Source organism: Peromyscus eremicus, chromosome 1 (assembly GCF_949786415.1).
Source record: "Peromyscus eremicus chromosome 1, PerEre_H2_v1, whole genome shotgun sequence".
NCBI classification, from domain to species: Eukaryota; Metazoa; Chordata; class Mammalia; order Rodentia; family Cricetidae; genus Peromyscus; species Peromyscus eremicus.
The window spans coordinates 72,094,548-72,379,905 of NC_081416.1; the positions used below are offsets into that span (position 1 = coordinate 72,094,548).

General features: G+C 42.8%; 3 protein-coding genes and 3 long non-coding RNA genes across 12 annotated transcripts; 3 read left to right on the forward strand and 3 right to left on the reverse strand.

Moving 5' to 3' along the window:
- Positions 1–10,291: 10,291 nt before the first annotated feature.
- Positions 10,292–25,660, forward strand: Nsmce4a (NSE4 homolog A, SMC5-SMC6 complex component). The gene is made up of 11 exons (XM_059265725.1): positions 10,292–10,615; positions 11,602–11,679; positions 14,801–14,931; positions 17,410–17,561; positions 19,259–19,358; positions 20,103–20,193; positions 21,783–21,877; positions 23,265–23,313; positions 24,382–24,473; positions 24,553–24,639; positions 25,499–25,660. Exons 1-10 carry the CDS (start codon positions 10,333–10,335, stop codon positions 24,625–24,627), a joined length of 1,146 nt encoding a protein of 381 aa, XP_059121708.1. The 5' UTR covers positions 10,292–10,332; the 3' UTR covers positions 24,628–24,639; positions 25,499–25,660.
- A 1,860-nt stretch (positions 25,661–27,520) lies between these two features.
- LOC131913244 (uncharacterized) lies at positions 27,521–35,260 on the reverse strand. The gene is made up of 3 exons (XM_059265787.1): positions 34,862–35,260; positions 30,070–30,145; positions 27,521–28,823 (listed from the first exon to the last, which is right to left on the reverse strand). Exons 1-3 carry the CDS (start codon positions 35,071–35,073, stop codon positions 28,017–28,019), a joined length of 1,095 nt encoding a protein of 364 aa, XP_059121770.1. The 5' UTR covers positions 35,074–35,260; the 3' UTR covers positions 27,521–28,016.
- Positions 35,261–36,447: 1,187 nt separating this feature from the next.
- On the reverse strand, positions 36,448–44,493 carry LOC131913254 (uncharacterized). 2 transcript variants are annotated; one of them, XR_009379847.1, is made up of 3 exons: positions 44,362–44,493; positions 42,376–42,478; positions 36,448–37,548 (listed from the first exon to the last, which is right to left on the reverse strand). It is a non-coding gene; the product is annotated as an uncharacterized LOC131913254 (long non-coding RNA). The 2 variants fall into 2 exon arrangements; XR_009379848.1 differs by lacking the exon at positions 36,448–37,548 and adding an exon at positions 37,748–37,973.
- On the forward strand, positions 43,994–172,762 carry Ate1 (arginyltransferase 1). Of its 6 annotated transcripts, none has more exons than XM_059265776.1 (13): positions 43,996–44,194; positions 48,927–48,990; positions 51,864–51,926; positions 60,362–60,465; positions 62,181–62,435; positions 68,175–68,401; positions 71,204–71,332; positions 72,130–72,258; positions 89,251–89,283; positions 105,373–105,554; positions 108,935–109,034; positions 146,583–146,703; positions 171,870–172,762. In XM_059265776.1, exons 1-13 carry the CDS (start codon positions 44,110–44,112, stop codon positions 172,046–172,048), a joined length of 1,671 nt encoding a protein of 556 aa, XP_059121759.1. In that variant the 5' UTR covers positions 43,996–44,109; the 3' UTR covers positions 172,049–172,762. The 6 variants fall into 6 exon arrangements, with proteins under 6 accessions (XP_059121743.1, XP_059121759.1, XP_059121735.1 ...); XM_059265769.1 differs by lacking the exon at positions 43,996–44,194 and adding an exon at positions 44,552–44,722; XM_059265760.1 differs by lacking the exon at positions 71,204–71,332 and having other exon boundaries at positions 43,994–44,194.
- Positions 80,839–84,318, reverse strand: LOC131913261 (uncharacterized). Its single transcript, XR_009379851.1, has 2 exons — positions 84,214–84,318; positions 80,839–81,238 (listed from the first exon to the last, which is right to left on the reverse strand). It is a non-coding gene; the product is annotated as an uncharacterized LOC131913261 (long non-coding RNA).
- Positions 172,763–193,104: 20,342 nt separating the features above from the next.
- On the forward strand, positions 193,105–196,218 carry LOC131899214 (uncharacterized). The gene is made up of 3 exons (XR_009376071.1): positions 193,105–193,199; positions 194,216–194,295; positions 196,110–196,218. It is a non-coding gene; the product is annotated as an uncharacterized LOC131899214 (long non-coding RNA).
- The last annotated feature ends 89,140 nt before the right edge of the window (positions 196,219–285,358 follow it).

The following is a 285,358-nucleotide window of genomic DNA, read 5'->3' on the forward strand; positions in this document are numbered from 1 at the left end:
TGTCTACTCCTAGAAACATCTGTAGGTGAAGTTTTTCTGTGTCCTGGCAGTCATTCCCAAATAACCACAAGAGACTTAATATTAATTATAAATGATCAGCTGATAGCTTAGGCTTGTTTCTAGATAGTTTTTTAAAACTTAAATTAACACATTTCTATTAATCTATGTGCTGCCCCAAGGCTCATTTCCATCATCTATGAACTTTCCATGTTGCTTCTTCCATGTCTGGCTTGTGACTCCTCAGACTCCACCCTTCTTCTTCCCAGCATTCTCTCTGCCCCTAGAATCCTGCCTAGCTATTGGCCAGTCAGCTCTTTATTAACCAATGAAGTAATGCATATTTACAGTGTACAGAAAGATTATTCCACAGCAATCACCAATCTACTTCATAAAAGGATGATGGACATTGAAGAACTTCCATAAGGAGTTCGCTTTCATTGTGGCAAAGCTTGATATTTGGGCAAGAAACTTCCCTTGCCTCGACTGCTGACAGTATACTATATAAGCAAGACACAAAAGAAAAAGCCTACTGAACTTTGCCAAGACAAGGTGGGATAGTCCTTCAAAATTTCTGCTTCATAGAAAAGTCTTCCAGATACACTAAGCCTGTAGGCTGAAGATGGATTCCCTAATGTTGCAGAGGAAACTTGAGTGATTGTCCAGGCAGTTAGATGTCTTTGTCATTTCTATAGTTTTGGAAGTTGCTTGCTCTGCACTTCCTGTTTATTTCAGGTAATATTATCTCCTTGGATCCCCGATAGAGCTGAAGATGAGACAGCTATAGTTATAGTGTTCCTTGTTATCAAATTCAGAAAAGAAACTTACATAAGAGATATAAACTTTAAGGGATTGAGAAACATAGAAGCTTGGATTGTTTACCTAGGAAAAAGTTTTGAGGTCTGAAAAGATAATTTGGGGTTGATAATACAAGTGAGGATAGAAAGTAAATTAGGTACACAGATAGACTCACCAAAATAGGATCAATAATAGAGCATTTTTTTCTGAATTTGCCAAATGCAAATAGACTGGATATTGCAAATGTAATTCTTACTTGATAATAGTTCTTATTTTATATAGTCTTACTATATAAACTTTTCTTTTTATTTAGACAAAAGGGGAAATGTTGCAGAATATTTGTTTAACTGTGCAAAGATGTGTTGCATTTATTTTTGTTGCAGAATATTTATTTAACTATGTAAAGATGTGTTGCATTTGTTTAGTTATATAAACATGTGTTGCTGTTTTACCTTACCTGCCTAAGACACCTGATTGATCTAATAGAAAGCTGAGTGGCTAATAGTGAGAGAGGAGGGGGGAGGGTATATAGGTGGGACTTCTGGGCAGGGAGGGTAAGTAGGAGGAGGAATTTAGGCTCAGGAGAAGAAAGAAAAAGAAAATGCCAACTACAGAAGATAGTCTTATACAGTATGTCAAACTGGCCTGAAACTTACTGTGCACCCCAGGCTGGCCTTCAGGTGATCCTCCTGCCTCAGCCTCTTCAATGCTGGATTTACAGGTGTGAGCATGCTTGGCTTTCTCTTGCTAATTATCTGCCTTATTTTCCAGAGCTTAAAGTATACCTGGAATATGTATCTAGTGAATATTGTTTGAAAAGCTATTTCAAGAAGCTTTTTAAAGAATAGTTCCTTTAAATTCTTTGGGGTTTATTATTCTTGTTATTGTGTGTCTCTGTGTGAGAAAGAGTGTGAGGTAGAATAAGATAGAAAAGGCCAATTAGAAGTACTAATTTATTGATTTATTTAGTGAAATCACTGCATGCACCTTCACCTTGTTACCTGGAACAGAACAACCTGGACAAGGCCCAAAGGAATTAAAAATTCCCAGCCCCAAGATGCCCATTGCCCTTAGCAACTGAACTATAAAATCTTACACCTGTCACCTGTAACATAGGTCTTGGAAAAACAAAAGACCCTGAGCTAACTGCCACACATGCTTCTGGAGAAAGCCCTGCTAACTTGCTTACTTCGCCTTGTGGTTTTAAAGTATAAAATGAGAATGTAACTGGACTTGGGACCAGAGACCTTCAGGAGCTAGCCTGATTCCAGTCCACCTGTGAATAAATGCATCTCTCTTTCACTGTCATGAGGACTGGAAGTCCATATTCCAGAGAGATTCCCACAATAAGTGTGCATGCGTGAGTGTGGAAATCAGAGGACAACTCTGCAGAGTTGACTCTCCTTTACATGAGTTCCCAAGATTGAACTCAGGTCACTAATCTTGTGTGTCGAGCACCTTTATTGGCTGAGCCATAATGCTGGCCCCTCCTTTACATTTTTTTTTTCATTGAACTAGCCTAAATTTTTCTTACTTAACAAAGCTTCGTATTTATTTTGCTTTGTGATTTTGCTTGTGCCCTTATTCTTTCGCAATGACTCTCTGGTGCTAAGGAAAGCACACATGATCCTGTCACGGACTGCATTTAACACACATGGCACCACTGTAGATGTGGCTGATGTGCCTTTTTATTTTAGTTGATCTCACAAAGTCTTTAGGTCTCATAGAACAAACCTCTTGAGCTTGGCCTGGGAACATACCATATGAAGATTTTTGGTGCTCTCCTGACCTTCTTGCTATGAAGTTAAATAATCCTACTTCTAGGAGTTCACTACCTAGTTTTGCTAGAGGCTTGCTGGGGAACAATCTTTTTGTATACTGTGAATATGTATTACTCTCATTGGTTAATAAAGAGCTGACTGGTCAAGAGCTAGGCAGGAAAAGATTAGGTGGGACTTGTGGACAAAAAGAGAGCACAGGGTAGAAGAGGGCAGATTCGCCAGCCAGATGAGGAGAGAAGCAAGATGAACATGCTGTGCTGAATAAAGGTGTCACCACATGGTAGAGCGTAGATTTAAAAAAAAATGGGTTAATTTAAGTTGAAAGAGCTAGTTAGTAACAAGCCTAAGCTATTGACTGAGCATTTATAATTAATAATAAATCTCTGTGTGGTTATTGGGGAGCCGGTGGTCCTGATGAAAAAACTCTGCCTATAGAAGCTACATTGTGGGAAATTCTATAAAGGTATGTCAAATACCACTATTCTGGATACCTTGAGCAACTGTTCTCAGAAGAGGCTTCCTTCAGAGTATTCTATATCCAGTCAATTCATCAACTAATTGAAGGGGTAAAATAAAGACTTTTTTCATTTATTTATTTGGCCTTTTTGAGATAGGGTCTCTATTATGTAGCTCTAGCTGTCCTGGAATTTGCTATATAGACCAGGCTAGCTCTGACTCGCAGAGATCCGCCTGCCTCTGCATCCAGAGTGCCGGGATTAAAGATGTGCACCACCACACCTCACACAAAAAGGCATTTTTCTTGACTCTTAAAACTTTGTCAACTGCCGGGCGGTGGTGGCGCACGCCTTTAATCCCAGCACTCGGGAGGCAGAGCCAGGTGGATCGCTGTGAGTTCGAGGCCAGACTGGACTGCCAAGTGAGTTCCAGGAAAGGCACAAAGCTACACAGAGAAACCCTGTCTCGAAAAAAAACAAAAACAAAAACAAACCAAAAAAAAAAAAAAACCCAAAAAAAAAACCTTTGTCAACTGGGCGGTGGTGGTGCACACCTTTAATCCCAGGAGGCAGAGCCAGGCAAATCTCTGTGAGTTCGAGTCCAGCCTGGTCTACAAAGTGAGATCCAAGACAGGCTCCAAAGCTACACAGAGAAACCCTGTCTCAGAAGAACAAAACAAAACAAAACAAACAAACAAACAAAAAAACCAAAAAAACTTTGTTTTTGAAAGTTGGGAGTGGTGACACAAATCTGCAATTCCAGCCCTTGGGGAAACTGAGGCAGAAGAGCTGCAGTGTTCAAAGTAAACCCAGGCTGTGTATCCAGACCTTGCCTCAATCCCAGTCCAAACACATCTATACTTACACACACCATCACCACTTCCACCATCCAACTTGGCCTTCTTTGTATCTCTTCTTTAAAAAAAAAAAAAAAATTAAAAGTACCCTAGGAAAGCCAGGGAATTAATCAAACACAGAACCTGAAGGGAGTAACCTTCACAGAGGATGCTGATAAAGGGAGGCCCAATGGAGACAGTTATGCAGCAAGACTGGAGTGACATCCAAGCCGAGGTGAGCAGTCTGGGGGCTCCTGGGATGCAGATCTCCAAAACACAAATAAGGGTTTCAGGAGAAGAGGGAAATGGGTGGAGAGCTTGGAAAAAGCTTGCCACTGTGTTGATTTAAACAGTGCAATAAAAGCAATCAGCAACTATAGAAGAAAACAAAATCACAAGAAAATATAATCATTGAGTAGAATGATCACTTTCTCCACACAAAACCAAACAACAACAAAAACCAACACTCACAGGAACCCAACAAAAAAACATTCTTCAGTGAAATTTGAGAAGCAACCTGCAGAGAAAGGGCAGGTGACTCTCTTGTGGTCACAGAACAGCCTTAGGGTGTTGGGGTGGAGTGTGTGATGCAAATTCAGGTATGAAAGAATTTATACCCCCAAATGTTGAAAGTGCTTTAAGCAGATGGTCTCTCTGAGCTGCCTCCCCTGAAGAAAGATGCCTGGTGTGAAGCTCAGTTGCTTCCTCTGCCTGGTCTTGCTCCTCCCTACTCACCAGCACTGCCCAACAAACCTACTTTCTGGACTGTGTTATGGTCTGCTTCTGGCAGCACCTGCCTCTTGTGCTCGAGTTTTGATGTGGGCTCCTCAACAGAGGCATAGGTGGGATTTGGGAGCTAGACTACTAGCCACCTGGACACTGGACACGATCTGAATTTGGAGAAGCTAACAGTGCAGTGTTAAATGCTTTCACAGTGGGAGCTTACGTGGTACTCTGGGAAGGAAACATGTTAGCAGGGATGTATCAGATGTTAGAGGTGTGAAAAAAAAATGGTGACCACAAGGTTATTGCCAAGCTTGATTAGGGCTTTGAAAAAAAATAATAAAAGCTAAGGGATTCATCAGCAACTGCCGATAAATATGAAAGGCCAAGAGCCCTGCACAGCAGAGATTGTTACCCACAGGAAGATTAGGTAAAAAAAGAACTAAATAGATGATAGTAGAAACCAGACTTCTCACTGTTGAGAAAGAATTTATAAATATAAAAAGAGGATGTATCAGTTAGTGAAGAACCAAAGCACCCCCATTTCAAGCAAGCTCCTCACCCCAGCTTGAAACAGGCCTGAGTTTCAAAATTCTCAGAGCTGCTGACAAAGGTCCCTGGACAAAGTCAGGATGTTTAAAGAGCCATCTGGTAGCAACTGATTAACCATAGGATTCCCCAGTGGCGGAGATGATCAAAAGTACAAAGTCAGGATGTTTGAAGGACTATCTGGTAACAATTGATTAACCACAGAGTGCCCCAATGCTGGAGGTAGTCTATAAAGTTTGACAAACAACCGGTTAAAACTACAGAGTAAGATAACACAGAAATTCTGAAAAGCCCCTAAAACTTGAGCCAACCAGAATTGTACCCGTACTAGCACCCCTAAATGATGTAACCTTATGTTTTTTTGCCTTTAAAACCTGAGCTTGCAGAGGGGCGGGCACCTCCTCCAGCCTCTACTGTGTTGGATGGCTTGACAAGGTCCCTGCCACAGCTTGAACTGCTTCAATAAACCTTGCTTTTGCATTTCGGTGAGTTCGAGTCTCTGGTGGTCTCTTGGGGGGGGGGGGTCTTGCACCCAGGGCACAACAGTTAGGGCTCTGTAGAGACCCATAACCAGACATCTGTATAGATATGAATGAGATTTATTATATGCCTTGTCTCGGGCAGTAGGGAAAGAAAAAAAAAGAAAAAAAAGAAAGAAAAAAAGAAAAAAGAAACCTCAACATGTGGTCTGGAGAATGAATTTAGTCTGTGTCTCAAAGCCAATGAACCAGGGAAGTTGATGGTGTATTTCCTAGTCCAAGGTCAAGAGAGAGAAACGGATGATAAAGAGGTCAGGGAAGTACAGGTCCATGACCTAGAACCAAGAGTCCAATGTCTGAGGGCAGAGATAGATTGCCCTGCTCAAGGCAAGAGAGAAAGTTCTTTGTCTGTGCCTTTTTGTTCCACTGGATCAGGTCCTCCTGAACTGCATGGGACCCACCCATGTTTCTGAGGGCAGATCTTCTTTACTAATCTGAAAACTACCCTAAACTCACCTACAAATAATGTTTCTGCTGAAAGGACCAAGCAGAAGCCATAACAGGCTGCTTAGTCTTCTCTCAGAGATCAGGCCTCAATTTCAGTTTCCTGAGATTTGAGCAAGCAGTGTCTGGGAGGGCCATGAACAAAAGACAGTCCTTGTAGTAGCTCCCTTTCTGCACGTACTCTGACTGCTCAAAGTTCAGCCAGTTGTTTGCTGTCTGTGACCCCTCACCAACTTAGAGCATGAGTCAAGGACAGAGCCTGGGCCACTGAGTCAGCCCCAACAGTCAGTACGTGCTAGGCCAGCCAGCCCCCATGGCAGCTCAAGGACAAAACCTGGAATTTGTCCAGGCCTGCTCAAAAATGGTAATTGTAACCCCCAACTAACCCTAGCCAATTAAAAGTTACTAACGTGATTGCCACTTGCACAAACCAATCCTGAGTCTGTTCCTATGTAGTCTGTAGATCCCCAAACCCCCTTTGCTTTAAACCCGCCCCCCATTGCTACTTGGGGTCTTTCCTGCTCTGCTGCTGTGTCAGACAGACAGACGGAGAGTTTTGAGTTAACTCATAATAAAAAGACTTTTGTTTTTGTGTCAGATTTGGTCTCTTGGTAATCTTTGGGGGGACTCTGGGTACAACACCTGCCAGTATTCTGGACATCCCTTATATAAGTTGTCATGTAAATAAATGGCATAAAATTCATCACCACAGAGTAGAGAAATCTCTCCTGGAGTGCGGGATTAGAACCAGAGACATTGCTATAAGCTTGAGTTTTATTTCTTAAAAACGATTTGTTATGTGTACACGTGTATGTCTGGTGATCTTATGTATATGTGCTGGAGCCCAAAGAGGGTGTTAGATTTTCTAGAACTGGAGTTATCAGCAGCTGTGAGCCACTATATGGATGTGGAGAACTGAACCTTTTATGCCCAGATCATGACCCCAAAGAGACCACCGAAGACTTTGGATGTCCAGAATGCAACAGCAAGGTTTATTGTATAGATACAAGTCTAGACAGGGAACTCATTCCTATACCCAATATAGTGAAGCAGGGAGGAGTTGCTCTTTCTTTGTGAGACTAGCTTTTTTTTTTTTTTTTTTTTTTTTGGTTTTTTGAGACAGAGTTTCTCTGTGTAGTTTTGCGCCTTTCCTGGAACTCACTTGGTAGCCCAGGCTGGCCTCGAACTCACAGAGATCCGCCTGGCTCTGCCTCCTGAGTGCTGGGATTAAAGGTGTGCGCCGCCGCCGCTGCTGCCGCCGCCGCCGCCGCCACCACCACCACCACCACTACCACCACCCGGCGAGACTAGCTTTTTAAAGGCAAAAACCGCAAGCCCTTCAGGGCAGTTGGGGGCGGGGGCTGGGGGTTTTGCATGGGTGCAACTCGGATTGGTTTAGTTTTATCTCTGTTCTCTTTTAATTGGGTGAGGGTATGTAACCTTTGAATTTACTGGTTGGGGGTTACAATTATCATTTTGGGGGCAGTCCAGCACAAGTCCCAGGCTTTGTCCTTGAGCTGCCATGGGGCTGGCTGGCCTAGCACGTACTGACCGTGGGGGCTGGCTCAGTGGTCTAGGCTCTGTCCTTGACTCATGCACATAACTCTAAGTTGGTGAGGGGTCCCAGACAGTAAACGTCTGGCTGAACTTTGAGCAGTCAGACTACGTGCAGAAAGGGAGCTACTGCAAGGACTATGTCTTTTGTTCATGGCCCTCCCAGAGACTACTTGCTCAGTCTCAGGAAACTGAAATTGAGGCCTGATCTCTGAGAGAAGACTGAGCAGCCTGTTACGGCGTCTGCTTGGTCCTTTCAAACCCAGGTCCTCTGTAAGAGCAGTAAGTGCTCTTAACTGCTGAGCCATCTTTCCAGCTCCAAGTTTTACTTCATCTCACTAGTCTATATTAATATGAAGAATAATAGATTTCACCAATCACATTCACCTTCTTCTTCCCCCATCCTCTTGATTCCAATGCAAATTTGTGTTTTAAATTAACCTAGCAATATAAACTATAAACACATGTATTTATATAGGTGTAAGGGTGTTTATGCATAATTTCCTAGCTCTTTTTCTTTGGAAGCTCTAGAAGCAATGATATTTCAGTAGCAATGAGCACACTAGGCTTTGGATCTTGGTTTCAAAATCCACTCAGCCCTTGGGAGGTAGTTAGATTCAGGAGGATCAAGAGCTCAGCATTATCTTTAGCTGCACAGTTTGAGGCCAGTCTGAGCTGCAGGAAACCCTATGTTGAGAGGAAGGGAGGGAGGGAAGGAGGAAGGGAGGCAGAGAGAACATGACCTCAGGATTCCTAATGTGGCATAAAAGCTGGTACTTGGTAGTGTGGCTATATAATCCCAGTGCAGTAGAGGTAGAGACAGGAAAATCCCTAGGACTTGTAGTTGTTTTTTGTTTTTTTACTCTTAGTCTTTTGCTCTTTGGGGGGCCTGCCACTCAGCTCCCAAATAAACCACACAAGGAGACTTTTTTTTTTTTTGGTTTTCAAGACAGGGTTTCTCTGTGTAACAGCCCTAACTGTTCTGGAACTAGTTCTGTAGACCAGGCTGGCCTCAAACTCACAGAGATCCACCTGCCTCTGCTTCCTCAGGGCTAGGATTAAAGGCAAATGCCATCACCACCTGGCCTACATGGAGACTTCTTTCTTATAAATGTCCAGCCTTAGCTTGGCTTGTTTCTAGCCAGCTTTTCTATTTATTTATTTATTTATTTATTTATTTATTTATTTATTTATTTATTTATTATGTATACAGAAGAGGGTGCCAGATCTCATTACAGATGGTTATGAGCCACCATGTGGGTGCTGGGAATTGAACTCAGGACCTCTGGAAGAGCAGTCGGTGCTCTTAACCTCTCAGCCATCTCCCCAGCCCCTCTAGCCAGCTTTTCTTAACTTAAATTATCCTGTCTACCTTTTGTCTCTGGACTTTTTCCTTTTCTTACTTCTGTAATCTTACTTTCACTCCTAATCTGTGGCTGGCTATGTGGCTGGGTATCTAGCCCCTTCTTTTCTTGCTCCTTTATCTCTCTTGCTTCCCAATCTCTCTTTTTCTCCTATTTATTCTCTCTGCCTGCCAGCCCCTCCTATCCTTTCTCCTGCCTCATTATTGGCCGTTCCGCTCTTTACTAGACCAACCAGGTGTTGTAGACAGGCAAAGTGAAACACAGCTTCACAGAATTAAACAAATGCAACATAAAAGAATGCAATACATCTTTGTCTAATTAAGCAAATGTTCCACAGCCTAAACAAATGTAATACATCTTAATATTCTACAACAAGGACTTGCTGGCTAGCTAAGTCTTGTCAAAACTATGAGTTCAAGGTTCAGCTAGAAATACTTATGGTAAAACTATGTGGAGAGTGGGGCTAGAGAGATGATTCAGAGGTTAAGAGCTCTTGTTGCTCTTGCGGAGGACTAGGGTTCCGTTGCTACCATCCACAAGGCAGCTCACATCCTCCTTAACTCCAGGGGAGGTCTGGATGTCCTATTCTGACATCTGAGGGCACTGAATGCATTTGGTACACGACATTCATGAGAACAAAGCACTTATACACATAAAACAAATCTAAAAAAATGTGGAGAGTGATAGAGGAAGACCTCTGAAGCCAACCTTTGGTCTGCACTTGCAGATGCACACTTATGCATGTGCACCTATGCACAGTGCATGAACACAATTATGTGGAGTGAAATGCATACACATATCTTTGAAACCACATTGAATATGATTATCTTCCTCAGACCTGTTATAGGGTATTTGTAGTTGGAGAATCAGCTGTGAACATGTCGCTGTGATGCAGATATTTAGAAGGATGGTTAACAGTTTACTATGAGACAGATAGTCACGGAACTCTGTTGTGTCCTCCCCAAGGTCAGAGTCGCCAAAGGAACTCTGGAAAGATGCATGGCTACGTGGGGTGGGCACTGGGATCAGGGAGCCAAGGTCCTAAGTTTCTGGCTTGCACTGTGCAGTAAATGATGATAGCCACAGCAACGTCAAGGGACCTCAAAGAGAGCCGCTGCCAGGCACAAACACAGCCAGCCCCGCCTCCGACCTCCCACCAGAGGGGTCGCTGTGCGCTCGCGCGCAAGCCGGGGAGCTGCGTTGCGCCGGGAGCCGGCGCTCGAGCCCAGCGGGGGGTTTCAGTTTCTGGCGCGAACTTCCGCCGCTCCGAAGTTGCAAGGCGAATTGGCGCGATGTCTGGGGATAGTAGCGGCCGCCGGTCCGAGGGCCGGGGCCGGGGTCGCGACCCGCACCGGGATCGCACCCGCTCCCGTTCCCGCTCGCGGTCCCCGCTGGCCCGCCGCGGTGCCGCGCCAGAGCGCAGGGAGGCAGCGGAGCGCCCAAGCTTGGAGGACACCGAGCCGTCTGATTCCGGGGACGAGATGATAGACCCGGCCTGCTTGGAGGCCGAGTACGACCAGGGCCTGTGCCGCCAGATCCGCCATCAGTACCGCGCTCTCATCAACTCCGTCCAACGTAAGGTGGCGCTTTGGGGCTGCGCGGGCCGGCGGCGTTCCGTGGCCCGGGAGGGCGGCGGGAGGTGTGGGCGCAGGCCGGTCCGCGCGGGCTTGTGGCTGCGCGCCTTCGTTTGTTTACTCAGTGTACCCTACACGACCTTGGCGCCGGGCAGGCAGGTGCCCTGTTGCTGGTTGGAAACGCGGGAGGTCAGATCTGGTGGTGACTTGCTTGAGCTCAGCCGGGCAGTAGGGAAGACAAGCAGAATAAGCCCCAGGTGCTTTTTGTTATTGTTGAATCCAGAGTGGGCGCCTGAGCTACGGAGTCCCTCGGGATTGTTAAAATATACGTTTCCTTACCCATCTCGGATTCACTGTATCAGAAATACGGGGTAGGACCATGCGTTTGTTGCGTGGTTCTTCAGGTGACCCTGTTGCTTGCTAAATTTGACAACCGCTTCTTAATCCATCCCCTGTATGGGGGAGCGGAAAAGTCGGCCCGTTTGATTAAGGTTAAAGGGAGCAAGTCTTTCCTGTTAAAAGTTCAAGTTGGAGGGCTCGGGAGATGACTGAATAGGCGAGTGCTTCTCCTGGAAGCGTGATGACCTGAGTTAGAGCCCCAGAACCCACCCAAAAATGTCGAGCTAGTGGTGCAAACGTGTATCCTCAGCTCCGGGGAAGCAGAGCCCCTGGGTCCCCCTGTCAGCTCGCCCAGCTTACTTGGCTAGTTCCAGGTTAGTGAGACCCTGTCTGAAAAGGCAACGGTGATGGCGAGCTGAGGGAAAGACACCGAAGTTGTCCTCCTGGCCTTGTGAACAAAACACAATAGTTCAAGTCGCTTGAAACAGTAAGCATTACCTCTTTTCTGTACAACTTGGTTACAAAGATAAGAAATATTTACCCAGGAAGTAGGGGTGGGACTTGGCTTCACTGCTGTAAGTGACAATTGTCAGCTACTGGTTAGTGAAGGGTGAGCACAATTCCCTAAGTTTGTATTTTTTTAAATAGAAAACCGGGAGGACATACTGAATGCTGGTGACAAATTAACAGAGGTCCTTGAAGAGGCCAACACTCTGTTCAATGAAGGTAATTGGTGATTTTTTTAAATATGTTGTCATAGCTTGTACTCACTGAATTACTTTTATAGAAACAAATTATTGTCATTCCACAATTCCCCTTTAGTGCACCCAACAGGTCCAGAACCTTTTCCATTTTAGCGACAATATTACTTTCACTGTGTATTTACTGATTGGCTCAGCATATACTTAAGGGTTCTTCATGACTTTCTGGGAGTTGGGGAGGAGTCATACAATCTGTATTAAGAAGCCTTTTCCATGAGTTGGGTCCGGCACTCTGGAGGTGGTGGCACACGCCTTGAATCTCAGCACTTTCAGAAGACAGAGGCAGGCGGATCCCAGTGAGTTCGAGGCCAGCCAGGGCTACACGGAGAAACCCTGTCTCAGAAACCAAAACCAAAGAACAAGAAAAGAAGTCTCTTCCTATGATTCTTTTGCTGATCCGAATTTGAGAGCTTTATATGTGTGTTCCGTTTACTGAGTAGATGAATTAGAGAAGAATGCAGCTAGCCTCAGACATCCTGGTTCTGTTCCCGGCCTTCTCATCTCTGCTCTCTTAGCTGTTCATCCACCTGTAACCTAGTGGAGGTGGTCATGTCCACAATACATTCATTGTATGTGGTGGGAGGCAGTTGGGGGGAAGCATGCTCTTTAGAGTGTTGCAGTCTGGCTCCTGGGAGTTGTTTTTTTGTTTGTTTGTTGTCAATTCCGAGCGTATGTGGATTTGTGCACACCAGTGCCGTTTCTGTGGTGGCCAGAGAGGGCAGCAGATTCTCCCCTGGAGCTGGAGTTACAGGGAGGGTGTGGGGGTTATGATTTGCCTGACAGGGATGTTGGGAACCAAGCTCAGGGGCTCTGGAAGAGCAGTACTCTGTGTGTTAGCTGCTGAACCTCCTCTCCAGCCCGTGAACGTGGAGTTTTCGACTACAATCTTGATTTGAACTACAAGCAGTGGCGTGGTTGTAGTGGTAACCGCTTTGGCCGTTGTCCAGTGATGGAGGTGGGCGTGCCCCAGGACGGCTACGCAGACCATGCCCTCTTCAGCCCCCTCTCACTGCCCTGGGAACAGAAAGGGGCAACTGCAGTGACGTAGGATTGTCTTGTTCCCTGTAACCACCATTCTTCACGTTCCTGAGGCCCATTTACTTCTGGTTGCCTGGTCTGCCTGGTTGTTTCAGTGTTACCTCAGTGTGTGGTGCCTTCTTCCTTGCTCTGGCCGTGGCCTCCCTTACAGTTCCCCTTCTGGAGGTGTGGTCTCCACACGGAATCACCTCCAGAACTTCTCCCTGGAGTAGACCCCTTCTCCACTGGTAAGCTTTCTCTTCCGCCCCTAGCCTTGACTCACAGTTCCCTCCTGGTGATTGCTATTTACTCCCCTGCTGTCTACTGTCCGTCTGACTGACTTCATCCACATGTCACCTCCCTCGGTTACTGCCCATGTTTAAAGCAGAAGACAAAATTATTCACTTAACTGGGCCTCAAGGCTTTCTCTGCTTGGCATCCGTGGCTGTGACACCTGTTTTAATTCTGTAGCGAACTTGCTCTCGGCTAGACAGGATGTTTGCGCTTTCCTAGCGGTGGCCGCTGGGGATGTTGGGCAAGAGGTGTGTAGATGAGAGTCCAGCAGCCAGCATCTGCTTCCCCTTTCTCTTACTGCCACTTCTGCCGTGACTATTTGTTTCTTTTTCTTTTTCTTTTTCTTTTTTTTTCTTTTTTGGTTTTTGGAGACAGGGTTTCTCTGTGTAGTTTTGGTGCCTGTCCTCGAACTCACTCTGTAGACCAGGCTGGCCTCGAACTCACAGAGATCCACCTGCCTCTGTCTCCAGAGTGCTGGGATTAAAGGCGTGCGCCATGACTGCCCAGCTTTGTAGTGACTCTTGAAGTGATTAGAATCTTGCCTTCTTTGAAGAAACGTGATGGATAAAAACAGAAGCCAGAGTCAGCAAGTTTCGTAGACGTATGTTTGCTATTTTTGTGAGGATTATTAAGGAACTCAGTGCCTCAAATGAAAGTGGTCTTGAGGGGCATGCTGGGCATTTCTGTTTGAATCTGTCAGGGTTGGTTTATCTTGATTTACATGAGAGTTTTTCTAGACGACTATTTGAAATTCTCAGAGACCCATAGGATAGGGGCTGTTAAACCCAGCACCCTTAGCTCTTCTGTGTTCTTCAGTTGAACAATTTTTCACCACCGTAGACTTTGTATCATCTCTCTCCACCTGTAGTGGACATTCCATTTGAGTTACATCAGTTCAGATGAGGGTGGTGATTAGAAAATGTTAGTCACCGGGCAGTGGTGGTGCATGCCTTTAATCCCAAGCAAAGGCAGGTGGATCTCTAAGTCTGAGGACAGCCAGGGCTACCCAGGGAAACCCTGTCTCAAAACAACAACAACAACAACAACAACAACAAAGAATGTGTTAGTCAAAGAGATATGTGTTATGCACGACAGAAGTTTTGTTATACTGGAGTTAATAAGAGATTGTGGTTCAAGCCGGGCGGCGGTGGCGCACGCCTTTAATCCCAGCACTCGGGAGGCAGAGCCAGGCGGATCTCTGTGAGTTCGAGGCCAGCCTGGACTACCAAGTGAGTCCCAGGAAAGGCGCAAAGCTACACAGAGAAACCCTGCCTTGAAAAACCAAAAAAAAAAAAGAGATTGTGGTTCGTGGGGGCTGGAGAGATGGCTCAGCAGTTAAAAGCACTGGCTGCTCTTGCCGAAGACCTGGGTTGGCAGAAGATGTGACGGCTCATGACTGTCCGTAACTCCAGTTCCAGGGGACATGTTGACCACTTCTGATCCCCATGGGCATCAGGCTCACACATGCTGCGAGTACATACATGTAGGCAAAACACTCATATACATAAATACATCTAAAAGAAATAAAAATTAAGATTCTGGTTCAGTGACCAGTAATATGAAAACTAGAGAGTAAGCTTTAAGGAAGACTGGTTAGCAGTGATTGAGATTTTAGTAAGATGGGGAGGGAACTGGTTTTTAGAAGTCCATGGGTCTGCTTCCAGCCTACTGAGGCTTATTTTGGCCCAGTGGAAGGGTACTAATAGGTGCTTGGAAATTTGGGGGAATATCTGTGGATTGTGTGTGTTTCTTAACATGTATTTCTTGCTCTACAGTCTCACGAGCAAGAGAAGCAGTTCTAGATGCCCAGTTTCTTGTTCTGGCTTCAGACCTGGGCAAAGAGAAAGCCAAACAGCTGCGCTCTGACCTGAGCTCATTTGATATGTTAAGATACGTGGAAACTCTAGTAAGTTCCAAGCTGCGGAAGTTTAATTAAATGCTTCTTGAAAACATCTTCTTATGCAATTATCTACCTGCTTATATCACTTTGCAGATGGGTTTTACTTTGTTTCCTTTTTATTCTTTTTTTTTTTTTTTTTTTTTGGTCTCAGAGTCCTCCAAGGAGGTTTTAGGAAATGAACAGATCAAAGTTGAGCTGTGTGGAGGGATCTAGGGTGGGGGCTTTGAGCCATTTGAAACCTCGTGGCTCCCTCTTCTAAGACTCCGGGTGCTCTGGTTGTTTATTAATGGCCACTTCCTCAGTTACTTCAGAAGTGTCTGGGTCATTCTGGGTCATCTGTCCTAGGCTGGACCAGAGCTCACACTGCAGAGGTGGGGCTTGGGGGCGCTCAGGGTAGATGTGGGTTGGAGATGAATTAAGCCTTGTTGTGTGGACATACTCTGTCTTGGAAAAGATTTTAGAACCATATAAATAGGATGGTGGTTTTGTATTTAATTTAGTTTTAAATTTACCCACCTTTGCCTCTTAACAAGCTTGAATAGTTGGTACCTGAAATTTTTTTTTTTTTTTTAGATTTATTTATTATATATACAGAAGAGGGTGCCAGATCTCATTACAAATGGTTGTGAGCCACCATGTGGTTGCTGGGAATTGAACTCAGGACCTCTGGAAGAGCAGTCAGTGCTCTTAACCTCTGAGCCATCTCTCCAGCCCGGTACCTGAAATTTTAAAACTTTTCTGATGGATGTGTCAAAAAAAAAAAAAAAAAAAAGAATAGAGTCTCTGGTTTTTTTGTTTGTTTATTTTTGAGACAGGGTCTCTATGTAGTTCTGGCTGTGCTGGAACTCACTGTGTAAACCAGACAGACCTGGAACTCACAGAGATCTGCCTGCCTCTGTCTTCTGCATGCTGGGATTAAAGGCATGTGTTACCACACCCAGCTAAACACTGAATTTTAGACAGTGTTTTTATGCTTAAATGGTTATTAGGATGCCTTAAGCGGTGTGTGCTAGGACACACCTGTAATCCCAGCTACTTGGGAACCTGAAGCAGGAGGATTGCAAGACTGAGTTATAATAGAGAGGCCCTCTCTTAAAATAAAAATTGCAGAAAAAGGGGCGTGGGGGTGTAGTTTAATAGTATAGCTCTTGCCTAGCATGCATAAGCCCTTGATTTAATACCCAATATTAAGATTTAATGTTTTCTTAAAATAAAAATGGTGAAGTACAGTGTATTTTGGAAATTCTGACTAGTGTGCACATGATAAGTATTTTTAAAATAAAAAATAGGTTATGCTTTAACCTTTAAATAACGTCACAATAAGTTAGTCTTAAAGCCGTCTGGCTGGGGAAGCCTTTCCAGTATAACATCCCAAATCCGACACTAAGGAAAAGACTGGGTGTGGTGGCCCTCGCCTCTAATCCCAGCTCTCCAAGGGTGGCAGAGACAGGTGGATCTCTGAGTTCCAGCCAGCCTCGCATCTAGTTCCAGGCCAGCCAGGCCTACATAGTAAGGCCCTTTGGACTGGATGGCAGAAGAGTGGAGGAGAGCCAGTTGCCCCCTCTGAGCAGATGCTTGCTGTTTTTTTCCCTTCAAAGTCTGGTTGCTTTGAGGGCTTTCTAGTTATTGTTTATATATACTACTGCTACTTTAACTTAAGAACTTTTAGGCATATCACAGCCTCATACAATAAACATCTTCTTTCCTAAGAAACAAATATAATACCCACTCCACCTGGCTGTAATAATACACTTCTGTAAAAGAGAGACAAGAGAATTGTTTGACTCGTTGCCAAGTCTCCTCAGGAAAAGAGACTGTTAGAAATCTCTTCTTGTGTGTTACTGCTCTCTGGGTATACTGAGATCCCTTCTAGGAAGTTGGCCAGTCACTGGGATCTCAGAGCCAGCTGAACTTCCGGTTCCGTACTGGAGTGTTTCGTGTGGGGTCTTCAGTTTCCCTGCTAGTATAGTTTTGCTCCCGATGGAGCTGCTTGTGCTCCAGTAGGCCCCTATGAGCTTAATGCCTGCCATTCTCAAGCCCCTTAGGCTGGGATGGAAAGGAATGGGTTTCTCGGCCTCAGCACCAGTGATAATTTGGGCTGGGTACATCTCTGTATTGAATGCTTCTACTGTGCACTGTAGGACAGTTTCTCTGGCTTCTACCCACTAGGTGCCACAGCATGTCAGTTACTGACTCGAAAATGTTTTGTATTGCCAAAAGACCCCCTAGGGGCAAATCGCCCTGGTTGAGAACTGTTAAGCTAAATCATCTCGCTGTCTTCACCAAATGTTCTTCTAAGTATATTGAGGAATATTTTCTTACAATGAAAGGTACTTTTGAATAGGAATTTATATGTAAAATTATCTTTGTAATAAGAAGTTGAGCCAGTATGAAAATAGGCTCTCCCTCTGGCCTGTTTATTAAATTTGGTGAATGGTTGCCTATAGTTTAACTGATTCTTTTTCTTCATTTTTTTTTCTGTAGCTGACACATATGGGTGTAAATCCACTAGAAGCTGAAGAATTCATCCGTGATGAAGATAGAACTGATTTGGAATTAATTGTCTATGATTCCTGGAAAATATCAGGCAAAACAGCAGAAAACACCTTTAATAAAACCCATACATTCCACTTTCTGTAAGATTATTTTCAAAATCCAACAGACCAGCCATTTGTAAACCTTAAGTTGTTTTTTATTGTAGGGACAAAGATAGTTAAGTAGTAAAAGAGGTCACAGTCATGAAGCCATTGTTCAGGGACTGGCTCCCCTTGGACAGATGGCTGTAAACGTAAACGTAACTGGAATCAACGGGTCTCTGTCCCCCTTAGCAGGGAGGCCGTGGGGCAGGACCCTACCATGGTGCTCTCTGCTTGTTTGCTGCCTAGCTCAGGGGTTGGAGGTCTGCGGCGTGTTTCTGGTTCTGTTTATTACCCCTGAGTTTGTTACCGTGCTGGAGGATGAAGGCTCCTACTGGGGGTATGTTGACATTATGGCAGTTTATGTCAGGGCCATTTATTCCAGCATCCTTTGCATGATCACTCACTTGCCCAGCTCATTGTCTCAATTTAGGAAATGACGGTGGCTAATCTAGTCCCGCCTCTGGCAAAACCAGGGATGGCTCTTGCTGCTGCTTTAAAGACAGCCTTCAAGTGCCTAGCCTTTCTTTCCTGGTAGGTCTTTTCCCTGGGGTAGCTGTCCAGTGTGTTCGAGTCCTTCCTTCCCAAAGCTCCGGGCTACTGGTCTCAAATTCCTTTAAGCCTGAGATTGGTAGAGTCTGTGTTAGACAGCTTTGGAGCTTGGGTTGTAGCAGGGCTGTGTCCTGGCCCAGGCATCTATAACATGCCTTCTGGCAACTCACATGTCCAGAACTATTGTATAAAGACCACCCTTTTCTTAATGATGTGATAAAATCCAAGTCTGTTTTTTGTTTAGTGCTAATAGGTCTTGAGTCCTGGCGTATCAAGGGAAAGTCTTAGCCTTTGGCATCATCCAGCTCAGTTTCTAGCCATATGCAGTGTTTACAACTCTGTCTGCATACTGTGTTCCCTCACCCACTGATGTCCTTCCCCTCATATTTCTGGTGAACTCTACTTACCCCTTGGTCCCAACCTGGATGCCTCCAGTAACTTTTCCAGAGGGAATACCAGTAAATGATCAGTTTTCCCAACCAGATCTCTTCTGTGTTTGGGTAGATATTTCTGCCGAAAGGCTCTCATAGCAGTATATTATAGGAGCTATCACATTGAGATGATATGCAGATTAATCTCATCCCATCTATATGATATCCTTTCATCTCAAGTATAACGAGCAAATGGAACTAGATTCTAGGGGCCTTGAACTCTGCATGATACATATATTACTGCAGCTTAAGGCTGTATTAGGGTTAGTTTTTGTTGTTGTTGGTTGGGTTTTTTTGTTTGTTTGTTTTTGTTGAGACTAGAGCCTTAAAAGAAAAGACCCCATCATGATAGGGGTGCTCAGTAGTCCTCAGCTGTGAACTGCTACTCAGACATACCCAGACCCATGTACTCACCTTTCTGATCTTAAAAGTCGCCTTTGTGTGACAGGTAAGAGGCTAGTTGGAAAGATTCCACAGGTGCATTCAGTGGCTTTACTGCTGCCCAGAGCACCAGGAAAGCATGAGAGAGTATCTGATTGACAAAGCGCAAGGAGTTCTTGTAGGAACACAGATGGAGCAGAGAAGATTGTCACAGTCTAAGTCTCCTCACTGATGCCTGGTCTGAATTTGACTATGCTACACCAACTGCTTTAGTCATTGGAATGGGGTTGTTTATAAAGGAAACAGTAAAGACATGAAAGCCTATTTCCTTAGGTTGGGTTCAATACATGGAGAATTCCCTGTGCCAAAGCCGCGAACTGATCGTCCGAGACAACCTCGCATGATAGAAGAGCAGCGGGCTATGCCTGCTCAGGTTTGCTTTTCAGATACTGCTTTTTAGACTAACCTATGCTTAAATACATGCAGTTGGGCGTGGTGGTGCAGAGCTTTAAGGCAGGTGAGGCTTTGGGAGTTGGAGGCCAGCGTGACTTACATAGCAAGTTCTAGGCCAGGCCAGCCAGAGCTACATAATAGCACTCTGACTCCACTTAAAAAAAAAGTTATAATTATCTAAGTGTTAGGGTCTAGAATCAGGTTCTAGTCATTTAGATATTTTATTTAAAATGTCTCAGTGTTTTGTTGGATTGAGCACTTTTAACTCATTTTCTGTGGTTTTAATCAGTTCTCCTAAACCTTAGTGCCCTCAGCATGTAGGGCTGGGTCATTCTTATTGTGAGGGAATTGTCCTGGGCGTTGGAAGTCAGCCCTCTGCTGACTAGATGCTAATGGCACCGCCCACCCCAGCTATAACCAAGAATGTCTCCAATATTGGCAGGTGTCCCCTATGGGTGGGTCAAGATCAAGTCCAGTCAAGAGCTACTGTGTTGTGACTTTGTGTTTTAAGACAGCTGAGGTAGCAGTTTGGTAATGTCACCCTTCTATAATAAGAATATAAGAATATTACTCAAGTGAGATAACTTTTTTTAAACTAAATTTTAAGACATGTTAAAAGCTAGCAGGCCCAAGTGAAACTCTGAAGTTGGGATGTGCAGCAGAGAGAGAAAGGTTAGTAACTGACGTGAGGGTGAGTGAGTGTGACGATGGCTTTCGTTCCCAGTTGAAATGCATGGAAGAGTCTCATCAAGAAGCAACTGAAAAAGAAGTAGAGAGGATCTTGGGATTGTTGCAGACATACTTTAGAGAAGATCGTGAGTATGGCACCACATTAAAAGGTGCAGCCATTGTGTCTATCGGGTGGGCCACTTTCTATAAGGTTATTTTATTTAGAAGGTATTTCAGTGGCATATATTTGAGTTAATTGTGATTCTCCTCCTCCTCCTTTCTTTTAAAGTAGTGTATTGCCCAGGCTGGGCTGGAGCTAGCTCAGTATACTCTTGGCTGGCTTAAACTCATGGCAGTCTCCCTGCCTTAGCCTCCAGAGTGCTAGAATTACAGGCATAAGACACAACATCTCATTTCGACTCTATTTTTGTCATATGTATTTAATGAACCTTTTCTCCTAATACCTCACATGAGGATGTTGATAAAGTAACTTATTTTTTTAAACCATTCTTTTTTTTTAAATTATTTATTATTTTATTTTATGTATATGGTTGTTTTGTCCGCCTATGTGTCTGTATACGACATACCTGCCTGGTGCCTCAGGAGGCCAGAGAGGGTATTGGATCTTCTGGAGCTGGAGTTACAGGCGGTTGTGAGCAGCCACATGGGTGTTGGGAATCCAACCCTGGTCCTTTAGAAGAGCAACAGTGACTTTTAACTGCTACGCCATCTTTCTAGCCCCTAAGTTTTTTTTTTAGGCAGATTTATGTGTATGAGTGATTGTGGGCTTATATGTAAGTGTACCAGGTGCATGCAGTACCCTCAGAGGCCAGAAGAGGGTGTCAGGTCCTCTAGAACTGTAGACTGCGTCTTATGAGTGCTGGAACCAAACCTTGGTCCTCTTTAAGAGTAGTCAGTGTTCATTTTTTTTTTGTTTTTTGTTTTTTGTTTTTTGAGACAGGGTTTCTCTTTGTAGTTTTGGTGCCTATCCTGGATTTCACTCTGTAGACCAGGCTGGCCTCGAACTCACAGATACCCATCCGCCTGGCTCTGCCTCCCGAGTGCTGGGATTAAAGGCGTGCGCCACCACCGCCCGGCGCAGCCAGTGTTCTTAATCTCTGAGCCATGTCTCCAGCCCCCATAAAGTAAAAGTATCATCTACCTCCCTCCTGTTTCCATGAGGGTCACTTGTCAAACATGAGGTGCCTGTTTTCATAGTTTTTTGTTTATATCATGTAAATATGAATGCTGTTGTTTTTTGGTTTGGAGGTTACTTTCATTTTCCTTTTTTTTCCCAAGCTAATCATGATAGGCACTTTCTGCACTATGACTTTTCACTGTAGACATTCTTCTATATCATCCAGTTTTTCCTTATTTTCAGGGATTCCCATGGTATGGCTCTATCATAAATAAAGTTAATAATCCTTATCACTGGAAAGGCTCTTTGTTGCATTTTCCTGTTGTACAAACTGCTGAGGTGAAAGTCTCTGTGTAACTGGCATGTTTAGGCCATCATTCCTGAGGAGGGCTCTTTGGAAGGCAGCCAGGTCAGTGAGCATCTCCATTTTAATAGAAATGCCAAACTGACCTTCACAAGAGTTTACTCCCCACAGCAGGAGGCTTGTGTGTTCCTTCTTGTCTCTGGTGAATGTTAGGGCATAGAGCTTGTTGTGAAACAAAAATAATTTTTTGTGTTTTGAAGATTATTATTTTTTCTTTTTTTTTTCTTCTATAGCTGATACTCCAATGTCCTTTTTTGATTTTGTGGTTGATCCACATTCTTTCCCCCGTACAGTGGAAAACATCTTTCATGTTTCCTTCATTATACGGGTAAGGTTTTAGATTTCTCTAACATCTTTTACATGTTTTAAAAATGATACACAGCTGATAAAGGTATTTGTCCATTATAGCAGAACATGGATTGGTATGTTAGGTAAACTAAAATTTATGGCTTGCCTTTAGTTTTTAAAAATCACAAGCTGATAAAGGTATTTGTCCATTATAACAGAACATTAATTGGTATGTTAGGTGAACTAAAATTTATGGCTTGCCTTTAGTTTTTAAAAATATGAATCTGAAATGCTCCAAAACTTGAAACATGAGAACATAGTTGGAAAATTTCACAACTACTGCATATGATTGGTCACAACTGAAAAGCAGGCCCATTAAAAATAGAGTATAAAGTGACCTTCTGGCAGTGTGAGGTATATATGGAGCATAAATGAATTTCATGTTTAGATTAGCTCCCATCTCCAAGACACCGCATTGTATCTATGCAAATAGTCCCAAATTCGAAACACTTCTAGTTCCAAGTATAATGGTATAGCTATATGGAACTATTACAGTATGGTACATTTCCTGAGGTTTTCGTGTTATATAAAAATAAGCTTATTCTCAAGACACAGGCCCTGAAGAAGCAGAAGGAGACAGTCCTAGCAGTCACCCTCACATCTCTCATGTGATAACATAGAAAGCAGTCAAGTAAATGTGACCAAACAGCTGGGGAATATGAATAAAGGGTCTATGGGAGGGCTTTATAGTAGTTTTGTAGCTGATTAAATGTGAAAAAATTTAAAACTAGTCAAACAAAACCCTATCAGTGTACCATAGATGTTTGAATTAAGACTTACATCATGTTGCATTCCTAAACATGGAAGATGAATTTGGCTTTTTAAATTTAGACAGAAGCTTATATTTATCCAAGTACTTTCCCAAACAACAAAGGCATGTTTGCCAGTGGTCCCAAGGATAGAACTGTGTGTAATAAAATGTGGAAGGTATATGACAGGATATGCATAAAACATTAAAGAACAAGACAGTTGTTCCTTAGAGTTTCTAGGATTGAGGGCTGATGAGTTGGCACAGTGGGTAAAAACTCTTGCCAAGTCTCACCTGAGTTTGATCCCCAGGATGCACACGGTGGAATGAGAGAACCAGCTTTTACAAGTTGTGCTCTGACTTCCATCTGTGTACCATAGTGCCACTCCATTCCAAAAAAGAATCAATGTAGTAATAATAGTAAAGTCAATGTGGAATCTGTCCAGTAAAAGTTCATTCGAAACCTGAGCAATACTCTTTTTTGAAGAAAGATGTGAGAAAAGTTTTGTCTGTAAGTTTGGGTAAATTTTGGGTGTCCGAAGTACAGATTTTTCTAACTGATTAAGTTTTTTCATGCATTAGATTTTGGTGTTTGTTTCAAACCATGTTTTTGTTTTAGGATGGTTTTGCAAGAATAAGACTTGACCAAGACCGACTACCAATAATAGGTAAATTACACTATGTTCATAAAAGTTAGTTTTAAAAAATATTAAGAGTTTATGAAATGTATTTTATTCGAGTAAATGTAAGTGGGGTTTTTTTGTTTTGTTTTGTTTTGTTTTTTGAGATAGTCTTGCTCCATGGCCCAGGCTAGCCTGGAATTTGCTATGTAGTCCAGGCTGGCCTTAAACTCTCAGTCTTCCTGCCTCAGTCTTCTTAGTGCTGGAAATACAACAAGCTTCTGTTTTGTTTTGGTTTTGATTTCTTTTTGGAGACACGCTCTCTCAATATAGAGCTCTGGCTGTTTAGGAACTTGATCTGTAGACCAGGCTGACCTTTAACTCACAGAGATCCACCTGCCTCTGTCTTCTGAGTTCAGGGATTAAAGGTTTGTGCTGCCATGCCTGTTTTTGTTGTTATTTTAAACCATAGGAATTCTGTGACGGAGACAGTCTGACCATGTATCCCTGGCTAACCTGGAATTCTCTATGTAGAACATGCTAGCTTTGAGCCCAAAGAGCGCCACTTGTCTCCATCTCCTAGGTATTGGGATTAAAAGCAGGTGCCACCATGCCTAATAAGTTCCCAATTTTAATAAGATTTATATGAACAAAAATTCAAATAGTGTACCTTTCCTGGTTAACTGAAAATATGAGCGTGGTTTAAAACTGATGGATTAATTGATATCATTAATTCACTATCTGATGTAAACAAAGTGATAAACTGTGCTAGATTTTAGTAGTGTTTGTAATTGGAGTCTTGTGTGTGGTTTCCTTCTTTCCAACCACTCGTCCGTGATGCCAGCGCCCTCCCTTGAGCTTCTGGGCTATTTCATGCTTACCTGTTAGTCTTGCCCCTCTAAAGTCGTGGGTGGAGCCTTTAGGACTTTGATTGCAGTTACTTGATACATGTTCTCAGTTTCATATGGGGCTCACTAGGGTTTAGCTGAATGGCTAGTGCACAGGTACGCATGGCATTCTGGGAAGTACATACAAGTCTCTTCTCAGGACAAACTTCACTCCTATAAAGTTACCTGTTCTGATTGATGATGTTTGGAAACTTTGTCTTTCAAACAGAGCCAGTGATTAACGAAGAAAATGAGGGAATTGAACAAAACACGCAAATTAGGAGTCAAGGCATTATAGCCCTGAGTTACCGTGACTGGGAGGTAAGGCCCTGCAGTGCAGTTCTGACTGTGACTTCGTCTGCTATAAACTCACTGCCTGAATGTTCCTGTTTCCGACCAGGAGATTGTGAAGACCTTTGAGATTTCTGAGCCTGTGATCTCTCTGAGTCAGAGCCAGCAGCGACTAAGTGCCTGATGCCAGCTGAAGGTAACATTTCCTACACGACAGCCACACAGTTGTGTTAAAATTTTATTAGGCAACCCAAGCTATAGTAGTTCCTCATTCCCGTGAAGTTTGGGGTTTGCCTCCCTCTAGTGTCCCATTCCTAGAACTGTAACTGGTAAGGAAGGCAGGAGGTAGGCTGCCGGTGGCTGTCCCTCAGGATTCCTTACTTTGGTGTTCTTAAGGTCTGTAGATGAAAGAGCAGTGCAGGAGAACTCTATCAGTCTGTTTTCACCTAACCGTGGATGAATGGTATGGAATCCTCCCCGGCGTTGTTCGCTGCTCTGTTAGATGTCTTTATTTAATGAACACAAAGCAGAAAAGGAAGATAAGGCTCCAGTGACCTTAGAGGGATGCTCATAAACGGACATTTCTGAAATGAATAATGCTAGGGAAAAAAACATTTCTTACAGAGGGGAAGATTTTTGAAATCGTAGTGAATGATGTGGTATTCTGTACTGGAGATGATAGTGGGTGGAAATGACCTTGAATCTGTTGGCCCTGCCCCTCAATTTAAAACCTTGTGGAGTCATTTCATTTTAGTACACGTTTATTTTATCTGTAAGTCTGTCTATAAAAGGACTTAATAGTTTTTTAGCTTCAATTTTCTCTCATTTTGAGAACTAAAATGAGCTTTTAAAGTACTTTATATAACCTCAGTGTATATTCTTTTGTTTCAAGATAGCTTACCTCTGTCAGACTATCTTGAAGGAAAGGGAACTGTCTGAGCACAGTGGCTTAACCGGGTCCTACTCACTGACAAGGGGCTAGTCACTAGATTGCATGTATGTATATACTGTGTCAGCCGTTAACCAGCTATCTTTTATTTCATTTTATTTTTTAGAACTGAAGGCAATAATGAAATCCTGAAAGGAAAGCAGCATATATTGTATATATGTATGATTAAATGTTTTTAAAGATGAAGATTGTTTTCAGTAAAATGTAGCTTTTGATAGTTAATGGATTTGTCATGGTTGTCTTTGATTAAAGAAAATTCACTGCCATATTCACAAATAATTGTCTTTATTGTCTCTTGGGGGGGGTATGGTTCTTTTTCTAGTCCTGTTCCAATAAAAGTTTTAATTAGATTGTCAGTGCCTCATAGATTATCATAGTGTTTTTTGTTTTGTTTTGTTTTGTTTTGTAATGTTTTAGTTATAAAATTAGCTGGCCAAGCCAACAGATAGGTTGTGCCAAATGAAATTGGATTTTTGTAGGTTAAAAATGGTCAAATATTTTTTGATGTGACTTGGCCTATGCTTTATACTTAAGACACCGTTATATCCTCTGGCAAGTCAGATTGGACTGTGCCCCTGGCAGCACCAAGTGTGGGCTCATCCTCCTGCATGTCCCTCTGCCCTGCTCATCCATGTTGGGCCTTCTAGTTGGCCCTGGATGCTTTCTGGGTTCCCTCTCCCTAGCTTTCTATTTTTAACTTTTCTCTTCTTGCAGGCACTTTTTCAGGAAAGGTCTGGATTCAAGGTCTTCTTTCCTATGTCCCAGGAGACAGCCCTATCAGTCATCTCTTCTACTTTGTCTGGTGTTTATCCTTCACCATGCTTCTCTCTTTAAAACAATCAATACAAAGTCCTGTGATTGCCATCTTACCTCTTTAAATAAGAATCGCTTGGCGGGGGTGGGGAGTGGGGGTGGGTGGGTGGGATAGTGCACGCCTTTAATCCCAGCACTCAGGAGGCAGAGGTGGTGGGTCTCTGTGAGTTGAGACCAGCCTGGTTTACAGAGTGAGTTCCAGGATAGCCAGAGCTGTTATACAGAGAAACCCTGTTCCAAAATAAATAAATAAATAAATAAATAAATAAACCCCAAAAAAACCCAAAAACCCACAACAACAACAACCCTTGGCGGCTGGTGAGATGGTTCAGGGAATGAATGTTCCATACCCATGTAAAGGAAGGAGAGAATCAGCTCTACAACTCTGACCTCCACATGTATGCAGTGTGACATGCCCCTTCCCGTGATATACACACACAGTAATACATAAGAATTTAATACAAACCATTTGGAAATCTGTTTCAAAACCCTGGTGGAGTAGCCCCTTTCCCACTAATCTTCTGAGTCTTTCTTTCTATGCCACTTTTACCAGTTGCTTTCCAAATTAATTCCAATGGATAATGCTGTATTTGATGTGAATTTTTACCCCTGAAATCTACATTCTTAGAGTTTCTCTCTCCCTGGCTCCCTCCCACTCTTCTACTCCTTTGCTTTATACCATAATGCATTTATACTATAAGGGAAGAGTCTCAGAATTTTGTGTTTAAAGAGGCTAGAGCTATGTTAAGTGATTATTGGCCATTTAAAAAACATGTAATAAAACAATTTCTCAAATCTTAAAATCTTTGTACCAATACTTTTACCATATTTCACAGGCAAGTTCATTCTGTAAACTCCTCCCCTTCCCTCATCCTTAGCCAGTCACTACTTTCCTTGTAGTCTTTTTGTCCATCTTGCTCAGGCTCTGCCCAGACATCTATGAAGACAAAACATCCATTGTTTTGTCTGTTCAAACCTCTTGCCAGTTCCTAGTGACTATCTCTGCCTTCAAGATTTTATTTATTTTTATGTATGTGTGTATATGAGGCATGTGTGTGTTAAGGGCACGTGTGTACCACAGTAGACATCCGGTGGTTAGAGGGTAACCTTGGGTTCCCGTCCTCTCCAGCCACCTTGTTTGAGTCAGGGTTTCTTTTGTTTGCTGCTGTACTGTGTACTACTTACTGTCCATGAGTTTCTGTGGACTTGGTTTCCACCTTCTATCTTGCTATAAGAGTACTGGGATTAGACATATGAACCCATGTCTGGTTTTTACATGAGTTCTGGGGATCTGAACTCAGGTCGTCAGGCTTGCATAAAAAGCACTTTAGCCTGCTGAAACGTCTCCCCTACCCTGCCTTCAGGATTTTAAGTGTAAACTCTAATGTTTAGAACCTTGTAGGATGGTTGGCCCTTTATTTTCAGGATTGTTTCCTCTTCTCTAAACACTAGCAATCCTTTCCTTCTGTCAGAACAGCTTTGCTGAGAGTTCATCCACAATCCAACTCATCCAATTAGGACATGATTCAGTGCCTTAAAATCAATGGGGCATGCTACCATCATCAAAAAATACTATAGAGCACCCCTCCCCAGTCCTATGCCATTAGCTGCCATTCTGTCCTCATTTAATGTTCTTACTCCTTAGCCCTGACCAGTGAGTACCATAAGAATGGAATTGAACAACCTGTGGCCTCAATACCGTGCTTTTCCAGTATGTATGTCTAGAGCTGCCATTTTCCCCTTAGATGTCTGTTTTCCATGATTTCATTGTACTAATTACTATAAAATATTCTAAGAAAGAAATACGATAATCAAGGAAATAATTTAAGGTTTTTTTTCTTTTCTAGTTGACTTTTCAGAAATGGTGGCATACTCAAGAGCTCTCTTTGGAGTGGTTTTTGCACTTTATCCACTTTCGACTTTTCCATCAGAATAGTCACCTCTATAAGTTTTTCCTGGGAAGGCTGGAAGATAGGATAAGCTGTGACCTTTTCAAACTCTTTCTTTTCCTCCTTCTTCCCTCGTGATTTGAAGAGAGGACGACCATGGCTGGGGAACTTTTGAGTCTTCTTTTCATCATTCTTCTGGTCTGTGAGTTCTCTCGCTCGAATCATTCGGTCTTTATGTCGCTTCATCTGCTCCTTTGCCCATGCTACTTTGGGCTTTTGGGGTACAGCTTTGTATGTTTTCTGGATATTTTTATTCTTTTTATCTTCTTGTATTAATGGTTTTGGGGAAAGTGTTTCACTTGGAATTCTCTCAGGGAGTAGTCTATATTTGTTGTCTCTGAGGCCTCTAGCCCTCTCAGCTCTGAGTATGTGTTTTTCTATGTGATTTATTTCTCTCTCAGATACTAGATAGTCCCATTTTTTTTCATTGTCTGGTGTTTTTCTTCTTGACTTCTTCTCTTCCTCTGGGTTAATGTTCCATTCTGAATCTGGTATATAATTCCATGCTTCTTTAATCATTTCTTGATGTTGTTGATAGTAGTAGGAATCTGCTTTAGCAAACCGCAAGTCAAAAGACATGGTCTTAAGTTTATCAATTGTTTCACTCTCCTGTTGTAACTCCTGGACTAACAGTTTTCTCGCTCGTGAAGAATGGGTGCCACCTAAACGCTTGTGAGAGGGAGTAATCAGAACTTTTTAAGTTGGATGTCCTTTATTTTAGTTCCATAGTACAGCTCTCAATGTCTGGCACTCCTATACCACACCCAGTTTGGGTCTGACTTTCTCCCCCTTTAAGCCTCCTACCCTCCTACCCCCCACACCCAGACCATGTTCTGTCCTAGGGGAGGACTCTGACTTAGACTTCCTTGTGAAAATGAAAGCACCCAGCAGCTCCCTCTTCCCACCATCAGAGCCACCACCCCTCTATCCCAGACTCCACCTTCCTGCTTTTATCCTGGAAACATTCTTGTCTATCAGAAGCGAATTCTTCACCTGTGCCTGTTGAGCTTTAAGGGTTTCCCTTCTGTATCATCAGAACTGCCTACTGGGTCACTTAGATCAGCATAAAGTACCCCTCAGCACAAATGGTCTTCAAACAAGAGAGACTCTTCCTTACTTCATTCATATCCTCGGCTTTTACCCCTCTGCTATCTCATTTGCTGAATATCCCTGTATTTTTGTCCCCCTACCTTAGGGCTCCCTTATTAGCCTTACTAGTCTTACCAGCCTTACTCGTCTGTCTGTAAGGTAGAGCATGATCTCGATGAGCCTTTCTTATATGGATGCCTTCCCGTGTACGGGTCAAGCACTGATTTAGAGTAGGAGAGCTGAACGATTTATAAGCCACATTGAGAAGATAATTCCCTGCTCTCACCTTTCAACTTCAGGCCTAGTTTGTTTGCTTGTTTACTGTTTTTTGTTTGTTTGCTTATTTTTTGAGACAGGGTTTCTCTGTGTAGCCCTGACTGTCCTTGAACTCACTCTGTAGACCAGGCTGGTCTCAACTCAAATATCCACCTGCCTCTGATTCCCAAGTGCTAGGATTAAAGGTGTGTGCCACCACTACCTGGGAGACTTGGTTTATTTGATCTCTCTACTTGCTTCTTTCTCCAGTTTCTACCTTTTGAATCTTATCACTTCCAGCTTCATTCATGTTTTCCTTTAATTCTCCTGCCTCCACCACAGGGTGCTAGCCCAATTGTTATCTGAGTCCACATATTTGTCCTGTCTTCCCAAGCCCATCAAACTAATGACTGTAGCCAGAGTGTCCAGCCAGCACTGCTCAGAGAACCAAATGTGGAACTAAGCATGAGTCAGGACATTCTCCCCTAAAGTGCTGGGGCCCTTTTTACCTCCAGTAAACTTTATGATTTTATCACAGAATCCAAAGTTCATGGCAAATGGATTTCCTCACCTTTATTTTCTTTTCTAGTGGGGAATAGGAACCTACTGCAATCCGAGGGTCTTCAGAACACTTAGCCCAGGCCAATCTAGGAGAAGAGAAATGATACTGGGATTGGAGAAAGATATCAGGAAACAAGCTCTGGAATGAACTGCAGAAGGGAGGTGATTTGGGACCTGCTTTTCATAGGTAGCAGAAGGCCCTTCTCTCTGCCAACAGGTGTATGTTTAACTTCGGTCTTCACCAGAATGAAGGCCTGCTTGTACTTTTGATTAAAGTCTACAGGAGCCATATTTGTTTGGGGTTGTAACCATCAGAAACAACTTTAACACTGGAAAGACTGAGTTGCTGTTACTGTTTCAAATACCACAAACCTCTGTAAGTAGGTAAAAAAAAATAAGTTTTGACATGAAAAATTTCAAATATAACTTTTTTTTTTTTTTTTTTTTTTTTTAAAAGATTTATTTATTTACTATGTATACAGCATGTATGACTGCAGGCCAGAAGAGGGCACCAGATCTCATTACAGATGGTTGTGAGCCACCATGTGGTTGCTGGGAATTGAACTCAGGACCTCCAGAAGAGCAGTCAGTCCTCTTAACCTCTGAGCCATCTCTCCAGCCCCCTCAAATATAACTTTTAAGTGAAGTTACATATAAATATATATTAGATTTTCCACAATAGATACTTAACTATAATAGTTCATTTTTCTGTTTTGTTTTTTTTGTTTTTCGAGACAGGGTTTCTCTGTGTAGCTTTTTGCCTTTCCTGGAATTCACTCTGTAGCCCAGGCTGGCCTCGAACTCACAGAGATCCGCCTGCTTCTGCCTCCCGAGGGCTGGGATTAAAGGTGTTCGGCACCACTGCCTGGCCTAGTTCATTTTTCTTATCACTTAAAATTGATTATTTACTTTGGTTGTGAATCTTGCCTTTAATGGCTGAGCCACCTCTCTAGCCCTCTCTTTTTCTTTCTTTCTTTCTTTCTCTTTCTTTCTTTCTTTCTCTCTCTCTCTCTTTCTTTCTTTCTTTCTTTCTTTCTTTCTTTCTTTCTTTCTTTCTTTCTTTCTGCCTGTCTCTCTGTCTCTCTCTCTCAACAGTTTGTAAAGACACAGCTCCTTTAAGAGGCACCTTCCTGGCTTGGTGCCAGCAGCAAACATGGGTGTGGCTCTTTTAAGAGGCCCTGCTACAGAACACTTACATGGGGTTTATGAGCAGGGGGCCGTATGCTACTCGGTGGCATTGTGGACCCAACAACTTTTGAGAGCTGGGGTGGTAAACACCCCCCCATACCTCTGCCATGAGGCTAAGTTCTCAGGGAACCAAGCGGGGAGGAGCCAGGTGCCAACCACCAAGCACTACCGCCATACACTAAGCTGAGCAGTGCCAGTGACTAACATAGCAGTTTAAGATTGGTTTCATGTGATGAAAAAACAACATATATGTTCAGTAAAGATAGATCTAGATGGAAAAAACCTCTAAATGGGTTACAGTGTATTTAAAAATGTACGTAGACTTGGGAGAGAAAAGGGAATGGTATGGACAGTCACAGAAAAAAATAGTTTAAAAATAATAAAGTTTTGTGCCTGTGGTGTGTCGCCTTGCACAGCCTTAGTGCAGTGGGAAGGAGCTTGGACCTGCCTAGGCTCAGTGTGCTGGGCTCTGCTGATTCCCCCATGGGAGACCTCGATTTGGGAGATGTGGGGATGCGGGGTGGCTTGGGAAAGAGGGCTGGGGGGGGGTAGGAGGAGGGAGGAGGGGGTATCTGTGGATGGTATGTGGAGTGAGTAGAAAATTTCTTAAAGAAAAATGAAAAAAAAAAGACAGCTAGAAAAAAAATTTTGATTTGTAAAAAAAAAAATAAAGTCTTTAAAGAAAGAATAAAGTAATATAAAGGATAAAACCCATGCAAAGATGGAAAATATACGGTGAGTTTGGATCCTGTATGTTACTGTGTTGTCTTTGAATTTTCTGATTGCTGATGAAGGAATGACAGCTACTAAGACACTGGATTATAAAAACTGCTGGATTAAACCAACCTATATGTTTAAAAATATCTTTACGTCAAAATGGAAGTCAAAAAGTGTGTTGCTTTGGGGGAGAGGTTATGTTTTTATTTCCACAGGAAATGAAAGGCTAGGGTTCATTCAATGTTAAGGATGATCAGGTTCAATTGAGGAAGACTCCCTGAAAATCCCGACTGCAAATATAAAGAAATAGAAGAACCTTAAGACATGCGATATATATTTCACCTGCTCAAACATAAAAAATCATTTTTGGCTAATTTGTATACAACACACACACAGTTTATACATGTGTGTTATATACATGTTTATTAATACACCCATGTATGTTACTTTTAAAAGTTTATGTATTTTCAGGACAAGGGGACCAGATACCAATGAAAATGGATGGCCCAGGTGATCCAGTATCTCAAAATGCCTCTGTTACAGTTTCCTCAGAATTCTGCATCCAAAACAGATTCAAGGCTGCTGGATGAGATGGACCAGCCTCACAGAATACTCCAGCCAAAACTTAATCATTATCCTGATTTCCTCAAGTTTCCCTCAAAGATGCCAGTTCCTCCAAATAACAGGAAGCAATCTATAAAAAAATGACACCCACATTTTCAAAAGATGGGTTATGGATGTTTGTTATCATTTAAGGGCGGTTGGTTACAAGTTGTTATTGGTCACAGTCAGGAAAAAAGAAGTTAAATTCAAAGATCTGTTTCTAAAGGAAAGAAAAGGGGGATATGATACAGGAGTGATAGAAAAAAAGGGTAGATTATTGAATCTACTTTAATTCAAAAAGCAACCATTAATCTCAAAATATTTTACATTGGTATGGATTTTAGTTTATTGATACAAATTTAAAGTTAATTTTGTTATATTGTATATATGCTTGTTTGGGGTATTGAATTTAGCAGCTCATTTAAAATGTAATTTATAATTAAATACAGATTAATAGTCATTTATAATAGTCAAAATTACAGTCTGGTATTTCTTTCAAGGTCATACACAGATATATTAGTCTTCAAACACTTCAGAGATCTACAGAATATGGCACTTAACATGTTTAATAACCTAAGGCTTTTCATGATAGTGAGACACATCTGACCTCAACAGCACCAATCTACTTCAAAGAAGATGATGGGCATCGAAGAACCTCTGTATGGAGTTTACTTTCTTTATAGCAAAGGTAGCCATTTGCGCAAAGAAGCTTCCTTTGCCTCAGTTGCTGACAGGATACTGTCCAAACAGGACCAGTAGGATGCAAAAAAAAGTGACTGCCAAACTTTGCCAAGACAAGGTAGGACAGTCCTTCAAAATTCCCTGCTTCTCAGAAATGTCTGTCAGATATACTAGGCCTGTAGGCCAAGATTGGATGCCCCAATGTTACAGAGGAACTTTGGGTGACTGTCCAAGCAGCCAGATGTCCCTGTGATTAGGTAGCATTACACCCTTCTGGAGTCTTTTGAGGGAGTTAAAGGCTAAATAATTAAACTTATAATTTTCCTTAGTTATAAAAAAGTGAATTAGGTATAAAACTTTAGATTCACAGAGATTAGATAATAGAATATTTTCTCTAATTTTGTCAAATACAAGTGGACTGGCTACTGTAACTAGTTCTTACTTGATAACTTTTTGTTATATATAATTTTACTATGTTAAAGTTAAAACTTCCTTTATTTAGACAAAAAGGGGGAAATTCTGTGGAATAATTCTTCCATACACTGTGAAAATGTGTCGTTTTCAGTATTAATAAAAAGCTGAATGGCTGATAGCTAGGCAAGATTTTCAAGGCAGAGAGAATTCTGGGAAGAAGAAGGGCAGAGTTTGAAGAATTGCAAGCTAGATGTGGAAGAAGCAACATGGGAAGTTCATAGATGAGGCAAACGAGCCTCGGGGCAGCACATAGTTGAATAGAAATGTGTTAATTCAAGTTGTAAGAGTTGGCTGGAGACAAGCCTAAGCTATCGACCAATCAGCTTTTTATCAACAATGAGAGCAACACATTTTCACAGTGTATAGAAGGATTATTCCACAGCACAGGTTCTCACTATGTAGTCCTCTAACTTATAGAAACCTGCCCACCTCTGCCTCTACTATGCCTGGGTCTAAAATTTACATTTTAAATAGATTTTTAAAAAAATATTTATTTATTTATTATGTATACAGTGTTCTGCCTGCATGCCAGATCTCATTACAGATGGTTGTGAGCCACCACATGGTTGCTGGGAATTGAACTCAGGACCTCTAGAATAGCAGCCAGTGCTCTTAACCACTGAGCCATCTCTCCAGCTTAAATAGATTTTAAAACAATTGGAAGACAAGTTTTAAAACTTAATGAAGAAAAATATGACAGGAAAATTGTTCTTTAGGATGGAGTAAAGTCACATTAACCTGATTAGTAAGCAAATTAGTGCTGTTTGTCAACTTAAGTGATAAAACACTGTTTTATCAGCAATAAAAGGTTTTTATAACAGAACTGAACAAAACCTGTCTTTAATTTCATTTCTGCTACTTCTTTAAGAGTTTATGTTTCCATAGCAACATTTATTGAATTTACACTAGGTAATGTTACAGAAGCCTACATGGAATTATTTAATCTTCTATACAATCTTAGGAGGTTCATATTCATTATTCCCTATATGTGGCAAAGAGAATGGAAACCATGAAAGTTAATGACTCATTAGTGGTCCTAGTGTTAGTTTCTTAGGCAGTTGAGTCCTATGGGACTCCATCTGTTCCCAGATACAGACATATATTCTTTTGCCTATATCCCAAATGGGGGGAACACTTACTGTTCCTCTGCACTCAGACCAAACCACTCTGAGTCTGCTACCATGGGCGGCTGTGAGATGACAGTTCTCGGTGGTCCATTCTGCGGTGGTAGTCTTGCAATGCATGTTCTCCTCAAAGCCTCTGTGTTCACTTGTGCTGGCTCTGCACTCTGATGCTCTTTCTCCACGGTGTTCTTGCCTTCAGCCATCGTCCTGCTATTTGCCAGCTCCATGAACAGTATCTTTGCTCTTCATTCTTCCTCCCAGCCCCTTCTGCCCTGAGCTCTGATTTTTCATTCTCTATTCTGCAAAGAACTGGTTTCTAACCACGGAATTTCTGCCCTCAATTCAGATTTTCAACTACCTACTGTTGATCCTTGAGGGTGATTTCCAAGGCAACACAAAGCAGTCACCACTTCCTGTGTGTCATCACTATCACAGAAGGAGCCTACTATGAGGTGGGATATGACGATATAGTCTGTTGGCAGGAAATGGACTTCCCTTTGTGTGAGCTGTCAGCAACTAGAAGGAACCATTTCTTAAGACATAGGAATTCAACTACAGTATATGTAGTAAAAAACAGTTTCTAATAGCACCAAGGGTATCTTTTCAATTTTTGTGCTTTAGAACATAAACTGTACAAACTCCATGTGAATGGAACCAATAGAAATACTTGGTGATCGTACATATCTGTGTTGTTGGAGGCTAGATGTATATGCTGATGGTCCAGTCATATGGTGTCATATATTAGCTGGTATATCACTCAGCTAAATACTGCTTAGATAGAGGTTTTATTGTATCTTTAGTCACAGTATTTAACTTATACTGATAACTGACCAGCATTTAAAGACAAGGAAGCAGAAAATAACTCAGTGTTAAAATACAAATTAATTAAAATCATACTCAATTCATGACATTTTATGTGTGGAAATTATTCACCCCAACAAAATTATCCTGTAGTCCATTGAGATATTTCTAGCTCTTAGAAATACAATGTGAAAAGGAGAGTTTGTAATCAATTACAACCTTGCTTTTTATTTAGTAGAAATCTGTCCCTCTCAAAATATGCTGTCTACAAACAAGTACTTGAAACTGCAGGCTCCCAATAAGACATCAGAAGCAAAGCTATGAAAGTAGATATGTGTATCTTAAGTTTAAAAAAAATCATGCTGGGCAGTGGTGGCTCAGGCCTTTAATCTGCACGCTGGAGACAGAGGCAGGTGAAACTCTGGGAGTTCAAGGCCAGCCCGGTCTACAAAGCGAGTTCCAGAATAGCCAAGGACTGTTACACAGAGAAACCCTGTCTGGGACCCTTCCCCGCCAAAACAAACAAACAAACAAAAAACCAAAAAAACCAAAAAAAAAAAATCAACATACTTCAAATATTAGATCATAAAAGTTATTATTTAAATTTCAAAATATATTTTAATATTTATTTGCTCTCTAAACCTAACATGATCATTTATCATTCTTTTCTTTCTTTCGGTTTTTTTTTTTTTTTTTTTTTTTTTTTTTGGTTTTTCGAGACAGGGTTTCTCTGTGTAGCTTTGCGCCTTTCCTGGAACTCACTTGGTAGCCCAGGCTGGCCTCGAACTCACAGAGATCCACCTGGCTCTGCCTCCCGAGTGCTGGGATTAAAGGCGTGCGCCACCACCGCCCGACTTTCTTTCATTTTTTTGAGACAGGGTTTTTCTGTGTAGCTTTGCACCTTTCCTGAAACTCTCACGCTGTAGCCCAGATTGGCCTCGAACTCAAAGAGATCCGCCTGCTTCTGCCTTCGGAGTGCTGGGACTAAAGGCATGCGCCACCGCCCGGCCATTTATCATTTTAAACTTTATAGAAAACCATGTCACTCAGATCAGTCATGCGCTACTAGCCAAAAACTACACACCCAGAACCTGATCACACTGTATTATCACACCTGAAACTTACTAGCCAGGTACTGTATAAGTGCTAAAAGGCATCATCTTGTGAAAACAGAATCGAGGCTTTTTTTTTCCCCCCTTTTTTTGAGACAGGGTTTTTCTGTGTAGTTTTGGTGCCTGTCCTGGATCTTGTGCTGTAGACCAGGCTGGCCTCTTTGTTTTGTTCTTAATTTTATGGAAAACTACCTAGTTTGTTACTGTGGATTTAAAAAAATAAACTTTTTTTATTTAATAGACAGGGTTTTACTATGCAGCCCTAGCTGGCTTGAAACTCTTTGTAGTCCTGGAACTCTTGCCTCCACACCTAGTCCTGTGGATTTGTGTGTGTGTGTGTGTGTGTGTGTGTGTGTGTGTGTGTGTGTGTAGATGTTCAAGTTCCCTGCTCCTAGTTTGACAAAAGTTTTCTTCATGAACGAGTTCTTTATTACTGATACTGTCATATGATTTCTCTTTCTTTACCTGTTGATATTTGGTGTTTTTGTAATGTTGAGTCACCTTTGTGTACCTGAAATCAACCTCATCTGCTAATGGTCATTTTTTAAAAGCTTGTTGGACATGATTACTAATATTCTGTTGATTTTTGCATGAATGTTCATTAGAAATAATGGTCTATAGTTTTCCTAGCATGATGCTAGCATTTTGAAATTGGTTAGAACACATTTCATCTGCTTTTCTCTTCTGTAATAACCTGCAGGGAACTGGTATTTTTTCCTTAAATATTTGGTAGAACTCACTAGTGAACTCATTTGGGCCTTGTGTTAGCTCTTCATAGTTGTGAGAAACCTGAAATAAACATGAACAATGGGAGTTGGGGCATTTCATATTTAAACTAAGACAGGCACAGAGTTTTCTATCCCCAAAGGTCATTAATTATCGACTCAATATAGGCCTATTCCTATTTTGTCTTTTAGGATTTTTGGTCAATTACTTTTGTCTTAGTTAGGTTTCCATTACTGAGTTAAATACTATGACCAAAAGCATCTTGGAGAGGAAAGGTTTATTTTATTATACAGTTTTCAAGTCAAACTCCATTACTGAAGGGAGTCAGGACATGAACTCGAGGCAGGAACCTGGAGGTAGGAACTGATGCAGAGGCCATGGAGAAGTGCTGCTTACTGGCTTGCTCAGCATGCTTTCTTATACACCTCAGGACCACCTGTCCAGGGATGGCACCATTCACAGTTGGCTGGGCATTCCCACGTCAATCACTATATTAAGAAAAGACAATACAGAACTGTCTACAGGCAAATCTTATGGAGGCATTTTCTCAACTGGGAGTCCCTCTTCCTAGATGACTGGCATGTGTCAAGTTGACATAAATCTAGCTAGGGCAGTATTTTTTTTTAAGAAATTAATCTGTTTCCTCTAATCTGTCATATTTAGGCACAAATATGTATTAATAATCTTTTATTACCTCATTAATGTCCATGGGATCAGCAGGAATTTTTTAATTCTTCTCTTCTGGGGATCAACCCTGGGGCCTTGTGTTTCTTGCCCTTCCTTACCTATGATACTGGTATTTTCTTTTTCTTTCTTTCTTTCTTTCTTTTCTTTTCTCTTTCTCTCTCTCTCTCTCTCTCTCTCTCTCTCTCTCTCTCTCTCTCTCTCTCTCTTTCTTTCTTTATCTACTTATTTAAAAAGGTTTATTATGTATAGTGTTCTGCCTGCATGTATGCCTGCACTCCAGAAGAGGGCACCAGATCTCATTATAGGTGGTTGTGAGCCACCATATGGTTGCTGGGAATTGAACTCAGGACCTCTGTAAGATCAGCCAGTGCTCTTAACCTCTGAGCCATCTCTCCAGCCCCTCTATTTTTAACTTACTGACCTTTACCCACTTTTTTGTTTCACTGTTTTTTCTCTCTTGATTTCTTTAATTTTACTGATTTCTGCTCTTAATTTTTAATCTCTCCTAGTTTTGGATTTAATTTTCTCTTTAATTTCCTAAGGCAGAAATGTAAATTATGGATTTAAAATTTTCTTTTGTAATGTATTCATTTAATGCTTTAAATTTTGAAATGTGGCTGATTGCATCTCACAAATTCTAAGTTGTAGTTTAATATTTTGAAATTTTTATTGAGAGTTGACTCAAGCTTGTTAGCTTGCTTTCTTTGAGACAAGGTAGCCTTGGCTTTCTTGGAACTTGCTGTTTGACATAACAGCATAGGCTCAAACTCACAGACATCCTCCTGCTTCAGTCTCTTGAGTGTTGGGACTGCAGGTGTGCATCTCCTCTTTAAGTGTTATTTACAAGTGTTAGTTTGGAGTTTTCTAGAAATCTAGTATAATTTCACTGCACATATTGTATATAATTTTTGCTCTTTCAAATTTAAAGTACTTTTTTATAACCCAGAATGTAGTCTATTTTAGTATGCTGTGTGACCTTAAAAAGAATGTATTCATTCTGCTTTCGTTGGATGAATAATTTATAGGTGTCAATTAAATCCAGTTGATTGATTATACTGTTCAATCCAACTACTGATTTTCTTTTTTCTTTTCTTTTTTTTTTTTAAGACAGGGTTTCTCTGTGTAGCTTTGGAGCCTGTCCTGGATCTCACTTTGTAGACCAGGCTGGACTCGAACTCACAAAGATTTGCCTGGCTCTGCCTCCCAAGTGCTGGGATTAAAGGTGTGCGCCACCACCGCCTGGCTGATTTTCTTTAAATTTCTTCAACCAGTTCTCTTCTGGACCTGTCAGCTACTGAGAGGGAAATACATCTCCAACAATAAAAGTGGATTCACATATTTCTCCTTGCAGTTCTATCAGTATATACTTCATATACTTTGCCACTCTGTTGTTATGTGCACATATATTTAAGGCTGTTATACCTTGAATAATTTGCCATTTTATCATTATGTAATATTCCTCTTTATCCCTAATTTGTATTGCTATTGGATCTTGTCTACAAAACTGATTTAGTGGTTTAAAGTTTCTCAAGGCATGATGTTTTTATTCATCATTTTCATCCATCTATTTTTGTTTAAAGTGAGTTTCTTGTGGATAACATTTATTATTATTTTGACAAGGTCTCACTATGTAGACCAGACAGGCCTCTCAATGCGTTTTCCTCCTGCCTCTACTTGCTAGCTGATAGGAGTCCATGTATGTACCATATCCATGGGTTTATTTTTTTGTGGGGCTGGGTAGTATACCCAGGATTGGATTTAGAGCCTCTTACATCCTAGGTAAGCACCCTGTCATGGAGCTGTGCCTGTCCAGGGACAGTTTGTTTTTTCAATTGCTGTATTTTGGTCACTGGTATTTAAAGTAATTATTGGTTAGACTATTGTCATATTTATTAGTTTTCTATAAGATTTTCATTTTATTTTTTTTAAGGTAGCCTTTCCCTATGTAGCACTGACAAGCTTTGAACTTTCAATATAGGTCAGGCAGGCCTTGAATTCACAAAGAATTATCTGCCTTGGCCTCCTGAGTACTGGGATTAAAGGCATGTCACCATACACATATATAAGTTTGCACATATATAAGTTTGTTTTATCATCTTTCTTTCCTTGCATTTTTTTTTTTTTTGTTTTGTTTTTTTGAGACAGGGTTTCTCTGTGTAGCTTTGCGCCTTTCCTGTAACTCACTTGGTAGTCCAGGCTGGCCTCGAACTCACAGAGATCCGCCTGGCTCTGCCTCCCGAGTGCTGGGATTAAAGGCGTGCGCCACCACCGCCCGGCCTCTTTTCTTGCATTTTTAAGTTTAGTTAATTATTTAATGATTCCATTTTCTTTTTAGCATATTTTCTATACTTCTTTTCTCTTTTTAAAAATGGTTGCCTGGCTGGGTGGCGGTGGCATAGGCCGGGCATCAGTGGCACATGCCTTTAATCCCAGCACTCGGGAGGCAGAGGCAGCGGATCACTGAGTTCGAGGCCAGCCTGGTCTACAGAGCTAGCCCAGGATAGGCTCCAAAGCTACAGAGAAACCCTGTCTCGAAAAACCAAATAGATAGATAGATAGATAGATAGATAGATAGATAGATAGATAGATAAGTGGTTGCCCTTGGGTTTGTAGTGAATGTTTACAATGGATCCAAGCTCTCTTTCAGATACAATACACTACTGTATGGGTTCTACAGTACCTTGTGATAGAGCATCTGCAGCCCTAGCCCACATCCTTAGAAGCCTACTGCCATTCATTTCCAAAGCTGGAATTATCACATTACTTATCCATAAACTATAATTACGGAATACAAGTTGCTATTATTTCAAATCAATCATTATGTTTGAGCAATTCAGATTTAAAAACAAATTATTTTACATCTATTTTTCTTTGCCTAGGGCTCTTCCTTTCTTTAGAACATCTGAATCAGACTTGCATTGTTTTCCTTTTCCTGAAGAATTTACATTTTATGCAAAGCAGGCAGACCAGAAACACATTTCTTCATGGGAAAGTCTGGATTTTTCTTTTGTTTTTGAAGTGTAAGTTCTCTAGATACAGAATTCTAGGTTTTCTTTTTCTTAGACTACTTAGAATATTTCATTCTTGTTTCCATGGTTTCTGAAGAGAATTCAGATATACAGAATATAGGTGGCTTTTTTTTTTCCACTTTATTATTTCATTATTTTCTTTGATTTCCTGCAGGTTGAGTATGATAAACCTCTGGGTTGTGTTGACAAAAAAATCATTTCATTTTATGTGTGTTTGTGTACACATAGCGGTACATTTTTACCACTGTGCAAGTGTGGAGATCAGGGAGTAACTAGTGGGAGTCAGTTCTCTCCTTCTCCCCGTGTGGCTCCAGGGATGAAATCTGTGGAGGATGAGACTTGGCAGTAAATGCCTGTACCTTCTGAGCCATCTCACCAGCCCTATGTGTAGCTTTTTGGAGGCATTTTCCTGCTTGGTATTTGGTAACTGTATTTGGAAAATTCAGATTTAAATAAAACTAAAAATTTTGTCGCCCAGTGATATAAGCTATATATAGGTGCTCAGTAGCCACATGTAGCTAGTATGTACCAGACTGAAGATCCAGGCAGGGCAGGCTGGGACAAGAAGCAATTTCATCACCTGACTCAGAATGACACCTAACTGAAAACTTCTGAGTTGTTTATTTTAGAATATTATATGCTTTTGGACATATTGGAATATTATATAATTTTAGACAGTAATTGACTATGGATAACTGAAATAAGAAAAAACAAAGTGACGCCAGTACTGGGCATGGTGGGTCACACCTTTGATTGCAGCACTTAAGAAGTAGAGGCAGGCAGAGCTGGTTGAGGCTAGTCTGGCCTAGTTCCAGGACAGCCAGAACTACGTAGTAAGGCCCTATCTCAAAAGGGGAAAAAAAGTGAAACCAAGGGCTAGAGAGACGGTCCGGCAGTTAGGAGCTCTGGCAGGGCCCTGGGACCAATTTCCAGTATCTATAAGGTGGAGCACAGCTGTCTGTAATTCTGGTTCCAGGGGGTCCGATGCCCTCTTGTGGATTCTTATGGCATCAGACATGAACTAGTGGCACACACAGGCACGCATGCACGCACGCAAGCAAAAGCACTCATACACATAAATAAACAATTATTTTTTAAAAAAGTGAACTGATTTCTGGGGTGTGGGATGGGGGAGCTACTATTTAAGAAAGGATCCAAAAGCCGTTCTTCCTACCTTCTGTGCAGGGCATGACGTGCTGCCTTTTTCAGTCCATTCACACGTGCTTGCTTTTATTCAAATCAGAGCTTCTCTGGGAACAGCTGGGCAAGAGTTAAACCTGCCATTAACACAAAACAAAACAAAACAGATGAAGCTTTTCATGAACATATGGGCATTGAGCTGCAACAAGTTATCTCCAATGTTTACCCTAATACACTGCAAGGTCATCTCTTAGGTTCTTTAACAACTCTATGAGATACAAATGATGCTCAGCAATGTTAAGTTACCAGGCTAGGAACTATAAAACTTAACTAGACACATCTCCAACACAGACAACCTTAGGCCCTAATGCTTAGGGTCAAAAAACAATGAAACTTGGGGCGGTGGTAGCGCACGCCTTTAATCCCAGCACTCGGCAGAGCCAGGTGGATCTCTTTGAGTTCGAGGCCAGCCTGGTCTACAGAGCGAGATCCAGGACAGGCACCAAAACTACACAGAGAAACCCTGTCTTAAAAAAAAAAAAAAAAAAGAAAAAAAAAGAAAAAAAATCAAAAAACAAAACTAAAAAACAAACAAAATCCACTGATACTTAAAAGTCTATATATTTAATATTAATATACATTTAGTATATATTTAATATCAGGTGCGGTGGTACACACCTACAATTTCAGCACAGTGGACCCTGGCGCAGGGGTATACAGAGTTCTAGTCCATCCTTAGCTCCATTAACAGTCGAAAAAGTTTATTCACAAGCAGGAGAGATGGCTCAGTGGCGGGAGGCGGAGGAGGACTTGGTTCCCAGCACCATGTATGGTAGGTAGCTCAGAACTGTCTGCCAGGCATTGTTCCAGAGGGTGCAATGCCTTCTGCCCATCTCTGGCACTGGATGAAGGTGGCACACATATCTGATATTTGCAGGCAAGACAGGCACAAACAATTTTTAAAAGTTTGTTTCATGATTTTACTTTCTAGACACTGCAAACGGGAATTAATATTATTGTAGACTGGAAATATGATGCCAGACAAGACTTAAACTGTGTACCCAGAGGGAAAGGCTAAGGAACATTACCACGGCAGAAATATGCATTCGTTTTTATACTTTGCCTCACACCCTGATTCCCTAAAACATGCTCCTTACAACTGGTTGAAAATTGGAGGAGACCCATGGGATGAATTCTGCCTATATAAATGTTTGGCCTATAGAGTAAGAAATTCTTTTTCAGTGATATTTAAATATTTTGTGCATAAACCACCACCTGGATTTCTACCTTCCCTTGAAAAGGTATGTGGCACTTCATCGTTAGCTCATTAGCTCCTGCTAAGAGGTGTTTCAATTCTAGTACCCTCATGGTCGGTCTCGGAGTGTTTCTGCTCTTCTACCTATAGCATTTAAAGCAGCTGGTTTGGGAAAAAAAAACCTCCAGCTCATCCTTTTCAGGTGTTCAGGCGGAGCGGTTGTGAGAGGGTAACTTTCCACCCGAGACCTGGGGGAATCCCTCTCTGGAACCTCAGTTTCCATATCTCTAGAACGGGCTGATAACTGGCGGAAGTGCTAAGGATTGTTGATCGAGCAAGGAAACTACTGGGCACAGACCCGGCCGGGTCCAGAGGCCCGTCCTGGGAGCGGGCGGAGGCGCGAACCCGGCACCCGCCGCACTCCGGTCCCTCCCGCCGGGGCTCCCGCGCCCTGCCGAGGTCGGGCCCCGGCTCCGAGAGGCGTGGCCGGCCCTCAAGCCCTCAGCGGCGGCCATGGCCTCGGTGGTGGAGTACAAGGGCCTGAAGGCCGGCTACTACTGCGGCTACTGCGAGTCCCCGGAGGGCAAGGCGTCGTGTGGTGAGTGTCCCGCCGTCCGGGGGGCCGTGACCGCCTTCCGCCAGGCTCTTGCTACGTCCCGGCAGGTCCCTGGCGCGGGGTGGAGGCCGTTGATCACCCGACTCCAGCATCCCCGGTCCCGTTCGTCTCTCCCTAGCCTGCCCTCCTTCCCGTCTCGGTCTTCCCACCTCAGCGTCTCAGATGATAGCCGCCCCTCGCAGAGGAGGAACGGAAATAGCGGACAACTGCCCTCAGTCAATATGGCGCGGGCGGCGTCAGTCACGAAGGTTGCCCGGTCTTTCCGGCCCGCGAGCGTTCGAGCGGCTTCGCGCGATCTGCCGAGGCGCGCGCACGGCATTGTGGGGTGGTGGAGGCGACGGCGGCGGCGGCGACGGAGGCTGCTGCGCGGGACTGGGTGGCGCTGAGCCGGCGGGGCCGAGGCGATGGCTTCCTGGAGCGCGCCTTCTCCCAGCCTCGTAGAGTATTTTGAGGACCGGTCCTTGTTCCACTGTGGCTATTGCAAGAATAAGTCGGGCAGTCTCTCCCATGGTGAGCGAGCGGGGCCGGCGGGCGTGGGAAGCCCGCAGCCGCGGCTTTGCGGGGGTCTGCGTGGTGACGCTCGAGGGACTCGGGCGGCCGCAGCCTGTGGAGCATCGGGAAGAACCCCGGGTGTGCTCCGCCCTCGCTCCGGGCAGCGGACAGCTGCTGGCCTCTGCGAGACGGAAAGGGAGGCAGGGAGATGGGGAGGCATCCCCGTGTCCCCCCCCATGGGGGCGGGAGAGCCGGGGCCTCCAGCTGCCTGTGTGGAGGGGGCGTGTGCGTGCACACCTGCGCACTGTCATCTTTGGATAAGTGTGCCTGGGAGAACACGCTGGGAACCAGGGTCTCTCTTTGCCCCCATCTGCTGGATATATATTTTATTTTTAATCAGGGACTCATAACCCTGCCATTCTGTCAACCCACCTCGAAGAACACAGTAGCGTCAACACACGGTGTTCTGTCAGGATTCGGGTTTCGTTCCTTTTCTTAATTTTTTGGTTTTTTTCGAGACAGGGTTTCTCTGTATCCCTGGCTGTCCTGGAAGAACTCACCCTGTAGTCCAGGCTGGCCTCGAACTCGCCGCCTGCTTCTTTCCCCCTTTTCCCCCCAAGTGCTGGGATCAAAGGGTGTGCGCCACCACCGCCTGGCTAGGAGTCAGGTTTCTTAAGGAAGATTTGTTTGTAAACTGAACACCGTACTTAATGTCTCATGTGTCATGATTGGCAAACACGGAATGTAGGAGGAACGATTTAGATAATCCAACAGGTGGAAAACGAGATAATGGTGAAAAATATAAATTTAGGTTAGACGTTTGTGCATTTTGAAAGACTGGTGATTTAGTCGAGTATGGTATGCTGGTTTACAGATTCATTAAAAGTGTTTATTAGGTAGCCAGGCAGTGGTGGCTCACGCCTTTAGCTCCAGCACTCGGGAGGCAGAAGCAGGCGTGTTTCTACCTAAGTTTGAGGCCATCCTGGTCTACAAATCGAGTCCCAGGACAGCCCGGGCTACCTGTCTTGGGAATCAGCAACAACAAAAGTGTTTATTGGGGAACAGTGTGTTATTAGGTGAGCTGTGGTCTTGGGTAGACAGTTACACAATCATTAGAAGTACCGTTATGAAAGACCAGTTAAGTGGAAAAATGCTTACAGCATAGGGTTAAGTAAAAATAAACAGGATGCAGATGTATTTACGTGACAGCTGAGAGGATTAAGGCCCAAAGAGAAGCACCTCAAATAGTAACAGTGGCCTCCTTTGAGTGATAGTTGGACTATTCTTTTTCAGACTTTTTATGTTCTGACTATAATATCTGTAGGACAATATTACAGTAAATAAGACTGAAATTGATACTTTAATAGGGAGACCTTATCACCTCCTCACCCCCAGTAATTGGCCAATATAAACGTTTTGTGTTTCAAGATTTGTGGGAGAAAAGTCTTTTCATCTAGAGAAATAATTATAAATTTCTAACATTTCAGTTTTAATATTCACTGTAGGGTGCCCTTCTGTTGGGTGACTGATATTCCTGTTATAGACCTGACTGGCCTCAAACTGCAGAGGATTAATTTGAGGTTTAGATGAGTAAATTGTTGGTATTAGAGAGTGACTGCCATTTGAAAGTTAATAGTTTGTTTTCTATTGTTGTGATAAACACTATGACCAAATGCAGTTTGGGGTGTGTTGTTGGTTGTTTTTGCTCTTTTGAGGGGCCTGCTACCCAGCTCCCAAATAAATCACTCACAGAGACTTATTCTTATAAATGCCCGGCCTTAGCTTGGCTTGTTTCTTGCCAGCTTTTCTTAAATTATCCTATCTACGTTTTGCTTCTGGGCTTTTTCCTTTTCTTCTGTTTATCTTACTTTTACTCTTACTCCTTTACTGGCTGTGTGGCTGGCTGGCTAGGTGGCTGGCCCGTAGTGTCCTCCTCTCCTTGTTCTCTTGCTCTTTCTTCTTTTCCCTTGCTCTTTTTTCTATTTATTCTCCTTGCCTGCCAGCCCTGCCTATCTTTTCTCCTGCCTCTGGGCGCTTGAGCTCTTTATTAGACCATCAGGTGTTTTAGACAGGCACAGTAACACAGCTTCACAGAGTTAAACAGATGCATCATAAAAGAATGCAAGACATCTTTGCATCATTAAAACAAATGCTCTACAAATCTTTTTTTTCCAGAGCTGAGGACCAAACCCAGGGCCTTGTGCTTGCTAAGCAAGCGCTCTACCACTAAGCTAAATCCCCAAACCCAAATGTAACACATCTTAAAATAATATTCTACATCAGGGGCAGAAAGGGTTTATTTATCTTTTTGTGGGTTTTTTTTTTTTTTTTTTTTGAGACAGGGTTTCTCTCTGTAGTTTTGGTGCCTGCCTTGGATCTCACTCTGTAGACTAGGCTGACCTTGAACTCACAGAGATCCATCTGACTCTGCCTCCCGAGTGCTGGGATTAAAGGCATGTACCACCGCTGCCTGGCAGGTTTATTTATTTTACAGCTTAAAATCCATCCTGAAGGGAAGTCAGGGCAGGAAGTGGAGGCAGGTACCTCGAGGCAGGAACATGGTGGCAGGAATGAAGCATAGGTCATGGAAGAACTGGTTTACTGACATTTCTATTGGACTCTGAGACCATTTCTCCCCATCTGCATGCCATTCTATAAAGTATGCTCCTATACATATCTCTGATATAATTTCCTTAATTTACAAAAGGAAGAAAAAAATCCTTGTCTTTTTAAACTTTAGGTATACCCTTTATGTGTTAATTCTCCTCATCTTTGTTTTCTCTCCATAGTTTCATAGTTATTTCATAGTTATTCCACAATATTGCTAATGTCAGATTCCCTGTCATCATCTTTTTGTACCCTTGGGATTTGAGTTACTGTCCGTTACTTAACCTAGAATGAGTATTTCTATGTATGTTTTTATTGATCAAGCCTGTGCTGTACATATTATGCATAACAATTATTAGAACTGACATACTTTTGTGCTGGTTAGGTTTTTTTTTTTGTTTGTTTGTTTTTTTTGTCAGCTTTCTACAAGCTAGAGTCATCTGGGAAGAAGAAACCAACTGAGGAAATGCCTCCATCAGATTGACCTGTACGCAAGTCTGCTGTGGCATTTTCTTGATTAGTGATTGATGTAGGAGGGCCAAGGTCACTGTGGCTGATGCCACCTCTGGGCAGGTGGTACTAGAGTGTACAAGAAAGAAAGCAGTCTAAGCAAGCCAGTAAGCAGAGTTCTTCCATGACCTCTGCTTCAGTTCCTGTCTCCAGACTCCTGCCTCCAGCTTGCCGCCTTGAGGCACTGCCTTCAGATTCCTCCCTCCAGTTCCTGCCCTGACTCCCTTCATGATGGATTGTCAACTGTAAGATGAAATCAGCCCTTTCTGCCCCAGACTGCGTTTGGTCATGCTATTTATCACGGTAATAGAGAGTAAACAAATGACAGATAGGTGAGAGCAGTGTGTTAGCTCATTGGAGATACCAAGGAAAGTTGGTGTGATGAAGTCCAGTTCCAATGAGGATCTAGATTTCTGTCTGAGAGACTGTTTATTAATCTTCAGTTAAATGGAATTTGAATCACTTTTGATGTATTTGATTCTTTAGTTAGAATAGATTTTGTTTTGAGACAGGGTTTCTCTTATGTAGCCAAGGCTGGCCTTGAACTCATAGAGATGTAACTGCCTCTGTGTCTTTGAGTGCTGGGATCAAAGGCAGGTGCCACTACACCTGACTTTTTTTTTTTTCTGGACACAGCGTCTTATGTTACCCAGGCTGGCTTCAAATTTATTATGTAGTTGAGACTGGTCTTAAACTCTCTTGGTCCATCTGCCTCCACCTGCCTTTACTTCCTAAATTCAGGGATTACAGGTTTGTGTCACCATTCTTATCTTAAGAATAATATATCTTATTTTTGTTTGTGTTGTATGTATAATGTTCAGTGTGAAGTACATACAAATTTTTCATTACTCCAGTATGAATGTTCTAGAATTTTAGTCTAAATTTGCCATTTTTATTTTTATTAATTTTTTTATATAGGACCTTACTAGGTAGCCCTGGCTGGCCTGGAATGCAGAGATCCACAAGACTCACCTGTTTCTGCCTCTGGAGTACTGGAATTAAAGGTGTACCTTAGCACAACTGATCTAATTTACCTTTTTTTTTTAAAAGAGCACTTAGAATTCTAAAAAGACAGTGCAAATTAACATGGTACTTGCTTTTTCAGGCATGTGGGCACATTCCATGACAGTGCAGGATTATCAGGATCTTATAGACCGAGGATGGAGAAGGTAAAGCTCTTTAACACAGATCCTTTCTGCTATTGCTCAGTTGTATCTCATAACTGCACAGTGAGAATCGCCTTCAGAATACCTTAAGTTGTAAGGAAGTTTAAGAAAATGTTTATTATATTCTTTTGTGTAGTTGATTTTCTCAGAAATTAGCAAAGTTTAAAAAATTACACATAAAGCAAAGTACATTATAATGAACCTTGTGTGCTTATTACTAACCTTTGACAGTTACTGGAGTTATTCTAGTCTTTCACTAATTTCCCATGCTGTCCCTCCTCTGCAAAACAGTTGACAGCAGATTCCATGCTAATTATTATTGTAGAAAGCATATTGGTACAGATATAGCTAAGAAGAAATAGTTTTCCTTAGCCAGGTGGTGGTGGCACACACCTTTAATCCTAGCACTCGAGAGGCAGAGGCAGGTGGGTCTCAGTGAGTTCGAGGCCAGCCTGGTCTACAAAGTAAGTTCCAAGACAGTCAGGACTGTTATACAGAGAAACCCTGTCTCGAAAAACCAAAAAAAAAAAAAAAAAAAAAAAGTTTTCCTTTAAACTTATCTACCATACTTTTATCATCTTAAAAAATTAATACGAATTTTTTGCTGAGTGTGGTGTCTCATGCTTGTAATTTCAGCGCTAGGAAGCAGAGATCAGAGGTAGGTGGATATGTGTGAGTTTGAGACTAGTGTGGTCTACATAGTGAGCTCCAGGCTAGCCAGGGCCTGCATGGTGAGACCCTGTCTCAAAAAAGCGAAAACAAAAACAAAAATTAATAGAATTTTTTGGCACTCATTTAAAAAATTGTTTTCAAAAGATTTTATTACTGTGTGTGTGTGTGTGTGTGTGTGAGAGGGAGAGGGAGAGGGAGAGGGAGAGGGAGAGGGAGAGAGAGAGAGAGAGAGAGAGAGAGAAGAGAGCTCGAGCATAAGCACGAGTGCAAGCACAAGCTGGTGATCCTGTGCATGCTTGGCAGCAAGTGCCTTTACCTGGTGACCTGTTTGGCTGGCTTACTGAGCTTTGATTATTGTCTAGATTCACTTCTTTCTGTTTCTGTATGTTGTTTGGGTGTACATGTATGTAGGGGCTGACTTGAGAAGTTTTCCTTGATTGCTCATCACCTTATGTATTGTAGCAGGTCTCTCACTATGTCCAGAGTTAGTGACATTTTGGATAGTTGGGCTAGCTAGCTTGTTCCAGAGATTCCCTATCTATGCCTCCTGCAAGCCCACATTACAGATGGCTGCTTGGCTTTTGGGGATCTGAACTCCAACCTTACACTTACACAGCAAGAGCTTTTATTGCTGAGCCATCTTCCCAGTTCCTAGATTGTCTTTTAAAAAATTCCTTTTTTATGTTTACTTATTTGTGTTTGGGAATGGGCTTGTGTGTGCTACAATGTATATGGAGGTCAGAGGACAACATATGGGATGTTGGTCTTTCCTTCTACCATGTGGGTTCTGGGGATTAGATCAGGTCATCAGGCTAGGCAGCAAATGTTTTCATCCATGGAGCTATCTCACTGACCCAAGATTGTCTTAAACACACATATGCACACAGACACATATGCACACACATACATACACCCAGTTGATTAATTGATTCTGTAATTGTTCAAATGTTGTGTTTCTTGGTAGGATTTTTTTGTTTTGTTTTGAGACAGTGTATACTATGTACCCCTGACTAGTCTGGAATTTTCTGTGTAGACATGGGTCTACTTCCTGAGTACTGGGATTAAAGGTATACACCACTGAGCCTGGCTGGATAGTTATTTTTAAGTAACTTATAGGAAAGTTTTTTATATAAATGTAAACAATATGAAGCATTAAGTACTGAATGCCAGTATTCTCTAAAGCTGGGATTGAGCGTGCCAATTAAAATGTTAACACTTATTAAATTTAATGTGCGTCTCAAAATGTAGATGAAGTTCAGATGTTGTAGGATTTTGGATGACATGACAAGGATCCTTGTTAAGGTAAGAATGAGCCATTCAGTGATTTTATATGAGAGTAATGTGAGGAAATTTGTTTTAGAAAGGTTCATTTATAAGTCAGAGAGGTATTTGAGAGGACACTCATGGAGGCAGGAAGACAGAATTTCAGAGAAGAAACAAGGGCTTCTGTCTTAACGTTAGTAGAAATGAAGAGAGGACAAATTTAAGATATATTTTACACATAGAAATCTTTCTGGTAGGATATGGAGGTGAGTCAGCGTCATGATGTCTTCAGCATACAATGTGGTAACAATAGTCTAAAATGACCCTCAGGTTCCTGGCTTGAGAAATGAATCAGTGGTTCTACCACCCAATAGGCCTACAGTGCCTATAAATGAGGCTTGTTTTATGGTACTTTATGCTAGCACTTGTGTGTGTCACCCTGAGCAAGGTCCGTCTGTCCCACAGCGTCATGGGCATTTCTTTAATTTAAAAATATTTTTAAAAATATATGTATAGGTATGTGTCTGAATGATGCAATGTACATGTGAATGCAGGTACCTGCAGAGGCCAGAGGTGTTGGAGCCTTTGGAGCTGGAATAAAGGGGTTTTGAGTGCTGGGAACTGAACTCAGATCCTCTGCAAAAGCAGTACATGCTCATAGCCACTGAGCCAGTGCTCCAGCCTCATCACACACGGCTTTATTACTGTCCCTGTGGTACTGATACAGTAGCAGATGAAGACATTGAAGGAGTTGCAGGTGCTGCTGAGAATGTAATTGAGAGGATTGACTTTGTAATACATCTGTTAAGGTTTAGGAAGGAAACAGTTGGTTTTTTATGCTATTGATTAGATTTTTACCCTTCTTTTAGAGTTTTTCTAATCTATTTTGGTACATGTGAAAAGTATATAAGAAATTAACAAGCTATTTTTATAACTTTTAGAAGTGGGACATATGTGTACAAGCCTGTCATGAATCAAACCTGCTGTCCTCAGTATACGATAAGGTAAGGATCTGCAATACAAAGATTGTGTGTATTCAAAGTAGAATCTTAGTCTTTTAAAATATTACTTCTACTTTAGTAAGATATTATAAGGGAAAGTAAAGTAAAAGAATTGTCTTTTCTACGTACTGATTTGAAATCCACATATTAATAAATAGATTCTAATATTGTTTAATTAGTCCTCGTATAAAGATGTTATGAAAGAAATACTTTCTTTGTTAGCTTGTGGATACAAATTATCTTTTTTTTTTTTGAGACAGGATTTCTCTGTGTAGCCCCAGCTGTCTCTGGAACTAGCTCTATAGACCAGGCTGGCCCCAGGATTCACTTGCCTCTGCCTCCTGAGTGCTGGAATTAAAGGTGTGCGCTACCACTGTCTGGCAGAGTCTAGTTTTTTTTTTTTTAAATGGAAAAAGTAAACTAATTTTTGCTTTGAAAGTGGCTGTCAGTTGCAGATAGCTTCTTGGTTAAGGGTGGGAGCTCATGTCCACTTTTCTTTCTCAGTGCTGGGGCCCTGTCTCAGTAAGAGTTTCTGTTGCTGCAATGAAACAGCATGACTAAAAGCAAGCTGGGGAGAGCAGGGTTTATTTGGCTTATACTTCCAGATCATAGTCTCTCAATGGAGGAAGTCAGGACAGGAACTTAAGCATTAAGTGTTGGAACCTGGTGGCAGGAGCTGATGCCGAGGCCATAGATGGGTGCTGATTACTGCCTTGCTCCCCATAGCTTGTCCAGCCTGCTTCCTTATAGAAATCAGGACCACCAGCCCAGGGATAGCATCACCCACAATAGGTTGGGACTTTCCCCATCAATCACTAATTAAGAAAATGCCCTACAGCTGGATCTTATGGAGGCATTTTCTTAATTGAGGTTCCCTCCTTTCAGATAACACTAGTTTGTGTCAAGTTGACATAAAACTATCCAGCACAATTAACCCCTTGTCAAGTTGACACATAAACACATTATTGTTAAGCCACAACTTTTCTTATTTATCCCCAAGGTTACACATTAATAAAGACATCACAATATAAAATATTTTAGTAACTTAAGCCTCATAGTCTTACAAATTTAAACAGTTTAAAAGTTGTGTCTTTAAAACTATCCAGTCTACTTTAAAATCCATATTCTCTGTAAAAACCCAAAATATCTTTTTTAAAAAAAGTTCAGTCTTTCAACTGTGGACACTTGTAAAATCAAAAAAAATTAAGTCCATTCTTAAAGAGGGAAGAACCAGGGCACTGACTGTCACTAACAGAACAAAGCAAAATCAAACTCCAAAAGTGTAAATGACTCAATGTCCAATATATGGGATTCACTCACAATCTTCTGGGCTCCTCTAAAGGGCCTGGCTCACTTCTCCAGCTCTTGTGTACTGCAGTGTACAGTTTGTCTTCCAGGCTCTGGCAGGCTCCACTCCACCACTGCTGCTGTTCTTGGTGGTCATCCCATGGCACTGGCATCTCCAAAATGCTGGGGTCTTCTGCTGCAACTGGGCTGCACTTTCTCTGATAGCTTCTTCTAGGTTCTCTTATGGTGCCAAGCCTCAGCTTATCTTCATGACCCCTTCAGTCCTGGGTCTTCAGCTGCCCTCAGGCTGCACCTTCACTCCTCCTGGCCGCTCACAGTGCCAAGCCTCAGCTGTTCTCCATGATTCCTTTGTGCCTTCAAAACCAGTACTACCTGGGTGACTCTAAATGCTACCAAGTTTGGCTGCCTCTGGAACGCAGCTTGTGTGCTGACTCTGATAAAACTCTTTTCATCTCAGTGATGCTGTTCTCTTATTAATCACCACTAATATTTCGGCTCTAGTTGACCAGTATCAAGTATCCCAGAAAAGCAAAGGTTTCACCTTAGTAGTTCTGATATCTTTGTAATCACAGCTGATTTCTTCAGCCTCAGCTAAGCAGAACCACAGAATTTTTTTTTCTTTTCTTTTTTTTTTAATCTTCTCTCTCTCTTTTTTTCTGGAACTTGCTCTGTAGACAGGCTGGCCTCAAACTCAGAGATCTGCCTGCCTCTGCCACCTGAGTGCTGGGATTAAAGGCGTGTGACAACCCCGACTGGCAAGAGCCACAGAATCTTAATTTAAAATAACCAATGGTAGAGTCTTTAAACTTCCCTCTGAAACTTTACAAGCTAGACCTCCATTTCTGCACTGCCCTCAACATTCTTACCTTCCAGGCTCCTACAGGACAGCTCACCAAGCACTGAACACTCACTGGCTTTTCTTGACCACAGTTCCAGTCTCTGCAGTTCTCTAAAACAGCGTGGTCAGTTCTGTCACGGTAATACCCCATAGACTCTGTGTGGCTTGAACCTGTGCAGGCCCTGTGTGTGCTGCCACAGCCTCTGAATTCATATGTGTATTAGTCCTGTTGTAGCTGGAAGACACTGTTTCCTTGGAATCATACATCCCCTTTGGCTCTTAGACTCTTTCTGCCCCCTTTTTGGCATAGTTCCTGAGCTCTCAGGAGAGGGGTTTAATGAAGGCATCCCATTTAGGACTGAATGTCCCCAAATTTCTCAGTCTGTGCATTGTCCAATTGTGGATCTTACAGAGTCCAGCCTTCTGCAGGTCAGACAGACTGGAGTGAGATGCAGAGTTGGTGAGAAAAAACACACAGACTTGTTTTTGAGGGATAAAAGTTCCTTTTCTTGTTTCTTTATTTTTCAGACACCCTTTTTATATTACCCACCATTACAGAGAGGAGTATTTTTCTCATAACCAAAAGTCACATAGTTACTACATAATCACTGTAAAAACATATTTTTCTGGAACAAGTCAACCCCAATACATTTCTAAACTACATATTTATGCATTTTCTGAGAAACATACACTCAGTTAAATATTCTTCTTTTAGACTTCTCACATACCAGGAGCCTTTCAGCCATAACTATTTACATAGGCAGTAGTTTTTGTAATTGCCAGGAAAACAGGTTACTTATTTCATTTGTCATATTTTAGAGTTATGCCTAACTAACTAACCATCCAATTCTGTTTTCTAGTTACATGAAGTCAATTATTTAAAGCTTTGTTTCAGCTATGATATACACTGAAACCCATGAACACATTTCCCAACATCAAAAAGAACTTGAGCTAGCCTAACTCTTGGGACTTGATTGTTTTCCTTAATCATTAACCTAAACCATACTCTATAAGCTCCTCAAGTGAAACTCCTAAGTCCTAGCTGTGTGATACTTCCTTGTTCCTATTTTCTATCCTCTGCAGCCTCTGCTTTATCAGGGGTGGGGACAACAATGTATCCTACCTTTACCTATATTAATTTTCCCACTAAACTAATCTCTATCAAATCCCTTACTATATTTATTAGAAATCCTTAATCATCAAAATTCTATTTAAACTAACACTATTGTATAAAACCATTACTTCAGTTAAACAGTACAGCCTAAGAGGAAATCATCCTCATAATAATCCACAGGTAAAAATGCCCAGTAGAACGGGATATTTCCATGAAATAATCACACTTTGTTAAAAAAGGCAGTGGCAATCCTCTCGTACCCATTCACACCATGCCAGATGCCAGAGAAAAATGGCAGTAGCAAACATGTAAAGGCCAGCACTAGCAGGAGACATTCTGGAGCCGAAGGCCTCGGGGCCTTGCTTCCTGGTGGGCTGACTTCCTGAAGCTCAGGTGCTACCTGCTGTTCCTCTGACATGGCCACTGGCAGGGTCTCTGTCTTAGTTATCACAGATTGCAAGAGGAAGCCTCTCTGATGCTGTCTGAATGAGACACTGATTTATGGGTATAGCAGAATGTTGTTAAGAGTCATTTTATGGATATATGTCCTTTTAGCAAGACCAAAATTATTTGATTTTCCCCTAGCCACATGGCCACATGGCCACATGAGCAGTGTCAGGCATTCCATCTCATGGAGTGGGTCTTCTATCCAATCAGAGTGGTTGGTTACTTCCACAGTGTCTGTGCCACAATTTCGCCAGCATAGCTTGCGGGCAGGTCGCTGTTGTAGGTCTCAGGGTTTGTAGCTGGATTGATGACTACCGTTCTCCTCTGGTAGCATGCAGTGCACCTTCCAGAACCATGAACACTGGTTAGTAAGTGTGAAGGCTCTAGTTAGGCACCAGCTCAACTTCTTTGTGTTCAGTGAGATATGATAGTGTTGTCTTTAGCAACAGGGCTTTGTGGACAGTGACCAATCACCTTGGCAATAGCCTGGGATATTTGAGGGCTTCCATGGGGCCCATTTGGTCAATGACTCAACTAGATGTGACCTGTTCCCTGACTGGAGATGTCTCATTGGGGCACTGTCTCTCTCCCATTATTTGGTGACTCCATTTATATTTCTTTCATATGTATATATTTCTCCCTCTCTCCCTCTTTCCCTCTCCCCCTCTTCCTCTCTCTCCCTCTCTCTCTCTCTCTGAGAAGCTTCTAGAGTTGGAGGTTTCCATATGACCCCTCAAATGGCCTTTAGTGTTAGTTGTTCCCCCACATTCCCTCTCTTACCCTTCTCATCCATCCTCCTTGTGGTGGTATTGTGTTCCCCACAATATTGTGCACCCTAATAAACTTATCTGGGGTCAGAGACAGAACAGCCACTAGATACAAAGGCTAGAAAATGATGGCACTCACACCTTTAATCCTAGCACTCCAGAGGTAGAAATCCCTCTGGATCTCTGTACGTTCAAGGCCACATTGGAAACGGCCAGGCATGGTGACTGACATATGCCTTTAATCCCAGAAAGCGAGCCTTTAATCCCAGGGAGGGGTGGTAGAAAGCAGAAAGGTATATAAGGCGTGAGGACCAGAAACTAGAAGCATTTGGTTGGTTAAGCATTTGGCTGGTTAAGCTTTTAGGCTTTCAAGCAGCAGTTCAGCTGAGATTCATTCTGGATGAGGACTCAGAGGCCTCCAGTCTGAGGAAACAAGACCAGCTGAGAAGTTGGCCAGGTGAGGTTAGCTGTGGTTTGTTCTGTTTCTCTGACCATTCAGCATTTCATCCCAATAACTGGCCCCGGGTTTGATTTTATTAATAATACTCTTTAAGATTCCTGCTACACCTCCTCCCCATTTCCTCTTATTCAATTTCCCCACTGTCTCTCCATGACTGCATAATCTAGTTCTCTTTCCTTGGGGGCCCTCTTCTTCCCTCTATAGTTCCTCTCTTGATTCCTAACCTCTGTGGTTATATGGATTATAGCATGCCTATCAAAGGCTTAAAAGCTAACCTTCATGTATAAAAGAAAACACACACAGGGTTTCTCTGTGAAACAGCTCTGGCTGTCCTGGAACTCACTCTGTAGACCAGGATGACCTCAAACTCAGAGATCCACCTGTCTCTGCCTCCCAAGGGCTGGAATTAAAGGTGTACCTGGCATACAACTTTTTGTTTGTTGGTTTGTTTGTTTTTGTTTTTCAAGACAGAGTTTCTCTTTGTAGTCCTGGCTGTCCTGGACCAGTCTAGCCTCGAACTGAGAGATTGGCCTGCCTGTGCCTCCTGAGTGCTGTGATTAAAGGTGTGCATTACCACGCCCAGTGGCATTCTTTTTGTTATTCTCTTGTCTGAAATGTATTCTTTGAAGTCTTTTATGTCCTCAGTGCTCTGATACTTCAAGTTTGGTCACATGCCTGTTTTTACTCATCACATGCAGATATGAGAGGATATGAGAAGCCCTTTTCTGAGTTCCTCTCATTGTATCCTTCAGATTGGAAGCATTTGCTTGCAATCCTTTCTTAATAGGTTTTTTTTTTTTTTCTTTTTTCTCTCTAGTGCTTCTTTTCAAATCTTGAGCCTTCTAGATTGGTTGTCTGTGGGAGTCCTCTTTCCCTCTCAGCCTGTGACCACCAGGTCGAGAGGGGAAAGAGGCAGAAGGGGCGACAGAAAGCTTTGTGCGAGACCCATGAGCACAGATGGAGGGAGGGAGCCGTCTTTACTCAACTTTGTTCCAGAGTATAAGGAATATATAGGATTGGGGAGCCTGGGGACAAACCCTAATTGTCAGTAAGTGGCACGCTGCTATCATGATGCTTAGTAGGTGGCAAGTAGGTTCCTATAGCAGAGCTCCTAGCACAAGTCTTAGAGGGATCTGTGCCAAGGGTCAAGTTAAAGTTTAGAGACAGCTTTTAGATAATAAGGTCAGTCCTCTTGGCCCAGGAGAGACATTCTCCAGATGAGGGCAGGTAGAGAGCAGGAAGCCTTGCTGGGGAGGGAGTGAGTTTCTGTGTTGCTGGGCTTAGAGAGAAAGCTGCTAGGCTATGGCAGACTTCAACCTCTAACCAGCCAGCAATGTATTCCAACAGTTCTCTACTTTTTCTTTTTAGTTTTTCATCTCTTTATTGAATCTTTTGGGAAATTTCCTTTATTTTTTTTAAACTTTGCTACTTAAAATTTTTCCCATCAGACTTTACTGAAAACAGTTTTTTTCCCCCTTGGCTTTTCTCTCTCTCTCTCTCTTTTATTTTTTTTTGGGGGGTGCTGTTATATTTCTAACAATTTTAGAAAAAGAAGAGATTTCTCCAAGGAAGTTTTCAAGTTTTTCTTCTTCTTGTATAGTCTTCTGTGTGCCTTTTTCAGTTTGTTTGGCACCTGTCTTTGTAGTAGATACTTGGCTCAAGTGTCTGGTGACCCCAGCTTTTCAGTGTCTCAGTAGAAATTTCTTGCATCTAAAGAATGGGTCATTTTTTTCTATACGTTTTAGGTAAATTGCTTTGGGTTGGCTGTTGTGTTGGAGATTCTGTGAAGTAAGTATTTTTAGGTCTGACCACTTGTTTGAGAGAAAGCGTACAATGCTCATGGTCAAGGGTTAGATGGAGCTGTCAGCATTCAATGTGTAGACTTCTTTCTGCTCCTGCTTTAAGTGTATGCTACATGGAGAAGGCCCTGTCTTTGCTCTTCTCTGAAAGCTGAATTGTGTAAACAATCAACTATGTGGAGTTGAGAGGAGGTCATGGGACTCTCTTGAAAACAGATTTTGAAGGTGTCTTTGTTGGTTGAGCGGCGGCCATGCCGACGGAGGAGAGTGCTGGATGTATCGGAGATGGAAGAGTCACGAGCCATGGTTACCTTTCTAGAGCCTTATTGGGAGACAGAGGGAGAGAGGGAGGGAGGGAGAAGGAGAAGTGGGGGAGGGGGAGGGAGAGGAAGAGAAAGACCGCGCGGAGGAGGGAGAATATGGAAGGAGAGGCGATACAGAAAAGAGAGGACACGCCCGCTTTTTAGGCTGGGACGCCGTCGCAGGCTAGTGACATAATTAAGGACATAATCCTTACAGTCTTCCTAGTGTTAGATTCAGCTTCACTTACACTTTCAGAGGTCACATGTCAATAATATCTAGATTGTTAGGGATAATATAGAGCAGTGGTCTCAGACTTCCTAATGCTGTGACCCTTTAATATAGTTCCTTATGTTGTGGTGACCCCCAGCCATAAAATTATTTTCATTGCTACTTTATACCTGTAATTTTGCTCCTGCTTTTTTGTTTGTTTTTTGTTTTGTTTGTTTTTTTTAAAGATTTATTTTTTATTATTGTGAATGCAGTGTTCTGTCTGCTCATATCCCTGCAGGCCAGAAGAGGGTGCCAGATCTCATTAGAGATGGTTGTAAGCCACCATGTGGTTACTGGGAATTGAACTCAGGACCTTTGGAAGAGCAAGCAGTGCTCTTAACCTCTGAGCCATCTCTCCAGCCCCTTGTTTTGTTTTTTTTGTTTTTTTCAAGACATGGTTTCTCTGTGTAGTTTTGGTGCTTGTCCTGGATCTTGCTCTGTAGACCAGGCTGGCCTTAAACTCACAGACATCCATATGGCTCTGTCTCCTGAGTGCTGGGACTAAAGGCGTGTGCCACTGCCGCCCAGCTTGCTCCTGTTTGATAAGCATTTTGAATCCCTGGTAATGGGATTCTCTGCCAATGCAATGAGCCAAATCAAGCTGAATTGATGAGACCAGGTTCAATATGAGCAAAGCACTCCCGGGTGATCTCTAGGGAAGGAAGGAAGAGAAATCACATGGCAAGTTATGGACTGGAGCTTAAATAATTTGTAGGCGAGGTCTTGAGCAGCTCTCTGGGGGAGGAGCCTCCACTTGGCCGGCTTTCTGAGGAGCAGGATTTGGAGGGGGGCGGGGCTGAGGTGGAACTTCCAAGGGAACATTGTTATGAATCAGTTTTGGTTACCCAAGTCAGTTACTACTTACATGTCTGTTTCCCACCTTCCAGCATTTCTTGCCTTCTCTGTGTTTTCCTCTGGTTTATGTGTTTTTCTCCTCTTTTTTGTCGTCTTTCTTCCTTTTTTTAAAAAATCTCTTTACTGTAGTTACAGTGAGTTTTGGAGTCGGATTAGAGGCTGCTTTAAATCAAACCTTTTACAAAAAACTTAAGGCATGAAATTTGCTGCATTCTACAATGCACTATTATAAACTGACTTTATTAAAAGCTTTAAAAATATTTGCTTGCTTTTCTAGGTGTCATCCTTTACAGTTTCAGCCATCAAAATCTCACAAGAAAGTTTTGAAAAAAATGCTGAAATTTCTGGCTAAAGGGGAGATTTCGAAAGACAGTTGTGAGGGTAAGAAGAGATCTGGTCTGGAAACTATTTAAACTAATGCATCTCTCCAAGGCTCCCACTCTGACATGCCTAACTCTGGTCAGGTAGGGGAAGGAGTCGGTTAGAACATAATCCTATACTAATATCACAAGCTGTGACACTAGTGACACTGCTGTTTATCTCACTAGAGGCTCCAAATGTAGGAAATATATACTAGGAGAGTCTGCCTCTGAGAGAAAACTGAGGGTCATTGTGAAGATGTGATTTCTTTGAATTGAAATATTTGTTCTTCAGATGCTTTGACAACCCATCTGACTTGCTTCTGCTGATGTCCTTGTGATGTAAATAGAGGAGCTGATGCTCAAATGATTGTATACAGAATTAAACAGTTACTTTGCTGAAGAAAGACCAGGCAGGAGCGATGACTCAGCAGGTCAAAGTACTGTTGTACTGCCTGATTTGGATCCCTGGAATCCAGGCAAAAGGCAAGAGGAAGTGTCGTACCGCTGTAATCCCAGCTTTCCTAGTGGAGATGGAAGCTGGAGATGAGAGAATTGCCTCAAGCTTGCAGGCCAGGACACAGGCCTGGGGTACACAGCATGGAAGAAAAAAATGAGACCCTCCTTTACAATCAAAGTAGAAGGCAATGAGTGACTCCTACATGACACATGCATACATGCATACATGTGCACCCATACACACACACACACACACACACACATGTTTTTTTTTTTACTAAATAGTATTTTATAGAATTGTCTCTTAGTTATCTGATCAATTTTAAATTATCAATGGCTTCCCTATACGTAAAAGATTATAAGTACCATTTAATTCATTTTACTTTTCAATGTTTTAACTTTTAAACCTTTGAAGTTTTCCTATAAGTGATCCCTAATTCGGGGAATGTAAGACATGGTAGTGTAATTCTCTGAGCTCTTTCTCACTGCTGCCATAGGAAGCGCCTAACCCTGGGAACTCCCTACCCTCGTCCCAGCTTATTTATTCATTCCACAAGTAGGTTTTGAATGCCTGTGGGTGTCACGGTCACTGTCTTAAGTGCTGGTGAGATAATGGTTGGTTTTGGCTCAGCAGGTAAGTTCTTTGGCTTCATGCACTGTCCTGAGTAGATAACTTGGAGCAGGGTTGGCTTAGCTGGGGTCAACAAAGAGGCCAGAAGGCTAGGTTTTAGAGGTTAAATGCTATTTAGAGCCTTGGAAATAGTTCTGGTGTAGCTCTGATGGAATATCAAATGAACATCATTGTAAGAAATGTTTTGAAAAAAAATGTTTTGAAATTTTTTTGGTGTCTAGAAATCACAGTCCATATTTAAATTAATGATTGCCTATGTTTTCATGTGGCCTGTAACGTTTGGCTCTTTGTTTAACTTATCGGCTTCTCAATTGTGTCTAAAACTGCTATCGTAGGAGGTGACGTCGTCAACAGGCCAAGGAGAAAGGGGTGAAATCTTAGGTCACCATTTTCTTTAAGTAAGACAAAATTAGCTAGATCAGTTGGGTAGCCATCACTGTGAGCTTGACCACAGCTGGCCCAATACTGGAGGTACATTCTCCTGCTAGAGTGACATGTCTCAGGTGTGGTAGCTCCCTTGCTTTGGAAGGCAGGAGAGTGGGTTTGGCAGATGCATTACAGTAACAGGGTTACTTACAGTTATATTAATCTTGAATGTGTCAAATAATATAGCTGATGATGGGCTTTCATTGTTTTCTCATTTGTAGATGAGCCCATGGATTCTACAATGGAGGATGCTGTTGCTGGTGACTTTGCATTAATAAACAAGTTGGATATAAAGTGTGATCTTAAAACACTCAGCAGTGATCTAAAAGGAAGCATAGAGAGTGAAGAGAAGAAGAAAGAAAAAAGTTTAAAGAAAGAAGGATCTAAAGAATTAATTCATCCACAAGCTATAGAGGAGAAATTGGGCTCTGGTGAACCATCGCATTCAATCAAAGTTCATATTGGTCCTAAGCCAGGTAGTGTATATTTTGTATCAGTTGATAGTTATGCCTGGAGACTGATTAGATTTTCTTGTGTTGTTTAGGGGGAGGGGACTTGGGCAAGGATTTTGTTTGTTTTCATTTCTCAATATAGGGTTTCTCTGTGTAGCCCTAGCTGTCCTTGAACTTGCTCTGTAGGCCAGGCTGTCCTTGAACTCAGAGATCCGCCTGCCTCTGCCTCCCAAATGCTGGAATTAAAGGTGTGCACCACACCTGCTTTGGGGAAATTTTTTTTTTTAAGATTTATTTATTTATTTATTTATTATGTATACAGTGTTCTGCCCACATGTATGCCTGCATGCCAGAAGAGGGCACCAAATCTCTTACAGATGGTTGTGAGCTACCATGTGGTTGCTGGGAATTGAGCTCAGGACCTCTGGAAAAGCAGTCAGTGCTCTTAACCTCTGAGCCATCTCTCCAGCCCTGGGGAAAATTTTTAATCAGATTAATTAATTATTTATTGGAGGACAAGTAAGGTTACTTCAGGGATGGTTGAGTGTTTTTTTCAGTAAATATATAATGTCTAGGATCCTCAGTTTTTATTAGTGATATAGGGCACATGGTACCTAAATGAATTTAGTAATTGCTATTTGAATGGTGCATTGCTTATTTCCTGGTTGGGATTTTCCATGAAGAAACTCTCATCTATTTATTTCATAAAATTTCAATTCTTGATTCTTTTAATTACCATTTTTCATAATAATATGTAACAATGACCAGTTAGACTTCTTTGATATCATGAACTCATGAATTGAAACATTTTCTTTATTGCCTTCTGCTTTTCTTGCAACAGCTCTTAAAGCTTGGCATCTGCATTCTTTTACAATCCTTGTAGTCTGACAGCTTCCTTACTGTCTGATACAATGCTCCTGGGTCATCTTGTACCCACCCTTCAACAGGTTGCACAGCTGGAGATCATAAACTAGCCTACAAATCTATATTATTACACTTAGCTTAGTCTTTGCCTTAGTCTAGGTCTTTTCAGTGTATAGAATTAGGGATCATGATTTAATAGTGATCCATCTTTGTAAATTTGTGACTGGAGTGTTCTACATTTTACTACTTATTTTTGTTTTGATTTTATAATTGTGTCTTCTTTTTTCCATACACAGAAACTTTGGTTCCTAAGGCTATTGTTAGATTGGAAATCACATGACTACTTATTTGTTTATCCCATAGTATAGCAGTTTTAGAGTATTAATAACTACCTCAGGGATGGGGAGATGGCTCCATTGATAAAGTTTTTGGATACCTAGGGTCTAATTTAAAAAGCCAACCATGGCTGAGTATGCCTATAATACTTGGAGGAGGCAGAGACACACAGATTGCTAGGGCTTGCTGGTCAGCTAGTTTTGTTGAGTCAGTGAGCAGGTTCAGTGAGAGATGCTATATCAAAAATGTGATGGAAAGCTGGTTGTGGTGGTGTTTACCTTTAATCCCAGTACCTGGGAGGTAGAGCTCTGAGTTCAAGGCCAGTCTGGTCTACATAGAGAGTTCCAGGTTAGTTAGGGCTACGTAGTGAGACCCTGTCTCAACAATTAACAAAAGGAAAAATGTGATGGTGAGCAGCTGAAGAAAACACCTAACGTTGACTCCTGGCTTTTGTGGACACACAAATATGAATACACAGCTTCCAGGAATAAGACTACTGAAACATTAAAACTACCTTTTCACTGTTTTCCCTCCTCCCTCAGTATATTTCTTATTAAAAATGTGAATTAAAAAATTGAGAATCTTAAAGGCATGAGTTTGAGGCCAGCCTGGTCTACAGAGCAAGATGCAGGACAGGTGCCAAAACTACACAGAGAAACGCTGCCTTTTTTTGGTTTTTCAAGACAGGGTTTCTCTGTGTAGCTTTGAGCCTTTCCTGGAACTCACTTTGTAGACCAGGCTGGCCTCAGACTCACAGAGATCCACCTGGCTCTGCCTCCCAAGTGCTGGGATTAAAGGTGTGCTCCACCACCGCCCGGCTTAAAAAAAAAAAAAAAAAAGAATCTTAAGGCTAGGATCTATGGAACCTGAAGTTTGTTTGTTTAGCAATGGCTACAGGTATGTTCTCTTGGAATTCATTAGAACTTATGCAGGTTTGCTCTGCTATTCATATCATTTGAAGTAGTGTTTAATGCCTAAAGTGTTGAATCTCTGTGGGCATGTGGTTGGTGTGGTGTACTGATTTTACATTGACGGTCTGTTTCCATTTGTTGATCTAGAACAGCAGTTCTCAACAGTGGGTCAAGCCTTCTCTGGGATTGAACAAAGGATCACCAAAGACCATTGGAAAACACAGATTCATAATAGTAGCAAAATTACCTTTTTGAAGTAGCAATGAAAATAATTTTTTTGGTTGGAGATCACCACACCATGAAGAACTTTTATGAAAGGGTTGTAGTGATAAGAAAGTTAAGAACCACTGATTTAGAAGATCTGTGTACTCTAACTGAGCTGAAACCCTGACTTCTTATTTATTGTATGTCATGATCTGGCAGTATAAAAGAGTAGAGAGAAACAATTAGGATGATTTCTTAATCCTATGAATGAATTAGTGTGAAGATGACATAGATGGTCATTCATAATAAAACAAAACAAAAACCCTAAAAATTGGTTTTCAGCTTATTCCCTTTTCCCATTTCTATTCTTTGAGGATTTTTACACTGCATTTTGATCATGTTCACCTCTCCCCTCCTTCCAGATTTATGCCTCCTTCCCAGCTCACTCAACTATCCCTCTCCCTTTTTTTTTTTTTTTTTTTGGTTTTTCGAGACAGGGTTTCTCTGTGTAGCTTTGTGCCTCTCCTGGGACTCACTTGGTAGTCCAGGCTGGCCTCGAACTCACAGAGATCCACCTGGCTCTGCCTCCCGAGTGCTGGGATTAAAGGCGTGCGCCACCACCGCCCGGCACCCTCTCCCTTTTTAAACCCACCAAGTCCAATTTGTGCTGTGCATATGTTCTTGGATATGTGGCTTTCACTGCAGGGTGATCAACCCAACAGGTCCACATACCTTAACAGTGACTTTCCCTCTCCCAGCAGCTATCAATTGCTCCTTAGCTTAGGATGGGACTTTGTGTCCACCTCCCTTCTCTATGCTGGGAATTCTTGTCTGGCCTGAGCTTGCGTAGGTCATGCATGTGCTGTCTCATCTACTGTGAATTCGTGTGTATAATTGCCCCACTGTGTCTGGAAAATAGTTTTCTTATAGTCATCCACAGCCACTGGCTATTATAGTGTGTAGCCAGAAGTTTTCCTGTGTCTTGCAGCTGCTTGGTCCCAAATAAACACACAGAGGCTTATAGCAATTTCAGATTGTTTGGTCTATGGCTCAGGCTTCTTGCTAGCTAGCTCTTTCATCTTAAATGAACCCATTTCTATTAATCTGTGTATTGCCATGTGACCATGGCGTTACCTATTAGCTGGCATGTTGCTCCTTGGGTGGCGGGCTGGCATCTGCTCTGACTCCACCCTTCATCTCTGTCTTCAGTTTGAATGTACTGCCTAACCTTATTCTGCCTTGCCATTGGCCAAACAGCTTTATTTATCAATCAGTGAGAGCAACACATGTTCACAGCATACAGAAAGATATTCCACAGTAATAGTGTTTCTATCCACTTCTTCCACAAGGAGCTATAGGCCTAAGGAGAAGACAGTGTGCTATAGACTTCTCCTTTAGGGCTGAGCGTTCCACTGTCTCTTATTCTATATACCTTGACAGCTGTGGGTTCTCCCTCTCCCCTTTTTCAGACATGGTCTATTGCAGCCTGGAAAACCAGAGGAGTTATATTTGAAGGTCACATTCTATTTCTTAAGTAAATGATAAGAAATAGAGTCATCCGAACAACTCACATGCAATAAATCTCAATATCTTAATTGGTGGGTTGTAACTTGCAGCTGCAAAGAAAGAACCAGTCATTGTTACCTATCTAGAGAGATAGTCTTAAAGCATTTTAAAAGAGTTCTAAAACTAAACTACTGAGGAGTCTAAGAAAAATAAAATTAAGTACTACATTCTACACTTCTAAACAATTTAAACTAACATTTTGTGGTTAACAGTCAAAAATGCTGGGCTCTCCTGGGCCTGGGAGTTTACAGAGAGAGAAGTGTTGAGACCCAGGATTACCTTAAATCTCTTAATATGAGCTCACTTGGCACTCTCCAAGGCACAGTGACATTAAATGTGTTTTAAATCTTAAAAGTATATTTTCTGTCCTGCATGTAACTTTAGGCCTTAAGAAAAGGAAACTTGCAACTCTTTTGCAGGGTTATGAAGTCAGATTATTCTCTGTAGCACCGGCCATTTGGAAAATCTTCCCCTGTGATATATCTGTACGAAAGCCGTCGTCTCTAGACCTCAGTTAATTGCTCCCTGTCACCCATGCAATTTCAGGACCCAAAATAAAAAAGTTAGTTGGCTGAACTTTGAGTCTTCAGGTTACATACCCGTATCAATAAACTAAGGTTAGGAATTTGTGCAGAGAGTTATTCCTTGTCCTAGGTTATCAGCCAGACCTAGCAAGAGAAACTGGCATAGCAATTAGTTTGCTTTGTACCTTTAATCTTGGTTCAACAAATCAGACAGCTGGCTATTATGTCCTTGTGAACTGGACTGTCTTTCCTGGGAATACTTTATCTTAAAAACCATTAGCAAGACTCCTGGTCTAATCTAAAGCTGCTTTCACCTAATAGTGTACAGCTATCTTGGCAGCTAGGGAAATTTAACTATTTTCCTATGCCAACCTGAGCTGTGATCTAAAACAGCTTCCAGTGAATTTATAATCCCTGACTTAAGCTAACATTATTGATATCAAGTAGACAGTGCAGTTTAAGGAGGAGTCATCTTCTAGACAATCCACAGATAGAAATCCCCAGATGGAGCGGTATGCATACTTGAGGAAAGCACACTATAATACAGGCAGTGGGGGGTTCCCTATAGCCGCTAGGGAAAAATTGAAATAGCACATGTGAAATTACAAACAGAACCAATCGATAATTCTGGACTCTGTTGCCTCATGGCCTTGCCTGAACGAGGTTTCCCATCAGAGTGTTTTTTTCTCCTGGTGGGCTGACATCTTGAATATCAGTTGCCATCTGCTTCTGTTATGGCTATCGGCAATGGTCCGACTATGTAGTTCTGGTTAGAACCCTCTTTGAAGATGGGGCTGGTCTAGAACATATCCACAGCCTCAGCCTCCCAAGTGCTGGACTTAAAGGGGTGAAAAACCACACCAGATAGTTTTACAGAGCTGTCAGTTAATACATGATCTTTTAATTAGAACAAAATTCATTAACCGGAACTGTGAGCTCTAACTGGAGACATAAATATGTTAAAATGAGCAAAGATTCTTCTTAATTAAAAGAAACAAACCCACCACCCACCCAGTGTTTATTCTAGATTAAAAAATGTTCCTAGAAATATGGGCCAGAGAGGCAGAAGTAGAAATGTGATGATTTCTACTTGCAGAAGTAGAAAAATGGGCAGATATTTAAATTGGATGGATGGATGGATCGAGGACGGACAAATGAATTCCTTTCAATAATAGAACTGCCTTGAGAAGTTTGTATGACTATGTGCCTTCTTTGACTGCTCCTGTCTCTAGAATTTTAATGATCCTGTGAAGCTTCAATGTGAACTCTTTGGACTTAACTCTGTATAATCTATAAGACTTGAAAAAACATTTCTAGAGTCAAATGTCATTAGTCTAATATTTTGACATTCATTTTAGGTAAAGGAGCTGATTTGAGTAAGCCTCCATGTCGAAAAGCAAAGGAAATGCGGAAAGAAAGGAAAAGGTTAAAACTCATGCAGCAAAACGCAGCTGGAGCCTTTGAGGGTTTCCAGGCTCAAGGTCAGCCAGCGTCTTTGCTACCAAAGGCTAAATCCAATCAGCCCAAGTCACTTGAAGATTTAATTTTTGAGTCTTTACCAGAGAATGCATCACACAAGTTAGAGGTACTTGGAGGGTTTTTGTGGCCGTTTGTGTTTTGTTTTGTGTTGGGTATTTATTTTCTTTGAACTCATGCCTACAAGTTGTTATTTTACTATTTAGCATTTATTTTCTATTTAAGAAAATTCTTTAAGAGCTTTTGAAAATATTTTAGGAAACTATTATTAAAATTGTTTTTAAAATTCAATTGTAGCATGTTATTAAGCAGGGTACTATGACTTTCTGTGTTACTTGATTGTAGTTAAGTAGTTCACAAAAACAAAAGTATTTAAAAATTAATTTAAAATTAATTCAATTTTAGAAATTAAAATGGTAAAAGATAGTTTAGATCATAATAAGTAAATCAGTTTTATTATAATATTTTAATCTAGGTCTTGATCAAGGTAGCACCAGTGTCACATATACAAATCTGTACTAACTTATACTACTGTCTTAGTTAGGGTCACTATTGCTGTGACAAAACACCATGACCAAAAAGCAAGTTGGAGAGGAAAGGGTTTATTTATTTGGCTTACACTTCCATATTGCTATTCTTAATTGAAGGAAGTCAAGATAAAAACTCAAAGCAGGGCAGGAACCCAGAGGCAGGAGCTTATACAGAGGCAATGGAGGGGTACTTCTACTGGCGTGCTCCCCATGGCTTGCTCAGCCAGCTTTTTTGTAGAACTCCAGGGCGGCACCACCTGCAATGGGCTGGACCCTCCCTCACCAATCATTCATTAAGAAAATGCCCTACAGGTAGATCTTTAGAAGCCATTTCTCAGTTGGGGTTCCCTTCTCTCAAATAACTTTGCTTGTGTCAAATTTGACATAAAATTAGTCAGCATAACTACCGAATCCTTTCTCATTAAGAAATCCTAGCCAGCCTGGTCTACAGAGTGAGTTCCAGGACAGCCAGGGCTGTTACACAGAGAAACCCTATCTTGAAAAGCCAAACCAAAACAGACAAACAAAAATAAATCCTACCCAATTTAGCTAATTTTTTTTTTTGTGCTAAATTCCCATTTTTCCAAACTGTTTCATATTTCAGCAACAAATTGAAAATTTTTTTTGAAGTTTTATTTATTATATATACAGTGTTCTGCCTGCATGCCAGAAGAGGGCACTAGATCTCATTCTAAATGGTTGTAAGGCACCCTGTGGTTGCTGGGAATTGAACTCAGAACTTCTGGAAGAGCAGCCAGTGCTCTTAACTTCTGAGCCATCTCTCCATCTCCTAAAATTTATTTGTTTTTATATGCATTGGTGTTTTGCCTGCATGTATGTCTGTGTGAGGGTTTTGGATCCCCTGGAACTGGAGTTTCAGACAGTTGTGAGCTGCCATGTGGGTGCTGGGAATTGAACCCAGGTTCTCTGGAAGAGCAGGCAACACTTTTAACCACTGAACCATTTCTCCAGCCTTCACATTGGAATTTTCAGTATTAATTACATATAATAGAATTAATTTCTAAAACATTAACCATAATAATTTAAAAATATTCTTATGCTTAATTGAATTTGTCCAATCAAGCTTAATATTATCCAAGGATATTGATGCTAACCTTGATGGGGCTGAAGAGATGGTTCAGTGCGGAAGAGTGAAGACCTAAGTTCAAATCTCTAGCACCCATGGAAAAAGCATGGCAGTGTATGCCTATAACTCCAGTTTTGTGGGGTTTACGCAGGCAGATCCCCAGAGCTTGTTGGCTAGCCAATCTGCCTAGCTAAAATGGTGAGCTTCTGGGTCAGTGAGAGGCATTAAGATGTAGAACAGTGGACCACATTCATCCTGCCAAACATAGACATGTGTACACATATACTCCTGTGCATGCACTACACACACACAGACACACAGGAATTTTAAAAGGTTCACTATATATGTATTAGACAAATTTTAACAGCTTTGACCATTACACCTGCTTGTTACTTTGATATAGGTATTGAGTTTCCTCCTTCCAGAATTGTAGAGAATTGACTATACTACTTAAAATACTTTAAGAAGAGGTTTTTATCCTTTGATCCTAAGTAGTTTATTCAGAGAATCAACTACACCTCAAACAGCAGTTCTGTAGGTATCAGCGTTTACATTTTTAATATTGTAGTACCCAGGGTGTGAGGAATTTGTTATCTGCTGGGTGTCACACTTCCCTGTGCCAACATGAAGTACCTAGTTATGCCCTTATTGTATTGCATTTAATGCATCTTAACTGTTAGTAATTAATAAGGTAAATGTTAGCTAGTCCTGCGCACAGTTACCATTTTTAACTTTTCCTCATTTAAGGCCCAGAGAGCTTTGCTTACTTGTCCAAGATGTTGACATTGTACAGCATAAAGGAAACATAAGAGTCTGCATTTAACTCCACAGTGAAGTGGATATGCTTTGTGAAAGTTGCTTTTCATAGTTCCAGGGTTAGTTGTAGGTTTAGAGTTAATGAGGAGTGAAGGTGGCCAAAGGTAGTTACAGTTTTTAGTGTTTCTGACTGACTGACTTTTAGTAAGTTGTGGACCACCAAAATTAAAGAGTAGTTGTGTTATTAGTGCTAAGAAGGATCTGTCAGTTCACAGTAGTAATAGATGTTTTTAATTCCTCAGAGATAAGGCTTAAATATACAGGGCTTAAATACACTCTTTTGCTTTCTTTAAGTAGACTGTATATTGCTGCAATAACTTTTTCTTCATTTACTAAATTGATTTTTGTGTTAAAATATGTGTTTATGCTTTAATGTTTGTTGAAACATGGTTTTTGATGGGGAGTTTCTGTGACTGCATGTTCTGTAGAAGTGAATCAACGAATGAATTAATGAACTGTTTTCTAACTCCTTCTGAAGGTGAGGGTGGTGAGATCTTCTCCACCAAGTCCTCAGTTCAAAGCCACATTTCAGGAGTCTTACCAGGTCTATAAGCGTTACCAGATGGTTATTCACAAGGATCCACCTGATAAACCAACTGTGAGCCAGGTCAGCAGGCCAAGTATGAGATCTTGGTTTAATTGTACTATATTTTTGTTTATATCCAATTTGTAGCATATCTGCACAAAGATAAGATTGAGTGAGTGGACAGTCTGTAAATGTGAAATCACTATTGTCATGTTAAGTGCCAATTATACATAATTTCAAAGTGGAAAGTCACATGCAAAGTTGCCTTTATTCAAAGCTGCTGTGTATAGATACATTTATCTATAAATCAATGGTGGAGCTTCGAGTTAATACCCATGAGAAGAAAGTGTACTTGGCCTGGTGTGTTGCTATGCTTCATCCATGTTAGAACATTCTAGAAAGAGTTCATAGCAGCTCAGTTATTCCTTATTAACGGATTACCCATATATAACAGAGATGTGTAGGAAAAGGTCTTGAATAGACATCCTTGTCCACTTATAATTTTATATAGCAGATGATTTAAAAAGTATGGGGTGAAAAAAGCCTAAAATACTTAATTAAGTAGAGGTGGCAGAAGTACTGGCTAAGACCAGTTAGAAACAGTAGTGACTACTGTATGTGACAGCACAGCTGGTTGATAGAGAAAAATCAAAGGAGAAACAAATTGGCTCTTGGGAGTTTAAGATTTTCATGAATGTTGGTAGAAAGTTGGCACTCAGGCCTAGTGCCACTTAGCTCCATTCCTGCTGTTTTATGACAAATCCTGGCTGAACTTTGGAAGTGGTTTGTGGAGATCTTCCTCTAGCCTCACCTTCAGAAGCGTGTCAACAGGTAGAGTTGGTTCAATAGCATTGGCTCATATTTTCCTTGCTCTGAAGGTGAGGCTAGTACCTGCCTCCTTTGAGGACCCAGAGTTCAAGGCATCCTTCAACCAGTCCTTTTCTTTATATGCCAAGTATCAAGTGGCCATACACCAGGATTCACCTATTGAGTGTGGAAAGACTGAGGTACTGTCTCTTAAACATTTTTCCCTGCATTGACATGATTGTAAAGAAATACAGTGTATCTTAGCTGTTAAGTAGTGCTGATGACTATGAGTGTTTGTTACAGATCTTTTGTGGGAAGGATTCAGACCTAACATTTTAAGTCCTTCAATGAAAAATAATTGTAAATTCAAGAGGTTTTCTTACATAGCTTTCTCACCAGAAGCCTGAATACAGCATTGTTAAGGGTTTGTCCTCCAGCCTAAGTCAGCAGACATTTACTGCCTATACCATGAAGTGAAAGAACCAAACTTGTAGCTGGAAGTTTCTCTGGTCTCTGCGGTCGGGTTGAATCTCTCCCACCCGCCTCCTTCAGCTGCTTGGTCTCAAGTAAAGACACAGAGGCTTATGTTATTTACAAACTATATGGCCTATGGCTCAGGCTTCTCCCTAGCTAGCTCTTACAACTTAACTCAGCTCATTTCTGTTAATCTGTGCATTGCCATGTGGCTTTGTGGCTTACTGGTACTTTCACATCTTGCTTCTCCTGGCAGCAGCTTGCAGTGTCTGCCCCACTCTCCTTTCCTTCTCCTCTCTCTCCAGTTCGAATGTACCACCTCACCCTATTCTGCCTCACCATTGGCCAAACAGCTTTATTTATCAACCAATCAGAGCAACACATATTCACAGAGTTTAGAAAGATAGTCCACAGCACAAACCTGTTGAGATTAGTGTATAGAGCATCATCTAACAAGCACTTGTCGGGGGCCTCCATTTCTCAGCTGTGGATATTAAATGAATGAGAGTCTACAGTTGTAACAGTGGGGTGGTGATGTGTTGGAATAAAGGCACCGACAGGTGCAGAAGTGACCTTGAGCCAAGCATGGCAGATGAGTAGGAGTATGTCTGGACTGAAAGAGAGAAGAGTGTTCCTGGTAACAGTTGGAGCATGAGCAACAGTGTGGGGACTGAACTACATGGTGTACTTAAGGAATCACTGCTTAGCTTAGTATGGTTAAAGCATTGGCCGTGTGTCAGGTGACAGAGAATGGATGAGCTGGGCAGATTTAGTTAGGAGCCAGACTTCTTTTAAAAGTTGTTTTTGGAAGTACTAAACACCTAACTGCCATTTCCCATTTTCAGCAATTCTCAGCATGCTGCCATCTTGATTTTTGTCTCCCTCTTTGTGCTCTTTGCTATTTTGTTGGATTATTTTGTTCCAGATCCATTGTGCCATTTTGTCTTTCAGTACTTTAATATGTGTCTTGACTTACTAAAAAAGTTTGATAATGACCTAAGACAATCTAGGAAGAATTAAAAATATGTATAGAATAGTTTAGTTACTGAGAAAAATCAATTTGGTAGGCAACGAAAACCAACGTTGCACTGACTTTTTTTCTTGTGGTGCTGGGTATTGAACTTTGTACATGATACGCAAGCATTCTACCACTGAGCTACAACTTAGCCCTTGAAGTGATAATTTTCTTTTTAAACAAGAGAATTTTATTTGTATATATAATTCAAAACTAGCTTTATTCCTTCTGGGAATACCAGCTCTGTGTCTTGAACTCATTGTCTTCCACCTCCAGTTTTCTCTACAGTTGTTTAATCTCAGGCTGACTTCATGGCAGTAGAGATGGATGCTGTTACTGTAGGGTGCCTCATTCTAACAGTCTAGACCTCAGCCTTTAAAAACCAACATGAGTCTTTCACAGTGGCTTCAGTGAAGAATCTGAAAGCATGTCCTGCCTGGCTCCTTGAGGTATATTCTTATCCCAGAGTCAGTCACAGAAGCTGGGGCAATGAAGAATTTAAAATTTCTGGTGGAAGATGCTCTTTACCTGAACCACAAGTCTTACAGAGGTGGGAGTAATTGGTAGCATGCTGGATCATTGAAGATCCTGCCTGGTGTGAAGTCACCACGGTGGTGAACATACAGAGGATGTCTCTATTCAAGAGTGGGGAGTTTTAAGGCAGAGCCCAGAAGGCTTGATAGATTTTACCTGCATTTTTCATTTCTGTACATCTCTGTCATTTTGTTCCTCTGATGCTTTTAATTGTTTTCTTTTGTAATACATGATTAGTTTCTTATATAACATTTAAAATCCTTTTTAGATTTTTTTTATTAAATTTTTGAGTCATAAAAATATCTTGAAAGTACCTAATCTAGAACTTACCCTATAGATTTTACTTTACAGGGTCTACTTCAGATTTATACTAACTTCATTCCTTGTAGATACAACGAAAGTGTTACTTCTGGGTAGCTCTAGTTTCTCTTGTCTGTTCCCTTTTTGTGCTGTCATGTTACTGTTAACATGTTTTATGTATGTTGTAAATCAGTTATATTTTATATAATTTTGTGTATTGGGGCTGGAGAGATAGCTAAGTGGTTAAGAGTAAGTGGTCTTCCAGAGGACCCAAGTTTGGTTCGTAGCACCCATATTAAGGCAGTTCACAAGGGACCAGAGCTTTAGCTACAGAGGATCCAACAACCTCTTCTGACCTCCTCAGGCATGCATACATGGCAAATTTTCATGCACATAATTAAAAATAAGAATAATAAACCTTTAAAAGTGTTTATGTCTTTTATAAGCTGAGAAAAGGGATAAGAATAACTAAATATTGGGGTGGAGAAATGGCTTAGCAATTAAAAGCACTTGCTTCTTTTCCAGAAGACCTAGGTTTGATTCCTAGCACCCCTGTGGTAGCTCACAAACATATTTATTTATTTATTTGCCTGCTGATTTATTTATTTATTTATTTAGGTTCTTCGAGACAGGGTTTCTCTGTGTAGTTTTGGTACCTGTCCTGGATCTTGCTCTGTAGACCAGACGGCCTCAAACTCACAGAGATCCACCTGGCTCTGCCTCCCGAGTGCTGGGATTAAAGGTGTGGGCCACCACCGCCCGGCCTTCACAAACATCTTTAACTCTAGTCCAAGGGGGATTTGATACCCTTTTTTGGCCTCTGCAGGCTCTACATGCGTGTGGTACAGAGACATAAATGCAGATAAAACACCCATAGACTTAAAAATAAATAAATGTTTAAAAAGAATAGCTGTTTATGTTTTGTTTTATTAAACTTACTTGCTTCTTCAGCTTTTATTTGTTCCTGTGGATTTAAGACCTCCTAGGCTGGTGTCACTTCTTAACTCTAGCACAGTTTGACCCCTGTCCAGCTCCATTCTAGCTGTACTATCACTGCATTCATTTTCTATATGTTCCTGCTCCAACAAACCAAGTATGCACATCAGTGAGGCAAAGAAAGGCGAGTATGCCCTAGTGTTTGAGAGTCTGTGTCATCTTGTTAGAAGCTCAGCCTCCTCGGTCACAGTGGCTTCAGTAGCATTCTCTCTCTCTTCCCTTGATCTTTCCCAGCATTTGCTTCTGTTGACCTCACATGCAGCTCTTCTGCTCTCCTGGTGGTTTTGTTTTCAGCAGCACTTGGTGTGTGTTTCTCTGTAGTCAGGTGTAATTCAGTCTGGATTTCTTGGCTGGGGCAGTTTTTGAGGGCTGGTCTGAGAAGGGTCTTTTGGTTGTTTCCCTTCCTGCTTCTCTTGGGAAAGCCCCTGGTCCACAGTTGAGCTGTTGCTCGGAAGGAACTTCTGGCTTCCTCTTAATTGCTTCCCACCATAATCTCCACTGTTGTCAAGAGTATTTGTGCTTGAACTCCCCCATACATAATTCATCTCACATATAGCCAGTTCCTTTGGGCGAGTAAAGCGTCTCCCTTCTTTATGCTTTTGCTCAACACTCATTTACCATGTGCAGAAGTGTTCTGGGTTTTTTGTGTGTTTCTTTTTTGTGACATTCCTGTGTCATTTATCTTCAGGGCACTGTACACAGTTCAAACCTTTGGTCTTCTCCTAAGATAAATAAGTTGGAACTCCTGACTCCCAGGACCTTCCCACTTACCCCATGCTAGCTCTGTGTAAGGAGGTGGTTTCTGCTGTGCATATGATCCTTCACCTGCTTCATTCCCATCCTAGGAGTCCTTCTGCACATGCCTCATAGGTGTTTTCTGTCGTGTGTGTGTGTGTGTGTGTGTGTGTGTGTGTGTGTGTGTGTTGGGGGGGTGCTGGCCGCCAAGAGAAAGGGACTTGAGCATGCCGCTTTGTTCTTCCAGTTGTGAAGTCTGTTTTACATGGGGCTTGGGGGGACAACTAATTTTGACATGAGCTCCAAGAGAAATTCCCCCTGTGTATGATTTTAATTTTCTCCATGAGCAAATAGCTAGTGTTCCTGTGTTTCATGAGACAAAAAGAAAAGTCAGAAGTGTTATTTTTTTTGAAAAAATTTTCTTTTCCTAGCTTGTTTTAAGAGACTATAGTAACACATTGTAGTGTGTAGTTTTGTTAATTGTAATGGGAGAACTATTTTTCTGTTTTTGCTTTTCTGTTGTAAGAAATTTAAACTAACAATCTGTCATCAGTGTACAAAATCCATTTGGGCTGTGTCATTAATCATAAAATAATCCTTTAAATTCCGTAAGGTTTTTTTTTTGAGAAATTTGAAAAAAAGATAAATATTAGATATTCTTGATAGCAAGTCAGTTTTTTTTTCCAGCATCTTTAGGAAAGTGTCATGTAATTGCACATAGAAAAATTATATAGGATTTACAAATTATTCCAGTATGTATTTCCAGTATGATTTTCATTCAGGCAGGTGTCAGATTTTCAGAAAATAATATTTATAAACCAGATAGATGATTTGTGAGCTGCCTTGTGTATAATACAGGATAAAGGCAACATTTAAGAATATTTGCTTTCTAAAAGCCAATAGTTTTATATAAATATAAATGTCATTTTTTGCTGAAAATTTGATGTTGAATTCTAGAAAAATGCTATTATTTAATAAAAATTATTACGCACCAGTTGTTTCTTAAAATAATTACTGTGATTTCTAGCTTTTAATTATCTAAAAAGCTATAGTCATAGCCTTGGTGGCCTCAGATTTTGTACTCCATGATTGTTTTCCAGATTTTATTATGAGCTTTGTCCAACACAGAAAGCTGAAAGACTGCTGTCTTCATACTTATCTATGTATCCATCCTCTAAGTTGAACCATGTTAGTTTTTCCTTTGCTTTATCCTTTACAGTGTGAAGCATTTTAATTTACACATGTGACATTTCACTCCTAAATTCTTAAGCATGCATTTTCAAAAAGGGAGACATGTTTCTGTATGGCACAATATAATAAACCTAATAAAATTTACTTTCATTATTAGGTGTAATGGTGTGCATGACTGTAATTCCAGTACTTGGGAGGCAGAGGCAGGAGGATTGCCTTGAGTTTGAGGCTAGTCTGGTCTAGTGCTCTTAACTGCTGAGCCTCTTCACCACCCCCCAATATGTTACTTTTTAAAAATTTGATGACTTAGACCAAAAAAAAAAAAAAAAAAGTCTGAGCATTGGCTGCTCTTGCAAAGGACCTGGGTTTGATTCCTAGCACCCACGTGGTGGCTCTTAACTGTCTGTAACTCCAGTTCTAGGGGATCTAATCCCCTCTTTTGGCCTCCATTGTTACCAGGCACCCATGTGGTACACAGACTTAGATGCAGGCAAAAATGCTCAAACACATAAGAAAATAAAATAAAAATTTAAAAAGTGTCTAAGCCACTAAAAGCTCATTTTAAAAATTAACTTGTAGACCTCGCTATGACAGAAATATAAGGACCTCTACTTTGGGGAAATTATTTATATTTAAGTACATGTGACCGGGCAGCCAGTGTGTGTTCCTTTCTGAATGTCAGAGACAGGAGAGGAGCCGGTGGGGTGTTGATTTGCTGCCTCCCTCCGGCCACCAGGTGGTGGTCTAGGCCTGAAACACCTTTGCTCTTCCCTTGGACTCAGTGCTCTCCCAGTGTGATGGGCAGCTTAGTGTTTGCAACCCAAGAAGTGTTGAAAATGCGGTTTCTCTTTGTTAGACTTCATTGCTTTGATTCAAGTGCAAGCACAAGTGGTTCATCACGTGGGTATGTTTTAAATGTCTTAATGTCATTTAATACAGAGACGCACGCTTTCGGCTTCCTTTTCTCTTGGTAGTTCTACTCTATTGTATTTAGAAAATCATTCAATGTATCAGAGTTATGCAGAGACCAATCACATGTAGTCAGTCATGTACTACTTCATAGATACTGTACTCTACCTTAGAATTAGCTGAATTTGTATGGTGGCGGGATCTGAGTGTTTTGAATTGGGGGAGGTACTTGGGGATTGAACCTAGGGTCTGATGCTTGGCATGTACTCTACCATTGAAACATACTCATGGCCTCTAAACAAAAATTTAAAACCTGAGTTAACTTGAAGTGGAAGTCTTAGGTAATTTAATTAAAAATTGCTTTTTATGAGCAATTTCAGAGTTAGGACTCAGTAGTATATGGTAGTCAGTCAAAAACTTCGTAAGAATTTGGAATTTGCTACTGATAGTAGTTAAATTACCAAAGGGTTTAATTCATTTACTTAAATTCATTGGTGCAAAAGTACTGTTGAATTTCCAGCATAATGTTGTTAGTATTTTTTTGGAGGGGGGGGAATGAGGAAGGGGAATTCAAGCTAGTTCAGGGAAAATTTTTTGCATACAATTTCTGTTGCTTAAAATTTCCTAAACATTGTCTCAGATCACTAGTCAGTATCATATATAACATTAGAGATAAGAGGATCTCTGTATCTAGTTTAACTTACTTTCCTTCCTTCCTTTTTTTTTTTTTTTTTAAATTTATTTATTTATTGTGTATATAGTGTTCTGCCTGCATGTGTCCCTGCAGGTCAGAAGAGGGCACCAGATCTCATTACAGGTGGTTGTGAGCCACCATGTGGTTGCTGGGAATTGAACTCAGGACTTCTGGAAGAGCATTCAATGCTCTCAACTGCTAAGCTATCTCTCCAGCTCTCTATTTTTTTCCTTTTTGAGACAGGGTTTCTCTTGTGTAGCCGTGGCTGGCGTGGAACTCATTCTGTAGACCAGGCTGGCCTCAAACTCACAGAGATCGACTGCCTTTGCCTCCCAAATGCTGGGATTAAAGGCGTGTGCCACTACTGCCCCAGTGAACTTTTGTTCTATATAATAGAGGCTTAAAGAATTTTTCCAAAGAAACACAAGTGTTTAGTGCAGGGCAACATGTAGGAAAGTTAGCACTTTTACGTCAGACCATGGGCTGCATATTGGAGGGCTGAAGTCAGCCTAAATAATTAATATAGAACAACTAACATCAGTGAAAGAAGTATTGAAATAGATTTTCCAAAGAACTGAAACATTCTACGTTCTCTGAGAATTTAAAATGACAACTTTCCCACAGTGTATTTTGTTCTTGTCTGTTCTCAAACAGAACACCTACCCGGACTTGCCTGTTGATTCTGGCTTTTGTATGCCCTCGGGAATATTATTTTGCTCTTGTTATATTTTAGCATCCCTGTGCCTCCACCATTGTCTTCCCCACAGGGTTACTGTGGGGAAGTGCTCATGGAGGTCAGAAGAGGGTATCAGAGCCCCTGAAATTGGAGTTATACATGGTTGTGAACTACCATGTGGGTACTGGGAATTGAATCCAGGTCCTCTGCAAGAACCTCTTCAGGCCCTGATGGTAATTCTTGATGAACCATGTTGTCTGAAAGTAAATGTGTTCAATGAAAAATTGTTTGGGTTGATGAGATGAGTGATAACAGTTATAATTCCATCTGTTTGGGTTAGAATATTGATGAGCTGAGAAACACCAAGGGTGAGGTGTAAACTGATTGGTTTTCTGCCTTAAACCTTAGTCTTCCACTCATTTCCCATGTGGCTCTAAGCTGTTTTTTGTTTTGTTTTGTTTTTGGAGACAAAGTTTCTCTGTTTCTCTGTATAGCTTTGGAGCCTTTCCTGGAACACACTCTGTAGCCCAGGCTGGCCTTGAACTCACAGAGCTCCGCCTGCCTCTGCCTCTCCAGTGCTGGGATTAAAGGCGTGCACCACCACCGCCTGGCTCTTCAGCTGTTTTTACTTTTAAGTTCCCTATTGGTGCAATGTGAAGGGAGTAGTATAACAGTGTTTATTGTGAGGAGTAAAATAAGGTCATCCTTGTAAAGGCGTTTGACCCAGGGTGTGGACGGATGATGACATACTAATCTGTACTATAAGGAGCTGTAAGGAGTCATCAGGATGTCACAAATACCAAGACCACTGTTTTCTTCCTGAGTACTTCATAATTTGGCAACCTCTGATTTCTTTCTCTCCAGCTGTTTCTTAAAAATAGTCTGCTCTGCTGCTTAGACATTTGCCAAGAGCTCATTGGCCTTTGCAGTAAGGTCAGGAGCAAATAAATGAGATGTCTGTCAGTTCAGTCAGTATTGGCAAGTAGAATTACTTTCTTATTGTTTTGTTTTTCCATTTATATTAATATATTCATTTGAATTGAAAAGTCACATGTTTTATTTGGTTACTTATTTTATTGCAATATTGAGAATTGAGCCTCATGCACTTTAGCTAAACCCTCCAGCCCTAGTTTTGAGTTTTAGTATTAATTTATTCTAAAGGGGGGGGGAAATATGATTTGTCAACAGGTAATCTTAAGAAATTTTTATGCTATTTTGACTCATCCTGTTATACCACATGAAACATGTAAAGAGCACCATTTGTGAGCTTTATATGTGTATTTCTTTTCTTTCCTTGAATCTGGAGGAGGAGGAAACATAGGCATCTCTAGGTTTCCGCAGGAGGCAGAACTTGCTTAGACTTGGGCCAGTCCTTTCCATTTGATAAATTGGCTATATTAGGTCACTAAAGTCAGTCACATACTTTGTGCTTGTTATTCTAACTTAGAAAAATGTTTGCCAGAGCCTGAAGAAAGGCACAGTACCCAGCAGTGTTCCTGGGACTCAGAAGGCCAAGCTTTGTCCATTGGATGAGCCTCAGAGTTGACAGCTTTTAAGAAACGTTGAAGAGAGAATTTAGTTGTTGTCAAATTGTAAACTATTCAGGAAGAAAAAGGAAAATTTGAATGATGTCAAAAGCTCTTGACAGTTGTCTTCCTATAATAAATAGAAATTGCTTTTAATTTTCTGAGCCAGTGTTGAAATTTACCTACAATGAGTTAAGCACATTTTAGTGAGTGCAAAGCTCGTACAATAGGAATACTCTTGCTGTGAGTGCCATTTGTCTTTAGGCTTTCTATTTAGGTCTGCTTTTCCCATTAAATCTGAGGAACTATATAGTGAACAGTACTACCTACTGATGCTTAGTCTAAACAAGGAACACTTGTGGTTTTGCTGTAGCAGTTCATTGTGTATACCAAATAATTTTAGGTAACTGCTTGCATGACTTAAAAGTAGTTGATTTTCCTCTAGTTGGTAGTTACAAAAGTAAAGAAATAATACTTACCCAGAGAATAATTCTGCCTAAATATGTCTGAATACAGAATATTTGTGCTGGTTTATAAGTTTTGGTGCATATATTTCTGGGCTCTTTGTTACAGTCATTCTAGAAACAGCTCAAAACTTTACATTTAGAGTAACTCCCATATTTCTTTCTCCTGGGTTGTAGAAGAATGTGATTCTTTTATTCACCAAATCATATGAATGTTTTAATTCCTTGTATGTTTGTGACACTATGGTAGAAAGATACCTCAATGAATAAGGCATAGTCTTGCACATTCTAGCTAAGAAATAAAAAAAAATGAACTAGTGTTCAAATAGTTTAAAATAGTGTTGCAATAAATGCTGCTACACAATTGTCTCTGCCATGTTTCTTTGGAGTCCTTAACATAAGGCGATAGATATATTTCTTGTGTGCTCCTTTTGTTATCTTTTTTTTTTTTTTTTTTTTGACAGGATTTCTTTGTGTAGTCCTGATTGTCCTGGAACTTGTTCTGTAGATCAGGCTGGCCTTGAACTCAGAGATCTGCTTGCCTCTGCCTCCTGAGTGCTAAGATTAAGGCATGTGCCACTATGTGTGGCTCTGTATTTCTAGTTTTTTTGTGAAACGTCCATACTAATTTCCACAGAGACTAGACTAGTTTTCATTCCTCGCAGCGTAGAAAGACTACTCCAGTGAAAGCTTTAAAATGTTGGCGAAAGAAACTGAAGAAAGTACTGTGAGCCAGAAAGACCTCCTATGTTCATGAGTTGGAAGAATTAAAATAGTGGAAGTACTTGTATTAACCAAAAGCAGTCTACAGATTGATTGCAATCACCATCAGAATTCCAGTGCCATTGTTCATAGAAATAGGGAAAAAAAAATCTTCAGATTCGTTTGGAAGCATAAAAATAGCCAAAGCAGTCCTGAGAAGAGAGACCACTGATGGTTTCAAGTTATATTACAAAGGCCCAGTAAGTAAACAGCATGGTACTGGCCCACACAGAGCTTAAGTTGTTCTCTGGGACAGAACGAAAGGTCCACACACACCAGCCCAAGCTAACATCCTCGGATTTTTGACAAAGATATGAAAGTAGACGTTGGAGAAATGACAGCTTTGTTAACAGATGTTGCTGGGGAAATTGGATATTCCAAATAGAAGAATGAAATTAGATTGTGGCCTCTCACCCTTCACAACAATCAACTTCAAATGGATCAGAGACTTCAGTGTAAGACTTGGAACTCTGAAACTGTTAGAGGAAATTGTAGAGAAAACTCTTCAAGACAGAGAAATTGGTGAGGACTTTCTGAACAGAATCCTACTTGCCTGAGAAATAAGGCCAACAGTTGACAAATGGGACCTCAGGATAAAAAGCTTCTGTATAGGAAAGGAAGTAGTTAATTGAATGAAGAAGCATCTCATAGAATGGGAGAAAATCTTTGTCAGAGATTCATCTGACAGAGAATTAATATCTAGAATATAAAAAAAACAAACCTCTAAACAGTATGGAAACAAACAGTCTAATCAAAACATGGGCTAAGGAGCTGGCAGTTTGTGAAAAAAACAAATACAAATGGCCAATAAACATGAAAAAATGTTTCAACCTCACTATCCATCAGAGGGATGCAAATCAAAACTATATTGAGATAGCAACTTACTCCAGTCAGACTGTCAGTCATTAAGAAAATAAATAACAACAAATGCTAATTTTGATTTGTAGGTTTTGTGGTGTTTTCTGCTTATTCTCAATTTATATTATTCTGATTTTTGGAAGGTATCCCATTTTTCAAGGTCGATTTGATTTCTGTGTCTGATTATGCATGTGTGTGTAGAGGACAGCTGTTGGTGTAGGGTATCTTCATTCACACTCCAGCATGCTTTTGAAATAGGATCTCTCATCTGTGGTTTTAATGATTTTTTTTTCTTTTGGAGCCTCTCTAGGAGAAATTTAGAAGTAATTTTCCTCTTAAAAATTAACACAAATCTGACAGGTGTGGTGGCACATGTCTTTAATCCCAACACTTAGGAGGCACAGACAGGTGAATCTCTGTAAGTTCAAGGCCAGCCTGATCTACAAAGCAAGTTCCAGCACAGCCAGGGCTGTTATACAAAGAAACCCTGTCTTGAACAACCAAAAAAAAAAAAAAAAAAAAAAGCAAAACCAACAACGACAAAAAACCCGTAAATCATAGCTGGATAACATGAAATTTAAAGCAGGCACAAGCCCTTTATCATGTAACTTTTTGAACAATGTCTTAAATGAAAGTCAAGCTTTTTGTAAATGTGGGAATAAGAAGAGTCTTAGACTGTCAGTATTCCTTGTAATTCTGGAAGGCAAAGGTGAGGCTAGGCAGCTTTGGCTTGCAGCATTACCAAGCATATTTGGATCTCAAGTCATGGAAGTGTCTTTGGAGTCTAGCATTCATGGGGCACCAGCGTGGGAAAGTGGCTTGGCTGAAATTGGTTTACAAATTAAAAAGAAAAAAAGGCACAATGGTTTAAGTGACTCAGATGAACATGTAGAGCTAATGAGATCCCAGACTACAGAACTCATAGTTCACTATTCTTTTCACCAGTAAAGAGTTTCATTGCCTTTTTTGGGGGGTGGAGTGGGGAATTGAGACAGGGTTTGTCTGTGTAGCCACGACTGACCTGAAATTGCTCTGTAGACTAGGTTGGCCTCAACCTCAGAGATCTGCCTGCCTTTGCCTTCCGAGTGCTGGGACTAAAGGAATCATTGTCATCTTTTAAGATTCCTTGAGGCCTGATGTTATGTTCAAAGTTCTGGTTAGAATGTAGTATATACATGATTAACCTTTCAACCTAATAAATCTGTGACATGAATTTAGGGAATATTTTTTTTTATATTTTTATTCTTTTAATAATTAAACATCTATTAGTTCTCATCTTAGTTTTGACTCACAGTTATGTACAGATTTAATTCTCATTCTCTTGAGAGACTTTAAAAATGGTTCTGGTTGTGTCTTTAGATTGCTCCTGAAGCTTTAAATTTTTTGCAGTGTAGTATGAAACTTGGTTCCTGTGTTGACTTAAATTTCTAAGAATTGTATGTTTATAAGAGCCACATTTGTAACATAAAACTCAATTTTATTTTCCCTGAAAACAGCCAGTTTAAGACAGTATGAATGTAAATTGTAGGGCATTGGAAAGGAGTATAAAATGTGACTTAACACAATGTAGAATTGTAGCTGAAGTAAGACTTCCAAATTCCTAAGAGAACTGAGAATTTTACCATGAGGTTGATTCAGCTTAGCAATTGCAAAATGCTAAATAAAGATTTTATTACGTTGTCTGAAGTAGAGACATTATAGACCATGTAATAAGGAAAAGGTCAAGGAAATGGGAGCAAAAGAGATGCCTTGCTAACACAAGGAGATTCTGGGTAATTGATATGAACAGTTACAGGACTGGAATTCCATTTTGATGGAGATAGCTGACTACTGTTCTTTGTTTTACAAAAAATTGTTGTCTTCTAATTAATTAATTAGGTTTTTTTGAGCCAGGGTCTCACTATCTAGCTCTTGCTGTCCTGAACTCACTGTGTAGACCAGGCTGGCCTCAAACCCACAGAGATCCATCTGCTTTTGCCTCCCAAGAGCTGGGATTGAAGGCATGTGCCACTATACCTGGCTGAGGAAAAAAAAAAGTTTTTAATGCAGTTTATCTTTGTAAAAATTGCATTTTGGTATTCAACATTAACCATGTTTCCTTACTAAACAGATGGCATTTCAAGAACATTAAAAGATTTATCTGTTGAGTATTTTTAATACAAAGATAAAATAATTGATAGTAATTTTACTGGATTTCTGACAAAATTAGAAGTATGTACCCCTCTATTCTTCTTTCCTCTCATTCAAAACAATCAAGTCTCAGGAAAAATGGAACTTTCTAAGTATAACTTATAGCTTGGAGAACAGTTTGCGTGTAGAATGCTGCTTAGGAAAACTTAGTATAAGCATTAGTTGCCTCTCTGAAACTGTTAGAAGGTGTTGTGAGACAGGCTACCAGTGATGGATAGCATAGTGGGTACCAAGATCAGAAATCAGAATGCCTCCTTGTAAGCCATTGCTAGGAAACACAGATGTTGACCTAAATGTTTTCTTACTTTACTTTTAGAAGTTTAAAGGATTTTTAAATTGGCAGTGATACATGATATGTTGAATTTTAAATATAGACCATAATCTTTATGATTATGATTTTAATATACATATGATCTTAAAATACAAGATGTGGGGCGGGAACAATGACTTAGTGGTTAGGAGAGTATACTATTCTTCTAGAGGCCCTGAGTTTGGTTCCCAGCACCAATTTGGGGTTGCTCACAGCCTTTCGTAACTCTAGCTCTAGGGGAGACACACACACACACACACACACACACACACACACACCTAATTACAGAATAAAATAAATTAGAAAAAATTGCCAGACATACATAGTAACACACTCCTTTAATCCCAGCACTCAGGAGGCAGAGGCAGTTGGATCTCTGTGAGTTGGAGGCCAGTCTAGTCTACAAAGAGAGTTTCAGGACAGCCAGGGCTGTTACACAGAGAAACCTTGTCTCAAAAAAGGATGATTAAAATTTTTTACACATTTTATTAAGTGAATCAAATTAACTATTATTAACTTAAAATCTACCTGCCTGTTTTCAGTTAGATTAAGATTTTTTTCAGAAAGATTCTTTAAAATGGATAGATAAGGAATATAGATAAATAAGGAAGGTGACTATTTTTGCATCCTATTATTTCTGGAGTGATGAAGTATATTCCTATCTGTAAGTCAATAAGAAACTTTGTAAAACATGGTAAAAATGTTTATTTTCTCAATAGGCTTAAATATCTTGAGTAAGATCTTATTAACTACACCCATTGTTTCTTATTTATTAGCATGAATGTACCCATGTTAGAAATGGTGGCATTGTAGTATCAATATGTGTTACTTACTGTGGCAATAGTAATTTTTTTAAACTGAACTTAAATTTTAGTAGCTTTAATTTCACAACAGAATTGAACATAGTCATTTTCTTGCCTTGTCATCATGCTGCTGTTGGTTGAAAGGGACCTGTTTCTGCTGTCAGTCTTAGTGGACGTACAAAGTACATTTTACCAATCATTTTTCAAGGTGTTAGCATTTGTACTGAGAGCATAACCTGTACAATCTTGTTAGGGCTTCTTTTTTTTTTTTTTTTTTTTTTTTTTTTTTGGTTTTTCGAGACAGGGTTTCTCTGTGTAGCTTTGTGCCTTTCCTGGAACTCGCTTTGGAGACCAGGCTGGCCTCGAACTCACAGAGATCCGACTGGCTCTGCCTCCCGAGTGCTGGGATTAAAGGCGTGCGCCACCACCGCCCGGCATTGTTAGGGCTTCTTTAACTGACTGAAGTGGAACAAAACAACTGCCTTCACCTTCACACTGATGCAGAGGAAGCATTTTTGAAATGCTTTCCATGTCCTAGGAATAGTATGTATGTGCCTTGTGATTTGTTACTCTGTTCTTACTGCTTTATGGTTGGAAACTTACGTATTTCATATTTTGGCAGTTCAAACATGATGAGCATTTCAAATTTCTTTTTTTTTTTTTTTTTCTTTTTTTTTTTTTTTTTTTTGGTTTTTCGAGACAGGGTTTCTCTGTGTAGCTTTGTGCCTCTCCTGGAACTCACTTGGTAGCCCAGGCTGGCCTTGAACTCACAGAGATCCGCCTGGCTCTGCCTCCGAGTGCTGGGATTAAAGGCATGCGCCACCACCGCCCGGCTCAAATTTCTTATTTTGAAAACCTGGCATCACTAATATTAACTGTACTTATTACAAATACACATGCTAGGGTGTGTGTTTGTGGTGTGTGTGTGTGTGTGTATGTAAATTGTTGGACTTCAGGAAGGCATTAGCTTCCTTAGACGGCATTCTTGTTTGTTATTTAAAGTGATTGCTCTCTTGATTGATGCATCAGTTGCTACTATACTTGGTGTGGGCTGCTTAACAAATCTAAAAGTATATGTATAGCATAGTTGACATGTACATATAGGAGTAAAGCATAGAAACCTTATAATATCAAAGTTCTGGCATAAAAATAAAAACTTGCTGTTCCCTATTGTTTTCCATTGTTAAACTGATCTATTATCTCAGTTGTACTTTCTGCTTTGGGAAAGAGGAGTGTTTATTGACATGGTTTGAGCTATTGCAATAGACCTCAAGACCATAAAATCTGCATTACTATAAAATTAATTGTGCCCTGTCAGCATTATGAAGGCAGCATTTTGATTTACCTTGTACTTTCAGAAAAGTTCTAACAATAGAATTGTGTTGGATATTAAAGAAAAAAAACTTTACAGTCTCTATACTTTAATGCATCTTGCAGTTTAGAGCCTAGATGATACTAGTAGCTTTGACATGCCCTGTGTTACTTTAGGAGTGTATTTTATAGTTTGGGGAGGGTGTAGCTGATACTTTTTAAAAACTGGATTAAGGGAAGTTTCTTATAGAAAACTAAACTTTGAGTGGAACTAATCATCTATGAAGGAATCCTCTGTCTTTATCTCTTATACTCATTAGTTTAGTAGGAATAGTCTTGTTTTGTTCAACTTCCATTACTTACCTCTACACCTTTCTCCAGTGATGTAGAAGGAAATCCTAGGTGTTATATACTTTTACTGCTATTTCAGTCCCTTCCTCTTCCAGTTTTGAAGCTCAAACCCAAGACCTCCTGCAGGATGGGCATCGAACTATATCCCTAGCTCCTCTCTGTGTATCTCAGAGAGAGTAGAAATTCTTTGTATTCCCTGTGAGTACAAATTAGCTTTGTTATAGAGAAGTTCACCAGTGCTTGGAAACAGGCCTGTCACTACAGCTTACTGTTGTTAATATGAATTTAGAAAGATGAATTTATATTACTTGGATATTTGATTATCACAGTGATTCTCAAAGGGGATTCTATAAATATATCTATGAACACATGAATTTCCTGTCATCTATATGTATGGACATATGACACTTTGTATTGTCAATAGTTCCTGCCCCTCCCTCCAGAATTGTTTGTTTAAATACTGAGAGATAAGCAACATGTAATAGTAATTTAGTGTTCTGTTATCCTACGTGTAAGTCATTAATGAAAGAGAGGTGAAAGAACATAATAGGGAGTAGGAGAAAGAGAGGAGAACAAAAAGGAAAAGAGGAATATGGCGTGAAGAGAGATGATAGAGGAAACGTGGCAGTGAGATGCCACATGCGGGCATGCCACACTCTCACTCCACTGGGTCTTGGAGTGGGTCTTGAGTTCTACCTATTCTTGGCATTAACTAAACCTTGCTCTACATTTAGGATCAGAAAGATGGTTGACTCCTTTCTTACTGACTCTTTTTGTTTGGTTGGTTTATGCTCAGAGATTGTGAGATAAAACTTAAAAATGTAACTATTTTAGGACTAATTGTGCTGTATTTGCTTTTACACAAATATTTACCGTTGTTTTTGTAAACTAGTTCAAATAGTTGAGTACTTTTTATGGGCTAAGTTGAACTGTGTGCTCTGGATAAATTGTACATTATAGAAAACATTAACTTTGTATAGACTTTGGCTTCAGATGTTCTCACTGGAAAATTATGTAATATTTTTCTTTGTGTGTTCTTTCTTACTGCTCCTTTCCTGGATGAAATTGATCCTATTCAAACTGGACTCTGCAGTTCACAAGATTCCTTTGCAGCTCACCATTGGAGGTAAGAGATGCTCTCAGATCTTTGTGTTAGCATCACCAGTAGAGTGGCTCTGCTTGGTCTTTCGTCAGGCATTTATCTGATAATTTCAGAGTGATTGTTCTAAAGCAATACAGTTTTTCAGTAATAGTAATGGGATGAACACAGCCATTGTTTTGGTAACAGCTATTCACCTCTGTAATAGCCACTGCCCCTTTAGGTACATTTACTTTCTCAGTATAGAGAGGAGTCAGCCCTAGATTGTATCTCTGTGACCCCTGTGCTGCTTCATCCCTGCTTAGATCTCTGCCATGCTTCAGCAGAGCTGTGTAGGCCAAAGTGGTCATCAAAGGAGGCTTCACCTGGGTCAGAGACTGGAGGAGCAGAAGACCTGCCTTGCACTGAGCATTTGCTTGGATCCAGGCGTTGTTCTCAGTGCTTCCTTTCCTTCCCATTTAGTCTTCATCCTGGTTCTCTTTGGAACTCAACCGGGGATAAATTGTGAGGTTAGAACAGTTACTAGATGTTCAGAGGACCAGAATCCTACCTGTGGTTGCAGAGGAGCTTGGAGATGATTGTGGAGACTTAGAAAGGGCAGAGCGGAAAAAGCAGAGCGCTTTGCAGAGAGGCTGGACTTGAGGCCAAGCCAGTGCTTTACCTACTAGCCACAGGATACTAACAGTCAGAACTCCCCTGAGGCAACAGATTTGTGAACAGAATTGTGCTGTTCATATCCTGTAATATTTCGTATTCTCCTCTTAAGCTGGACTCCCTTTATGCTCCAGTCTTAGTTTTGTTCTTGTTTTTGTTCTTTTGCTTACCCTTGTCTTTCTCTTTGCTTCTGTCGTTTGTGTCACTTTAAGAGCCCCTCTTTCTCAGTTCTTAGCCTCAAATCATGCTCCTTTTCAGAGCTGAACCATAGCTATATATATATATATATATATATATATATATATATAATTATGGAACTCCCATTGTAGACTAGACCAGGCTGCCTTGAACTTACAGAGATCCACGTGCCTCTGCCTCCTGAGTGCTGGGATTAAAGGTGAGCACCACTATGCCCAGCCATAGCCTTATATTCTTTATGAGACCATCTCTGATCTCCTTACACATTGAGAGTTGTTCCTTTTTTAATGGTTTTTATAATGTTGTTTTCATTTGATTATTGAAACTATTCTTCTTAATGATGAGTGATGGCCTGTGACCAGTTTGAATCATCACTAGGGGAAATGGACCAGACCAGAGAAGCTGGTACTAACCAGGTTTGGTCACATTTTCTAACCCTTCGGTCTTCAAATGGAGGCAAAGTAAACTGTGAAAGGATGCTGTGCTGTGAGTTGAGAGGGACATGGGTGACCCATGGGCAAGTCATTTAATCCTTCTAGGCTGCAGCTTTTAAATCTGAAGAAGAAAGTAACACTAACTAGGTTATTATAATCAAATGAAGTGAATTGTGGCCAACACTGAGCATAGAACAGGATTGAAAGCTTTGTCTTTTCACCCTTGAATGCTATCAGTTGTAGAAAGAGCTTGCAGTTTACTAACTACTCTGGTTAAACATTGGGGCTGAGTGTATGGAGTCTGTAATCTTTGGTGAAAAGTAGAAAGGAAGAACATCATGATCAAAATTGAGTGATTGTATTTTCTGTTAGTTTTCTTCACTCAGTGAAGTTGTTTTGAAGTTGTGCTGCATCTTGGCCAAGTTGATTTTTAAAACAGTTTTTATTATTAGGCTTATTGATACATAGGACAAAGATAAAATAATTAAATATGGTCACCCTCCCCCCTTCTCTTATAGGAAATACGGTGAGGGTTTCTGTTGTTCTTCCTTTAACTTGGAATCCACAAGTGCTGCCGGATGGTTTGCTGGATGGCAGCCATCCCCAAATCTCCTGCAGTAGCTCAGAGCTCAGCTCCATTTCACTCCACACTGCCTAAGAGGCAAAGCAGAGCCCAGGCAGGAGAATGTGGGAGCCTCTACATGTGTCATTTTACTGTGAAGCTTATGTTTTAGCCAGAGCTAGGTGTGTCACCTTCCACATTTTAAGAACAGAAAAAATCTTTTCAGTAGGCAGTAAAATGTGGGAGACTTGCAGTTGACAAACTGACTTTGAGCTTCACTTTGTCCATAGTAAGTCTCATGAATGAACCAGGTCCCTTTGTTGTAAGTTCTGGCCGTTTAACTGCCACATGAATCTAATGAAATTGTCAGGTTATAGTAATTACGTCAGTAATCTGATACGTTGTCACTTGAATGGACCATGTGTGGAGAGTCAGTTACTTCTCTCTCTGGGGTTGACCCTTTTTCATTCCTGAAGACTAATAGCGCTCATTAAGCTTTATGGGAAAGGAGCTTTTATCACTTGTCAAGTCAGGCAGCATATTTCTATTATATTTCTAAATTTGTGTGGCTGTGTGTAACTGCTGATGTACACTTTCCTGCTAGGTTTAGTGGGACTTCTGCCTTATAGCATTTTTATTGACATTTCTGAGTCTGAGTTACATTTTGTGTGGCACCACTTACAGATGTCTTCAATTAAATCAGGTAAATAAACGGGATTTTGTATTAGAGGTCAAAAGCTTCCTGACATTCTCTTTAGAATCACATTTTGCCAGCCAGCCCAGTAGGCCGTGGTCCACTGTCATGTTTAGAAAGCAGAGAGGTAGCTGCAGCACAAGGTAACACACATGAGGTCATGTGTCAGTGTGGGGACTTGGGCTTCTCTTCAGGTGTGTCCTTCTGTTAGGAGTTATAATAATTACTTACTGAGAAGCTAGCATCTGTAATAGCCAGGATTGCGCTTATCACATTCCTTATATTAATTCTCACAGAATATATACCTCTTACGATGAAAACTGAGCCCAGAGAGGTAGATCAGACTAGCTAGGTGCTGAGAACCACAGCTGACAGTATGGGACAAGGTGGGAAGGAGGAGATAGGATGACACTGCTGGGAGATGCTCACAGTCAAGACTCTCACTTGAAGGAAGCTAGTAATCAGAGATGGAGTTAGTGAGCTTCAGAACAGGATTTAGGAACCTTTGCAGTATGGGCCTCTTGGGCTTTGCTGTGAGCAGTGGCACTGACCATGGTTGGAAGCTCAGCTGCATCTCTGCCTCTGCCCACTAGATGCCAGTAGCACCCTCTTTATCACCGTGCTAAGCACAGAGCTGCAGATGACAGACTTTGCCCAATGTCTCTAAGAGCCAGAATTGTTCCTCTTGAAAATCATTATGGGATGTGTGTAGGGAGAGTTAATGAGCCAATAGTGAAGAAAAGATACAGTGGTAAATGTTTTCAGCTCAATGAAAGATAAGAAAAAGTAGGAAAAGTGAAATAAAAAGGTAAACAGGACAAATATAAAAAAACTATAAGATGAATGGCAAGATGGCTCGCTTAAATCCTTTTAATTATTGCAATAAATATAAAAGCCTAAATCAAACTTGTCTGTATGGGAACTTTTACCTTTGCATTGTTCCAGGCTATCCTGTGACTATATATGGCTACTGTATTATATTTGATTTTTTCAGATTTTCGTTTTCGTTAAATCCCAATAGCCATACTTGGCCAGTGGTCATACTGTTATACAGTGTAGGGCCACATACTCCTGTTAAAGTTAGAGATTGTCAGACTAGATAAAAGAATACAAGCAAGCTCTACCCTTAAATATGAAGATGTGGATGACTTGGAGGTAAAAGGCTGCAGTAAGATGGTCCCATGAATATTTACCATAGTAATATTTGATGGGCTGTAGTAACATTTGATGGGCTGTCTTTAAATCACATAGAATAGTCTTCAGGATGGAAACTGAGGGCAAAAGCATGCTTTATAATTAAAAAAAGTCAAGTTATTCTAAAATGTGAACCATTCCAAATAAAAGCCTCAAAATAAAAATAAAAACTAGGGGTTGGGGATTTAGCTCAGTGGTAGAGCGCTTGCTAGAAGGCCCTGGGTTTGGTCCTCAGCTCTGGGGGGAAAAAAAAACCAAAAACCTAATAGAAATGGGAGAAATAGTCAAATTCAGTGACAGATAAAGATTTTAGGACAATTTCTTGATACTTTGAGAGAAAATTTAGACAAAATTACAAGTAGTCTAGAAGACTTGTACATTGTGGTCACAACTTAATGGATGTCTGTCAGTACTATACCGTTGAGTGACAAAAAGCCACATTGAAGTCAAGCAAGTCATAAACTATAGATAGTATGGCTCATTGGTAAAGCAGTCCCTGCTCTAACTGACTTCCCAGCTGCTCCTGTTGTTTTTGATTTTCCCAGTACTGGAGATTGGACCCAGGGCATGGAATAGCCCAGGCAAGTAATCCACTACTGAGCTACATCCCCTTCATTGCCCAGTTTTAAAATTGTAAGTTAGCATACAAAGTGATGGGTTTCATTGTGACATTTAAATAGGTGTATTTTTCAAGTACATAAGCATAGTCACCAAAGCAGAGCATATTCTGGACTATTTTACAAAGTTCACTAAATTGAAAAGGATTGAAACTGTAATTAAATTGGTATCAAGAAATGGCCACATGCTTATAGCACTTTAAAAATAACAGGAGAGCTTTGTGAAAAGTGGGTAAGAGACTTGCTGTTGTGCTTCTCCAGAGGACATATGTCTAGAAAACATAAGAGAAACTGTCCATTGATATTCACCGGAAATAAAAGTTAAAACCACAGTGAAAAATCACCATGAACTCACTTAATGGCTGGAATCAAAAGATAGAGATTGGCACACTGTGGAGAAATCCGAACTCTCTTAACTTCTCTGATCAGAAGGTGAAATATAGAACCATGGTCTGGCTATTTTTCAAAACATTACAGATACTACTATATGATCTAGAAACCCATTCTTTATAATTATGCCTAAGTGAAATAAAAATATTTATCTTCATAGGAAATCATGCATAAATGGTTACAGCAGCATTAGTTATCATAGCCAGAAGCTAGAAAAAATTCAAACATCTGTCAGCTAGTGAATGAATACAGTGGAATAGTAGTCAGCAATAAAAAAGAGCTTGGATGACTCTTGAGGAGACTGTAATAGACGACATAAGTCAGACACAGACTTTATTGTGTTCTTTTTATGTGACTTACCCAACAAAGGGAAATTGATAGTCAGAAAGCAGGTCAGTGATTGTCTGATATTGGTAACATATGTGGAAAACTGACTGCGGATGGGCTTGGGAATTTTACAGGTTATAAAAAAAAGTGCTAAGATGCCTGAGAAATGGCCCAATGAGAAAGAGCACTAGCTGTTTAGTTCTCAACACTCAAACCATTTGTTGCTCTAGCTTCAAGGGATGCAACACCCTCTCCTGGCTTCTGTGGACAATTGTCTTCATATTCACATATCCATGCAGGTACTGACACACGCACAAACACACACACACACACACACACACACACACACACACAATTTTAAAAAAATGTCTTAAGTTCTAAACTCAGATTGTGGTTATAGTTTCAGTTTCATAAATTTTTTGAAAATTATAGAATTTTATGCTTAAAGTGACTAGTATTATGATATACAAAGGTATCTCAGTAGAAGTAGATGTATTATTTTATCTTTGAATTCTCAAAGAATTGTAGAAAGATCATCTGACATGGCTGGGCATGGTGGCACAGGCATGTAATCCTAGCAATTGCAAGTGGAGATAGGAGGATCAGAAGTTCAAAGGCATCTCCTGGTAAGCAGTGAGTTCAAGACCAGCCTGTGCTACATGAAAACAGAGAAAAAGGAAATCTCACTCAGTTTGATATCCTCCCCATTACTGTATCCTTCAGTGTGGAATATTAGCTACAGTTTTATTGTTCATCAAGATAGTAGTATATATTGAAATTGATATACTTTAATTAATATTTTAGCACTGTTTTATTAATGCTCATAATATCAGATCACAAGCCATGAATACTCTCAAAAGCTTTTAAACAGTTTTTTAAGATTTTGTTTTTGAATGGGGAACTGTTTGGCTTTTTGCAAAAGACTTAAGAAAGTACTCTGAGAAGACACAAGAACCTCACTGTCTCTTCAGTCAGCATACTATTGTGAGGTAGCTTCTGTATTGGGGTATTTATTATCAATGGTCAGAATTTTTTAAAAGGGAATAGGGATACAGAGACCTGGCTCTTATAGAGAGGGAGAGAATTCAAAGAAGGTCTGGAGAGATGAGGGGGATGGAGGCCAAGATGTTAGGCTGGAGGGGTTCAGATAATTTTCCTAAGTGTGGAGGACACTGAAAGTCAGATATGCTGAGAGCTGGCATGAGCTGGAATGCTGTGGGGATGAGGTTAGGAAGAGGGTTGAGCCTGGGAGTTGATGGGAGCTTTTACCTGTTTATTAAGTGCTTGGGCCCAGTTTATTTAAAGAAGTAAGCCAGGTAGAAGGAGGTACCCTACAAAAGCATAGTTGTTTGTAGGTGATGGTAAGCAGTCTTTTGGTGGTACTGAAAAATCAGAAGAGGAAGACTAGGCTGTAGCTTGAACCACTGGGCCAAAACAGAGGAATAGGGTTTTGTTGCTTGTAGCTGTATATGTTAGGAAAGAGTCCTGTATTTTCAGACTGTGATCCATACACCTGTATGGGAAGTTGAGTGGTATTGCTCAAAGGCACCAATTAGAAACCTGGACAGAATTATCAGGATTGTCATTTGAGTACTGTCTCCTTCCCTTGGATTTAAGGCCTGTTGGGCAGTTCTGGTTCAGACAGAGCTGCTAGTAAGTACAAAGGGGTTAACTGAAGACATCATTCCTTGTCTTGAGTTCACTTTGCTGAGTACAATGTAAGCACATTGCATGTGTGGCCAGATAATACTCCCAAAGCTTATTGATCAGGAGGGGATGTACTTCAGTTAGGTTTTGGACATCACATGATTATTGAGACTATAAGTAGAAAATGTGTATTGCTTAGTGTAATGACAATTACTGAAGTCTTTTCCTGGAAAGAACCTCAGGAGACTAAAATATAAAAGTTGATTTTGAGAATAAAGGAAACACACTTAAAGTAGAAATTCAAACACTAAATAGAAAAATGCCACAAATTTCTCTTGTTCAAGTTTTTTCTGCACAAACTTGAGTTAGTTTGGGGATCTTGAAAATTCAAGATATGTTCTTGTTGGACTAGCTAGTATTCATCATCACTCCCAAGACCTTTTTAAACTGTGTTCAAAATTAGGGTCATCCTCCCTGACAGTTTTCATTGCCTATTAGTTGTGCATGAATGCTTCAGAAAAGGCTTGAATAGTAAATCCTGGGGTGGATTAGTTTCCATGGGGACATCAGTCTTGTTTGATCTTGGCATTCATTGAGTTCTCAGTCTGGGATGTCACCATGGAATATGTTTTCCTATAAGAAGGACTGGAGAAGCAGGAGTTGCCAATTGAACAGCATTAACCAAAGCTCACACTGCAATTCAAGGTGTGTATTGTAGAACTCAGTAAATACTGTAGTCAGAGTTCGGAATTCTGTTACTTTTTGTAAGCCATTTGAAGGTGCCTTACTTTGTAAAGTCTTTTTATTGGGAGAGTTAGGATTTAAAATACACAAAAATCAGATTAAGGCAAAGTATTTAGCATTAGCAATTTAATTTTTAAAAACTATTAATTCTAAGGTAAAAATACTTTTTTCTTTCTCACTTTGGTACATTTATTAAAACCATTTATGATAAGTCCTTCATCATTTACCTAAGCTTTGTAAAGTTCAGTTAATTTATGTCTATTTGTGATACTACATTGCTTTTGGTGTTAAGTTATAGATGAGTAAACCTTTTTTGCTTTTTTTTTGAGCATTTGAATTCCTAAGAAATACATTTGTTTACTCTTCCTTTGATTTTGCAAATTGCTGAAATGTCTTAGTTCTTTGTAATAAATAGCACATGTGAATCCATTGTAACTGTTAGCATGGTGTACCACAGAAGCTGTGTCCACTGGAAAAAGTACTGACCTGAGATGGAAGTCCAGCTTTTGTTCCTTCCCAGCATGTCCCTAAATTGGCTTAGTGACCTTGGACAAATCTCTCAGCACCTTGTTTTCCTTAGCTGTGTAAGAATGTCCAGAGGAAGAGTTCTCAGGACCGAGCAGGTTAAGCAGTGTGTGAGCAGATCTGTTGCTTCTTTTCAGGCTCAGGCATTATAAACATACACATCAAGTTCACTCCCTGCACCTACAGCTTCCTGTTCTCTATACTCGGCTCTAGGCTTGGCTCTGTCTTTTTCGCTATTCTTTTATGATCTGGCACAAATTGCTACTTTACTCTAGAATAAGCCTACTCAGTTTTTTTCTACAAAACAAAAGTCTTCCATCTCCTTGCATATTCAGATGTATATATCTTATTTTTAAATATGGTTTCTTTTATCCTTATTAATAAAACAGTGACTTGTTTTTCTTTTAGTAAAGTAATTTCTCTTTCATAAAGAGAACTGGGCAGCTAGAAGTCTTTTGAGAACTGTTTGTTACATACAGGCATTGTGGCCAATAGGAGAAGGCATAAATACAAACGCCATCACTTCTTGAACATCCCTTTACACTTGTTGAAGTGGCAAAGATGAGCATGCTTACGTGACCCAGTCAGTGATGCAGTAGTTGTTTAGAGTATATCGGTAAGAAGAAAGGGGATGTGAACTATATGCTCATTAGTGATTTATTTTTTACTATTAGTTAGAGACTGTGGGATTCCAATGAGGGCCCATTCTGTTTCTTGATCTATATTTAAAATTTAAAATTATTAAAGGGTTTATATAATACCTAAAATGTCAGTTGTTTAGCACCAGAAATTATTAGGGAATTGCAAATCTAAACCATGAAGTATCACTTGGTACCCAGTAGGTTAACTTTTAACAAAAACTAAGAAATAGTGTTGGTGTGGGTGTGAGAAGTTGCAGCCTTTGTGTATTATTGGCAGACATATAAAATGGTGTAGTTACAGTGGAGGAACGTTCTTTAAAAACTAAATTGAGCTCAGTGGGTGGCGAACATTTTTGGCCTAAGCACTGTGGAGGCAAGGGCAGGTGGATCTTGGTGAGTTTGAGGCCAGCCTAGTTTTCAGAACAGCCAGGGCCACATAGTGAGAGGCTGTTTTTAAAAATAAACAACAAACTCAAAGCAAAACCAAAAAGATGACCTGTGCTGTAGCAGTTCCACAGGAAAGAAGGGTAAGTGTAGCAGTGATTGTAGCAGCTGTTCATAGCAGCCACAAGGTAGATCAACCAGATGTCCATTGATACATGAATGACTAGGAAAGTTACACCGACATGCAGAAGACTGTTCACCTTTCAAAAAGAGGGCAGTTCTCACACATTGGAGGGAACTCAAAGACACTATGCAGATCACAAAAGGACAAATACTGTAATATTCTCTTTAAGGAGGCACTTATCATAGATCATCAAGACATACCACTTTACTCAGTTTTCTACTTAAAAACATTTAAAATGCTATATTTTATGTGTATTTTACTGTAATTAAAACAATAGTTTAAAATAATTAAACATGCCAGTATTATAGTTCAGTTTAGCTGAATACAAATTTACATTTAAAACATTTTAAGCATTCTATATGACTAATGTTAATGTGTAGGTGTATGTGCACGTGTCTGTATGCATATGTGGATCCCAGAGGACAACCTCTCAAGTGTTGTTCCTCAGGAGCCATCCACTTTACTTTTTGAGACAGTCTCTCACTTGGCCTAGAATGTGCATGGTAAGCTAGCCTGGCTAGCCAGTGAGCCCAGGGCCTAGCTCTACACCCCAAAGCCTGGGATTATAACCCTGTGCCACCATGCCTGGCTTTTCCATGTGGGCCTGGGCTGTAACTTAGGTCCTCATGCTTGTGTAGCAAACCCTCTGTAACTGCAATTGCTCCAGCCCAGTGCTAGCTACTTTGATGCAAGCTAAGGTGTAGTTTTAGAAGTTCAGTTAAACTGTTCTCATTAGAAATAAAGCCATAGCCGGGTGGTGGTGGCGGCGCACGTCTCTAATCCCAGCACTCACGAGGCAGAGGCAGGTGGATCTCTGTGAGTTGGAGGCCAGCCTGGTCTATATAGTGAGCTAAAAACAAAGAAATATATCTGATTCTATTTAAATCCAGCCATACTGCTTACAAATTTGAGAAGATATTACTTTTTCCTTAAACTAAGAATTTCATGCCAGTTGATTTTTCCAGAGTCACCGTAATTATGTGTATTTGGATTTTTACAATTTGTTTCTGAGCTGTTAGTTTCTATAAGGAGCTTGTTTTCTGTGAATTTGAAGACTTTGACTTATTACCTGCTTATCTCAATAAATCAGTTTCACAGAGCTCATACTTGAGTATAATTTGATATCACCTGTAAGTGGGAAATATTTTACATAGAAATAGAAGGAAAAGCTTTTCTGATTATGGACAGACATGTAGAAAACTTTTAGTTCTGTAACTAGCCATACATCAAACACAGTGGTTTCAGGTCACAAAGAACTGTTTTATTAATTGATTAAACTTACAAGTACACAAATAAAAATACTAAAAACCCAGGTTCTCCATTTTCAGTTGTTCAAAAGAAAATTAATTCTTCATCACCCATCCAACATGACATCAGATCCAACTCTTGGTTCAGTAGTGAGAATACAGTCCTGGTCCTGGAAATGGAAACACAGACCCAGGAAAGAGAAGGACATGCAGCAAAGAAGGAGCAGTGATAGATAGCACTGCCTGGGAACCAGCGTGGGGTGTAAGAACAAGTATGCTTGGCTGAGTGCTTCTCATGTGTCCTCCATCCAGTGAGCTTACTCAAGCTTCTCTGGAGATGACCTCTAGGGCTCTTAACTGTAATTTTTAAAAAGATAAAATAGTGTTCTCACCTAGACAGTGTAAATACATGTCTTATTTAATCGACTTGTTATTTGATACAAAACCAGTAAACATTAAAACTGATTCAAAGATCATTTGCAGATATAATTTAATGAAATAAAAGATTGAGATTAGATTGCTAGGTAGATTAAAACAACTACTAATTATCATATAGGGTGGTATACTAACATTTGGAATTACTCATTCCCTTCTAAGAACTCCACAGGTTAACCTCTGTCCCTACAGAGTTGTAAAATAAGATACTCACAAGAAAACCAACTGTAGATGTTTGTGCCTAGAGGAACCATTTGGGAGAGGTGGTTTGGGGCTGCTTTGGAAGGGAGGGGAACTCAGGTTCTGTTCTCTGAAGTCTTTCTCCCTCCCCATCCTTACCTTCTTTTGAAAATACTCTCAACTGACTTTCTCTTTGCTAGTTACTCTGAGCCTAGCAGAGTTTGTTTGGAGCATCACTGAGGCACAGGAAGGCAGGTTGGTGAGGAGACAGGTGTACTTTGTTAGAATAAATAAGCACCCATTTGGAGAACAGTTTGGCTGGAAGTGAGAATTGGCCTATTAATATTCATGTCACCTCTCCATGGCGCTTTGGAAATGGATACGCACTGCATAGCTCATTAATCACTAAAGTTAGGCCATCTTTCCCCTGAATTCAAGGTGAATTTTCTTTTGTATAGCAGAGGGGAGCTTTATTATTTTTTTCCTGTTATCAGCTAAATCCTTGAAATGGAGGAAACTTGTGAAAATTTTCTGATTAATTCCTTTACAGATCCTAAGCTGCAAACTGCAAACTTGGAAAGAAACATTAAGTATTGCTAAACCCCTCACTGACTGATTTATGAGCAAATTAAAGGTAGCTGCTGTATACATGACTTTGCTTTTAAGTGACCTAACTGTAATTCTGTAAACGCTTTGGGAATGTGCCATTCAGAGTGAGCAAAAACTGGCCTAAGCTTGCTTGTTTGTCTTCTTTTATTTGTATCTTACCTTTGTTTCTCAAAACTTAAATAGAAGGAAAGCACCGGTATGAATCCTGTTTGTGTTACTTTTTTAAATTTTGTACCTTATAGTTCATAGGCTCCTCCTCATATTTTGAAGATACAGGATGTGGTTCATGCATTGATGCATGTGTCAGAGGGTCCTCAAGACCAGTGCTTTTTTCATAGTGCCTTCCTGACTCTCACTCTCATGAGTGTACAGTCTGTTTTCCAGATGATCCATGATGGCAGCAGATTAAATTCAGAGGCTGACATGAGTATCAGGTGATCTTCTAACACAGATTTAAAAAAATCCAGAACTATGCAGCTTTCCATATATATTGTTTTTTGATTTTGGAAAGTGCAGTGTTTTATGTTTTCTTTTTTTGTTGTTGTTTTTAACCACAGAATGAATCAAATATATTGAATTTATTGTTAATTTTAAATGAATTATTAGATCTATTTCTTAAATTTCACTTTTGTTTTCTAATTGATAAATATCTGTATATATATTCCATTAGACATGAACTCTTGGGTGTTCTCTGTACTTTTCTGAATATAAGGGGGTTTGAGGCCATGAAGTTTGAGACCTGTCAATTTACATGATGTTTTTTGGCTTTAAGGCAAATAGCCCTTCACTTTCTTTTTTCCCAAATAGTGTGCTTTCCTATGTAATATGTAGTTTTTTTCTCCCACTGTGCTTGTGACAGCTGAGTAATGTTGACAAAGGGCCTTAACTAATGAGATTTAAGACATGTGATAGCTATATATTAATGAAGTGGGATTTCAAGTCAGTAAGCACTGGTGACTTGGGGTGCTTCTCTAGCAAGGGCTCCTGAGCTTCCTGGAAAAAAACGTGGGGAGGGGGGTGCTATTCTAAGACTTAGCTCTTTCTGACCCGGTTGACATGATGGTGGAAGAGGAGAGTATTGTCTAAACTTTTGATGTTGTGACAGGATGATGTCACCTACAGAGTTCATACTAGAGAAACATGCAATTGAATTACAAAAACAAACAACTCCTGACCTCCCTTATGCATATCTATGTTCCCTTGACTCAGGGCAGAGTATCTATGTAAATTTGGTATTTTTCTGCGTGGGAGATTTCCCTCTGTTCTTTTATTATTTTTCAATGATACATAGTGGTATGGATGCACAGGTTATAGATGACTTTTATTTTGATGCTTTAAATAGTCCAGCAATGAATTGGCTCTTTCAGTTAACTCCCATGCCTCTTTGAGTGCGGATCAGTTGTTTGAGTAATACCTCTCTGACACTGAGATCCAGTAAGTTCATTTTGTATAGTTCCTGCCCAGTCCTAAAGTCAGCCACCTCTCCTCCTAGCACTGGTTCCTTTGATTGCAGAAAATGTACCAAGATCTTGGCAGTACAGTGTGCTCATTTCTCTTGAGGTGTTTCTTTCAGGCCCTCTCAGCTGACCGAAAAAGAAATGTGTGTGTATAGTAACTCATGAGTGTGTGCATACTTACAGTATGCACATTTCTGTGTGTAACCATCTGTGTTTACAGCGAGCCAAGCGTGAGTTCTCACATTTTCAACTAAAATCCATCATCACTTGGATCACTCTAATCACAGCAGTGAGAACCTTACCATATGCTGTCTGTTTGCTTGTTATAAATATAGCGGTGTCAGAACTGCTAACCTGTCCTCACATGGGAAGCAGTTTTATCAGAGTACAGTATTTATATTACTTCCTTTTGTTCATCCATTAGACCCCTTTCATTTCCAGATTTACTTATTTCACCTTTTTCTCTGTCCAACTCTTTTTGTAAGACTGTTCCATGCATTTATACTGCAGTTATATTTATTGTTAAAGTCTCTATGTTTTCACAAGACCTAAATGATTTGCAAAATTTTTCATAATTACATTTACTCTTTTATTTAAAGTGCTGAGTTTTAGCTGGGCGGTGGATGCTCACACCTTTAATCCCAACACTTGGGAGGCAGAGGCAGACAGATCTCTGTAAGTTTGAAGCCAGCCTGTTCTACAGAGTGAGTTCTAGGACAGCCAAGGCTACAGAGAGAAACCCTGTCTCGGAAAACCAAAATAAACAAACAAATAAATAATAAAGTGCTTACTTTTGATAAAAAGGCATAGTGTAGTGTCTTTGCGGTTATAATGTCATACTGAACAGTCTCATCACCTAAAGGACCTGTGTTTCATCTATTAATCCCTAGTCTAGACTTCTCAAACTCCTCATAGTATGAAATAAACTGTGCATACTTTTGCCTTTTTTTTTTTAAACTTTTGCCTGTTATACAGTGTAATTGTAACTATATAGGATGCAGACTTTCAGACTGGCATTTTTTACTTAGCAATATGCATTTTAAGTGCGCGCTCTTTCTCTCTCTCTTTCACCCTCTCCCCCCTTTTCCTCCTGCGCGCTCGCGCTCGCTCTCTCTCTCTCTCTCTCTCTCTCTCTCTCTCTCTCTCTCTCTCATGTGGATTTCCTTTATTAATCAATAATAATACATTATATGGATGGACCAGTTTATCCATTTATATATTGAAGGATGTCTGGGTTGCACTGATTTTGGCCAGTTAGGAATACATGTATAAACATCTTGTGAGGTTTTGTCTTTAGGTAAGTTTTCAAACCAAATGGGTAAGTACAGAGTGTGATTGCTGCTTTTTTATGCTCAGAGTATGTTTAGTTTTGTGAGAAGTCCCTGAAGTGCCTATAACTGTTTTGCCTTCCCAACATCAGAGAATGACTTCCTCTTGCCCTGTATCTCTCCTGACGTTTGATGTCCAGCCAGTGTGGTTCGGTGTTCTGATATGTAGGACTGCTTCATGTTCCATGTGTAGATCTGTGGTGATGGTGAGCATTGTCCCTTGTGATTAGATGCTGTCTTTCTGATAAAGCATGTGTTCAGATCTTTTGTCCATTTTTAATTTGGTTGTTTAGTTTCTTATGGTTGAATCTTAAGGCTTTGCACATTTTATTAAGTATGTCCTGTAATATATGTCCTGTGGTGTGACTTTGTTTTCTTAACAACATTTCTTATAGAGCAGAAGTTTTAAATGAATTTAATAAAGTGTGTACAACTATTTTTTTCATGTATTTTGTTTTTGATGCTATATCTGAAACCTCATTAACAAAGCCATGATCACCCAGATTTTCTCTCCCAAATGCCTTTGTCTAGAAGTTTTCTAGTACTGAATTTGACATTTGGGTCTGTGATCCACTTTGAGCTCACTATAATGAAAGGTGTAAGGTTTGTCTTGGTGCTTGGTTTACATGTGGATGTCCAACTGTTGAGCACTGCTGTTTGTGGAGACTTACCTTTCTTTATTGAATTGCCTTTACTCTTTGTTCAAGGTTACTGTGTTTGTTGGATTTGTTTAGTCTGGTTTGTCTATTTATTGTTCTGTCAAGACAATCACAATGTCTTCATTCCTCAGTAGAGTCGGGTGTCCTGAGCCTTTTGTCTCACGTCCAACTTCAGAATGAACTTATCGATACTCATAAAACAGCTTGTTGCAGTGGTGATTGGGATTGTACTGTCTGGGCAGCAACTGGAAAATAACTGGCATTTTTTTACTGACATGTCATCTATGAAAGACAGTTGATTTTTCTGTTCTTCTTCACTCTGAATTAATCCCCCCATCTCTTTTCTCCTCCTCGTCTTCCCTCCCCCCTCTTCCACCTCTCCTTCCCTTCCCACCCCGTCTCCCTCAGGACTTGCACATGGTAGGCAAGCACCCTACCACTGGTCTACTTCCACAGCTCCCTTCAGTCCCTTCCCCTGCCTTACTATATTAGCTGGGATTTCAAATCTGATACTGAATAGAGTCAGCTGAATTCATAATCATAAGTGGGGAAGGACAGGAAACCACCTGGTTTCTTGATGTTAACTGTGCTGTTAGCAGTGGTTTCTGTGTGTTATTAAAGAGCTGAAGAAATCTCTTCCTTGTCACTTGTTAGCAGATTTGGTCAGCTGTTGAAATGTGCCATGTATTTCCTGCACTGATTAATGTATCGCATTATTTTCTTTTTGTAGTCCTGTGGAGGACGTGGATCACATTAATTGCCTTCCTTTCTTTCTTTTGCCCCTTCTTTCATTCTTTTCCTCTCCTTCCTGTTCTCTTCATTCCTTCTTCCTCCTTCATTCCTGTCTATCCTTCCCTTTTTTTTAAAAAAAAGTGATTTTTTTCATGCCAAAACAACAATGCAAAATTTTAAATGTATTAACCTGAACAAGATTACTTAGATTAAGAGCTCTTTTTAATGTAAAGAATATGCTCCCTGTTGATGTGTCTGTGCTTCTTTTTCGTAGGCAGAGCACCCTGCTAATGGACCGGAGTGCGGTTATGGCTCCTTTCACCAGCAGTACTGGCTCGATGGGAAGATCATTGCTGTGGGTGTGATAGACATCCTCCCATACTGTGTGTCTTCAGTGTATCTGTACTATGATCCTGATTATTCATTTCTGTCTTTGGGTGTCTATTCAGCATTAAGGTAAGACTGCTTTGTACAGTTATAATTAGTTTCATAGAGGTTCAGTTAATTACTCAATTTGTTTATATTTCATTATGTAATAGGAATCTATTTTTGATAGTGTGTTATAATAATTTGCTGCTACAGTAGTCCTGAAAAACAAAAGCAAAACAGTTTCCAAACCTCCTTCTTTTAGTTGTACTGCACACATATAGATAAGCAGGAATAAGAACAGAAACAGATATTCGGGAGAAGAGACTCCCACAGAAACCTTCCCACCATTAAAGACATTAGTGCTGTGTGACATGTATCTGCAGCTAAGGCCACAAATGGGAAATCATTTTCTAACAAGGGTCACAGATACCAGCAGATAGTCTGGAACTTCCCACTGCGGACAACCACATGCTTCATGACACTGTTGCACTCAGTAGCAGAGCAAATATGTAAGTGGTCTCCTAAGACTGCCTGATGACACCATACCTTCTTAGTCTGTAGATACACAACATCTATATTTTCATAAAACCATGTAAGTGTCTGATGATATGACTGTCAGAATGGGGCCCTTTTCTTAAACAACTCTGTTTCTTCAGCACATGCACATTCCTTCCTTCCTTCCTTCACATCACATTAGCTGTATCTTTAACACTCAGAGAATATATATGCTACGATAACAATATAGATAATGTTACATTTATGGAGCATAAAGAATTCTGACAGGGGAGCTTAGAAAATATATACACGAAACAATAATCATCTCCAAACATGTGCTTTCTTTTTGAAAAATATATTTATTATTATTTTGTGTGTATGGTGGGGGTGGAAGGAATGGACATATCATGGCCTTTTTAGAGTTAGTTCTATCCTAGCACTTTTCTATGAGTCCTGGAGATGAAGATCTGGACATCAGTCTTACCCAGAAAGCATTTTACTTGCTAAGCCATCTCACAGGAGTCCACAATGATTTCTTATACTCTAGAATTTATAGAAACATTAAAAGCTAGAAAATTAACATCAAACATTGGCATCATTTCTAAAGCTGTTACTTTTTTGAGAAAGGTTTCTGTTATTCTCTCCCCCAACCATCTCCCCCACCACCGTGTGTGTGTGTGTGTGTGTGTGTGTGTGTGTGTGTGTGTGTGTGCATACATGTTACATGCAAATTCCTGTAGAGGCCAGAAGAGGGCCAGCAGGATTCCCTGGAGCTGGAGTTACAGTTACAGTGGCTGTTAACAGATAGATGTGGGTGCTGGCAACTGAATTCCTGTCCTCTGAAAGAGCAAGAAGCGCTTTTAACTGTTGAGCTATCTCTCTAACCTCCTAAAACTGTTACTTTTAAATATTAATATAAATTTCCCATTTGTGGCCATAGCTGCAGATACATGTCACACAGCACTAATGTCTTTAATGGTGGGAAGGTTTCTGTGGGAGTCTCTTCTCCCGAATATCTGTTTCTGTTCTTATTCCTACTTATCTATATGTGTGCAGTACAACTAAAAGAAGGAGGTTTGGAAACTGTTTTGCTTTTGTTTTTTAGGTAGCTTGAGTCTCTTTTTCCCTCTGTGTTTTTCTCACTGTGTTCTCTAGTATTTGTGTCTTATAGTCACATTCTTACATCATTAGGAAGTGTACTGCCAGATTATCTTAGTTTTTGTATATGTATTATTTTCCTGAATTATCAAGTAGAAGCCTTGATGCTTTTTTTTAAGTTATCAATTTGAATTTTACAAATTGGGCTGATAATCATTTTTTGCCTATGTCTCAGTGCCCATCTTGACATTTCCTGCCTGACTTTTCTCTTAATGCATCAATAACAAATTTACAATTATGCAGTGTTTGTAACTGATGTCTGACAATCCTTTTTCCTATGTGTTTAATTGTGCTTTATATAAAATAATTTAAAGGCTAGAATATCTTAGATAGAGGTTTTAAGAGGTGGTCAGATTGAGGCTGCATTTTGGAGATAGATCCCAGTAATTTGTTGGAGCATCGGACATGGGTGTGAAGAAATGGCTGAGGATGGCTCATGGATTTGAGTCAGTAGTGGTGCAGTAATCCAAAATAGGCAGGTCCAAGAAAACAAATGCCACTGTGGCTAGCCAGGCTGTGGTCAAGAGCTACTGAGTGTGGGTGTGTGTGTGTCTGTGGGGGGGCTCTTGCATTTGCTTGAATCTTTACTCAGTTTGAATCTTGAAAGTAGATTAGTTCTAGGAACAGTAACATTTATTCTTTTATAGAAACATTTTAGTTTTTGGATTTTCTTTCAAAGATTTAAATTTGTATTGGAAAAATGAATAGAGTAGTCCTTTAAACATGGACTTTCTCAACTGGATAAGGTGGCATATGCCTGCAATCTCAGCACTCAGAAGCTGAGCTAGGAGGAAGAGAGTTTGAGGCCAGCCTGGGCTATATAGCAAGTTCTGGGATAGGCTACACTACATAAAAAAGCCTCTAACAGAACAAAACAAAACCTCTTGAATTTTATGTATTGCTGCTATTAAAAAGAAGAAAGAAAAAAAAAAAAACAGGGAAGAAAACTCTCAAAGGACAAAACCAACATTCTTCCTGCTTTAGAAATTTAAATTTATTAAAACTCATATACAGCCTGCCTATTCAGCTGGACAAGTAGGGGAAATTTTGTGTCAAGATTTATCTTAATACAAATTACAACCACTTCATACACAAGCATTTCAGTGAAGATTCAGCTTCTTTGTTTCAGCAGCCCTCATCCCTGCTAATAAATAGAAAAGCATGGAGGGAGAATGTGATATTGTCCCTCTCATTTTAGGGAAACTGTGTATATAAACTGTGTTCCTAGCTACATAGTAAGTTGTGAATCAGGTACAATCTAAAGGGTTTGTGAAAATGCATATATAATTTTTCCTGATGTGTATTGTATTGGCTATTAAGTTTTAAAAAATTTGTTGTGCTATTAAAACAGCCCAGATTCCTTGAATATTCTAGAACATATTGAGTATTATAGATAGCTTTGTTTTCATGTTATGTTGGCTATAGGTCAGCTTTTTTGCCCAATAAAGTATAAAATTTGATCTTAGGTGTATTTCCTCAAAATAATTTAGAAATTTTGGAGGCCTCTCTTTAGAAATAATTATCGTGTGTTTTAAAAATCATTTTTCTTGCCGAGCATGGTGGTGCATGCCTTTAATCCCAGCACTAGGGAGAGGGAGATGAATCTCTTGAGTTTGAAGCCAGCCTGGACTATAGAGTGAGTTCCAGGACTCACAGGGCTACACAGAGAAATTCTGTCTTGAAAACAAACACACAAATCATTTTTCTTTTAAGAATTGGGTATTTTGATACTTTCCATTAGATTTTATTGAATTACATAGATTTTTGAAAATTGAAACCAGAATTAACTGTACTTTTTTTTTGTTTTTTGGCAGAGAAATTGCTTTTACTAGACAACTGCATGAGAAAACATCGCAACTCAGCTATTATTATATGGGTTTCTACATTCATTCCTGTCCCAAGATGAGATACAAGGTAATGTCAGCTTCATGCCTGTGCCTGTTTTCATTACAGAACATAAATTTTCAGTAAAATGTGTATCTTGGGGCAGAGGATTTGGAGTGTGTAGAGGCGGGAATGGGTTATTATGGAGACTTTTTGCTTTTTCATAAGTTCTTTCTGAAGTGAGAGTCACAGCCTTCTTGTGCTGACAGGGATCTCTTAGTATGCGATTTAAGTACATTTTGCAATTTCCTTTTAAAAACCAGTTGTCAGAGTCTCTAGTGAAGGCTGTTGATATTTCCTAAGTGCTGATACAGAACTGCAGAGGAGCAGACTTCTGCCACTGTGCCCGGCATTTCTGTCTGCTTCACTGTGTGGTGTTTACCTCTGTGATGTGTGGAGATGGGGGCGTTCTCACTCTTAAAATATCTAATGCAGGTGATGCTGAGGGAGTAGTAGCCTAAAACTGGGTCATAGAGTGGTTGATAGATGCCCTACGAGGATGTGGGGTTTTCTTCCAGAGTGAAGGAGTAAGGAAGGAGGGGCTCAAATGAGGAGTAGGTGTGATAAAGATGCACAGAGTTCAGGGAGAGATGCTTGTAAGTAAGGGGTCAGAATGCCAAACCCGTGAGGCCTTCATAGGAGAAAGAACAGCTAGACACATAAAAGACCGGTCCTGGCTAAAAGTAGGATTTGTTTGTTCGTTTTTAACAAAGTGAAACAGCTTATAAACATGCAAAAATAAAAACTGTTCACTGGGATCCCTGTGTGCCCACTACCCTGCTGTTACTCATCCATCTTCTCTTACCTGTTCTTTTACTCCACTCCCACCTTCCTCTCCTTTTGAATTATTTTGGAACATAATAAGGATATCCCTTTTGGAAGACAGGGTCTAATATAGCCATAGCTGGCCTGGAATTTGGTATGTAAACCAGGCTGGCCTCAAACTCTGATCTGCCTGCCTCTGCCTCCCAAGTGCTGGGATTAAAGATGTGAGCTACCATGTCAGCTGTATCTTTTTTTAATTGAAGAGTCCAGGACTGCTTTTTCCCTGCCCCGTCTTGTATTTTGAGGAACTGGTAATCCAAGACTTTGCACATGCTAAGTAAGTGTCCATTAGTTTTACTTGGGCCTTCTATATGTAAATGTTTTAGTGGATATTTCTAAAGCATAAAAACACTTTGAAAATGATTATAATCTTATCATCACACCTGAAGAGTATTGACAGTGTTTCTTTTTATTTTACTTTATTTTAATTTTATTTTATGTGCATTGTTGTTTTTCCTACATATATGTCTGTGTGAGGGTGCCGAATCACCTGGAACTGGAGTTATAGACAGTCATGAACTGCCATGTGGGTGCTGGGAATTGAACCCTGTTGCTCGAAATCTAAATGGTCTTATAATAAAAACCCGGAGCCAGATATTGGGGTAAATGCAGAAATATCAGAGAGACAAAGGAACAAGCCACTAAAGAAACTTCTCACCACTACTGAATCCTCAGGCTGGATGGAAGATGAGATTCTGTCTCCATGAATCCTCTGACTGAAAGCCTGAGCCCTCAGCCAAAAAAGCTCCAGCCGAAATGGCTTTAGTTCCTGTCTCCTCACACCTTATATACCTTTCTCTGCCTAGCCATATCACTTCCTTCCTAGTGAGGGAATTAATGGTGTGTGTGCTTCCCAAATACTGGTAGCAAAAGCATGAGATCTCAAATGCTGGGATTAAAGATGTGTGACTCCCAAGTACTGGGAATAAAGGTGTGTGCCACCACTACCTGGCTCTGTTTTTCTTCTAGACTGAATCTCATGTAGTCCAGGTTGGCTTTGAACTTAGAGATCCAAATGGATCTCTGCCTCCCAAGTGCTAAGTCTGTGCCACCACTGCCTGGCCTCTATGTTTAATCTAGTGCTGGCTCTGTCCTCCGATCTTCAGGTAATTTTACTAGGGTACAACAAAATGTCATCACAAACTCAGTCCTTTGGAAGAGCAGCCAGTGCTCTTAACCCCTGAACCATCTCTCCAGCCCTGACAGTGTTTCTAAATATCTTCTGATATCTGGTATAGTTGGTGGTCCTACTTTCTTGTTTTATAATCTGTTTCACCATCAATTTATTTGACTTAGGACCCAAAGAAGGGTCATATATTCATTTAATTTATATATCTTAAATCTCTTTAATTTATAAGTTTGTTCTTTCACTTTTTTTTCCTTCCTGTCCTTTGTAAGAGTAATTCACTGGACTTAGTCATTGTGATCGTGACTTTAAAGCTTTGAGGTTGAGTATTGAAGTAGCTGGTGGTTCCATTGTCAGCAGTCATGGTCTCTAGAAGTGTGACTAGCTACATTCAGTTTTCTCAGCACTCATTTCTCTGTTTAGGAATCACTTTCTCCTGCAGTCTGTACTTGATGCTAAAACTAGATTTGAAATAAAAGTAAAATCTTAAAATAAACCCCAAACCAAACTCTAAATTGTCATTTTTTTTTTTTAATTGAGCAAAGGTAACATGAAGACTAGTTTTTACACATGGGAATTTCTTCCTAGCATTTTTGGTATGTTTTTGAAATCATGAATCCTGAGGGAAGTCTTTTGAAAAGTCAGGAAATTGGGGGAAAGTATGTAATTCTTCCATAAAAGTTAAAGCTGAAAAACAACATTAAAATGTTACTGGTTTGAGAGCCAGGCATGGTGGTGTATGGCTTCAATCCCAGCACTTGGGATCTTTGTGAGTTCGAGGCCAGCCTGTTCTACAGAGCGTGTTCAGCCAGGGCTACATAAAGAAACTATGTCTTGAAAAAACAAACAAACAAAACAAAGCGAACAATTGTGACTGGTTTGAGTAATCCTGTGTCAGATGGAAGGAAGATCTGGAGACATGGCTGAGGGAGCTGAATGCTGATAGGACATTGAAGGAATTATGGTGGAGGAAGCTGGGGTCTGATCAGAGTCCTGCTTATGGTTGCTGCTGTTAAAGTAGGGCATGGAGCTGTTTGCTGTTAACAGTCTCAGTTTAGTGGTATAACTATAATGAGAATTTTAAAACGTGTAGAGCTAGTTAGGTGTGATGATACACATCTGTAATCCCAGCACTTGAGAGTTCAAGGCAAGAAAAATACTATCAGTTTGAGGCCAGCCTGGGCTACACAGTGAATATGTTCCAGGCCATCTAGGGCTACATAGCAAGATAATGCCTCAAAAGACAAAATAAAAAGAAAAATGAGGACCGGGGAGAGAGTTCAGCAGATAAAGACACTTAACTCTCTCATGCTGTCTTAGAGTTCAGTCCTTAGGACCCACATAGTAGAAGGAAAGAACATGCTCCTGCAAGTTGTCCTCTGACCTCCACACGCACACCATGGCAAATGTGTACATATATATTACATACATATATACACAAGTTGTCCTCTGACCTCCACACGCACACCATGGCAAATGTGTACATATATATTACACACATATATACACAAGTTGTCCTCTGACCTCTACATGCATACCACATGCATGCCATGGCAAATGTGTACACACACACACACACACACACACACACACACACACACATAGTAGATAAAAGTATTTAAAAAAAGAAAGAAAAGTGTATATACCAAGTTTCTGAGTAATGTTTCAAGAAGTAATAAGTTTTGGAAGCAAATAACTTAATAAATTGGCAACTTGAGTTTGTGATTCTGTGTAGTACTGCTGATCTACTAATAGTTCTCATAATAGTACCAAAGGAGGTTTGCTGGCAGTCTCCATTATTTCAATATTTGTAAATAGTATTAAACTAAGTATTTGTTACTTATTAAATGCTTTTAAAGGTATCTGTAATGGTGAGTGAAAATATAACTTGGAGTTCTAGGAATTTTCCATCTCCATAGCCTCCAAATCAGTATCTTTAGAATTTGGACACATCATCAAAACTGTAAAATACAACAGATGACAAGAGGATGACTTGGAAATCAGAAAACGTTTGACTTTTTGTCCAGTTAATTTATGTCCTCATTTTATCTTCTAGGGAGAGATGTTTTGTCATGAAATTGTATCATTAGTGACTTTGTAGATCTCTGTGAGATGATAGAGTTTTTAATATTTAAGCCAGCATTTGCCTGGAATCACTGTTTTTGAGCACTTGGGTTTTTAAGAACATACTGCTTTTAATTTTTATATTGTTTCTTAAGGGCTAGAGCGATTGCTCAGTGGGTAAAGCTCTTGCTGCATGAGCATGAGGACTTGACTTTGGTACCCCAGCACCTATGTAAAGAGCTAGATGTGGTGGCACATGTCTGTAACCCAGTGCTGGAGCACAGGATAGAGAGAGAGGGTTTGCTGGCTAGCCAGTCTAACCAGACCCATGAGCTCCAGGTTCAAAGAGAGACTGCATCTCAAAAAATAAGGTAGAGATAGAGGAAAGCACTCGAATTCATCTCTGTCCCCTACACAGCCATGCACTAAGGAAATTTAGGGCTTGTATGTATTTACAAGGCAGTGCATAAAGCAGTATCAAGTGCCCTTAAGATACATTAACGCTTCGTTTGGATTTTCTTGTACAGATTTGTTCAAATTAGGTTAACAGCCTTTACTATATATATTTGTTATATAAAATATATTACATGTACAAAAGTAGGTCTAATATTGACAAAACAGCTTATTTTACCTGCATTGTATTATTGAGTAAGAAACTGTCATAAAGTCATGCTTAAATGACGATTCTTTCTTTTCCATGTAGAGATGACTGGAGGTTCTCATTATCACTGCCTTTTCCCTCCCCATCAGAGCTAGTGTCCACTTGCCTTCCCTAGATGAGACTGGCCTGGTGACTGACTTTCACTGGCTAATGGATACCATAAAAAATTATTGTTTAGGATTTCTGGGCTATAGTCTTAGAGGGCTGTCATTTTTCACTTCTGTCTTTGAAGCCCAGTGTCATGTAAAAGATCCAACTGCTCGACTGTAAAGAGAGTCCTGAAGCTGTCTTGGATATTTTAGTGCAATTGTGTGATTAAATCCAAGAGACAAGCAGCAAAAGCACCAACTGAGCTCCAGTCTGCTCAGAGTCCTGAGTTATGAATTACTGTTTTAGGCTGCTGAGTGTTGCGGTCGTTTGCTACTCAGCAGTAGATGACAGAAGCATGGTATGGATATGGAAGTCTTACTTCATCCTGTGTTGATTGTGCAGGCTCATGTCCTAGAATGAGCTGATCTGGGCAGTTGTTGTGGTGGCTCAAAGTGAGAGGTTTTACAGAGCCACTGAATTTCTCTGTGGTTATACAGAAATGCTGTGAGCATTATAAGAGTTCATCTTAGAAGGTTTTTATAGAATACTCTTACTGAGCCTACAAGTTGTCTTCCCGTGTCAACAGATTTTGCTTTTGTTTGAGTTGCTAATGATGACCACTCAAGATAAAATCACCATGTTTTTATTTTCATAGTTGTATAAACAACGCATGTTATAGTAAGTTCTCCTCTCTGCTTACGGTTTCTCAGTTTACAACATTTAGATTACCTAAGATGGTTTTGGTTAAAGATTTATTTTTAATGTGTTTTACTTGCATGTATATCTGTGCACCACTTGTGTGCCTGATGCATGAGGAGACCAGAGAGCGCATTGGATCTCCTGGAACTGGAGTTACAGACAGTTGTGAGTTGCCACGTGGGTGCTGGGAATCGAACCTAGGTCTTCTGGAAGAGCAGCCAGTGCTCTTAACCACTGACTCATCTCTGTAGCCCCTGTATTTTATTTTTAGTGGTGCCATTGGTATAAATGTGTTCCTGTGTTCATAGGTTTGTCTTTGTAACTTCTAGTTTTACGGAGTAAGCCTTTACTAAAAAACAAATGATTTCATTTATTTATTTGTTTATTTATTTATCTGTCTCTCTTTCCTTCCTTCCTTCCTTCCTTCCTTCCTTCCTTCCTTCCTTCTCCATCTTTGGTGTGTTATTCTCTCAAATTTCTATATTAATTCACATCTCAATATTTAATCCTTATTTGTCTATATACTTTTTCTTTTCTATATGTGCTACAAAGGATTTTTTTTACTTAAGAAAATTTTACTTTGCTAAAACTTACAAAGCATTTCCAATGCTTTCCAAATGTTCACTATTTACATATAAAGATTACTTTATATTCTCCTTTTTACCTGCTTCAATACATTTAAAAACCAACTACTTGATTACTTTTGAAAGTAGAAATTGGAGTTTACTGAAGTGTTGTTAGGTGTAATTTAAAATACTTTGCTCCCATGTTATCGCTCAGTGCCACTGAGAGGCTGTTGTGTATTCTGAAAGGGGTGTTTTGATGAAGTCCTTTAAGCAGACCTGTATGCAGGCCAGAGTAAACAGTGATTTCAAGCAGTCTGCTCTGGTGTCATGACATGGCCAGACATCAGTGGAAACATCAGAAAGGGTTCTGAAATAGCAGAAAAGAAACAAAGAGCTAATTCATCTTTGAGCAATCCTTACACTGAATGCCTCAGCTGGACTGTGGGCAGACAGAACCTCTGGAATTCTGTAGGACTTTGCCCACAAGAAGGATTTTGGCATTACTGGTACAAAAGTACCTATAAAAATGTTAATTGGCATCAGCAGAGCTGTGTTAGCAAAATCGTGTGCTACTGAAACCCCTGAGCTTCAAAGTTTCTTGACCAAACAGACCAGCAAATGTTATTTTACTATAGTCTAGCAGCCCAGGGTCTTGCATGTGGGTACATGTGGTAGTGACTTTCCTATTGCTGGGCTGAAAGGAATACAAATGATCTCATCAGTTACCCACAGCACAGAACAAAATACTGGATTCTTTTGATTCAGCATCTGTTTTTTTGATGTCAACTGTCCAATGGATTAGACATAGCCAGTAAAATAAACCACCACAGAATAATTTTAGTAAGGGATTTTGATGCCTCCTAGAGGCAGTGGGAGGTAAAAGAATCTGCTCTCATCACCAAATAATGTTTCTAAAATTGTCTCAAGCAAAGACATGTGGCACATTGGAACCAAAAGTAGTTCCTTGAGGGTCATCTGTTCTAAGCTTCTCATTATATATGAGAAAATTAAAGGTGGTTGACTTTCCCAATGTTTGCATTAACTCACATTTAATTTTAGTGACATAAAGGAGCATCTAAACTAAAGAATTAGATTCAGGGGCTAGAGAGATAACTCTGGTTAAAAGTTTTTGTTGCTCTTGTGAAGGACCTGAGCATGGTTCCCCGGCATCCACATACCTGTAACTCCGCTCAAAGGAATGAGAGCCCATTCTGGCCTCCTCAGAACAGACAAATGCACACATTCAAAAATAAAGATAGATTGTTGTCAAAAAGAATTGGAGTTCATATAAATAGTATTATTTAATCATATTTTTTATAAATTGTGTGTGTGTGTGTGTGTGTGTGTGTGTGTGTGTGTGTGTGTGTGTGTGTTTCATTTTGAAATATCCTAGCTGGGTGGTGGTGGTGCATGCCTTTAATCCTAGCACTCGGGAGGCAGAGGCAGATGGACCTCTGTGAGTTCAATTCCATCCTTGTCTACAGAGAGAGTACCAGAACCAATTCCAAAGCTACATAGAGAAACCCTATCTTGAAAAACAAAAAACAAAATTCCCTAAAATGCTTAAGTTGTTTATTTAGTTTTAAATTCTTACAATTGTTTGTGTGAGTGCACATGCATGTTAGAGCACATGAGAGATCAGAGAACAACTTCTAGAAGTTTGTTCTCTCTTTCCTTCATGGGGATTTTAAGGCTGTAATCCAGGTTGTCAGGCCTTGTAATGTGTCTTTACCCACTGAGCCATCTTGTTGGCCCTTGTTTGCTTATTAAAGTTAAATATTAACTGGGGGGGGGGATATTAGTCCTTTTAACCACAGGCCATATTATTTATCTTTATCCTTTTATCATCTCTTTGCAGTGAAATAGAATGTTTAAGGGTAGTGCATAATTCTTAACCTTTGAAAAAAAATCAGTAATGTGGAACCTTGGAAAAATACTAGTACCTGAACTTTATCCTGACCTAGTAAAGAAGAGTGCTTGCTTTCCTCTCTGTGATCCAGTTCCTGGCAACCAGTCACTTTTTCCTTTGCCTAAAAACTTCCTGCCTCTGTACTTCTCACTCTCCCTTACATTAGAAATGGCTTTCTCTCCTGTGCCAGGACGGCGCTTTCTTTCTAAACTCAACTCATGCCACCAGAAAACCATCCTCTGTTTCTCCCTTGCCCCGTTCCTAGCAATCCTGTTCATGTTAAAGCTAGAAGTACATCTCTGCTTCTCAGAATTCAAGTTTAAGTTTGTTACCTGGAGCTCCCTTGAGCCCTGTCTTACAGATACCTGCTTTGTCCATGTTTATGGAGGACCTGCTCTGTGCAAAAGATCATGACAGATGTCAGGGCAAAGGAAGATGATCAGACAGGTCCTGCTTGTTCCTCCTCAGGCATCTTATCAGTTGTGGTCACTCGTGTTCAGCAAATTTATTGGCAGATTGAAAGTAGTCAGAAGTTTTTTGGGTGTTTTTTTTTTTTGTTGTTGTTGTTTTTTGTTTTTTGGTTTTTTTGGCATGCACTGTGTAGGAAAGGCAGATGAGTGTCTGTGAAAATAAAACTGAGAAGTAAAAGAAGTCGTGAGTACTGCAGACAAAGCAGGCGGTTCTAATGGAAATAGGAAAATTTCAGAGTCTCAACTCGAGTATAGCTTGTATTTTCTGTGACTCGTTTTCATTTCTACTTCTACTTTATCAGTTTTTTATTTTTGGCAAGACAGGATCTCACTGTGTAGCCCTGGCTGGCCTGTAACTTGCTATTTAGACAAATAGACTGGTTTCAATTAAAAAAAAAACAAAACTGCCTGCCTCTGCTTCTTCAGTGCTGAGATTAAAATGTGCATCACTGTGCCCTGCCTATAGTTAATTTTGTTAAAAGAAGACTTGTTATTGGAGTGATATACACACACACACACACACACACACACACACACACACACACACACACGAGATACACACACAACACACACATATTCAGAAAATACATCAATCGTAAGGATCTAACTTAATACACTTTGACATGGCAAACATCTAGGTGTAACCTAAAATAAGAAACAGTATGACTAGCACATAAGGCTCCACTGATTACTATACCTCTTCCAAAGATTACCACTGCTTTCTGACCTTATTCTAGTTTAGCCTGTTTCTATACTTTATGTAAATGGAAGAATATGTAATATTTTGAATGGCTTTTATCCAACTGTTGTGTCTGTGAGATTTATCCATCTGGTTGTATGTAATGGTAGGTTGTCTTCAATAGGTGACTGTAGTATTATATTTAATGAATATATTGTATTTCATATTTCGTTTCTGTGGTGGATAGACTGCTTCTCTTTTTTGACGAATGCAAATGCAGCTGTGAACATTGACTTACATGTCTTTGGTGACCATCTCTATGTATTCTAGTGAGTATAGACCAAGATTGCCAGGTCACAAGATATGTATATACTTGTTTATTTCATATTGCCTATTTTTTTTGAAGAGGCTATACAAATTTATAACCCTATTCCCAACATCCTTTTAATATATGTATAATGTTGTGGTTTCATCTTGCATTTTGCTGTGTATGGTCAATGTTGAACACCTTGTTATATGATTGTTGGCTTTTTGTCATGTGCCCAGGTTTTATGCCCACCCCTCTCACACTATTGGAAGTCTCACAAACACCCCAAACTAAACAACCACAGCATGTATGCAGAGGACCTGGAGCAGACCCATGCAGGCTCCATGATTGCCTCTTCAGTTTCTGTGAGACTCTATGAGGCCTGCTTAGTTGATTCTGTGGACCATGTTCTCCTGGTGTCCTCGACCCCTCTGACTTCTACAGTCCTTTTTCCCCCTTTTTCCCTGAGTGCCACCTAATGTTTGGCTATGGGTGTCTGCATCTGCTCCTATCAACTTCTGGAGGAAGTCTCCCTGATGATGACTGCTGGGCTAGGCATCAATCTATGAGTCTAGGAGAGTATCATTAGGAATCATTTCATTGTTGTTGTTTTTGGTTTTGGTGTTTGTTTGTTTTTTTTTGGTCATTTGTGTTTGGTTTTACCCTAAGTCTCTGAGCCATCCAGCTTCTGGTTCTTGGCCATCCAGGCAGTGTCTGGCATGGGCTCACTCCTGTGGCTTGGGCCTCAAGTTAGACCAATAATTGGCTGGCCATTCTCACAAGCTCTGAACCACCATTGCCCCAGCATATCTTGCAGGCAGGAGAGGTGTGAGTTGAAGGTTTGTGGCTGCGTTGGTGTTCCAGTCCCACTACTGGGAGCCTTGCCAGGTTATCAAAGATGTTCAGGCTCTGTATCCTCCATTACTAGGAGTCCTAGCTAGGATCACACTCATTGGTTCCAGGAAGTTTCCACTGTACTAGGTTTCCACACCACTCTCTAATGTTCCCCCTATTCCTTCCAGTTGTCTCTCCCTCCATCCCTCCATCCTTCCCTCCTTCCCTCCATCCTTCCTTCCTTCCCTTCCCCACCTGATCTCTCCCGTTCCCATGCCTACCTGCCCACAGTCCACCTGAAAAATTTATTCTATTTCCCCTTCCTAGGGACATGAGATTCCTGTGTTCCTCCTAGAGCCCTCTTTGTTGTTTAGCCTCTCTGGATCTGTGGATTGTAGTGTGATTATCCTTTACTTAACAACTAATATCCACAATGAGTACATATCATGTTTGCCTTTCTGAGTCTGGGTTGCCTCACTCAGGATGATTTTTTTCTAGTTCCTTCCATTTGCCTGCAAATTTCATGATGCCATTTTTTTTTTTCTAACAGCTGAGTAATACTCCATCGTGTATCTACATTTTCTTTATCCATTCTTTGGTTGAGGGACATCTGGGTCGTTCCCAGTTTCTGATGTAGGTATTCTTTATACATCATGGATAAGAATCATTTGTTGGATAAATGCTGTATGGATAACAACATTTACTCATTGCTTGCTTTTCCTTTCTCTTTATTGTATATTTTAAGGAGCAGAATTTCTTAATCCTAATTATGAAAGTTGCTACTTTTGTGTCTGTATTATAATATTTTTGCCTCCCCTATTGCCATGGAAATGCCTTATGTAGTACAGCCTGTTTTTTATGGTTCTTGCTTCTGAATCGTGTTTTTGAAAGACCATCTGTGACCTACATATTAAAATAATGGTGGTATCTAAATTTATTGATTTAGAGGTATCCATTATATTAGGTGACAAAGTACAACAGCATCATTGTATGATGCCATGTATAATAAACATGGCATGTCTGTTTCCATTTTTCGTTTTAAAAATTAAAAACAAAATCCAAAACAAAAATTTAAAAAACACAAGTGATTTATTTCTGAAATTTCTGGAGTCTGGGAAGTCTGAGATCCAGGCACTGGTAGTTTCTGTGTCTGGTGAGAGCCGTTCTCTCTGCTTTCAAGATGGCACCGTGAACTCTGTCTCATGTAGAAGGGACAGAAGGACACAGGGAACCAATGCTGTGCCTAAGGGAAGAACAAAAGGGACCTAAGCTAGTTTCCTTCCTTTAAAAAACCACCAGTCCATTCATCAGGATGGAGTCCCTCTGACTCAGTCACTTCTTAAAGCTCACCTCCTAATACTACCTCCTTGAGGAATGAATTTCAACATGAATTTTGGAGACAGACATTTGGACCTCAACAGCATCTAATTGTGTATGACTCACTGTAAGTAAAACCCTTGAAATATTAACTAGAATATAGCATAAAGAACTTCTGGGGAGTATAATAGTAAACTTTGTATAATTGTATAATATAACCTTATAGTGTAAGCATTTTATCAAAATAACATTAACATGCTCTAACATATTAGTTAGAGAAGGGGAGTGAAGTGAACTGAAAAGAGACCCACTCTGCATCCCTCTTTCTACTTGGAGTAGTGCTTTTCTTTTGGGAGTGCCTGTAGTGTCTACAGATGTTATTGATGACCACAGCTGAGATGGTTAGAGAAGAATGTGTATTACTTGCTTCGAATGAGTTAGAAGTCAGTGGAGCTGTGAACCTTTCTGCAGTGCACAGGATAGCCCAAATAGCAGGGAATTACCTGACCCAAAATGTCTGAAGTACCAAGGTTCAAGGACCTTGTTTAAAATGTTGTTGGCTTGCCATTCAAATCCATAGGCTGGCCTCTCATTTGTGATCCTGTTTTAGCCTTCCGAGTTTTAGCACTAAAAGTTTGTACCTGTCACATCTACATTAACACATTCAAATGCCTTATTAGCAAACTTTGAGCAGCAATAATCATCTTGGCTGTGCTGCAGAAAATCAGAATGCTAGTGCTGAGAAGCAAGGTGCCCACCGCTAGGACCTTCACAAATTTCTACCAGGCTCCCGACTCCTGAGTCATGATATTTAAAAATGACTTGTGTGGTATGTGGCAATCATTTTGCTAGAAAGCTGTGTTTTGGCTGGTCCTCTGAAGTCCAAGTCCCTTTGTTTGGTTTTAGGGTTCCCTTTTCTCCTGGTCTTCCCTGTTTGCCTGGAGGCATGTCATTGTCGTGCAGGAGTGCCTCCTCCCACTCAGTCTGCCAGCAGTGCGCTACAGTTACTTTACGGTTCATCTGTGACCCGTTTCATTTACGGTAATTTGTCCATTTTGTAGCCCTCTCCGTTCATTCAGATGTGTGCTATGTCCACGTGTCTTTTCTGAGGAAAATTGCCAAAGAAAATGCTGCCTTTGACTCTGTATCGGCATACTTAGTACTGTGTGATCCTGCCATCTTATCTGTGGTTGTTGGCCTAGAGATGGGGTGCCTGACCCAAAATCTCAGCTAGCTGTTCTAGAGTAGATTAGTATCATGTAAGGCTTAGTAGTAAAACTTTGGCTCCTGAAGAGGAGATGAGCAAACCTATCAGATCCTTTTCTTTAAGGGTAAGGCTAGGATTGGACTGTGGAGAGGAGTCATAGTTACAGTGAGGACATTCATAATGAGAAACAGCAAACCAAAAACAGATTAGGTTTTCTAACTATGGAGCAGCAAAATTGGACATTGTAGAACATGCTTGTTCTAAGACACATTATCTAGAGAGGAGAGACCTTGAGTTTCTTTTATCTGGTTTTCAAAGAGGTCAGTGACTCAAAAGGTACATTATCTAGAGAGGAGAGACCTTAAGTTTCTTTTATCTGGTTTTCCAAGAGGTCACTGACTCAAAAGCTATCAAGATGAGAGAACTCGAGATGGCAGGGGAAGCAAAAGCTGAGAGTTAGTAGAGATGAAAACACAGATTGGAGCCTCTGCTGCTGAGGGCACATAAATAACTGCTTGCCAATTCTTGACTATGAGCTTGAATCCATGAAGCTTTCATCTAGCCTAGTTTCCTCTTGCTAGATAGCCTAGAACTCTCTAGGGGCCTGACTCAGTGTAGTTAGTATTTCTGCCTTTGTCTCTATAAGTATGTGGACCGTTTCCATATTAGTATGAGTTTCTTGGGAGGATCATGAGTGAATTTATGTCCTCTAAGCAGAAGGCCACTATAACAACCTGGTCTACCAGCAGCATGTGTGCATTAAGGGAAGAGCAGCTAAGGCAGGTTTCCCAGCATGCTACTCACTTGTGACCAGTACCACTTAATCTGCCCAAGGTCAAGATGAATAGTGGAGGAAAGAGCTTGGTGAAGCAGTGAAAATTCTACTCCCCACCCCAGGTATTGTGTCACAAAATTGGTAGCATGCAAGCTCTTCTGCTGTGTCCCAAGAGAACAAAAACTGACCCAGGAAAGACATCCTTGGAGTTAAGGGGCATGCCAAATGAGCTGCTCTTTAATTTGGATTCTTTATTTTCCCAGAAATGGAGTCTTGGCTATCCAGACTTGACTATTTGACAGATATTTTCTCAGAGTGAATGATAAGAGCTTGTGACTTCAAAGAAAAAAATTGCTTTTATTATAATGGAGTACAAAACGTCTATAGCTGTGACTGTAGAATGTACCTTGTGAATAAACTTTAAATAAGTGTTTAGACTTAAAGGTGTACACTACAACATGCTTCCAGAGTGTTCTCATAATCATTCACCCAGTTTGTTTCCCCGAATGCATTTGTTAAAATCAGAGAAATCATTGTTGGGACCTGAGTGTTAACTAAAGTCCATACCCCATTTAGATTTCACCAGTTTCTACACTAATAGCCCTCTCCATCCTAGATCCATTCCACTAGCTGTTTTTAGTTGTCTGTCCAGTCTTTTGTCTGTGATAGTTTCTTAGTCTTTCTTGCTTTGTTTTTGACATTGGAAATTGAGCAGTACTGGCAGATACTCAGGAGAAGGTATCCTAATCTTGAGTTGTGGGTCTTCTGGTTAAACTGAGTTGGTGGGCTTTTATGAAATAATGCCACAGAGATACAGTTAGTTCCCTTCTTATAGCACATCAGAACTACCTGAACTAATGTAATTAAATAGGTCTAGTGAGTCAGTATTGGCAAGCAGTACACAAGCCTTCAGTCTGCATCTGGATACATCTGACTGAGATTTGCAAGTGACCACATATACTTGTGTCCACATGTTTACACAGTTGAGCCTTCGGTGCTAATTTGCCTTAACTTTCTGGTTGCACATCCCCCAGGCCACCTCTTGAACTCATGTTGTGCTTGAGTTAGAAGCTACTGTTACTGTTCTCAGTTACACTGCTCTGAATGGTTTGTATAGGGGGATGAGTGTGATTTGTATTTGTGGCCCTCTCTGTCTGGACTCCTTGTCACAATCAAACCCTGATTCTGGAAAGGGCTTTGAAAAATCACTGTCTTACTTTGATTTTGGAAACATGGAAATGATATCTGCTTTGTACATCTTTAAATTCACAATGATGATACTTTTTTCTCTTTTCTTTATGTCTTAAAGAGACATACTTTACATTTATAAAAGTTTGTAGAAGTATAGGTCCTCATGAGTAGCACAGAATAAACAGATCTACGAGTTCCCATTGTCTTCTGGAAATTGAAGTTTCTCCTTCTGGAATCATATTCATTTATAACAGTGGCCAGCAAGCATTTTCTGTAAAAATCAGATTGTATTTGAGGTTTTTGTGGATTGCCATTATATCAAAAGCAGCCGTGACTATATGTTAATAGGAGAGCATGCCTGTGTCCCAGTAATACTTTTATGAACTTTGAAATGATGTCATGATTTTCATGTCATAGAACATTTTTCTTTTCATTTCTTTTCAACAATTAAAACATATAAAAGCTATTCCTAGGTTGTGGGCCCTACATAAGTAACCAAATATGGACCAGGGCACACAGTTTGCTAACCCTTCTTTTATAGTATGCTGGCAACCTACTTTGTTCTACTCCCTTGCTAATCAAGGCCTTGCATGTCTAAATCAAGATCGTTGTATTCTACATTGTATGGTGCATTTTAGCATTAATTTGAAAATATAAAACCAAAGTATATAGACAGTTTGCTATGTGAAATTCAGTAATGAAATTGTACAGTGTTTCTAGAACAAACATCATTACCTTGAGATACAAGTTATAAAGTGAGATTATAATTATAGATTGAATTTTTACTATATGAAATAGTAAACCTTGAACTATCTATCCCTTGGTGTTTCATAAGTTAAATATTGGTTAGTCAGCATTTCTATTTTTCTTAAGATTTATTTTTATTTATGAATATGTGTCTGTGACTATGTGAATGTAGGTGCCTACAGAGGCTGATAGAGGATGTCAGATCCCCTGCAGCTGAAGTTACAGGCAGTTGTGATTCACCATGTGTAGCTAGAAGTGTCTTCGATCCTGCTTGGGCCCTGCAGTCCCGTGGCCTGCTTATAAAATAATCACACAGAGGCTTAATATTATTTATAACTGCTTGGCCATTAGCTCAGGCTAACTACTGACTAGCTCTTACACTTAAACTCAGCCCATTTCTGTTCATCTATGTCGCCACGTGTTCTGTGGTTTTACCTGTGTGTCATTACATGCTGCTCCCTGGATGGCAGGCTGGTGTCTCCTGACTCAGCCTTCCTCTTCCCAGAATTCTCCTCTCTGCTTATCCCGCCTATACTTCGTGCCTGGCTACTGGCCAATCAGCATTTTATTTATCAATCAATCAAAGCAACACATTTTCACAGAATACAGAACATCCCACAGCAACCATGCAGGTGTTGGGAACCAAACTTTGGATCCTCTGGAAGAGCAGCAAGTGCTCTTAACTGCTGAGCCTCTCTCTAGCCCCTAGCCTGCCTGCCTGCCTGCCTTCTTTCCTCCCCTCCCCTCCCCTCCCCTCCCCTCCCCTCCCCTCCCCTCCCCTCCCCTCCTCTCTCCTTCCCTCCTCTCTCCTTCCTTCCTTCCTTCCTTCCTTCCTTCCTTCCTTCCTCTTTAACATTTTTTTTTGTTGATTCTTTGGGAATTTCACATCATGCACCCCAATTCCACTCATTTCCCAGTTCCCCCCATATCTGCCCTTCACCCTTGTAGTGTCCTCCCCCAAAAGAAAACTTTAAAAAAAATCAAATCAAACCAAACAAATGAACAATAACAACAACAAAACAAAACAAAAGACACTTTTCCCTCCTCCGTCTTTCCCACCTCTCCAACACCTCTCCAATCGTCTTAGTGGCATTGGTAGCTTTGATGTGCCACATAGTATTCCCTTTTGTCTAATCAGCTTTACTTGCACATACATTGCTGGTTCATTGCTGGTATACCATATATCACTGAACCCTCATTGAAGTTCCTCTTGGCCACGCCCTGAGTCATATAGATCCTTGCACACTCCAGCAGGTCATAGATGTGGTAGATGTTAGGATGGGCCAACCCAAGGCCCTGGAGGTGGGCCTGGATGGTAGCTGAGCTGACCAGTCCTGGCCACTGGGCTGCCCTCCTCAGGCAGAGGGTAGAGCCAGCTCTCCTATGCCCATGCCATCAAGGCCAGTTCTCCCATGCCCATGATGAGGGGTGGGGCTATCTCTCCCAAGTTGAAGAAGTGGGACGATCTCTCTTGCTGCAGTGTCCAGTGAGAGGCAGGGTCAGCTTTCTGAGGGCCAGAGAAGGGTGGGGCCAGCACAGCTTGGCCCTCTGATTTCATCCCACATGGTTCCTCTGGCCCCCTAGGGTAACACGAGCCACAGACATCAACACAGACCCAGACACAGGTGGCGGCCTAGACCTCAGGCATCTGCATGGCCTTCAGTGGTAACAGGAGCAACAGATATCAACATTGACCCTGGCTGCGGTAGGGCCACAGACCCAGACATGGCCAGCAGCAGCAGCTCGAACCTCAACAACACCATGGCCCTGTGTGGTAACACAGGCCGCTCAGACCTGTATGGCCCCAGCTGCAGCATGGCTCTCAGACTTCAACAAGGCTACAGGTTGTGACCCAGACCCCTGAGCTTCCATGTGGCCTTTGGTGGCAACCTGGGCCATGAAGGTTAACATAGATTCCAGCTGCAGTAGGACTATGGACCTAGACATGGCCTTTGGCAGCAGCCCAAGCCTGGGGACCATGGCCCCAGGTAGCAGCCCAGGCCACTCAGATCAGTATGGCACAGCTATAGCATGGCTCTTGGACACCACATGAATTCAGGTGGTAGGCCAAACCCCGGACATCCCCACAGTCTTTGGTGGTAACAGGAGCCAAGGACATCAACTCAGACCCTGGCTATAGTACATCTTCACCACACATTTGTTCATCATAATGACACCCACCTGCCTGAGCTGAAAGGCACCAGGTGAGCCCGAGTATGTCTTCTCACCAGCCCAGGCCTTGAGGACACAGGCTGGCCTGTGGGGTGGCTAGCACCCGCCTGAGCCTAAAGGCATCATATGGGTCCTGCCTTTTTAATAACCCTTCAGACACTTAATTTAAGATTATTAAAAATGTTAAGGATTCCAAAGTATATTTTGTTAGTATGAAATAGTTGTTAGGAGTCATTTAAATGCTTTTAAAATGCAGGCACCTTGCAAAAGCAAATATTTAATTCAACTGATGATTACTGAGGTGTGGTGAGTGAAGACCCTGGTGTTGATGACTTGAATATAAGCATTTCTTCAGCATACTTTTGGAGAAGAGAAACAGTCAAAAAGTATCTGGCAAGGTCAAATATGTTGAGTTCTGGAAAGGACAGAGATAGGAGGGAAAGAGAGTGAGAGGAACAAACATACCTAGGACAAGGTATAGGTACCAAGGACATGGCTTCCTTCCTGTAACTAGGTCTTACTTCTGAAAGCATATACCATCTCCTAGTAATGCCATCAAGTTTTGAATCCACTAGTGGGTTGATCCATTGGTTAGGAGAGTCCTCAAAGTTCCATCACTCTCAATAATTGCAATCTACTAGCTTGGGACCAAACTTGGAACACATGAGCCTTTATGGGGTACACTTCATACCCAAACCATGGCAGAAATTTAGTACTCTGAGAACACAGAGTAGAAAGAAGTTGTGTGTGTTTGAATTTGCCCCTGCCAATATGAAACTTTCAGAGCTACAGAAAAGATGAAAGAACAGCAGTACACTGAACACATGGTTTGTATGTTTTACGAAAGTGAGTTTGAGAGATTGTGTTTTACTCCAAGTACTTGAGCATGGATCACATAAGCATACTTTTCTGTTAACCAAAGTACTGTTACCACTTTGAAGAAATGTAATATGCTTAGAGTAATGCAGACAGGGCTGATATCCCACAGTCAGACTTCCTAATCATCATGGTGTCTTTTATTTTTCTTCAATCCTGGATCCAGTCAAAATTTGCAGATTTCTTTTCATTTTATGCCCCCCCCCCCCCCCCGCAGTGCTGGGGATTAAACCCAGAGCTGTGTATATTCTAGGCAACTGCTCTACCACTGAGCTACACTCCCAAATCCCTTGCCCATGTTTTATAGATTTTTTTTTAGAAGGTGCTTTATATGGAATTGTAACTTTGCTTTTATGTTTCACAGCATTGACATTTTTTAAGTCTGTGTCCTGTGCTTGAATTAGTCTCACTTATCCTGGTTAATCTTACTCTAGTAGTAGATTGCTGTGGAATGTCTTCCTTTACTCTGTGAATATGTGTTGCTCTGATTGGTTGATAAATAAAGCTGCATTGGCCTATGGCAGGGCAGGATGGAGCAAGGCAGGAAAATCCAAGGGAGATAGTGAAAGGAGAAAGGAGAGGCAGGAGAGATGCCATCCTGCTGTCCAGGGAGCAGCACGTAATGGCACACAGGTAAAGCCACAGAACATATGGCAACATATAGATGAATAGAAATGGGCTGAGTTTAGTTATAAGAGCTAGCTAGCAAGAAGCTTGAGCCATAGGCCATGGCCATACAGTTCGTGATTAATATAAGCCTCTGTGTGTTTATTTGGGTCTGAGCTGCTGCGGGACCTTGGGGCTAGGCGAGACTGGAGAAACCTTCCAGCTTCAGCAGATAACAGCATTTTCATGTAATTATAGACAATTTTATATCAAAAAATGCTTCAGCTTTTTGTGTGTTTTGTATATTTGTGTGTTCATGTGCAGCTCTGTGTGTGTGTGTGTGTGTGTGTGTGTGTGTGTGTGTGTGTGTCTGTCTGTCTGTGTGTGTAGCTGGGAATTGGACCAGGGCCTGATGTGTTCTGGCAAGTATTTAACACTGAACTATATTTCTAGTCCAATAATCTTACTGAGATTAACCACCTTTGACAATAATTTACTCAAGTGATGCTTTATCAGACTCAGGACCTCACCTCAGGAGTCCTTTCCTGTCCCTTTATTCCAGGGTTAGTGATGTTTAATTAGATCACTTGGTTAAAGTGGTACCTTCCAGATTTTCCACTGGAATGTTGCCTTTTCCCAAAAGCAGTTATACATTTGTGGGCTCATACTTGGAGACCAAGTATCTTTTTTTTTTTTTTTTTTTTGGTTTTTTTTTTTTTTGGTTTTTTTTTTTTTTGGTTTTTCGAGACAGGGTTTCTCTGTGTAGCTTTGCGCCTTTCCTGGAACTCACTTGGTAGCCCAGGCTGGCCTCGAACTCACAGCGATCCGCCTGGCTCTGCGTCCTGAGTGCTGGGATTAAAGGCGTAGGCCACCACTGCCCGGCGAGACCAAGTATCTTATTCTTTACTGTCGGGGTGTACCGTGGTGCACCCTGTAGCGTGGGTCAGTTGAAGAAAGAAGGCACGCCCAAGATGAATTTTTAGGCCTATGTGGTAGCAGAAAGATCCAGACTGATAGGTTTGAACCCTGAACAGTTGTACCAAGCCATATTTGTTGAAAGTTACACAAAGTATTTCCTCATACCAAGGTCCCTAATCTTAATTTACATGTCTTACTGAAGGAGAGTATCACATGCCTCCGTGACTCTAGTCCTTTATTATGTATCATGTGTAAGACACAATAATACAAGAGCCTTAGGTGTGCCTGATGTCTTGTGACCAAAGTCAGGGATGGCTGAAAAGCCCCTTCAGTTAAACGATCACTGTTTTCCACAAGGATTATTTAAGGTCAGTGTACTTCTAAAATACAGCTGTTCGTTCTAATATCTACCCCATACAGTGATTCTGCTAAATTCCTACAGCATTTTACAACCTTTTACCCAGGGGTAAAATCCTTTTCAATTTCTGAACACTAGTCTATAATCTCCATAATTTGTGAACATTTAACATGTATTTCTGCATTCTTAAATCAAATGCCATTGAAGTTCTAATATACATTCTCACAGAATTTAAGCATTTTAATTTTCCATTTTACCAGAGGTATACAGAGTAAAGATGTATTTCCCGAAGACAGAGAGCTCAAACCTTAATTTCATGCCTTATTGTATGTATAACCATTCTGAGCCTCTATCTGTAAATGAAGACAGTACCTACCCCTCTATAGAGGGTCCTCAAGAGAATTAATGTGATAGCATGTGGCTAGCAGGCTGTATAGTGACGGGTTCATAGTAGGTAGTGCTAGTGGATACTAGCTTTTTATTTTTACTAATATAAAAATATTTAATTATATATGCTCACCAAGATTTTGTAAATGTTATAGAAAGAAAAATTAAACACTTTTTTATTTAGTGCCTTCATATTCTATACTTGTACTCCATTGACTCATTCTAGATTTTAGATTTTTGTTTTTATTTGTCTTCTCTTAAGGCTAGATCTTTAGTAGAAGTGCTTTGGAAAACTTGATTCTGTCTTGTGTGTTTCTTTGTAGCTGTGGTGTAAGTGCTTCCTGCTGTTTCTGCAGAAAGAAGCCACTCCAGTGATCATAGATCACTCTGTTCTCCAAGATTAAGTAGCTGGATGCAAGCGTAGCTTATTTGGTGATAGATCTTCAGATCCATAGCTCACAAACACACAGTCAGATCTGAGGATTGTTAAGATGCTTTTAATAAATAGTCTCTGAAGATAAAAAGAAGTCAGCAAGCATGGAAGCTATCATAAACTACTAGGGCTATGTTGGAAACACTCACAAGACAGCTTAAATTGGCTCCCACTGGCCAGAATGTATACAGATTGAGTATCAAAAAGGGGTAACTGCAGTGGATTCCAACACATTGAGCATCTTTAGATCTATGATTTCATGATGATACAAAAGCGTTGCTGGAGTGTGCTTGGTACCAATTTGAGTTACTTAGTTACTGCATCACCAAAACCAGTAGATTAAGAGCTGATAGGTCTTTGACCTGTATATCAGCAGCTTCCAAACATATTTAACATCCCAAACTTCTAAATTCAAATCTGTAATCATCTTTCTGAAAAATAGCGTGGTTTCAGGCTCTGTGTAATAGTAACTTGTCAGAATTACACTTTCTCACATCTGGAAGTTGTAGATTTCAGATTCAGTTGTATCCATGCTTGCCCCACAAATGTGATAAATGATAATTATTCTGTTTTGATTTCTGCAAGCTCTTATTGGATGGAAAGGTGATGATTGGCTCTTTAAGTTTTAGGAAAATGTATTTTGGTGTGTGAAGTCCAAGGTGGATATCATAGACAGGGTAGTCATTGAAATTTTACCTTTATATGCATATATTTAAGAACTAAGCCCTAAATGATACTTAGAAACCACATATACAAATATTTAAAATAGGATTCAAAGACTTTTTTGTGTTTAATATGTGTATGGTTTTGTAATGGGTTAATATAATAAATATAATTCTAACGTTTCTGGAGACAGAGAGACTCTGCTCTTAAAAATTTCAAACACTGAATTCTACCTGTGCTGTCAGGGTTGCTAATTGAGTTTAGATGTATGGGTCCTAAGCTGTATAATTATATACAGTATTTACTGAAGTTTACTAAAATCTAAGTCTCCTGAAGTTTGTATCACAGTTTATGCTTTCACATTTATTTAACTAAAATTCAGTGAAAACTACTTGATTTGCTCATCTTACAAATAAAAGTGACTATGGAATGAATAGTTAATTGATCATTAGAAAGGAAGGTCATCTATGAGGTATCTTTTGAATGTGCTAAATACAGACAATGAAATGTGAAAGTTGTTGCCGTCCCAAGCTCACAGAATGCTAGTGTCATCCAAAGGGATAGCATGTCAGTTCTGTCAGGACCCCTTGTGCTGCACAGTTGAGGGAAAGAAGGTTATCCTAAAACCGAAATTATTTCAGTCATTCGGGATGAATTTTCCATCAGGTGGGGAGAAAAAAGAATGATTAGCAAAGATCACCCCCCTGGGATGAATACAAGTTAAGACAGCCTGCTTCTCATTTTCCTCAGTTATGCAGTAAGTAGGCCTTTAAGGTTTGGGGCACTGGGGAAAAAAATAACAGTTACACTCAGAGATAGTTTACTGACTTTATTAAAGCTATATATTTGTTGGGAACTCAAAAAAAGTTTTGCTTGACTTGAGACTTACAGATTTTTAAAAGAATGTGGAAAAGTAAAACCAGGAATCTGTTCCTATGGAACCATTCCGGAAGTGTCGCTACCTGGCCAGTCTTCCTAAGCACACGCTGAGGGCCATGCTGACACGGTGTAAGTGTTTTATTTCCTTGATGTTTTCTGGAGAATCTGAGCAGAAACAGAATATCCTGACTACGTTTCCAGTCTTGGTTTCACTAATAATTAGCCTTTTCTGGCTTACTTAATTTTTCTCTTCCCACCTCTTCTTTTTCAAAATATTAAAATGAAACAGAATACTAACTTAGGAAGATGTGAGGCCCATCTATTTTTAAGATTCTCTTTAAGAAATATAATTGAACACAATTCATCTTAATTTAATAAGAATTTCAGTAAGTATTTATTGAAAACTTGATCCATAAAAGCCTTTTTAGGCACAAGAAATGCAAAAATTGATATATTTTAGGAAATAGTACATTGGGGTTTGGGGAAAAAAGGATGATGTTGTAGGCAAAACAGCGTATTATAGACAGAACCTCAACAGACTGTTGAGTTGTACAATGTACTTTGTAGAAATTTAGATGATATTCCCACAACAGTGGCCCCTACCCTCTGTGTCTGATTTAGGCTTCCCTCTTGTTCTGCTTTGGTTTTTCTGGGTAGCAATGTCATACTTCAATTACAAAGTATAAGTTTATGTTTCTATGTGGTGATTGCCATAAATTTTGTCTTCCCCTTGATCACAAGGCCATTGAGACCCCAAACTGGCAGAGTTCACCAGGGCATGTCCAAGACATTAGGGTGAAGTCTAGTAACTGGTCGGCATTTAACCATGGATCCATTAAGTGTGAGAATGACAAGGCAGACACTGTTCAGCCTGGGGTTTGGGCAGTTGGTATTTGTAGAGTACTGTCTGCAGAAGCAAACAGCTGCCATCTTGAGGAGTTCAGTTGTGCCTATTCACAACAGATAATCCCACCTCGGCTTGTTGAGTGTTTACATCCCTTCATTGAGGGGTGGGGGGGGGGCTCGTGAGAACCTAATCTGAGTGTCCTGCCAACTGTTGTGCGCACCTCTGCCCTCCTTGCATGTGGCTTCAAGGAGAGTGTGCTGAGTTTTAATGTCAAATTTGACACAAGCTAGAATCATATAAAAGGAGTGAACCTCAGTTGAGGAAGTGTTTCCATAAGATCTGGCTGTAGGGTATTTTCTTTGTTTTTTGTTTGTTTGTTTTAAAATAAATTTATTAATTTACACCTTGCCACAGTTCCCCCTCCCTCCTCTCCTCCAAGTCAACACACACACACACACACACACACACACACACACACACACACAGCCCCTCTGTTCCCATCCCCAATCCACTCCTCCTCCATTCCTGTTTAGGAAAGGGCAGGTCTCCCATGAATATCAACAAAACATGGCATATCAAGTTGCAGTAAGACTAAGCATCTCCCCATGTGTTAAGACTGGGCAAGGCGGCCCAGTATGAGGAGTAGGGTCCCAAAAGCCAGTAAAAGAGTTGAGAGACAGCCCCTGTTCCTGATGTTGGGAGTCCCACAAAAGGACCAAGCTACACAACTGTGACATACACAGAGGGCCTAGGTTAGTCCCATGCAGGCTCCCTGGTTGTCAGTTCAGTCTCTGTGAGCCTCAGTGAACCCAGGTTAGTTGATTCTGTGAATTTTCTTGTGATGTCCTTGACCATTCTGGCTCCTACAATCCTTTCTTACCCCCACTCCCCTCAGGATTCCCAAAATTCCACCTAATGTTTGGCTGTGGGTCTGCATCTGTTTTCATCAGTTGCTGGATGACACTACTCTGATGATAATTGGGGTAGGCACCAATCTGGTCACAGGAGATGGCCAATTCAGGCTACATGTCTACTGTTGCTAGGAATCTTAGCTGGGGTCATCCTTATAAATTCCTGGCAGATTCCCTTGTGTGTAGTCAGACGTATCTCTCTCACCTGCCTGTTCCCAAATACTTGGCAGGTATTTCCAAATAATTGACTGGAAGGCTTAATATTACTTATAAATGCTCAGCTAATAGCTCAGGCTTTTTTCTAACTAGCTCTTACATTTTAAGTTAGCCTATATTCCTTATTTATGCTCTGCCATGTGGCGGTACCTTTATTAGCATAGCACGTTTATCTCCTGCCCCTCTGCGTCTGGCTGGTGACTCCTCACTCTGCCCTTCTCTTTCCTATCATCCTTAGTTTGGTCACCCTGCCTATACTTCCTGCCTGGCTACTGGCCAATCAGCATTTTATTAAACCAATTTGAGTGACAGATCTTTACAGTGTACAAGAGGATTATTCCACAGCATTTGTGCCAGGTTTTTACCTGACCCTGAAATGCTCCCTATTTTCAGTAGTCTCTTTCAATATTCTCCCCCTTGCCCACTCCGCAACCTAGTTGGGTGTTTTTTAGATTAGTGATCAATGAGGAGAGCCTAGCCTATGGTACATGGTGCTCTCTCTGGGCTGGTGGTTCTACGTTCTATATGAAAGCAGGCTGAGCAAGCCATGATGACTAACTAAGAATGTCTTACCTAGTCTTGGCCAAATTTGGCAGTCACCTTGTTTTGTGTCCTGCTCATCCAGTTTGGACAGCATGCTGTCAGCAATCAAGACAAGGACAGTTTCTTGCTCAGTGGTTAACTTTGCCACAATGAAAACCAACTCCATATGGAGGTTCTTTGATGCCCAATATCCTTTTTTGAAGTAAATTGGTGCTGCCAGGAGGGGACATATCTCACTGTCACGAAAAAGCCTTATGTTATTAAAACATCTTAAATGCCATATTCTGTAGGTCTCTGAAGTGTTTGAAGACCATTTATCTAAAATATATCTCTGACCTTAAAAACATACCTAACAGGCCCATGAATTTAATTGTTATAGATGACTAACTACTAACCTTCATTTTTTTTAATTATCCTAAACAGTTTGTAATAATAGCTTTCAAGGACTAGAACTTTATATTACATTTTTTTTTTCTTTCGAGACAGGGTTTCTCCGTGTAGCTTTGCGCCTTTCCTGGAACTCACTTGGTAGCCCAGGCTGGCCTCGAACTCACAGAGATCCGCCTGGCTCTGCCTCCCGAGTGCTGGGATTAAAGGCGTGTGCCACCACCGCCCGGCTATATTACATTTTTAAATGAGCCACATAGGCACAATACCTTAAACAAGAGTAGAAACATATATATAGTATAACAAAAATAACCTTAAATTTGTATCAATATACAAAAATCCATACCACTATAAAACATTTGAGATTAATAGTTGCTTTTTAGTTTAAAAGTAGATTCAATAATCTACCCTTTTATCTTATCATTCCTATATCCCCCTTTTTTATGTTTTTAGAAAAAGATCCCCAAATCTAACCTCCTTTGTTTAGTTTTCCTCTCTGACCATGACCAATAACAACTTGCAACCAACCCCCTAAACAATGACAAACATCCATAACCCACAAAACAACCAAAAACCATCTACCCCACCTCTCGGGAATGTGGGCATCGTGTTCTCTAGACTGCTTCCTGTTTTCTGTGGGTGATGGCATCTTTTGGGGACCCTGAGAAAATTGGGATAATGTTCAAGTCCTGGGAGAGCTAGCTGTATCATTTGTTGTCCAATCTCTGCATACTGGGAAAGTAGAAGGCTTATCTGAAGTCCTGGCTGGAGTAGTCTATGAGGCTGGACCATTTCAGCTAGCCACTTTAAAGTTGTTGTGGATACCCATTGTTGAAGAAACTGCAATAGAAGCATTCTGAGAGGCTGGATCACTTAGGCTACTTGTCTTCATTGATGGCTGGTCCTTTTTTTTTTTTTTCTGAAAACGCAAACTTTTAAAGGTAACTTACATATCTGCAGTCACACAAGTATGGAATGTGTGGTGTGCACAAATCAGCTAAAGATGATTTTCTGCTCTATGTTTGAGCAGGTTAAAAGGCATCTTTCAACTTTATAAGTTTGTTTGGGCTATATAATCAAACTGTAATATAAATCTCCATCTGTGCCCTATGAAATGATGGCATGTAATAATAAGTCATGAGGACTCTGTAGCTAGCAGGATTTATCATGTCTCATCCAGTCTCAGAGCTGTTTCTGTAGTAGAGGAATCAGCATATATATCACCTGTCTTGTAGTTTTTCTTGGTTTCTTCCTTCATGTCTGTAGCCAAGATTTTCAGGAGATCTCCTTCAGTCAAATCTGACCTTTATTAATTTTAAAGGAATCTATAGCTTTTTGTTTTCTGTGGAAACAAAAGCATAACCTGTCTCACAAGGCAACACATTTTCTGACTTACATTCTAAAGTTAAGACATCCATAAAATATATAGGTTGGTTTACTTCAGTAGTTTTTCCACAATCCACTCTCTCAGCAGCATTTGTCATTCGCTCATTAGCATTCAAAAAATTGAAAGTTAGCCGGGCGGTGGTGGCGCACGCCTCTAATCCCAGCACTCGGGAGGCAGAGGCAGGAGGATCTCTGTGAGTTCGAGGCCAGCCTGGTCTACCAAGTGAGTTCCAGGAAAAGGCGCAAAGCTACACAGAGAAACCCTGTCTCGAAAAACCAAAAAAAAAAAAAAAAAAATTGAAAGTTAACAATGCATCCAGACACCCTTTGTGTTTCCCATCCTTATGTGGCTCATTCTTTTTATATTACTTTACTCTTTCTTTAAACATTTTATTATTTTAAACTATTTTTTACTATGGCTGTCTATACCCATTTTTCTTTTTCTTTTTTAAGCACATTTCAAGCATACTATACCTGTTCAGAGGTTTTCTCTGTCTGGACTTGGCTCTCTCTATGTTTGCAGCATTAGTCTGAGCACATGAGCCAGACCTTAAACTGCTAGGCTATCATTGCCAAATGGCTAGTTTATCACATGGCACTGGAGGCTGGCTCCACCTCTTCCAGTCAGCAGGCAACCTTGGGAGCCATGCCTAATCATCCTAGCTCTGGGAAACTGGTGTTTGTGGTGCTGCTGCTGCAGGCAGGTGTTTGTGCCCAGGGCTGTGTGAAGCCAGAGAACTTTGAGAACTTTTCTCAGCTTTTCAGGCCCTCTGTGGATTTATGTTCCGCACATTGGGCACCAGTTGTAACAAGCTTTCTTGTCAGACTTTCTTGAACCGCTGCCCCCAAAATAACACAGAGACATATTATTAATTATGAAAGCTTGGCCTTTAGCTTAGGCTTGTTCCCAACTAGCTCTTAAAACTTAAATTAGGGCTGGAGAGATGGCTCAGAGGTTAAGAGCACCGACTGCTCTTCCAGAGGTCTTGAGTTCAATTCCCAGCACCCACATGGTGGCTCACAACCATCTGTAATGAGATCTGGCGCCCTCTTCTGTGTACATAATAAATAAATAAATCTTTAAAAAAAAAAAAAACTTAAATTAACCTGTTTCTTTTGATCTATGTTCTGTCACATGACTTTTTATGTCTCCTTCATTCTGTATGTCTGATTCCTCAGTGTCTCACTTGTGTCTCCCATGTGCCTAGATTCTTCTCCAGTTCCTCTCTCTTTCCAGAAATCCCGCCTATTCTCTCCTGCCTAGCTATTGGCTATTTAGCTCTTTATTAAACCAACCACAGCAATGCATCATCACACAGTTCCCCAGAGAATTGAACCTTGGTTTGTTGTTGGTACCTTAGGAGGGCTAGACATTGTTTATGTCTCCATGGAAGGGATTTTAGTGACAGTAGTGAAGTGGGAGAATCCAAAAAGGTCTTAGTAAAGAAAAAGTACACTTGCCCTTGGGCTAGTGTGTCCCAGGTGAGAGGCTAGTTGGAAACCTTATCTAATGCCATGTGCTCAGATGCATCCCTGATTTATGTGAGGAGCTCTGACTGGAGGTCTGGATTCGTATGTACCCTGTGGATGTTCCTTAGGGAATATGTGTGACTTCCTTAGGGAACATGTGAACAATACGAATTACTTTATAGACATCTAGGCAGATTGTGTTGTGATAAAATTGAGGCTCTTCAGTTTGTGGTGGGTTTTCATCTTGTATAATTCCTTACCAGCTTTAAGTAATATCACAGTTCTCACATAAACACCTTCAAGCACTTTACTTTAAAAAGAAATTGTCCCACTTTGCTGTGGATACTGGGGAGCCAGTAAAGGGCTGCAGGCAAGGATCCACACGGCCTGGCCCTGTTGGTTGCAGTGGGAGAATGGACTTGATGAGAACTTGAAAGTCTCCTTACTGCCGGCCACGTGACAGTGGCTTCTTTGAGGTAGTGGAGACCAAGGGCCACTGGGAGCTATTTCTGAGGCCTGAAAAAGCAGATAAACACCTGAATGAACTCTTTTCCCCAGCATGGTGAATCAGTTCCCCACCCTGGCCCCTCTTGTGTATCTTTAACAGAAAATAAAGCTTTGAATTTTACTTTTTTCTCTGAATATTATTTTCTTTGTCCTGATTCATTCATTTTTTTTCTTATCCTTTTCAACTTGTGACCCTTCAGTTAAAATTAAATTTGCACTGTAAGTTGACTCTCTGAATCTTTTCTTCACAAGCTTCCTTTGTATTTTCCAGAAGAAAAAGGATTAACTCAGGGTTTCCAAAGTAAAAGCAAAGATTGTGATTAAAACTGAATTAGAATCTTTATTCTCTATTATTTGCCAATAGCAAAATAAATAGCCCAGTCTTAAAGCAGCTTTAAAGTTAGTCCTGGAGCCTTTGAGAACCCTTGGATTTTAATTAAAGAACCACAAAATACCATTACTTTCTGTTTGTCAGGGAAAAAAATATGTATTTTTAAAATTTCAAAGCTTAGTCTAGCAGCACATGGAGTCCATCTGTTGGTGTTCAGAATTGGGGTGCACAAATGGATTCAGATGTTTAGGCCTTTTGTCTGTACTGGCCCCAGCACACTCACCAGCTGAGTGTGGCACAACCACAGTTCTTGAGAACAGAGCAGCTCGAGTTACGTCTAAAGCACTCTCTTGGGGACTGATAAAGTCAATCTCTGTTTATGTAACAAAGTCAGGAGCAAGGGTCTGCTGCAGTGCTCTGAGGATGGGTTTCCACTGGTGTTGTCTTTCAGGGAAGGACTGGGTTTAATAAGCCTGAATTCTGACCTGAGGGGCAGGCTGTGCAGGGCAGCCCACTGTAGTGGGTCGTTTTGAAATATTTTTGCTTAGGTAGTGTTAGAGCAATTGGTTTTAGTAAAGTCAATAGGTGTATTATGGAAAATGGGATAGCGATACGTTTTACCCAATAAAAGACTAAAATGTCTGAGACCTCTTTTGTGTACATTGCCACTGGTATTCAGCAGGGGCAGGGGAGTGAGTGGTTTGTGCATGTTCAGTGAGTTCATCTTTTTTATATACTTAAATTTCAATTTAACTTGAACTTTCAAAACAGACTCTGCCAGTTTAGCCTGTTCTCAAATGCTCATGAAATCCTTCCCATTTCACAAAATATTGACAAAGTATTCTTGAAAGTAAAATCTCATAAAGGTCTTTGGTTTGGGACCAGAGTTCAAAGGAAAGTCCGTTTGGTTTTGATTTGAAAACTGTAAAAACAAAATACCCTCAAAATGGCAGGGTGTGAATTGGTAACTTCAATTTTATTACAATCTGCCAAGCCCATCCCCAGATGTTTCCAATTAAAAGCCAAGAATGTAACTTGGGTGAATATCATATGAAAGCATTTCTTTACTTTTCTCTGATTTTTTTTTTCTGAGAAAAATAACAAAGTCTCAAATCCTTTAACTTTAATTAAAGAAATAACTTCTCATTTAAATGTTTGAACTTTCATAAAGAAAAATACAACAATCAAAGAGGATTTTTACCTCTCAGTTTTGCAAGCGCTCGTGGCCCCCAAATATATAAGGGTTCACATACTTCATCTTCCAAAGGCCAAAAAGAAAAATTTGAAAAGATGTTAAAGCCTTTAGAAATTAAAATGCTGTATTTCTGGATTTAGTTTACAATCAGAGAATAGTTCTTTTAACATTGTAAATTGTTTAAAGAGGAGTGTTTACTCATTTTATTGCTTTGTTTTGGATTGTTTAGGGCATTTTCCATTATAATGTAAAGACTGCAATTTTCTTTGATTTTTTTTTTTTTTGATCAATTGTGTATTCAGTTGTAAGCAGTGCTTTGATGGGAATCTGGGAAGACAGGAGATGAAACAAGATGAAAGAAAGCATAATGCCATTTTAAAGCCCCAAATTTCATGATATTTCCCCAGATAATACCAGATTATATATGGATCCATTCATGAGCTTGAAGCTTGCTTCAAATGTGTCAGTCTGTGTTAAGAGGAAAGTCAGTGGCAAAGAATTTGACTGTATGGAAATTTTTATATTTTTCAGAGAGAAGATGGAGTTATTCTTAATAACTAATTCAACATTAACATTTTAAATGGAAAGCTAATAATAAATTTGTTTTTGAAGCTTGCTCGGACCATGAAGACACAGGACCACATAACTAGCTGTAAAGATGAAACAGTTGTTTCACTTTTCATCTCCTATTTGATGGAATTTTGATGTACATAGATTTGGAATGCCAGAGAGAGACAGTGATGCAGGTCTTCGATCTGTATTTGCTGTTGGTGAGGACTTGTCACTGACTCCCCTCCCCAGGATGCTACTTAGCCTTTAAGACATAATGCTTAGGGACCTTTGCTGCTGCTCCAGAGAAAGCTGGGCCTTTAGCCTGTGAGTTTCACCAGCAGCTTGTGTATAGTCCTCATTCTTTTCAGTACAACTGTTGGGCCACTGTCCAGCAAGTCACTGGATACAGCTGCCTCCTCTTTTCCTCATAGGTAGGGAACATATGGGAAGACTCAGCTTATCTTCTTTTGTTGAATGCCAAGTGCATGTATTGAACTGGCTTTGAGTTTAAGACCTAGAGGGTATTTTGTAAATTATGTGGGAAAATTGTGAATAATTTTAGATTAAGCTATGGAATGACAAAGGATACGTAGCTTATCACTGACATTGCATGATTGTAGCTAGAGAATTTTCTCTCCAGGTCCCGCCAAGCTCCAGCAGCCCACTTATAAAATAAGCACACAGATGCTTATATTATTTACAAACTGTATGGCCTAATGGCTCAGGCTTCTTGCTAACTATTCTTATATCTTAAATCAACTCATATCTATTAGCCTATAAGTTGCCATGTGGCTCGTGGCTTACCAGTACCTTACATCTCGCTTGTCATGGTGGCATCTGGCAGCGTCTCTGACTCAGCCTTCCACTTCCCAGAATTCTCTTCTCTCTTTGTCCCGCCTATACTTCCTGCCTGGCTACTGGCCAATCAGTGTTTTATTTATTAACCAATCAGAGCAACACATTTAACATACAGAACATCCCACAGCACATGATCTTGCTGTTTTATTTCTACAATAGTAATGTCTGAGATCTGGAAATGTAGATCAGGGGTAGAGTGCTTGTCTTAGCAATGTATCGGTCCTGGGTTTAGTCCCTAGTATTTTGCCTCCACCACCAAAAAGAAAGAATGCCATTTTCGCTACTTTTAAAGTTGTCACAAGATTTGATTCAGATAATATGAGGATTATGCTCTATAGGTGTTTGCCTACTGTATGTCTTGCACCATGTGTATGCCTGGGGCCTGTGGAGGTCAGAAGAGGGTGTTGGATCCTCTGGAAATGGAGTTATAGACAGTTGTGAACTTCCATGTGGGTGCTGAGAATTGAACCCAGGTCCTCTGAAATTTCAGCAAGTGCTTTTAACCATTAAGCTGTCTCTTCAGCCTGAGGATTGTGCTCTTAACCAACACAGGGAGAAAACATTACCACCTTTACCAACAAAAATGAAGAGGCTTTTCCTCAAGTTGCATGTTACCCTCTCCCTCTGTTGTCTTCATTTAAGTGAAGCTTAATAGGAAAAGCCATGCTCTTCTTTGAAAAGAAAATGCAAGATTTTTAAAAAAATAAATGCTTTGAGAGGAAAAAGTGAAATTGACAGAAGCAGGTAGTTTCTAACTTAGTTGAATATGAAACCTCTTTAATTTCAGTGACGTTTATAGACCCTGTCATGATAGTGAATTTAGCCTTTCAGCATTTGGGCGTTCTAAAGGGAAAGAAGCTAGTTTTATGCAATACAGGGATGGTAGAGCTGCATCCAGAGTATGAATTCAACAAATACTGATTGATTCCTGCATGTCATATTAGTACATAAAGCAGGACACCCACTGTGTTTATAAAAAAGAAAGGTGGAATGTGGTGTTGGATTCATTGTTTACTAAACATCAATGATAAGCTCAGGCTGAAAATAAAATCTCTGACCCTGCATTATAACAAGAAGTTTTAGATAGGTACAGATTGACAAAAACAAAGAGTGTTGATACGGCCTACAGGTGAAAAATAGTAAGAAGGATTGATGGGCTTCATTGAGAGTGTGACATTGAGAAAAACTTAAAGTAGATAAGATTGAGCTTGGTGGTGAAGGACTGTAATTCCAGCTACTCAAGAGCATGAAGAGGGTTCCAAGTTCAAGGCTTCCCAGTACAATTTAGTGAGACCCTGTTGCGTAATAATTTAAAATAATAATTTAAAAATAAAGAAAAGAGAAGGCCAGGGATTTAAATGTAGTTCCTTAGTACAGGGTTTATATAACATGCGTAAAGGTCTTGGGTTTAGTCCCTTCTACTATATACACACAGACAACAACAACAACAAAAAAAAACAGGCTAAGAATGACTCAGTCCAGAGAGACACATTGAGAAGCCCTGAGGTGTACACAGGTCTTCATGTTCTGGGGGCTACAAAGAAACCAGTGTAGCCTAACTGACATGATACAGTTGCAGAAAACCAGGATCATCTAGGGCCTTGTAGACTGTGCCACAGGCTCTGCTGCAGATCAAGCATACATGGAAATAAAATATGCCTGGCAGTATGAGAAAATAATACACTATTTATTTTGGGTTTTTTTTTTGTTTGTTTCTCGAGACAGGGTTTCTCTGTGTAGCTTTGCGCCTTTCCTGGAACTCGCTTTGTAGCCCAGGCTGGCCTCGAACTCACAGAGATCTGCCTGCTTCTGCCTCCCGAGTGCTGGGATTAAAGGCATGTGCCACCACTGCCCGGCTACTATTTATTTTTAACTACATTTTTTTTTTTAAACATTTTGGGCAGGGGTTGGGGGCGGGGTGGGATTCATGCATGCCATAGTATGTGTGTAGAAGTCAGAGAACAATTTGTGAAGGTTGGTTGTCTCCTTCCACCATGTGGATTCTAGGATGCACTCAGGCCACCAGGCTTGGTGGTAAGCTCCATTACCCACTTTCAGGCCTTCCATTTTTTTTTTTTAAAGTGTTCTAGATTTTTTTTAACTTAATTTATTTATTATGTATACAGTGTTCTGTAGGCCAGAAGAGGGGACCATATATCATTACAGATGGTTGCAAACCACCATGTGGATGCTGGGAATTGAACTCAGGATCTCTGGAAGAGCAGTCAGTGCTCTTAACCGCTAAGCCATCTCTTCAGGCCCCAAGCCTTCCATTTTTAAATGGATTGCCTATACACTGTGGGAGGGTAAGGCATTGGGGGCTCATGAATCTAAGGTTTATTTAGGAGATGATAGAAATACACTGGGATGATGGCTGTACAGCTTTGAAAAAGTAAAGAAACAGTGGACCCTTTGATAATGGGGGAGATTTTGATAGTTTATGAATCCCTTCAGTACGACTATGACAACATTGATGCTTAGAGCTTGCTAGAATCATTTCTTGCTGCTGCTTCATGTCATCAGACACTTTTTTTGCCTTTAGAAATTCAAATTTCTAACTAGATATGTCTTAACTGGAGGAAACTGCCTAAGTGCTGTTTGCTGTGTTTCACTGGAAGTAGTAAGATATCAGTTTATTTTAAAGTTTATTATTACTGACAGATTACTGCCATACTTTACATACTCTACATACATGTTGAGTAGGATGTGAAAGTGAGATAGTTTTTTTAATTATTCTATGTTTATCGGTATTTTGCCTGTATATATGTCTCTGCCTGTGGAGGCCAGAGAGGGTGTTGGACCCCCAGAACTAGAGTTGCAGATAATTGTGAGCCACCACATGGGTGCTAGAAATTGATCTCAGGTCCTCTAGAAGAGCAGCAAGTGCTCTTAACCACCGAGCCAACACTCCAGCCACGATGATGAGATATTTTAACCCCTGGTTATCAAAAATGAATATAGTTTTTAGGCTGAATTCTGATTATTTTGCTAGACTAATATTTTTTACATAATTTATTTGGTGGCTCTTTGATAGGGTGGAAAATTAGACCAATGTGGTAATGATCTTCAAATTATGGTCTAAAGCACGCAAGTGAGAAGAATGCCTTTGTTCATTGCATTGACCAAAACCAAAGCAAACAGTCCCCCTTCTGGAAGACAGTCTTTTCTAATAGATGTGGAGCAGGAAATGTATTCAGCTAGGGTTCGGAGGGTTTGTCCTTGCACAGTGTTTTAGATTTAACTAACATTTTCTAAACTCTTATTCTATGACAACCTAGTAAAATTGACTGAAATATTATATAGCCATGTTGTAATCTCTCTCGTTTTCCAAGTAGCCTTAAGCAGTTCTCACTAAAAAGACAATTACTGAGTATTACAGCTCTATTTTGAGTAAAATAGGAACTCTTCTGTAGCAACCCTAGTCAACTTCTAGTCACTTCTCTTCTGAACTCTTTGTCATTTTGAAAGAACTCCTCAAAAAGCTGTGGAATAAGCTGTCAAAGATGTTACATTTTCAAAATTCTGACTACTTCAGAAAGCTGTGGTAACTCACATTTCTCATTTACCCAAAAGTCAGCACCCTAGGAAAGAATTAATCTGCTTTTACTTCATTGTTCAATCTGAATGAGTATACTTAGAGGTTGATTAAATATTTTTTCTTTTGACCCCGGGAAAGTATGTCCAAATCCTTAAGTAATTACATTCTTAATACAAACATCTCTCGTTTTTCTTACAATAGGGCACAGGCAGGGTAGCTTTCACATCCCTGTGGTTTTCGTTTGTGTGATGGTGACTCTGAATTGAGCTCTAAACACTTCAGTCACATAACTTAACCAGCTTAGTTTAGAAAGCACAATATTTCACAGTAGTTTACTCCATAAAACTGCATTCTTTGATGGCTTGAGAGAATATTTGAAGTATTGAAAAAAGCCTATACTTTGGAGACTAGTGTTTAATTGGCAAATTTGATTTCAAATGATATGAAGAAGTTAAAAATGTATTTCTGATCGTTTAAGCATTAAAAGTAAATGTAGAACTCTGATATGAGTGACTATGATCTTCAGAGAACGTTGTGAGAACCCAGGTGCTTTGAGGATTTGTGCCTGTTACACATAGTTTCTGTGGACCCAAAGTGGGTGCAACTTGGTCACTCCAGTGGGCTCATTGCCGGTTATCTAAAAGCATGACTTTGTCATCTTCTTGTGGCGGTACCTGCTGCCTCACTGAGTCTTAGTCAGGGTTGTTAGATTCAGACCCTCGTTCTGGGTGTTTGTTCATGAATCTGTGTGTACGTAAGGACTGTTCTTAAAGGGAAAGTCCATTATTTCAGCCTTCAGGACTCCGAGTCACGTGAGGTCTAATTACCCTCACTCCCTGTGTTTGCGTTGACTCCACCTCAAGTTAGAGAATAGGGTTGTTTGGACAGTTGGGATTTTCATTGTTATTTTAACACACTTTTCTCACTAGATATTCTTGGGGGTTCTCAAACGTTCTTGCACTACATGAAAATATGCTCTTCAATTTTTATTTGTTTTTAAAATCATGTTGGTTATATTTTTGCGCCAGATTGAGAATTCTAGGATAATAAAGCAAAATGGAGAAGATTCTGCAAATAGAGTGATGAGAGATTAGATTTACCAAAGAGTAAAACATAATATGAAATTTTAGTATTGAAAACTATGTGGCCCTGGCACATGACAAGCTGAGAACTCAGTATATATAGGAATTTAGCAAGGGACACTTTTAGTCAGTAGGGAAGTGAAGAGTGCTCAAAAAATCATGTTGAGGCCATTGAGTAAATACAAGAGAAATTAGGTTGGATTGTTCCTTATATTAAAGTAATTTCTTATACTGGATTGTAAAAAATTTAAAACACTAGATTTTAACTTGTATATCAAATTTGAATTTTAATATTCAGACATTTGGAATTTTGAACAAGTTCAGAGATCATAAAAGCTTTGGTTTTCTGAAAAAATTCACTAATGCTTTTTACAGTTTGTATCATTCTTTCTTAATTATGTATTATCCATAAATGAATGATTTATTTACTTCAGCAAATATTGTATAGTGTTGCACACTTGAAGTATGTAACTGATCTACATATTTTTCTAAAATAGAATTTTTGAAGTTATATTATTACAGAAGTTTTGTTAGAATTTCTATTTTTTTAAGCTTTTTATTGTATATTCACTAGTTTGTTAGTAGATTTATATTACTAGGACTTTTTAAAACATTTGCATGGACTGAATATTATCAGCCTTGAGTCTATAAACTAAAAAATTAGTGACTGAGGACAGTAAAGTTCTACTTTTGAAAACAAGTTTGCTTATATGGCTTTGTATGGTTCTCTAATATATGCAAAGAAGCTTCGCTCTGTTCCTCACTAGCTTTTCAAAGACAACTTCATTTCTTCCAAAAGAGGAAAAACTTCACTTCTAAATCAGTATAGCCTGCTAAATGTTGATGTGTCACTGTTAGAGAGCCTTGCATTACATATGTGTTCTCTAAACATGGCAAAGCTTTCCTGTCACCATACCATTCCTTGCCCCATGGAGCCTCAGAACTCGGGAGTTAGTGTTTGTAATATCTGTGCCTTTTGTCTTCACTTCTTTTTAGGGTCAGTATAGACCTTCTGATTTGCTGTGTCCTGAGACGTATGTCTGGGTGCCCATTGAGCAGTGCCTCCCTTCTCTTGACAACTCCAAGTACTGCCGTTTCAACCAGGACCCACAAGCAGGTATGTCTAGAGCAGAGCCCAGCTGGACATCTTTATCCTTTTTGTGGCTCTTCATAGTTTTTAATATAGTGTACACTGTGTGCAAATATCACGTGCGTGCGTGCGTGCGTGCGTGCGTGCGTGTGTGTGTGTGAGTGAGTGTGTGTGTGTGTGTGTGTGTGAGAGAGAGAGAGAGAGAGAGAGAGAGAGAGAGAGAGAGAGAGAGGGAAGACAAGACAAACAGTAAAGAAATGACATATGCTCTTGCTGCTTGTTGCCTGTGTTTTTCCTGTTGGATTAGTTTTCACATGCTTTGAGGGCTGTTGTCTTTTATCTTTTATTCTTTAACAATTATCACAATATAAAAATTATCTACTAGTTTGCTTATTTGACCAATAAAGACGGAAATGTTGAGCAATTGAACTAAGTGAGGTTGTAGAACAGTGTTGTGGGGATAATTATTGTATGAAGTTTTTGAGCTGACACTTTCTTCTTATATCTGGTGTGTCTCCTTTTCTACACCGTCTTCCACTCCCTGCCTAGAATAGCCTCCACCACATTTTGTTACTATTAGTCTCTCTATTAGTATATATAGACACTAAAAGAGTAGCCCCAAGTTAAGACCCTGATTTCATGACCAGTAGGTATACTATGTGCTTTTAGGCAACCAAGAAGCTTCCCTGCTTTCAGATTCCTTACTTATTATTAGGATAAAAATAAAGCCGGGCGGTGGTGGCGCACGCCTTTAATGCAAGCACTCTGGAGGCAAAGCCCGGAGGATCTCTGTGAGTTCAAGGCCAGCCAGGTCTACAGAGTAGGTTCCAGGAAAGGCTCCAAAGCTACACAGAGAAACCCTGTCTCGAAAAACCAAAAAAAAAAAAAATAGTGTCAGGTGTGGTGGCATATGCCCAGAACCCTAGCAATTGTAAGTTAAAGGCAGGAGAGTCACTCATTCAGGTTCAGCCTCAGCTGTCTTGTATGTTTGGGGGGAGCCTGAGCAACATGAAACCTTGTCTGAAACAAAACAAAAGATAATAATAGGACCTCCATGCTTGACCAAAGTATTGTATGTATGTACAAAAATGCCATAATGAAACTATTGTATACAGTTAATATATGTTAATAAGAATATGGTAAGACCTACCTTATTGAATTATAATGAGAGGAAAATCAGACCCAGTATTAAGAATTGTCCCTGTTGTTTTGGTTTTGTTACCCAAATTAGGATGTTGCATCAGATTTATGCCAGAGGCTTTTGTCGGCATTTATTTCCATTTGTTCTGCCCATTCTCTCTGAGGAAAAAGAAAAAAAAATTGTGTGTCCTGTTTATCTCCCTGGAATCTGAGTACCACTCAAAGTGTAAAACACCTCTTGTCTACAGGGCATCGGACCATGGCTTTTTTAAGTTGGCACAAGTTGGGTGCTCTCGGGATGGCTTATATTATGCCACTGTGTGCAGCTTCCCCACACTGAAGTCCTTTGGTGTTCCAAATTGTGCTTACTTGCTTTGAGTCTTCCCAGAGTCTGCCACTGAGATGATGCTTGAGCAGACTTCATTAGAATCCAGAAGGAAGGAAGGAAATGCAAAGCCCTGCAGAGGGGAATGAGTAAATGGAAGTCAAATGTGAATGAGGGGGCGAAGAAAGAAGTGCACTCATTTCTTAGTTCTGAGATGACCAGTTTTTCCTCACCAGCGGGTTAGGTTTTTTTTAATGAAATTGGTATGTAATATATTTTGTTACCTTGAAAAGCTGATATGAAATCACGAGTGAAACAGCTTATCCATGGTAGTACCTTAGAATCTGAAGAGTGACCACAGGGGCCCAGCTGTCTCATTTGCCAGGCAATCTGGCTTTGCCCCAGGTTTTCTAGCCAGAACTTAAATCCCACACCTTAAATTGTTAATCAGAATGGGATTATTTCATTCTAAGTTATACTTTACTGATCAAACAGATAATGTTGCTTTAAAACAAGCATTGAATTTGTCAGTCAGCTTTGGTGTGAGGTCCATAGCTAAAGGCAATCGTGTTCAAGAGGAAAGCCCATAATTACCCACTGTCCATGCCTTAAAAAACACTTTCCTCTTTGCCTTCCTCCAGGTCAGTAGCTGATGATGAAAGCTGCTGACCATCTTGTTGAATTATTTCATATTCACTAAATAAGAATAGTACTGTGGTCTTAAATTTGTTTCTGGCTCTCAAACTTAAGACAACTTTACTTCCTCTCTTTCTTAAATCTAGTTTAAAGGTTACTTGGAAATGCAAGAGACTATAGGTTCTCCATGTTTTGTGAAGTTGAAAAGGTGACTGAGTCATTTCCATGCATGAGAATGAAATGGGCATGCAAGTAAATACTCATTAAGTTTATAGATTTTAAAATGTTTTTCCCAAACAACTGCTAATAAGCATTTTATGGCAAAAACAGTTTAGTCTTGCATTACTTACTGTTCTCAAAAAGACACTTAATACTAATGAGTGATGGACACATACATGTTATTTCCTGTGTTCTACTGGGTTCAGTTCCTCAGGGCAGACACTCTAGCTGTTAACTATCCATTGTTTAGAATTCATTCCAATCTGAATAAACTTCTTTGAGAATAGTGCTTTCAAACAAATGAAGAGCATTTTCCATGTGTTGTGTCTTTGGAACTTTGAAGAGAATATTGTATAGTTTTATCAATATTGAATATCACAGTCCAGGCACTATTTGAAATCACATTTATGTCCTGTGGTTTTAGGAAATTAAAATGCAGTTACATGCTGGAATATATTGAGCCTGCTGTGAAACATGGTCATTGGAGGTTTAAATGGCAAACTGTGAGAAACTCTCCTCCTCTCTGGGGCCAGTTTTACTTTTACATGACCCAAACTCTGACTCAGAAAAAAACACAGTGCCTGATGTGAGTAATATTGCTAGCCGGCCTGTTTTTTAATCACCAAGTCTTTTTCTCACCCAGATGTTCTGTGGTTCAAGTGCCTCCAGAAGGTGCCTCAGCTGATGTCATTATGCTCTGTAAAAGTGGTTTCAAGGTGCATCAGTGGTCCCTCGTCACAGAAATCTCATGTTCTCCACCCTCCATTGCTGTCAGACTGAAATACCCACCCCAGTACTCTTGTCAGCCTCTGCTCCCCACCTCTTCCTCCTCATCTTGGGTTTTATGAGTGTTTCATTCTCTAGCCTGTGCAGCAAACCCTTTGTTTGTTTTTACTGTGTTATGGTACTATGTGGGCAAGAGTTGACTGTCTAACTTCTAGCAACTCTAAAGAAATTCTCTTGTTGCAGACAGGTATTTTGTTTCCAATTTAGAACTTATACCTGTTCCAGTGAAATAAGTTTAGAAGCTTCTCAAATAAATTTTAAGGAAAATAATGTCCCATTGTTTTTAAAATTAGAAATTGGTTATACATAGACTTAAAATAACCCAGTACCACAGTTACACTTTGCTTTCTTAAATATTTATATATTATTATTGTGTGTGTGTGATGTGTATATGAGGTACAAATACCAAGGCATGTGTGTAGGTCAGGGACCAACTTTATAGAGCCAGTTCTGTGTCCCTTATTAGATGGACTCAGGAATGAACTCAGGATCAGGCTTTCATGGCAAGCCCTTGACCAGCCAAACCATCGCACTATCCCATATTTTACCTTTTTTCTTTAAATCATTCCTTTAAAAATATTTTCTGGGAGCCTTTGTGGAATTTGGCTCAGATGTGGAGTGAACATGTCACTCAGTGACAGAATGCTTGCCCAGCATGCACAAGGCCCTGGGGTTAATCAGGGAAGGGAACTAAGAGCTAGAGTCAGAGGATGCAGTCTTTGAAGTCCTAGGGTAGTAGAGAGCAGAGAAAATGTCTCATGCTCTCCACTGCTTTTCCCCCATGAATGGATCTGTGGATACTTTATACAGTAGAACAAGGGTCATGTGTCATGCTTCTGTGGTTGCTTGTGTTACTTTTCTTTTGATTAGATGAAAGTCATTTTTTGTAAGGTAAAAACTACTTGGCTGTTAATTTGACCATTAAGAAAACAAATACAACGGGGGGGGGGGGGAGGGGTTGAGAAAAAAAGAAAACAAATACTATTCTTATATGGCAGGCATTATCTTAACATAGACAGTTTGTTCGCACACACATTTTGGAGTTGATTTTTAAGCCGTGATAAACTGATTTGACTCACAGTGTTGAGCAAACAATTTGGTATTACGCAAGGGTTTACAATCCTTGTTTCAGTGTTTTTCAGAGTGAAACTTAGGATTGAGTATATATCATTTCTCAAGTATGTATTATTTCACCATCCTGTTTTTCCCCCATGTTACTCATTTGATCCTCAGACATAACATTTTATATCTACTGTTCAATGTTTGTTGCAAAATACAGGCAAAATCATTTTTGTCAAAGGGTGAAAATACATTTTATACCAGTTTTGCTCTGTACTTTTCAAGTACTTATTTTTATTTTTATTTCTGTTTTCACTTATAATTACAGTAATATATACCCTTTTACCATAGAGTAGTCTAAAGTTGGATTGGTTCTGTGCAGACTTTGAAATGTTGTCAAGAAATTTTCTAATTTGTCTCTAATGTGACCAAGCCATATATCATTGCTTTTGAACTTAAATTTGCTATGAAAACAATGATACTAAGTTTGGATCAAGTGCTTCGTGCATTTTCCTAGGGTAGACTGTTTCTAGAACATCTTAACTCTTCCCAGAGTGGCTGGAAATCTAAACTAATATGAAGAAGCTTCATACTAGTGTGGCCCCTGAAGCTCCAATTTGTGTTATTTTACATTATTTCAAAGGGGACCTCTTTTCTTTTTACTCCGTTCTTTTTTCTTCCTGGCATGGTTCCCTGACATTTTTCCTACACTTCTGTAGTTCTCTAGCATATGTCCAAAGAAAACCCAGCCTCACTCAGATCTTGAGTGTCTGTGGAGCAGCCAGCCCAGAAGTCTCTCTCGTGTATTCACTGATTTGTATCTGTAGGTCTGGCATCACTTCCTGAACACTATGCTCCTTCAGAAGGGTATACGAGCCAACATGTCCTCATAATCTCTAGGAAACAATGCCTAACAAGAAAGCAAACTTACCAAAACTTCCTTAGGGCCCCCAGAATCCTCTGCAGTGATCATTCATGACAAAGGAAGAACTGTCCTAATAGGCGCAAGGTCGAGTTGCTGTTCTTGAGGACTTCTGAGGATAAAATTGTTTGGTTTTTTTTTTTTTTTAGAATAGTAACTTTCTTTAAAAATAATTGTGTGCATGCGTGTGTGTGTGTGTGTGTGTGTGTCCCACAATATGGGTCTAGCTCACTTATCTTGTGTGTTCCAGGGCTTGAATATACGTTGTCAGTATTGATAAGAAGCAACAAATACCTTCTTACTCAATAAGCCATATCAGTGGCTCCCAGATAGTTAAAAAAAAAAAATTTTGATGCCAGCCTAACTACTCAAAGTTATAAAATAAGTGGTATTGCTTGAAGAATAGTTAATAAACAAATATTTTTTATTGTCAGTAGCAATGGTGATGATTAGATATAGCTAGCTGGAGGTAGAATCAATTGTAGCAGACTACATGTTATAAAGGAAATAGGCATCAAAGCAAGAAAATAACCTGGATATTTGGTTCAAATAATTGCTAAGTCTGGGGAACTTGTGTTAATATGGAAAATATAGACTGTTAGGTTTTGTGAACAAGATTTGTTAGAAACATAGGTGAATTCATTTTTGTCTTTCTACAATGTCAGAATTTATGAGTGACAACTAATTGGCAAGATTTCAGTGGCAGCATTGTGCCAGATTCTCTCCACTTTCCTTATGACCATGGCCAAGGCAAACACAGGCTCTTTTAGTACAATCTTAATTACTAATATTAACAGACAACAGTAGATTTATCTATCTATCTACACACACACACACACACACACACACACACACACACACACACACATCCATCCATCCATCCATCCATCCATCCGTCCATCCCTCCATCCATCCATCTGTCCATGAATGGCTGGAAAATGTTAAGAGACTGCAGCAGAGTTCAAGACGTTTCAGAAGACCCAAGGTGCAGATTCTGAGGAGTGAAATAATCAGAAGAAGGTCTTTGGAGAGGCAGCTGTGGCTGCTGTCATAGAGTCCGGTAAGGCTGGAGTTGAGCTAGAGAGTTGAGTCCACCTGCAGAGGCTAAAGGTAAGACCAGGTCAGATGAGTGACTGGATGGATGAGGACCGCAAGTCTATGCGTGCAAAAAGGAAGATGGACAGATAACAAGCAGTTCAAGTAAATTGTACCAACAGCAGGGTTGAGCCAAGCTGAAGCCTCTGGGACAGTCTGAAGTTGTCTATCTCATCTTTGATGAACTCACCAGGTGTTGAGATGACAGGTTGGTGGCTGTTGTCACCATCACAGTATTATTTATACACCTCTTTATGGAATACAGGTGAGGAAGTTATAACACGCTTTCCTTGGTCTGGTGTGTCCCATAGGTTCTTAGACCTGATTTTTTTATGTAATTTTACAGATAGTGCTGTTCATCTGTCCATTCTGCCTCTCAGAAAGGAGCTGCTGTAAAATCGAGTTTGTCAGGGCAAGGCATAGTCTGCAGAGCCACTGCTTCACATTGTATTTTATAAGGTGTGAGCATCCCTGGGTTTGGGTATTTGTGTGGAGTCCTAGAACAAAATTCTGTAGCTGAAGTTTTCCTGTGTCTCAGCCTGCCGGCAGTCTGGACAAATCTCTCCCACTCGCGTCCCCCAAGTAATCACACAGAGGCTTATATTAATTAAAACTACTCAGCCATTAGCTCAGGCTTCCTATTGACTAGCTCTTACACTTAAACTCAGCCCATTTCTGTTCATCTATGTCGCCACGTATTCCGTGGCCTTACCTGTGTGCCATTACATGCTGTTCCCTGGAGGGTGGGCTGGTGTCTCCTGACTCAGCCTTCCTCTTCCCAGAATTCTCCATATCTACTTATCCTGCCTATACTTCCTGCCTGGCTACTGGCCAATCAGCATTTTATTATACCAGTGTACAAAAGCATTATCCCACAGCAAAGTTCTATCTGTTGAGGGATGGTAAGTGGGACTCCTGATCTTAAATTAGAGACCAAATTGCTCTAGTTTGCTTAGTTTGCGCTGTCCTTTAGTGAGGACTCTAGGAAACAACAGCAAAGGTCTTCCTATAATATTTGCATATTTGACAGAAGGTAAGATCTTACTGCTTGTATTTTTTATTTTAAAATGTCAATACTCAGGCATATTAAGGTAAACTTTGCCAATGACTAAGTTTTGAAGATTGTTTCAAAGCCAGTCTTGGCAGAAAATTTTAAAGCAGATTATTGCATGTTTGTCAACTTGTTTTCATTGAGTAAGCTTGCACGTGCAGAACATGCATGTACAGTACATGATCTGAGTTTGAGTTAAAGGTGAATCCAAGGAGATGAGCAACAATGCCGAAAGGTTGGACACAGAAAAAATGCAAACTGATGCAGCATGTTCCTTGGTGTCAGAAGGGGACCATGTGACTTTTATCATCCATGTAACTGGATCCTGAAGAAAAACAAGTGAAGAGAGTAAAGGCTGTTTTATTTATGTGTTGCATCCATCACAGCTCTGGGGACAGACCTGATTGGGGCAGTGAGAAATGAAGAAAAACAGGTAGATGGACACATTAACAGAAAAGCTGGAATCAGATGGACTGGGTTCTCTGCTAGAGAAACCACAGCATCCAGAAGCTCAGAATGTTTATTATATGGAGTTGAACAGAAAGGTGGGGTTATTACATGCATATAAACAATGAGGTAGGGTTTATGGTATACATGACTCAGACTTTACTCACTCAGGGCTTCCTCTGCTCCCTACATTCATGAAATCAGAGTACATCAAGGTGTCTGAGAAGTGATGAAACATGAAAAAATATGGAGGACAGGTGGGAAGAGTAGCCTTGGTTAAGAACAAACTACCTTTTGGGATGAGAAGTAGGGAGAGTGCTGTGGAGGCCTAGAACTACTTTTCCTGTGTCTTTCTCTTACTAGTGCAATGGGTGCTGGGAAAACAGCAGGACAAGAGATTTGAGTAGAAGTGTTGAGGTAGCTGCTGAAAAGCGTGGGAGACAGAGCTGACTGCCAGGCCTGGCTAAGACTGGTGTTCTTGGAATTCTGTAGATGTAGTGCTGCTTCCACAATTTGTATGCTATGACTGTGTAGCTGCAGGGTTGAGACTTGTCTGTTACAGAGAAAAGGCAGGAATTCACAGAGATGATTAGAACAAAGAAATGGTATCTGAGTTCAAGTTGGGAAAAACTGAAGGTGGTGTGAGTAGAACAAAATGCTGAGGAATAAAGGTGAAGAATTGGAGGCCTCTGAGAACTACGTCTGTGGGTTAACTGAACAAGCTATAGAGTCAGGAATGGTGTTCAGACAAGTGCTTGCTTTTCTGATTTAGAAACACGACAAATTTGGCATTGGGATTAGGAATGTAATATAGAATTAATGTGACAGTCATTGAAGAAGATTCTGAAGTAGTCACATTGGTGAAAGCTCAGAATGTCTGAGATTTTCATTCTGGGTACCATTTAACTAAGAGTAGTAAATGACCCAAATGAAGCTCCTTTTCATTTACCGAATAGCTGTGATGCTCACAAGTCCAAATAAAGGTAAATGTATAGAGTGCATGTATTAATAGAAAAACACAAATGCAAGCTTTTAGAAAAAGAGAATTTGAATTGATGATGATCAGCAGGGCATCTGTCTTAGTGTTTTTAAAAGTTCTCTCTAGTGCACATACTTGTGCATGTGTTGCTAGAGAACTGGAAAGTAGCTTGAGCCTTCCACCTGGGGTTAGATGTGCCTCTTCTAGAATGCAACTTCTTAAACTTTGGAGTGCCAACCCTATGTGGGGTCACATAACTGAATGTGGAGGTTATAAAAATTCTGGCAAAAATGAAAGGTTTCCTAACGTACAAGGTCCAAAAATCAGACAAGTGGAGGTGTTTGGCAATGCTGATCCATGTGTGTTGCAGGACTTCATCACAGCCTTTGCTCTGAACATGGTATGCTGAGCTCTAATTTGAGACTACTGTAGGTTATGAATTGCAGTTTTTTTTATATGCAGAGTTTTCTGTTCTTACAAAAATTTATTTTATTAAGGAAAATAAAGACTTCACATTTTCCTATCATTATTCCTCAGCATGTATTGAATTAATATATCTTTGAATTATATTGTTAGAATGTTTGATTTTAAAAATTACTATTTAAATTGCTGATTTGAGTTTAATAAACAAATTATTAAATGAATTTTGGTTTTGAAATGAGACATAATTTTCAACACTTTTTGAAGTGGCCCTAAACATACTTCTGCATTTTGTACTATATATTTATGTGAAGCTGCTTGCTGAGCATTGATAATTATAAAATCAAACTGTCCATCAGCTGTGGAAAACTATAGCTAGAGTTTTCCTGCTTGGCCCATAGTCAGGACAAATCTCTGACACCCGCCAGTCCCACAGCCGCTCAGACCCAACCAAGTAAACACAGAGACTTATATTGCTTACAAACTGTATGGCCGTACCAGGCTTCTTGCTAACTGTTCTTATAGCTTAAATTAATCCATTTCTATAAATCTATACCTTGCCATGTGGCTCATGGCTTACTGGCATCTTCACATGCTGTTTGTCATGGCGGCGGCTGGCAGTGTCTCTGACTCAGCCTTCCACTTCCCAGAATTCTTCTCCTTGTCCTGCCTATACTTCCTCCTGCCTGACTACTGGCCAATCAGTGTTTTATTTACTAACCAATCAGAGCAACACATTTGCCATACAGAACATCCCACAGCAGAAAACATTGAAGATGCTTCGTCAAATATTTAGCCAAGAGTGAGTTCTTTATGTGAAAATAAGCAAGCATGTCTGATTAGTATAAAAGTTTGCTTTTGCCTTTAATATAGTATAAAATTATATGTTTAACAAAGAATGGTTTTAAAATAAATTTCTTTATGATTTATTATTAAAAATGTCTGGCTTGTGTGTGTATTTTATATACCTATATACCTGGGACTGTATAAACATTCTTAGGTGAAACAGGATTGTGAATGGATGCCCAGGATGGCGTGAACCTTCATTTGGAAACTGCACTCTACTTCCTCAGACCAACTAAGGAAGAAGTAACTTGGAACAGTACATTACCGTTGCTTAAGCTTTGCAGTCAATCAGTAAGTGAATTTTTCAGTGTAGTCTAAGACTCAGAATGAGTGTTTGAGATAGTAGATAGCTTACCACAAACTTTTAACTTGTTAGCTTTAGGCCAGGAAGGCACAGCTTACTGTATTTATTCCTTATTTGGGGCATTCAACTGTTCTTCTAGTTCATTTCTGCTGAAATAGTAGCATTTAAAAGTTCGAGCTGCCTCCTTGAAAATCTTCCTCCTTGAAAATCTTCCTCCTTATCCAATTCTGTGACTCCTTGCCTATCCTAACACAAGTGCAAGTATATGGAAAGATTTAAAATTGAAACAAGTTTCAAGAAGTGAATTTACTCTCACTAGATATAATGTGCTGTTGATAAGAATGACTTTAATTTATAGGGAGTGGATTCAAAGATTTCCTCTAGTTTAAAAATATAGTATTCAGCTCATTAAGGTAACAGTCTATTAAAGAAACATTTGTCCTGTTTGCCAAATCTGAATGCAGATTTTACAAATCTTATTTTCAATATATAAGGCTTTCAAATTTTAGCAATTGTTTAAATAAAAAGGACTTTTGAATAACATTTGATTGCATTTACAAGACACTAATTCAATTTTTAACATTTAAAATTTTTATAAATGTATTCAATTTCCCACTTAATTCAATTGTCTGACAAAGTATTCTTATAAACTTAATTCAATTTGTGGACACAATGAACTAAATATTTACTTAGTTTGAAATCACAGTATAAATCAATTATTTAAGCATTTCCTGTTGAAGTAATAAATCATTGTTTATATAAAAAAATCTTTAGGAGTCCACTGTATAACTACTGGAATTAATAACTGAATTAAACAAGATTGTACCTTATAAAATTAGTATACAGAAGTCAATTGTATTAGGAGCAAACAAAAATGAATTATAAAAGAATCCTCTTAGAATAACAAAAGAATATTCATTATTTAGAATTACATGTATCAAGTGGACACTCAAGACCACTACATTGAGAACTACAAAGCATTGCTTAGAGAACTAAACATGTTCTGAGTCTTGAAGACTCAGTGTTGTTAACATGACAAATGAAGTCTTGAGTAGTTCCTATTGTTGCTCTAATGGCCCAGTTCTAGCTAATAGTATTAATATATAATAGTCTTGCATTCATCAACACATTCATGTGTTTATTCTCATCAACATTTTCATAATGCTTCTACCAGGTTAAAGCCTATTTACAGTGACTTTCCAGTGGTCTCCATATCCCAAAGGAGGTGGTTGTATTGTTCATGACCAAGTGCTTCCCTGTCTAATTATTTGGTCAGCCCAGGGAAGCCTGCATCGGTTAAGCCCATGAGGTCATGTCTTGACCATTGTTTACGTTCCTTTAACTCTTAAGATTATGTTCATTCTCATCTAACTTTAAAGAGATTTGAACCTGATAGAACCCTACATTGTATCATACTCATAAAATTACTCAAATTTTAGTTATTCAAATTCTGTTTGAATTTCAAGTTCCTCTCATTACATTTTTGTTAATAACTTCCAAACTTACTTTATTCACATTCATATTGCTTATTCCTAATACCTAACCATTGCTATGCAATAGTAGGTAACTACTAGCTCATGGAGTCTTGTTAATTTAGTGTTTTAGCTAGAAACCCAAAGATAGGTTCTTTAGACTTCACTAGAATTGTGACTTTCCACAGGTCACTGGCTCTCAAGCTGTTTGATTATCAGTGAAATGAGAAACTCAGACTACATGAAGTTAAGGTCCTACTGTGTTTTGTGACCTCTGGATAGTTAAGAACTTGATAAGGATTGAGCTGCTTTTAAACTTGGACATATTAAACAAACTCAAAATGGGTGATTCTGAATCACCTCAAATGAGCATGGACCTGATTGTAACATTTTCCACAATTACACAGAATCTAGTTCACTGAACCCTTTACTCCATCTCTCTTCCTCTTTGTTGTGAACAAATTAAAAATGTGATTTTGGGTGAATCCATGACTGTTTGGAGAGTGCTTTCTGAACACTTGATCATGAGCACCTATAAGAAATAATTTTGCCGTGATAATAGTGATTATTTTTATTAGTATTTATTGGTCCAAGAAGTTTTGCTAAATGCTTATGTCTTAGTTAGGGTTTTATTGTTGTGAAGAGACACTATGACCATGGCAACTCTTATAAATGAAAACATTTAATTGAGGGGACTCCCTTACAGTTTTAGAGGTTCAGTCCATTATCATCATGATGGGAAGAGTGGCAGCGTCCAGGCAGACATGGTGCTGGAGCTGAGTACATCTTGCTAGGTAGGCAACAGGAAGTTGACTGTGTCACACTGAGGGAAGCTTGAGTAAAAGAGACCTCAAAGCCCAACCCCACAGTGACACACTTCCTCCAACAAGGCCACTCCCTTTGGGGGCCATTTTCTTTCAAACTGCCACAGCTTATAAATACATATATCATCTCATTTGACCCCTTACAGTGACTCCATTGGTTTTCCTTCTGAATCCATATTCAGGAGGCAAAAGCTGTTCAGAAACAGAACCAGTTTGGGGTGGGATATGAATATTAAAAAGTATTCCTAGCCGGGCGGTGGTGGTGCACGCCTTTAGTCCCAGCACTCGGGAGGCAGAGGCAGGCGGATCTTTGTGAGTTCGAGGCCAGCCTGGTCTACAGAGCGAGATCCAGGAAAGGTGCAAAGCTACACAGAGAAACCCTGTCTCGAAAAAACAAAAACAAAAACAAACAAACAAAAAAAGTATTCCTATCACTTCCAGAACCTGTATAAATTACTAACTAGACATCTCATAGTTTTGATTAGTGAGAGTCCTTTGCCAAGTGATGGATACTGTCTGTATTATGCTTACTTTTCCAAGCTTTGGACCTGAGAGTTGATTGTAAGACTGATGAAGGTCCTGTGACCATTTTGATTGACAGCTTGTGGACAGCTACAGACCGGATAGTTGAGTCTTTATAGTAAAATTCAAGTGTTTGAAATAGTGGTCCCATTCATTAGAAGCTCAAATTGTGGCTATAGGCAAGCAAAAGGACAGGTTAAAAGGTTTCTCTTTATTTAATAGTAAAATCATACTTTTTTGAGTTTTTTTTTTAAATTACTAGTAGGCCTGTTCATCTTTTAGTTTTGTCAAGATCCTGTTTCTATATTTTAATTAGTCTTAAATTTTTATGCATGTATTTTCTGTGTGTGTGTGTATGTGTGTGTGTGTGTGTGTGTGTGCGTGCACATGTGCTAATTATGCACTCAAATGCCCTGCAGTTTGTGTATGGAAATCAGAGGACAACTTACAAGAATCAATTCTCACCTTCCATTGTGTTGTTCCTGGGGTTTGAACTTGGGTCTGTTGGGCTTGGGGGCGAGTACTTTTATCTATTTATTGAGTCTCACCAGCTAAGAATGTGGTTTTTAAAGGGTCCACTATCAATCTTAGTTAAAGATATTATTATGTATATATACTAAGGTCTAATTTTATAGTTTTATTGGTTTAAATATATTTAAAGGTAATATCTCAATGAAATATTTAACTGAAAGCTGTCCAAACCTAAATGCTGTTCTGTGGAGTCACACAATATTACTTATCTGTGTTTAGCTGTTTTCAAACAACTTTCCTTTTGTTTTCTTTGCAGTGTAGTTGTTTTTGTCTGCCAAGTGTCTGGATTCTCCATGGCTACCTTTTGAGGAAGGTGTGACTTTTTAAGCTTGAACTTAAATCCTAGATTGAAATACCTTATCTGTTTATATAATGTACTCAAAGGTACACATTTTGTGTGTGTGTGTGTGTGTGTGTGTGTGTGTGTGTGTGTGTGTGTGTGCACGCACGCGCGCGCGCCAAAGGGTGACATCAAATGTTTTTCTTAGTCAGTGTCCATCTTTGTGTTTGAGACAAGAGCCCTCCTGCACCTGGAGTTCCGCAGTTCCGTTAGACTGGCTGGCAGACCACCAGCAGGGGCTGCCCTGCTGCAGCTTCCCCAGCCTTGCGATCACAGACACACACTCTATACTTTGCCTTGTGAGTACTGGGGATCTGAACTCGTGTCCTGATAGTTGCCTGGCAAGCATTTTACCAGCTGAACTATCTCCCAACTGTACGTTTAAAAAACATTTGTGTGTCTATTATGGCTTCCACTTTAGTCTTTAATGGGATTCCTGAGTGTGTGAATGTGTGAACGAGTGGGTCTGTTTCTTGTGCCTTCTTTTTTTTTTTAAGTTTTATATTACATGTATGAGTGCTCTATCTGCTTGTACAACTTTATGCCAGAAGTGGGCATCAGATTCCACTATAGATGGTTGTGAGCCACCATGTGGGTGCTGGGAATTGAACTCAGGTCCTCTGGAAGAGCAGCCAATGCTGTTAACCTCTGAGCCATCTCTCCAGCCCTTTCTTGTGCCTTCTATTGGGCTACTTTCTTTCTGTTTGTTTTGCCCAATTCTGATGTATTAGTGTTTTTTTTCATTTTATTATTTAATAAAAGAAAAAAATTTTACTCTAGTGAACATTATTTGAACATGTTAGGGAGTTTTAAGTAAATTTTATAGGGGAATTTGTTCTCTTTTGGTTCACTTCATTCATTCAGTAGTCTGAGCATTGGTGTGGAGAACTCTTGAATTGTGGATTTGCAGTTCAGTTCTGTTTCCTCCAAAGTGTAAGCTGTGACATGCTGCTGTGGAATCTGTGATGCATGTGTGTCAACTTCCCAGCTGCCCCTTCTGCTGTGGACCAGCCTTTACATTCCACAGTAAAGTGTTGCTTACATGGGAGCTCTGACTTGCATTTTAAATTAATATCATCTAATTCCCCAAACCTGAATTAAACCATTTTTTTTTCCAGGTTATTGACTGCTTAATTATTTGATCTTGACCTATGCAACTTAGAAGTTAGGGAGTATTAGAAAGGTGAAGACACTAGGTAACTATCATGTGTGGATTAATTATAGACATGTTTATTATTTGGATAAGTTCATTTGCCATTTAAAATGTGTGTTTTAAAAGTTTCACTATGAACTGTAGTTGTAGCATCTCCTTCTTGAAATACTTTATTAAACCCGTTGTTGTGAATCCTTTGATAAAAACAAAGGTTCCTGTGCAGCACACCTCATTTTTTAAATTAGGAGTTTCAAGCATGTTTTCTTAAAGCATTCCAGCTGCACTCAGGAAGGCAAGCTAAAGAAGGAGCCCTTCAGTTCATTTGTACTTTTTGGATGGGCCAGTGGTACTAGAGTTTGCTTTTGGACATAGTTCTGGCTTTAAACTGCAAACTACAGACTTTTCTTTTATATAACTCCACAGTTTCAAAGCATGTCTGAAAACAAATAGTGCTTTTGGAGAAATTTTTTTCAAGGAGGAAGGGGAACACAGGAGAAAGCCATTGCTTTGTAGCTTAGCTGTTTCACTATTACTCACACTACTTCCTTTGCTTTTCAAAGTCTTCTAAAGAGAACTGCTTTTCTCTTTTCAAGAGTTTACCAGGAGCATCTGTGTGAAAGTGAGCAGCAGCCTTGCTGTCTGGAAGGGCCCTCTGTGTCTATAGACTCCTGTTGCTGTTTGAGACTTACAGGGTTTTGATAAGGGAAGAGTTCGGAAAGATTAAACATTGAGAAACTGGAATGTAGAAAGTCTTCACTTTGGAGGACTTGTGAGCCCTGTAGAAGCTGAGCTTTGTGAGCACACAGCTGCTTTTACCCCTCATGTTGTCCACCTCAACTGACGCGGCTGCTGCTTTGCTGTGTGTTTAAGACAAGAAGCTTAAAAGGCCTGTTGCACCTTCTCATTGTGAAAACCTTTTGCTTCAAAGTGGGTATTGAAAAGTGCAAAGTGTAAAGTAAAAATGAAAGCCAAGAGCACTGGGTCATCTGGGGAGATGCCAGTCGGAAGATGGCAAGTAGATTTCAGCATAAACGAAAGTCATTGCTGAAAGCACATATAACTCTGAAGTACACAGACCATGCCCCTGGACTGCTGCACACAAGAGAGGGTTGGAAGGGCATTATAAAAATAAAGGCCAAAATCAAACCTGCACAGCTAGAGAAGTTTTTGAGAAAACATTTCTTCTCTGAACAGGAAGGTAATTCACCAGGAACATAGCAGAACTTATTCTCTGCAGAGCACTTTGTTTATCCCTTTTGTGAATAGAAGTTGCTTTGTTGAGGCAGATTGCAAGTCACAACCTAGTCTCCAAATGGGACTGAATCATGACTCTTAGCTATGTGCATTGAAATTTTGGAGAATTTGCCAGTTACCAAGGTCTTCTCTTAGGTTCTTTTTTTTTTTTTAATGTTTTAAATTTATTTATTTTTATTTCACATACATTGGTGTTTTGCCATGGGTGTCGGGTCTCAGGAACTGGAGTTACAGACAGTTGTGAGCTGCCTTGTGGGTGCTGGGAATTGAACCAGGGTCCTCTGGAAGAGCAGTCAGAGCTGTTAATCACTAAGCCATCTCTCCAGCCCCCCTCTCTTAGGTTCTTGTTAGTAAAAGAATTTAAGAACAGACTCAAAAGGAAGCTCAAGGACAGTTTTATTAGAGTTTAAAAGAAAAATGGAAGGGCAGCAAGCTGTCAATCTCAGCAGCTGCCTGGAGGAGGAGGAAGATATAGCAGAGAAAGGAGAAAGGCCGTGCCTTTTGAGTCAACTGGCGTGGAGTGTCTTAGCTCATGTCCTTTTCTCTGCCTTGATCTTGTGTACAGATCTTGTGTGGGCAAACATAGCTGCTGTGAGTCCATCAGTGCAATAGTCATTTCGTGTGCAGAAGAGAGTATTTCACAGCACTCCATCCCATCCTCTGGCTCTTATCTTTTTGCCCCCTCTACCACAGTGTTCCTAAGCTGTGATGAGGGTGGTTGTAGTGGTGATAAAGATGACCTTGACATTTTATTAAGGATTTAGTACAGTTACTTTGTGGACTATTCCTTACTTTGTGTTCATCATATGTTCTCTGTAATTAGTTGTTACATAGTTTTAGTAAGAATATTAGAAATGATAAATTCATATCAGGAGGTGTGTATTATCACTCATATGACAATTGGTGACCTGATAAAGTGGTGTGTGTCACAAGTCTGCACTATAGTCAAAGTTAGTGTTTTGTATAGGTCACGTGGTTAATATTCTGTACAAAGATATCTTCAGATGATGTATAAGTATCCTGTCATATCAAACTTAAATCTACTGGTTTTTACACCCTTTGATAGAATACACAGAGTAGAAACTTGAGAGTTTTTTTTCATTATTGTCCTCCAGTTTTACAAAATCACATATTTTTAATTAAAATTTATATTTAGGGCTGGGGATATGGTACAGTTGGTATAGCACTTAACATTGCAAGTTTGAGGACCTGAGTTCAATCCCCAGAACCCATGTAGAAAGCTAGCGTGGTAGCACTTACTTATGATATACTAGCCGTGGAAAGGTGACTGACAGAGACAGGCAGATTCCTGGAACCTCTCTGACCAGCTAGTCTAGCAAACCTATTTTCATTCAAAAAAATGATCATAAAATTGTCTAGAAATTAAAGGAGCCCAAAATAGTCTTTTTTTTTTTTTTTTGAAGAATGGAATTAACACTGTGTTTTTGTCATAATATTCATTGGACTAGTATTGTGAGTTAGAAAAAAAAGACTTTGCATTTAAGACCAATTACTTTTCAAAAAAAATGTATTCAGACAATTCAGTGGTGGGCAAGAAATAATGCTGTCATTGAAGGACCTGCATTAGTTGGATATCCAAATACAGGAAATGAAATTGGTCCCCAATTTTGCATTTGCAAAATCTAACTAAAAACAAGTTGAACTTAAATTAAAAGATAAAATTAAAAAGCTTAGAAAAAACAGAAAAATCTTCTTGGCTGTGGGTAAGGCACTGGTTTCCTAGGTATGGCAGGACATGCAGCACTAAAAGGAAAAGGACAAAAAATAAACCAGACTTCATTAAAATCAAACCTTTTTATACTTATAAAGACTACACCATCAAGAAAGGAAAGTAGCTGGGCTTGGTGGCACACGCCTTTAATCCCAGCATTCATGCAGCAGAGGCATGAGTTTGAGGCCAACCTGGTCTACATAACAAGTTCCAGGCCAGCCAGAAATACATAGTAAAACCCTGTCTCAAACAAAATGAGGAGAAATAAAATTAAAAGTACAGTCCAAAGGAGAAAGTACTTTAAAACCAGATAAGCCATTCATGAAAAGATGCTCAATATCATTAGCTATCACAGAAATGCAAATCAGAACAAGGTGCTAGTTTATCCCCACTAGGAAAACTAGTCAAAAGGCAGGAGGATGTGGTGAAAACCTGTGTACTGCTTCTGGGAATCCAAATGGAGGCCAGTGCTGCGGACAGCAGCGTGGCTGTTCTTGGATATGCTGACTGCTAACAGATGGAAACTTTATTTCTCAGATGATGAAAATGGGCTAAAATTGGTTAAATATTCAGCAGGACGGTAAATGCACTGGAAATTATCCATTCAGATCGTTGGTGAGCTGTTTGATACTTGAATTTGTTGTGCCCGCATCATGAGTCCCCCAGAGACCATAAGAAGTCCAAGTTCATATGCAAAAGCAAAGAACCTTTATTACAAGCTCAAGCTTGGGCTCTCCAGTCTGACACAGCAGTTGGATCAGGGAGAGCCTCGAGCTCAGTTGAGGCAGGGTTAGGGGTAGGGGAATTCCAGATTCAGATGGGGGTTGAACTGATGGGATTGGGCAGGAGTGAGGTAACATAAGTTTTGTCAAACAGTGATTGGTACTGGTGTTGCTTTAAGGAAATTGACAATCTATATACGGATTATGTAAGCTATCCTTAATGTTCTAGAGCATTTAGTACTTGTTTGTCTCGATTCTGATTGGTCCCCTGCAAGGTACAGTTTGTGACTTTCCCTGGTTATTGTAATGGTGAGGTCTAGTCCCAGTATTGTTAGTCTAATGTTAAGTTAGGCCTCTTCAGGTTATATTTCATAAAGCTATATTCAATGACAAGTTACAAAAATGCTAAGTTGCAAAAAAAGGCTGTTTAGATTTGTCTTAGTTTTCACTTTTTAATAAAAAAAATAGTTTGTAGTGAAGTTGCTAATGATATTTCTTATAGAATATATAAATATATTAATGTTCTCCATGATGGATTCCCAAAGCAAATTTTGAGCCTCCCCACCTGAGCTTGAAGAAGGGGACAGGAGCCGACTAGATTGGAGGGGACACTGTGCTGACCTCACCTGCTGCTTAGCTGCCTGTGCTGAGCAGCTTCCCTTCTCGGGTTCCTTTTCCTGTAGAGGCAGAAATACTGTTCCTACCTCCTATCACTTTGAATTTTCAGAGTTGAATATTGATTACATATATATCTCCCTTTAGTGTATATGTTGTGATAAAAAAATACCCTGACAAAACCAACGAAAGGGTTTAGTTTAGAAAGGAGTTATTCTGGATCACATTTCAAGGGTTTATGTCATAGTGGGGAGGTCGAGGCAGCAGGAGCTTAAAAGAAGCCGGCCATATCACATCTACAGTCAGGAATGGAAGAATGATGAATGCCTGCTGCTGCTCAGCTGCTTTTCTCCACTTACACAGTTGAGGATCTCAGCCAGAGTGGTACCACCCAACCCAATTAATAAGGTCAAGATAATCCCCCCAGGCATGCCCAGGTACCCTTCTTCCAGTTGGTTCTAGATTGAGTCAGGGTGACCATTAACACTAACATCACGTCCCCTGTTGCACATTTGCTCAGCATTTCAGTTCTTGTATCAGTTGATTTGCTGTATATACCTGTATTCTTTAAAAACTATAAAATACTTGTTTTCGTTTTTATGTAATATTTCTATAACAATAAATTACAAAGATATGCAAATAGACTCTGGAATCATTTTTAGAAAAGCCTAGGGAAAAAAAGAAAGCCGGGTGGTGGTGGCAGTGCACACCTTTAATCCCAGCACTCAGGAGGCAGAGGCAGGCGGATCTTTGTGAGTTTGAGGTCAGCCTGGGCTACAGAGCGAGATCCAGGACAGCCAGGGGCACACAGAGAAACCCTGTCTCAAGAAACAAAACAAAACAAAAAAGCCTAGAAATTTCTTAAGTCTCCGAGAACAACAAATAAGTTAAGACTCCCTAAGAAGTACGGCTTTGATCTCTAGCTTCTCTTGCTTTGAAAGCACCTGTTTAACAGTTCAGCTCCTGGGCTGGAGAGATGGCTCAGAGGTTAAGAGCACTGCTTGCTCTTCCAAAGGTCCTGAGTTCAATTCCCAGCAACCACATGGTGGCTCACAACCATCCATAATGAGATCTGGTGCCCTCTTCTGGCCTTCAGAGATATGTGCAGTATACATAATAAATAAATAAATCTTTAAAAAAAAAAAAAAAAAAGAAGTTCTTAACTTCCGTTTTAAAAAAAAAAAAAAAAAAGTTCAGCTCCTGTGAGTGAACAGTTATGTGGAGTGAGCGATCAAGCAATCCCCTGCAGAGTTTTTCTTCATTAAAATATCATAGAGCTGGCAGCACATTTGAGTCATTAGTGATCAAATGCTCATCCCCAAGAACTGGCAAGACTCTTTGTGTTTTTATTTTATGAAATTAAGCTATGATACAGCTTTGAGAAAGGAGAAGTAGTTCTTGTATCATAGGAAGCTGGCAGCTTTCCTTGGCTGCCATGACAACATCTTCATATCAAAATAGCTTGTTCCTGGGTCTCTTCAAGTCCCATCAAGGAAAGGCCTTTATGCCTGTTGTTTTAGCACTGTAGATTTGTCTGTGAGCACTGATGTCATGTTTATGTTTATAAGATGATTCTGAAGGGGTTTTGTAAGAATTTGAGCTACATTTTTCTCCCTACTAACTAAATCATAATTTTTAGTTTTTAAAGTATCTTACAGGATTTTTTTTTTTTGTTTAAATTACTTTTAGTCTTAACTGTGTGAGATGTACTAAGAGTAAATGTCCCTTCCTTGAGGATATGACTAGATGATCATAAGCCACAGGTTGTGCAGCCCAGCAGCAGAATGACCATGTCTGCATCTGCGATGATCGACAGGGCTGTCCAAGATTCATGCACTATGCCCACTTCTGAGGTGATTTGATTCCATTTTCTGCCTTAAAGCATGGTAGTAATATGATCCAAAACTCCATCTTTGAATACTTAAATGCATTTGATGAATCAGACACTGGGAACTGGTATTGGAGTTTGGGAAGAAAAGGGAGAAAGTGTAGGCACAAGGATTATATATGTGGACTGCCATTTCCACTTTGTTTCTGTAATATCTGAGTCTTACAACAGAGGTTACTTTTACTGTTTTAAAAGCAGTGTGACTACTATAGGATATCCATTAATTCATAAAAAATGAATTGCTGAGTAGCTTGATAATTCTGTTTTTTAAATAGTGAGTTTTTAAAAAGAATATATAATTCCATCTTTTCTTTGTGTCTGTTATTATGTATCTTAATTGATCTGTGTTTCTTTCTTTCCAAATACTGGAGGTTTTACATTATCCTTAGCTTCTTTGTTTGGGCAGAATTCTGTTTATATTCTAAGTCTGAATTGTAATTAAGATCTTAAATGATTTGTTTATTTTATGTATTATATATATATGCGCATGTGCACACTGTGTAGATGCTTGTGAAGAGAAGGCATTAGATCTCTTCAAACTGGAGCTACAGATGGTTTGAACTACTGTGCAGGTTCTGGGAACCAAGCCCTGGTCTTCTGCAAGAGCAGCAAGTACTTTTAACAGCTGAGCCCAACTTAAGAGTTTTAAAGGAAAAGATGGGCTACTTTAAAAATAGAAAGCTAAATTTTGTCGTTTGTTTAGTTATTAGTAGCTTAATAATATGCCTTCTTGGTTAAATAAATAAAATTACTTCCAAGAGAATTACCAGCTAAGTTTACATTGATATGACTGCTGAATTGTTTTATCTTAGCTGGGACTTGAGGGTTGGGAGAACTATGAGAAGCCAGTGTATTAGGTGTGGTGAGCAGTAACCTAGTGAAGTCAAAATGTGTGAAGAGAAGTAGGCTGACCTTTGATAGATGCAGGCTTGTTCACCACTTGTTACAGTGCCTTTTTTAATAGAGTGTAATAGTGGGACTATTAAGAAACTAATTTTTATTTCAGAAAATTAATATATTGATAAATATTTGTATTATGCCTCAGCCTAATCTGGTGAGCCAGTGATGGTACCATGTTATTTGCAATATTAAATAATCATAGCAGGCTGGTACAGCACTTGCTTAGCCTGTACAAGACCCTGAGTTCAATCCTCAGCACCACCAAAACAGAAAATAAAACAAAAACCCCACAAGCTTCTGGGATTTCAGATGACTGGTTGTATTACTATCTAAGAGGAGATGATGCCAAAATCCATTAATACCTGCTCTTATTATAAATGACTCTTCCAGGCTGTTTCTAATCAAAAGAATAAGGTCTTCTCTGACAGGGCATAATTCCTCTTTGGCAAGTAGTACCTGATCATGAAGTTCTTGTTGGAACATGTCCCTATGACGTTGCAGCAAGCTGGCAGCTTTCCTTCGATGCAGTGACAACCATCTTTCATATCAAATGGCTGTTCCTTGGTCTTTGAGTGCATTAAGGAAAGGCCTTTATGCCTGTTGTTTTAGGGCTGTAGATTTTTGTCTGTAAGCACTGATGTTATATCTACTCAGCACTATTATAAGATGATTTTTTTTTAAGAATTTAAGATACATTCTTCCCCTTTGGGTAAAGAAGTTTATTTTTAGTGTTTGAAGTATCTTAAATAGGATTTTGTTATTGTTGTTTAGATTTAAAAAGGTTTTAGTATTAACTATATAGGATGGACTAAGAATAAGTCTGGGGCTAGAGAGACGAGTCAGCGGTTAAAAGTACTTGTTGCTCTTGCAGAGCACTCCAGTTTGATTCCCAGCATTCCCATGATGGCTTACAACCTTCTGTACCTCCAGATCCTGGGGATTTTACACCCTCCTCTGGCTTCTGCAGGCATCAGGGACACAGGTGGTACACATACATACATTCAGGCAAAACATAAATCTTTTCTAAAAAATTAATAATTCTGCCTTCCTTGAGGATGACCATACACCATAGGCCATGCAGCCCAACAGACAGAACAAATGCTCTACTCCAGACCTATAGGCAGGCCTGGCGTCTGAGATTGGACGGGCTCCCTCTCTCATGGGCAGATTTGGATACGATACATTGGTGCTCCCTCTGTTTCTGGCATCTGAGGAATATTGTTCTTTTCTCTCCTAAAGTTGATCTACAGTGAATTCTCCTAAGTTTGATGCTACTTTAGAGCAACAACTTCTGAGAAAGAAGAAACTTTAGGTGTTGGTGGCTTAGTTACAAACTCCATCCCTGGCCTTATGTGGTATATCATAGCCATGTGTACATTTAAGATGTTCTGGGTCTGTTTTGGGTGTATAGAAAACATAGTGAGTTTAATGCTTTGGCTTGGGCTCCTTTCCTGGGTCTCTTTGCAAGTATACAGATATTCCAGAATTTACTATTAGAAGCCCTTGTGTACATTTCCTTTGGTTGGGTTGCATTGTTTTGGTTTTTGATTTTTTTTTTTTTTTTTTGAATAGTCTTGGCTTAGTAGCCTAGACTGGCTTAGAACTCTCTATGTAGCCAGAGTGGCCTTGAGCTTTATGATCTTCCTGCCTCTAACTCCCAAGTGCCAGAATCACAGGTGTACCCCACTACACTCAGCTCATCCCAAGTGTTTTGAGTCAGGGCTCACTACCTGCATTGGGCTTTCAGCTGAAAGAACAGTTGGCTGTTCTTTGACTTCTTTCTCCCCTGTGACTGCTGCAGTATTGTCTTTAACACGTGCCTCGCGGGTAGACAATTGGGTTGTGTTATTTCCAGACACTGCTCTGAGCACATGTACATAAAAGCATTTCTGCGGTTGTTGCCCTGCTCTTAGGACTTACATACTTAAGAAAATCCTGGTGCTCAAGGTTCATTCAGACCAGTTTTCACTTGGGATTTCTACAGAAGGATTCCAAGATGTTTGGGGACTCCTAAAAGCTTCCTCTGGTGATTCCAGTGTGAAGTCAGACTATAGGTAGCCTGGTTCAGTGGTTTAAATGTATGTACATGTCAATGGGTATAGTGTAACACTGTTCTCTGGGTTATAACTAGCAATGATTCCAGTAATAGGGATCTAGAGTAATGTCAGCTCAAACATGACTGTATGGAAATATCTAAACATGACAGCCCAGGGCTGGCTTGACCGTTTGTTCCATGAAGTCAGAGGCTGTCCACTTGGAGGCTTTTGTTGTCACTAAACCAAAGGTAAGCTCCTGCCTTTACGTTGGTCCATGTACATACAGGCTATAGCCTGAAGAGAGGGGTACAGATGAGCTTGTTCTCTCTGAAAGGCTCTTGCAGTCCCATGAAACACTGCTTGTGCTGGCCAGAACTGAGTCATGAGGCCACACCCAGCTTCAGGGAAGGCAGAGGCACAGGTGTTCTTCTAGGTGGTTGCATACCTTTATACAAGCCTTGAGCTCCTGTATGTGGAAGCCAAGAAAGCCTAGTAGCAGCAGCCACAGCACCCTGTGCTGTATCTTCCATGGAAGCTGTGAGAATCTGCCGTCCATAAAGCACAGGAGCCAGTCCTCCCTGTGCTGCTCTGTTGGCTCTAAGTTTCCATGCAGAGCCAAAGCCTCAGGCAGCATGTTAGCTGGAGAGGCACTGGAGATTTGATACGGACTCTGGAAAGATTCTGAAACATTGTAGATGCCACTGCACTTCTGAAAATCAGAAAGGTATAGTATGGCCAGTGGTTTTCAGTTGAATGTGAAGTCTTTGACTCTACTTTAAGTAGTTTTGGTTATCACACTAGGGAATGCTTATTGCCTTTCATTAAGGAACTTCCTGTTTATTCTTAGGAACGTGCTCATGAATGTACTGCACAAAGAGGACCTACTAGTCCATCATGTATGTTTCAGATTACATACTTTGGTTGCACACGTCTTTGATATATGGCAGTCTTTGATCCATATTTGTTTCTTTGCAGTGGATGAAGGACGCTGTAAGGACCTTGACCGAGTACGGGTATTTCACAGGCGAGCGGCCATGCCTTACGGTGTTTATAAAAACCACCAAGAAGACTCGAGTGAGGAGGCCACTGTGCTGGAGTATGCAAACCTTGTGGGGCAGAAGTGCTCTGAGAGGATGCTGCTGTTCAGACAGTGAAGAGCTGCACCACAGCCCAGCACCAGCCTGGGCACTCTTGTCACATCCTGCCGTGTCTCAGCTCCTGCAGCCACTCGCCAAGTACATTCTTAGAGCTTGTAAAAAGTATTTTGTGGAGTTGTATTTATGAGAATCTTGTGATTAATATAAAGATTTTAAAATACATGATGATCTAGCCCCTTAATCGGGACTTGTCCTTTTGGAGTTTCCTTCTGGAGCAAGGTGTGCTAAATGTCTCCAGTAAATACTTTGGGGAGAAAAGTGAAGAAGTGAATCTAAGTAATTTCCTCACATTGCTGTTTTTGTCTTGAAGAAATTCTAACACAGAGACAGTTTGCTTAGACCAGTGGTTCTCAACCTGTGAGTCTTGAACCCTACAGGGGTTGTATGTTGGATATTTACATTATGATTCATAATGGTAGCAAAATTACAGTTATAAATAGCAATGAAATAATTTTATGGTTGGGGGTCACCACAACATGAAGAACTGTATTAAAGGGTGGCAGAATTAGGAAGGTTGAGAACCATTTACTTAGACCCATGCAAGATGTTAGCTCATGCTGGGAAATTTAGGTGGGGCCAAAAGTGAAGAGGACTTCCATCACTAGGAAATATGTCTTCCCCACAAACGAAAACTCTGTTACCCTGTTCGATATTAAATTCTGCCAGTGTTACAGTGTGTCATTAATAAACAACCTGAAAAGGAAATGTAAACATTGCAAAGATCCGGTATTCACATTGGGTATATGTCCAGGATGGTCCTGCTTATGTCTGTTGTGTTGGCATAATAGTTTCCCTGTTGCTAGTGTTCCCTTGTGCACCAGAGGATGATAAAATATGCAATGACCTTAGTGGTGTTTGTGCTATTTCTACAAATCTAAGAAACAACATTTTAAAGAGACATAGTAACTCCTGCTTGATCTGAGGCTTATCCAAAGAAAATAGGTACCTACTTTCCATTCCCTGGAACTCAGGACACTTTTCTGTGGTTAATGATAGAATAGTTAGTACTTTAGTCCTGTAGCTGTGCACAAGCATAGTGGAGCTGCTGGGGCCTATGGCTGTGTGTGTCAGAGAATAAGCACTGCCAGAGGTACCTGAACCTGGAGGCTAGCCATTCTCACTCTGTGCTTTGATGGGTAGCTGGCTGGTTAAAGAGATGCATCAGACATGGTGAGGGGAGGCTCCCCTGAGTGTGCTGGAAGCTGGAGGAACATATTAGCTTTTTGTTTGTACTTATCTGTAGCTGGTCCCTTCTGCTGCTACTTGCTTGGCTACCTAGGCTTTTTAGCCCCATTTTTCTTTCTTCTGTTGATTTTCTTAAAGCCATATTGTAACACTTGTAGTTTGAATCTCAATACTCATTTTAAACTTTTACCCCAAATACACTGAACTTCAGTAAAACATTAAATAGTAATCTTTAGCTAGTTAGAATAAAGGGATGATAAAAGATTTAAAAATTCCAACATCCATGTAAACTCTTTATAACATGTGTGTGTGTGTGGGGGTGAACTGTTGTATGACATGTGTTTTGCTGTCAGGGATAGCGTCAGAAGAAAGCCATTTTCTGATTGCCAAGATCTTACATTCTTCTGGATTTGTGACCTATGAAATAGTCTCCTGAGGACGTTTAAGAGAGCCAACTTGGAACTGTCCTACAGTGAGGGTAGTGTTACTTTATTTCTTTTTATAAAAATTATTTCATAATAAGCATCTAAAATGCTAAAAATTAAAAGGCATCTGAAATCCTTCCACGCTAGAGGAGCATTATATAAACCCAAATAAAATCACTTCTTGCTGTTCAGTTGCTCTCCATGGCAACTTGTGAATATATATGAGATTGAAGATTGTAGAAAATGTGATAGGTAGTCTCAGTATTATTAAGTAGAGTGGGTCAGTATATATGCCCTTGGCACTGGGTACCCAGGCACACTGCATCCCATGTTTCTTTGTGGGTGGTATATCCATGGTACTGAAAGGTGGAAAGAGAATTTCAGCCCAATATCTTACCCCCAGCTCTGAGTTCCTCCTGAAGAGTTTAGAGGGAAGTGGCTCATTGTCCCTGTTTCTACACTGATGAGCCACCCCAGGGTGGCCCCAGTGACACTTCAGAGCAACTGGGGCATGAAAATTCTTCAGCTCAGTTGCTATGTTCTCTCCCACACACACACACATACTCCAATTTATTTTTTTTTAATAGTATGAATCTTAGGAGTCTGTATGTTGTCAAAGATGTATACTTGGGTGGGGCTGAGGAGATAGCTCAGTTCAGTGTTTGCCTGACAAAGCTTAAGGACCTGAGTTCAGGTCTGTAGAACTCATGTAAAAATTGTGTGTCTGGTAGTGTGTGTGTGCTTAAATCCTAGCACTGAGGAGTCAGAGGAGCATCCCTCAGGGCCACTCGCCTACTGAGCAAGCATCAAGCCACTGAGAGACCCCATCTAAAAGGAGGTAAACTGCATTCCTGAGGATGACAGCCAGTGTCCATCCATGGGTTTAAAAAGGATGCGTGCTTACGTTTTGAGCTCTTGAGTGTGCAGTACAACTAGTACAGGGCAGTCAAGGCAGGTATCCCAACTTTGCGTTTTACAAAGTCTATCTGAGATACCTGAGTCTGTGTCAGCGGCTTTCATCTAAATAAAGACACATGGAGCTTTTCAGAGACTGTGTCTATCTTCTCCAGGCAAGAAGCTGTGCATGTTCCATCTCCTTGCTTTAGTCCTCTTCTGAGTTCTGGTAGTCACCCCTCCCTCCATGCCTGACAGCACAGACATTATTTTGATTCTCAGTGTACTGTCTTTATTTAAATTATTTTCAGTTCTCTGAGACTTTTGTTATTTTTATTACAGATAATCTGAGCACTTTTATATTCTAAGATAGAGGCTATATTATCAGATGAATATATTCACTCAATTGAAATTATTTAGATAAAAGAAATTATTGTTTATGTTTTCTTTCAAGCAGTCTATCCTATTTTTATCCATTTACAAATGCCAGTTTTGTGTGGTTTCTCAGCATATCAAAATTATTATGTAAAGAACCTTTCCAGCTTTCTGAACCATATAGTTTGGTTTATAAATATTGTATTTCAGTACGAATGAAGGTGAAAGAATACAAACACTTACCTGAAATGATTTTACTGTGGCTGACTTAGAAGGAAATGAAGTGGGAACTTGAAATGTTTGAATTACAAGTTATTCAAATGTGTGTTTCTTTCCTAAGGAAACCAATGACTATAAGACAAAGTAAGTGTGATTGCATTCAATATTTTTGCTCTTCTAAAAAAGCCCAAAATGAAAAAAATAAAGCTGTTTCTATCTGCAGTGGTTCTTGTCAATCATTTCTTAAAAATATATAGACACTGCACCATTTATGCCTGTAATCCCAGCACTCAGGGGATGGAGGCAGAAAAGTCATTCAAGGTCATCTACAACTATATAGCAAGTTTGAGATAAATGAGACCCTGTCTCAAGAGACACACCCACCCCCACACACGCACATGTATAGTCTTGAATACATTTCACCTGTAATAAATAGGTAGAAAATGTTGGCTATATGAATTATAAAATTTAATTGTCAGTAACCAGCCGTAGACCATTTGATTATGTCAAACAAAGTATGGGGTGACTTCTCTGGAGAATAAATCTCAATTTAAGCAAATGTGTAGAATTTCACATAGTAAATTAGGATAGGGTGAACTTTTTGTTTTTCAAGACAGGGTTTCTCTGTGTAGCCCTGGCTGACCTGGAACTCACTCTGTAGACCAAGCTGGCCTTGAACTCAGAGATCACCTGCCTCTGCCTCCAGAGTGCTGAGATTGAAGGCATGTGCCACCATGCCTGGCTGAACTTTTTTTTTTTATCCTGAGGGATTTTCTAAAGTTTACAGAATTATTTTCAAAAATACAAGGCCACAGTGTATTTAAGTCACAGTATATATTGGTGGGATACATGTACTAGTGTCTGCCTTTCCATGTGATTGTTGACAGAATGAACCTTACTTTCAAGGGAGTTAAGTATTACTTTCAGTTTCTGTGGACATTTTTTTTCTAGATAAAGTGGTTATGCTTTCATTATTTTTTTGACTTGAAAGTAACAGTGTTTGCTGGGTGTGATGGTGCACAGCCTGGTCTACAAACCTAATTCCAGGACAGAAAATCACTTTCTACTGTTTCAGACTTATTTTCTACCGTGCGCGCGCGCGCGCGTGTGTGTGTGTGTGTGTGTGTGTGTGTGTGTGTGTGTACATATATGTGCATATATGTGTTTTTTATTTTTAAAGTGAAATGTATATGGTCTCATGCTTTTTCATCTTTTTACTGTGAATATCTTAGAAGGGTCTTAATGCTTGCATATTATCCAGTGTGTACTTATGTTTGGAGCAGGCTTTTGACCCTGAGCCCTCTTTATGCATAATGGGTATTATTATTAACAGCATTACCAGGTTTTTTGATATTATTTATTTGTTTCCTTTTTAAGAAAAATCAAGTTTTGTTTTTAGAATGTAAGTAACTGGCATTCCATATGCATTATTCAAACACGATAAACGATTAAATAAGGAACATTCTTTATCTGTAGTCCTGGGGATCAAACCCTATACATGCCAGGCAAGCATTCTGCCCCTGAGCTCCACAAAGAGGAAGGCCACCTCTAGCCCTGTTATGAGGTTATCAGTGTGGAATTAGTGTCAGCACTGTAGTTCCTTCTTATTGTGCCAGATGACCTAAGTGAAATAAAAGGTATCTTAGGGGTTCTATTGCTGCAACAAAACACCATGACTAAAAAGGAAGTTGGGGAGGAAAGGCTTACACATCCATATTGCTGTTCATCACTGAGGGAAGCCAGGAAAGAACCCCAATCAAGGCAGAATCCAGGAGGCTGGAGTTTATGCAGAGGCCATGGAGGGGAGCTGCTTACTGGTTTGCTTCCCTTGACTTGCTCAGCCCATCTTATGGAAACTAGGACCACCAGCCCAGGGATGGTACCACCCACCATGGCCTGGGCCCTCTCCCATTGATCACTAAATGAGAAACTGCCATACAGCTGGATCTCATGAAGGCATTTCCTCTACTGAAGCTCTTTCCTCTGATGACTCTAGCTTGTGTCAAGTTGACACACAAAACCAGCCAGTACAACTGACCCCTTGTCAACTTGACACACAAACACATCACTATTAAGCGACAACCCTTCCTTTTTTATTCATCCCCAAGATCTTAATTTTAAAAGTCCTACAGTCTTGGGCTGGAGAGATGGCTCAGTGGTTAAGAGCACTGGCTGCTCTTCCAGAGGTCCTGAGTTCTACTCCCAGCAACCACATGGTGGCTCACAACCATCTCTAGTGGGATCTGATGCCCTCTTCTGGCATAAAGTTGTACATGCAGATAAAGCACTCATATACATAAATAAATAATAAGAATCTTTAAAAAAAAAAAAAGCCCCACAGTCTTTACAAATTCAAACATTAAAATTTAGGTCCCTTTAAAATATCCAATCTCTTTTAAAGAGTTCAGGTCTTTCCACTATGGGCTCCTTTAAAAATCAAAATTAAATTAGATCCCTTCTTCAAGAGGGAAGAACCAGGGCACTGTCACAATCTGAACGAAGCAAAACCAAACTCCAACAGTATAAATAACTCAGTGTCCAATTATCTGGGACTCACTAATGATCTTCTGGACTCCTGCAAAGGGCTTGGGTCACTTCTCTGGCTCTGCCCTTTGCAGCACATATGGCCTGTCCTCTAGGCTCTGGCTGGCTCCACTCCACTGCTGCTGCTGTTCTTGGTGGTCATGCTATGGTACTGGCATCTCCAAAATGCTGAGGTCTTCTGCTGCAACCGGGCTGCACTTTCATCAATAGGCTCTCTTCATGGTGCCAAGACTCAACTTCTTTGCATGACCCCTTCAGTCCTGGGCCTTTGGACTGCCACTGAGGCTGCACCTTCACCAGTGGCCCTTCCTGGCCACTCACAGTGCTAAGCCTGAGCTGCTCTCCATGACTCCTTCATGCCTTCAAACCTAGTACCACCTGGGTAACACATATTACCAAGTCCAGCTGCCAGCACAAGGTACAACCTTGACCGCCTCTGGAACACAGTTTCTCTGTGCTCTCAGGAAACACTTCCCAGATTTCACCTCCGTGATGCTGGTCTCTGTTAATCACTGCTAATTTCTTAGCTCCAGCCGACCAGCATCAAGTACCCAAGCAAAGTAAAATTTTGCTTTGGTAGTACTGGTATCTTGTTAATCACAGTTGATTCTTCAGCCCCAGCTAACCAGACCCACAGGATCTTAATTCAAAATAGCAAACAGTTCTGAAACATCACAAGCCAGGCCTCCATCTTCTGCACTGCTCTCAACATTCTTATCTTCCAAGTTCCACAGAACATCCCACAGAGTTCTTAACACTCAATGGCTCTTCTAGCCCAAAGTTCCAAAGTCCTTCTGCAGTCCTCCCAGGACATGGTCAGGTCTGTCACAGCACTACCCCACTATGCTGGTACCAATTTCTGTCTTAGTTAGGGTTTTCTATTGCTGTGACAAAACACCATGACGGAAAAGCAAGTTGGGGAGGAAAGGGTTTATTTGGCTTACACTTCAGCATTGCTGTTCATCATAGAAGGAAATCCGGACAGGAACTCAAACAGGGCAGGATCTCGGAGGCAGGAGCTGATGCAGAGGCCACAGAGGGGTGCTGCTTACTAGCTTGCCTCTCATGGCTTGCTCAGCTCACCTTATAGAAGCCAGGACCAAGGATGGTACCACCCACCATGGGCTGGGCCCTCGCCCATTGATCACTAAATGAGAAAATACCTTAACAGCTCGATCTCATGGAGGCATTTCCTCAACTGAGGCTCCTTCCTCCCTGATGATTCTAATGTGTATCAAGTTGACACCCAAACCAGCCGGTACAAAAGGCTTTAAAATATTTATTCATTGATGATTGCATATATGTCTGTAATGTACGTTTACCCCATTGCCTTCTTTTATCCACCCTTTGTGGTATTTGGGGCTTAGACTGTGCATGTCCCTCTAGGAATTCTATTCAGTATTGAACCCATCGTGTCACTGTGCTGGCTTAGAAGGTGAGGCCCATGGCAGGTCATCAGATCACAAGGGCAGAGATCCTCTAAGTTTGTCTAGTCCCCTTGTAAAGCCATATCCCTCCCATCACGGGAAGATATAGCAAGCTAGTGTCTAATTGGATAGTGTGTCCATATCAGACACCAAGTCTCCTAGTACCTTGATCTTGAACTTCCCAAGAAGTTCCTCCAGAACTCAGGAATTCCTGATTTCAAGTTGTCTTAAGCCACCAATCTATGTATTGTTAGAGCAGCCTCAACAGACACCCATTAGCATTATTTTCACCCCTCATTCCCCAGCTCCTCTCTTCTCACTGTTCTTTCTACTAGACATCTATACTACTGTTTTTAAGTTTGTACACCTCTAAAATTCCAACAAAATGCCTTAGCTTATGTTAACTTACGTTAAAGGCTTGTGTTTATTTAAAACATTAAGGTTCTTTCTGAATTACTGAGTACTTCAAAATCAAAGGTCTTTAAATGGAGTTTACAGAAATGAGTGAGTTACCATGCCACTGTTATTGAGCTCATTGCTGTGTTAAGGGCTTTTTGTGTTCTGGTTTTTATAAGACAGGGGTTCTCTGTGTAGCCCTGGCTGTCCTGGAACTCACTCTGTAGACCAGGCCTGGCCTCGAACTCAGAGAGATCCACCTGCATCTGCTTCCCAAGTGCTGGGATTAAGGATGTGTGCCACCACACCTGGCTTGGCTGTGTTTGGAATTTAACCTGAGTGAATTTATACTTTTCTATCCAGTCAGTTACTAGAATGTCTTCTCTCTTGTTCAGAAACTATTGTCTGTGAACTGTCTCAACCAAGAGCTAGTTACTAGTTTTTAAAAAGCATTTATTATTGTGGGTAGCGGGGAGAAGGGGGCCTATGAGAGTAAGCACGCAAGAGTGCACACATTGGAGAATTTGGGTGCATGCACCGCCGTGGTGTGGCGGTCAGAAGACAGCTTTCAGGAGCCTAGGCTGTCTTTCACCTTGTTTGTGAGGCAGCGTCTTTATTTCTGCCCTGCGGAGTGTTTGAGGCTAAGCTAGTCCTCAAGCTTTTGAGCTGGCCTGATATCACTTCCATCTCTCCACAGGAGTACTGGAATTAACAGATGTGGACCGCCACATCTGCCTCTTTCACATGAGTCTGGGGTTGAGCTCAGGCTTGCACAGCAGGCACTTCTACCCCCCACCCCACCCTCACGCCGGAGCCATCTTGCTGCCCCAAGACTGAGTTGTCTCGAGCTTCGAAACAGCTTGGCTTTCTCAACATAGCTCTTCATTTGCAATATGAAGAATCAATGCCAAAGAAAAGTTTCCAGCACGGGTCTAGCTAACCCCACTGTGACAAGGCGTTTGTGGTGACACTCAGGAGGGGGTGTCATATCCTCCACAGAGACAGAGGCGTCCTTCACTTGTCTGGCATGCATAAAGCAGACTCTTGGTGACGAGCACAAATGTTTTCTTGTTTAAAGATCAAAGGGCTATTAAAGTTTGAGTAAATGCAGTATGAGAAAAATAGCTTTAAATTTTTATTTTAATGTTGCAGGCTTGAGGCATTCACTGCAAGGAATAAATGTACTCTTGTATAATTTGACTGTGTGGTTTGGGATTGAATTTTCTCTGAGCCAGGGTCTTAAAATCATTTAACGTAGGCCCTTTAAAGAAAAATTAGCGTTAAATGAGAACTCATGAATTCTTCATGAGGTCCAATTCATCATACTTTGTTAATTCACTACTCAATGAGCCTGAATAGCACCTCTCAACTAAGGGAGCTTTTGACCATGAAACAAGAAAAGCATTTCAAGTTTGTGGATTCAGAGCATAAGCTGTTAGTTCAGCTATACACACGTATTCCACGTGCCTGTCCACCATCTTTTCAGATATGGAGAGATGGCCAGACTAAGGAGTTATCTTACTAACTTCTCTCTCTCTCTCTCTCTCTCTCTCTCTCTCTCTCTCTGTGTGTGTGTGTGTGTGTGTGTGGTGTGGTGTGGGGGGTAGCCGGGGAGGATGTTTATAGGCCGGGGGAGGATGTTGGAAGCCCTGAGCTTTTGCCATTCTCTTCACTCCTTTGAGTCAGCATCTCTTGCTGAACCAGGAACTAGTGTGGCCGTGTCACAGCTACACTGTGTGAACTTGTAGTTTCTGGACACCGTGGGATCGTCTCCATTTCCTGATGTCACATAAGTGTCAGGATTTACAGTGACGCAATGCACAGAGATGGCACTTCTTTAAAGAAAGGCTTGAATTGCTGAAAGATTGAGTCACAAGGTTTTTATGTTCCTCCTACTGCATTTCCATTTTAAAATATTTTCTCTTGTTCAGTTTCCAGTACTCACATCAGGTGACTCACCGCGTCTTCAACTCCAGCTCCAGGGGGTCCAGTGCCCTTTCTGGACTCTGAGGGCACCTGCACACATGCACATATCCACACAGAGGCAACACATGCTTACATGGAATTTTTTAATTAATTAAATGAATTTTTGTCTTACATTTCCTTCCAGCGTTTTAGTGGTTCTAATTATGTGTTTATTTTAATCAAATAGGTTTTTGTGAACTTATCCATACCTCTGTGATAATATATAGCAATAAAAATATTTTCATGAATCTCCCCAAAAATGTTTACCCCAAATCTAGAGGCCTGGCTTTGCAGAAGAAAAGTGGGAGAAATGCTCATTACACTCCTCTTCCCTATGAACAGTTTGATTTGCAACTGCTACGTCAGTCACCAGTCAGCCTGCCCAGAAGGCAGAGTGGTAGAGATGCAGCTCTTTTAAAAAAATATATATTTTATTTATTGTATTTTTAGTAATTCTTTGTGTGTGTGTGTGTGTGTGTGTGTGTGTGTGTGTGTGTGTGTGTGTCTCCCCTGCTCTATTGCTCTGCCCCAGATTCCCTTGAGACAGGTTCTCTCGCTGAGCTGGAACTATGCTGGTGGCCAGCAAGTCCCAGGCAGCCTTCGGTCTATATCCCCCACAACATTGGCCTTACCACTCTGTACTTTTCACATGTATGCTGAGGATTTAAACTCAGGTCCCTTATGCTTACATGCCAAACAGAGTATACTGGTCCATCTTCCCAGCCTCCTTTTACCTCTCATCTTCCCAGCCTCCTTTTACCTCCCTAGAGCAGCCTGGTTCTAACCAAAACTGCATTGATGTCCTCAACACACAGATCTTAGAGAATCTCAGTGGGAACATGCTATTCAGATAGAAGGGTTGGGTTGACTTCACCAGAGTCATTTTGCAGTTTCCTTGTTCAGTGCTGGTGGTGGTGGGAAGTTGCTAGGAGCAACCAGAGGTGAGTGGTGGCCACGCAGTGTGAGGGGTGCTGTCTCCAGAAAGGAAGAGTGATTGTCTTAGTTAGGGTTTCTATTGCTGTGAAGAGAACCATGACCACGGCAACTCATAAAGGAAAACATTTCATTGTGGTGGATCCCTTACACTTCAGAGGTCTAGTCCATTATCTTCATGGCGGGAAGTAAGGAAGCATGCAGGCAGACATGGTGCTGGAGAAGGAGCTAACAGGAAATGGTCAGAGACACTAGGTGTGGCTGAGACCAGCTGGGCAAACTCCAGACTCTGCATCTCCACGTCTGAATTTGAAATGCTCTTCAGCTCTCCAACTCCTTTCAGCTTTGTTGACTGCAACACACTTCTTTCTCTTGGGCTGGTTCCACTCGCTGTTAGCAGTTCTCCTCAGCAGTATCCCACAAAATCTTGGGGTCTCCAAGGCAATCCAGTCTTCTTCACAGCTTCATACAATGGCCTCTCTAGGCCTCCACTTAGGGACACCCCTGACACAGGCCTGGCCCCAGCAGCTTTCCTTAGTCTCAGAGGAATATTCCATAGCCCTTTTCTTCTATCTTTAACTCTAAAGCCAGAACCACATGACTGAAGCTGCTAAGTTCTGTTGCTTGCTGGGGCTGGAACATGGCCCCCTTCTTCAATTACATCTTCACCAGCTTCCTGCTTCCCATGGTTTCCTTCACTGCTGAAGCTTGGCTGTCCTGAAACTGGATCTGTAGACCAGGCTGGCCTCAGACTTAGAGATCTGCCAGCCTCTGCCTCCTGAGTGCTGGAATTAAAGGCATTCACCACCATACCTGCCTCTAAGCTTTTCTTTAATTGCTTTTCACAAATTGGAAACTTAGCTGGGTGGGATCTTGTCCTGAGGTCACCACTCCCTTTTTTCCATTTCTTAATCTGTTTGTCTCCTTGAACACAGGATTTAGCTCCATTCCACTTCCTGGTGCTCCTTTTCTTCTCAGATTATGCATTTTGTATTTTACCTTGCTCAGCTTGCTCCTTTTCATTATAAATCTTCATTAGAGTTACCACTAATAACTACATGACAGAGTCTACACTATGGTATTTTGAGATTTCCTCTGCCAATGGAATTAATACAAAACTCTTCTGTTTAGCCTCAGGCAGACTCTTCAGACATGGGCAAAAGGCAGCCATTTTTTTTTCACCAAAATATCACAAGAACAATCTCTAGGCCACATATTAATTAATTCTCCTCTGAACCCTCTTGAGCCAGCCCCCTACAGTTCAAATCACTCTTAGCACCTCTGTCTTCCATGCTCCTACTAGTAAGGCCCATCCATGAAGCAGCGCTTAAAGCATTCTACTGTTTTCCTAACCCAAACTCCCGTTATTATTCCATACTACTCTAAACAAAAACATGGTCCAGCCTGTCACAGTTGGACCCCATCCCCAGTCCCAACTTCTGCCTTAAGGTTTCTATTGCTGTAAAGAGACATCATAACCACGGCAACTCTCATAAAGGAAAACATTTCATTGTGATGGCTCTCATATGAGGCCTCAAAGCCCACCTCCACAGTGACACACTTCCTCCAATATGACCACACCCACTCCAACAAGGCCACCGCTAATAGTGCCACTCCCTTTGGGGGCCATTTTCTTTTAAATCTCCACAGGGACCATCACTGACCTGGTTTCCTGTCTGCTCTTGGGAGGTGGTGTCTTTCATCCAATTCTACTGATTATCTTAGTAAGAAGGTCAGCAAAATAGCCAGAGTGTGGCTGAGACTAAGGCTTCTGCTTCCACAGCAGCTAATGTCTCTGCTTGAAGTCTGGAGAGCAGTGTTTTGCGGGACTGAAACATCTATAGGGGTCATGTGCCTAGTGGCCCAGTGCTTTTGGAGCTTTACCCTGAGCTCACTAGCCCACTCCTCTTCTTGGGAATGCTTTCCTTTTCTAGTAAACAGTCTCTTGCCCTGGCCCTTCGGGCAACCTCACTCTTTCTCTGAAGCTCCCTCTTCTGCCATGCATCTGTCTCCATTGCTGGATGCGCCTGTTGTCCTAGGCCCTAACTCAAACAGGCATGGCTTTCTTATTCCTTTTCTCCATTCCCCTCTTCCTGCAGCTTGCTTATGCTATTGTTTTTCTTTCAGACGCTAATAAAATGTCTTTAGTAGGACATGGTCGTGTCACTGGAGCATTCAAAGTTCCCTTTTGTGAGTTCTTAGTCTCATTAATAAAAGTACTTAAGAACAGACTCAGAAGAGGACAACTTGAAGTAGTGAGTTCTTTCCTACTCTGTGCGTCCTGGGGATCGCACTCAGATCACCAGGCTTGGTGGCAAGTGCCTTTTACTGAGCCATCTCACCATCCCCCAAAAAATTCTTTTTATCTTATATATATGAGTGTTTTGGTGTGTGTGTGTGTGTGTGTGTGTGTGTGTACCACAGAAATGCCTGGTGCCCCCTGAGGTCAGAAGTGGGCATTAGATCCCCTGGGACTGGAGTTACACAGTTGTAATTTGCCATGTAAGTGCTGGGAATCGAACCTGGGTCTTCTGCAAGAGCAGTAAGTGCTCTTAACTGATGAGCCCTACTCTAGTCCCTCCTCCTTAAAATTTTTTTGAGGCTGTATCTCTTGTAGCCCAGGCTAGCCTTGACTTGATATGTAGCCGAGAAGGATAGTCTTGAACTTTTGATTTTTCTGCTTCTCCTTCCCCAGTGTTGGGGCTACAGTTGTGTACACCTCATTGGTTTATGCTATGCTGATGATCAAATCGAGGGCTTTGTGTGTGCAAACTAAGCACTCTACTAGCTGAGCTATATCCCTTAGCCCTAAATGAAGTCTTTTTTTAATTTGGGGTTATTTTATGAGTATTTGTGTGTGCATTAGTGTGTATTTTCACCATGTGCATGCAGTGCCCGTGGAAGCCAGGAGAGGGCGTTGTATCTCCTAGAACTGGAGTTACAGGTGACTGGCTGTGAGCCACTAGATGTGAGTCCTGGGAAGTGAACCCAGTTCCTGGGCAAAAGCATCATGTACTCTTAACCACTGACCCATTTCTCCAACTGTTTTATTAAAAAAAGAATAGAAAAGAAAGAAAGAAAATGTGTAAACCCTGTCATTATTTCAAAGAGCCCCTGAGCACTGGGTCCTTTCAAGCTATTTCAAGCTAATCAGATAGTTGAAGGAAATAGTTAAAATGCATTCACTTTAACCTAAGAAACACCCAGTGCCATTTAAATATTGCCATTCAGAGTCATTTAAGAAATAAGAAGCTTCTGTTAGTGGATAATTACAGTTATCTGCAAGTTCACAAGACTGAAACAGGTCTTGGAGACCATGTAATTAGGATCCATTGCAAATGGCCCTTCACAAAGAACAGTCCAGTGTTAGAATGGTAAGGACTTACTGATGGCTGCCTTTCCCTAATAGAACATGCATAAACAATTATTCATAGGCGCCCAGGCAGAGCCTTTCACCAGGGGCACCCTGTTCTGGATCCCTGTGGCATAATGGGGCTAGGGAAAAAAATGAGCTCGAGACCTCATACAGTTATGCATATTTTTGTTTGTTTTGTTGGAAACAAAACCAACCAACAGGCTGTCTGGAAAATCAGCCCCATTTCATGGGCTGTGGGATTGCCTCGCTCAGCAGGTTGCTGTATTCGAACTGAAAAGGCCTGTGACTCTTTCCAGCTTGCCCACCCCCCACCCCCACCCTCACCCCCGCCCTCCACCCCCACCCCCTATCCCTGCTCTTGCCTTTTTTTCTCCTCTCTGTTTCTCGTCTGCATGCAGGCATATTCTGGAGGAGGCTTTGCAGCTTAAAATGAGCGTTTCACTGAGCCACTCAGGTTAGCTGAGAGCTGTATTAAATAGGTCAGGAAATCAGACACACTTTTTGGAATGGAGAAAGGGTGTCATTGTGTAGTGCCATAGCACACTGCTTAAATGGGTGGCAGAGCAGGGTACAGTCTTATCCTGGGGAAAAAATGGGTTTGTAACAGGTGTCCCCAAAGGCTAGTTCTGTATTGAAAAGCAGTTTGCTGTAGCCTCATTCCATGTGAAATCAGTTACGTGCTGAGCTGGGCGTACAGCCTCTGGGGCAGCGGGCCATTGGCATCAGCACCAATGCTCTGCTCACAGGGCACATGCTGGCCACCAGTCCGGTCCCCATGGGAGCTGAGCTAGAGCCTCAGCAGCTGCCTCTGTCCAGCTGAGAGGAGCAGTGTCTCCAGCCTCAACGGGATGAGCTGCTGTGGGGAGGAGGTTTTCACCTTCTTCACTGTTCAGACAGGTCCTGACGCAGTTGACTTTGGTTGGGTACAGAGTGGAGACTTGACTCTCTGCCCTTTCCCTTAAGTTTTCCTAAAAACCACCAGGGGGCAGAAGGAGCTCCCTGGCTTGCTTGGTTTTTTGTTTGTTTGTTTGTTTGTTTGTTTTTTGTTTTGGGTTTTTTGTTTGTTTGTTTGTTTGTTTTTACTTCTGATTGTCCATGGAAATGAGTGCCTTTCTTTAGGTCTCAAGGGCTATGTTTTTAATATCAATTGTAATTTTCATGGCATTGCCTTCTTTCAGATTTGAGTAGATCTGAATGTATTCTTCCTTCTGCCACTCAGGAGGCTGTGAGGGACAATCTTCACAGAGTAGTTGTTACTGCTGGCCATGCCTCAGTTGCCATCCCAAGTGGAATGCAGTGGCATCTGTAGCAGGCTTTGCCTGTACCGCCATCTCCAAAATAACGAACGACGCAGAGACTTCTTATTGATTATGAAAGCTCAGCCTTAGCTTAGGCTTGTTTCTAACCCATTGCTATTCATCTACGTGCTGCCACATGGCTCATGGCTGTTAGCTCTCCTCCTGCATGTCCTGCTTCTTCTGCCTCCAGCTGATGACTTGGCCTTTCTTCTTCCCTGAGACCTCTCTGTCCCAGAACTCCCACCTAACCTCTTCCTGCCTAGCTATTGGCCATTCAGCTCTTTATTAAAGCAATCACAGTAACACATCATCACACAGTGTAAAGGAATATGCCTCAACAGGCACCCCCCTTTTCAGTGCTCTCTACACTTTCAGCCTTGCTGGGCCAGGGCAGCCTTATTCTCTGGGATATGGATTTTGGCAATCATCTTTGAGTTTCCCCAACCACAGTATAGAGAGGCCACAAGGTTTTCTACCCAGCATGTCCTCTCTACCTCAGGTAGTTCTTACCACTGAGGATTAAGCCACCCATCCTGGCAGATTTACCTTTAACCTTTACACCCCATAATGTCCAGCCCCAGTTGTCTCTCTCCCCTCCATCTTTCTTGATCCTCACTGAGTATTTCTCTACCCACCAGGCCCACATCTCTTCCAGCTTCATGAGTTCAGATCTCCAAGATCTGTATCAGGCCTCACAAGCACCTCATTGTCTACACTATCAAATCCCTTCTTCCTTGGCCATTTCTTTTCTTTTTTCTTTCTGTTTGTTTGTTTGTTCTTCGAGACAGGGTTTTCCTGTGTAGTTTTGGTGCCTGTCCTGGATCTCCTTCTGTAGACCAGGCTGGCTTCGAACTCATAGAGATCCGCCTGGCTCTGCCTCCCGGGTGCTAGGATTAAAAGCGTGCGCTATCACCGCCTGGCTTCCTTGGCCATTTCTTAAGAGTCTAGGAAGTCAACACCACAGTTGACGCCGTGGGAATGGCGCCTGTGGGTTCTATCAAGTGAGCACAAGACTGGGCCCATCTGAGAGTCCTGTGTGTCATATGAATGCCCAAATCCCAGCATCCAAGGCCCACACTGGCTTAGCTTCTCACTGACACAGCACTGGGGAATGTCTAGGAAGCATTCCCAAGAAGCGAGACCAACCTAGACCACATTGAATTTTACAGGCTCTTCACGCATTAAGAATATCGGAAACACCCATAAAGGAAAGTTGTAAATTTAAGGCATATAAAAGAATTTTGCTTTATAACCCTAGGGAAGTACCAATTTGTTTGCTCCAGACATACAGTTACTAAGGATCATCTCTGAGGGGCACGTCCTTTGTTCTGCCTGCTTGTGTGGCCACTTGAAGCCAGGAGAGAGGTTGGTGAGTGTGAGGTCCATAGGTAGCATGTGGACATGTGTGCCAAGGAAGGGACCTTCGTGTTCATCTGCTCATTTGAGTGACAGCAAGAGAAGGGACCAAATATAAGATCCTACAAACAAAAGCGGGCCAAACCTTTGAGTAGGGAATGGTACACATGAGGAGGAGCTGTCTGGAGACATTGGGCTGTTAGTAGAACAATTGCTTTGCATAATGAATTCCTGACCTAATGAGTGGAAACTGTTACTTGTGAGTAGGCCTGTTTTGGGTTTGGACTTTACATACCACCACCACCACCACCACCACCACCACCAACAACAACAACAACAGCAACAACGAAGTACGCTTAAAAGAGATCAGCGTAACCTCCACTTAATTTGCCTTTTTCTTAAGTTCCTGTTCATGAAGGCAAGCTATTCTAGCAATGGAGTCAAAGCTATTGGAGCACTTTCTGACCATACTTCACCCTGGGAAAAGGCCGCTGCATCTATTGGAGATCTCGAGGGAGGGGAAACCTTGCCAGCCAGCCCCTGCAAATGCAGAAGAGAGTTTCAACCCCACGGAGAGGCTTTAGTCATTGGATTCCACTTTGCCTTGGAATTTCTCATGCCCTGGGATTCTTTGATCGAGGTGTCTGGGACAGGGTGCTGTTGAAATCCAGCTAAACAGTAACTGGTGATTTCACAGTGTTGATTAACCTGCCCTTGAGTTCTATGGCCTCGAAGGAATGTCACTTTTCTTTGATGCCACTGAGACATTCAAGTGCAGTGTAGCACAGAGATGAGTACACATTGTCCAATAGAGAGGTGTGTTATTTCCAGCTGTCTGCAAGATGGGGTGCTCACATGCTGGACAGACAGCCCTAACTCTAACCCAGTACATCTTTGTGACACAGATTGACACCTCTCATAGGAGCCTGGGCTCTCAACCTGCTTCTTCTCTGTAAGCACTGTGCAAAAATCTAAGTACACAGTCCTGATCCATTCATCTGTTTCCTGTTTGAAAAAAGTTTATATTACATGTACATGATAAATTATTTATGTGTGGTCCCTCTTTTCAATGTTTTTTAGTTTTTACTACTGTTTTGGGATGGAGTCTTGCTCTGTGGCCCAGGCTTGCCTCAAGACTCAGAAGCTCAAAATATACTCCTGCCTGAGCCTCCCAAATAGCTGGTGGTGAGAGTGTGTATCACCATGCCCAGCTGGCATTTATTATTTATTTATTTATTCATTCATTCATTCATTCATTCACCCAACAACTGTCTGAGCATCTGCTATGCCAAATACTGCTCTTGCCACTGGGTAAGTCTCTTTCTTACACTGGTTGCAGTGAGGAATAGAGAAGTACAGACAGACAGACAGATAGGAAGGAAGTCCAGCTTGTCTTCACACACAGATTTACATATACTCTGGACATTTATGTGAGATGGATATATATCTGCTCAGTTGAAATCACCATTCAAGAATCACTTTTTCTTTCAAATTTTATTTAACTTTATTTTTTGAGACAGGGCCTCAGAGTAGCCTAGGTTGATCTAGAATCCCTATGTAGTTGAGAATAGTCTTGAGCTCTGAATCCCCCTGCTTCTCTCTGACTCTGGAGTGCTAGGGTAACCCAAACCATTTACAGCGAAGGGATACATAAACAAGACTGCTGGACGGTGCTTGTAGCATGAGAGACATTTTGGAAAGGGCCATCTGGAAGGGTGTTTTTGAAGTAATGACAATAAACATGTGCTGAGTGGATGCAATCATGAGTTCATGAATACCAAGAGTCATTGGAGAAGCGGGGATATAGTGATCACCATGTCTGCTTTTTAGAAGTTCCCAGTCTCAGAGGATGGACTCAAGACCATGAGATGGAATGGAAATTAAATATTAGAGTACAGGTAAGATGGTTGGTATCCCTAGGAAAAAGGCAGAGAGGGACCCTGAGAGAGGAGATTTGGGCCTGAAGTTGATTTTAGAGATGAAAGCAAGCCAGGCAATCCAGGCAGGAGGAATGGAGACCTGGCTCTGACGGAGGCAAAAGCTCAAGGCAGGTACAGGGAGAAGGGAGCAGTGTAATTTAGCTGCTTAATGGCATCACACAGAGGATCTCTGAGTACAGAAACACAGATGTAAGCAAATGGTGTCTGAGAACAGTTATGGCAGGCTGAAAGGACCCTGAGGAGCTGCCATGATCTCCCATGCCAGAAAGGAGAGGACTTGCTATGGGATGCCTTTCTGTATGCTGTGAATATGTGTTGCTATGATTGGTTAATAAAGAAGCTGCTCTGTCCTATGGCAAGTCAGGGTATAGCTAGGCAGGAAATCCAAGAGAGAGACAGGAAGAAGAAAGACAGAAGTGTGAGAGATGCCAGCCTGTTGCCCAAGGAGCAGCATGCCAGCAGACCGGTAACACCACGGCCATATGACAACACATAGATTAATAGAAATGGGTTAATTTAAGATAAAAGAGCGAGCTAGCAAGAATTTTTAGCCATAGGCCATACAGTTTGTAATTAATATTAAGCCTCTGAGTGATTATTTTATAAGCAGCTGCGGGACTGCAGGTGAGAGAATTTGTCCCGACTGAGGGCCCGGGCAGGCAACACTTTCCAGGATGAAAATGGAGCAGGCCAGCTGGGTGTATAGCAAATGTGTTTATAATCTAAACACTTGGGAGAGCCGATGCAGGAATATTATGAATTTGAGGCCAGACTGAGCCACAGAGTGAGACACTGTCTCAAAAGCCTCAAGACAGTGCTGGGGAGATGGCTCAGTGGGTAAAGGGATTGACATGTAAGCTGGGCATGGTAGCTCACATCTGTAATCCCAGAACTTATGTGCTGTGATGGGAGACAGAGGCAAGAGACTCCCTAGATGCTTGTGGGCCCGATAAACCCGCATACTCAGCCGTGAACAAGAGACCCTGTCTCAAACAAGATGGGAGAGGAGGACTGATAACCGAGATTGCCCTCTGACTTCCACATGCACACACCTATACGCCATGCATGCATAAGAGTAGGAGGGTCCAAAAGGAAGGAAGGAGGGAAGCAGGGTCAAGGGGAAAGAAATGGAGCCTGCCGCCAGAGTCAACAAGCTGGGGTGAAATTTCCACCACCAGCTGGAAAGGCCTCATTAATGCTGTGTGCAGTGTAGTGCAGTGCTTGCTTGTTTGTTTGATACAGGGTCTCACTGTGTAGACCACGTTTACCATGTTTACCCCAAATGTGAGATCCTACTGCTTTCTACCTTCTGAGTGTTGGGATCCCAGGCATTTGCCACGGTGTTGGGCTTTGGCTTCAGTATTTTTTTTTTTTAAGTCATTTGTGTGTATGAGTGGGGGCACATGTGTACATGGCATACCCGTGGAGGTCAGAGGACAACTTTGGATGTCAGTCTTCACCTTTTTCCTTTAATTTGAGTCAGGATCTCTTATTGTTTCCTGCTGTGTATGCCAGGCTAGCTGGCCCATGAACTTCTGGGAATGATATCTCTGTCTCTTATCTCACAGTAGGAACACTGGAGTTACAGACATGCCCCTCCTTGTCCAGCTTTGCCAGTGTTCTGGGGATTCATGTTACCCACTGTATTGCCCTAGCTCCTAGTTTGGGCATTTCTGTCCTGCTGACACTGCTTAAGTTTGCTTGGCTTTGAACTCACAACTCAGAGACTAAAATGGGCTCACTGGTGTTTCTTCAGCATCGTCTTTTCTCCCAAATACAGTAGGGATGTTGCTGGATGATAAATAGGACAAGGACTTCCTTCCGAAGAGACGATGAGGTCATGCGCTCCTTGCTTGTTCATTGGCTCCAGATAGTTCTTTCATTGACTTTGATTTTTATCATATACTTGGAGGATAAACTTAAATTTTAAACCTCATAACACATAGGCTGGCAACTTAAAAAATTAGTTTTCTAAGGAAGTGAAGAAATTGGAAGCTGTGCACTGTAGACAGATTTTTCTTTGGACTGCCAGCTCACAAATAATGACATGGAGTCTTATTATTTATTATGAAAGCTCAGCCTTAGCTTAGGCTTGTTCCTAACTAGCTCTTATAACTTAAATTAACCCATTTTTTTAAATCTACATTCTTCCATGTACTTGTTACCTCATCTCCATTATGCTCATCCTGCTTCCTCCATGTCTGGCTGGAGACTCTGCCTTTCTTCTTCCCAGAGCTCTCTCTGTTCCAAAGTCCTTGTTATATCTCCTGCCTAGCTATTGGCCATTTAGCTTTTTATTAAACCAATCACAGTGATATATCTTTACACAGTGTAATCAAATATCTCCCAACATTTCCCCTTTTTTGTCTAAATAAAAAGGAAAGGTTTTAACTCTAACATAAACTATAAACAATAAGAACAATTATCAGGTAAGAATTACATTCATAATATCCAGTTCATTTGTATTTGGCATTTTCAGAGAAAATTCTATTATCTATCTATCTTATCTTGATGAATTGAAAGTTTTATACCTAAACCATTTTTTTTTATCATAAGTTACATTACCATCTTAAAACTATCTTCTTTTTTGACCTCAAAACATTTTCTTAGGTAAACAATTTAAGGTTTTATGTCTCTCAACCTTACACATTTTATACCTTTTTTGTGAGTTTTTTTTTTTTAATTTGGTAACAAAGAAAACTGTAACTATTATCTGTCTACAGTGCACCACTGATAGGAGTGTGGAGTCATGCAGATGCTATGGGAGACTGTGGCTGGCTGTTCCTCACAAAACTACAAGAGGATTTACCCTAAGGTGAGGCAACTCTACTGTGAAAATGACCAGAAGAACCAAACAAAGATCTTGAAGGACCACATGTTCATGACAGCATTGTTCTCAATAGCCAGGAAGCAGCCATAGACGTGTGCATGACAGATGAGTGGGTGATCAAATGTGGTCTATTCATGTAATGGAATCTCATACAGTCTTGAAAAGGAAGGAATTCTGAAGCATTGTCTAATGTACATTCCCCTGTGGACATTATGGTGAGTGAAATGCACCAGATGCGTGACAGAGACTGTCCATGCTTGATTGAGCCGGCTAGGATTCCTAGAGAGAGGGAAGCACAGTGGTTGACTTGAAGTGTTCACTGGCTACAGAGGCTCAGAGTTGCAAGATGACAGAGTTAGGGGCAGTGTTGACATAACAGTCTACATGCTTTGAACATGAGGCTGTGTGCTTAAAAATGGTTGCATGGCAAAATTTATGTTGCATACGTTTTATCACAATTTAAATGAAGCTGAGACTGTGTCGTGGCCTCCTGATTGTCTGATTTCACTGTTTTGTAAAGATAAATTTCACTTCAGGCTGGTTATCTGCTCTCTGCTGTGCCTGAGACCAGAGTGTTTCTGTTATTTTTAGGTATTTGAATACATATATGTACATACATATATGCATATATGGTATCCTAGGATAGGACTCAAGTTCAAACACAAAATTCATTTATGTCTCCTGTGTGCCTCATTCACACAGCCTGAAGGTGATTCTACACAATACTTAGTGTGCTTTTTTTGGTTTGAGACCCATCAGTTGAGTTGAAGTGTGAGATTCTCCCCCTGTACGATCCTGTCAGCACTCAAAACATGTGGAGCATTTCAAATTTCAGATCTGGGGGTTAGAGGCGCTCCCCCTGTGTTTGACGGAAGTTGACATGGAAAACGTGGCACTTACAAAGAAAAGGAATAAACTCTAAGGGCTGAAACTTTTTCTATTAAGAAGAATTAATTTGATTCTTTGTAGTGGACTCATAATAATTTTGGAAATTCTTTCAGACAAATCCAACTATGGTGTTATTCTGTCCTTAGCATGACCAAATGATATGGGAAAGCCAAGAGCATAGACTCCCAGGAAGGTAAATGTAGCTTAAGTTTTCCTGCCTGGCCCACAGTCAGGATATAGCTCTTTCACCTGCCAGTCCCACAGACTCTCAGACCCGACCAAGTAAACACAGAGACTTATGTTGCTTTCAAACTGTTTGGCCGTGGCAGGCTTCTTGCTAACTGTTCTTATAGCTTAAATTAATCCATTTCCTTTAATCTATACCTTGCCACATGGCTCGTGGCTTACCGGCATCTTCACAAGCTGTTTCTCATCGTGGCGGCTGGCAGTCTCTCTCTGACTCAGCCTTCCACTTCCCAGCTTTATTCTCCTTCTTGCCCCACCTATACTTCCTGCCTAGCCAACGGCCAATCATTGTTTTATTGATTAATTAGCAACACATTTGCCATACATCCCACAGCACTCCCCCCTTTTTTTTTTTTTTCAAAAAGGAAGGTTTTAACCTTAACAAAGTAAAATTACATATAATTTGGGAATTTGGGCGTAGCTTCTCTTACTGCTTCCTGCTGGAGGGGGGCGCTGTATCTTATGGGGAAACAAAGAAAATTTTAGAATTATGGAATAGTCGATGAGGCTGTATCGTCTGAGCCAGATGCTTTCAAACCATTCTGGATGTTGGATCATCTGGGCCATGGTGTCATCGGAGACCTTCAGGGGGTCTTGGCTGGTCAAACCTGATGTATCTTAATCTTGAACAAATCCATAGCCTCTGGCTTTCTGTGGAAACAAAAGCAGAGTCTCCTTTCCCAAGTAACATATCCTTACATCCAAATTTTGAAGTCAAGGTATCTTTAAAATATACATTTTGGCATAACTCAACAGCTTTTACAATCAAATGTTTTTCTGCAGTTAAAAATCCCAAAGACAACACAATCCAGATTCTCTGTGTAATAGTCATCTTCACATGGCTTATTTTTTATATTAATTTTACTGTCTCTTTAAAGACTTTATTTTTTAAAACTATGTATTTTTTCTATAACTGTATATATCACCTTTTTTGTCTTTTTCAAGCCTACGTATCTTTTACACACATTGTAAACTATTACATCTGAATCTGTCTTATTGTGAATCTATTGCTTTAACCTGCAGCAGCTGTGGCTGCTGGCTCCGCCCACAGCTTCTCAACATGGCTATGTTTACCACCAGCTCTGGGAGCTATCATGGGTCTATGCTTTTATCCAAGCAGCATGTAGTCCAGAAACTTCTTTTTTTGTTTTATACTAGCAATGCCTAAATCCACCATGCAGCTTAATGTGCCACTTGCAGAGGCCTCATTTCCGCCCTACTGCAGATCAAGCACACGCGCTAGGAACCCGCCAATAGCTCAAACCAGCAGCTGCCGCTCATTTGAGAGAGACAATTAGGAAGCTGTTTTTAGCTCCGTTTTAGAATCTTTTTTCAGGTTTTAGGTGGAAACTCTTGCCACCACGTTGGACGCCATTTTTAGCTTAAGTTTTCCTGCCTGGCCCACAGTCAGGATATATCTCTTTCACCTGCCAGTCCCACAGACTCTCAGACCCGACCAAGTAAACACAGAGACTTATGTTGCTTTCAAACTGTTTGGCCGTGGCAGGCTTCTTGCTAACTGTTCTTATAGCTTAAATTAATCCATTTCCTTTAATCTATACCTTGCCACATGGCTCGTGGCTTACCGGCATCTTCACAAGCTGTTTCTCATCGTGGCGGCTGGCAGTCTCTCTCTGACTCAGCCTTCCACTTCCCAGCTTTATTCTCTTTCTTGCCCCGCCTATACTTCCTGCCTAGCCACCGACCAATCAGTGTTTTATTGATTAATTAGCAACACATTTGCCATACATCCCACAGCAGGTAAATTTCAGAAGTCTACTGGAGAGGAGTTACAAAAGCCTGGATGGGGCCTCTGCTGGTTTGTCAGGAGAATTTCCACTCCATTTCAAAGGGAGAGACATAGTAGTGAATGTCCAGGCCATTTTAATAAATACAAAATTCCCCAAATGGCCTGTTGTTCCAGACTCTATGGCTCTAACAAATCCTGTAAAAATAAAGATTGAACTATACAGAGTACTTAGTGTTTTTGTTTGTTTTGTTTTTTCCTTATTATTGTCACTTGGCTTTGCTGCTAAAAGTCACTAGGCACCTGGCCTGAGAGTGTGCTGATGGCTCTGACCTTTGGTACTATTCCTCACCACTCTCACAAGAACCACTTCTGCCCGATTCACAGCTCTGCACTGCCCACAGGAAAGAGGGTGACCCACACTGTCCTTGGCTGACCCACAGCAGGGAGCAGCCAGAACTCAGCTGCCACATAGGGGAGTGCTTGGCTCTAGGACCGTGGTGCCTGCTTCTCAGATTCCTTATCCCTTTGCAGTCTTGCACTTTTATTTAATTTCAAGATTTGGGGGTAAATTGCAAGATTAGTAGAATGAAGCACTGTGCGTGTGTCTTTTAGGAATGAAACATGGGCATACTATTTTATCAAAGGGCATCAAATATCATTTGTTTCCCTAATACTGTCTTCTATAGATTTCTTATTCCAGGTCAAGGACCACTGCATTTAGACAGCATGTAGAGCTCAGTTTTAACCACTGACTAAGCAAGCAGCCCACCCCATGATTTCCCATTTTTCAATGAAAGTAGTTGGCAGTTATGAAGATCTCTTCTTGATTATGTGCTGGATGTGGTTGATTTGGTGTCCTTTCTGTGGGTAGCACATCCAGGGACTGACAGTTGAGGCACCTTGATACGTATGACCTGCACATATGAGGAAGCCATTTCGAAAGAACAGCTTTTAAAAAGTGTAGGGCTGGGAGATAGCTCAGTTAGTACAATGCTTGTCACACAAGCGTGAAGACCTGTGTTCAGATCCCTGGCAAGGCAGTGTGCATTGTAATCCAGTATGAGGGATGTAGAAATCGGAGGATCCCTGGGGCTTCCTGGCCAGCCAGTTCAGCCAAATCAGCAAGCTCCGGAGTCAGTGAGAGACTTCTCCCAAAAAATAAGATGGAAAGCTTTGGAGGAAAACACCCAGCGTCAGCCTCCAGCTTCCGTGCCCGTGTCTGCGAAGCAGCAAAAGCAACTGTAATGAAGCAAACATCTGTTTACCTCTCTAAGCTGTGGCTGAAAGTTTTCCTGTGTTCTGCTTGGACCACAGTCAGGACAAATCCCTCTCACCCACTGGTCCCGCAGCTGCTTAGACCCAAATAAACACACACAGGCTAATATTATTTTTTAACTATGGCCATAGCAGGCTTCTTGTTATCTAGTTCTTATATTAACCCATTTCTATAAATCTATACATTGCCACGTGGCTGTGGCTTACTGGTCTGCTGGCATGTTGTTCCTTCGGTGGCGGCTGACATCTCCCGACTCAGCCTTGCTCTTTCCAGAATTCTCCTTGTCTGCTTAACTCACCTATACTTCCTGCCTGGCTACTGGCCAATCAGCATTTTATTTATCAGCCAATCAGAGCAACACACATTCACAGCATACAGACTGACATCCCACAGCACTAAGCCCATGCCAGTCAAGAGCTAGAATTCTGTCAGCTGCTCTGGAACCCTCCTGTCCTAGTCACAAGGCCTTTTACTCTGACTTTCATGGTAATCATATCTATACTCGATTTCCGAGTCTGTAGTACCCCATAGCTTCCTTTAAGATGTCCATTCCCTGGCCATCTACCCCCTACAGCACCATTTTATTTTTTTCCAAGACAGGGTTTCTCTGTGTAGCTCTGGCTGTCCTGGAACTTGATCTGTAGACCAGGCTGGCCTTGAACTCACAGAGATCCACCTGCCTCTGCCTCTGGAGTGCTGGGATTAAAGGCATGCACCACCACCTCTGCCCATTCCACTCCCCTCCCCCCACTTTTTAAACCATACATCTGTTGAAGGAAAGCGTTTGGCCTAATCTGCAGAGTTTCCACCAAGTCATGGTTTTTGTTAATCACTTGTGAATGACACATGGTCTTATCTCTCTGCTCTGTGGTCTAGGGGCTTTGATCAGACAGGTGCCATCCCTTTGATTGGGTTATAGGAGGTACTCTGATTCTGTGATGAAGAGCCTATAATACTCTAAGCATTCCATGAATTCACTGGGGTTTAAGTATTGCAAAATGATAATATTCTGATGTTATCATTTATTGGTTAGAATGATCACAAGGTCACACTTTTGTCTCCTATTTGTGTATCCTTAAGTTTGGAGTATATAGGAAATAATCCATATTTCCTTCCCTATATGTACTAATTTTCATGACAATGAATTTATTTCTCATTCTCTGAAAGTGACCAGTTAGACACCTGTGCACACTCACACACACTGGCTCTATACTTACTTACACACACATATGTCTATATGTACATAATCATGAACCCATGTATTTAAACATATTTGATGAGTTTTCTTTTGTTTTAGGTGTGAGCCATCTCTCTAGTCCAAGCTTTAATCCATTTTGATTATTCTTAAATTTTATTACTGTTATTATTACTGTTGTGTGTATATGACGTATGTGTGTGTATGCATGCCAAGACACACATGTGAAGGTCAAAGTGAGTTTGGTTCTCCCCCCTTTGTGTGGGCTCCAAGGGCTGAACTCGGATTGCAGGCTTGCACAGCACGTGCCCTGACCCACTGAACCACCTTACCTGCCCTTAGTTTGTTTTTTGAGACATAGTCTCACTTGGTAGTCCAGGCTAGCCTAGAACTCACTATGTAAAGATCAGGGTAGCCCCAAGCTCATGGGCATCTATCTACCTTAGCCTCCTCAGTGATGATATTACAAACGTGAGCCACCACACCATCTCAGTTACTGTTCATATGGAAGCACGTGGTCTGCAGAATCAAAATAAGCTGAAAGACACGAGGCCACTCAGTGAAAGACTACTTCCCAGACTTCCTTGCAGCTCGATGTTTCAGGTGATTAAATCCTGGCCACGGCCAGGCAATATGAAGTGCTGTATGAAACATCTGTTGTGCTCTTAAAGGAAAATATGGCTTCCCTACTCTCTTTTTTAAGTTTTTATTTTATTTATGTGTACATGGGTATGTGTGTGCCATGTGTGTGTAGGAGCTCACCCACGTGCTTGTTAGAGTGACAAGATTCTAACACATCTTTTCATCTAGCAAGCACCTAGGTATAGCTAATGTTGTTGGTTCTTGGCTCACACTTCAGTCCCGTACTCCGAGGGTACAGATGGCTGCTTAGAGAGTGTGTCTGCTTAGGGGACACTTCAGGGCACTGCCGTCTTTACTGACCTGTCCTTGCAGAGATGCCACATCTTCACGTTAAATACCCAGCTAATAGGCCTGCACACTGAACGTCGTTACAAGACTCTTTACTTCACAGATTTATGTATTATTAGCACTTGGAGTCTTCTGTTAGGGTTGAAAGTCTGGGTAATAGTATTTCTAGCATAACAATAATATAAATGAATTATTTTCTAAAAGAGAAAACAAATCACAGTAGTGTACAAATTTCTTGGCATTATAAATATTTTGATTCATGGCCTCCATCCAGTTTTCTTCCAACACTTTTGAAAGTGTGAAAAATTATACTTTATGCCAATATAAATAGCATTTTTATTTTCTGCAGAAATCTAAGCATTTTAAGTACTTTTAAGTATGTTATCTTTTCAGCTTCATTAATGAAAATAGAAGTGAGCATCCCTGGGAAATTTGCCTGGCCTGCTCAGGCCTGGCACAGCCATCCTCGCTCCTGGTACTGCTTTGAACCATTAACTCCCGGGTGGATAGTCTGTCGGGGACTTTCCGCTCTTCTCATACACTAAGTATTCTGGTCATCAAGACAGCATTTTGGAGGTTGGATCCTGGGGTTTTCTTTCCTTTTTCTTCTTTTCATGTGTTTGTGTGTATGGTGTGTATATATGTCTGCATGTTGTGGAGACACACCTGTGTGTCAGTACAAGCATGCACGCACATGTGTGCCTGTGTATACCAAGGCCTGAGACTTATGGCAGGAATTGTCCTCAATTGCTCTATTGCTCTTCCATTTTATTTATTTATTTTTTTATTGTTTTTGGTTTTTCAAGACAGGGTTTCTCTGTGTAAGTTTTGTGCCTGTTCTGGAACTCACTCTGTAGACCAGGCTGGCCTCGAACTCACAGAGATCCGCCTGCCTCTGCCTCCCAAGTGCTGAGATTAGAGGCATGTGCCACCACCACCCGGCTCCATTTTATTCTTTTGAGGCAGGGTTTCTCATTCAAAGCTAGAGCTTGGCAATGTGGCTGGTCTTGCTAGCCGGCTTGTTCCAGGGACCTTCGGGTCTACTTTTGGAAGCTGGCATTACAGACAGGTTGCCACATCGATCCAGCACTTACGTGTGTTCTCCCTGGCCTCTCTTGGTTGCATTTCTAGCTGAAGAGCCCTTTCTGCTTGGCCTGGCAGTACTTAGGGAAGGGAGCTTTGACCTCTCTCTCTGAGGCATAACCAGAACCATCAGAATTGCAGTGGCATTGTGTCCTAGGAGGTAATACAAATTTAGCAGAGCATTGTTCTGTGTGATAAAAGTAATTTCTGTTTTTGAGCAGTGTGTGTGTGTGTTTGCGTGTGCGCGCGCATGAATTTCAATGTGCATGCACGTGTATATGGAAGCCAGAGGTTGGTGTTACGTGTTTTCCTCAATCAATCACTGTCTACTGAATCTATTGCTCATTTACTCTGACAGCCTAGCTGGCCAATGAGCTTCAAGGATTCACCTACCTCTGAGCCTCTAACACTGGGGTTCCAGGGTCAAACCTCCATGCTCAGCTTTTTATGTGAATTCTGGGGATCTGAACTCAGGACTTCAGGTTTGCGTGGCAGACACCTCAGCAACTGAGCCATCTCCCCAGCCCATTGAACACTTTTGCAAAGTGCTTTACTTAGTCCTTTCAACCACCCAAAGAGGCAGGTGCTGTTGTTTCAAATGGGAAATTAAAGCCTGCACAGATTTGGTGACTTGGTGGAAGACACTCAAATGAGTGGCTGGAGCCGGATTCAGACCCAAGTCTTCAGACTCCAGATCAGAAATATACCAGAAGATTCTATGATAGGCTAATAACATAGTTCAGATGTGAGTAATTCTGAATCTAGATGTTACACTCTATTTCAGCTTTTTGAGAGTCACAGCTGATACCTGCTGGCTTCCCTAGCCCCAGCATCTGAATTACAGCCCAGATGAGGGGCTAAACGTGCTATGTGCTCAGCCCGTGTTTACAGATGCTTTGCTTTACCTTGGTGGTGGTAGGGCAGTCCAGGATGCCCCCTCCCAGAGAAGCCAGGATGCTGCCTCCTGTGTTCTGTTCTAGCCATTACACCTGGCAGAACTGTGATTTCACACCTTTCTGTTTTCATCTGGAGGTTCATTTCTCTTCTCTCCAACTTGAAAACGACTAACTCTACAATGTATAAGACATAAAGATATTTATAGATGGAAAGGGGTCCACCTGCTCCTCTCTGGCCATCTCGGGGGCATTTAAAAACTAGTTAAGGAAGCATGGCGCTTCTTTGGAGCTGACTTATCAGAAGCAAATACTGGGGAGTTAATCCCCCCTCCTCTAAATAGGAACAGAGCTTTCTTCTCTGTCCCTGGACCTCCTCAGCTTGGTCCGGCTATGTCCCGCCCCCAACCCAGGGTCACATGTCTGTGACCCGCCCCAACTGGGAAGGAGAGAATAGGTCTTTAGGGAATGTGACCTGAGCAGTCAACTTAGGCAAAATGTGCACAATAAACTTCTTTCTGGACTGAATTGCTCTGTAAAGTGGCAGTCACTTCCCAGGCAGTCAGGCTATGGAGGACCTGCCATTCTGCTTGTACTAATCACTGTTGCTATGGAGAAAGCCACCGTTTCATTAGTGAAAGCTCCGTAATACAATTAACACAGACTTCAGTTCCTCTCCATCTCTTTCAGGTCTAGAGATGAGGGGTTCTGGGGTGTTGCTTTCCCTGGAGGCCCTTCCAGACAGCAGGCTAAACTGGGCAAGAGGGGTCTCAGGATGCAAACTGTCCCGGTTCAGCACTGAGATAGGCTGGAGGGAGGGTGAATGGAGGAATGAACAGGAAACATGGTGGGGGATGGAGGCCTTCAAACAAAACAAAACAAGACGCAGAGAAACCTCTGCCTGTTGGGATTTGGGTTTGGAAGTATGATAAAATTCTCTTCCATCTTCTCATGAAATCAGTATTTCTACTAAGCCAGTGGCCTGGCTGAGTGTAGACAGGACCCCTCAGACACCTCTGGGATCCCCTGAGCTTGCTTGTCCCTCTCTTGGACTGTTTCAAATCCCGTCCCCAGCTCATTTGCAAACCCAGGAAGATAGTGTTTTCTCCATAACCGGGTCATCCTAACAATCATCCCCAGGGTTCCTGCCTGGCTCGAAAAAAGGAAATGCTAATGAAATGATGACTTTTGATGGTTATGAAATGAGGGTTGAGGACAAGTTTTCTAAAGTTTCTAAGATCTGGGCATCTCCCAGGAGGGGGCTGGAGCTTCATGCTTCCCGCCTTCCTCTGCCTGTGTGGAGGAAAAACTCGGGCAATAATCCAACTCTCAATTAACAAGGTATTTTTTTTTAAATGAAGAAAAAGAAGCTACACTTATGCCTCCCCCCTTTGAAAGAATCCTTCTAGAAAGAGAGGGCAACAGAAAAGTTGGCCAACAAAATGGCCAAGCAACGCCCGCATCATCTCTAATTAGCTAATGTATTTCTTTCCGCCCTGCTCTTGGGGGAATTCTCAGGCTAGTCCCCTGCCGCTCCTGGAGACAGCAGCAAGGCAAACGACACCAAATTTTCCCTTCTTAATTAAAATGTTAAATAGGGTTAAGATGCCAAGCCGCATTGGGGTGTTTGTTCCCCTGGTGAACTCGGAGCCCTGCCGAGGTCAGTTCAATGGGAGTTCTTTGAATCCAAACGTTATTAAGTTCCCAAATGTAATCAACCCAGAGAGTTTAATGGAAACTTTCTCCTTTCTTTTAATAAGCATGTGAAGAAAAAAAAAAAAAAAGCACCCAGGTTAGGTGCATTGCCCTTCTATAACCAAATCACTATGGCAACAGGCAGCTGGTCTCTAGAAAGCCTGGTGACGCAGGGAGGGGCCACCCGCAGGAGCCCAGTTCCCCAGTGCGGTCCCCCAGGTCAGGCATAAATCTCTTCAACGGGATTAGATTGTTTAAGGGGCTATGGGCTGTGGGAAAACTTTTGTGTGCTGTATTCATCGTCTCTGCTGCGAGTCTCAACATTTCCACTCAGGGCACAATGGGGTTAAAAGTAAGAGCAAATGTTTTGATGGGTTTATTTTGAATTATGAATACATGGAGCTGCATAATCGCCTGTCACCATGGCCCTGCCCCTGGCTGGGCCCTCTGAGGACCGGAGGGTGGGTGATGGAGAGAGCAGTGAGAATCAGCCCTGGGGAGCGACTTCAGCATAGAGAATGAATTACATGGGCTTGAGGGGACCGACACTGTATCCTAGAGACAGGTGCCATGCTCACGGCTCTGCTGTGGGGGTGCACGTAGTTCCAGAAGCCGGCCCTTCTCCTCACGGGTTGGTCCTTACAGAGGTGATTGCTGCCCACTAGGTTATTATGTTTCCTTCTTGTGGTCTGCATGCTCTGAGGGCCTGATGCAATGCTGTGTTCAGGGCTCTGTCCAGTACTCCCTGTCATGAGACGATCCGTGCCCCCCCTCCCCCATCCCAATTCGTATGTTCAAGTCTCAAGCCCAGAACCTCAGAACCTTCCTGCAGCTGTAGTCAGGCTCCGTAAAAGGAAATGAGCTTGTTGAAATGAAGCTGAGACCTATCCAATGAGACTGACATCCTTTTAGAGGAGGAAATTTAGGAATACAAAGATACTAAAAGTGTGTGTGTTTGTGTGTGTGTGTGTATGTGTGTGTGTGTGTGTGTGTGTGTGTGTGTGTGTGTGTGTGTATAACACTGTCAAGAATTCTTCAAGAAGGGCCAGGTCCTAAGCCAAGGAGAGAGGCCTCAGAAGAAACCAGCCCTGCTCATGCCTCCACCTGAGTCTTCCAGCCTCTAGACGGGGAGACAATATCTATCAGTTGTTTGAGTCATGTGGTCTATGGCACTTGCCTTTGGCAGCTCCAGAACGCAGTTCCCACTCCACTGTCTTTCAGCTCTAGCGGTGCTGGCACCCAGTGTCTGAAGAAGTGGTAAGGAAGAGGCTCTGAGAGGACACACGGCCGGAGTCTGATCTCTCTCTCTCTCTCTCTTTTTTTTTTTTTTTTTTTAACAAGGCTACAATCCTAAACTGAGGCTGCTGCCACCAAAACAAAGTTAGTGTGAACGTCTCTCAGCCTGTCCCAGGGGCCCAGCCTGTCCATGTCACCACTGTATTAAAACCCCCCTCTTCCAGGTTCTACAGTATTGATATGTTTAATGGAACCCAGCCACTTTAGTTTTCAAATCTTCTGTATTAAATGTGAGCAAAATTTCTTTCTCAGCCTCTTTTTCTCAACATTCTTCCTTTCTCAGCATCCTAGGAGTTCCCAGTGGTGATTCCAGACTGTGTCCACTCTGGGACCCCTGCTCCACACCATTAGCAAGGGAAACAAATTCCTAAGGAACAAAGTTTGTGGGTCGTGGGGGAACAAGGAAGCATGATCCAATTTTAAGCAGACCCAACATATTACACTTGGACTTGAAAATGTCAGGCTGATGATGAATTTTATAGAAATAATTATTAAAAATTGGAGATATCTCAGCGATAGAGAACATGGCTAGAAATATTTATTCATTGTGTATAAGCATATTCAAAGGATGCATTAATTGATCGTCCCTTTGCGTACATTAGAGTTGGAGTCAATGTAGAAAAACTTGGATTAGGAGAATGTCTTTCAAAAACTCTTGTGCAAGGTTAGGTGGGGATGTAGTGTGTAGCTAGAGTTTTCCTGACTGGCCCACAGTCAGGACAAATCTCTGACACCCACCAGTCCCATAGCCATTCAGACCCAACCAAGTAAACACAGAGACTTATATTGCTTACAAACTGTATGGCCATGGCAGGCTTCTTGCTAACTGTTCTTATATCTTAAATTAATCCATTTCTATAAATCTATACCTTGCCACGTGGCTCGTGGCTTACCGGCATCTTCACATGCTTCTTATCATGGCGGCGGCTGGCAGTGACTCCTTCCGCCTTCCTGTTCTTTCTTTTCTCCTCTCTGTTAGTCCCGCCTATACTTCCTGCCTGGCCACTGGCCAATCAGTGATTTATTTATTGACCAATCAGCAACACATTTGACATAAAGACCATCCCACAACAGTAGTGCAGTTGGCAGAATGCTTGCTTAGCATGCGCAAAGACTGGGGCTTAACCCCCAGCGCTGCATAACCTGGGTGTGGCCCACACATCTACATTGCCAGCACTTGGGCAGTGGAGGCAGGATAATCAGAAGTTCAAGGTCATCCTTAGCTATATAGCAACCTTGAGCCTAACCAAGGCTACATGAAACCTCGTCTCAAACAAACACCACTTGCATGACGCAAGATCCACCCAACTAGAGGACAAGGCACCGGTCGGTGATTGACGTCTCTTTCTTGCACTGGTTGCGGTGAGGAATAGAGCAGTACAGACAGACACAGACAGGACGGAAGTCCAGCTGTCTTCACACACAGATGTGCGTACACTCTGGACATCTGTGTGAGATGGATGCGTATCTGCTCAGTTGAAATGGTCATTCAAGAATCACTTTCTCTTTCTTTCAAATTTTATTTAATTTTAATTTTTGAGACAGGGCCTCCGAGTAGCCTGGGTTGACCTAGAGCTCCCTGTGTAGTTGAGAAGAGTCTTGACCTCTGGATCCCCCTGCCTCTCTCTGACTCTGGAGTGCTGGAATTACAGGTGTGTACCACCATGTCTTAAGAACCATTCCGTGAGTTTTTGTTTTAGGGGCTGTTATGCCAAGTACTTAGCATACGAGGACACCACATGGTCTGTTCTGCTCTCAAGGAATTCACCATCTATTAAAGGAGAGCAGTGGAAATAAACAGCAAGGACACATATGTACTGAATGTGGTACAACATGAGATAAGAGAGATTTGGCAGTCACGTGCTCCAGAGCTGTGCTCCCAGGACCAAACAGCTACCATTTGGGACATCCAGTGGCCCTCTGTCCCACTGTGTTCCATGGCCTAAGGTGCAATTTTAGTTCTATCGCTGCCCTGTTCCAGAGCTACCAGCAGCTGCTAACTGCTGGAATCCTCCTGCATCTGGGTAGCCAACAGAGCAGTTCCTAGCCCTAGGCGTGCAGGGGCTCTGTGGTCAGGCCTACCTGGCTCCCCAGTGTCCAATCATCCAAGGGCTCTGTCTTTGCTATGCCGGTCACCCACACACCTTCGGCCCTCCTCCCCACTCACCTGGAAGGACTCACCATGAGTGAAAAAGAAAGGTCACAGACATAGTCATGAAAAAGAATAAGAATCATGTAACGAACAGTGCATGGAGAAGAAGCAGCAACTCTCCTCAGCGAAAGAATTGGGAAGACCAGTCACCAGACATTCTGAGTGCCAATTTCTAGGCACTGGGGTCTTGTACGTTCTTTCTTTTTCTTCCTCTGCTTCTTCTTCCCTCTGCTTCCTCATGTTCCAGTTAAAAATATTTGGGGTTTATTCTGTTTTTGTTTTTCCGTGTGTGTGTGTGTGTGTGTGTGTGTGTGTGTGTGTGTGTGTGTGTGTGATGTGTGTGTCAGATGTGTGTGTGATGCGTGCGTGCAGAGGCCAGAAGAGGGCATCAGATCCCTTAGAGCTGGAGTCATGGTGATTGTGAGTCACCTAACATGGACGCTGGGAACCAAACTCTGGTCTTCTGGAAGGACAGCAAGTGCTCTTATCTTCTAAGCCATCTCTCCAACCTCCACATTTCCCAAATTTTTAATACCCAAAATATTTTGTGTTAATAAGGGGAAGAAGAAAAAAGAATACTAAAAAGGAGTTTGAATAATCAAACTTGAAGATGTTTCAAGACCTAACTCAACTTGAACTTCAGATGGTAGAGAAGGGGAATGAACTTGTACCAAGTCAAACCAAGTGCGGGTCAAATCTTTCGCTTTTCTTACCTTCAGCATTTATCAGGCTCTGCTGTGTGCTGTGATTATGTAGATGGCTAGTAACTCCCTGATTGGATGGAGGATTTAAGAACAGAGATGCTGCCTTGCACAACCCTCTTCCCAGAAGTCGTCCCCAATGTACAAATGTAAAACTGGAGTAGGTGATCGACCTATATAGAACACAGAATTCACCAGAAGAGCACCGAGACTCTAAGATATAATGGGAAACAGATGCAACCAGAACCAGGAAAATCAAATGCAAAGGTGTAGCAGTGATAAACTTCTAAAGTCAGAGCCATCAGAAAATTCAGAATTACAGCTCTGCTTCCCACCGTAACCTGTTTACATCACACATATGAACTGGAGACCATAACTGTTAGCTCCGCAGTCAGTGACACACATTACAAATAGACTGAGCATTGAGGCTGTCGATGCAGCCGCAGAAGCCATGACTGTAATTCCCTCACTCGTATACAGGTGTAACACATAGGCATAAGTTTGCATTAGCAGCCGGGTTGCTCTGAGATCTGAACTGAATTGTTAACAGAAGCACTACTAATGGCCAAGGCCTTTAAGTTGCCCCTGGAGTCTTGGGGGCTTTATCCATGACTGCCAAGAGACTGTTTCAGAAAGCTGTTGGTATAAATGGATAGAATATAGTCTATAACTTTGGTCAAAGGTAATGACATTGGCTGTTGCTGAGGAAGCTTATTGTAGGGACTTGAACTTTGATAAAATTGGGATATTACAGACAATGAATGTGTGCATATTTGATGTCAGTCTCTGCTGCAGGCCACAGGAATATATCATAAGAACTCAGCTGGTTATGGCAAAGTCACTACCTGGAGGGATCAAGGATCTCCTCCAGGGGAAGCCAAATTCCAAGGAGCTTTTGGTGTTATTTGGCTTGTTATATATCAGCTGTATTCTGAAAATCATGTGTACCTTCATAATTTTCCCAATTGACTTTTCCCTAAGAAGGGCTAACAGTGTGGACTGATTACTCTCTGGACATACACATTCCAGGTATTTGGAAAACAGCCTCAGGAAAGGCTTATTCTAAAATCAGATATCTCCCTTAGCCTCTTTCAAGGACTAACAGTGATATGCTAACGGGTCATTAGCACTCAGTTGACCTTCTCTTTTACCACTCCCATTTTGGATTGTTAAAGAAAGCCTGGTGGTCACTGCCGGAAAAAACATTCTTACCTGCCTTTATGACCCTGTAGAATTCAAGCCTGGTGACCTTGCTCAACCAGGGGCTTGATATAACTGGATTCTGGGGAGACTTAGGTAGAATGTGGAGAACAGAGGACGGAGAAGAGAAAAGAGAATGGAAGAACTAGATGGGTAAGAACTTGAGAGGAACAAACTGAGATGGGGAAGAACTAGATTGAAGGGCTAGAAGAGAGGACTAGAGGAATGAGATGGAAGATGAGGAAGAGTCAGATGAGAAAGTCCTAGCTGAGTAAGAACAGGTGAAAAGGACCTACATGAGGCAGAGACGAGAGAATTAAGATAGAACTTAGAGGGAGCAATAGATAAATATAGAGAGAAATCAGGCAAGAAAGGAGCTAGGCATGAGAACAGAACTGAAGCTGTGTATATAGGATGTTATGCCAGAGGAATTAAAGCAAGTGGACTATAGAGCTCGGTGTGCTGAGATTCTAATTCCTGAAAATAGTCCTCGCCATTTGTAGTTTCTCTCCTGAGCCCCTGGGATGTATAATATTAAGGCTGGACCCTCTAATATTATACAAGGAGTCTCTCCATGTTTTCGGAACTCTGTATCTTTTTTAAGGAAGCCACATGCCCCGAGGAGATGGCAGATGTGCCACCTAAGCTGAGAGGTGAATGGGTTTTCCATTGCCGTGGTTCCGGCTGAAATGTCCCACCACACCCTACATGATCTCAGGGCCTGCACCATTCTGAGGTTGAATCTGCTGGACCTATGGATTGCCTCTGTTCCTTAAAAGATGTACGCAGGGCTAGGAAAAAGTAAAGCATTTGCCTCTCAAGTTCTAGGTTCAGCTCTTAGCACTTTCCACAAACGTGCACATGCACAGCACACCGTATGTGCCAAACCAGGGCCGCCATCTTTAACATCTGTGCCTTGACTGCTGACCTGGCTGTGAGATCGCACTTTCTTCTCACCGTGACCCCTTTCTGCTCTGAACCTCTTGCTGTGCCTGCCTCACCCTGCGGAGAATGGACACAGACTCATCTTTTCAGGAGCTCTGTAACCTGAAGGGCCTCTTTAAGGCTGGTGGCACCATATTTTCCTGCTTTAGTTGAATCTGGTAGACTTGAGTGTTTCTTACTTGCGGATCTCTGCTGCCATTCTCCCGGGGAGATGGGGAGGGCTTCAGATAACCCACTGTCCAGAGGGTAAACCCACCATCACTGGGGAGGAGAATATACTGAGATGCCATGGTGGCTGGAGATGGGTCTATCGAGAAAATGTGGAGAGCAGGCAGGCTTAGATCTGGCTGAGAGCCGGAAAAACCCTAAAGTAAGGAGGGCTTTTATGTGGATTTATTTCCTTCTTCTATAATTGTCTAAGAACAGGCAGTCTGCGTTGAATCGACAGCTTCGTGAAGTTCTCCTTTCTTCTGCCTGTTTTAACTCGTACCTCAAAGTACAGAATAGTTGCTTAATCTGCAACCATCACATTCACCTCTTCATCAGTAGAGAGCAAGAGGAAAGGAAGACTCCCTCATATCCCACTGGGTAGACGTGAGTTTGCAAGCATCGGAGAGACACAGTTTCTGTTTGGAGTAACTTCGTCCCTCTGGAAACAAACAAAACAGAAGTGTTATTTGGCAGAGGTGGAAGGCAGGCATAGGGTGGGGTGGGTGGCAGGTGGTGGTGGTGATGGCGGTTCATGGTGTTCCTGGGAACTGAACCCCAGAGGACCCTGCTGATGGTCGGCAGGCTTTTCATCCCTGAGCTGTATTTGAAGCCCTGAAAACGCTGTTTATAAAAGAGGAGATAATAAGCAGTCTGAAGACCTATTTGAAGGAGAGAAATATTTTGAGATTTCTCTGAAAAGTAGAGACACACAGGGAGACTTTAATTAGAACACCAGCCACACTAGAGTTCATTTAATGGAAGTTGGACGTCAGTAAGGATCAGAACTAGGCAGAGTGGGGACCCTCCATAGTCTCAGCTACTTAGGGAACTGAGGAAGGGTCACCTTGTTGTGGCTACATCATGAGACCCCTGAGCAAGACCACCACAGAGCCGTTATCCGATGCAAAACACACAGGGGTTTATTGGTAACAAGCAAACCAGGGCTTGGTCCGTGTCCAACACTTGACACAGCAGGTGGAGGAGGACGGCCCTGAGCTCTCAGGGTGAGGGGTTTTTAAAGGGAAAAACCACAAGCAGGGTGGTAGAAGCCTTTGCATCATATGATTGGGTGAGGGTATGTAACCTTTGAATTTACTGGTTGAGGGTTACAGTTATCATTTTTGGGCAGGCCTGGACAAGTCCCAGGCTCTGTCCTTGAACTGCCATGGAGGCTGGCTGGCCTAGCACATTCACACTGACCCATCACGTAGCTCTAAGTTGGTGAGGGGTCCCAGACAGTAAACAACTGGCTGAACCTTGAGCAGTCAGAGTATGTGCAGAAAGGGAGCTTCTGCAAGGACTATGTCTTTTGTTCATGGCCCTCCCAGAAACTGCTTGCTCAAGTCTCAGGAAACTGAAATTGAGGCCTGATCTCTGAGAGAAGACTGAGCAGCCTGTTATGGCATCTGCTTGGTCCTTTCAACCTGAGGCCAGGAACTGGAGACTAGCCTGGGCAACACAGCAAGCCCCATTTCAAAAGCATAAAAACAAAAAAGGGCTGTAGTCACTGGGGGTGGAGCTCAGTGGGGCCTCCAGTCCCTCCCAAAATGTAACTCATCCAGAGGGAAGGACCAGGGATTGGAAACACCTTCAGTCCTCTGTCCTCCTTCCTCTTTCCCAGATCTTCCTAAGGGAAGAGCAGACTCTGGCCAGGCTGCTTTCAGGCACTGGGGCCAATGCATCCCCACCTGCCCTACCCCGACCCAGTGGGGTGCAGAGGGCCTGTGAGAATCTACATTCCTTGGTGATGCAGTGAGCAGCAGAGTGGGTTCCCTTAAGAGGCCCTGCCTCAGTATCTCACATGACAATGGAAAGTAAACAGTCCTTACCCATCCCCTGGTCAAACTGATAATTATTCAAGCTGCTGACGGGCCCATCATACTCTTCTGAGTAGGACAGGAAATTGTGAAAGTTTTGATTTTTTTAAAAACCAATTTGGGCCAGGCAGTGGTGGCACACACCTTTAACACCAGCACTCGGGAGGCAGAGCCAGGTGGATCTCTGTGAGTTTGAGGCCAGCCTGGACTGCAGAGCGAGATCCAGGACAGGTACCAAAACTACACGGAGAAACTCTGTCTTGAAAACAAAAACAAAAACAAAAACAAAACAAAACAAAACAAAACAAAAAAAACTAATTTGGAAAAAAATGGATTAAAAGAAGGATTCTAAAGATTTGCTCATTTTTAGGCCAGCTGGGCCAGCTGGGTGGCTTGGGATCTGATCTTTAACCTCTTTCCGATCAGGCCTAGCAGACCTTGTAGACAATGCTGGGCTCTCCAATGCTGTTAGTTATCACTATTAGGGAGGCCTGGGGCACAGGACAGAGAATGGTCACACTCACCCAGTGCCTTCAGTGTACTTGAAATGACACTTGGGAGGCTGGCATAACAGGCTGCTTTTTTTTTTTTTTTTTTTTTTTAACTCTCCAGGAACCTGAGGCTCCGGCGGCGGAGCGGGAGGATTTGCCAGGTTGTAGTACCAGGGACTTGGCCTTCACTTCCTTGTCATGGAATCCAGTGACTTTTACACTTCTGTTGAAGACAATGCCCGCCAATCCCTAGGGGACTCTGGCTTCCCTTACTTCTAGTCACTGGTGATCAGAGAGCAAGGTGTCTGTCACCCAGCACAATGCCTAGATCTCACTGGCTGCCTGGTAGCTGTCCACAACACTGAATGGAACACAGATATGACAGTCAATTAAGACAAGAAGAGTCAGGCAGCTTCTACCAGAGTTGAGACTCTCCTGCAATGGTGCCGAATCTCCCCTCCACCCAGATCCTGCCCTTGGCCAGACAGCAAGAACGCCCATAATGGGGCTGGGTTTCTCTGGATGTTTACACACGCACACACACACAGCATCCAGCCTTTGGTAACGGGACTGTTCCCATGCTGGGAGCCCTATGGTCACATCCTCAACTTCCTCTGGGCAATGACAAAATAAGCCAAAGCTGGGACAGACAACAGCACTTGGTGCTGACATGCCTGGTAAATGAGTGCTCAGTGTCTAAGTAAGGAGGGATCCTCTCCCACCTCCTGGAGCATCTTACCCTGCCTGGCAGCCTGGCTTCACCATTCTATAAGGAAAGTTGCTAAGTCTCTTCCAGTCTCAACATAACCCAGTAAAGTGCTTACCACTCAAGCATGAGGACCTGATTTTGGTCCCTAGAAGCCAACTAAAAAGCCAGGCATGGTGATGAATACTTATAATCTCAGGACTTGGGAGGTAGAGCTAGGTGGATCTCTGGGGCTTGCTGCATAGGTAACCTCCAGGCCAGTGAGAGACCCTGCATCAAAACACATGGTGTATGTCACCTGAGGAGGAATGATATCCAAAGTCAGCCTCTCTCTGTCCAACTCCACCCGTGTGCACACGCATCCATTCACATCTGCACATACCTGAACATACATGTGCACAATTCAATAAATAAATAAATACAGTAATAATGATAGTACCCATCATAAAGGATTGAGTTAATATATATGATATGTTGAGTGTGATACTTGTCTCATAAATATATTTACTTAATACTCATGATGGTTACCCTGAATACCAACAAGAAAACAGGTCTGTGATGATCGGCTGGAGATGTGTTGAACATTACGGACACATTCTTTAGAAAGCCAGGCACCTCCTTCCTAAGGGTCAGAGGTGATTTATGAGAGAGCATCATAGTACTGGGCCTGTGGAGATGGAGCTAGCTGAAGAGCCAGACACCAGACTCTTAGGTCTAACTGACTTGAGCTTGTGTGGCTTTTCTTATCCATCCATCCATGCAGTCATTCATTCACTCACTCACTCTCACTCATTCACAGATATTTATCAAATGCATATTAGGAGCCAAGCATTGCTGAGTCCAAGGGATCCTTCCTGATAAACATGATCATGTACTTCTATCCTAAATGAGGGACTATCATTGGAAAGGCCCAGCATAGCCAAGTTTACAGCTAGATCATAGACAGCAGATGTGGGGACAAGGTCATTTTTAATAGCATGTTAGCTATCGATTGGGATATATCAAACTGTCCTAACACAAAGTTGCTTCCAACAATGGCCGCCATCTGTCTACTTGTGATTCTTCATTTTGGGCAGAGACTATCTGGGACAACCTGTCTTTGCTCCATGTGGCATCATCTAGAAAGATCAACTACCCAAACGAGTACTGGCTCCCTTAGCTGGCCAGCTGCTGGTAGCTGGTAACTAGGGGTTCAGCAGGAACATTGTGAGGTCCTTGTTCTCCATGTGGCTACTCCGCCCAGCTAGGGAAGATTTCTCAGGAAGAAGGCTGATGATGGTAATCATTCCAAGAGATTATCAGGGCCTGGGAACCTCAAAAGGATGCCAGCAATCTGATGGGCCATTCACTGTAGCCCTCTCTGGTCACCCACTGCAAGTTCTCTCTGTCCTGATTCTTCATATTCACACTGAGAAGCCGCCCTTGCTGCTGCGGCCACGGAGCTCTCTGCTTTCTGCAGGCAGTTTCTGCACGAGGGTCCGCTCCACTGTCATTCTGCAGCCAGAAAGCTGTGACAAGAGGCATAGGAAGGCTTCCTGGATGTTTTTCAAGAAAAGGCATAAAACCCATTAGTGCAGGAGTGGTCCATACCTGCCCCAGGCTGTGCTGTGAGCCTAGTTGTCAAGTACATCCTGCCAGCAAATAGAGTAGACCAGGAAGGCAGATTAAGTAAACCCCCTTTTGAGAAAGAAGAAAGAGTATCAATCATCAAGGAATCTAAGAGGGTTCGGTTGATCTAGTCTAGGCAGGTCTGGCATCTAAGCCAAATTCCAGTGAGCCAGTGGACCTGAGGCTTGGTGGCCTGGGGGAGGGGGAGAGCATCAGGACAGAAATCTTCTCTGGAATTTAATTAGATCAAGATGGGTGATACATTCCTCAAGGAGGGAGCTGAGTAGTTAAATTATACCAGTTATTTTTCCTCGGGTATCTATCTGTTCAGGGAGCCACAAGCCCACTAAAGATATGTGATAAGGAAGCCACTTGTGTCATTTTAAACTAGTTCCAACCAGCTAGGCTGCTCCCCGTTCTGAGCTGCTGGCGATTAGCTGTCATCCAGCCTGCACAGGAGAGGTGGGTAAGAAAGACATCACCTCCTCAGCCTTTGCAGGAACAGGCAGGCAAGATGCCTATCATCAGCACACATCTCGCAGGCAGGCGCAGGCTCCAGCATGAAGCCGCAGCTGCAAGGGCCTTTTTCATTTCAAATGACATTTTTGGGAAAGGTTAGAATCTAATCCTCTCTCAGGATAGAATTATTTCAGTTACCACTGATCCTCCTGATAAGTGAGACAGGGCTTCATTTCTTTCTTGCTACTGAGGTATCTAATTTTATAAAAGCCTTCAACAGTGTCGTAATTTATTGTAGCAACAGGATGGCTACGTGTAGGGACTTGCCTACTTTCTATTAATTTTCTAGATGAATCCCTTCCCTTGCCTCAAGAAGTTGTACGTGCCTTTCTCTGTGGGTTTCATTAAGACTGTTTGAAGTCATGATTGTAAGATCATTATGATGTTTTTGGGAGATAATGGGTTCCAAAGACTTGTACTTAAGAGACTTGAGAAGAGCACCATCTTGATTCCTGTCCCGGGCTACTTTTTCCGAGCTGGCTGTGATCTGGGTGTGCGGTAATTGATACATTTTCTTAATAGTTTTTCCCTCACACCCATTGTTCATGTACTTCCTACCCCTCTTCTGAAATGGATATGGAAACAAGAAATTTAAATTAAGAGTCTAGCATCTGCCGGGCGGTGGTGGCGCACGCCTTTAATCCCAGCACTCGGGAGGCAGAGCCAGGCGGATCTCTGTGAGTTCGAGGCCAGCCTGGACTACCAAGTGAGTTTCCAGGAAAGGCGCAAAGCTACACAGAGAAACCCTGTCTCGAAAAAAAAAAAAAAAAAAAAGAGTCTAGCATCTTCCAAGGAGTGCAGAGCTGATGCACTGACCGCATCAGTACACAGAGCATAAAAATAGAGTTAGTGTATACACATCCCTTAAGGGGATCTTTGATAATAATTCACCATTTCTTTGTTTATGGGATGTCTATGGGGTGTGTGTGTGTGTGTGTGTGTGTGTGTGTGTGTGTGTCCATGTTCCTGCATATGTGTCTGTGAGTCTGTGTGCGGAGGCCAGAGGAAGATGTCAGGTGTCCTACACTATCAATCTGCACTTTATTCCCCTGAGACAGGGCCTCTCACTGAATCTGGAGCTAGGTTACTAACCAGAGAGCTCCTATGTCCTCCTGTCTTTACTGCCTTTCATCCACATTGCTGGAATTGGAGTTATGCGTGGCAACACTAGCTTTTTTTCAATGTGTGTAATGTATATATATATATATATATATATATATATATATATATATATATATATATAAAATTTTGAGATTATAATATAATTACATTTCTCCCTTCCCCTTCCTCCCTCCAAACCCTCCCCTGTAGCCCTCCCTACTCTTTTTCAAGTTCATGGCCTCTTTTTTCACTATTTGTTATTGCATTCATATGTGTATATGTATATACATGTGTATTCCTAGGTAGAACCTATAATATTACTTGTATGTATGGTTTCAGGGCTGACCTTTTGGCACTGGACAATCAATTGGTATGCTTTTCCCTGGGGAAGACCACCTCTCCAGTTCCCAGCTTTCCTCAGTTGCCTGTGGTTCTTTATGTAGGGTTGAGGCCTTGTGGGATTTTCCCCAGACACTTTGGCGAGTCCACTGGTATTGTCCTTGGTCAGCTCATGTATGAACAGTCATGTTGGTGAGACTTTATGGGCGTAGCTTCTGACGGTACTAGGAGACACAGTCTCACAGCGAACTCCCTGATCCTCTGGCTCTTGTAATCTTTCTGCCCCCTCTTCTGCAATGTTCTCTGAGCCTTAGGTGTGGGAGTGTTTTGGAGATATGTCCATTGGGTCTGGGCTCCATTACTCTGCGCATTGGTTGTCTGTAGTGCTCTCCATCTGTTGCAAAAAGAAGTTTCCTTGGTGAGGGCTGAGGACTACACTCATCGGTGGGTATAAGGACAGATGTTTAGAGATTGTTGTTAGAGATTATGCTGGCTTTGTAAGTAAATTTGTGCCTGTAGATTTGCCTCCAAAAACTATGACTTCATGAGTGCTGAGTAGCTAGCTAGTCTTCCAGTACCAGGCATGGTTCCCTCTTGTTGAGAGGGTCTTAACTCCAATTAGAAAGCTATTGATTATGGCCAAGGTATGTGTACCACTATTGCATCCTTAGTGTTACTGTGCCATGACACATTTTTTTAAATGTGAGTAATGGGGATTTGAACTCAGGTCCTCAGGCTTGTGCACAAGCACTCTTGCTCTTACACATTGAGCCATCTCCCCAGCTCCTGTTTGTCTGTATCTTTAATTAAGATAACAATTTCTTGCAATTACACTGTAGCCCTGATAGAGGGAGGGTTAGCACAGTCATCAATTAGAAATCAGTAGATAATTAGCAGAAATGCTTGGCAATGTCCCTAGCCTCAGAGGGTGGGATAGAGCGGAAGAAGGAAAAAGAAGTCCACCCTGGTCCTGAGGGTCATGTTGGAGCTTTCTGACTGGAAGGAGAAAGGGAGGCAGATTGGAGTGGGACAATCTTGGGAACAAAGACATTATTCTCACAGATTCCTAAGCTTGGCTTTGATTTCACAGGGAGTGTTTATATTTGCATTGTCATTCAGGCCTTCTCAAGTTGTGTGTTGAGGAGAACCTCTAAAAAAAATCTCTGTTTTGCAGAGAAGTTAATTTGAGACTCAGATATGTCAATGAACTAACTCCTCTAAGCTCAAAAAGAAAGATCACAGATTAGAACGAAAGTTGTTATTCTTAGACTTTTGAGCAACTGACTCTGCCTGCCCTGGCTGCTGAAGGAAGCAAAGGTAATCTGTGTGGTATGAGCCACAGGGATTTCCTCCGGCTTACTGACCTGAGGTATTGGTCATTTCTAGTATTTTATAGGAACAGTTCACTGGTTGAGCTGTTTCAGACCCATCCAGATTCCTGCTTTGTTTTGTTTCGTTTTAATGATTCTCCTACCTCTGTCTTCCAAGTTTGAGGACTCTTGACACACACTATTATGCTAATCTCAGGTCTCAGGTCCATTCTATTTTTAAATTGCGTTTTAAATGTGTGTGTGTGTGTGTGTGTGTGTGTGTGTGTGTGTGTGTGTGGTGTCATGGCTCATGTCTGGCAGTCAGAGGACGGTTGGAAGGGTCACTCTTCTCCTTCCACCATGGGTCTCTGGGATCAAACTCAGGTCCCCAGGCCTGGCAGCGAGTGAACCTGCTGAGCCTCTCACTGGCTGGGGTTCCTTCTCTTACAGGTTTGTTTACAGAACAGATACAGCATGTTCTGTAGCCAGCTGTGTCTTGCTTTAGTCCTTAAAGTGGGGCAAGTGTGGCGATGCCAGACACAGTGTGATAGATGAGCCAGCCCTGCAGCAAAGCGAAGCAACAGTTTCGCCACTCAGTAGAGACAAGGCAAAGACATGCGGAGAAATTTCCCTCCTATCACTTGGGATGTTTTCTTTTACCTGAAAGTGGGGCTAATGGTATCGACGTACAGTTGAGGAGGGTCTTCGTCACGTAGGCACGGTAAAGTGCTGTGTGCCCCTTCTGGGTCCAGTGTTCTGAGGCTGTTGTGTCTACTCATCTCAACCCTTTGTGAAGGGCCCATGCGCGGAGTCACGGTTGGCAGGGCTGTGAGCCCACAGTTGGGGCTCTGGATGCTGAGATGATCTGGGGTGGCACTCTTAAATTTGGTTGCCATGTGCACGTCCCTTTTGGAAGGTTAGAGGTTTCTGCTTCAAGAGTTTCCTGACTTAAAGAGCGGACTTGCTATCATCGTAAACATGTCAGAAAGAATATTTCCCACGAAGGAAGTAGAAAGCGCTGTGTAGTCCCTTGTTGCTTTCTCAGAACACACAGACTCAGACGCACATGGGAGACAGTTTTAGAAACATAGCCAAGGTCACGGTTGTCAGGAACCCTTCCAACCCAAAGAGGAGCACTTGTTAACGTCTGTCTTAATGGATGGCGGAGTCAGTTTGCCGTGTGTTGGTGTGCAGCTGGGGTAGAATTAGTCTTGCAGGTATAGGGTCTCTTTCTCCTGTGCTATGCTTACTCTCTCTCTTTTTTAAATTAAGTGTTTTTATTTATTTATTTATTTATTTATTTATTTATTTATTTATTTATCTGGAGACAAGATTTCTCTGGGTAGCCCTGGCTGTCCTGGAACTCATTCTGTAGACCAGGTTGGCCTCAAACTCAGAAATCCACCTGCCTCTGCCTCCTGAGTGCCGGGATTAAAGGCATATGCTGTGCTTTCTCTCTCTCTCTCTCTCTCTCTCTCTCTCTCTCTCTCTCTCTCTTAAATATTTTTAATTAAAATTAAAAAAAATATTAAAAAGCAAAAGAAGCCATTTCGAATAATGCAGGTAAACAACTCTAGAAAAGGGCATATACGCTTTATAAACCCAAAGGCTCAAAACTGTTGCATGACCATGTGCTCCCACATTCCTGAGTTGCAACCTGATCTCCAGTGTAGCAGCACCAGGAGGGGAGACGGGGCCTGCTAAGAAGAGACAGAGGGACTGAATCATTGTTGCGATTGCAGGAGCAGGATCCACATAAAAACAATCCAAAGACAGGCCCTCCTGCTCCTGTCTGCCTCACTTTCTCTACTGTTCTAGATTTGAGCTCTGAAGAGACACAGGAGACTACAGGACTCGTGCTGCTCCCTCATCGTTCACTTTGTAACCTCTAGAGCTGCCCACCCACACAGCCCTGCTCCGGATGCAAGATCCGCTCTTGAGTCCCCTGTTATAGCAGCACACAGACCCAGACAGAACTCTCCAGAACCGGAGGGAGGAATGGAGTACTGGGAACACTGTCTTCCAGGCCCGAAGTGCCTGCTGAACACACACTCATGGCAGCTGTGGTTACCTCAGAGATAGGGCCTAGCAATATTCCCTCATGGATGACGGAGGAGGGAGAGGCTCATGAGGCCCTCCCACTGTGAGGACCATGGCAGTTAATAGTTGCTGGGGAGGGAGAGAGATTTTCTGAGCATGTAGGTTGTTAGTACTCTTGTAAAAATCCCTCACCCTATGCTCATGCAAGCAACCCTGATTGCATTTATTGGATTAAAGAAAAAAAAAGACAGCCCACCACTACCACACACGAAGAAGACTTGAAAGTAGTGGGGGGACTGGGGACTTGGGAAGAGGATTGGAGCAGTGGCAGTAGGATCAAAATACTTTATACACATGTATAAAATGCCATAATGAAGCCCATTATTATCTATAATTAATAGATGCTAATAAAAATTGAAATGGAAAGAAAATAAAAGGCCTTCAGCTCCCCAGCTCCCTGGGTTGAAGAAAGCAGTGAGAAGACTCTTTACAAGGCCTTTGAAAGACCCAACAGCCCCTTTAGTTCTGGAAGCCACAGCAGAAGCTGGGAGGAGCCAGGTAGGTCTGGAGGTGACCCCTCCTGCACAACCCAACCTCCTCCAGGAAGCCAGGATGTCTGGCCCACTCAAGCCTGGCTCCACGTCTACACTTGAACTGTTTCCTTTTACCCAGAAGGAACCAGGGAGGCTCATGAAAAGACTTGCCCTTCTCAGACACCAGTCAAGTTTAATAGGTGAGATGTCAGGGATCCAGCAACGTGAAAAGGAAGGCTGATGAATCAGTGCAAAGTGGCTTGTTCTTATTGGTGAGAAATGTACTTTATTTTTCTTCTGGGGGGGGGGGACAACTGTTTTCAATGTTTAGTGGCATAGAGGTGCATGCCTGTTGTCCCAGCACTTGGACAGCTGAGCTACGAGGATCTAGAATTTGACAGCAGCCTATGCTACAGAGTGAGACCCTTTCATAAATAAATAAACAAGTGGACAAATGAGTGAATGCATTGGCTTCTAGTCACCCCAGGATTAACTGAATATTGGTGGGTTGCTCAATTGTCTTCAAGTAGAGTCTTCTTGGCAGCAACAGTGTCTCTCTAAAATCCTGTGGTGGTGCATATACACAGGGTATGCATCTGCCACCAACAGGCCCCCAGTCTGCACACACCACCAACAGGCCCCCAGCCTGCATACACCACCAACAGGCCCCCAGTCTGCACACACCACCAACAGGTCCCCACTCTGCACACACCACCAACAGGGTCCCAGTCTGCACACACCACCAACAGGTCCCCAGCCTGCACACACCACCAACAGGTCCCCAGTCTGCACACACCACCAACAGGTCCCCACTCTGCACACACCACCAACAGGCCCTCAGTCTGCACACACCACCAACAGGGTCCCAGTCTGCACACACCACCAACAGGTCCCCAGTCTGCACATACCACCAACAGGCCCTCAGTCTGCACACACCACCCACAGGTCTCCAGCCTGCACTTGGGGATAGATACCTTCAAAGAAGAAGCATTGTCTTGGGGTTCCTGCACCTGCAGAGCTCGAGTTTGCTGGTCACAGTTCTCCTAGGGTGCAGCAGCCCTCAGTGCGGCTGGGTTGCCATGTCTTTGTTAATCAGAACGTAAGGGCTGACCTCCCTTTCTTTGGACAAGCTGGACCATGTTGGAGCTGTAAATGCAGGGCCATAAATCAGCTGCCCTACAATGGCAGAGTTCTTGAAAGCCCTGAAGGCCCATATGCATTCCTCCTGGTTAATGAACAACGAGGTAGAGCCTCTGTTCAGCTCAGGGGAGGCCAAGTTAGAACCAGAAGATGGATATGTGAAAATCAGCTGCCCAGGAAAACCGAAGCCATCCAGGAAACACAGCTGACTTCAAAGGCCTCCTGCCTCCTCTACACAATGCTTTGCTGCCTGAATAATTTGTATGAGAAAGCAGATGCACCCGCCATGAACCCAGCTGTGTGAGCCTATTTTGCCCGTGTCCTAAGTGAGAGGGATTTTTCTCTTAAAAACTATCTTTACATCTTCTCCTTGAAGTGCTGGGTGGATCCTGTGGCTTAATGGGAAGCTTTTCCAAAAGTCTAGAGACCCTGGTGCTCTCTTGATATGGCTTTCTGTGGCTCCCAGGTGCAGAGACCTCTTCTCAGCAGTCCATGAGGGGTAAGATCCCATAGGCTTTCTTTTTTTTCTTTTCTTCTTTTTTAATTTTTATGGAAAAACAGTTTATTTTGGCTTAATGTTCTAGAGGGATTAGAGTTCATCATGGGAAGTATGGCAGCAAGCTTTAGGCATGATGGCAGAAGCCAAAAGCTGAGAGTTGGCGTCTTCAAATGCAAGCACAGAACAGAGAGAGAACAGAAAACAAGACCATAAACACTCAAAGCCTACACCCAATGATGTACTTTCTGTAGCAAGGCTCCACTCCCCAAAGGTTCCACAAGTTCCCCAAACAGCACCAACCCAGGCCTTTTGTGCAACCCTGGCTGTCCTGGAACTCTCTGTAGACCAGGCTGGCCTCGAACTTACAGAGCTCTGCCTGCCTCTGCCTCCCGAGTGCTGGGATTAAAGGTGCACACCACCATCACCTGGCTCTATAGGCTTTAAGTTCTTGCTGTTGGCTGCAGATCCTGTAGGAGTTTCTCTTTCTCCGTGTGATGAGATGTCCCCAAGTCTCTGCAGCAAAAGACAAAGGGAATACTCATATCCTAAGAAAGAGCAACCACCCTGGAGATGGCTCAGTCTGTGAGGTGCTCATCACACAACCACTCATGCGAAAGCCAGGGCTGGCAGTATGCTCCTGTAATCCCTGTGTTGGGGAAGTGGACACCAAAGAATCCCTGAGGCTGGCCGGCCAGCTAGACAAATTGGTGTGTTTTAAGTTCAAAAACAAAGGTGGAGAGAAACTGAGGAAGAAGGCTGATGTCAACCTCTTCTGGCCTCCACACACATGTGCACAAACACACACAAACATGCAAGCCAAGCCACACAATCTACTTATTCTCTCTCTCTTCTCTCTCTCTCTCTCTCTCTCTCTCTCTCTCTCTCTCTCTCTCTCTCTCTCTCTCTCTCTCTGTAACTGTAGTTTATTGGTCTTTTCACATTTATTTCATAAGCTTAGATACAAATCTTCTAACTTTAAAGTCTAGGGCAAGCCTAGTTAATGGGCTGGGGCACGACTCAGTTTTTCCCAGTACCATCAACCACGTGGGGATACACATTAAATAATAGCTAGAGACCCATAGAGATTGTCTGACTATGCAAGGAGAAAGCACGTATCATATTTGAAAAAAGAAATGTGTTTACCTAGACTGGCATTGATTTAATAATAAAAGGAAAATGTGTTCAATGGTTTTACCTTTTAAAAAACACACAGCTCACTTTTTTCAGGTCCAAGACTTCTTTCTATTCATCCACATATTTCAAGGGAGAAGGAATGCAGCAAACATGTCCAGGGTGACAAGTTCAGGTTTGCACACGTGCTCTATTTGTCACTGTGAATGAGGACCTCCTGATGTGAGGAACTAGGGCCCCTCCTAGAAACACATCACTAGTCTGCTTGCAGGATCCTGTGTGGCCCAGGACATCTCTAGTGATGTAGGAACTTCTCGGGTCCATTTTGAGCTCAGGTAAGGTCTGAAGTCGGAAGTGAGAAGCAAAGATGCAGGTGGCTGGGAAAGGTGGGCTCCGAGCAGCGCTTCCCACATCTTCCTATCGCGACGGCTCTGTGTTCTTCCTCAGTTCCACACAGGAAGTGCTCTCCTCAGTTCTGTGTCGCAGGCCATCAGCCAACGTAGTCTTGGTGTCTTTGGTTCCAAGCCATGGTTCTGCGGACCAGCATGCTGTAACGGTGGAGCTAGCTGCTGCTGTTGAGAGCTTCTCGTGCAGGTTCAGAGCAAAGCTGAACCATGGCACGTTCCCTTTCAGTCCATGTGGGAAACCTCTCTTGAAACTCTGAAGGACCCTGCTTCGGTATGGTATTTACACCCCTGTAATCCTAGCACTCTGGGAAGGGACACATGGAAGATGGAGAGTGTGAGGCCGACTTGGTCTTACAGTGAGACACTATCAGAAAGAAAGAAAGAGATAGAAAGGAAAATGGGGGAGGGTGAATCCAGTTTGGTCACAAGGGGTATTTCTTAGCTGGGGGGCCCTGGGAGCAATGAATGGGTGTTAGGGTAGCAAGCCTTGAGACCACCTGCACAACTGATGTGAAAACTCTCGGTTCCCAGTAGATTCTCAAGGGACTCTAGCCTGTCCAAAGGTCACTGTCATCACCTGAGCTGGGCTCCTCCTACTCAGAGCCCATTTTTCTTTCCTTGTGCTGAATGGACCTCAGCCAGTGTGGCCCCCTTTCTTCCATGGTAACATACACTCTTTCTTCTACTGGCTTGCTAATTCTCCTTCCTTCCCTTCCTCTCCTGTGGGAGAGCTGCCCCCACATTTTCCCCAGGGTGCTCTTGAGGAGACAAGGATAAGAGATATTTAGGTAGAAAGACAGAGGGGAGAGAAACAGATAGAAACACAGGATAGCCTCAGGGGGGCCTGGATCCTTATCCACCGGACCCTCCTGTATTTTCTAAAGGGCCTTTTATAGGAATACCAAGGGGTGGAGCAAAAGACCTCCCCCCAGCACAGCCAAGTGCAGACCTTTCCAGTCACCTGGTGACCATGCACATGGTCATCGATCCATCCTCTAATGCAGCTCTGCTGGGTAAAGCAAGCTCGGATCTCACTAGGAAACCTTTGTGGGCCTTCATACTCTCCATACCTGTCACTCTTTCTACTATAGCCTCCCTTAGGTGCTGTGTAACATCCAGCCCTGCCACTCCCATCCGGTCCTCACACACTGACTTCCAACTCCCCCCAAGTCAGACTTTCCCACCGAGCTGCTTCTGTGAGCCCACAGCTCCATCTTTTCCGCATGCTTGTTCCGTCTCTGTGTGCTTTCACGCTTAATCACAGACTCCTTGTTACTGTATTATTTATGTCATATAATTATCCTCCCATACATGTGCTTTCCCATACAAATTGGATTCTGTGGACAAAACTCTAATTCTTTGCTCAACAGATACTTAGATAATGTCTTATTTAGGTCATACTGGGCCTGATGCAAGATTTGGAACTAGACACACACACACACACACACACACACACACACACACACACACACACACCACTGAATGCATAAATGAGTTTGGTTCAAACCATGCCACTCAGCTTGGTGCCTGAGAACTTCTGAAGGGAGAAATACCCAGCCAGGATTTCCTTGATTCGGGGCAGAAGAAGGACATGCTACCATGGCAGCTTTTAACATGTGACCTTCTGGAGGGGGGCTCAGGAAACCCCAAGTGACAATTCCTTCCACATCCAGGGAGTTTGCTTTCTGCTCACTGCTCCATGGCAGTTCCTGATTTGGGGAGTTCTTATATGCCTCCTTAGCCATTCCTTCCAAGAGACAGCCCAGCGGAAGGCCGGGCCAGAGTCTCCTCTCTCTACTGAGTTTGACACACCAGCTCGCTCGCTCTCTACCAAGCTTCCTCGTATTCTTGTCCCTCGGGGCCAGCAACTAACCTAATATTCCCACCAGACAGAATTCCTTCCTGAGGACACTGGGCTTCGGAAACAGCAATCAGAACACTACCTCTCTCTGCAGTGAGTCAAGTCCTTGTACCCTCAGGTGGGCCCAGGAACTCTGGCCAGCCTACAAGGCTCTGCCCAGAGAGCTCCTTTGAAAGCCCTGAGCTGTTTGTCTTGGCAGATGTGTGGGCAGCTGAGCTCTGCCAGGGAAGCTGAGGCCCAGAGAGAGGCCAGGCCTCTGCATGGTTTCCTGAGCCTGCATCTTGTTTGGGGATGGGTTCTGCTGTGCTGGGCTCCCTGCTCTCCAGGCTGGAGCTCCAGTGTGGTGAGCCACATCCTGAAGACTTCCAGCTTGGCACTACTGCCCAGGACTCTCTTTTCCTCTTTGCGACAGCCCAGAGCATGGATGCCCAGGAAGGCCTCAAAGACTGAGTTATTCTTTCCCACCTCCTGCCTTCTCCTGCCAGGAACAACAAGAGAGGGGAACGGCAGGGATGCTGGGCCTCCCCCCTGGCAGCTGGAGCAGAGCCTGTGTACCCTTTGAGAGCATCCTGTGGTGTGGCCTGTGTACTTACTCCTCAGGAATCTCTGCTCCTGGATTATTGGAGGCAAAATCTCCCCACAGAGGTTCTGAGCAAAATAGTATATTTGAATCTTAGTGCAGTATGTTTAGGTGGGGTTGCCAACTGTATTTTCTAGGGACTCATTATAAAGATGGGACAGTGCACGTGTACATTGGGCCATCACTCTTTTTTTCTGAGAAAACATACATACTACACATTTGTCTTAGTTAGGGTAGAAGCCCTAACTTATAACCAGCTAGTTATCCCCAGTCTCTGACTAACCAGTTAGTTATCCCTAGTCCTCTGGCTAACCAATTAGTTATCCCCAGTTCTTTAGCCAACCAGTTAGTTATCCCTAGTCCTCCAGCTAACCAGTTAGTTATCCCTAGCCTTCTAGCTAATCAGTTAGTTATCACCAGTCCTCCTCCCCAAAGCCCCCTGATAACCACCATTGAACATTTTGTCTCTATGGATTTTTTTCTTTCTGGATATTTTATATAAAAACAGCCTTAAGCAAAACACGGCCTTCTGTGATGGCTTCTTTCCCTTGGCAGAGTGTTTTCAAGGTTTATTCATGCTGTCGTATGTGGTAATATGCCATTTCTTTTTGGTTTTGTTATTTGTTTTTATTTTGTTTTGTTTTAATGGTCTCACTATGTAGCCTTGGCTGGCCTGGAATTCTCTATATAGACAAGGCTGGCCTTGAGCTCACAGAGATCCGTTGACCTGCCTCTACTTCCTGAGCACTGGGTTTCTCTTTATATCTAAATAGTTGCCTCAACTTTGGGCTTTTCTTTCTTCTGTATCCATCCCCACTTTTACTCTGCTTCAAGACTTTCTGAAGTCTTGACCATCTGAAATTGATTCCTTTGAAGCCCATCCCCTCCAATCTGTCCCCAAACCCATACACCATACCTGAGAGCCATATGTGTGCCAGACTCCCTGACGAGCTGGTTACAACTGTAGCTTTAAGACTGGAGAGATGGCTCAGTCAGGGAAGCACTTGCTGTGTGAGCATGAGGACCTGAGTCCAGATCTTCAGCATGATGCAAACAGCCAGGAATGGTGCACATGACTGTAGCACACACACACACACACACACACACACACACACACACACACACATACACTTCTCTAACAAGATCTTGCCTATGTCTCTTGCAGACCCTGCAGGGTCCTTAACAATGAGAGAGTTGAAATATTCCTTGACATACAACAGCACTGCATCCTGATGAAGCCACTGAGAGAAGCCGTGCAAAGCAAAACTGCATTTAGTACCAGGCAGGTGTGGTGGCACTCGGGAGGAGGAGTGAAAATGGAAACCAGAATGGCTCTATGTATATATTTTCTGTTTAATGGTAAAGTCCAAGCATTGGAAGTTGAACCATTGTGAAGTTGGGGACCTTCAGTCATAGATGTCTAAATCCAACCACAGTCTTGGGATGTGGCTGTGTGTAGACTGGCGTGTGAGGTGCTACTTACCAATGAGGAAGGGGGAACACACACACACACACACACACACAAACCCGACTCACCAGCAATGCTGTGGAGGGGCTGGTGGCTGTTCTAAAAAACAACTGCTATTTAAAGCATGTGGTTAGAGTCTTCAATCAGCCTCAGTTATTTGCATATTAAATCAATTTCACATGCAAAAGGCTTCCTTGTATAAATTAAATGCTCGATCAAAGACCCTCATGCTTCCCCAAAGCCTGTTCACTCCAGGCTCTTTGGAAAAGCATTAGCTTGAGCTCTGCTCACTTGAAATATCACTTGTAGGTGTTTTGTCCTTATTATTAATTTATCAAATACAGCAGACTTACTACGCAGCAGGCATATTCCAAGTTTTTTAAAACTATCAACTCATTAAATTCTCTTAACAAGGAGGAAATGGACTTTGTTATTGCCCCACTTTACAGATGATAAAACTGGGCTGTGCATCACTCTAAATGGGATGGTGCTGACTGAGGATGCTCCCTGAGGAAGAGGCTCAGCATCCCACCTTCCACTGCACACTAGCTCCTAGAAGGACCTGACCTGTCTACCATGGGTAAGAGCACATGGCCCTGTGCCTGGCTGCTTTGGCATTTTCCTTTACTTCTGTAGCCCTGTCTCCTCAGCGTCCCTCTGAGTTGAGGGGAGAGGAGCAGACTGTGGCCAGGAACAGACAGTGCAGGGGAGATCACCTACACAACCATTGATAAACGGGGGTGCCAAAGCACTCTCAGGAATGGTGCTGAGAGCCTGGTGGTGTGGTATTTGAAGGCTGTTTCAGGAGACCACTAAAATGTCACCATTGGCCTCTGAGTAAAGCCTGTGGCGTGTCCAGTGTCAATGTCCTAGTGTTAGCGTATTTCAGTCAGCATTCAGTAAGATGTTGACACTGGGAGCCGGGTGTGGTGGGTCACACCTGTAATCCCAGCACTTCGGAAGACAGATGGAGGCAGGAAGATCTGGGATTCAGGACCATCCTTGGCTATACAGTGAGATGATGAGTTCAAGTCTAGCCTGGGCTACATGAGACTGACCCTGTCTTTAAATATAAGTGTAACATCGAGGGAAAGAGTCCCTGGGTCCCTCTGCGCTGGTTTTGTAACTGTCTCTGAAGTTATAATTATTTTAAAATAGTGTTTTGTAATGCCGTTGTTTAGGAAGCCAGGGAACTATTGATGCATTTTCAACCACATGGCTGTGTTGCCCTGAGGAGCCTGTGACAATGACTGACATCCACAGAGGGAGCCTATGGCCATCTCAGGCCACACCCACTGTTGCAGATGCTGAACCCCGCACTGGTTTCTTACACTAGAGGTTCTTTCTGCCCCAGAGCTGGGGCATTCGAAGCTGTCTCCTTAGAAGTCCTGTGTAATTACCCACAGATCAGCACTCTTCTCAAGGCGCCCAGCGGGCTGTCATCTCAGGCCCCAGTGGCACTTAGACATGCCTGTCTCATCCAGATTCCTCAACATCAAGGAGGGAGTGAGGGGGATGTCCCAGGTTGAACTGCAGGGGCAATATATTGCACAGCGACAGGGTGGGCTCAGCCAGCGCAGGGGACAGACAACCGGAGCAGGGTGAGAGAAAGAGATGGAGCCCTCCTCTTCCCTCCCCCTCCCCCTCCACCAGCCAGCATTCGGAGATCCAGAGTCCTGTAGCGCACATGGAAATGAAACTCTGGTGGCGGGAGACTCACTGTCATCCTGCTTTGTGCTGTGAACACGCAGGGCTGTTATCTTCCACAGGCTCTGAGAAGCGGGCCAAAGCCTCCCGTCCCGTGGCCAGGCCACATGCAGAGTGTGTGATCTCTACACTCAATGTCTTGGATCCTGACGGACGAGTCTTCCCCATCCTATCGCCAGAGAGGCGGCAAGCTGATGGAACAGGACGACACTGATCATTAAATCCCTAGTCCTCAAGTGCCACCAGGCAGCCCTCACGGGCAGCTGCAGCCCAGACATTCCATGTGGATTGCATTCACAGCAAGACCTTGGGGGTGTAGGGCTGATTTGTCACAGTGTTTCTGGATTGGGCTGGGGAGAGGCCCAGAGGATGAGCCCTGGAATTCCATAGCCTGCAGCCAGGGATTAGGAGGTACTGTTTCCCAGCTCTGGGGCAGGACCTGGGTCTCGGCACTCAAGTTTGGCTTCAGTGCCTGGACTTTTGAGGTCCTTGCCCCGCTGCCGCCCTCCCGTCGCTCGCTCGCGGGGTTGGTACCCGCTGCAGTGAAGGTTAGCGCTGATGCCAAGCCTCACTTTCTCTCTCTTCCCGAAGCTTCTTCCATGCCTCCTCCTCTACACGTGCCCTTTGACCAATGGATAATGCGGCTCCTTCCTTCACCCCAACCCCGGCTTGCTCTGGCTTGTATGATTTCTTCCCCACACATGGCCAGCGGCTTTTCTGAGGCTGGGTTTGTATTCCAGCAGGGCTGTGCTGGGGATACCGGCTGGTTGGTGTTTTCACTTTCCTCGGAAAAGGCTGCTATTTGGGACCGGGTCTTGCTGGAAGGTGGGGAGGCCAGAGACTTTCTCTGGCAGGGCTCATTCTTTCTGCTCCCACCCAGGGGTGGTGGACACAGGTTACCGCAACTCCACCTACATCCCGACACTGGGTTAAAGTGACTGAGGCTCTTGGAAGTCCCCAGTAGTAACGCTGGAGTCCTAGGAGCATGACAATAAAAGGTGGGGAGGGGGAAGTAGGGCCTTTCACTAGTCACTTGTCATCCTGTCCCATCCCATGCTCCCCATATGTTGAGCTGGTGAGAGGTAGCCTTGCAGTCATGTGGGAGTCATCTTTCTAAGCCTCTGCCTGGTGTCACACTCAGGAGTGGCTGTGTGTTGTCTGGTGGCTGTAGCCAACATTTAGCACCAGTGCTCATGCTGTCTTATTGCTTACCAAGTAGTAGCTCATGTAATCCCCACAATCCCATTTTACAGATGTGGAGGCTGAGGCACAGGTATATTTGACCCCATGCTGTCTGACTCCGGCGTTCCCCCTCTTGGTCACTAGGCAAGCCACTAATCATTTTATAATAATAAAATCTTTGTTAAGCTCATCCCGATTGCACTGGGCTTTGATGAGTTCTCTCGTTCTTCTGCAAGAAGGTGTTTTTACACTATTTGTGGGTACAGATGCGAGACCTGGCGTTGTCAGCCCAGGGATTACTGATCTGGGCTTTTCTGCATCCTCCTTGGCTCCTTATTTTGGGGCAATCAACACAGGAGGTAGGGAAAGGTTGGGGAAGATGTGAAGTACAGTGCAGGGGAGGGGCTTGCTCTTGCCTCCTGAGCGCCCATACTGTGGTGAGTGGGGCAACGTACTCACCCCTTCTTAGGCAGGGCTCAGTCCACGCTTGCTGAGGCAGCTGCCTCTCGCTGTCGTGATTTTTGCTGGGTGTCTTCCCTTGTCCCTGCTAACATGGCAGAGCCTTACCATTGGAACGCAAGGGCTGGGGCTTGGGGTACCCCGTTTCCCATCTCCCACTTCTCTCCAGCCCCAGTAAACCTGCCCCTCCCCCAGCTGCCAGGCTGGCACCCCACCACCCTCTCCACTAGACTTAAGACCCAGGAGTCATTGGATATGCCAGTGCATGACTTTCATGCCAGCACTCAGGAGGTAGAGGCAGGAGGAGGATCTCTGTGAGTTTGAGGCCAGCCGGGGCTACATAAGTGAGACCCTGTCTCAAACAAAAACAAAAACCTTGAGGTCATGTATTTTTACTTCTTCCCCACCTGTCCTCAGTCCAAGGTTGCTAGAGTCAAGGGAAAGCCACACCCTTCGGAAGGACACCCTGATATGGACACTGTGACCCTAAATACAAAGATTATTTGGTAATCACCCCCTTCTACGCACCACTGAAGGTAAGCTGTACCTGGGAGCATGGCAGTGCTGAGCAAACCCCAGCCCCCTTCTTTGTGGACTTCGAGGAATCCATTCTTGGGGAACTTTTTTTAAAAGTTTACTTGAGAGACCATTAGGCTTCACTGGCTCCGGTGCTGTGGACTCGGAGTAAGTAAACTGAGGTCTAGTGGAAATGAGCGGACACTTGGGTTTAACCAATCAGAAACCTCCCCATAACTTCCAGCTGGAGTCTTTCCAAGGGAACAAACCACACTTGGCAAATGTGTGATTGTCAACAGTCAAGTCATTTCCCGCCTGCTGCTGTATCTGCCGGCAGACTGCGCCTGCGCCTGCGCGGGAGCCTCTGCGGCTTGGCGCTCTGACCCTTCTGGAACACTTTCGTGCTCACACAAACACTGTTGAATTTCTTCTGCCTAAACTTTTCCTCTCAGAAGAAATGCATTCGTTGACAATTTTATACATGGTTATGACACATCCCGGCCACACTCACCCCTGGCTCCACCTTCTCACCCCTCTCTACCTCTACCAAGCCGACCCCCACCCCCGACTAAGGCCTCTTCCCACTCTCAAGTCTCCTTGTTTTTGCTTTGTGAACCCTGGGCTTTTAACCAGAGCAGCCTACATGGACATGGGATAAAGGTTTCCTCTTTTTAAAAAAAATCGATTACATTTATTCCCAGGTGTGTAGATCTTAGGATGACTTGCCGGCGTTTAGGGATTCTCTTCTTCTCCCACGGCAGTCCTGGGGACTGCACTCTGGTCATCCGGCTTAGTGGCAAGTACCATTACCTGCTGAACCTCTTAACAGGATCATTCTGGAGGGTGGTCCAGCTCCGGATCAGGCAGGGTGCCAGACCCCTGGCTTGGAAGTCGCCCCTTGTGCTGGTCCCAGGCTTGGCTTAGTTACAGGCTGGGACAGCTCCTGCAGCCAGGACTTGGGTCAGAGGGCGGGTGTGGGGTTTTGTCTGACCTGGGAGACTAAGCTAGTGATAGGCTTCACAGTCACATCAGAGTTTCATGACTTAGAGACTCTCCCTGGTGAGTCCCCTGGGGTCAGTGGAGCCCTGTGACATCCCAGCAGGTTTGGTGGCTGACCCCTGGGAGCGCTCCAGCTCCAGCCCTGCTTCCATTTGGAAACCAACTGAGATCTTGTTTCATGCCTCCACCCAACTTGGTTCAGAAGCTGGCTTCATAACGACTGGGTGAGGGTTTAACTAGAACTTTCCATGTGGCCCCGAGGGAAGAGCTTCCATACCTCCCTTGCCAAACTTCAGGCTGATTTCGATGTGTGTTAATAGGCTTTGGGTCACATTGAATTTGTTGGCCAAAAAAACCCTTCGGATTTTGTAGGTTGAACTCTGCCTCTGCTTGTTCTGGGACTCGAGCGCTGCACATAAACACTTGCAGATGCTCTTACCCTGCCACCCAGTGCAACGGGACAGAGTTTTCAAAGGAGAAACCCAAGAGGTACCAAGAGTGTGTGCATGTGCACACACCCTGGGTGGAGCTCCCTCCCCAGAGGTGGAGACCACAGCTCTGATTTGGTGGGGGCACTTCAAAGGCATTCCATTCATACTCACACATCCCCACAACCCACCCCACCCCCAACCTCTTTCTCAGTGCTGGGGATGAATCCCCAGGCCTTGCACATGCTGGGCAAGCGCAGTACTGTTGAGCCACACTCCACACCCCTCTTGATTTTTTACTTGGTTAGCACTCTGTTGTCATGACTGCATCATGTGATTTATGAGACAACGCCTCTGTTACACGTTTCCCCCTTTTCTCTTTAGTGGCCCCTGTGGCCCAGGTGGCTTTGCCAGGCAACACTTGCAACACTGACTGGTTCTACATAGACGGTGAGGTTGTCCCCAGTCTTTTGTGTCTTCCTCATCTGTTAGTGAGATGGATTTTCTAACAGGATTCTTTCTTTCCTCCTTCACGAGGCAGGCGGGGCATCTCTTCATTTAAGTCACTGGTCCGTCACTTCCACACACTTGCTGGGTGAGCCTGGCTCTCGTCAAAGAAGGCTCCAGAAACGTACTGATCATTCACATTCCCCAACACTGACCACCATAGATGCTTGAAGCTGTGTTTCAGGAAGGCTTGCCGCAGGCCTGAAGCATGAAGAGGCAGCCAGTCAGGGCAGGGGAAGCAGGCCCTTGGCAGAAGGGTACAGCTTGCAGTCCCTCGCCCATAAGAAGTCTTTCCACCCATCAGCCTGGCACCTCTTTCTGGCCTATCATAGAACTGACAAAAAGAACAGGGAGCTTTTTTGACGTTCTACTGTTTGGATGTGGTTTGTCTTCCGAGGGCCCCTGTGTGGGAAGTTTGGTCTGCCATGTAGTCCTGTTGAGGTGACGGAGACCTCAAGAAGTGAGGCCTGGCAAAAGGTGGTTAGGTTATGAGGAGGCACGGCCCGCAAAAGAAATGATGGGACCTTAGACAGTTCCCTTGAGAGTGAGTTGTTATAGAGGAACAAGGCTGACTGCTTCCCCCACATTCTAGCCTCCTCTTTTATCATAGGATGGCTCCCATTGTGTGCCCTCTCACTGTAATGCAACCCACCGTATGGTACAGTTAAACAGGCCCTCACCAGAGCCGAGCCGATGTCAACAGCTTGCTCCCGAATGCCCAGAACTGCCAACAGTGCAGCTGTTCAAACCCAGGACCTTGTGCAGGCTGGGCAAGTGCTCGTCCACGGAGCATCACTACCAGCCTTGAATATTTGACGACAGTAGTGAAAACTGGACTAACGTGGCCAGGCAGATTGATGTGACATCCTGTGAGGTCAGCATGATTGTTGATCTTGTTTTACAGATGAGGAAATCAAGACGTAGAGAGATCCAGCACCAAGTCCAGAGTCACCCAGCTGCAGTCAGGATTTGAACCCAGGCTACAACTGTCATGCTATACCAACTCTCACACGGGTAAACATGTGCTTCCCAGGCTGGCGAACATAAAAGTAGCCACGACTCTAGAATAGGGTTAATTTGAAAAACCCAGCCAGAAGTGACATCTGAGTTCTCCCTTGTCACTGTCACCTTTGCCAGAAATGTCCTTTGAAGGGTCACTTCATGGTAACAAAATAAACAGAAGCCCCTTCCTTAGGGCTCAGATTCACCTCTGTTCCCTTCATCCTATTGCTGCATGAACGACATAGATGTCTGGATACAATGGCTTATCTAAATTGTCAACTTGATGGGGTCTGAAATTGCCTGGAAGATGAGCCTTTGAGCTTTCCTGGAGAAGATTGCCTTGACTGGGTAATTGAGGTGCAAAGACCTGCCTACTGTGGGTGCCACCATCCCCTAGGCTGGTGCCACCATCCCCTAGGCTGGGATCCTAGCCCACATAAATGGTGGAAGTGAGATGAGCACAAGCATTCATCTTTTTTTTTTTTTTTTTTTTTTTGCTTCCTGACTATGGACACACTGTGACCCTCAAGTTCCTGCCACCATGCCCTCCCTGAGTGCTTGGATTACAGGCTTTCACTACCAGGCCTGGCTAACTGATCACCTGTTGTATCTCATGCCCTGGGAAAATGTGGCTGGCTCCATCCATGGTTGACAAAGGGAAAATATGGATTCACATGGTCCATAGGTGGCCCCTGTCTCAGCCCCCTTAATTTATTAATGGTGCCATTTATTTCCCTCCTATTCCTTTTTTAATTGAAAAAAATACTTTTTCATACAACATATTCTGATCGCAATTTCCCCTTCCCCCAGCTCCTCCCTACTTCCCCACCCACCCAACTCCATGTCCTCTCCCTTTCTCTATGCTCTTTCTCTCTCTCAATAGACAAGCAAAAACAAACAAGCAAACAATAACAACAAAAGAAACACACACACACACACACACACACACACACACACACACACACACACACACAAACCCCCACAAAAACAGAATCCAAAATATGCAAGCAAAAGACAACTAAGGAAAAAAAATACCCAAACAAAGCAAAATGAGACAGAAAGTCTACCAACTATCACTGTTTATTTTGTAGTTCGGCTTCCTTCCTAATCCCACCACTCTTAACTGTGGCCTGAGTCGACTCCTCCAGCCTTTGCAATTCTCTGTGCTTCAAAGGCGTGGAGAAAAAGGAAGGCCAGAAACCTGGTTACTGACACCAAGAGGGACACAGACAGTTTCAATGCCCAACCTCCAGGACCCTAGTCTTCAAGTCACATCCCACTGGTGACCCAGGACTTCGTTTCATAAACTGGCTTTTCAGGCAGACTTGGGCAGCTCGACCTCTTACCAAGAGTCCAGTCCTGAATTCTGGCTTTTTTTTTTTTTTGTTTTTTTTGTTTTTTTTTTCAAGACAGGGTTCTCTGTGTAGTTTTGGTGCCTGTCCTGGATCTTGCTATGTAGACCAGGCTGGCCTCGAACTCACAGAGATCTGCCTGCCTCTACCTCCCGAGTGCTAGGATTAAAGGTGTGCGCCACCACTGCCTGGCATCCTGAATCCTGGCTTTTAAGCACACAGAGGAGCTGCCCAGCAGCTTTGCCAACATTATCCCTCCATCCACCTCACCTCCTCCTGGTCTCCAACTTGCTTCTCACCCTTGGGCCTCAAACCCAGCTCATGCCCTCAATCTACTGAATACTGAATATTTCCCAAATGAAGGCTATATCCAAGTCTTACTTTTTCTTAATTCCAAAATGGATCCATTCTCTCTCACCTCCCCCCCCCCCCCCCCACACCTCTACCACACTCTATTTACCTGAGTCCATTGCTTTGCCTAATGGAGCTTCTCTTCTGGCAGCCCCTGAAGTAGAACCTCCAAGGGGTGTGGCCTCACGTGAAACTCCTGCTTCTCCAGTGTTATTGCCTAGGGAGCTTCGAAAGAGGCTGGTGCCAGGGTCCCCTGTTGCCTGCTCTGGATGCCACATCAAGTTTGACATGAGGGCCTGGAGCAATGGCTCGGTTGGTTAATTGCTTGCCAGACAAGTGTGAGGAGCTGAGCTCAATTCCCTGCCAGCCAGCTGCGGTGACCCCCACCTGTAATGCCAGCACTGGGCAGGCAGAGACAGCAGGGTGGAAGAGGCTCGCTGGCCAGCCAGTCCGTGTGAGCCAGACTTCATGTTCAGTGGCTCTGTCTCAACAAATAAGATGGATGGGATGGAGGGATGGCTCAGTGAGTCTTTGCTGCTCTTCCAGAGGACCAGAGTTCGTTTCCCAGCATCTATGTCCATCAGCTCACAATTGTCTGTAATTCTAGTTCCAGGGGATCCAATGCCTTCTTTCCACCTCATCAGGCACTGGTCACGCGTGCACGCGCGCACACACACACACACACACACACACACACACACACATACACACACGGAGAATGAGTGAGGAAGACACCCTATATTTTCCTCTGATCCCCATAAGCATGTGCGCACATGTACATAGGCACATGAACACACAAGAGAGCTTGACAGGAGACTGGTTTGTAGCAATGTTTGAGAGCCCTTTGTCCTTTTAAGGATGTCCTGCCACTTGGGCTCCCACTGAACTGAGTGGTATCATGGCAACCTGGAGGCGAAGATGCTAAATTGGATTATGAACCCGAGCTGCCAACAGGACTGTAGTGCACTCCACATGTGCAGTGTTTAGTTTTTAATCACCACGTAGAGGAAAGTCCAAAGAAATGTTGGAATGGTTTTTTTGTATCTTTGATTTAATCCCCAATTGCAAATCTTGTCACCCCCATATAGTAACTGCTGTGATAGTTACTAATGGGACACTGTGCGTTCTTTTTTCCCCCCCCACCATAGCTCTTTGAAATCCACTGTGTTTCACATTCACAGTCCGTCTCAAGCTGGACAAACCACCTTCCAAGTGTTCAGTAGCCTCATGTGGCTTGCTGCTGCCAAACTGGACAGGCTGTGACAGACCACAGGTCTATCGATGGAGTCGTGGCAATTCTGGACTGCTGGCCTGGAAGGTACATTGGTGCCATGTCCTGCGGCCGCCTTGCTGAGGAGGCAGAGGCCGCTTTGGCAGTTGGAATGAGGGAAGTTCCACACTTGCAGCTCAGGACGGCCCCTCCTTTCCAGTTAAATCAGGGTATCTCCTTATCTTCCCCCACCCCCAATCTGGGTCCCACATCCAAAACAAATTTCCTCCTACTCCAGGCCTCCCGGGGCCGGTTCTGCACCCAGCTGCAGACCTGCTGTGGCTTCCTGTCCTATTGCGCTGTGGAGAGCTGGCTGCCAGGCCCAGCAGAAGAGCAGGGCGGGACCTGGCCCAGAGATCCAAGAGGGCTGAGAGGAGTCTGGGAGTGTGTTCATTGCCTTTAGCTTTCTCTCGCTCTGTCTCTAGGCCAGCATCCTGACCACCCCCTTGTCCCCAGGCCCATGGGTTCTCCCCAGCAGCTAAAAAGCCCTGTAAGCACAATAGATCTACCGTGAGAGTCCCTGGCTGTGTGCCAGCCTCCCCAGGGCAGTCCTTGGTGGGGTCATTTTGATGCTCAAATGTGCAAAGGCAGCAAGAACGGGACTATTATTAGACCTTCCCAGCATCCCAGTTACTGGCCACATGATCCAGCACTTTGCTGTCACGGCGAGAGCCTCATCCCAGCTCTCTGAGACACTAATGTGGCATTTCTGAAAACCTTTCCCCACTGGTGCATACGATCACGGCACTCCGATTATCTTTAATTTCCATAGGCAATTAATCTTCTTTGTCTTTCTTCTTTTTTTTTCTTTCTTTCTTCTTCTTTTTTTAATTTATTGCATGTGGCCAGTTCCCAGCCTTTCTTGCTGTTTGGAATCTGTGAATCGTTTGGGCGCATGTGGAAGGCTGGCTTTTATGCCCTAAGTTTTTGCTGAAAGCTGGGACAGCAGGGATAGCTAATGAGAATCCCCCCCCCCCCTTTATTTCTTTTTTGGGTACTGTAATTCTTAGGCACATGGCAAGAGGTTTCTCTGGGAAACTTGGAGAGATAACTTGTTGGTGACCCAATTTCAGAGCATCTCAGAGTGCTGCCACCTGGCTGACTCCACATCTCAGTCAGTGGGACTGAGCAGCATCTGTTCCCAGGCTTGTGGCAGGTTTGGGGGCACATGTGATGGGCATGAGTCCTCCAGCCCTTGTCAAGCTGAAGACATGAGACCCAGTGGACAGGGGACAGGGACAACGGTGGTAGACTATGTATGCTAAGCCAAGCATAGGTTAGAAGCTGCTCATTTGGTGGCTGAAGTGTGTGTGGCTCTTGGAGACAAGGACATTTGATTCTTTTGCCAGCTCTGCTCTTCATATTCTCTGGTGGGGAGTCCCAGAGCCTCTTCAAAGTTTTTTTCCCTAAAACTGTCAACTCTTACCAGTCCCTAAAACTGTCTGCTATTCAGGAAAGGTAAGAATGGCCATCACCCACCATCTACCTGTCCATCCATCCACCATCTACCTGTCCATCACCCATCATCTACCTGTCCATCCACCCACTATCTACTGGTCCATCACCCATCATCTACCTGTCCATCACCTACCATCTACCTGTCCATCACCTACCATCTACCTGTCCATCCACCCACTATCTACTGGTCCATCACCCATCATCTACCTGTCCATCCACCCACTATCTACTGGTCCATCACCCATCATCTACCTGTCCATCACCTACCATCTACCTGTCCATCCACCCACCATCTACCTGTCCATCACCCACCATCTACCTGTCCATCACCCACCATCTACCTGTCCATCACCCACCATCTACCTGTCTATCCACCTACCATCTACCTGTCCATCCACCCATCCATCCACCACCTACCCAGCCCATAAATACATACAGGCATATATTGTACTGATTACTTTTCTCATTGCTATAACAAAAGCAACTTAAGCAAGGAACAAAGGGTTTCTTTTGTCTCACAGTTTGAGGGGATGCAGTCAGTCACGGTGGGTCGTGTATCTAAAATCAGGAAGCAGAAAAAGATGAATTCTAGTGTTTGCTCACTTTCTCCCATTTAGTCAGTCAAGGACCCCACTTCGCCATTGGGGGGTGGGGTTTCCCAGTTTAGTTAACCCAACCTAGAACCTAGACCCTCCTCTCTCACAGACAGCCCCGAGATTTGCCTCCTGGGCGATTACAGATCTGATGTTGGCAGCTGGTATAAACCATCACATAACCTGCCCATCCAGCGTACTGATACATCTAGCTAACTAGCTATCCACTCATCCAGCCTTCTCTGCTCTTATCCGCCATCTGGGAAATAAGCGTGCGTTTGTCCACGCATTCACTACCCTTGTTCCGATGATCTACTCAGCTGGACTGTGTACCTAGTGCTAAGAAACGCAGAGGCAACAGGCCTGAATCCTGATCTCAAGGCATGTTTAAGAGGTCAATGACATACACACAAATATTCCTAGTAAAGGAACTAGGGCGATGTCTTTAGGGGAAAGCAGGGACTCTGAAGTCAGAGGAAGGAGGAGAGTCTTCTGAGAATGCGGTTACACTACGGGCACTGGACTCACGGGAGATAGCTGTTTCTGTATTCTTCATTAGCCCCAGGCCCTTGAAAAATAGGGAATCACAACACCCAGGCAAGAAGACCCTTGTTCTGACCCAAGTATAACCATCTTCCTCTGGTCCCTTCAAACTGCACTCTATTCCTTGGGGCATAGCCTGGGAGACTAAAGGCCATGCCCATCTTGAGCCCTCCTGTCCTTCCAGGTCATGCTACAAAGACATAGCAACCAGCATTTTTAGCCCTAGAGGACCCAAGAACTCGTTTCTAGGGTCTCTGCAGTTCCTTTCATGTGTGGGGGCTCCTGAGATCTCAGAAGCTTCTGTCTGCTCCACTTAATCCCTTGGTGCCAATCCCGGTGACATATCATGCCACTGGTATAGGTACCTCAGAGCCCACACTGAGGGCCATGCTGCTGGTAATCAGGGGATGGCCCTTGGGAATGCGGACTGGGATTTCCGTAGGTGTGCGGATAAGGCCCCCTGTGTTGGCCAGGAGAAGCAGCTACAGGTCAAAGACAGGAGCCTGCTGTCCCCACACCATCAATTTGAGCACAGAGTTCAAGAATGCTACATTCCAGGCCATTGTGAGGGCACATTGTCAAGGTAAGTAAGAGTACAAAACATATTAACAGTTGATTTTTAAAACTAATCTTTATGCATTTAGACGTACGATACATGGGTCTCTAGTATACCTTTCTCTTCCTGCAAATAATAGGGACAAGACCTGGTTGGTGGCTGAGTTACAAGTTCCTAAGTACACAGAACAACTAGATATAGTTCTTTATTCTGAGTGGAATTGGAGGACAGTGATATGAGAAATAATTGGGACTGTGGAGCAAGGTGAACAGGAATTATAGATGAGATAAAACATGTCAGTGTTCAATTCTTCAGCTTGGCAACTGGATTATGGTTACTAAGGAGAATCTCTGAGGTTGAGAAACTCATGCTTGTGCATTTAAAAAAAGCAATGGATCATGATGTTGAGAGCGTGAGCAGGTGCTGGGGGTGGTGATACCCGTAATCCCAGCACTTGGAGAGAAGGAGAAAAGAAAACCAAGGGCTCAAGACCAGCTTTGACTACATAGTTCAAGGCCAGGCTAGGCTACAGGAGACCCCACCTCAACAAAACAAAAGAGAAGGAGGAGGGGAGCAGAGGAGAAGGGGAGAAGAGGAGAGGAGAAATTAGAAAGAAGAGTCAGTATAGCCAAACTTCCAAGCTGTTGAATGCGAGACTGGCATACACTCGTCCTGTTTTGTTCTTGCAGCTCCTGATTTCAGCTGCAAGTGTCAAGTTCTTTCAGAATGCAAAGCTGCAAACAAGCTTCCCAGGGCCACGGGCGGTGTAACCCTTAGTAAGTGTTTGCTGGGCGACACTGGAGCCAGCTTGCGGTTCTAACAATTAGCAAAAGGTAAACAAGACGACTACTCACCGGCCAGTCCACACAGAGTGCTTGCCTGTGCCTGTACCGTGGTGAGAATTTCGAATTATGAACTCAGCCTTGGTGACAGGCTGGAGAGTGTTGGCACCATGGTTCTCCACATCGAACAGATGGGAATATTGCAGCACAGAGGAGCGACATGTACTGCCAGGTCTGCAGGGCTTGGCAGCAGAGGCAGGGTCTGAAAGCTTGAGGCTTGAGTTTTGCTGTTCTGTTATCATTAGCCAGATTCAAGGTCTCAGTATGATTAGTCAATCATTCTAGAGTAATAGTAGTGATAAACTTGATTAATCCTCGTGGCCCCTCACAGGCAGGAAATAATATTACAGAGAAGGGAAGAGGGACCGGAAGCCTACAGCATGTTTCCTGGCCTCTGCGGGGGAGTTTCTAGTAAACTAGTAAGAATCAAAGGCCAGAAAGGGAGCTTGGGTGGCATGCCTAGAGGATGCCAGTAGCTGGGTCTGCACAGATAGGCATGCAGATCTCTGAGTTCGAGCCCATCCTGGGCTACAGAGTGAGTTCCAGGAAAGGTGCAAAGCTACACAGAAACCCTGTCTCGGGGGAAAAAAAAAAAAAAGAATGTAATAGTCTAAAGGGTGTTCCCAGTGACTCTCCCAGGGCCCATGATGGCTATGTCCCACTCATGGCCACACAACTTGTAAGGCATGTGTGTATGCACCTTAGGGTGACCTACAGTCGTGATGAAGAGGAACAGAGAAGCTAAGGTGTGCTAAGGACCTGAGCAGCCAGGATGGCCTGGGTGTGGGAGAGGAGGGCTGCTTCAGGGCAGTGATCTATTGGATCAACATGACACTTATGGGATATGGCAGCAGGATTGGCACGGAGGGATTAAGTGGGACAGACACTTCAGAGGTGACAGAAAAGATCTGTCGGTGAATATGGAGCACAGAGTGGCCAGGCAGCACCTTCCAACCCAAGCAGAGAACCTGATGGCACTGGCTTAAATAAGCCTCTGCTCCATGCCTGGCTCCACTGTTGAATTACTCTGCTTCCTTCTCATGGAGTTCCCAGAAAGCAGATGTCCAAAAGGGATTAGAAGAGCAAGAAGTTTCTTAGGGGCAACTCCAGTGAGAGGAAGCTAGCCTGGAGCAAGGAGGAGCTGGGAAAGTCTTCAGACCACAATGGAATGCAATGTGGGGCTGATCCCAGCAAAGGAGGGACAAGATGCAGACCAGACAGGCAGGATACAGACAGGCAGGTAGCGAAGCTGAGTGGACACAGCTTCATCTGCAGGATAGTCTCATGTTCCCTGGCTGGTAAAGCTTGTGCTGCAGGCAGGTGGATTTCAGAGCCTAGAACCTGGGGTCCTGGTAAATCATGCTTGCTCAGTTCTGAGATGCAGATTTCCGAATGCCTATCTTACTCAGTACACACCCTGTCTCCTCCCCTGTTCCCAGTGCCCCTGGCTGTCCACTTCCCTCCAGCTCCACTTTGGTCTCCTGTAGCAGCTTTCCCTTTGTAACACACTATGTAATTTACTCATGTTATAATACGTTTATTTACTCATGTTATAATACGTTTATTTTCTATCTTCCCAACCCCAGCCCCAGCTAAAATGCAAGCTCCTCAGAGGCAGGGATGTTTGTAGATTCTGTTCTCTGGTATATCCCCAAGGCTCAGGACAGTGCAGACAAACAAAGATGCTTGTAATCCACTGATTGGAACCAGCAGAACCAAGGAACCAGGAAGAGACATCAGTTTTGGAAGAAGTCTTTGGAGTTTAGTGTCCTGGAACCAAGGTGTTGTGCATGTGGATGGACTCACTCTCCTGATGTTAGATGCCTTCCTCTACACAGGAGGACCCGAGCTCACATCTCCACTACTCTAGGGACAACAGAGGATGTGTATTTCAAATTACCTACACAACGGTGCCTTTCCAATAGAATCCACCAATGCTGTTGCCTCAGTCTCCCTTGAAGACAAGTTTCCCATGGAACAGGCTGCAAAGGAGCCGTAGTACCTGTGTGCTGGACTCTTGGCAACCCTCTTGAAGTGGCACACGGGAAAGTGCTGGAGCCCTGTCCCCACATGCAAAGCTGCTTCCCAGGGGGCTCATTAGAAGCAACATCCCATGTACTGCCCCAGGACCCCAGCGGTCCCATCCGGATATTCCTCTCTCCTGGTGTTGCTGACCCATGGCCAGGTCTCCAGGGCCGGGTGTTGACTCTGATGCTCCACTGGGTCACTTTGTCAGTGTTGAACCTGGCACCATGTGCCCTGGCTGCCCAGAGGTTGGAAGAAATGTCTGAAAGCTGCTTCCACACTTGGCTTTCTCCTTGGAAAATTCTGGGCTGCTCCCTACCACCAAGTAGGCTGGCCGCCTGCTCGGCCTCCCAGCATCTTCCTGCCTGAGGGGGCCGCTCCCTCCTGGAGCCAGCCCTCGGCTGAAGTGGACACCCACACTTCTTTTCAAATCTCATAAACTTGGTCTTGACATGAGAACACTTTTGTGAGTACTCTCACAAATGCGAGTACTCTCTAAGGGGCTGCTCTGTAAACTGGCTACCCCCTAATGGGGGATGAGCCGAGGTCAGGACAGCCAAACAGGGCTCCTAGAGCTCTGGACAAGATTCTGTTGTAAAAACAGAGAACTCTTTGCATGGTGTGCTGAGGCCTTCCATAAACTTCTCTCCCTGCCTTGCATCCCTGCGTCCCATCATGTAGACCCCCCCACCACCACCACCACATTTGGGCATCCCACAGCATGGAGGCATTGTTCCCATGAGAATGCATTTCAGTCCTATAAAACCCAGTCCCAGCCTCCCTGCTAAGTTCTTTGTCCCCCTGGGGCTGTTCCTTGCTCTGAAACATGGCAGCAGATGTCTGAACCTCTGGGCTGCCATGCTGCACATGCTAATTCTCAGCCATTATTTCCAGCCAACACGTACTGGGGTAGTAATTACCATCAGAACTGCCCTTCAGGAAGTCCTCACAATATGCTGACTAGGTCGGCTAACTTCATGTGTCAACTTGGCTGAGGAAGGTGGCCTGAGATGGGGCCAAACATTACGCAGGATGTTTCTGTAAGAGTGGTTTTCAGATGAGACTAGCATTTTAACTCAGTATTCTGTGAGAAAAGCAGGGTGCCCTCCATAGTGTGGGTGGGCCCTGTGCAATCGGTTCAGGGCCTGAATGGAACGAGAGAATGACCTCCACACAGAGGGTGTCTTTCCAGTAGTCATCCCCTAGTCTTGAACTTCAAAATCAGACTCCTCTCTGTGTCTCCAGCTGCCAGACCACCCTGCACACTAGACTTGCCAACCTCTTTAATTGTGTGGCCATTTTTTCCAGAAAGCCCAGACTAATACAGCGAGGGAGCCAGGGCAGTCAAGAGAAATGTTATGATGTGGAAAGGGAAGGAGGAACGGAGTGTCCTCAGAGTACAGACGACCCTCTCACCCAGGGTCACAGATAGAGGAGTACCTTGCCATCTTACCTAGGTAAGAAGAACTGCTCAAAGTCAGGGGTTTCTTTGATGCCTCAGGGTCACTGCATGGATGTGCATGGTCATATTTAATGATAATTTATCACTTGTGTGTGTGCTATACAAGTGTGTATGCACACATGTAGGTGTGTGCATGTGTATCAGGTCAGAGGTCAGCCTTGGCTATAGTTCCTCAGGTACCATCCACCATGTTCTTTGAGGCAGGGTCTCTCACTGGTCTGGAGTTCAACAAGTAGCCTAGGCTGCCTGGCCAGTGAGGCCCAAGGATTGCCTTGCCTCTGCCTCCCCAGCGCTGGAATTACAAGCATATGTACCACCACTCCAAGCTTTTTTTATGTGAGTTCTTGGGGACTGAACTCAGGTAGTCATGCCCACAAGGCAAGCGCTTGGGTGACCAATCTCTCTTCCTAGTCCAAAAACTGATTACTTTTGCAGCCAAGTCATCTTGTCCGTGTGCTTTTCTACCCACAGGAAACAACCAGCCTGCTTTGTGGTTGACATTTGACTCCACTAAGCATGTGTGAAACACTGAGCTGGCTGTCTTGGCTGCAGCAAGGGGGGGTCAGTGGTGGCTTTGCAAGCTCTCACAGGCCTTCTCCGTCAGCAGCCTCAGGGAGGCCGAGCCTCACTCATGTACAGTATGGCACCCCTTCCTCCTTTTTGTCCACAGCCTGTCATGACCCTTCCCCAAATCACTTTGTTTCTCTCTGACCTGAATCCGGCTTCAGTGGCATCACCAGATGATTCCAGCCTTGGTTCTCAGGACTTAGACTCAACCCGAGAGCTGACTCTGATTCCCACAGATTCGAATTTCCGCTTGTGTGGTAATCCTGCTAGCCCATTTAACCTTCCTTAAGTCAGTCAGATTCTGAGGCTTAGACCATGCAATCTCATCAACTTTCCTTGTGAGCAGAGACTTGAGCTCAGTGAGAATAGGGTGGAGAGGAGGAAGAGGCCCTTTATGTCCATCGAGTAGCACCCTAGTGTCCATTGAGTACGCCTCCATGCTTGGTGTGATGGTATTGTGTTCCCCGAAATATTGTGCACATTAATAAACTTATCTGGGGTCAGAGAACAGAACAGCCACAATATTAAACATAGAGGTTAGGCAGTAGTAGCGCATGCCTTTAATCCTAGCATTCCAGAGGCAGAGATCTACCTGGATCTCTGTGTGTTCAAGGATACAGCCAAGCATGGTGACTCACGTCTTTAATCCCAGGGGGTGATGGCAGAAAGCAGAAAGGTATATAAAGTGTGAAGACCAGAAACTAGAAGCTTTTGGCTGGTTAAGCTTTTAGGCTTTTGAGCAGCACAGTTCAGCTGAGATTCATTCTTGATGAGGACTCAGAGGCTTCCAGTCTGAGGAAACAGGATGAGCTGAGGAACTGGCAAGGTGAGGTGGCTGTGGCTTGTTCTGTTTCTCTGATCATTCAGCGTTCACCCCAATACCTGGCTCCAGGTTTGTTTTTATTAATAAGACTATTTAAGATTCCTGCTATGGCCTGGTAATGAACTAAGCTGTATATTTCACAGATTCCAACATGTAAATTTCTCCATTTCTCTAGTGGATGCGTATTTGAACTGAGCTGCCAGTCACACAGCTTGTGTGGACATTACTGTTTCTGTGTGATATCAACACTTCTAGGGTGAGTGACTTGACCCAAAATGCCAGAGGTGATAGAAGGGCACTCTTCTGAGGAAACTCTCTCTCTCTCTCTCTCTCTCTCTCTCTCTCTCTCTCTCTCTCTCTCAGAAAGAGGCTCTTCAATGGCCCTCTTCAGCAGACACCAAGAGCAACATCTGAGGGAAAGTATGAATGTGCCCCTCTGTTAAAAGGGTGACTCAGAACAGATTTGTGAAGAAGATGAAGACTTGGGGACAGTCTGGCCAGCTGGATTCACTTGCAGTTCTCATTTCATCCAGAATGTATGGGTTGTTTAGGATAGAGAAACCCAATGTCCAAGAAGTCTAAAGACTTCTCTCTGTACAGAATAGGCTTTCTAAGTTGAGAGTTGTTAAAACATTTTCTGTAAGGGCCAGGGAATAAGCACTGTAGGCACCCCGGGCTGTGGAGTCTGTGCTGACCACTACACTCAGCCACAGGGACACCAAGATAGAGAGAGAGAGTTCACCTACAGCCTACATTGGGAGGCACTGATGCTTCAATTTCATGTAATTTCTACGTCTCAAGAAATACTGTAATCAGGCTTTGGGGGGGGGCACCAGCTCACAAAAAATGACAGGAAGATTTATTATTAACTATGAAAGTTTGGCCTTAGCTTAGGTTTATTCCTAACTAGTTCTTATAATTTACATTAACACATATTTTTTAATCTACATTCTTTTGTCTGGCTTGGTTACCTTTACTCTGCACTCCCCATCCTGCCTCATCTCTGTCTTCCTGGGGACTCCGCCTTTCTTCTTCCCAGAGCTCTCTCTTTCCAGAAGTCCTACCTATACCGTATCCCTAGTTATGGGCCATCCAGCTCTTCATTAAACCAATCACAGTGACACATCTTCACACAGTGTAAAGGAATACTGGACATTTCCCCATTTTTGTCTAAATAAAAAAGAAAGGTTTTTAACTCTAACAGTAAAAACTATATTCAAAAAAGAACAATTATCAGGTAAGAATTACATTTACAATGTCCGGTCTATTTGCATTTGGCAAATTTAGAGAAAATATTCCATTATCCATTCTATCTTAGTCTAAAGTTTTATACCTAAACCATTTTTTCTCATAACTTGTATTACCATCCTAAAAGTATTTTTTTAGACCTTAAAACATCTTTTTAGGCCAGGCAGTGGTGGCGCACGCCTTTAATCCCAGCACTCGGGAGCAGAGGCAGGCAGATCTCTGCGAGTTCGAGGCCAGCCTGGGCTACCAAGTGAGTTCTAGGAAAGGCACAAAGCTACACAGAGAAACCCTGTCTCGAAAAACCAAAAAAAAAAAAAAACAAAAAAAACAAAAAAACTAACATCTTTTTAGATAAACAACTTAAGCTTTTATGTTTCTTAACCTTATAAACTTTACATCTCTTATCTAAGTTTCTTTTTTTAATTTGGTAACAAGAAAAATTAAACAAGTAAAACTCTAACTATCTACACTTCAATCTCCACCAGAGACTCAAGAAGGATAAAATACTGCTTGAGTAAACAGGAAGTGCAGAGAAAGCAACTTCCAAAACTACAGAAATGACAGCAACAAATGGCTGCCTGGACAGTCATCCAAGGTTCCTCTGCAATGCTGGGACATTCATCTTTGGCCTACAAGCCTAGAATATCTGACAGACTTTTTTATGAAGCGGGAATTTTGAAGGACTCTCCCACTTTCTCTTGGCAAAGTTCAGTAGATGCTTTACTTTGTGTCCTGCTTGTCCAGTTTGGACAGCATATTGTCAGCAGTCAAGGTGAGGGCATTTTCTTGCTCACATGGTAAGCTTTACCATGTTGAAAGTAAATTCCAATTGGAAGTTCTTCAATGCCCATCATCCTTTTTTGAAGTAAATTAGTGCTTTCAGGAGCAGATGTGTCTCATTGTCAAGAAAAGCCTTATGCTATTAAAACATTTTAAATACCATATTTTATGTCTTTGAAGTGTTTGAAGATCATCTATCCATCTAAAATATATCTCTATATGACCTTGAAAACATACCTAAGTTTGATAGTTATAGACAACTATCAATCTGTATTTCTTTATTATCCTAAATAGATTTTAAGGACTAAAACTTTACATTACATTTTTAAATGAGCTGTATAAGTACAATACCTTAAACAAGAATAGAAATATATTTATAGTATAACAAAATAACCTTAAATTTGTATCAATATACAAAAATCCATACCAATATAAAATATTTGAGACTAGTGGTTGTTCAAAAGTAGACTCAACAATTCACCCTTTTATCCCATCTTTTCTATATTATATCTCCTCTTTTTCTCTTCAGAAAGAGGTCCTTGAATCTGATCTCCTTTGTTTAGCTTTTATCCTGACCATTACTAATACCAACTAGTAACCAAGCCCCCTAAGTGATGACAAACATCCATAACCCATCAAATGATCAAAAACCATCCACCATGCCTCTTGGGAATATGGGCATCATGTTCTCTAGACTGCTTCCTGATGTCTGGGGGTGATGGCATCTTTAGGGGACCCTGAAAAAATTAAGATAATGGTCAAGTCCAGGGAGAGCTAGCTGTTATCTAGTCTCAGTGTGATGGGAAAAATGTAGGGCTTATCTGAAGTCTGGAATAGTCTGTGAGGCTGGACCATCTCAGCCAGCAGCCTTGAAGCTGTTCTGGATGTAGAACTCTGAGGAAACTGCAACAGAGGCACACTCTGAGAGGCTGGATCACCTGGGCCACCCGTTTTCATTGGTGTCTGGTCTCCTTGTTCTGAAAACACACAAACTTTCAAAGATAACATACTTATCTGCATTAACACAAGTATGGACTGTGTGTTGTACACAAGCCAACCAAAGATAATTTTTTTTTTGTTTTATGTTTGAGCAGGTAAAGTATACATCACTTGTCTTGTGGTTTTTCTAGGTTTATTTCTTTATGTCTATAGCCAAGATTTTCAGGGTTCCCCCCCATCAAACCTGAACCTCTTTAACCTTGAACAAATCCATAGCCTTTCATTTTCTGTGGAAACAAAAGTATAACCTCTTCCCCAAAGCAATACATTTTTTTTTACTTCTATTTTAAAATTAAGGCATTTCTAAGGTATCTAGGCTGGTTTAATTCAGCAGTTCCTTCCACAATCCAATATCTCTCAGCAGATGTTATTCTCTGTTCATTAGCATTCAAAAAATTTAAAGTCAATAAAGCACCGTACAGGATCCAAGTGCCCTGTGTATTTCCCATCTTTTCATGGCTTTTTAAAAATATTATTTTATTTTCTTTTTAAAAAGATTTTACTTTGTTATTTTAAACTATTTTTTCTATGATTGTCTATATCCATTTTCTTTTTTTTTTCAGCATCTAAGCACATTTTTAAGCATATTGTGCCTTTTTAGAGGTTTTCTGTATCTGGACCTGGCTTTACTAAGCATCTGCAGCATTTTCTGACCGCATGAGACAAATCTTAAACTGCCATGTCAGCCACCAGCACAGCTCAGCTTAGCACATGGCACTCGTGAATGGTGCTGGTGGTTGGCTCCAGCCTGCAGGCAGAAGCTTGTAGCCATGCCTCTGTATGCTGCTGAGCACAGGCTCACCTGAGAGATTGCAGGACCAGGAAGCTATATCTGGCTCCTTTTCCAGAACTTTTTTTTTTTTCTTTCTCAGGCCCTGTGTTTGGATGTTTGAGCCCCACATTGGGTACATATGTAGTTGGGCTTTTCTTTGGGCCACCAGCTCACAAAAAACAACATGGAGATTTGTTATTAATTCTGAAAGCTCAGCCTTAGCTTAGGCTTGTTCCTAACTAGTTCTTATAACTTAAATTAGCCCATATTTTTTTCCTTTTTTATTAATTTTTTTTCATTTATTTTACATACCAACCACAGTTTCCCCTCCCTCCTCTCTTCCTACTCCCTTCCTGACATCTCCATTCTACCCCCCCCCCATTCACTCCTCCTCTATTTCCATTCAGAAAGGGGCAGGTGTCTCATGGGAATCAACAAAGCATGGCACATCAAGTTGAGGTAAGACCAAACTCCTCCCCCGACATCAAGGTTGGGAGAGGCAACCCAGCATGGGGATTGGATGTCCAAAAGCCAGCTCAAGTTCCAGGGACAGGGCCTGATTTTACTGCTAGGAGCCCCACCAACAGACAACTGTCACACACATGAGGAGTGCCTAGGTCAGTCCCATGTTGGTCCAGAGTCAGTGAGTTCCCGTGAGCTCAGGTCAGCTGTTTCTGTGTAGTCCATATTTTTTAATCTATGTTCTTTTATGTGTCTTGATTACCTTTACTCTGTACTCCCCATCCTGCTTCCCCTCCATCTTGCTGGTGACTCCGCCTTTCTTCTCCCCAGAGTTCTCTCTGTCCAGAAGTCACGCCTATACCTCTTGCCTAGCTATTGACCATTCAGCTCTTTATTAAACCAATCACAGTGACACATCTCCACACAGTGTAAAGGAATATTCCACAGCAAGATACTATTGAGTTTTTGAGCCATTTGCAAGTATCAAAGCCATGCATAACTCATGGGCCATATAAAAGTACATGGCATGGCAATCATTTGCCAACTTCATCTTCTAGGTGAGAGGTGAGCCTTATAACATGGCCTCAGAGGTGGTGTTCCCTCCTCTTTATTTCAAAATGTAGGCTTGCAGCAATCCTGCTAAGTGGGTAACATTCCCATATGGGGGCACCAAGTTGGGAAGGTTTGACTACTTAGGATTACTGAGTAGGTCAAGTTGAGGTTCAACCCTAAATCTGCTTGACTCATTGCAAAAGGCAAAGATGCTTCTTCCAAACTGACATTACTGTAGTGAATTCTAGGCTGGTCTGGAAGTCTGGACTATAGAGTGAGACTCTGTCTTCAAAAAATAAAATAATACAGGATTCTATTAGGCTTATTGTACAAGCCACCATATAAATATTAAGAAACACACATTTAAACAGAAAGGAAATATAGGTAGGAAGAGTGGAGTCAGGTGTCATTTCTAACATGAGTCTTCTTGGTCTGTCCATGTGTTCACCATTTTCGAAACAGAAGCAGGGAATTGCTGCCCTGCTTGGGTTCCCCAGAGGAACTGAGGTGTGGAATGAGCCCTGCAGTCCACGAGGAGGGCCTGGCACAGCCCTGTGGTCCCAGAGCCACAGAAGGAATTAACAAGTGCTCTGCTTCATTTTTCCAGGCGCCGCACTGTGGGCTGACCTCCTGGAAGATCCCTTAGATGACTTGTGCAAACAGCCTTCCAAAATCAATAGACTGCAAAAATCTATCTGGCTTGTGAAATCTTCCTTGGTCCCCTTCACATCCATCAATCCCTTCCCTAACCCCCACCCCAGCATTTAAGACTCCCCCTGGGCCGGGCTGTTTGGTAGGAGCATTGCAGGCCTGGCGGCTGGCAGGTCAGTAGATAGCTGCAGTGAATTGATATGAGAGGTGAGTTGTAAAATATAAAAATAAAAACAGAGCCGAGGCAGCTATTGGGAATCCTTCTAGGCCTGTCGTGTTTATAGCAGTGTGAGCCCTCCACGGAGAGCTAGCTGCTCCCTTGCTTTGTTGTGGCCGTGGAGGGTTGCACTGGTTACTGTGTGGGTCTTGCTCCACAATGACAACGTCATTTATAGAGCAAATGCTATGGGCTGGGCACGGTTCTCCAAACCTCAGAATCAGTTAGCACCAGCCCTGAAAGCTTTGGCCCTGCTTTGCAAAGGACAGTACTGAGTCTCGGAGGGGTAATGGACTTGCCCAAGTCAGTCATTGCCCCAGGGCTTTGCTAGGATCCAGTCCTTTACTATCTTCCTCTGTAGTATGGGCCCAGTTCCTATGCCAAGACCACTCCACTAAAACCAGGTTAGAATCTTGACATTTATCACATCCCTGACATCAGGCCTTATGCCCAGGCTCTCCTTGATACCCTTACCCATCAGGGAAGCTGCAGTGTTTCTGTCTCCATGGCTTCTGGCGGCAGGTGACAATGAGGTGTTCCCATCTAATGAGGAGAATGAGTCTTGAATGTCCCACACCTGCCCCTATGGTCAGGGTGTAATAAGTACTGAATCTGGGATGTGGCTTGAATGAGAAATAATCCCCGGGACCTTGGATATTTGAACACTTGCCCCTCCCTCCACTGGTGGTGCTGTTTGGGGCGGGTTAGGAAGTACAGCATTGCTGGAAACCTGTCACTAGGGGTGGGCTTTGAGCTTATATAGCCTCACCCCATTTCCAGTTCCCTTTCTATGCTTTGTGCTGCTTTTGAAGAGGTGAGCTCTTAGCTGCCTGTTCCTGCTGCCATGCCTGTGGTTTGTGGCTCTGTTTCCCATCTATGATGGACTCTTACCTCTTTGGAGTCATAAGCCAAATTTAAACTCTTTCTTCCTTAAATTTTCTTGGCCATGGTGTTTTATTATAGCAACAGAAAAGTAACTTACTATAATGATGAGTCCTCTTTTCTGCCAGCCTGTCACTCAAGGTAAGTCAGGTTCCTAGGCAATAGCACCCGGAGCATTCTTACCTCGAATCTAGGGAAGCAGCTCCTCCTCCGTGTTGGGTCTGTGTATACAGCCAGCTCTGGCAGGGAATTGAAAACACTCATGCTAAGAACGAAAAGCATGCTGCAGTGTTTATGGAAAATGAGATGCGCTTGGGATTCAAGACTGCAGTGCAGGGAGAACCAATGGAGCTCATGAGATGGGAGTGAGAAGAGACGCCAGACCCAGAGTCTGGAAAGCTGTGTACCCATGCAGCCCTCGCCTCCCCATCACCAAGGTGCATGAAGTGGTCTGGCTTTCACAGGACACCTCAGTTTGGTTTTGTCTGTGACCTGAAGGCTAGTGAAGAAGCAATAGTCAAGCTGGACTAAGGTTTTATGTTTGGATCCATAATGTCCTTAGCAGAATTTCAGGTCTTAATAATAAATTTGGAGGAGTGCTAGGGATGGGACTCAAGGCCTCATTCATGTCAAGCCCAGATATTTTTAAATGTCACATTTCATAATAACTACCATTTTTAAAATTAACTGTTGAAGTCGGGAGCTATGGAGTAAAAGGTTTCAGAAACCAATAGATACCGCTGTTGGCAGTCCTGAGGACACACGGAGAGACTGAGTGTGAGTGGCATCTAGGATGTATACAGGCTAGCCCTGGAGTGGGCCTCATGTTCACCTGGGACAGGAGTTCGTAACATGTGATAGTTTGTCTTGGTCATCAGGTTGACAAGGTCTCAAGTCAACTAGGAGACTAGTCTCTGGTGTGCCTGTGAGAGGTTGTCTAGAGTGGGTTAACTGAGGTGAGGAGACTCGTACTAAATGAGGGCATTATGACCCCATGGGTTAGGATCCTGAGCTGAATAAAAAGCACGGGGAGCAGCTGCCTTTGTCTCCCTGCTTCCTTGATCACAGGCAGGATGTGAGCTACCTCTCGCTCCTCCTACCATAACAAACTGTGCTCCAGAACTGTGAGCTGAAATACACATACACATACACACACACACACACACACACACACACACACACACACACACTAGTTCTTAAAGTATCTGTGTCAGGGGTTTTATCACGGCAACAACAAAATGTAACCACTACACATGCCCACCGAAGAGCATCCCCTCCTGCCCCCAAAGGACCAGTACCACCCAGAAGAAGACAGAGTGCCAGACAGGGGGCCTGCAGGGCAGGTAGCACGTGAAACACAGGAGGCCAAAGTGGAGGAGGAGGCTCGTATGCAGGAGTTGAAGGATGGGATGACAGGGCTGAGGCAGACCTCAGGGAGAATGAGTCACTGGTTACTCAGATGGAGTGGGGCACAGACTACAATACTCACCAGCAGAGCAGGCAGAGGTCTGGGTTGGGCAGGGCTCTGGGACTTAGTGTCAGGCAACAGAAGTTTGGCTTTTGATCCGGTGCCCTCAGGAACAGAGTTCCTTCTTGACTCCTCCCGCTTCACAGTCATCAGCTGCCCACCATGTTATTCAGGCCACCAGTGGAGTCACCTTGATGTCTTTAGTTCCCCTCCTCCGGCTCACCCCCTTCAGGCTAGCAGGTTTTGTCTGCCCCATTCTCAGACCTCCCCAACCAACCTCCTTCCCCTGTCCAGCGTTCATCCTGGCTGAAGACTCCATAGTCTCTTCTCTGTAGCGGCCTCCTCAGCTGCTCCAGCTTCCACATACCCCTGGAAGTCAACACGACTTTTGAACTCTAACCTAGACCAAGCAATTTCCTAAAATGCTCTAGTAGCTTCCCTCTGTCCTAGGGTTGAAACCCAATTCCTGACATGGCTTTGCACTCCTTAGGCTAGTACTTTTGTTTCTATCCCAGACCGCCCCTCTAGACACAGCGACTGCTCAGCCCAGGCTTACCTCTGCTGGGAAAATGCCTCCCCGACTCTTGGTTTAGCTCACTCATCTCGGGTCTCCATCCTGTCCTACCAGGGCTTTCCCCACTCAGGAAAGCAGTCCCTCCCTCAACCCTGCTCCAGCTCCTACCGGCGTGGATTATTGGATTTTCTTCATGGCAGTTGTAGTCGGTATTATCGATTCATTTATTCTGAGTCACCCACTAGGGCTCAGCTCTTAAAAGTAAAGACTTGATCTGATTCCTGATAGAAACTCAGGTCCTAGGAAATAGCTGGGCCCTGGGGCTTGGGAATCCACGAGCCAACAGGTGAAGTCCCTGGACCCCTTCTCAGAACAATGCTTTTAAATAAATGTTTTAAAATAAAATACCAGTGTTTTAAAATAAAACACCAAGGATTGGAAAGGAAACCAAGCATAGGTAAACACATCGGAAATGGCTATTAAAATATAAAAATAAGTGACATATATGCATTATATTAACATAAAGCAAGATTTGAATAACTGTGTTAATATCAGTGTGAGGAGGGAAGCTCATGGCATTTTATACCCACTACAATTATGAGGTGATATGAATGTCCTGTGACTTCTATTAGTGAGAAGTCACGAGGCCTGCTGATACTACTGTGGTTTGGTGTCCGTGATGGTTAGCTTTGTCAACTTGACATAGAATCAGCTGGGAAGGGCGTCTCAGTGAAGGACTGTCTAGGTTAGGTTGCCCTCTGCATGCCTGTGAGGGACTGTCTTTTATTATCTGAACTGATGTGGCAAGACCCAGACTAAGAATGGGCAGCACTAGTCTTTGAGTTTGAGTCCTGGTTTATAAGAAAGGAGAACACTGGTGTGGGTACATTTATTCCCTCTCGGCCCTTGGCTGTGGATGTGACTAGCTGCTGCCGACCTGCCTCTTGACTTCCATTCCGACAGTGATGGCCTAGAACCCGGAATTGTGAGCCAAATACCTGCCCCCTCAAATTGCTTTTGTCAGGGTGTTTTATTACAGTAGCACAAATAAAACTGAGACAGAGTCTGTGTTCACGGTAGGAGTGGAGATTCATTGTAGGTTAGTAAAATTAAACGTATAATTTGTTTCCATCCAACTTCACAGATTCCTTAAGTTCACTGAGCCTGGCTTGAGAAACGGTTGTAAATGTTCCATTGTTATAATTTGGATAAATGAATGAGAGGATGAAGCTTTGGAGTAGACTAGTTGTGAAATCTATGTTTAGTTGAGACTTAGGTGAGTTTAGAGCCAGACTCTATGCTGGGTGGAGAAGATGGGATATTTCTGTCCTTGAAGAGTTCCCAGTCTGGTTTGACCAATACAGTCACAGAGATAAGGTAATCTCATTGCAATATAATGAGTTTGGTGGCCTGTGGCCCAGGGCTTAGCCCACTCAAGGATGTAGAGCAAGCCCCTGCAGGGAAATTCCTGGGAGCTGAATGCTAGAGAAGACATATCTGTCCTGATGGAGCAGGGCTGGACACATGTTCTAGACCTGGGGAACAGCATGGGCTGGACTCGGAGTTTCAGGGAGTTTTACAATCTAGGAAGGGACCAGAGTACAGTGAGGTGAGTAGAGGGGGTTCCTTTATTTCTCCCACAAGTGTTTACTGAGTGTCTGCTAAGGAGCAGGTCCTGTTCTAGAGATGAGTGATTCTGTACCATATGAGACAGACAGATCTCTGCCACCAGTAAGCCTGCATTTCAATCAAGGATCTGGGACAACAAACAAATACATACACATTATTGTGTATCATGGGAAGGTCTGAGAAAAATAACATATTGGCTGGGGAGGTGCTTTAGTGGGTAAGCCCTTGCCTTACAAGTGTGAGGATCCATCCCTAGAATCTTCACAGAAGTCAGGCATGGTGCATCCCTGTAAGCCCAGTGATGATGTAATAGGGGTGGGACAGGTAGAGTCTTTTTTTTTTAAATTATTTATTTTTATCTTATGTGCATTCATGTGTTGCCTGCCTGTATGTCTGTGTGAGGGTGTCAGGTCCCCTGGAACTGGGGTTAAAGACAGTTGTGAGCTGCCATGTAGGTGCTGGGAATTAAATCCGGGTCCTCTGGAAGAGCAGCCAGTGCTCTTAACCAGTGCTCCTAACTTCTGAGCTATCTCTCCAGTCCCGAGGCAGATTCTTAAAGCTCACTGGCCAGTTAGTCCAGTCTACTTGGCAAAGTTCTAGGCAAATGAGAGACCTTGTCTTAAACAAAAGATGAGAAACTTCCTGAGAAATGACATCTGAAATTGTTTTCAACCTCCACACATGTGTGCAAATGCACACATACACACACACACATACACACACACACACACACACACACACACACGAAGAAGAAGAAGAAGAAGAAGAAGAAGAAGAAGAAGAAGAAGAAGAAGAAGAAGAAGAAGAAGAAGAAGAAGAAGAAGGAATAAAAATGCTAGGTAAGGCCGCATGGCCATGAGGGCTGTAGTGTGGGGAACCCCTGTAGAACATGCTAGTAGGACTGGGAAGGACAGGGGCTACTGCTGACGCTGTTGAAGACTGTGAGGACTGAATCGTATCCCCCCCCCCAAATCTGTATACTTGAGCCCTAATCCCCAATAGGCCTGTGTTTGTAAACTGGGATTTTGGAAGGGTCATTAAAGTTAGATGAGGCCTTAGGGTTCTGCCTTCATCCACTAGGACTGTTATCTTGACAAGAAGAAGGGGAGATGTGGTGTGTGGCAGGGCATCCGTGCCTGGCTACAGGAGGGCACAGCTTGAGAATGGCCGTTGGCAAGTCAAGGAGAGACCGAGCCTGCTGGACATCTCCATCTCAGACCTCCAGCCTCAGAACAGAGACAGTGAGTATCTGCTGTTTAAGCCACACGCTGTGGTGTTTTGTTGTGGCAGCTCCAGTAGACTGGTCCAGATGTGCAATGTTAGAGGGGCCCAGATGGGCAGCTGGTAGAAATGAAGCAAGGTGGGAGAGAGAGCTCACAGCAGTCACTGGGGGTCATGGGAAGTGACAGGTGGCAGCTCGGAGGTGATATCCATATCAAGCAGGACTCCAGGGAGATCAGGAGTGTACTGGTGTATTGGCAGCCTGGGGTCCCAGGTAGACGCAGCTAGGGTAAGTTCCTGCGAGTGTGGGTTGGGGGACGTGGACACCTTGCAAGTAGGAACATGGTCACCAGACTCAGACTCCAGGACACTGGGGTTTCTCCCACCCCTTCATTTCCATGCCAACTAGGAAGTGGGGGTGGGTGGGGGTGGTCATTGTCCTACAACTTCCTTTCTCTGGGGGCTGGGCTCTTTGGGTCCCATTGTTCCCTTGCACAAAGGGGCAGTGATAAGCTGGTTGTTTGTGGCTTCTGGTGCCAGCAGGAGAAGCTGCCTCCCAGTTTTTCACTCCACCCCGAGGTAGCAGATGCTGCCAGGCCTCTGGACACAACAGGGCCTACAGAGGAAGGTTTGAGATTGTACCTGAGCCACAAAGGGGTATTGATGGGTTGTGGGCAGGCTCGGGAGGCTGAGGACAATGCCAGGATAGCCCTGGGCTGGCACAGGCTGTCTGGACTGTGAACAGTATGTCTGCGGCCTCTGTGTTCAGTCCCAGATTCCTTTGCTCCCTCCTACTCTTCCTCCCTACCCCCTTCCCTTGGTACCCCCCCACCCCAGCCTGTATAGCAGCTACCTACCAGTCAAAGTCTCTAGCCCTCCCGCTGCCTGCCTCCTCTTTGGGTAGGTTGCCACCCAGGTCCACTATGCCTTTGTTTAGATGCATCCTCACCTGCCTTCCCTACACACTTGTCTGAAGTCCCAGGGCCCACAGGAGCCTGTGGGAAGGGCTGATTCTCAGCTGCAGGAGCTGTTGACTGAACATGGCCGTCTGGTCGACCTGATCTCACTTGGATCCAGGCAGCCAGCCACTGGAACCAGTGACCTAACGTCTCATCTTCTGTCACTTGGACATCCTCTGGGATTTACTTTACCTGGATCCTGAAAACGAGGCTGTGGAAACAGGCTTCTGATGCCGTCTTCTTCACATTCTCACTAGGTCGAGTACCCTGGCTTTCCTTGGGACCCAGACATTCTGCCTCCTTGAGCCCAGGTGGCTTAGAATGGGCAGTTTTCTGTTCTGTTGCCAGGCCTCCTGTTCTGTGTCAGCACCTCTCTTCTTTCTTGGGTTGACCAGCAGTCTGGCACTTGGGTTTCCATCAGTGCCATGGAATCTAGCATTTTAAAGGACAGTCCAAGGAGACAGTGCCAATCTCCAAAGAGCAGCATTTTGGTTCTCTGGGCTGGTGACCTGGGACACCTGACCCCCTCTTGGCTCAGGTGTGTCAATGCTGCTTCACATCATAAATGCTCCGAGCTGCCCACTGTGGGGCCCTGTCTCATTTCATCATCGTGGAGTGACTTCCTGTTGAATATTTGCCAAATGGAGGTAGAGCGCACACTCCCCGAGGGTGAGCGCTTGCCCATGTTGTTCCACTTATGTGGGGCTTACGAGAGAGCTTGGCACAGAATCAAGCCCACCATAGCCCTCCTGAACATGTGAATGCCTCAGAGTCCCCTAGCCTGGCTCTTCAGTTCCCCTAGAAGGCTGAGAGCTGGACCTAATAGCTTTTTGGGGTTCTGTACAGTGCTAGACTCTGCTTTGTGTGGGTTTTCTTGGTAATAGTTAATATAACTTCTCCTGTGTTCTCTCTGATGAACCTAATGTCATAGGTAATTACAGATGACATTGGGTTGCTTTCCACAGCTCTGTCCCATTTGTTCCTTAGAGTCAGCTGCAAGGGACTTGGGACTCACTACTATTACCCCTGCTGCTTCCAATAAAGGAGAGGCCAAGACGTAGGGATGTTTCAAATTTTGCTCAAGGACACACAAGCTGAGGATGAGTCTCCATCCCAGCTGGGGACACTCTCCCCTGCTTGCCTGCCTGGGGACATTCTCCTTGCCTCCCTCTCCTGTTCTCTCCTTTAGGCCTACAGTGGGGTAGAGTGCAGTCCTGGTTTACTAGCGAGCCTTGAGAGTCTTCCAAGCTAAAGTAGGGACATCTTTCTGCCTGAGGGGACAGACATTCTCATCTAAATCTGGGGCCTCTGAGGACCCCCACCCTAGCTTTTTAGAATTTGAGATTAAAATCAATAAAATTAACCATGTAGGGGCTGAGGACGTAGTTCAGTCAGTAGAGTGCTTGCCTGGCATGCACAAAGCCCTGGGTTCTAGCGCCAGCGTCACATAAACCAGGCATGGTGTATGTGTACCTGTAATCCTAGTTCTTAGGGGGTAGAGGGGAGGACCAGCGGCTCAAGGTCATTCTTGGCTATCAAGTGAGTTCAAAGTCAGGTTGGGTTATGTGAGTCCCTGCCCAAAGAACAAAATACTGAAAACGTTCCATGTACAACTGTATTTCAGCGTCATGGGCACACTCCCTGTGTCATGCATGCCCTGTCACAACCATAGGACATTCTCAGCTGTTTTCCTCATCTCTAAAGAACTGGTCCCCACCCCCACAGCACCAGGTATCCTCACTCCCCTCTTCACTGGGGGGGGGGCAGCCATTACTGTCCCTATCGACTTTCAGTGTCTGTGAGATGGACTGGTCTCTGCATTTTGTACACAGAGGGCTATACCGTATGTGGCCTTTGTGTCTGGGTCTCCCACTCAGCAGAGCAGTTTCAAGTGCATGGTGTCCTCTGTCACCACACTTCATTCCTCTCTATGGACAAACAGCATTCCTTCATGAGGCTTGAGCCCATTAATTGTTCCTCCGGGCGAGTGATACTTCAGAAAGGCTCTGAGGAGAGTTTTTACTTCCTTGGGATGCCACATTCCGCACACCGACTGAGAAGCAGCCCTGCATCTCAGCCCAGGTGGACTCCCTTCTGCCTAAAGGAGTTCATGACACAGCCATGGCCTTGAGGACACTGAGATGCCCCTGAGAAGGCACAGAGAAGGTCAGAAGAAAAGACAAGCCAGGCCCTGCGGTGTACAGCTGCCACGCAGGAGGCAGAGGCAGGAGGACTGGGGTCCAAGGCCAGCCCGGGTTCCATGTACAGCAAAGAAACTGAACCAATACGTAAATAAATGAAAATGTGAATAAAGGGGCTGGGAGATGGTCCAGTCAAGAAAGCACTTACGCCAGTCTGGGGATCTGAGTTCAGGTCCTCAGCCTTCACGGTCAGCTTTGCATTGTAGAGTGTGCCTGTGATCTGTGCTGACGAGGTGGGGACAGCCAGATCCCCAGAGCTTGCTGGCTAGCCAGTCTAACCAAACAGGAGAATGTAAGATTCGTGAGAGACCCTGCCTCAGAATCAAGATGGACAGCAGTAGAGGAAGATGACTGACCTTGACCTCTGACCATCATGAATGTGTATATCCACATGCCTAACATACCTGCATAAACGTGACGGTGGGTGGGACTAGCCCTGGCCCAGGGTCACTGAGTGTAGAGTCCTCGGTGGCTCTCTCAGGACAGGAAATTAGGTCACAGGCCGGGCCCTGTTACTCCATGCTTACTCTTCCCTACCCTGTCCTGAGTGCTCCCTAAGACACAGCCAGTTTAAATCCAAGCTTGTGCCTCCCTTCCACCTTCACTGTGTCATTTTTTCCATGCTCACAAGAGCCCTCCTCAGGGGATGGATCACTAAAGCCTCACACGAGACACCTACACAAGGAGTGAGGGTTTCTGGAACAACCCTGTGAGGTAACCGTGTTACGGATCCAGGACCATGTGGCCCACCTTGCCGCACACCAGCCACGGCACCAGCAAGCACAGTCAAATGGGCAATGTGTGAGGAGATGGGAGACTTCCATCTCCAGTGCGCTCTCCACAGCTGGGTTTGGAGCCTCTGAGGGTTTTCATGAGGGGCAGGGTGACTGGAGGTTAAGAGAAGCGGGTGTAGCAGGCAGAGCCTAAAAGCTTGACCCCGGAACCCGAGCAGGGGCTGGCTCAGGCTTCCCCTTGGCTTCAGCTACACAGGTCCTGGTAGGTGTTCAGGAAGTAGAGCTTTAACTCTGTGACATTGTCCGGCGTTGGAAACTCATTCCTGCAACCCCAGGCCCCAGCACTCAAGAGGCTGAGGCGGGAGGATTTCTACAAGTTTGATGCCAGTCTGGGCTACAGAGTGAGGCCCCTCCACACACACACACACACACACACACACACACACACACACACACACACACACACAAATACTTATACCACTAATAACAACAATTATTAATATTATAAATTAACAGTTTTAAAAAGCTGTGCAAAAACGGTGTGTATGGCTGATCTGCTTTTGTCATGGGCTATTTCTAGTTCCCAGTGGGGACTGGGTGAGAAGCAAGGTCCTGTCCTAATGAGACCTGAGCACCACTACATGGCATCTGTGACTACCTGGCTACAATCCACAGTGTTTCCAGACATACTCAGTGTCATGGAGAACAGATGGGTCCCTGCATGCCAGGCTGTGGCTCGTATTTAACCAGATTGGAGTCAGCCATGGCTCCCCTCAGGCTCTCCCTCCCGGCATCCTCTTCTTAGTGGCTTTGAGAGCAGATTCAATTTCTCCCTATTACAAATGTTTATGAAAATGCTTTACAATTATTTTTGTGTGTGTATACACGTATATGCCAGTCTGTGTGTGGGGGTCAGAGGACAACTTGTAGGAGTTGGTTCTTTCCTTCCACTGTGTAGGCCCTGGGGGGTTGAACTGAGGTTATCAGATGGCCTTTTAGGTGTGGAGATCAAAAGACAACTTGGAGGAGTAGGTTCTCCAATTCTACCATTTAGGTCCTGGGTATCAAACTCAGGTCCTCAGTCTTAGCAGCAAGCATCTTTACCCAGGTTCTCCTTGATTGCTAACCTGGCCAGTGCTGATAGCCACGCTGTATCATTTGGCTGATGCAACAAATGTATCAGGACTTTCAGCTTCTTGAAATCTTGAAGCATGCTAGCCAGTCAGCTGGCCATCATGGCAGAATGCAGATGCCAATTCAGTGGTCTGGCTGAGTCACTATGATTGTCTGAATGAAAACAGCACCATCACCCCCATAGACTAATAGGGAGTAGCATTGTTTGAAAGGATTAGGACATGTGGCCTTGCTGGAGGAAGTGTGTCACTGGGGATGGGCTTTGAGGTTTCAGAAGCTCAAGCCAGGCCCATTGGCTCCCTCTCTCTTCCTGCCGATCCAGTTGTAGAATTCTTGGCTTCTTCTCCAGCACCATGTCTGCGTGCATGCCACCATGTTTCCTGTCATGACTACAACAGACTAAACATCTGAACCTGTAAGCAAGCACCCCCAATTAAATGTTTTTCTCTGTAAGAGTTGCTGTGGTCATGGTGTCCATTCACAGCAATAGAAACTCTAAGACAGGCACCCAGGTGAGCACAAAGCTGCTAGTCTCTGTCCATCCTGGGCTTCACAAGACCCCATACTCATTATCCTTGTGCCTGGGCTGAATCAGCCTTCATGGGGCCTTGTAGACAACCCATAACAGGACTAATTCTCCGTCTCCAGGGTACCAAGGCAGGACTCCTTCATGGCTGTAGGTATTCTGGCAGCTGTGACCAGCTTGGCTAACAGGAGACAAATCATAGTTCTGTTGTGCTAATGGTCAGAGGCCCACAGCTCAAAGTGCACCTGTGACTATCAAATACACTCTTCTGAGCCTGTGGATGCCACCGTTACCCCATGGCACAGCAGGGGGGGGTTGGAGACTCCACTCATGTGCATGGGGACTGTCCTGGGGTGTTCGTGTGGGAAGGATGGGAACTTTGGGCCTCTCTCCCTGGCTGCAGTCTCTGTTCTCAGTCATATGTAAACTGTTAGTGTGGCTTTGGGTGTCATATTACTGCCACATGGGCTGTACAGTGATGCAGGGGACAGGAAGGGGGACTAATTCCCCTCCTGGGGATGGCTGGGCCAGTTTCTGAGTCAGCATCCCCAGGAGGGGTTCAGTGTACATGGGAGAGTGGGCTCTGTGTAGAGACTGTGAGTGTACTCGGGCATCTGGAATATTCTAAAACCAGAAGGGAACATACACCCTAATCCCAAGAGAATGTGGGGAATGAGTAAGCTGCTCCAGGCTGGCCTGACAGAGCCTGAAGCCCGCTTTGTCTTTCAGAGCTTGGCATGGTCTACAGTGTCTCAGCTTGAGGGGCTTCGGTGCTTTCCTGGTAATTTATGGGACAACCATTTCCTCTAGGACTGGGGTGGAGCAGCAGAAGGCCTCAACTGTGTTCTGCCCCTTTCCTTCAAGGCCAGAAGGGCAGGAGTTAATGTGTGTCCCTGTTTGGATTGCGGGAGTTCAGACACACTGTGTAGGGGTAGGAATGAGGTGGGAGCGACTAAGTAAGAGACCTTTAAGCCCATATGTGGGGGTGACATGGTGAGGAGCTGAAGTAATCATTTTGAAGCATCTTTTAAAGTTGCCATGGTTCAAATCCAGGGCTGAGGAGCCAGACTCAGGAGTGGCCTCAGGATGGGCCAGGGGGATGCTTGGGTACTTAGGGTATGAAGTCAGGAAGTTGTCTCAGCAGGAGTGTCAAGGCCTCACCCAGAGCAACTGCTTGGCTCTATAGGTGCCTGGGGATGTTGAGAAAGGGGGCCCAAGTGAAGAGGGGTGGAAATAAGTTGAGGGGTTTCTTCTCAGAGCAAAGGAGTGTTGGAGAGGCTGAGGGGTGGCATCTGACATCTCCAGAAGGAGCAGACTAACTCAAGGACTTCCCCAGGCTTTATGTGTGCATTCATCCTGTCTTCATGAAGGTCAAATGTAGAGTGGTATTGTGCCCAATGTACAGGTGCAAGGATTGAGGCTCATTGGCAGATGTCACCGCATGTAACAGTGCAGCCACCCAGAAGTTGAACACATCTATAAGCAAACTGTATCTGCCAAGCCCCGCTGGGTAACTCTGAGCCACACTGTCTAGGGGTTGTGTGGTGGTGACCATCTTCCAGAGGGAAACATTTTGGTGTTAAAAGCAGAGACACAGTATCTGTGGATGATTCACAGAAGAAAAGCAGTTATAAGGGACCTTCTAGAAGCATCCTGTAAAGTTGTCCAGGAGACAGCTTTCTGGGCAGGAACTAAGGCTAGGCAGGTTTTTAAACTCCACAGAGTTTGTGTTGATTGCAGCTACTGACTGATGCCGGCTGTTTTCAGGAAGGATGGGAGCTGGAGTGGGGGGCGGGGCAGCAAGCTGATGATGTCTGTAGTTATGTCTAGACCATAAGGTAAGACTTTCATTTTGAAGGATTTTATCAAGTCAGGGTGTTTGGAGAGAGCTTGCCTCCATCTGTTGCTGTACCTGACCCGAGCTGAGTAGTCTCTGAGCTGGTTGATAAATACCGACTGGATAACAAGTGTTTACTATGTGCTGTAGTGTTATTGAATGCGCTTTATGTGAGTTACCTGACACACCTATTCACTTCGTTTGTAAATGGCAGTATGAGCCTAGAGATGTTCAGTAACCCAGCGTTGGAGTCATGGTTGTGATTTCGGACAGCCATTTTTAAAGGGCGTGCGTGCGTGCGTGCATGCGTGCGTGCATGCGTGCGTGCATGTGTGTGTGTGAAGACGGCTCAGTGGGTGAAGGCATTTGCCATTCAAGCCTGGCTGCCTGAGTTTGATCCCATGTGGTGACTCCATTTCTAATGATGGGCAGGTGGCTCCGTGGACAGCCCCTTTCTGTGTTTCATATGCCTCGGCAGCTTTCCCAGGGTGGCCCAGGCCCATCATTCTGTCAGGAAGGTGACACAGGGCTGTCTAACCCTGCCTATCTGTATTTATTAGCAGACACCCACGGAGACTTCCCTACGTCCTTGCTGCCCCCAGCCAGGTGGGCTGTGCACTTAGCTCTCTAAGCCTGCTCTTCTGACTCTTCTAAGCATGTGCACATCATCCTGTTGAAATGCAGGTTCCGACTCCAGAGTTCTGGAGTGACGAGTCGCCAGCTGACGCCAAGGCTGCTGCATGTTCACCTCTGCAGGACTCTGCTCTTGTCAGGTGTCAACGCCAGTGTCACTGGGAGACACTATGATGCATTGAAGACTTCTGAAGATGACACTTGGTGACAGGAGAGCCATGGAGCTCGGCTGGCTCCCTTCCCCACTTTCCTAGTGAATTTGGTTGTATGAGCAGTACACTTTTCTCTACAGGTGAGAGGGCCATGCACCTTTCCAGGCCTTTTATGGGATGGGGAAAGGAGTAAGATCCTACCAGCACTTAGGACCGTGGGCTTCTGGCTACCCTACCTTCTACAGCAACTGCATCAACATCTATGCTGCAGTTAGACCTGAGAGACGCCACAGTGATCTCCGGAAGATCTGCAGATTATGAGAACAACTGTGTCCTTTATGGTCTGCTTAAGAAAGAAGGGAGAAGTAGGGTGATGGTGGCGGCACACGCCTTTAATCCCAGCACTCAGGAGGCAAAGGCAGGTGGATTTCTGAGTTCTAGGTCAGCCTGATCTACAAAGTGAATCCCAGGACAGTCAGAGCTACACAGAGAAATCCTGTCTTGAAAAAACCAAAAAGGAAAGAAAGAAGGAAGGAAGGGAGAAAGGGAGGGAAGGAGGGGCTGGAGAGGTAGCTCAGTGGTTAAACTCATGTACTGCTCTTGCAGAGGACCTGAGTTTTGTTCCCAGTACCCACGTGGGATAACTCACCACTATCTATAACCCCAACCTCAGGAGATCTAACGCCTCTGGCCTCCAAGGGCACCTGCACTCACATGCCCATACTCACACAGAGATACACACACACACCCACATAATTAAAAATAATAAAAATAAATATTTAAAAACCAAATCACAGGGATTTGTAGATTTTCACATTTGAGGCAGAAAAAATATTTATAGATAGAAAAAACTTGGTTATTTTTTAACATGACTATTTTAGTTAATTGGTAAATTATACCTTCCCATTTATTGATTTTGTAGTTGTTTTACTATTTATAGTGATAAACAATTTCCAGTATCTTTACATTTTTATTTATTATTATTGTGTGTGTATGATGGGTGTGTGTGTGTGTGTGTGTGTGTGTGTGTGTGTGTTTGGGGGAACATGTCAAGATTCGTGTGTGTAGTTCAGAGGATGACGTCATAGAGTGGAATTGGTTCTTTCTTTCTATCTTGAGGATTGCAGAGATCAAAACAGGCAGCACCTTTACCTTCTGAGCCCTCTTGGTGACCCTGATTTTCCATGTCTTTCTTTGTGGGAATATATTCATCTTTTTTGCAATGTTGTTTTACAAAATTTTCTGTTTCACCTGAATTTTCTACTTTCGCCATTTTTAGCATGTTTCTTCTTTACTGTGTTCTTTCCATTTTAATGATGCATGCATTTTTATTATTAAAGTCATTCTCTCTTTGTTTAAAAAACACATGATTGTTTCAGAAAATGCAGGTAATATAAATAAATAGAAGAAGGTGTGTGTGTGTGTGTGTGTGTGTGTGTGTGTGTGTGTGCTCAAGCGAGCATATATGCATGTGTTCGCATACAATTCCACCTATTCAGGAACAACTTCCATTAACACCTTAGAGTCCATATTCCAGATGCTTCTTTATGTCAATACCAGTTGGGTTTTTTTTTTTTTCACTTTTTACAAAAAGTCGCCAAATTGTTCCATTTTGCAACATGTTTTCCTCACTTACTTTACTGTGAACATCTTTCCATGTCATTAAACCTTTTCAGAACTGTCATGTTTGTGTCCTGCTGTATTGTTTGGCTCTTTATTTTTAGAGACTTCACGGCTGGCTATTCTGCGGGTTTCCTGTCTTTCACTATTATAATCCATAAGGAAGCCAATGTGCTTTAGAAAACAAATTTTTGTATTCTTCTTTCCCTAGGACAAATTCTGGGCATCAACCTGCTGGGTCAAAACAAAAAACAAACAAACAAACAAAAAACCACATTTACATTTCCAAGACGTGTTAAAAATACTCTCAGAAAAGTTGCCCAAACTTCAGTCCCACTGAAGTATGCAGGTGTGCTCTGTCCTTGCCGGTGGCTAAGAGCGCATCTCTTACGTTCTTAGGCTTTCTCACAGGTAGAACCACATCTGAAAGTTGTTCCACTGTGAAGTCCTTTGATATTAGGGACATTGATTATTCTTTATATGTACCACAAAAGTTGATTTCTATCTTATCAATCACTGCTCTGTTTTCTTTATGCTTTAAAAGAGGACCTTTTTTAAATTATTATTTTAGAATATCCCTTTTTTTTTTTTGGAAGACACCTTCACCCTTTATTGTATATTTTTATAAATCATTTTCTTGGTCTGACATTTAGTTTGGACTGTAATTTATGCAGAAGTTTTTTTTTTCATTTATTTAACTGTGTCCTAATTAACTTTAACGACTAACTTGACACAGTCTAGGGTCACCTGAGATGGGAGTCTGAATTGAGGCCATGGTTCAGGTTGACCCATGGAGGTCCAACATGAAGAAGACACTGGTAGCTCTGGATTCTCTTTGCCCTTCGCTTAAACCCACCCCAGCTGCCCAAATCATCCTCTCTCAAGCCTCTAGCACTTTTCTATCCGAAATTGACTTGGGTTACAGGTCGCGATCACTAGATGTCACTTCTCTTCTGGACCACGAATCTCTGAGGGCCGGTCTCCCTTTACGGACTCCTAGAACATCACTGCAACTCTGGGTTCCCAACTCCATAGAGAGGCCCTTTCAGAACTGTGTTCTGGCTACCGGATTAGCAGCCAGAGCTGTGTTTTCCCCCAATGTCTCCTGTTTGTTACAATCAAGTTGCCCTCGCTGTTATCCATTCCCAGGGAGCTGGTTTTATTGATCAGGCAGCCCAGCCAATCTGGAAATTACAACGAACCAGACCCACTGAAGACAGGGATCCCTTTATCAGGCATCTTTACCCCCCTTCATCCCGCCTCGCAAAATTTTGTCCCCAATGATTAAAATCTGGACCGTTGTTTCATTTTGCATGGGCTCCTGTAGGAAGAGCATGGCCTACCTCAAGCACTGGAGCCAGATCCTATTTCATGAGTGCGCTGTGTATTTTCCAGCAGAAAAGGTTGGAACCAGGGCTCACTGTTCAGAAATTTGACTTCCTGGGGGGAGGGACTGCGAAAAGGAAGTGATGAGTTCACCCAGAGGACCCAGTAAAAGACACACAGCCTCTCTCTTTCCTGCTTTTGAAAGACAGCTGTTAAAAAAACAATCTCTGCCTGCCCTTGACGCGTATACCATCTGCGGGTGCAGGATCCTGGCTGCTGAAGCCCAGCATCAGCCAGCATCATGGTCCACATTGCTGAGCCAGCGGGGTGAGGCCCCTTTGGGTCCAACATCCCATCCCTGCTTTCACTACCAACATGCAGAAAAACCTAAGTGTGTGAGTTCTGACTTCCCCAGGAAAAGAAGAGATAGAGTATGGCAGGGTGTTTGCTGAGAGCCTGGGGCTGCAAACTCAAGATACCTCGGCCACCTCACAGGAGCAGAGCAGTGTTCGGTGCTCTTTAAAATGCATCTTTCAGGCATCTGGAGCGGCACTGTGTATAGAAATAATGCATATGACTTCCGGGCCTGGGTCGTTTGACTTGAGTGATAGAGGACAAGTGCACACTTGACATTTTTCCTGTCACTCAGCAGTGTTCCAGCCGTCCCAACCTTCCATCTCCAGGCTGGAAGACTGAGAGAGACCCCGTCTGTCTGCGTGTTTGCCAGAGATAATGGTAACTTCCAGCTGTGTCACTCAGCATGGAACAGTGTTCATGAACAAGTGTGGGGCATTTATGTCCTGTTTCTGGTTTGCTTATGGCCACAGTGTGGCTGTGTTGTATTGTGATAGATAACTGCTCTCTCTCTCTGTCTCTGTCTCTCTGTCTCTCTGTCTCTCTCTTTCTCTCTCTCTCTCCCTCCCTCTCTCCCTCTCTCTCTGAGACAGAGTTTCTCTGTGTAGTCCTGGCCATCCTGAAACTCGATTTGTAGACCAGGCTTGCCTCTGCCTCCCAAGTGCTGGGATTAATGGCATGCGCCACCACCGCCCGGCCAGTACATGACTCTCTTGGTCTCTCTCTGTTTATCAAAAGGCAGGTGACCAGACTTGCACATGTGAAAACCTTTCGAACAGGGGTAGGCTGGCAAACTATGGCCTAGGGCCAAATGGCCAGTACCAGCTTCATATAGCTTGTGTGGGTAAGAGGGCTTTTTTAGATTATGAAAAAAAAAAAAACCCAAAGACATATAAAGATGATATGAGAAATCACAGTATGCTGAGTACAACAAGGTAGACCCCAAAGGATGGCCACACTACAATCCCACCTAGATGACGTTCCGAGAGTGGTCAAATCCATAGAGATAGGGATCCAGGAGGGTGCCTGGGCCAGGGGAGCTGGGAAAGTGCAAATGTGTACAGAGTTTCCATTTGGGAGCTGCAGACGTTCTAGAGCTGGATAGCAGCAACAGTGACGTAAGCCTGAATGTACTAGATGCTGGCTGAACACACACATGTGGTGACTGAGGTGAGGAAGTCTAGATTATGTCCATTTCACTGGAAGAACTGTACTTGGTATACAGCAAGCACTCGACACATGCTAGCTGCCTGCATCATACAGAATTGGAAGTAGATAGTGGTTAAGGTCTACGGTGATGCTCATAACCAGAGTGACTGTGGACACTGTGGGTCCCTAATCATTAGGCACACAGCGTGAGGAAAAGCAGTCTGCCTGCTGGCACATTTGGGTGAGCACAGCTTTTGCTCTGGGTTCAGCAGTGGGGACCAGGTAAGCAGTGGGATTTCCTTTGCCTGAGGGGAGCCACCAACTAAAGGGACTTGCTTGAAGGTTTCCTACTCAAGCGGCCAAAATACCAGCTTCCCTGGGGGCCCCCACTTCCTAGTCCCTCTCCATCCTATGCATCCTATGCTGTCAGTGAGCGGCAAGCAGCCCCCTACAGGGTGAATTTAGGAGATGGGGCTACTGCCAAGGTCCGGCTTGCTTTCTTCTGGCACTGTGAGCAGTAGCCTTGAGACAAGGTTAGGATCATCACTGCTCCACAACTGTCTCAAAACCACCTCCTCCTCTTCAGCAACTGACTCATCCACAGCATGAGTTTTTTTCCCTACCGTCTCTTCGTTTTGTTTCCGAAATATTTGAGTTATAGCTAAACTAACCAGGCGTGATCATGCCACAACACTCAGAGACTCCCATCTTCTTGTGGAAACACACCACAAGTGTGGGAGCAAATCGGGGGGGGGGGAGTGGCAGTGAGAACGGGCAGGAGGGCGAGAGAGATCTAGAGAACTGCTAAAGAGCTTTGAGGGTTAAAGCCATCATCAAGAAATGTGGACGGGGAGAGCCAGTGGAGGCCCTAACCTCGGGGTATCTGCTTTCAGAGAATTCTGATGGGTGGAGAATGCAGTAGCGAATGCAAGGGGTTTCACCAGGCAAGCGGCTTGGCTGGGAGTCTAGCACAGAGCCGCTGGGATGCTGGCCTCTGAGTTACCACAGTCTGTGGCTGTCGGCTCGCTTGCCTGTCTGGCTGCAACTTAACTCTAAAGCAGTATTCCTTGTCCTTTTTTTTTCAAGGGGGCTGGGGGAGGGGGGAGGCAGGGTGCCTTTGCTGTGCCTTTTCTTGGCAGCCTGGCTTGGAAGTGGCGAGTGCTTTTCGCCCTAGTCAGATCTGTAAAGACTATATGGAGGCAGGAGAAACTTTAGCCTGTTTAAAGAGAAACTCAGTCCATATGTGGGTGCCTGACAAGACCCAGGGCGTGCTGGAGATTAAAAAAATATGGTGATCACACTTTGTTTGGGACATGGAGGGGGAGGGAGGGTGGAAGAGAACTGGGTAATTCTTTTAGCAAGCAAAGGCATGTGTGAGGCAGAGATCTGAGAGACACTGTAAACACATTTTTACAAGCCGTGTTCAGAACTGACTCATTTGTGGGGAAAGAGCCTGCGTTGACCAAGGTTCTGTTGTAGGTAACCCTTATCTAACAATGGGGCATACCGATTGTCTGCCATTGCTGGGGCCAGGCAGAACATGCGAGAAGTGTGGGGGGTGGGGCCCTGTGGAGAAAGCATGATGTAGAAGAGACCCGGAAAGTAGAAGAACGGCATCGTGGCACACACAAGCGGCAGGGTGAGGGGAAGGAAGTGTGGAGCCCACGGTGAATGTTTAACAACCGGTTCTCAAGAAAGACCGGAAAGGGCCCTGATTTGTAGCATTTTCTGAGGGCCGTGGTATGAATCCCTCTATGAGGGCCAGTTGGAAGCTCTCTGCCTGACTTCCTGAACGTTCCTTGAGAAGGAATGGACTCCATCGGTTCCCGGAACCTGAGGGAACAGGCTCCAGCACACATGAAATCGGCATCCTCCTGACAGGAGGTGGAAATGGGAAGGCAGCTTAGGGTGAAACCCTGGAGGAGCAGGCATGAGGCTCAGCTCTGAAGTAGCAGGCCACACTCTCCTCTTACCGGAGGGAGACAGCCCACTCAGCAGCCATGTTCTGGGCTCCTGTGGAGAGTTTCTGTGGCTTGTGGGGGGAAATGTGGGTTCTTTAGGATTGTCATCAATATGATAGGTTTCCCGAACATCCCCATTCAGCAAAAGTTTATTTGGGAGCCATGGGGTACCACCCATAGGGCCAGGCGTGCGCTCTCTCTCTCTCTCTGGAATCAGAACCTAGAAGCAATTTAAAAAGCAGGCAGTCACACACACACACACACACACACACACACACACACACACACACACACACACAGAGAGAGAGAGAGAGAGAGAGAGAGAGAGAGAGAGAGACTATAATAGACTAAATGCTGTACCTTGTGTTCAGTGCAGGAGCTCAGGCCTGAAGGAGTCCTACCTTTCTAGTTCCAGCAACTCTGGTTGCTGTGATGTGGCCTTGGAGGGGTTTCTTAATCTCTTGGATGCTCACTGCCGTCCTTTGTGCATAAGGCCCTTGCATAATTATAGTGAAGGCTAAGCGACCACCTTATAGCTTCTCTTAGATGTGTCTGTGGAGAACCCAGCTGAGCTTTATATCCACAGAGTAAGCCTGATCCTGGGGTCAAACTGGAGTGACCTGAAACCCATGTTCTGCTAATAACAGCCAATGTGACTTCATGCCCTTTAAAACCTGTTTTGGACTCAATAGATTCATGGGTCCAATCAACAGGTTGAGCTGGTGGTTTCTAAGGCTCTCTTGTAGTAAGTCAGAACAGCAAGAGTGACCACACAGCTAGCGACACTGGGACAGTCCTGTGTGATACCTGCTGTCCTGGTACAATTACGGTGCCCTTTTCACTGTCAAAAATGTCCCTGTTGGACAGTAGTGTGTCCTTTAACTGCTGTTTTTTTCCGGCTTTGTGTATGTTGTATGGACTCGAACGTGTGGACCCATGCATGCACACACAGAGGACAGGACTTAAGTCCTTATCACTCTTGACTTTATTACTTTGAGACAGGGTCTTTCACTGAACTGGAAACTCGATGACTGACCAGTGAGCTCTTTTTTGTATAAGCCTGTCTCCCTGAAACCTCCACCCCATGTAACAGGCGCACCCAATCGTACCTGGCTTTTTATGAAAGTTCTGGGGATTCAAACTCAGGTCCCCAAGCTTGTAGAGCAGGCACTGTTACCCATTGAGGCACTTCCCAAGCTCCTAGTTAACATTTTTTTGTTTTGTTTTGTTTTTTGAGACAGGGTTTCTCTGTGTAATTTTGGTGCCTGTCCTGGACCTTGCTCTGTAGACCAGGCTGGCCTCGAACTCATAGAGATCTGCCTGGCTCTGCCTCCCAGGTGCTGGGATTAAAGGCGTGCGCCACCACTGCCTGGCTAGCTAACATTTTTTTAAACGCACTTTATAAATGGAACATCATGTCATTGTTTCAGCTATGAAGATGTTAGGCCAGATGCCCTCCTGGTTACATGAATCTAATATCACACCCCCTCTTAATCACTGTTTCCTCTGCTGTTCTATTCTAGTCTTGTGGTTCAGGAGAAGTTTCTAGAAACAAGTTAAAAGAGCTTGGCATATGAACTTCGTCACTGCTAATAAACTAAGAGTATTAGGCTGGTTCCCGGCGTGCATGCTGGCAGGCTTGCACGCCAGTGTGCACAGGAGGCATTAGGCACTAAGAAGACATTCAGCAAGTGGGCTTTCCCTCAGCCTGGCGCGCTGGGGAGGCCCACATCATCTGAAACATTAGCTTAAGCAAAGCACCAATTAAGTAGGTGTGCTGGGTGGGGGCATGTTTCAGCTTGATCATTGTTCTTTATCCTGGGCAGATGTGGGTCAGATTCCCAGAGATGCCCAGCCCTGATGCCAAAGAAAACTGGGCAGATCTAAGAGGGCCTTAAAGAGACAGTGTTGCTTTTCTAGGTGTGGCTGGTTTGCTTGAATCAGGGTCAGAGACAGAGGAAAAAGTAAAGCCTTAGGTGGTCAAAGCAAGGTGGGAAGTGTGGATGTCCAGTTTCCCACATTTGTCTGAGGAGAGTCTCTTGAATACCACACACTGCTCTAGATACCATATGTGTGTGCCCGTGTGTGTACCTGCTTGCGTGTGTGTGTATGTGTGTGTGTGTGTGTGTGTGTGTGTGTGTGTGTGTGTGTGTGTGTGTGAAGGTGGGTGTGTACATATGAGTGCAGGTACCTGCTCTGGGAGGTCAGTGCATTAGATCTCCCTGGACCTGGAGTTTTAGGAAATTGTGAGTTGGGTGCTGGGAACCAAACTCAGGTCATCTGCAAGAGCAGTACATGCTCTTAACCCCAGAGCTGTCTATGCAGCCCCGACACCCAGATTTTTTATATGAGTTCTGAGGGAGCAAACGAAGGTCCTCATGCCTGCAAGGCAAGAACTTACTGACTGACCTATCCCCCTAGCCCTCTAGACAGCAATTTTAAGTGGTTCTTTTAGGTATTTCTTTTTCTGTGGCTTCTGACTGTTTTCCTTTCTATCTTGCACCAAGTCTCTAGAACTTCCTGGCATGGGAGTTCTCAGTCAGCTTTCTTCAGACTTCAGCTAAGGTTTGTCTATCTTGTGGATGGGTGCCCTTCTCCAGGCTTCCTGATCTTAACTAAAACTTCATCCTCTGCTGTATACCAGGAGCAAGGTGAGTGATGCAGGTGACATTGTCCCTGTGGATGAGTGGGGACACCAGAGCTGGGGGATGAGAACTTGTTAGAGATGGAACTTGGCTTGAGTGTCATTGGGTCCCAAGGCATGCGTTTCCCAGAGCACTCAGGGGATGTCAGGTTGGGGACAGCTTTCAAGGTCTTTGGCATGAAGGGATGGGTCCAAAGTGACTTTCCTACTCTGAGTGGTTGCAGCCATAGAGAATAGGACTGTTCTGTGTGTGCTACACCACACACACACACACACACACACACACACACACACACACACACACACACACTGGAAGATAGCTATTTTGATGGTGGAGGCAGATTTACTTGCTAGAGTTTCCTGGCAGCCCCTGGCTGCTGGGCCCGTTAGCTTGGAGTTTTACTGCAGCTCCCATGAGGATCAGGGTGTGTGTGTTAGGTCTACCCATCTGCTTTTGGGCTATGTACTACAATCCCCGGACTTCTGCACATCCTTCAGGCCCTGTCCTTAGCTTCCCTCAGGTGCCTTTGATGGAGAAAGAAACCATTGGGTCTCAGTAAGGAACTTCCAGTTCTGTGGCCATGGTACATGGGGTCCCTGGTCCCTTAGTGGCTTCCTACAAGGTTTCCAAGTACCCGGTGCATGCATTGCTCTTCAGGTGGACACTTGCTTTAGGACATGGCTACCTACCCACAGAGAGTCAGCAGCCAAGGAGACGAAGTGAACCTCCACCAAATTCCTTTCTCTTCGGACTGTTTTGTATAGTTGGTGTTTTTACTCTTTGGGGGCCCACCACCCAGCTCACCCAAATAAATACACGGAGACTTATTCTTACTTATGAATGCTGGCCTTAGCTTGGCTTCTTTCTAGCCAGCTTTCCTAACTTCAATTATCTCATTTCCCCATAACTACGCTTTGCCTCTGGGCTTTTAATCTCTCTTTATTCTACATATTTTGCTTACTTTCTTACTCAGTGGCTGGCCCCTGGTGTCCATCCTCCTTGCCTTCTCCTTTTCTCACTTCTCCCTCTTCACTCAAGTCTAGCTTTCTACTCCTATTTTTATTCTCTCTGCTCACCATCTCCACCTATCCTTTCTCTGCCCAGCTATTGGCCGTTCAGCTCTTTATTAGACCAATCAAGTGTTTTAGACAAAGTAACACAGCTTTACAGAGTTAAACAAATGCAACATAAAAGAATGCAACACATCTTTGCATCATTAAACAAATATTCTGCAGCATAAATTAATGTAACACATCTTAAACTAATATTCCACAACAGTTTGGGGCTTTGATAGTCTTTTTATCTACTTGTTTGTGATCTGTTTCTCCTGGAAGATAAACTTCATGGGCATAAGAATGCTTTATTCAGTAGTTGGATTCCTAGTACCTATCAGTTGATAGTCATGGAAATGTGCCCACTTGGGTGTGAAGTTGTTGGAAGGAATCTGATTCCTGCTTGCTGCAGTTATCACACTGATTTTTGTAGGAGTCTCATGCAATGACTCAGCTTAGGTGACATGTGTAACCAAGGTGTTCAATGCCCTGGAGTTCCGCATCAAAGGGTGCCAACATGCCCAGCTGAGGGAAGGCTCTTCCTCTGGGGCCACTCTGAGGCTAGCTGTGAGAACCTCTTTACCTGTACCTTGTGTTTGGACCCTTGTTTTGTGTCTTTGGAACACACACACACCCCTTCTCTACTTCTGCAGGTTCAGGACAGGGTTTGATGGTTCATCAAACTCAAGCTCCTTCTCAGGACAGGCCTCCAGTAATGGGGCCAGCAGTTTGAAATCAGCAACCTTATCAAGCCCACACAAGGTGATTTATTATTATTATTGTCAGCATTGATTTTTTTTTAATCTTTGTGTTTGTGTATGTTCACGTGTAGGTATGGGCACACACATGCTATAGCATGCATGTGAAGGTCAGAAGACCTCAGTTGCCAGTCCTTGCCTTCCACCTTGTGTAAGACAGGGGCTCCTTGTTCATCACTACATGAATCAGTCAACAGGCTTTCCGGATTTCTCCCATTTCTGTTTCTCATCTTGCCATAGGCATTCTAGGATTGTAGATGTGGGCTACCATGCCTGACTTTATGTGGGTTCTGGGGTTCTGAACTCAGGTCCTCGTGTTTGAGTAGCAAGTGCTTTGCCCAGTGAGCCATCTCCCCAGTCCTAATTTGAACTTTTTATCATGCAAAATAGATGTAGGGTGGGGCTGGAGAGATGGCTCAGAGGTTAAGAGCACTGACTGTTCTTCCAGAGGTCCTGAGTTCAATTCCCAGCAACCACATGGTGGCTCACAACCATCTGTAATGAGATCTGGTGCCCTCTTCTGGACTGCAGTCATACATGCTGTATACATAATAAATAAATAAATCTTTAAAAAAAAAAAAAAAACAAAATAGATGTAGGGAAAGGGTGCCTAGAACAGAGGCTGGGAACCAGCACTGACTCCCCAAACAAACAAACAAACAAACAAACAACAAACTCAAAAGAAGTTAAGGGCTGGTGTTTGTCTTAACTGATGGATTCTGGTGTTCCATCCAGGAGAGGTGGCTTGCTTTCCACTGAGGTCATGTCTGTTTACCGACATCTCTCCAGTGATGTGACATTTAGACACATCTGAGTATGATATTTGGTCACGAGCTCCCTGTTCTAAATGTGGAACAGAGGACAACCAACATGCTGTGGGCAGGCAGTGCATCAATCATTTGCTCCAAGTATGCTACATTTTCAGACAAGACTTGGGCTAACAGCTTTGAAATATACAGAACGAATACTATTATTAATTACAGAAACACTAGATTTATTTATTTTGTGTGCAAGTGGGCGGGGATGGAGCATGTGTGTCCCAGTGCCTGTGTGGAGTCAAAGCACAACTTCTTCACCCAAGTTATTTCTCTCCTTCTGCCTGTGAGTGTGGGGGACTGAAAGAGTCAGACTTGGCAGGCTCTTCACCACCAGAGTCATCTTGCTGGCCAGTGGTTTCCTTTATTAGTTTATTACTGCTTTTATTTGTTGAGATTATAATATAATCACATCATTTCCCTCTTCCGTTCCTCCCTCCAAACCCCTCTATGTAACACTCCTTGCTCTCTTTCAAATTCATGGCCTCTTTTTTAACTAGTTGTTGTTATATCCATATGTACATCTATCCATGGGCACTGGGGCTTCCCTTCAAACACCTCTGCTCACACTTGTAATGATCTGTTTAGCACCAATGTTCCCACCTCCCTGCACACTCCCAATGACAGGGACATCTTGTTCATGCTTGCTGTTAAGTTCTAGTTGAATGAATAAATGAAACAAACCTGTGATTTAGTGGAACATGTCTAGAATTTCTTGGTTATTTATTGCAAGTTTGTCTATATGATTTTTTAAGGTATATTTTCATATTATTTTTATGTGTTTGAGTGTTTTGCTTTCATGTATATCTGTCTGAGCACCATGTGTGTGCCAGGAACCCAAGGAGGCCATGTAGTCAGAAGTTTTTTGTCCCACAGCTGCTTTCAAATAATCACTCAAAGACTTAATATTAATTACAAATGGTTGGCCGATAGCTCAGGCTTGTTACTACATTAACTTTTACATTTAAATTAACTCATATTTCTTATCTATACTTAGCTATGTGGCTCATGTCTTGTTACCTCATTCTCTACACATACTGCTTCCTCAGCCACAGGCTGTCGTCCTCTCCTGACTCCACCCTTCCTCATCCCATCATTCTGAGTCTGGCTTTCCAGCTATTGGCCAGACAGCTTGTTTATTAAACCAATGGTAGTGACATATATTCACATGGTTTACAGAAGGATTATCCCACAGCAAGGCCAGAAGACATTGAATCTCCTGCAACTGGAATTACAGGTGTTTGTGAGCTGCTATGTGGATGCTGGGAACTGAACTGAGGTCTTTTGGTAAAACAGCCAGTGCTCTTAAGCCCTGAGCTAGTTTTCCAGCCCCTATAAAAAGTATTTTGTTTTGTTTTGTTTTAATCCAAATGGAGCTGGGCTCACACCTTTAATCCCAGCACTCACTTGGAAGACTGAGACAGGCAGATCTCTGAGTTTGAGGCCAGCCTGATCTACAGAGAGAGTTCCAGGACAGCCAGGGCTGTACAGAGAAACCCTGTCTTGAAACAAACAAACAAACAAACAACCCTCCCCCACCAAAAAAAAAATATCCAAATCTAGGTCATGCTTTGGTGTGGGGACCAGCTGTCTTGTTTGTTTCAGGCATTTGATTTTAAATTTGTCTTGGGGAAACCTCCCAAAAGAATGTAGAAAGCCATGTGGCAGGCTGGCCAGAGGGCTCAACAGGCAAAGGCACCAGTCACCAAATCTGATAACCCAAGTTCCATCTCCAGGACTCACACTGTAGAAGGGGAGAACCAACTTCCACAAGTTGCACTTTAATTTCCACATATGCACAGTGGTACACGGACATATACACACACACTTGTGCGCACATACACATGTGCACACACACGTGGTAGGGGGAGAGGACAAATGCAATTTTAAAAAAATGACAAATACATGGCCACTGCTGATAAGCTACATGCTGTTTAGGGCAGCAGAGGACAGAGGTGTCTGGGGTCAGTGGCCAGCTCTGTGCAGGCTGCTGAGCTACAGGGGATGGTGCGCCCTTCCTGTGCTCTGGAATTGCCTTGGGGGTGAGAGACTCTGGAAATCTGCTATGCTTTCTGCGTTACTCTCTAGAGAGGCATTTAAGGTGATTTAAAGTGATTTCTGACACCCCTTCCCCAGGAATGAATAGAACTGGCCTTCTGGATGTGCAGGGGGTCCTGAGGGCCCAGCTGGACTGAGGATGTAACATCTGTGGTCTGTATATGTGTGTCAGGCAGGGTTAGGGAAATGAGCTAAAACACAGGTGTGTGTGTGTGTGTGTGTGTGTGTGTGTGTGTGTGTGTGTGTGTGTGTGTGTCGGGGGGAACTTTCTGTCCCGTGTGTGCTGTGTCTGTAGAGCACTGACTTCCCACACATGAATGAAGCTCCAGGATTCATTACCATTCCATCTAGTCCACAGTATTGCCACTGGTGAAAAGCGTGTATTTGGAGTTTGGGTGCAGAGGGGAAATGGCTTTCCTGGTCTGATGTCACCCATGGATCTGAAGTGGGTGTTTGTGATCAACAAAGACTTCCGGTTTGCATCTAGAACCTGCAAACTCCAGCGGAAAGAAGCCATTATGGTTAGACCTGGTCAGTGGCACTTCAGCATCAAATCCCTACCCCATCTCCTGTGTAGCTGAGAAGGTGCAGATGTTTCTGATTCCAGGACTTTGCACCTCTGTGCTGTGGGTCTCCTCCCTGGTTGTGACTGACCCTCCTCTGTCTTTTCCCTTACAAGCCAACCCACGAGTGAGGTCTTCAGCACTGTAAGGATGCTCTCAAGCATGTTCACTGTCTTCCCAAAGTGACCTGTGGTGGTGTGAAGACTTCCAACTCTTTGTCATGCCTCCCATCAGGGGTGAAGGCAGCTTCTGACTTGCTTTGCTCAATGAGATGTGGAAAATGTTGCTCTATAAGTTCCTAGCTGCTGGTAGAGATTTGTAGCCTTGCGTTTGCTTGGGATGCTCCTGTTTGGAAACCACCATCACACTGATAAGCCCAGTCCTGTGGAGAGGCACAGGGAGGGAAACTGAGGTATTGCTGTTGACAGCCAGCATGGACCACCAGCCACGTGAGTTTCAGGATAAGAGCAGCTCTTGGAACCACTGTCTTAGAGCAGAACCGCCCTTCTGAGCCCAGTCAACAGCAGAACTATGTGGCAGTCAAAGGCGGTTGCATTTTGAATCATTTAACATCCTGAGAAACCCAGAAATGGGTTTGCTAATAAGATTTCTGAGGGTTAACAACACATTTCCCTCATTTCTTACAAAATGTTGTGGATGGTCAGGATGTGAATTTACAACGCGCACTGGGCCTGGTAGATGACTTCTCCAGCACTAGCGGCAAAGGAGTCCTTGCAGACATCCCCATCCATCTTTCATTTCACAGGCAGACTACCCTCCTTGTCCCAGGATCATTTGGGTATCCCTGTCTTCACCCTGGCATGGGGGAATCGATCTTTTCCTGGGAGATCTTCTCAAATTATTTTTATAATCTGGGTTGTAGGGCTGGGTGTGTAACTCAGTGGAGCATTCTTATCTAACATGTGAAAGACTCTTGGCTCAGGATGGAGAGATAGTTTATTGGTTAAGAGTGCTAACTGTACTTCCTGAGGACCCAAGTTTTGTTTCCAACATCCACATTGAGTGGCTCACAACCATCTATATAACTCCAGCTCCAGGGGATCTGATGCCCTATTCTGGTCCCTGAAGGTACCTGTACTCAAATGCAAAAACCTACACACACACACACACACACACACACACACACACACACACACACACACACATTTAAGACCCTTGGTTCAGTCCCTAATACCGCAGGGGGGAAACGCCTTACAGATTGCATGTTGTCCGCACATCCTCCCATCCCCATGTCCAGCCTGTCCGTAACATCTGTATGCTTTGTGAGGTTCAGTCTTGGTTTGCAAAGCTGAGAAACACCCAGTTTTCCTCTAGTCTTTGTTAGGAAGAAAACCGAGGGCAGTTAGAAAGATTCTCCATGGAGAAATAATCCCCAGGCTCTGGGTCTTTTTCTTTTTGTCTTCTAGGCCCTTAGCTAAACTCCTAAGACATGTCTGGGCCTCCTTGGATCCTGTGTCCCTGGACTGTGCTACTAATCACAATGTGACCAATGGGCACAAAAACCAGGGCCTACTGCCATGTGGGCTCTCCATGAATGAATGAATGAATGAATGACCTCATGTGGGTAGGCCCACTGGGTGAGTGACATACATCCCATCATGTCAGCGTGGGTCAAGAGAGGAAGGGGAAAGGGTTGCTGGTACCTGATTCCAGCCATACATGGAGAAAGGGGAAACCTAACCAATCCCCCCTTCTTCTCTTGCCCTGGTCTGTGTGTCCCACAGGGGACAAAAGGATGTGAACGGCAGGTGCCCATCTAAGGTGCCCTGAGGCAGTGTCAGCTTGCCACCTCCGGCTGAGCCAAAGCGGGCAGCTGCAGCTCCTGGGCCACCTCTCAGGCCCCGTGAATGTCACCTGCCCAGAAGGATCCGGTGCTGGAACAGGAGGATTTTCCGCTTGTTTCTCCTTCTCCCTCCCCCCTCCAGCCTAACAGGGGACATTTCCTCAGAGCGGAACTGCTCTGCACAGGCCCGTAGGAGGGATCCATAAACCGAGTTTATTAAGCAGCTGAAAGGCGAGTAGCGGGGCCGCTAAGATGATGCAGTCAAACATACCACAGTTGTTTATTTTTTTTTAGTTTCTGAGCGAATGTATATTTCTACATGTTTAGGGATTGGCAGTCCTGGAAAATGAAGTTTATTTATCCATCAGATACACATCACATAAACAGCTGCAAACGGCTTTGCCTCCCACGTGGCCGTGCCTCGCAGCTCTGACCCACCGTGGCTGAGGGGTGGTTCCTTTCTCTTGACCACACTGCCCTCAGCCAGGCCTCAGGTGGGCTGTAAGGGGAGGGTAGCCTGCTTCTGGCACTGCATGGGTTCAAAACCAAGCTTCTACTTGCAGGGTGTGTCAGGGGTTGGGGTGAGGGATTAGAGGTGTTCTAGAACCTTCTCTGGCAGCCTACAATAATTGTTATTGATTTGTCCATTCAAAAAACCATAGTTGTTCCTTCCTGGGCAGTACCAGACTCCGTACCAGACTTCACATGAAGATGGTGAGACCAGTCCTTGGGAAAGCCTCCCTTCCCAAGAGGAACAATGGCCTGAGAGGCTCTGCCTGACTTTTCTGTTCCTCCAGCTGGGACAGCTGTCCCTCATCTTCCTCCAGCTCTGTTCCCACGTGTGCCTGGGGAGTGAGCTTAAAGACACTTCCGGAAATGAGGAAGGTCAGATTGCCGAAGTGTTTGGAAGTCATTCTTTGCTCTCCACAAAACTCTACTGTGGCTGGGGACTGCTCTGTGTCTACATGTGTTCTGATTTATTAAATGTGGATGTCTTGAAAGCACGGTGTGAGATCCCTGGACGGCTGGAGGGATGTATCAACTTTTCCCCCTCGACAGCTCCAGGCAGGCCAATGTAAGGTCAGTAATGAACAGGCATGCGGCATCACATCATTCAGCACCAGCGTCGTGTCTGTCGCTCAGAACGCAAAGAGTTAGCGTTCCTTTCACCCCAATTCTGAATCCTTAATGTGCCACAGTGAGTCAGGTGGGAAGGGTGGGTACTGGGAGTAAGCATAATTAAAAGAGAAAGGGCTAAGGGACCTGCAGGTGTAGCTCATTTGGGAGAGTGCTTGCCTAGCAAGCGTGAAGTCCTGGGTGTCATCCCCAGCATGGCATAAATTAGGCATGGGAGTGTAGGTGTTGGAACCTAGCACTTTGGGAGGTGGAGGCAGGAGAGGCAGGAGTTCTTAGTCATCTCTGACTACATATGGAGCTTGAGGCTAGCCTAGGTTATGTGAGCCTGTCTCAGAAAAAGAAGGGTAGGCTACCCTGGCCCAAGGATTTGGACCTTGTTTTCCTATGAAGAGAAGGTCACGATTGTACGATGGATTATTGTGGGCACAGGAGAGGCAGACTGGTAATCTCTTGCATGTCATGTAAACTGCGCCCCCCACCCCAGCAGACACATCCTGTGTCTTTATCCCCTGGTGAGTGGCATCTTCACTGTGAGTTTCCTAACAGCCTGGCTCTTTCTCTAGCCAGCTCCTTCCTCAGCTTGCCCTGCCAGAGAGCGTGGCACCCTGGGGTAGGGCTGAGGATGAGAAGTCAACAGCTTCCTGGAATAGTGAGATCTGAAGAGCACTCAAGATATGGACCTGGGGGGGGGGGGTGCTCAGAAGACGTGAAAGGTCATTCCTAGACAGGAGCCAGGCCCAGTAAAGAGCAGTGGAGAAGTTGACTTTAAGATGGGCAGGGGTCAGAGAGTCTGGAAGGCTAAAGGGAGGGATGACTTGGGACAGACTCTCGTTTGCCATTCTGGTTGGCACCCACAGTGACCTAGAGGGGACCTGCCCTGGGTATGGGACTGCTACTGTTGACCATGCCCAGCTAGAGGTCAGTCCTGTGCGGAATGCTCTCCTAGAATCATCTTTGGGGCACCTAGGAATACATTCCTGTTTGACAGTGGGGTCTCACAGACATCATCAAGTTAAGATGTGTTCCCAAGTTAAGATGTGTTCCTTAAGATCGGCTCTCGTTCAATAGGACAAATGTCCTTCTAAGAAGAGACAAGTTAACCAAGGACACACAGGAGGAATGCCAGTGATAGGCATAAACCATGGAACGCTAAGAACGCTTGGGGTGGTCCTTGATGGCAGACCTCTAGGAGCTAGAAAAGGAAAGGAAGGAGTCTTCTGTGGGCTTCGGAGAGAGCACAGCCCCACAGACATCTTTACTAGGGACTTCCAGCCTCCAGACCCCATGAGACAGTTAGCCCATGTTCCAGCCACTTGGTTTTTGTTACAGAAGCCCCAGGAGAAGAATTTCTTCATTCTCTCTGCAGCAAGGTATAGTCTCTGTTCCCCTCAGGATGTCCCTGCTTTGACACCCCAAATGCAGCCCAAACCACTTTTCAGATGGTAGAGAATTAGAGGTTCCTTACACTATGAAGTTATTTGGATGGGGATTCTCTTCAAGCAGGTGAACAAAAGGGACACCTTTTCTGGCTGGAGCAGAGATATGTGACAGTATTTGAGGCCAATTCTACATGGCACCGAGAGACACTAGATGTTGTGCTGACTTTGAAAATGGAGGGAGGAGCTGGGACATGTTTCCTGTTGAATGTGTGAAAAACAAGCCCTGAGATCCAGAGTGTGAATGTGGAGGCAGATTTTTGCCCAGATTGTCTGTGAGTAGCAGAGCCCTACCCAGACTTCTGGTCCATGGGCCTGCAAGAGCACTTTTATGTGGTGTTCTGTCTGTCTGTCTATCATCTATCTATCTATCTATCTATCTATCTATCTATCTATCTATCTATCTATCTATCTTTCTATCTGACTATCATCTGTCTATCTATCCATCCATCCATCCATCCATCCATCATCTATCTATCTACCTACCTATCCATCCATCGATCCATCGATCCATCCCCACCCACCTATCTATCTATCTATCTATCTATCTATCTATCTATCTATCTATCTATTATCTATCTTACCTTTTTGGTTTTTCAAGACAGAGTTTCTCTTTGTAGCCCTGGCTGCCCAGGAACTCACTTTGTAGGCCAGACTGGCCTTGAACTCAGAGACATCCGCCTGCCTCTGCCTCCCACGCCATGCATCACCGTCTGGCTCCCTTTGTGTGGTTTTGGTCTCTATGCTCATGGTAACTGCTTACACCAGAATAGGGGGCTGTAAGACAGTTTCAGAACAGATGTTGCAACTGGCACACAATGTAGGGAGGCTAGATGACCTACCTGCCACGGAACCCAAGTCAAACGGAAACCAAAGACCTAGACAGAGTTAGACAGACCTAGAGAGAGTTAGCTGTCTGGAGCTACTAAGGAATGTGTGGCGGAGGCGAGCATCCGGCACACTGAAAGTAGATAGAATGGGTCTGGGGATAAGACAGTTGGCAGAGAGGTAGAAAGGACGAGTCAGGGGTGTGGCCAACACTGGTGGGGTCACCAGAGACTGCTGACGACAGTGGAGACATTCCAACAGAAAGCATGTTCTGAGAACCAGAGCCAGTAGCAGGGGCGAGGTCTGAGACATACATAAAGGAGCTAGAGGCAGGACGTGAGTGGAGCAGGAGCTCTGCCGGCTCCTTTGAGGACAAAGGCTCTGTTTGTGCCTCAGCTCCCTGTAGCATTGTCCC

What these genes read in the sequence shown, in the direction of transcription:
- Nsmce4a (XM_059265725.1), top strand. Translation starts at nt 10,333, where the DNA reads ATGTCTGGGGATAGTAGCGGCCGCCGGTCCGAGGGCCGGGGCCGGGGT. An exon ending in TCTCATCAACTCCGTCCAAC is followed by an intron (nt 10,616 to 11,601) that starts GTAAGGTGGCGC and finishes TTTTTTAAATAG; the next exon opens with AAAACCGGGAGGACATACTG. An exon ending in AGCGGGCTATGCCTGCTCAG is followed by an intron (nt 19,359 to 20,102) that starts GTTTGCTTTTCA and finishes TTTCGTTCCCAG; the next exon opens with TTGAAATGCATGGAAGAGTC.
- LOC131913244 (XM_059265787.1), bottom strand. Translation starts at nt 35,073, where the DNA reads ATGGAGCTGGCAAATAGCAGGACGATGGCTGAAGGCAAGAACACCGTG. An exon ending in GGTCTGAGTGCAGAGGAACA is followed by an intron (nt 30,146 to 34,861) that starts GTAAGTGTTCCC and finishes CTCTTCTCCTAG; the next exon opens with ATTGGCCTGGGCTAAGTGTT. An exon ending in CACTAGAAAAGAAAATAAAG is followed by an intron (nt 28,824 to 30,069) that starts GTGAGGAAATCC and finishes CCCTCTCACAAG; the next exon opens with CGTTTAGGTGGCACCCATTC.
- Ate1 (XM_059265769.1), top strand. Translation starts at nt 44,617, where the DNA reads ATGGCTTCCTGGAGCGCGCCTTCTCCCAGCCTCGTAGAGTATTTTGAG. An exon ending in GTCGGGCAGTCTCTCCCATG is followed by an intron (nt 44,723 to 48,926) that starts GTGAGCGAGCGG and finishes TTGCTTTTTCAG; the next exon opens with GCATGTGGGCACATTCCATG. An exon ending in TCATATTGGTCCTAAGCCAG is followed by an intron (nt 62,436 to 68,174) that starts GTAGTGTATATT and finishes CATTCATTTTAG; the next exon opens with GTAAAGGAGCTGATTTGAGT.